Raw genomic sequence first — 227,958 nt, 5'->3', positions numbered from 1 at the left:
CTGTTTCATGGAATTTGTACTTTTCCCCATTCAAGAAACATGCAAAACTCAATCATGCAATATAGCCTACCTTTACAATCTTGTCCTCTCGAACTTCCCTAAATAAGGCATTCCACCTCCTCCAATCAGAAAAGCCTTTCGTTTCCACGTAAACAGGTGAAAAACCCAACCAGGAAGTAAACAATAATGGCGATGACTTCAAGAAAAAATGTTTCTAATGTTTTAAAACTATTTCTTATTTTCTTTATTCAACAAACACTTTGTGAGAGACCCACCACTAGTTTATCTTTAACCCAGAAGTTATCGGAGGACAGGAATGGGATCCATATGAGAAGTGTCACCCCCACAAAGTCGTCAACTCAACAGGTGAAGTAGCTGTAGCATATCCGTTGTCTGTCAATGTAATCGTTGTTGACAGTTGTACATATGCGCACACCTAGGCATTCGGTTAAATGGCAATCACATTTGTGACATTTCATTTCTCAAATTAAATTCCATATCTTTGTCGTTTAATAGGCAAGACTGCACCCGGGGGTCATTGCAGCTGTGATATTCGTTACATTTGCTGCAGTTCTTGCTGCAGTTTTTATCATCAGAAAATACTGCTTTCCCCGCAGGTATTTGTGATATTGATATGGATCATCAATAGAGCTGTGTTGGCCTTTCTATTTTAGATCATTATAGATCTTAATATCATGAAAGACAACATCAAACATGTTGCCTACCTGGAGGTCCAGTATTCTGGATGTTGGCTGCATGTCAATATGAATGGAGCCTTTTTAAGGATTTATGATTGCCTTCATGAGGTTGTTCATTATGCTCATTTTATGTTATTTCATCAATGAGTAAACTTGCTTATCAGGTGTAGTGCCCAGGGTACTATCATAATGAACTGCTTAAGTCATAGTCTCAATAATAAATCATGTAGATGTTAAACAGTGTTTTCTTTTCAGCGAGGCCACATACAGGTACTCAGTGCTGAGGCGGATGGAGGCTGAGGGGTCAGGAGGGACTGAGGAGGACGGGCCCTACACGCTGGGGGAGGACTCTGATGAGGTTGGTGGACCTGGTCCTGTGTCTCTGTCATCCTCCTCGTCACTATAGTGGTGTAGGGGTGAAGTTGCCCCAGGACGCTGATCTTGGGTCAGTTTTGCATTTTCCCTTTCGTTGGTTAAGGTTAGGATTGGGGGAAGAGAAGCTGATCCTAGATTTGCATCTTGGGGAAATATTACCCCTGAGCCACTATAGTCTAATCCAGAACAGCTGTCTTACTCAGGGGATGGAGAAAATTACATTTTAGAGACTACAAAAGTTTTGGCAATACCTAAGTTATACCATAGGCTATATGATAGTAATTTTACCTGCACGGACAGTACTTGGCTGCTAAACATTGGGACATGACAGGCCATTTATTTCATAGGTCTAGCCTACTATATATGTTTTCAGTGCTTGTGGGTGTTTTTGCTGTGATAAGAGATCTAGTTGTGTCTTTCTTCTCTTTTCTCCCCTCCAACAGGATATGTTGGAGTGAATCATCACTCGGATGACACTGCTCTGCGCTCAGGTTAGCTGAGGTCGACTGTGAAGTGTGTGTGTGTGCATTCGCTAAGCTGTTACCTCTTCTTCTCCTTGCACCCCTTCCAGTCTACATGCACCCGAAATGGCTGGGCTCTTTTGCATTGACTAGTTACAACAGGGCTATTATCCACTGATGCTGGTTTTAATTCAGGGAATTGTTGTCATGACATGCATACCTTATTCTACACATCTGGACTGTTAATAATATGTTTAAATATACAACCGATACCAATGGCAAGCAGACCAGAAGAACCATTCTTCACAAGTATAGAAGCTGTGTCTGCACTGTGTACCGCAATCAAATCTTTCTATTTGTTACTGACCTCTTCAAGCACTGTTTCAGTTGTTGAGTATTGTTGTGTCATCTTTAAGTATTATTCACACATTTAATGTAAAGTATGTGATACTATGTTAACTTAACACAGCTGCCCAGGTTTTGTCTTTAAGACACAAGCTGTTGTGGTTACGTCCTTTAATTATTATAATTTTTTGTCATTTAGCAGAGTGAGTGAGTGCATACGTTTTTCGTTGTTTATTTTCTTCTTTATATTATATAAACATGTCGTATAAATGTATTTCCCCCTGAGCAAAAATGTGTATGTCAATCAATCAATCAATCAATCAAATGTATTTATAAAGCCCTTCTTACATCAGCTGATGTCACAAAGTGCTGTACAGAATCCCAGCCTAAAACCCCAAACAGCAAGCAATGCAGGTGTATAAGCACGTGTTTGCCGTTCTGTGTTTAGTGTTTGCAGTTCTGTTTTGTGTTTGCCCTTCTGCATTTTGAAATTAAATAATGTACAGTACCGCTACTGTGAGTTTCTTCAGTGCTTATAAATAAAGAGACGCTCTGCTCATCTGGCATGAGTGACACGTCATTATCAACCACACCCCCACACCTGTGTATGCTAATCACATAAACCAACAATCCAAAGGGTAAATATGGAATCATGGAAGGGAGCGATTCCAGTAACATTAACGCCATCAGGCCAGTGCATGCCCTCTTGTCCGTTGGCCCATTTCCAATCACACTGCTGTGTTCTACGTTAGGTGTTTGATTTCAACACTAGAGGACAGTAAAGGTATGGCAAAAGTAAATAGAACTGCTAAAGCTGCCTTTCTCAGGTCTCATTGTGTTGTATTGTTTGATCAAAGCCAATATCCGTTGTCGTGTCCTCCTCGGTGTGGCCATCTTGTTTATATGGTGGGTGTGGACATATTACCATATCCTGGTTTCACAATGTACCTTACAGGAGTGTTGGCATTTACTCTATACTATAGGCTACAGGATAATCACTCTTGGTTCTCTATTGAGGTTGAACACTGCTGTAGATTTTACAGGATGACGGTGGAAGTGGGGACTGTTGCTTGAGCTATACAGCATGACAGAGGAGAGTACTTCAGGCTGTCAGGAAATACTTCAGGAATATCTTCTTTCAGTGTAAAGATCTGCCAAAATACCAAGGAATTGTCTTCTAATTGGCTGTTGAGATGAGACCAAGAGGTGAGAGCTCTGTTTTTGCATGGTATGGGAATATTTTGAATAAGTTAAATGTGATTGAGTGTGGAATTTGCATTATCTCACGTATGTGTTGTTGTGGTTGTGTTGCTGTGGTTGTGGTTGCTAGACATTGTGTATCCTGTTACTTTCCTCATCGTCATCATCGTTATGTGGGGAATCTATACCAACCCACCCTACATCCATCAGAGAGCAAGGGTTATACAACAACATATCTTTGGTAAGATCACTCTTTCTCCATATCTATTTCTGTGTATCTCTTTTGCCCTCTACTTAATCGTTTTTTCCCTCAGTATAATATCACTGTGTTGTGTTTCTCTTATTTCAGGATCTCAAAGAGCAACTGTGGTCACTGCTGGTAAGTGTTTCAAGCATTTCCATTTCAGCTATTTCCCATCTATCTTAATAGTATCAATCAATCTTCATAGCTGAACATGCCGAATATTCAATACATGCCAAATGCTGAATACAGTAGAATTTGACCCTTTCTCCTAAGTAAAATATTCTGCGGGAATAATTTATTATGAAGTAAATAGTTGAACTTCAAAGTGATACAGACAGTTCAGAAGTGTCTCTTATGATGTCTGAAGTTTTCTCTTTGTCCCTGATACATGTATCAGCACCCTCAGTCGCCTATCAGTCAGTAATCTTTAGCTATTCACAGCCTCCTCCCTCACTTCTTGAAAGTAACCCAGTACTCTGTTTCATCAGATCCAGGAGTGTGATAGTGCTGGTTCTAAAGGAGAGAGACGTAGGAGGGGGGTCCTACATATGAATTATGTCTCTCATAATATGATTTTCTTAACTTTGCATTAATTTAAACTTTGTATCACACTTTGTATCATGTGTAACACTTTGAATCACATCTGAAGAGGTTTCCGTCTACACACAGTACCAGTCAAAAGTTTATTTTTTACTATTTTCTACATTGTAGATATATTTTGACTACCTCATGAATCTGGTTGAGAGAATGCCAAGAGTGTGCAAAGCTGTCATCAAGGCAAAGGGTGGCTTCTTTGAAGAATCTCAAATATATTTTGATTTGTTTGCCACTTTTTTTGGTTACTACATGATTCCATATGTGTTATTTCATAGTTTTGATGTCTTCACTATTATTCTACAATGTAGAAAATAGTACAAATAAAGAAAAACCCTGGAACGAGGAGGTGTGTCCAAACTTTTGACTGGTACTGTAGGTTGCTTGACTGGCTGTATATGAGACTTATCATAAGGATGTGTGTTACAGCTTGATGAGTATGTTGTTTTCTCTGTTGGTTTGTAAATATATCATTTCAACACATATCTATCTGTGCCTGTATTTGTCAGCTGTGCCCGAAATCTCCCATCCAAAATGCAGCCTTTCCAAAAACTGCCCTATCGACCATTTTGCATTTCAAATCAGGAGTGGAGCAGCGACTGTTGTGGGCCCCAAGATCTGCTTTGATGGTAACATGTACGTGTGTTCTTAACCAATTTACATTCATATTGTTAACAGAAATGGACTTATTAGCTAGTGATTAGTGAGCAAGACAGGAATATTTGAATGCAGCCCACCCCTACTTTAAACGTGTCCCAAATTAAACGTGGATATTTTCACCAAACTTTTGCATGACACTTCAGCTATTGCACATGTGATTGCTACTCCAGCTCTCGTGTTTGCAGTCTTGTGACATGTGACTCTCATCTCCATAGTGTTATGAGTGGTGTGATGAACAACGTGGGACCAGGCCTAAACCTAGTGCTGGTGAATGGTGGGCTCAGCTTCTCCTAACTTCACCACACATAAGCCGTGATGCACGTAGACACACTGCTATGGAGTGAATGATTGGATTGTGCAAAAGTGAAATGGGATCAGACATGCCTGACTCGTTATGCAATGTGCATCTCTTGTTTTCATAGGTGAAAATGGGAAGATCGAAAAATTTGACTACTTTGACATGTACTCTGGAGGTAAGGGCAGTTATAAGGATACAACATTCAAAAGGCACTCGCACATCTGAGCTATCTTTGTTGCAGGTGCATGGTAACAATTGAATAAGATACTAGCAAGAGCAGCGTGGGGGGTATCACTGCTCTTTATTAAGCTTTACGTATCGGCCTCAAGGCCTTCGTCAGAGCTTTTTATTAGGATGCAAAAGCGACATGCAGTCTATAATCTGATGGAAATGTAAAGATAGAAATTATCTTGTTTTTTCATCTAAACTACAGTTTTTGTTTTCTTTTTTTCTTCTACTTTCTCCAAAAAGAATCAAAGGCCATCTTGGACTTCTTAAAGATGATTAAACCCGGAATGATTGTTCTGGTGGCATCTTTTGATGATGCAGCGACAAAGTAGGTTTAAATTAGTGGTGGGCAGTGGGCACCAATATCGATCATTTGATATGATATCGATATATCGTTTGATGTTAATATATGAGCAAGGCATATTGTGATATCGGTTTATCCTTCCTGTTAACCTACACTATAATGTAAAAAGAAAAGCATAAATGGCTGTTCCTGTATGCACAAAACCCTCTCACAGACCTTCTCACAATACTTAGTATTCGTAGCATGCCTGCTGAGTCATCACTCGGTAGATGGGCCTCCCATTGTATTCAGACTGGGTGGGTAGGTTAGGCTCCCAGAACATTCACACCTGGCCCAATGAGCAAACCGCAAACAGATGTCTGAACTTCCCAGAGCAGAGACAAACCGATATATTGTATCAAGATAAAAATGCAACTGATATAGATTTTCCATATCGGTGCCCATTTCTAGTTTAAATAAATTCAAACATTCATAAATCAAAATTAATTTTACATCCTGTTTTCAAATTAGAACAGTCACTCTGACCCTCAACCTCTCCTCAGGATGACTGATGAAATCAGGAACATATTTGCGGGACTGGGAAGCAGCAGTATCAATGATGTCAAATTCAGAGACAGCTGGGTCTTTGCTGGAGGCGCTGGGACAGAACAGAAAAGCCCCTTTGAGAAGGTGAGAGAGCATTTGTAGCATCGACACTGTCTACTACAAATATCAAGATCAATCGATATAAAATCCCTATTCTGTCCAGCAACCTTTTTGCAATACTACTACACAATTGTACTGTCTATACTGTAATAGTATAGACAGTACATACTATATGTATAGTATATACTATAGTACTATAAGCTCTCTCTACTTTTGTAATAAAGCAGATGGTACAGTGGGGCAAAAAAGTATTTAGTCAGCCACCAATTGTGCAAGTTCTCCCACTTAAAAGATGAGAGAGGCCTGTAATTTTCATCATAGGTACACTTCAACTATGACAGACAAAATGAGAATTTTTTTCTCCAGAAAATCACATTGTAGGATTTTTAATGAATTTATTTGCAAATTATGGTGGAAAATAAGTATTTGGTCAATAACAAAAGTTTATCTCAATACTTTGTTATATACCCTTTGTTGGCAATGACAGAGGTCAAACGTTTTCTGTAAGTCTTCACAAGGTTTTAACACACTGTTACTGGTATTTTGGCCCATTCCTCCATGCAGATCTCCTCTAGAGCAGTGATGTTTTGGGGCTGTTGCTGGGCAACACAGACTTTCAACTCCCTCCAAAGATTTTCTATGGGGTTGAGATCTGGAGACTGGCTAGGCCACTCCAGGACCTTGAAATGCTTCTTACGAAGCCACTCCTTCGTTGCCCGGGCAGTGTGTTTGGGATCATTGTCATGCTGAAAGACCCAGCCACGTTTCATCTTCAATGCCCTTGCTGATGGAAGGAGGTTTTCACTCAAAATCTCACGATACATGGCCCCATTCATTCTTTCCTTTACACGGATCAGTCGTCCTGGTCCCTTTGCAGAAAAACAGCCCCAAAGCATGATGTTTCCACCCCCATGCTTCACAGTATGTATGGTGTTCTTTGGATGCAACTCAGCATTCTTTGTCCTCCAAGCACGACGAGTTGAGTTTTTACCAAAAAGTTCTATTTTGGTTTCATCTGACCATATGACATTCTCCCAATCTTCTTCTGGATCATCCAAATGCTCTCTAGCAAACTTCAGACGGGCCTGGACATGTACTGGCTTAAGCAGGGGGACACGTCTGGCACTGCAGGATTTGAGTCCCTGGCGGCGTAGTGTGTTACTGATGGTAGGCTTTGTTACTTTGGCCCCAGCTCTCTGCAGGTCATTCACTAGCTCCCCCCGTGTGGTTCTGGGATTTTTGCTCACCGTTCTTGTGATCATTTTGACCCCATGGGGTGAGATCTTGCGTGGAGCCCCAGATCGAGGGAGATTATCAGTGGTCTTGTATGTCTTCCATTTCCTAATAATTGCTCCCACAGTTGATTTCTTCAAACCAAGCTGCTTACCTATTGCAGATTCAGTCTTCCCAGCCTGGTGCAGGTCTACAATTTTGTTTCTGGTGTCCTTTGACAGCTCTTTGGTCTTGGCCATAGTGGAGTTTGGAGTGTGACTGTTTGAGGTTGTGGACAGGTGTCTTTTATACTGATAACAAGTTCAAACAGGTGCCATTAATACAGGTAACGCGTGGAGGACAGAGGAGCCTCTGTTACAGGTCTGTGAGAGCCAGAAATCTTGCTTGTTTGTAGGTGACCAAATACTTATTTTCCACCATAATTTGCAAATAAATTCATAAAAAATCCTACAATGTGATTTTCTGGATTTTTTTCCCTCATTTTGTCTGTCATAGTTGAAGTGTACCTATGATGAAAATGACAGGCCTCTCTCATCTTTTTAAGTGGGAGAACTTGCACAATTGGTGGCTGACTAAATACTTTTTTGCCCCACTGTATATAGTGTGACAGGTTCTTTGATGAAACTACAGTGTGATGATTTCCTATATTCTATTGTTCAGCTGGCTGCCAATGATCAGAAGACCAATGTTTATGGAAACTGGCCAGAGATGGTGGAAATAGCCGGCTGCTTCCCCAGGAAGATCTGACTAGACATCCCATACAGAGATCTCCGAGTATACTGATCTAGAATCATGTCCATCCTGTCCATGTATTGTTATTCATTATTATGTCAAAGGCTAAACAGATCCTGAATCGGCACTCATACTATATGAGACGTTTTATAAGTACAGGCCTTGATAGACGTCCTATGAAAATGGATCCGGACTGGCTTGATGATTGACAGATCAAACAAACCACTGTCAGGATCACTCAACAATAAGGAACAACTTCTCTGTTAAGACTGGGCATTCATTGTGTGTTTTTTCATGTCAGATTATTATGGTTACAGAATTTTTTGCAAAATAGAGGAGTTTCAAAGTATGTAAACAATAAAAAAGAAATTTTTAAGAAATTCGAGAGATGTATTGAATGTATTTGGGGAATGAGAGATGTTGTTACAAATTAAATAATGAAGCTTGGGCTCCCTCTATGGGATTTTTATTGAACTACAGTTCATGAATTGTACTGTACATTTAGTATTGTCATAATCCCGGGCCTAACTTGAAATGTGCTGTCTTTTGTGTAGCATCATACTTTTCCCTGGAGAAATTACTTATCTCATTCACTTTTGTGTGTTTAGCGTGCTAGCACGACTATTTTGGAAGGGAGGCACCTCTCATTGGTTGACTAAATAGATGGCATTCCATCTCTACCTAATCCGTGTTGTTGGTGTTTTCCAGGACTCCCTAGCCTGGTTCCAGATCTGTTTGTGCTATAATGTGAATTCCTTGTCACTCATTATCATGCCACACATGAGCATGTTTGGCGTGACAATGAAACAGACTGGCACCCAGGCTAAGGACTCCCTGGATAGCAGTGGCAATTGCTAGTGAGTGGATTACCTAGGTTAAATAGATAAATGAATGGTGTAGTGGCCAGCTAGACCTTCCTTGGCTGCACAGAGCACCAATACGCCCCCCATTACCGTATGCAAACCGGCTGCTCCGTCAACCTCAATTAGCCTAATCTGCCCTGGACCCCCCTTAAGCTTTGGAGAGTGGCGAGTGGGGACCACCGGTTAACCATGAACAGGTGGTCAGGAGTTTTTTTTCTTTGATGTTATTCTTCTTAATTATCTCACCTCTACCTCCTTTTGTCTCTGTTTCTCTCTCTTTCTCACAAACCCCGACCCTCACTCTTCTCTCTCTCCTCAGTTCTCTCCTTTCTCTGCAATCTCTTACCCTCTCAACCAAAATATCAACCGCTCCCTTCTCTTTCCTTCTCAAGCTTCTCCCCACCTAACCCCCTTTCTTACCCCTCTCTCTTTCTCTGGGCTCTCTTCCTCCCCCCACTCCTAAAGAGGCAGACCTCTGTTGCTCTCATTTGTTGACGGGCTTGGTGTGATGAACGGCTGGTGAATCCCCTAGATTTAATGCGCCCTCTCAGAAACTGGTGTCACGCATTAGACGAGGGTAGGGTTGTCAACTTGTCCTTGGTCCTGGGGGAGTGCATTCCTCCCCGCTCTCCTCTCCTTCACTAGAGACCAGCTCGAGTGAAACTTCAGAACAAGTGAAACTTCAGGAGCTGTACAGACTCACCTACTCTTGCCGAGGATCTCAGCTCATCCTGAGGCCATGGGAGTCACCCACGGAAAGAAAGTAAGTAACTATTATGTTTTCTTCCTCATTTCTTCACTTCTGATTTGACACGACGCTGGACTCTGACAAATCTCAGGTCACATGGTCAGCTTGCAGGGTGGTGCTGCAGGGACATGCATTATGTTAATAGACTGGCAATGTTAAACAACTATTCTAATTAACTTTGATGTGTCTGTAAGCCCAAAAAAGGTCTGAAGGTCTATGTCACTTGCGAGCTAGAAAACCTGAGGCAATTGTTTTTCAATTGTAATTCATGTTTTGAACCTCAACCAGATTGAAAGTTAATGTCTGTCTCTGAATGAACATCTTTCATCGAACTTGTTTCATAGAATAAAGAATTACAGAAATGTTTCCTCTTTGGCCAGAGTTGCTTCACTGGCTGGCTATTTACAAACTTGTTAACAGTTCAAATGAGTCGTAGAAACCCACCGAGCACACACTGGATGAATCAATGAAATGACGTTGAACCAATGTGAAGTAAACGTTGAATTGACATCTGTGCCCAGTGGAACCTTCTGAAATATTCTGACAGCGATTGAAAGAGTGACAGTATGTTTTGTGTGACAGTATGTTTCAAGCTTTGTGACAGTATGTTTCAAGCTTTGTAAGTAACCCAAAAGAAGTGTGTGTCTGTGTGAAACAACACGTAGACTAGACCCGGTAAGAGCAGCATGTTTACCACAGAGCGAAGGTCCTGCTGTTGTGTCACAATAATGGTCGACGCACAACATCTTCTCCCAGAGATTAGCCAATAAGTGGCAATACCACCTCATTATCTAAAGAGCATTGAACCAACGGAGATGCCATTACTACAGCTCAACCAGATGTACACACACGTACTCTCCTCGTATTCATTAGCAGGGTTTGGGTCAATTCCCTTTGAACAGTGACGCTATTGCTAAACCTCAACAAGATTCATTTAGATGACATAATTTTAGTATTACCTTCACTGAACTTACAATACTACAGCTCAACAATATTATAAACTCTTCTCCTGTTAGGGATGGATCCAAATGGACAGAATGGGTACATGGAGGAAAATCGGTGAGGGTCATGCTTTTTCAATTTCAGAAAATGGCAAAAAGCACAGGCCTACCCCTTGTTAGCTTAAGATTTTTAAGAAAATAAAACAGATCTGATTATATAAAGTGATCTATAACAGCGCTTTGGTCCGTGATGCTTTATGCTAGAAACAAGCTGTAAAATACCAGGGAAGACTTGACTCGGTTGCATATGGGGATATCATTCTTTCCTTTCTTTGACATTCAGAGGCTGAGCTACAGACAGCTTCTAGGGAAACACTTCTTGACCTTCTCTCATTGGGTTAAGCCAAGAGTAGACGGCAGTTAAAGCTTACATTTTTCTGCATTTGGCAGTTGAAGCTTACATTTTTGTGCATCGGTAGGCCTACTGTCTGGGGTGGAAAGGTAGGCCTAACTTTTGAAAGTACCATGCTCAGATTCCTAATGACGTCTCAGATTGAATTATTTGCAAACAGGGACAGTTTCTGTGGCAATTTTGATTTGGCATTGGGAAATAGGCCTATGGAAATGAGGGTAAATGGTAAGGATGTTTTGTTTTAATTATTATTTTGGGTATAGGGGATGGTCACTTCTTTTTTTTCTTCAAGCGCTCAGGGAGGGTTTAGGTCAAATATATTTTGCTGAAGGGAGGGCCATCCGTTTTCATTTCAGAGGTCCGATTTTCTCCATGTAACCTTTTATAATGAATCAAATTCACTCCCTTAGTCAATAGCTGATCATGTTAGTATCTGGGTTGGGCGGTCAATACCATTTCAATTTAGTCATTTGTAGTGGTGGATCAGGACAAAATGACAAAGAAGCTTAAAATACCAGTACACCACTGCCAATAGGTAGACTGAGTTGCTGTGTATAAAGTTAGCCAGCCCCTTCAATATTTAATGAAAACCTGCTTTTGCGACATACATTTTTTTACTTTTCAATTAATGATATATATACCCATTGATTTATTTTTCTGAGTATAACTCATGAGCTTACATTCAATTGTCGTACCCCATCAGAACCCAAAATATGAGCGTTAGAGTGTGATTGAAAGGCAATGTTCCCGCATTAGCATTTACAGTAAACACTGCATATTTCGGCTCAATCTGAAATTACCTTTACGTTTCCAGCACACAATCTGTAACACTTCAGTGATACAGACTGAGTAGAGCCCATAGTCAAAACTATAATGTTGATATCATGGATGGTCAGTCCTTGTATCCATAGCTCTGTCCATAAGTTTTTAGAGTGGTTACATTTCTCCAGCCCCATCTCTCCGCTGTTTACCACATCAGTGGTGGTGAGGCATTATCATTGTTTGAAATGCAGATTTCCTTTCTTTGAACTATTGGTATGCTGGCCTTTGAAGGGGCAAAGATCCTCCAAACTCAGGCCATAAGAGATGCTGTCTGGGCTGACCTCCACCCCAGGCAACATATGTACATGTAGACGATTGCAATGAACCACCAGATTATGTTTAGCTTTCATTTAAAACAAAGTTGGACTTGCTTTTAATCTGTTGTAGCAGTATGTCCAGTAGAAGGATTTAATCTGAAATACACTCAGTGGCCAGTTCACGAAAATGGTTTGCTCCTACAGACAGTCACGTGGCCGTGGCTTGCTATATAAAGCAGACAGACAGGCATCCAGGCATTCAGTTACTGTTCGATTGAACGTTAGATTGGGCAAAACGAGTGACTGAAGCGACTTTGAGCGTGGTATGATCATCGGTGCTAGGCACAACGGTTCCAGTACCTCAGAAACGGCCGGCCTTCTGGGCTTTTCACACACTACAGTGTCTAGGGTTTACCGAGAATGGTGCGACAAACAAAAAACATCCAGTCAGCGGCAGTCCTGTGAGCGAAAACAGTTTGTTAATGAGAGGTCGAAGGAGAATGGCAAGAATTGTGCAAGCTAACAGGCGGGCCACTAACAGTAAAGTAACAGTTCAGTACAACAGCGCTGTGCAGAAGGGCATCTCGGAACACAAGTCCTTGTCGTCCTTGTCACAGATGGGCTATTGCAGCAGACGACCACACCGGGTTCCACTCCTATCAGCTAAAAACAAGAAGAAGCGGCTCCAATGGGCACGGTATCACCAAACAACGCCTGGTCCGACGAATCCCGATTCATGTTGCGTCATGTTGATGGCAGAGTCGGGATTTGGTGTAAGCAGCATGAGTCCATGACCACATCCTGCCTGGTGTTAATGGTACAGGTTGGTGGCAGTGGTGTAATGGTGTGGGGAATGTTTTCCTGGCACACGTTAGGTCCCTTGATACCATTTGAGTAATGTTTCCATGCCCTGAAGAATTCAGGCTGTTCTGGAGGCAAATGGGGTTCTGACCCAGTACTAGATGGATTTGCCCTAATAAACTGGCCACTGATTGTAAATTGCTCCTCTAAACAAGGCTTCATATTGTATTGAAAAAAATAATTGTATTGAACATTATTGCCAGTAACTAAGGCCTGTTGTTTGTGGTTTTGTCAGTAATGAGGTGGATGGCAGGCCTCCACAAGGGCCTCTCCTCTCGGTTCACTGGTCATCTGGGTCTGTAGCTGCCCCTTCACGTCACAAGGGCCTCTCCTCTCGGTTCACTGGTCATCTGGGTCTGTAGCTGCCCCTTCACGTCTGGTCTAACACAAACAACAAAGGACCATTGTTGAGCTGATTGTCCATTGGGACATTCAAAATGAGTAGGCTGTGATCACCTTATGAAAGACATCCTCGAAATTAGACCATTCAAAATGTTTGTGAAAAACATGGTATTACTGGGAGAGAGAGAGAGATAGAGGGGGGAAGGAGATGGGGGGAGAGGACGAAGGAGAGAGGGGGGAGGGGGGGACGGCTGGGAACGACATTACTGTGATACATGCTACTGTATTCTTTGGTCTGACTGTTTCTCTGACAGTTTCTCATGTGGTTGATTGTGTTTTATCTGTTGACAGAGTGAACACCACCTTCAAATCTCTCCCACCAGAAGTAGAACACCTCTGAAGGGAACAGGTGAGAACAATCTGTTATCCGATTAGAGTAGAAGAAGAATAGATCACTTAACATCTACCTGTATTGTCATTGGACAATGAAGATGTAGGGCAGTTGTCCCAGACACAGATTAAATCTAGTCCTGGACAGAAAAAGCAGGCTCAATGGAGAATCTCCATTGAAAGTCCTTCCTAGTCCGGGACTATACGTAATCTGTGTCCGGGACACCAGCCTGTAGTGTCTGTCTACCATGAGGCGTGTGGAGGTGCTTTGTGATACTGTAAATCCCCAACCATATTGTGATGGGTGTAATTATGTAAATAGGTCCGGCGGTTGGCTTCTAGTGAGGAGATTTAAACAGGGCGGGGCTTGAGCCCCTGGATAATCCAACCTAGAGGGCAAGGCACGGAGCAGAGAGGAGGGACAGTGGAGAGAGAGAGAGTGGAGGGATCAAAGTCACAAAGCGAAGGGGAGGGGAGGGAAGGGAGAGAGGGTAGAGGAGGGAGAGGGAGAAATGGTAGAGGGAGAGAGGAGAGGAGGAAGAAGAGAGGAGAGGAGGAGGGAAAGAGGAGATGATGTATGGAGAGAGAGGGGGCAGTAGCGAGGCTACAGGACAACCTGAGCGGTCATGTGACTGACTGGCAGCTAGAGGTGTGGCCAGGGCTGGAGGCGGGGCTGAGGTGGAATGGAGACAGAGGTGTTAGGGTAGTGGAGCAGGGAGTGGCTGTGGAGGTAGGCTCCCAGACCCAGCCCAGCTCTGGTCAGACCTCTGGATTCATAGTGCCAGTGATAGCTTTGCTAGCTTACTTATCACTAGCTGGGCCCTGGGCTCCATAGAAGAGATGGATACTAGCAGTGTCATCCCAAACAGAACACCAGGGAGGCAGAGAGAGGGACTGATCAAGTCAGGTAAGGGACCTATAGATAATTTCACAGTGAGAGAAACAACTGCAGAAAGAGTAGCTTTTCATAGGAACTGATTGATGATTGGTGTAAAAAGGGCATCATGGGTTTGTGAGTACATCATTCATTTATACATAAATGAATGAATGATTTGTTATTGGGTTGATGGGTGTTGATGATCATGATTCAATCCCTCTGGAAAATCACAGAGGCAAACTTTGTATTTATGCAAACATTTTGTAAATATGGTCCTTGGAGTTTGATAGTGAAATGTATAACCACAACATGTGCACAATGAGCTCGTGCAATAGGACACCTGTTGTTCTATGTAGTTCTGATATGGAGATAGCTAATGCCCTAACATGGTCCTAGATCTGTTTGTGCTGTACAGCCAACTCCTATGATGTTTCCCATTTCTATAACCATAGGAGTTGGCAAGACAGCACAAACAGATCTGGGTCTAGGCTACTAATGGATCACTGTTGCCCATGCCAAGGAATAGAACATAAGCTTAACACACCATAACGGACCTCTCTCCCATAACAAACAGCTGTGGTGCTATAAACAGAACAAAATGACCTGTTTAGCTGATTCTGCTGCTATGATGCAACTGGAGTGTGTCTGGCCAGCAGAAAAGGGACATGATTTTAGTTGTGTAATGCTACTAAGTGATGTAACCTCTGTCATAATTTCTGCTCCTGTCTAATACGAGGCTTACGGACATGTTTTAAAAAACGAGGATGGTGAGCTCAGGCAAAACATTCAAGTTGACATTGTCTCTGTCCCCCAGCCTCAGCCCACGCTGGCCTGCTGTCGGAACAGGATGGAGCGCAGGGTCAACGTGCAGAGGACCAAGAGCAGGGGAAGTCAGGTGGATCACCACCTCAGCCAGAGAGTCAGGAAGAGGAGGGCAGAGATTTTATCATCCAGACCAAGAAGCGCCTCAACCTGGTCAGCGTCTCCAAGAGCCACCAGGAGCTCCACCGGGAGTTAAGGATGACACACAAGAGGTAGGGCTTGCACAGGGTAACCCAAGCGTGCCCACTGCACATAGCTGCAAGCACGTTTCAACAGTCCTATTTGTTCTCTGTCAGAGGTCCCTGTCTGGAGGTGAAGCCGGAGCTCCAGCGTGTTCTGGAACAGAGGAACTGGGAACAGGGGATGAAACAGAGGAGAGAGGCAGAGGAGGAGAAGAAGAACCGGTCTCCTCTCCAACAGGAACTGCTCAAGAGGCACCAGAGGCTGGGGGAGGTTGGTATGCGCTGCGCATGTCGGCAAATTTTGACACGGAGCTTCCACAATACTCTGGCAATTACGGCTTGAATCCAGCCCCTTGCTTTTGCGTCTGTCTGACTTGTCAAAGTTGACATGTTTCGCACGGCACACAGCTTCACTCATGCATTACTAGCTCATTTGCATACAATGCTCATTATTAAAATGTATGATGGAGTCAAAGTAGACATGACTTATTCAGTTCCTGCGAACTTTACATACTGTGTCCTGTTGGGTTGAAACTTGTACATACACATAGCATGCAGTCCTATCTACTTCTGTATTCAATGACTGTCAGTGTCCATCTGTTCCCTGCAGCTGGAAAGGGAGCTAAAGGCACAGCAGGAGGGCCTGCAGAGTTCCCCAGAGTTCATCAGAGTTAAAGAGAGCCTGAGACGCACCACCATACTGGATGTGGGAGAGAAGGTAGTTTAAAAGGACTGGCAGGAAGACGCGTAACGTATGGTTAGAGTGGTGTGGGGTTGTTTTAGCATCTACATGAGGTAAGGATAGGATGGTGTGGATGGAGGTGAAGGAAGACTGTGTGACATTGAGCTATTCGATTGGGTTGACAGTTGTTGGGATAGTATGCTTGGCATAGTTCAGCTGCGTGGGAGTACAGATGGATGCACGCATGGTGCAGGTTGGTACCTGAACATGTCCTCGGCCACACGTCTTCTCTGAAAGAGCCTACTGCCTGAAGGTAACCACCCCTTGTCCAATTGGCCTTTTGAAGAACATCTTTATTTGTTCCAATTAGGGATCGACTCCCTGCTAGCCTGGTCCCAGATCTGTTTGTTGTCTTGCCAACTCAATATTATCTTCCATGACAACGACCATAGGATCTGGCAATACAGCACAAACAGATCTGGGACGTGGCTGGCCCCTCCCATCCTCTGAGAGACTTGACGTTAGATTAGTCATTTGTCTCTCATGCCAACCACCTCTGACATAGAGAGAGCACCCCTTTAACCAGGGATCTTACTGAGTTACATACAATGAGTGAATGTAACGTTTTTAATTTCATGCCTATAGTGTTCACATTGTGATTGTATTCGTGGAATATGTTGATGTACTGTATCAGTAGATGTATTTGTAAAATAATATTACATTTCCTATTTGTTTATAAGTTTACAGTATTTTTTACCTGTCGTAAATGTTCAGAGTCATTTTATATTATTAGCAGTTTAACAAGTGGTCTAAGACTGTTATTTCTTAAATAATGGTTCCGTCCTGTCTTTCCCTGAGCCTCTCACGCACACATTCTGTATGCAAATCAACAGAACATACATAATTCACCTAGTGACAACAGTGAATAATAATGTTTAACACTTTGGATGACAGTGTCCTTGGAAACGTTTACTTTGTCATAAATAAAAAGGACATTAAACATTAATAAAGTGCATTTTATATTTTATCTGGACACAAGCGTAAGACAGCGTCCTGTGTCTGTTGTACCATACGTCCTCTATTATCCACACTCAGGTACAGTATATACTGCCCCATCAGATGGCAGAATAGAACGCATGTACTGTATTACCGATGGTATTATTATAACATACCATAACCCTCACCGTTCAAGTAAAAAAAAAAAAATGTTTAATGAAAGTGTAGTCTCTACCTGTTTGTCGTCTAATTTACGTGATCCTGACTGATTTTTTTTTAAATGACAGTAAAATGACAGTACACACAATGCATAGACAAGGAAGTTTAATTTCATTTCCTGCGATCATATCTCCTCCGATGGTACAAATCATTATCTCCTTTCATACATGTTGATCAATAACCCATGATGCATTGCATCCATACATTAGTAGCTCAAAACAGCTTTTACAAAAAAGGATATACAATATATATACTTATATATAATATACACGTGTTTCTTTATGCATTTAAATGTTTGTCATGAGTCAAATAAATCTGTTTATTTTTTTAACAAATCGGAACCAAGGGGAAACAAAACCAAGGAAAGGTTCAACAGAAGGTCTATACGAAATAAATGAACACAGGTTATTAGGTTAACAAAGTCATCAACAGCAACTACACCAAACATTTAATATGAAGCCCTTCACACATGGTTTGCATATTTTCCACTCTGCAGTCAGTCAGTCACTTATAAAGCCAGAATGATTGCCTTCTATGACTGGCCAACATCTTTTGACCAATTATAAGCTCATGAAGTCACTGCTAAGGACCAAACACAGGTCACCATTGGCCTAAACCAGGTCCAACTATAAGGTTTTGGCTAGCAGTACCTCTGATTCAACTAAACAATAAGGATTTGGTATCCAATCTGAACAGCCGTTTGGCATGAACAAAACAGATTATAATAGGCTTCCCCAGTTGGCTTTCCATTGTCAGCCTTACTGATGTGTTGAAACCGTAATCATATCAAGTAACACTGTACTTTGAGATTTTTAAATCAGACTGCATTCTGTCTTGTCATTGCAGTTAGAGAACTGGTTTCTCGTTCCACTCCTAAGCAAACGCTCAAAGTATTTGAAATATTTCAAATAGTATTTTAACTCAAGTCTGTCGTGTTCACTCAACATGTTTTATGTTACAATCAAGACGGTTACACAGTACCAGGGCAAGGGAGGGGTCAGGGACTATTCAGTATGTTGAGACAAACTACAAAACCTTCAGTGGACAAAATAAATAGACTCCCACAACGACTTATAGAACATCCTAGAGTTGTCATTTAAACTAAATCAACATGGTTACCAGGGAAATGGTGCCAGTGTGCCACTGGGGTAGAGATATGACCATCATATGGACAATGCAGAGGTTAAGGTAAAGTTACAGTTCAGACTGTGCTGCACGTACGTACGTTGTCAACAACAGAACATCTGACTGGTGATTCTCACTTCACATTATATAGTTTTCAGAATTACATTATATATTTTTTGATCAGGACAACAGAGTAGTAATAATAATCATACACGTGTTTTTTTTTTAAATATTTATATGTGGATCATCATTCATGTAAACATATTATAACCAAGTCATGCAGACGGTAGACCGATACTTCTTTCACAAGAGAGAGGTGCACAGTACAGAGCAGACAGTGAACACACACTGAGATCCCTCCCACCACGAAGGATAGGGGTGTAAAATCGGCGGCAAGTTTAAATGATCATAACATTTAGGGACCTTTGCGGCTAGAGGTGTCATGCATACAACTGACTTGATTCCTTATCAAGTGGAGTTTATTTGCAAACTACTCCTAACTGAAATGGTCTCAACATCAAACCATGTGCCCCAACTTGCATGTTAAGTGGGTGTGGTTACTATGGACATGCTCATTGGCTGAGAGGGTGTATAGGATTAATCTGATAGGCTATGCAGTCCGTTTGTTGTCATAGGGATCTCAGTGTGAACCTCTGGTAACAGAACAGCCATAAGATTTTTTTTTTTTTTAAGTCTCCCTTTTATATCCACACATTTCACATTTTATCATCCAACCGAAGCATGCAGATGCCTCGAACCAGAAGCGCTTTTTACGACCCCAGTCTGAATCAGAATACAGAGTCAATCCAGAGTCCTGCAGTCAACTCACTCATAAACTCTGAAGTGTTTCTCATGGGGATGGAAGCATCAAAACTGAAACAAACACAGGTAAGATACGGATGATTCATGATCCAAATGGAACAATCGAAGAAGAAAAATAAACATTACAATGGAAAGAAGAAAGTAGTAGTGGTTTGAATGTTGATGATGAACTGGTATTGGCTTCAGTGATACGGAAACAAATGGTCTTTCGTGCCTGGAAACGCTGCCTGAATGGTTGTGTCCCTCTAGTGGACACAGCATGTCATAACATCACTCTGCATTCATGGCCAGACTGGGCCGGCTCTGGGTGGCTCCATAGAAACATACATATCCCCATGGCGACAGGGGGGCGGGGTCTGTGGCTACTCAGACACGACTTGCTGGCCTGCAGCAGTAGGTGCAACTCCTCAGACTGTCCCGGTCGGCACTGCCTTCTGCACTCCCGCGCCTCTGCGACACTGGAGAGGAGAGGAGAGCTTGATGACAGGGACAGTACTCCACAGTGCTGTACTAGAGTCACAGGAAGTTGGTGGCACCTTCATTGGGGAGGACGGGCCTGTGGTAATGACTGGAGTGGAATCAGTGGAATGGTATCAAATACATTAAACACATGGTTTCCAGGTGTTTGATGCCATTCCATTTGCTCTGCGCCAGCCATTATTATGAACCTTTCTTCCCTCAGCAGCCTCCTGTGACTAGAGTACTGTACTACTAGAGTACCAATAGAGTACTGTACACAACACTGTACTTGCTCAGAGGCTCCACAGTACTGGCGGCTATGTGAGATTTTTAATTTTTTAATTTTAATTTCACCTTTATTTAACCAGGTAGGCCAGTTGAGAACAAGTTCTCATTTACACCTGCGACCTGGCCAAGATAAAGCAAAGCAGTGCGACACAAACAACAACACAGAGTTACACATAAACAAACGTACAGTCAATAACACAATAGAAAAAAATCGATATACAGTGTGTGCAAATGAGGTAAGATTAGGGAGGTAAGGCAATAAATAGGCCATAGTGGCAAAGTAATTACAATTTAGCAAATAAACACCGGAGTGATAGATGTGCAGAAGATGAATGTGCAAGTAAAGATACTGGGGTGCAAAGGAGCAAAAAAAAAAAGAACAATATGGGGATGGGGTAGTTGGATGGGCTATTTACAGATGGGCTATGTACAGGTGCAATGATCTGTGAGCTGCTCTGACAGCTGATACTTAAAGTTAGTGAGTGAGATATGAGTCTCCAGCTTCAGTGATATTTGCAATTCATTCCAGTCATTGGCAGCAGAGAACTGGAAGGAAAGGCGGCCAAAGGAGGAATTGGCTTTGGGGGTGACCAGTGAAATAAACCTGCTGGAGCGCGTGCTACAGGGTGGGTGCTGCAATGGTGACCAGTGAGCTGAGATAAGGTGTGGCTTTACCTAGCAAAGGCTTAATGTGAGTCTGGAAGGAGAGTTTACAGTCTAACCAGACACCTAGGTATTTGTAGTTGTCCACATATTCAGAACCGTCCAGAGTAGTGATGCTGGACGGGCGAGCAGGTGCGGGCAGCGATTGGTTGAAGAGCATGCATTTAGTTTTACTTGCATTTAAGAGAAGTTGGGAGGCCACGGAAGAAGAGTTGTATGGCATTGAAGCTCGTCTGGAGGTTAGTTAACACAATGTCCAAAGAAGGGCCAGACGTATACAGAATGGTGTCGTCTGCGTAGAGGTGGATCACCAGCAGCAAGAGCGACATCATTGATGTATACAGAGAAGAGAGTCGACCCGAGAATTGAACCCTCCGGACAACAGGCCCTCCAATTTGACACACTGAACTCTGTCTGAGAAGTAGTTGGTGAACCAGAAGAGGCAGTCATTTGAGAAACCAAGGCTGTTGAGTCTGCCGATAAGAATGCGGTGATTGACAGAGTCGAAAGCCTTGGCCAGGTCGATGAATATGGCTGCACAGCATTGTCTTTTATCGATGGCGGTTATGATATCGTTTAGGACCTTGAGTGTGGCTGAGGTGCACCCATGACCAGCTCGGAAACCAGATTGCATAGCGGAGAAGGTACGGTGGGTTTCGAAATGGTCAGTGATCTGTTTGTTAACTTGGCTCTCGAAGACCTTAGAAAGGCAGGGTAGGATAGATATAGGTCTGTAACAGTTTGGTTCTAGAGTGTTTCCACCTTTGAAGAGGGGGAAGATCGCGGCAGCTTTCCAATATTTGGGAATCTCAGACGATACGAAAGAGAGGTTGAACAGGCTAGTAATACGGGTTGCAACAATTGAGGCGGATCATTTTAGAAAGAGAGGGTCCAGATTGTCTAGCCCGGCTGATTTGTAGGGGTCCAGATTATGCAACTCTTTCAGAACATCAGCTATCTGGATTTTGCTGAAGGAGAGATGGGGGAGGCTTGGACAAGTTGCTGTGGGGGGTGCAGGGCTGTTGACCGGGGTAGTGGTAGCCAGGTGGAAAGCATGGACAGCTGTAGAAAAATGCTTATTGAAATTCTCAATTATCGTGGATTTATCGGTGGTGACACTGTTTCCTAGCCTCAGTGCAGTGGGCAGCTGGGAGAAGGTGCTCTTATTCTCTATTGACTTCAGTGTCCCAGAACTTTTTGGACTTTGTGCTACAGGGTGCAAATTTCTGTTTGAAAAAGCTAGTCTTAGTTTTCCTAACTGCCTGTGTATATTGGTTCCTAACTTCCCTGACAAGTTGCATATCGCGGGGGCTATTCGATGCCAATGCAGTATGCCACAGGATGTTTTTGTGCTGGTCAAGGGCAGTCAGGTCTGGAGTGAACCAAGGGCTATATCAGTACCTGTTTTTTTGTGTTTTTTTTTTGAATGGGGCATGCTTATTTAAGATGGTGAGGAAAGCACTTTTAAAGAATAACCAGGCATCCTCTACTGACGGAATGAGGTCAATATCCTTCCAGGATACCCCGGCCAGGGGGTATTAGAAAGGCCTGCTCGCTGAAGTGTTTTAGGGAGCGTTTGACAGTGATGAAGGGTGGTTGTTTGACCGCAGACCCATTACGGACGCAGGCAATGTGGCAGTGATCGCTGAGATCCTGGTTGAAGACAACAGAGGTGTATTTAGAGGGCAGTTTGGTCAGGATGATATCTATGAGGGTGCCCATGGTTACAGATTTGGGGTTGTACCTGGTAGGTTCATTGATAATTTGTGTGAGATTGAGGGCATCTAGCTTAGATTGTAGGAAGGCTGGGGTGTTAAGCATGTCCCAGTTTAGGTCACCTATCAGTACGAGCTCTGAAGATAGATGGGGGGCAATCAATTCACATATGGTGTCCAGGGTACAGCTGTGGGCTGAGGGGGGTCTATAACAAGCGGCAACGGTGAGAGACTTGTTTCTGGAAAGGTGGATTTTTTAGAAGCTCGAATTGTTTGGGTACAGACCTGGATAGTAAGACAGAACTCTGCAGGCTATCTCTGCAGTAGATTGCAACTCCGCCCCCTTTGGCAGTTCTATCTTGTCGGAAAATGTTATAGTTAGGGATGGAAAATTCTGGATTTTTGGTGGCCTTCCTAAGCCAGGATTCAGACACGTCTAGGACATCCGAGTTGGCGGAGTGTGCTAAAGCAGTGAATAAAACAAACTTAGGGAGGAGGCTTCTCATGTTAACATGCATGAAACGAAGGCTTTTATGGTTACAGAAGTCAACAAACGAGAGCACCTGCGGAATGGGAGTGGAGCTAGGCGCTGCAAGGCCTGGATTAAACTCTACATCACCAGAAGAACAGAGGAGGAGTAGGATAAGGGTACGGCTAAAGGCTATAAGAACTGGTCGTCTAGTGCGTTTGGAACAGAGTGTAAAAGGAGCAGGTTTCTGGGCACGGAAGAATAGATTCAAATAGATAGAATAGATAGAAAGAGTGAGAGTCTGAGTGAGAGAGAGAGAGAGAGAGAGAGAGGTGTCTGGCTGAGTGGGGGACAGGCTCAGTGTTTGTCTCACTTACAGCTCTCCTCCTCTACCCCCGGTCCCTCTTCTTCCTCCTCCTCCTCGTCCTCCTCCTGCAGCAGGAGTGCTTGGGCGTGACAGGGGCTGGTGGGGGTGATCTGGCTGGGGCCCTCTAGGCTGGTACCCAGCTGCAGTCTCCGCATGTGTCTCACCACCGCTGTGGCGTTGAACGCTTGCTATATGCGGGGAAAGGGAGGGGAAAGGGGGGAGATGGGAGAGGGGGAAAGAGAGAAAAGGATAGAGCAAAAGAAAGGGGAGAGAGAAGAGAGATAGAGGAGAAAGGGGGGATGGAAGAGAAGAGGAAGGGGGTTGGGAGAGTGACAATGGGAAGGGGTTGAGAGAGAGAGAGAGAGAGAAAAAGAGAGAGAGAGAGAGAGATATTTGAAATGTCTTTATTCTTTTGGAACTTCTGTGAGTGTAATGTTTACTGTTCATTTTTATTTTTTATTTCACTTTTGTTTATTATCTACTTCACTTGCATTGGCAATATTAACATATGTTTCCCAATGCCAATAAAGCCCTTAAATGGAATTGAAATTGAATTGAGAGAGAGCTGAAGGTGAGAAATGCACAGTGATTTATCCAACCACCATAAAAAACTTAGGAACCATATAAATTAGAGAGAGGACAGAGAGAGATAAACTAATAAAAAGAGTAAGAACATGAGAGTTATCAAAGCTGTGATTTTGAGCCACTGACCTTCCATTTACTTTTAGCAAAGTTCTTCTTGATCTGAGCACTGACAGACTCATGGATGTTTTTATCAAGAGCTGTGTCTCCACATATCCTGAAAACCAGAAAAGAGAGAGATGAGAGCAGGGTGGGGCAAGCTGTCTGAAGTTTGGGTTGTGGGACGTAGGCATCGTAGCCTGGTTAAACCAGCCTGAACGCCAGAATGCATTGAAGGGCTTGAAGTGTCTCTCTAAGGTCTTTCAGAGACGACGCTGCCGCATTATTGGAACTCCCTACTGCTCACTCCCACGCAGACAGGATGAAGACCTACAACTCACTCCCATGCAGACAGGATGAAGCCCTACAACTCACTCCCATGCAGACAGGATGGAGCCCTACAACTCACTCCCACGCAGACAGGATGAAGCCCTACAACTCACTCCCACGCAGACAGGATGGAGCCCTACAACTCACTCCCACGCAGACAGGATGAAGCCCTACAACTCACTCCCACGCAGACAGGATGGAGCCCTACAACTCACTCCCACGCAGACAGGATGGAGCCCTACAACTCACTCCCACGCAGACAGGATGGAGCCCTACAACTCACTCCCACGCAGACAGGATGAAGCCCTACAACTCACTCCCACACAGACAGGATGAAGCCCTACAACTCACTCCCACGCAGACAGGATGAAGCCCTACAACTCACTCCCACGCAGACAGGATGAAGCCCTACAACTCACTCCCACGCAGACAGGATGGAGCCCTACAACTCACTCCCACGCAGACAGGATGAAGCCCTACAACTCACTCCCACGCAGACAGGATGGAGCCCTACAACTCACTCCCACGCAGACAGGATGGAGCCCTACAACTCACTCCCACGCAGACAGGATGAAGCCCTACAACTCACTCCCACGCAGACAGGATGAAGCCCTACAACTCACTCCCACGCAGACAGGATGGAGCCCTACAACTCACTCCCACGCAGACGGGATGGAGCCCTACAACTCACTCCCACGCAGACGGGATGAAGCGCTACAACTCACTCCCACGCAGACGGGATGGAGCCCTACAACTCACTCCCACGCAGACGGGATGAAGCCCTACAACTCACTCCCATGCAGACGGGATGAAGCCCTACAACTCACTCCCATGCAGACGGGATGGAGCCCTACAACTCACTCCCATGCAGACGGGATGAAGCCCTACAACTCACTCCCATGCAGACGGGATGAAGCCCTACAACTCACTCCCATGCAGACGGGATGAAGCCCTACAACTTACTCCCATGCAGACGGGATGAAGCCCTACAACTCACTCCCATGCAGACGGGATGAAGCCCTACAACTCACTCCCATGCAGACGGGATGGAGCCCTACAACTCACTCCCATGCAGACGGGATGAAGCCCTACAACTCACTCCCATGCAGACGGGATGAAGCCCTACAACTCACTCCCATGCAGACGGGATGAAGCCCTACAACTCACTCCCATGCAGACGGGATGGAGCCCTACAACTCACTCCCATGCAGACGGGATGGAGCCCTACAACTCACTCCCATGCAGACGGGATGAAGCCCTACAACTCACTCCCATGCAGACGGGATGGAGCCCTACAACTCACTCCCATGCAGACGGGATGAAGCCCTACAACTCACTCCCATGCAGACGGGATGAAGCCCTACAACTCAGTCCCATGCAAACGGGATGTAGCCCTACAACTCAGTCCCATGCAGACGGGATGAAGCCCTACAACTCACTCCCATGCAGACGGGATGAAGCCCTACAACTCACTCCCATGCAGACGGGATGAAGCCCTACAACTCACTCCCATGCAGACGGGATGAAGCCCTACAACTCACTCCCATGCAGACGGGATGAAGCCCTACAACTCACTCCCATGCAGACGGGATGAAGCCCTACAACTCACTCCCATGCAGACGGGATGAAGCCCTACAACTCACTCCCATGCAGACGGGATGAAGCCCTACAACTCACTCCCATGCAGACGGGATGTAGCCCTACAACTCACTCCCATGCAGACAGGATGGAGCCCTACAACTCAGTCCCATGCAGACAGGATGGAGCCCTACAACTCAGTCCCATGCAGACGGGATGGAGCCCTACAACTCACTCCCATGCAGACGGGATGAAGCCCTACAACTCACTCCCATGCAGACGGGATGAAGCCCTACAACTCACTCCCATGCAGACGGGATGAAGCCCTACAACTCACTCCCATGCAGACGGGATGAAGCCCTACAACTCACTCCCATGCAGACGGGATGAAGCCCTACAACTCACTCCCATGCAAACAGGATGTAGCCCTACAACTCACTCCCATGCAGACAGGATGTAGCCCTACAACTCACTCCCATGCAGACAGGATGGAGCCCTACAACTCAGTCCCATGCAGACAGGATGGAGCCCTACAACTCAGTCCCATGCAGACGGGATGAAGCCCTACAACTCACTCCCATGCAGACGGGATGAAGCCCTACAACTCACTCCCATGCAGACGGGATGAAGCCCTACAACTCACTCCCATGCAGACGGGATGAAGCCCTACAACTCACTCCCATGCAGACGGGATGAAGCCCTACAACTCACTCCCATGCAGACGGGATGAAGCCCTACAACTCACTCCCATGCAGACGGGATGAAGCCCTACAACTCACTCCCATGCAGACGGGATGAAGCCCTACAACTCACTCCCATGCAGACGGGATGAAGCCCTACAACTCACTCCCATGCAGACGGGATGAAGCCCTACAACTCACTCCCATGCAGACAGGATGAAGCCCTACAACTCACTCCCATGCAGACGGGATGAAGCCCAATTTGAAATGGTTTATACTTTTACTTTTGATACTTAAGTATATTTTTGCACTTACATTTACTTTTGATACTTAAGTATATTTAAAACCAAATACTTTTACTCAAGTAATAATTTAGTGGGTGACTTTCACTTTTACTTGAGTCATTTTCTATTAAGGTATCTTTACTTTTACTCAAGTATGAGAATTGGGTACTTTTTCCACCACTGAGTCTACTGCACAAGTTTCTAACCTCTACTGTACACAGCAACAACCAGAGTTCTTTCTTGCCAAGAGCTCTCAAACTATGCAAATGTATTGCTATATCACTAAAGACATTGATATGCATATTTATTGATTTGGTGGTATGCCATTTTGTTGTTTATGACTTATCACTTATTGATGATGTACTGTTCATAGAGTTAGGCTTATTATATATTTTACTTGTGTTTAATTTTCTTATTGTTGTACGACATCGCATTTTATGTAAAGGTAACTGCCAAAATAAAGGAAACATCTAAATAAATGAGGGATACAAGGCATATTGAAAGCAGGTGCTTCTACACAGATGTGGTTACTGAGTTAATTAAGGAATTAACATCCCATCAACAAAACACCAAATTATGAAATTTCTCGTGGAAGAATAGTGTCGCATCCTCATAGAGTTCCAGACACTTGTAGAACCCATGTCAAGGCGCATTGAAGCTGGTCTGGCGGCTCGTGGTGGCCCAACCCCCTATTACGACACTTTATTTTGGTGTTTCCTTTATTTTGGCAGTTACCTGTATGTTTCTGCATATGAACCAAGATGTTCAGATAAACCTCAACCTAAGCTGAGGTTATGGTGTACCGGAATGTGGAAATAAAGTTAGATTTAGGGTTGGAGTCAGGGTTGAACCAGGATGTGGACATGAAGCTAGGGTTAGGGTTGCGGTCAGGTTCAGGGTTGAACCAGGATGTGGACATGAAGCTAGGGTTAGGGTTGCGGTCAGGGTCAGGGTTAAACCAGGATGTGGACATGAAGCTAGGGTTAGGGTTGCGATCAGGGTTATGGTTGAACTAGGATGTGGAAATGAAGCTAGGGTTAGGGTTGGGGCTAGGGTTGGGGTTGGAGCTAGGGTTGTGGTTGGGGCTAGGGTTGTGGTTGGGGCTAGGGTTGTGGTTGGGGCTAGGGTTGTGGTTGGGGCTAGGGTTGTGGTTGGGGCTAGGGTTGTGGTTGTGGTTGGGGAAAGCTTGTAGTACCAGGGGTGTTGAAGTGCTTGATCAGTGGTATATCTCTTCATGAAGTCTTTCTCCATCAGGTGACAGATAAAGTCTTTAGCTGGAATTAATCAAAACAGTTTCAAATCATTACTGAACATTCACATTGTTGATTCCTTACCAATTTACACTATCTCCAGATACACTACATGACCAAAAGTATGTGGACACCTGCTCGTCAAACATCTCATTCCAAGTCATGGGCATTAATATGGAGTTGGCCCCATCTTTGCTGCTATAACATCCTTCACAGTTATGGTGCTGATGTTGCTTCTAGAGGCAGTTTGGAACACGGTAGTGAGTGTTGCAACCAAGGACAGATGATATTTATGTACTAAATGCTTCAGCACTCGGCGGTCCCGTTCTGTGAGCTTGTGTGGCCAACCACTTTGCGTTGTTGCTCCTAGACGTTTCCACTTCACAATAACAACACTTACACTACAGTTGACCGGGGCAGCTCTAGCAGGGCAGAAATTTGACAAGCTGACTTGTTGGAAAGGTGGCATCCTATGACGGCATCACGTTGAAAGTCACTAAGCTCTTCAGTATGGGCCATTCTACTGCCCATGTTTGTTTATGGAGATTGCGAGGCTGTGTGCTTTATACACCTGTCAGCAACGGGTGTGGCTGAAATAGCCGATACCATTAATTTGAAGGGGTGTCCACATACTTGTGTATGGTACAGTACAATCAATGGCTTACAAATCCACACAAAGTAGACATGGTATTCATTCACAGTCCAACGTAATCTATGTCTTTGAAACGAGTGCAGATCATTGAAAAAGGATTCATGCTTTTATTGTGTTTTTTGTGTGATCCTCTGACTTTTTTTCTATTATCAAAATAAAGTAAAAAGTGTGTTTAAGATACCTGAATCGGAGATGTCATCCCAGTAAGGAGAGTCAAACTCATACTCTGCCTTCAGTATCTGCTCAAACAGCTTAGCATCGTTCTCGTCGTAAAACGGAGGGTAGCCACACAACCTGAAAGAGTTCATATGACATGAGGGAACACTCTTTGCTCCATACATCGAACGCAGTTAATAAAATATCCAATTTAAAATTGGGTTGTAAGGATGTAATATCACTGTAGCGCTATTAAGTGCCAAGAGTCCCAGCCACAGATCGACCATACCAACACGACCATACCAAATAACGTGGGGGTGTGAAGATCATTGAAGTACACGGACAGAACCATTTAAGAATTGGACAACTTTTGGACCGAGCTGCTCTAGCGAGTGTTCTATAACAGATGTTTAAATGCACAAGCACCAGTCAGTATATAGAGTATGAGACTGTATTTGTGTTGGAGGACTAAGCAGATAACTTACAGAATATAAGAGATGACTCCGATGGACCAGCAGTCTACTGCTTTGCTGTACGGTTTCTGAGCCAACACCTCAGGAGCTGCCAACAACATGAAACCGCAAAGTCAGAGGAGGAGAGAGGAAGAGAGGGAGAGTCAGAAATACAGAGATGTAGAGAGATTTGGTGAAAAACAGAAGGGCTAAGAGGGAGAAAGACAGAGAGGGAGAGCGTGATTGAGAAAGACGGAGGGACTGATTGCGACAGAGTCCATTGAAGTTCGTGTTTTACCCTCTCAATCAGAGCTCTAGTGGGTTACATCACACACACACACACACACACACACACACACACACACACACACACACACACACACACACACACACACACACACAGAGAGAAAAACAGAGAGAGCTTTTGAAGGACTAACAGTTGATACAATAGCACTCCAACATAAATGGCATTCGAGGAGGAGGTTGTGAATGGATCAGGGAGAGAAAGAGAGGGGGTAGTGAGAGAGATCACGCATGCACACACCCACAAACACATGGACACACACACACACTCATGCACGCACAGATCTCTTACCCACGTATCCCGGGGTCCCACAGGCTGTAGACATGACACTGCCTGTATCCTCGATCTTAGACAGGCCGAAGTCACTGATCATGATCTTAGAGTCCTCGTCCATACTGTAATACAACAGATTCTCTGGCTAGAGAGAGAAAAGAGACAAAAGAAAGACAGAGAGAGTGAAAGAGAGAGGGTGAGAGTGTGGAGGGGAGACAGAGAGAGCAAGAAAGCGAGAGACAGGGAGGGAGAGAGAGACACGGATGGAGAGAGAAAGAAAGAGAGGCAGAGAGAAAGAGAGCGAGAGAGAGGGAGGAACAGAGAGAGAAAGAGAGAAGGGAGAGAGGAGAGAGAGAGAGAAAGAGAGAAAGAGAGAAGGGAAAGAGAGATAGAGTGAGAGAGAAAATTAGGGTATGACGTTATGATAAAAAGTGAAAAGATTACAACTGGAGCTTCGAAGCTTTTCTTACAGAAACCTTAATGATTCCGGTAAGAAATAATTGGCAAGAAAAGTTGTTGAGGGAGTACATTGGCACCTCTTCTTCCAGCCTGGGATGTGGCAGCATGCCTAAACCTGAGGGAGGATCTGTTGCATTCCATGTTCAAATGGTCAAATAGTGATTGCTTGGCAACATTGCACCAACAGCTGTATCCATGTAAAATATTTAAATATGAAAATTATAATTTGGCAGGAGAGGAGTAAATTAACCTAGATTTCCAGCTTTCTCACATTGGTGAACACGAGACATGGATGTGTAGCAATACAAGACAAAGAGTAATTGGAGTGGTTGTTATTTTTTAGTACTAATCTAATGGACAGCATCTAATACTAATGTATCTATTTCTACAGGAATCATGACCATTTCACAACAGTACAAGATCTCATCAACTGACTCTCCAAGGAGGGAAACAAGCAGATCGGCCCTGTGTAGGATGACCCTGTGTAGGATGACCCTGTGTTAGATGACCCTGTGTAGGATGACCCTGTGTAGGATGACCCTGTGTAGGATGACCCTGTGTAGGATGACCCTGTGTAGGATGACCCTGTGTAGGATGACCCTGTGTAGGATGACCCTGTGTAGGATGACCCTGTGTAGGATGACCCTGTGTAGGATGACCCTGTGTAGGATGACCATGTGTAGGATGACCATGTGCAGGATGACCCTGTGCAGGATGACCATGTGTAGGATGACCATGTGTAGGATGACCCAGTGTAGGATGACCATGTGTAGGATGACCCAGTGTAGGATGACCATGTATGGTATGACCATGTATGGTATGACCATGTCGTGGAGGTGTGTGTATGTATGTATGTGTGTGTGCGTCAGGGTCAATTATCTTTCAGTTCCAGACAATTCAGGAAGTACACCGAAATTCCAAATCTATTCAATGCTTTTCAATGAGTAACACTTAGAATTTCTGAATTCACTGGAATTTAAATGGATTTGACCCCAACCCTGGTTTGCGTGCATGTGTGAGTGTGTGTGTGTTTGTGCATGTGTGAGTGTGTGTAGGCACGTGCGTGCATGTGTGAGGGTGTGTATGCACGTGCATGCATGTGTGAGTGTGTGTAAGGCACGTGCGTGCATGTGTGAGTGTGTGTAGGCACATGCGTGCATGTGTGAGTGTGTGTAAGGCACGTGCGTGCATGTGTGAGTGTGTGTAAGGCACGTGCGTGCATGTGTGAGTGTGTGTAGGCACATGTGAGTGTGTGTGTTTGTGCATGTGTGAGGGTGTGTATGCACGTGCATGCATGTGTGAGTGTGTGTAAGGCACGTGCGTGCATGTGTGAGTGTGTGTGAGTGTCGAGTTGCCATACCTTCAGGTCCCTGTGTACGATGCCCATGTCATGGAGGTATTTGACAGCGTCCAGGATCTGGTGGATGAGTTGGCTGGCGTCTCTCTCCGTGTAGAAACCCTTCTCTACGATGCGGTCAAACAGCTCCCCTCCAGACACCCTGACAGAGACACACATCCATGATACTAATAATGGGACCCGATGCTTCCCTGCTTGGCACACAACATTAAGGAGATAGTGTGGCAGTAAGGCCCTGCTATAGACTAGTGTCCTGTCCAGGGGGTGTACTTGTACATCAAGCTGCCTCATGCTACAGAAAGGGGATAGGCCCTTACTCCTATAAGCCGTTCCCGGCACGCACGAGCCAATGCTACTTACGTATAATACTTACTTGCAGGTGCTGGACAAAAAGAAGGCCCTATACATACAGAAAAAGGGAATGTCCGCTCACTGTTTTGCTTCTCCCAAACACAATATTTGAAGAAAGGAAAAACATGTCTTCAACTCTTACCCCACACCAGTCCAGCAATCTGTCCCCGATTCAGGACTTACAGTATTTCTACCAGAACACTGAATAAGAAGGGGAGAGAGCGGTGGCAGAGATAAAGAGAGACAGAGAGAGAGATAAAGAGAGAGAGAGAGAGAGAGAGAGAGAGAGAGAACGAGAGAGAACGAGAGAGAACGAGAGAGAACGAGAGAGAACGAGAGAGAACGAGAGAGAGAGAACGAGAGAGAGAGAACGAGAGAGAACGAGAGAGAACGAGAGAGAACGAGAGAGAACGAGAGAGAGAGAGAACGAGAGAGCGAGAGAGAGAGAAAAGAAAGAGCCGACTCACAGCTGCATGACCAGGTACAAGTGGGATGTGCTCTCAAATATATCCTCCAGTGAAACAATGTTGGTGTGCTTGATTCTGAAAAAGAAAGAAAGACACAAGGAAGACAGAAAGACAGGGATATTATTATGACAATATACACTGAGTGCACAAAACATTAAGAACACCTGCTCTTTCCATGACATAGACTGACATCGACTGAATCCAGGTGAAAGCTATGATCCCTTATTGATGTCACTTGTTAAATCCACTTCAAATCAGCGTAGGTGAAGGGGAGACGACAGGTTAAAGAAGGAGTTTTAAGACTTGAGTCATAGATTGTGTATGTGCCATTCAGAGGGTGAATGGCTAGACAAAATATTTCAGTGCCTTTGAACGGGGTATTGTAGTAGGTGCCAGGTGCCGGTTTGTGTCAATAACTGCAAACGCTGCTGGGTTTTTCACACTCAACAGTTTCCCGTGTGTGTCAAGAATGGTCCACCGCCCAAAGCCCATCTAGCCAACTTGACAACCGTGGGAAGCATTGGGCCAGCATCTCTGTGGAACGTTTGACACCTTGTAGAGTCGAAGCCCAATGAATTGAGGCTGTTCTTGAGGGAAAACGTTCAACTCAATTATTAGGAAGGTGTTCCTTATGTTTGGTATACTCAGTGTACAGTACTATGCTGCACGGTGTCTCGTTCTCAATACTGTCATGTGATCACCAGGTGGCACCATTGCTGTGTTTAAGAGTGTGTAGGAGTACCATACACAAAGCCTCATCCCATAAATAGAGAACTTGTAATATCGTGGGGCCGGTTGTTTTCTTCTCACACCAAAACGTACAGTATTCTCTGACAGAGGAGTGTTTCATCATCTCTATCCAGAATATATGGATATATTTTGGAGACAGCTCCTGACATTGGCTGAACACACCAGTGTCCATGTCCTGATGCAGCACCACAGACGAGAGAGAAGCGAGCCAGTTAGGGGGAGTTCTATAGTTACTGAGGGAATTACACTGGCAGGAACAGCACTGGTAATACACAAGCCAACAACGAGACATCCAAGGCTGAGGCAGGACATTGCTCCGTTGTTACACTGTAAGCATTCATGTAGGCGATATGTGACACTGTGTTGTTGCTGTAAAGAAAAGAGCGAGAGGATGGAGGAGAGAGGATGTCAATGTGTATGTCTATGAGTATGTCTCTCTCCCTCCCCTCAATTCTATTTCTCTCTCTCCTTCATCACACTGCTGCAGGGAACTCCACACACACACACACACACACACACACACACACACACACACACACACACAATCTCCCCCCCCGCCTCTGTATGTGCTGTTGCCCTAGCAACAAGGACACTAAAAATAGGTTTATCTTCTTTACTCCTGACATTTCCGGTGCACAATCCTGGTGTTTCTACTGACAGGACACATATATATAACGTACTGTATCATGCATCCAGCCAGTACCCCTTCTCCACTGGCATTCACTGCTTAACATCAAGTTGGCTCTGCCGTACATTACCATGAGCCAATAGATAGATACCATGCTGTCAATTCTTTACATTGACAGATCCTGTGTGTTACTTAAGCAATAAGGCCCAAGAGGTTGTGGTATATGGCCAATATAGCACAGCTAAGGGCTGTTCTTATGCACGATGCAAAGCAGAGTTGCTATTTTCTTTATTGCTATTATTATCTGATTACCAATTGTAATTAGAGCAGTAAAAATAAATGTTTCGTCATACCCGTGGTATGCCACGGCTGTCAGCCAATCAGCGTTCAGGGCTGAAACCACCCAGTTTATAATTTCAATTTTACATTTTAGTAATTGACCAGATGCTCTTATCCAGAGCGACTTACAGGAGCAATTAGGGTTGAGTGCATTGCTCAAGGGCACAGCAACAGATGTTAGACCTAGTCTGCTCGGGGATTTGACCCAGCAACCTCTCGGTTACTGGCCCGACCGCTAGGCTACCTGCCGCCTTCAGCCTCTTTCCTGAACCTCAACGTAATGAGTATTCAAATATTTTCATGACTGATGATGGGGAAACGACCTGGTATTCATTATTAAAGCTGGAATCTGCAGTTGCTACATCCATTTTTGGACGTATTAATTATTGATATGTAGCCTACCCATTGATTCTTGAAGAATAGGCTATAACTTAGAAATGCCTCATGAGCTCAGTTCACCTGTCACTTCCATCGGAACCCAAAATATAAGTTGGTATTACTCATGTTTGTAAACAACGTAAATATAAACAAACATTGTATAGCCTCAAAACATGGTTTAAACTATAATGTTGATATCATGGAAGGTCAGTCCTTGCACCCATAGCTCTGTTTATGTATTTGAGAATGATTACATTTCTTCAGGCCCATCAGTTAGCATTTTACCAAAACAGAGGCGCCGTGGCCGCTTTGTTATTGTTTCAACTGCGGATTCTAGCATTAAGGATATCGAGTTATGTAGTGGTGTGGTGTGTTTTGTGGTGTTAATTCTCTATGTTACTGACCTGTGCAGCACAGCGATCTCATTCTCGATGTTGTTCTCCTTTCCCTGCAGAGCCTTCTTGGGGATACACTTGATGGCCACCAGCCTCTGGGTCCCCTTCTCCTCCGCTAGCACCACCTCCGAGAACGCCCCCCTGGAGCACAGGAAACACACATGTTCAAAAATATGACACACACTTACAGTTACACTTACTAACTGCAAAGACCAATCCAAATACTGTACATTAAAATGGGTTAAAGATGTGTTGCTGAACATATGTCACCAATGCAAAAGTGAGGCAGTTAGTCTTGGTCCCTAGAACCCAAGTCAATAAGGCCTGCTTGTCTCAAAGGTGGGTTACTAAAACGATAGTGACATTTTAATAAGAGGAAAGGGTCTGGCCCAACTCAATAGGTGGAGTTCTTGGGAAATAAGGCGTGTGGATCACTTTGCACAAAGAGTGTTCGCACGTGAGCTGCATGACTCCTGTTGGGGCGAGTGTGGCTATAGAAAGAGCCTCCCTTCCTCCTCAGAGAGAGCACACACCAAGGGCGGCTGAGGGTATCCCCCATAGATCCCCATGGCCTAACCAGGCACAACCTGTCCAACACATTCCCCATGGCCAGCCACTATTACCATGCACATTCTGTCCACCATCTCTCCCACGAACGTAGGCTCTCTCCACCCAGGGAGGGCCTCCCCATGGCTGCTATAACCAGGCACATCGTGTCTGTCCCTAACCCATGCCAGTAGCACCTCTCTACCAATGGACGGTGTCCCCACGGCCACCCTCTAATAAGGCACATCCTGTTTCTCTCATCCCATCCCTCCCAGTAGCAGCACAGGTTCTCTCCCCCCAGGGAGGGTTTCCCCAAGGTGGACTAGCTACTATAACCAGGAACATCACATGCACTCCAGGCTCTCCACAGCTGTGTGTGTCATGGCAGCCAGGTCCTGTGGGGTTCAGGGCAGAGGAGAGTCTGGATAAACAAAAACACGAGTGTTTGCTCACTCATCATCACTAGCCATCCACATCACCCATCCCAACCCCAACCCTGTCTGACTCCCACAAAAATAACCATTGAAACAGCCCTCCATCTAGATATATATAAAACAAAAATTCTACAAGCCAGTCTCTCTCGCTGCTATTTGGGATAGTGCTGTGTTTTTGGTTGCCCCCACTACCACCTACCTGTCAGTCTCAAAGTTCACATGGCAAACAGTTTTAGAGGCACTACAGCAATGTCTCCATTGTGAATTATTCAATAGGCCACCCACACACACAGCCATGTGCACGCGCGCGCACGCTGTGCAATCAGAAACAGATGCGGTTAGAGACAGATGACGATGAAGACGTGTACACTCACGTTACCAGCTATTATACAACCTCGCAAAAAAAAAAAAAAAAGCTCTCTTTTCAGAATCAAGCACACCAACATTGTTTTACTTGAGGACATCTTTGAGAGCACATCCCACTTGCAGCTGTGATCTCTCTCTCTCTCGACTCATTCCCCTTGTTAAACAACACTCACACACACAACTTGATGCTATTATTTATTCAATTTTATAGAAGGAATATTTCCTTATAGAAGGAATGCAACCAAAAAAGAGCAACCCAGTAAACCCACATAACAGTCTGGTTGGTATTGAGCAAAAACATGCACTGATGGGCACGCACGTTCACAGAGAACTGGGGCGTTATGGTAATTCTATCACTTGTTGTGGTCAGTTCCATCGCTCCCTGCTATAGGGCATGAGGGTGAGTGGAGGGTCAGTTACGGTGCTGAGGTTCTGAGAGAATCAACATAAAGGCCCCTCTATCCCATTTGGTGAGCCTGACAACCTCATTTGGCTGACAGCACATCTCTTCATCTCTTAATTGTAAATCGCTCTGGATTAGGGTCCGCTAAATTACTAAAATGTCAATGTTAATTGAAAGCATGTAAACTTTACGGTTCTCAGCCGCTGTCACGAACAACCCTGCACTGCTGTAGGGTACATTGGCGCACCACTTTCACTCACTGAGCTGAGCATTACACCAACCACACACACACACAGGCACGCACACTTAAATAACTTAAACTATATTACATAACTTAAATGTAATATATTCTAATCCTACGCAGTCTGTTGAATTCCCATATCTTGTTTACTCCCCTTGCATTCATTTTGAAAGTCGCTGTAAGTCCTTGACACCCCATGATGAGACTTCCTGCCACCCATGGCCCTCAGTCTTGTGCTCAATGAGCCAGTGGTGCAGAAAGGGTTGCATGGTTAGGCTGATTCCAAAAAGAGGGGATCAAATCTCACGCATTCACTGCACTTCCCCGTCCACATAATTGTCTTCAAATTTAGCCTGCAAGCAACAAAATCAAATAAAGTTGCACTTCTTATCGACCTGGAAAAGGAGACAAGCCATTGCTTTATTTGTGCTGTTCGACCCAGAAAAAAACTCTATATTCACGCTGTACCTATAAAGTCTGCCCTGGCCTGTTTTACAGTAAATGTTAACTGATATTTTATCACTAGGCCACAAGGACACAAAGCTCTCTCGTACTCTGTCAGTAAAATCCTAATGGCCTGTGCCTGGCAACCCTTAAAGACCACTGAGCTGAGGGCCTGAGCCCCATGAAAGGGACAATCAAGGTAGAGTGTATGGCTCACTCCCTCCCTCAATCCAGAGAGCTAAACATAGTGTAACTATTACACACACAGAGGAGGTCCGTTTCAACCGAGGACAGGATTAGAAGCAGATGTGCATCTTTACTTAGCTGGTGAATTACACACACACACACACACACACACAAAATCGTTCAAAGGTTTGGGGTCACTTAGAAATGTCCTTGTTTTTGAAAGAAAAGCACATTTTTGGTCCATTAAAATAACATCAAATTGATCAGAAATACAGTGTAGACATTGTTAATATTGTAAATTACTATTGTAGCTGGAAACGGCAGATTTTTTATGGAATATCTACATAGGCGTACAGAGGCCCATTATCAGCAACGATGACTCCTGTGTTCCAATGGCACGTTGTTTTAGCTAATCCAAGTTTATCATTTTAAAAGGCTAATTGATCATTAGAAAACCCTTTTGCAATTATGTTAGCAGAGCTGAAAACGGTTGTGCTGATTAAGAAAGTAATAAAACTGGCCTTCTTTAGACAAGTTGAGTATCTGGAGCATCAGCATTTGTGTGTTCGATTACAGGCTCAAAATGGCCAGAAACAAAGACCTTTCTTCTGAAACTCGTCAGTCTATTCTTGTTCTGGGAAATGAAGGCTATTCCATGCGAGAAATTGGCAAGAAACTGTAGATCTCGTACAACGATGTGTACTACTCCCTTCACAGAACAGCGCAAACTGGCTCTGACCAGAATAGAAAGAGGAGTGGGAGGCCCCGGTGCACAACTGAGCAAGAGGACAAGTAGATTAGAGTGTCTAGTTGGAGAAACAGACGCAGTCCTCAAATGGCAGCTTCATGAAATAGTACCCGCACAACACCAGTCTCAACGTCAACAGTGAAGAGGCGACTCTGGGATGCTGGCCTTCTAGGCAGAGTTGCAAAGAAAAAGCCATATCTCAGACTGGCCAATAAAAAGAAAAGATTAAGATGGGCAAAAGAACACAGACACTGGACAGAGGAACTCTGCCTAGAAGGCCAGCATCCCGGAGTCGCCTCTTCAACTGTTTGCCATTAGTGGCAATAAATATTATTGTTGCCAAAGGTTTGCCGCAGATTCACCACTAGTGGCAAACATTTGCAAACTTCTGGTAACATTGTTTTGCACACTATGTAATTTTCAACAAATTTGCCACAAAAAAAATTTTTTTTTAAGGGATATTATATCTATACTTTGACTCTAAGTATCGATAAATGTTCATTTTTGCTAGAGTTGGCTAACGCTAGTCGACTATACTTGCCATAGTGAGCCATGTTTTCAGTACTTTTATTCCATGACTGATCAAACATTTTCTCCCGCTCTCATCTCTCTGCAGCAGATTTACAGTATAGAGACTTACAGTATAGAGACTTACAGTACAGAGACATACAGTATAGAGACATACAGTATAGAGACTTACAGTATAGAGAGCAATATGTTTGGAACATCAAATAGCAATAAAATCACAATATTGAATCGCAATACATATAGAATCGTGAGCATAGCAATACATATTGTATCGGCACTTAAGTATCATGATATCGTATTCGTGAAGTCACTGGCAATTCCTAGCCCTAAAACGGAAGCTTAGCAGCTATCTGAAAAACAATACATACTGGTATTTAAATTATTTATAGAATAACACGACTACTACAGATGATTGCTTATAACACTTCCAGTATGCCACAATATTGATATTATCCTTAGCAATGGTGACACCAACACCATCTCAGATATGTGGGTTGAGAGATTAATTTCCCAAAATGGAAAATGGATTAAATATGCCATAGATAAATAGGCAGGCCAGCGATGGTTCAGCTAGTGTAATGTGTCTCTAGTGCAGTGATCTGAGTGCACACAAGAATATGAGTGGTGAGTGAGAATGAGAGGCAGAGAGGAAAGGAGGCTGTGTTTAACCTAGGTTGACATGCAGGGGGAGAGAGAGGGGGGAGGAACGGAGCGTGACAGACCGCGCGCAGGCACACGCACAGAGTCTGAAGAAACATCACTAGCCTTTTAGCTCTGAGCTTGTACGCTTTCCATCATTAGCATGGGAATAAATCTCAGCCATGAGAGAACTATCGCACCCATCACCCAAACGAGCCCAAATATTTGGTGCACAAACATATGGATTGAATACACATGCAGTACACACTGTTCATACACGCACAGCACAGTAATACACTGGCTTGTAGTCAACATTTGCCATTAGCTATTGATGTAAACCGGAGTCCCTGTGGGCTCTCAGATTACCAAAACATTGTGTGTAATGATACCAGTGTGCTTTTAGAATCCACATCCAAATAGACATGTACTGTATGTGGTGATGTCTTCTGTACTATATAATAGCTTCATTACCTTATCAAATCAAACAAGTGTTGTGAGCCAAATGCAAATTCATATACAGATCTGCCATCTTAAGGATCCGCCCCTTTTTTTTTTTTATCGCCTAAAATGACATACCCAAATCGAACTGCCTGTAACTTAGGCCCTGAAGCAAGGATATGCATATTCTTGGTACCGTTTGAAAGGAAACACTTTGAAGTTTGTGGAAATGTGAAGGGAATGTAGGAGAATATAACACAATAGATCTGGTAAAAGATAATACAAAGACAAAACAACCGTTCTTTTGGGGTTAAATACAGAGCCTTCAGAAAGTATTCATGCCCCTTGACTTGTTCCACATTTTGTTGTGTTACAGCCTGAATTGTCACACACAATAATGTCAAAGTGGAATTATGTTTTTTCAAATTTTCAAATTAATCAATTAAAAGCTGAAATGCCTTAAGTCAATAAGTATTCATCCTCTTTGTTATGGCAAGCCTAAATAAGTTCAGGAGTAAACATTTGCTTAACAAGTCACATAATAAGTTGCATGGACTCACTCTGTGTGCAATAATAGTGTTTAACATGATTTTTTTATGACTACCTCATCTCTGTACCCTACACATTCAAAAATCTATAAGGTCCCTCAGTCGAACAGTACATTTCAAACACAAATTCAACCACAAAGACCAGAGAGGTTTTCCAATGCCTCACAAAGAAGAGCACATATTGGTAGGTGGGTAAAATAAAAAGAAGCAGACATTGAATATCCCTTTGAGCACGGTGAAGTTATTAATTACACTTTGGATGGTGTACCAATACACCCAGTCATTACAAACATACAGGTGTCCTTCCTAACTCAGTTGCCGGAGAGGAAGGAACCGCTCAGGAATTTCACCATGAGGCCAGTGGTAACTTTAAAACAGTTACAGAGTTAAATGACTGTGACAGGAGAAAACTGAGGATGGATCAACGACATTGTAGTTACTCTACAATGCTAACCTACAGTACCTTCGGAAAGTGTTCAGACCCCTTGAATTTTTCTACGTTTTGTTACATTTAGCCCTATTCTAAAATGGATTAAAACATATTTTTCAAATCCTCAGCAACTACACACACTACCCCATAATGACTAAGCGAAAACATGTTTTTAGAAATCTTTGCAAGTGTATTAAAATTCAAAAACAGAAATACCTTATTTACATAAGTATTCAGACCCCAAAATATCTAAACCTGTTTACTTTGTCATTATGGGGTATTGTGTGTAGATGAGGGAAAAAATGATTTAATACATTTTAGAATAAGGCTGTAACCTAACAAAATTTGGAAAAAGTCAAGGGGTCTGAATACTTTCCGAAGGCACTGTAAATGACAGAGTAAAAAGAAGCAAGCCTGTACAGAATTGTAAAAAATCCAAAACATGCATCTTGTTTGCAATAAGGCACTAAAGTAAAATTGCTAAATATTTGGCAAAAAAATGACCTTTACGTCGTGAATACAAAGATTAACTTTTGGGGGCAAATCCAACACATATTTTCAAGCATGGTGGCTGCATCATGTTATGGGTACGCTTGTCATCGGCAAGGACTAGGGAGTTTTTTGGGGATAAAAAGAAACGGAAGAGAGATACAATTCAAAATCAAATAGCTAAATTATCCATGATATGACCATCTTGAAACAATTCCATATGTTAGCATCAGGAAATTAAAATGAGCCTTGTGAGCTGGCGGAAAATGAGCAGTTATCTTTCTCTCCATGCGGGTGCAGTTGAGTCATTGGATCAGGGCTTGCTATCAAAATGATGCTCTTGCTTGTGCAAACGCTAGGCCTAGGTCCTATTACTGCAACATTCAAATGTACAAAAATTGATCTAAAATGCAGCCATACACATCAACAACCATCGTTTTATATAGCTTAATAACACAAGATAGATATTGGTCTCCACTGGGATACGACATACAAGTGTCTAGTGCAGGGCTCACCACCCTTGTTCCTGGAGAGCTACTGTCCTGTAGGTTTTCACTCCAACCTGATTCTAATAATTAGCTGGTTGATAAACTGAACCAGGTTAGTTACAACTGGGGTTGGAGCGAAAACCTACAGGTGGGTAGCTCCCCGGGAACAGGGTTGGAGACCCCTGGTCGAGTGTATCCTAAGGTTACGAATTAACTCAAAATTGGCACAAATAACTCAATACCCCGATTGACTTGATGTAGTTACACAGTTCAAATATGGACAGTCAAGGGTTATTTTACCCCCAATCTTGATTAGAAATGACCATACCAGACACTGTTGGATAACATAAATAGGAAACTAATAAAATAAGTCAGTAGGCTACATCAACATTAGGCTCTAGTCATACAAAGTGTCGGGTAAATTGCAAAAGTAGATTTAAACGAGGAAATATTGTATTTATATTGTACGGAATGCTTGTCAAATAAATCAATCAGCCTTACTCTGTTCAAAAAGGACTTAGTTGTTGCAATGACAATACCAACCAGAGGGCGAACATATCTTGAAAGACTGTGGTTACAAGCATCTTGTATTGAGCAGTAATGAGGTGCCCAATGTTTGCAATTGAGATCAGCTGCGTGGGTGAATTTAACGCAAATTTATGGTTTAACGAGACAGTAGCTGGCGATAATAAGGATGCTGCCTTTTGAGGAAGACTTTCGAGGCAGGGTGTCAAAATTGGCGTGTCCCAATCCCATGTAAGGAGGCTATCCCTTAAGAGTCCGTTGCTAAGCTAGCTAGTTAACACGTTGGCCACGACAGCAGGCGATCTCATCCTGCTTATATCGGCTGTTTTCGCATCCTGCTTATATCGGCTGTTTTCGAGATGAACACCCTAAACTAACTAGTCGTAGATTCAGCAATGTCTCAATTGTGAAGAACCGGACAGTTTTAAATCCTGAATTGGTGAACTTGCTAGCCAGCAAATCGTTTTCAGGTACTAAAGTGGGCACCTGATCGCGTTTCACTCCATTGCATTGGCAGGAGAAAACAGTCCTACCCAATAGCCAGCCAAGTTATTTGTACATCCTGTTGATGAGTCTGTTTTGCTACCTAGCTGCAGTGTTTGATTACCTTGCCACTTTCCCTTCCCTTATTGTGTTGCACCATTCCCTTATTGTGTTGCACCATTGGGGTTGGTGTTACTAGTTACAATGAGGCTACATTTTTCTACTCTTTCTGTAAACTTGACCAAGCCTAAAAATATGCAAAACTGTTAACAAATGATTGCAGAGTAATAAAGGTAGTTGTGGCTTAAGCAACTTGAACCAGCACTGACATTTGAGCAGTGAGGTTAATTTCTTTCCCCTCCTCTCTGCTTGTTCCAGGTTGAAGGACATCCCACCCTGCACATGTAAATAACTTGTTGTGAACCTCCCAGACACCACCGTAATCGCCATATCCAAGAATATTATTCAGGAGTGTGCAACATCACAATGTTAAATAAATTCACCCATATTGTTTATCCAGATTTGTCAGGACATTGTAATTTATGAAGCTCATTCTAAAATACAGATGTGATTTCTGTCCCAGGGGATTGCACTGTGTGAACGTCTTCAATTTAGACCACAATTTGTTGAACAAGAACCTGTAAAGTACGGTCCTGCATATAAAAAAAAAACCTGTGGCTGTCATTACACAATTTGCTCTCGTGCACTGAACAAGCTTGTGAATGTTGGAAGTTAATCTCCTTGATGTCACTCCCTTAGTCCATTGTACAAAATAAATAATTCCTGTGTTTTAAAGAATCATGCACCGATACAGTAAAAACAAATGTTAACATTTATACAAAATTACAAGTGTTTCTGGTTTTGAGGCCTGGTGATCTGTCTAATCCCCTGCAAGGAGAGAAAAGGTAGCAATAATATAATGCTGTAATCATTTCATGTTTGATATGCATCTACAGCGCATTCGGAAAGTATTCAGACCCTTTTTCCACAGTTGGGCTCCCGAGTGGTGCAGCGGTCTAAGGCACTGCATCTCAGTGCTAGAGGTGTCACTACAGACCCTGGTTCAATTCCAGGCTGTATCACAACTGGCTGTGATTGGGAGTCCCATAGGGCGGCCCACAACTGGCCCAGCGTCGTCATTGTAAATAAGAATTTGTTCTTAACTGACTTGACTTTTTAATTAAAAAAATAAAATGATTAAGTTACAGCCTGATTCTAAAATGGATAAATAAATATTTTTCCTCAATCTACACACATTACCTCATAATGACAAAGCGAAAAAAGGTTTAGACATTTTTGAAAATGTATTTCTTTTTTAAATCAGACCTTATTTTCGTACTGTATGTATTCAGACTGTTTGCTATGAGACTCGAAATTTGAGCTCCGGTACATCCTGTTTCCATTGATCATCCTTGAGATGTTTCTACAACTTGGAGTCCACCTGTGGTAAATTCAATTGATTGGACATGATTTGGAAAGACACACCTGTCTATATAAGGTTCCACAGTTGACCGTATATGTCAGAGCAAAAACTAAGCAATGAGGTCGAAGGAATTGTCCGTAGAGATCCGAGACAGGATTGTGTCGAGGCACAGATCTAGAGAAGGACACACAAAAAATGCTGCAGCATGGAAGGTCCCCATGAACACAGTGGGCTCCATCATTCTTATATGGAACTGGCTGACCGGCCAAACTGAGCAATCGGGGTAGAAGGGCATTGGTCAGGGAGGTGACCAAGAACCCGATGGTCACTCTGAAGGAGCTTCAGAGTTCCTCTGTGGAGATAGGAGAATCTTCCAGAAGAACAAACCTCTCTGCAGCACTCGACCAATCAGGCCTTTATGGTACCGTGGCCAGACGGAAGCCACACCTCAGTAAAAGGCACATGACAGCCCGCTTCGAGCTTGCCAAAAGCCACCTAGACTCCCAGATCATGAGAAACAAGATTCTCTGGTCTGATGAAACCAAGATTGAACTCTTTGGCTTGAATGCCAAGCGTTGGGTCGCGTCTGGAGGAAACCTGGCACCATCCCTACGGTGAAGCATGGTAGTGGCGGCATCATGTGGGGATGTTTTTCAGCGGCAGGGATTGGGAGACTAGTAAGGATCGAGGGAAAGATGAATGGAGCAAAGTACAGAGCGATACTTGATGATAACCTGCTCCAGAGCACTCAGAACCTGAGACTGGGGCCAAAGGTTCACCTTCCAACCGGACAACAACCCTAAGCACACAGCCAAGACAATGCAGAACTGGCTTCGGGACAAGTTTCAATGTCCTTGAATGGCCCAGCCAGATCCCGGACTTGAACCCGATCGAACATCTCTGGAGAGACCTGAAAATAGGTGTGCAGCAACGCTCCACATCCAACCTGACAGAGCTTGAGAGGATCTGCAGAGAAGAATGGGAGAAACTCCCCAAATACAGGTGTGCCAAGCTTGTAGTGTCATACCCAAGAAAACTCGATGCTGTAATCGCTGCCAAATGTGCTACAACAAAGTACTGAGTAAAGTGTCTGAATACGTCTGTATGTATCAAATAATAATAATAAATCCTCAACTTCCGCATTCAACAACCCGGTCGCATTCCGCTTCGCTCCACAGGTAGTATCACATTTCACTTCATTTCATTACAGTACAACGGTTTGATTTGTTTGATCTTAGCTAGCTACATAGCCGTCTTTGTATCAAAGATAATTGTGTAATTTAGAGCGATTTTCTAGGTTAGCTAGCCAGCTAGTTTCGTCCTTTTAACGTAACGTAACGTAATCAACACTGCTAGCTAGCCAGCTAGCCACCGAATAGCAGCACTGTAGAATCTATTACATTCAACGGAACAACGGAACAACTTGATTAGTGTAGTGTTAGCTAGCTACATAGTTGTCTTTGCTGTCCTTGTATCTAAGATAACTGTGGAGTCTAGAGTAATTTTCGGTTAGCTAGCCAGCTATTTTCGTCCGCCGCGCTGCCGTTCTCCTACCTAGTCAATACTGCTAGTCAACACTGCTAACACTGCTAACACTGCTAGCTAGCCAACTTCTACCGAATAGCAGCACTGTAGAAACTATTACATTACAACGGAACGATTTGATTAGTGCAGTGTTAGCTAGCTAGTGTTAGCTAGCTACATAGTTGTCTTTGCTGTCCTTGTATCTAAGACAATTGTGTAGTATAAACTAATTATCTGGCCAGTTACCGAGGTTACCTAGCCAGCTATCGAGGTTACCTAGCCAGCTACACTTTCAAACAAAGTCAACAACGCAGCCACTGCTAGCCAGACTACTTCAGCAGTACTGTATCATTTTAACCATTTTAGTCAATAAGATTTTTGCAACGTAAGCTTAACTTTCTGAACATTCGAGACGTGTAGTCCACTTGTCATTCCAATCTCCTTTGCATTAGCGTAGCCTCTTCTGTAGCCTGTCAACTATGTGTCTGTCTATCCCTGTTCTCTCCTCTCTGCACAGACCATACAAACGCTTCACACCGCGTGGCCGCGGCCACCCTAACCTGGTGGTCCCAGCGCGCACGACCCACGTGGAGTTCCAGGTCTCCGGTAGCCTCTGGAACTGCCGATCTGCGGCCAACAAGGCAGAGTTCATCTCAGCCTATGCTTCCCTCCAGTCCCTCGACTTCTTGGCACTGACGGAAACATGGATCACCACAGATAACACTGCTACTCCTACTGCTCTCTCTTCGTCTGCCCACGTGTTCTCGCACACCCCGAGAGCTCCTGGTCAGCGGGGTGGTGGCACCGGGATCCTCATCTCTCCCAAGTGGTCATTCTCTCTTTCTCCCCTTACCCATCTGTCTATCGCCTCCTTTGAATTCCATGCTGTCACAGTTACCAGCCCTTTCAAGCTTAACATCCTTATCATTTATCGCCCTCCAGGTTCCCTCGGAGAGTTCATCAATGAGCTTGATGCCTTGATAAGCTCCTTTCCTGAGGACGGCTCACCTCTCACAGTTCTGGGTGACTTTAACCTCCCCACATCTACCTTTGACTCATTCCTCTCTGCCTCCTTCTTTCCACTCCTCTCCTCTTTTGACCTCACCCTCTCACCTTCCCCCCCTACTCACAAGGCAGGCAATACGCTTGACCTCATCTTTACTAGATGCTGTTCTTCCACTAACCTCATTGCAACTCCCCTCCAAGTCTCCGACCACTACCTTGTATCCTTTTCCCTCTCGCTCTCATCCAACACTTCCCACACTGCCCCTACTCGGATGGTATCGCGCCGTCCCAACCTTCGCTCTCTCTCCCCCGCTACTCTCTCCTCTTCCATCCTATCATCTCTTCCCTCTGCTCAAACCTTCTCCAACCTATCTCCTGATTCTGCCTCCTCAACCCTCCTCTCCTCCCTTTCTGCATCCTTTGACTCTCTATGTCCCCTATCCTCCAGGCCGGCTCGGTCCTCCCCTCCCGCTCCGTGGCTCAACGACTCATTGCGAGCTCACAGAACAGGGCTCCGGGCAGCCGAGCGGAAATGGAGGAAAACTCGCCTCCCTGCGGACCTGGCATCCTTTCACTCCCTCCTCTCTACATTTTCCTCTTCTGTCTCTGCTGCTAAAGCCACTTTCTACCACTCTAAATTCCAAGCATCTGCCTCTAACCCTAGGAAGCTCTTTGCCACCTTCTCCTCCCTCCTGAATCCTCCTCCCCCTCCCCCCCCCCCCCCCTCCCTCTCTGCAGATGACTTCGTCAACCATTTTGAAAAGAAGGTCGACGACATCCGATCCTCGTTTGCTAAGTCAAACGACACCGCTGGTTCTGCTCACACTGCCCTACCCTGTGCTCTGACCTCTTTCTCCCCTCTCTCTCCAGATGAAATCTCGCGTCTTGTGACGGCCGGCCGCCCAACAACCTGCCCGCTTGACCCTATCCCCTCCTCTCTTCTCCAGACCATTTCCGGAGACCTTCTCCCTTACCTCACCTCGCTCATCAACTCATCCTTGACCGCTGGCTACGTCCCGTCCGTCTTCAAGAGAGCGAGAGTTGCACCCCTTCTGAAAAAACCTACACTCGATCCCTCCGATGTCAACAACTACAGACCAGTATCCCTTCTTTCTTTTCTCTCCAAAACTCTTGAACGTGCCGTCCTTGGCCAGCTCTCCTGCTATCTCTCTCAGAATGACCTTCTTGATCCAAATCAGTCAGGTTTCAAGACTAGTCATTCAACTGAGACTGCTCTTCTCTGTATCACGGAGGCGCTCCGCACTGCTAAAGCTAACTCTCTCTCCTCTGCTCTCATCCTTCTAGACCTATCGGCTGCCTTCGATACTGTGAACCATCAGATCCTCCTCTCCACCCTCTCCGAGTTGGGCATCTCCGGCGCGGCCCACGCTTGGATTGCGTCCTACCTGACAGGTCGCTCCTACCAGGTGGCGTGGCGAGAATCTGTCTCCTCACCACGTGCTCTCACCACTGGTGTCCCCCAGGGCTCTGTTCTAGGCCCTCTCCTATTCTCGCTATACACCAAGTCACTTGGCTCTGTCATAACCTCACATGGTCTCTCCTATCATTGCTATGCAGACGACACACAATTAATCTTCTCCTTTCCCCCTTCTGATGACCAGGTGGCGAATCGCATCTCTGCATGTCTGGCAGACATATCAGTGTGGATGACGGATCACCACCTCAAGCTGAACCTCGGCAAGACGGAGCTGCTCTTCCTCCCGGGGAAGGACTGCCCGTTCCATGATCTCGCCATCACGGTTGACAACTCCATTGTGTCCTCCTCCCAGAGCGCTAAGAACCTTGGCGTGATCCTGGACAACACCCTGTCGTTCTCAACTAACATCAAGGCGGTGGCCCGTTCCTGTAGGTTCATGCTCTACAACATCCGCAGAGTACGACCCTGCCTCACACAGGAAGCGGCGCAGGTCCTAATCCAGGCACTTGTCATCTCCCGTCTGGATTACTGCAACTCGCTGTTGGCTGGGCTCCCTGCCTGTGCCATTAAACCCCTACAACTCATCCAGAACGCCGCAGCCCGTCTGGTGTTCAACCTTCCCAAGTTCTCTCACGTCACCCCGCTCCTCCGCTCTCTCCACTGGCTTCCAGTTGAAGCTCGCATCCGCTACAAGACCATGGTGCTTGCCTACGGAGCTGTGAGGGGAACGGCACCTCAGTACCTTCAGGCTCTGATCAGGCCCTACACCCAAACAAGGGCACTGCGTTCATCCACCTCTGGCCTGCTCGCCTCCCTACCACTGAGGAAGTACAGTTCCCGCTCAGCCCAGTCAAAACTGTTCGCTGCTCTGGCACCCCAATGGTGGAACAAACTCCCTCACGACGCCAGGACAGCGGAGTCAATCACCACCTTCCGGAGACACCTGAAACCCCACCTCTTTAAGGAATACCTAGGATAGGATAAAGCAATCCTTCTGACCCCCCCCCCTTAAAAGATTTAGATGCACTATTGTAAAGTGGCTGTTCCACTGGATGTCATAAGGTGAATGCACCAATTTGTAAGTCGCTCTGGATAAGAGCGTCTGCTAAATGACTTAAATGTAAATGTAAATGTAAATCAAATGTCATGCAATAAAATGCAAATTAATTACTTAAAAATCATACAATGTGATTTTCTGGATTTTTGTTTTAGATTCCGTCTCTCACAGTTGAAGTGTACCTATGATAAAAAATTACAGACCTCTACATGCTTTGTAAGTAGGAAAACCTGAAGAATCGGCAGTGTATCAAATACTTGTTCTCCCCACTGTACATGAGATGAGTAATGCAAGATATGTAAACATTATTAAAGTGACTAGTGATCCATTTATTCAAGTGGCCAATGATTTCAAGTCTGTATGTAGGCAGCAGCCTCTGTGTTAATGATGGCTGTTTAACTTCTTACGGCTGAGATCGTCTGAGATCCCTTTAACGGGATCGACTTGACAACAGCCAGTGAAAGTGCAGGGCGCCAAATTCGAACAACAGAAATCTCAGAATTAAAATTCCTCAAACATACAAGTGTTTTACTTCAATTTAAAGATAAACTTGTTGTTAATCCCACCACAGTGTCCGATTTCAAAAAGGCTTTACGACGAAAGCACACCATCTGATTATGTTAGGTCAGTACCTAGTCACAGAAAAACACAGCCATTTTTCCAGCCAAAGAGAGAAGTCACAAAAAGCAGAAAGAGATAAAATTCATCACTAACCTTTGATGATCTTCATCAGATGACACTCATAGGACTTCATGTTACACAATACATGTATGTTTTGTTGGATAAATTTCATATTTATATCCAAAAATCTTAGTTTACATTGGCGCATTATGTTCAGTAATGTTTTACCTCCAAAACATCCAGTGATTTTGCAGAGAGCCACATCAATTTACAGAAATACTCATAATAAACATTGATAAAAGATACAAGTATTATACATGGAACTTTACAGAAAAAGCAAACCTGAGTACAGCGCACAGAGACCAAAACAAGCCATACAGATATCCGCCATGTTGTGGAGTCAACAGAAGTCAGAAATAGCATTATAAATATTAACTTACCTTTGATGATCTTCATCAGAATGCACTCCCAGGAATCCCAGTTCCACAATAAATGTTTGTTTTGTTCGATAATGTCCGTAATTTATGTCCAAATACCTCCTTTTTGTTTGCGCGTTTAGTTCCAAAATCCAAATTGATGACGCGCAGGCCAGACAAAGTCAAAAAATTCCATTACAGTTTGTAGAAACATGTCAAACGATGTATAGAATCAATCTTTAGGATGTTTTTATCATAAATCTTCAATAATGTTTCAACCGGAGAATTCCTTTGTCTGTAGAAATGCGATGGAACGCAGCTAACTCACAGTGGCGCACCTGAGTGAGCTCGTGGCACTCTGCCAGAGCCCTGGCTCAGTCAGCTCTTATTCCCTCATCCTTCACAGTAGAAGCATCAAACAAGGTTCTAAAGACTGTTGACATCTAGTGGAAGCCTTAGGAAGTGTAATATGACCCCATAGACACTGTATATTGGATAGGCAAACCTACAAACCTCAGATTTCCCACTTCCTGGTTGGATTTTTTCTCAGGTTTTTGCCTGCCATATGAGTTCTGTTATACTCACAGACATCATTCAAACAGTTTTAGAAACTTCAGAGTGTTTTCTATCCAAATCTACTAATAATATGCATATCTTAGCTTCTGGGACTGAGTAGCAGGCAGTTTACTCTGGGCACCTTATTCATCCAAGCTACTCAATACTGTCCCCAGCCATAAGAAGTTAACAGACTGATGGCCTTGAGAGATGTTTTTCAGTCTCTCGGTCCCAGCTATGATTCACCTGTACTGACCTCGCCATCTGGATGGTAGTGGGGTGAACAGGCAGTGGCTCGGGTGGTTGTTGTCCTTGATGATCTTTTTGGCCTTCCTGTGACATTGGGTGCTGTAAGTGTCCTGGAGGGCAGGTAGTTTGCCCCCAGTGATGCATTGTGTAGACCGCACCACCCTCTGGAGAGCCTTGCGGTTGTGGGCGGTGCAGTTGCCGTACCAGGTGGTGATACAGCCCAACAAGATGCTCTCAATTGTGTATCTGTAAAAGTTTGAGGGTTTTAAGTGACAATCCAAACTTCTTCAGCCTCCTGAGGTTGAAGAGGTGCTGTTGTGCCTTCTTCACCACACTGTCTGTGTGGGTGGACAATTTACACCTTCTCCACTGCTGTCCTGTCTGTGGATAGGGGGGTGCTCCCTCTGCTGTTTCCTTAAGTCCATGATCATCTCCTTTTGTTTTGTTGACTTTGAGTGCGAGGTTGTTTTCCCGCCCTCACCTCCTCCCTGTAGCCTGTCTCGTTGTTGTTGGCAATCAAGCCTACTACTGTTGTCGTCTGTAAACTTGATGATATGAGTTGGAGGCGTGCAAGGCCACGCAGTCATGGGTGAACAGGGAGTACATGAGGGGGCTGAGCATGCACCCTTGTTGGGCCCCAGTGTTGAGGATCAGCGAAGTAGAAATGTTGTTTCCTACCTTCACCACCTGGGGGCGGCCCGTCAGGAAGTCCAGGACCCAATTGTACAGGGTGGGGTTGAGACTAGTGATGCACTGATATTACATTTTTGGCAGATACCGATATCCAATATTTTCCTTGCCAAAGAAAACAATACCGATTTATTAAAATTTGTACAGTTAAATAGTTAACACACATGGACGCAGCGGTCTAAGGCACTGCATCTCAGTGCAAGAGGTGTCACTACAGTCCCTGGTTCAAAGCCAGGCTGTATCACATTTGGCCATGATTGGGAGTCCCATAGGGCGGTGCACAACTTGCCCAGCGTCATCCAGGTTGTCATTGTAAATAACTGACTTGCCTAGTTAAAGGTTACACACACACACACCACACTGACCAAAAAGTTATTTTGTTGGCATTTACGTATGTCCCCATTATCAGTAAAACATAATCAAAACCTGTTTCTTTCATTTACTTGCTGTGCTGTTTCGTTGTTCAGTCGTTTCATTCTCAACCAGGATTTCTATGGAATGCCGTTTGGGTCTTAAAAGATACACTATTTGACATGTCAAATAATATGAAAATCTGATTCAGTAGCTATAGTTAGCTAGCTAACTATATAGCTAGGTGTCATCTAAAATAACCTTAATTTATAAGACTGTTATTTGATTAATGGTGGTCGGACCCGTCTGTGAAGCTAGCCACAATACGGATTAGCCACCATAGTGGACTTTGCGGTTAGCCTTCAAAATAAAAGTATGGCATAATTCTACTATTTCTATTCATTTGCATCACTGTCAATTACACTTATTTTGAAGGCAAACCGCAAATTCCACTATTGTGCCTAATCCTTATTGTGGCTAGCTTCACAACACATAACCCAGTGCCTCACTAGCCAGATGAAGCTAGCTGGCTGCTTATAATGTTAGCTTTGGGCAACAGGGTTAAGTAGCTGGCTAGCTATTTATTTTCATGAAGTTCAATTTCAATAGGCAAACAAGTGGTAACCTATATAATACTTACTCACAAGGATTCTTAAATCGTTGCTAAGAATAATGAAATTGACTGCAGTTTCTACTGGTCATTGTTTTCAGGCTGGTTGTATTGGTGCTAGCTAGGTACCAAGCTAAACCTACTACCCCAGAAGTTGTGGTCGAACAAATTATGCTTTATTACCAACGCGGTATTGTAAATATATCGTCCGTGGCCGGTGTTTGTTTGCACACTTTTTTGTAGTTCTTTGACAGTGCTAATATTTATTTTTTCCTACGCAAAGACCCAAACGGCGTTCCATAGTATGTATGTCGTGAAGCTAACAGTAGTGATGCTATTACTGTGTAACTCCAGTAGGGCAACATCTGAAAAATAGCACACTTGGTAGTGTGTACCGGTGCTCGACCAGTTGGTGAAAGCCAACATCACCCACGACAGAGAACGGTTGTTGTCAAGGGCAATGAATTCTATTAACTTGGCTTTAATGGATTTTGCCTTTAAGTTGTCTCGCTGAAATGTTCTTAGACTTTCAAATGACTGCTCGACTTGTTGACTGCTTGATCCACACAGCAGACATTGTGTGGGCTAGGTTAGGAATGCTGTATTGCACGTGTAGCGCAAAATTAATGTGGCGTTATTACGTTATATAGGTGTGCACGGTAGCTTTGACATAGGTTTTTAACATTGGCGTTAAACTAGACATCAGCCGATACCGATGTTGCCGTTTTTAGCTAATATCGTCCGATTCCGATATGTTCACCGATATATCGTGCATGCCTAGTTCAGACCCAGGGCCTCATGTTTAATGATGAGCTTGGAGGATACTATGGTGTTGAATGCTGAGCTATAGTCAATGAACACTCACACCTGTATTAACGAGAGAATCACTGACATGTCAGCTGGTCTTTTTGTGGCAGGGCTGAAATGCAGTGGAAATGTTTTTTGGGGATTCAGTTCATTTGCATGGCAAAGAGGGACTTTGCAATTAATTGCAATTCATCTGATCACTATTCATAACATTCTGGAGTATATGCAAACTGCCATCATACAAACTGAGGCAGCAGACTTTGTGAAAATTAATATTTGTGTCATTCTCAAAAATTTTGGCCACGACTGTACAGTGTGTGCTAATGTAAAAGAGTAGGGAGGTAAGGCAGTAAATATGCCATGGAGGCGAAATAATCACAATTTAGAATTAACACTGGAGTGATAGATGTGCAGAAGATATATGTGCAAGTAGAGATACTTGGGTGCAAAAGAGCAAGAAGATTAACATTATGGGGATGAGGTAGTTGGATGTGTTATTTACAGATTGGCTGTGTACAGATACAGTGATTGATATGCTACTCTAACAGCTGATGCTTAAAGATAGAGACTCCAGCTTCAGTGATTTAAAAAAAAAAGTGATGTGCAATTCGTTCCAGTCATTGGTAGCAGAGAACTGGAAGGAAAGGCGGCCAAAGGAAGTGTTGGCTTTGGGGATGACCAGTAAAATATACCTGCTGGTGCGCGTGCTACAGGTGGGTGTTGCTGTGGTGACCAGTGAGCTGAGATAAGGTGGGGCTTTACCTAGCAAAGACTTATAGATGACCTGGAGCCAGTGCGTTTGGTGACAATATGTAGCGAGGGCCAGCCAACGAGAGCATACAGGTCGCAGTGGTGGGTAGTATATGGGGCTTTGGTGACAAAATGGATGGCACTGTGATAGATGACATCCAGTTTGCTGAGTAGAGTGTTGGGGGCTATTTTGTAAATGACATCGCCGAAGTCAAGGATCGGTAGGATAGTCAGTTTTACGTGGGTATGTTTGGCAGCATGAGGGAAGGATGCTTTGTTGCGAAATAGGAAGCCGAGTCTAGATTTAAATTTTGGATTGGAGATGCTTAATGTGAGTCTGGAAAGAGAATTTAGTCTAACCAGACACCTATGTATTTGTAGTTGTCCACATATTTTAAGTCAGAACTGTCCAGAGTAGTGATGCTAGTCGGGTGGGCCGGTGCGGGCAGCAATCGGTTGAAGAGCATGCATTTAGTTTTACTAGCATTTAAAAGCAGTTGGAGGCCATGGAAGGAGAGTTGTATGGCATTGAAGCTCATGCGTAGGTTTGTTAACACAGTGTCCAAAGAAGGGCCAGATGTATACAGAATGCATAGAGGTGGATCAGAGAATCACCAGCAGCAAGAGCGACATCATTGATATTTACAGAGATAAGACTCGGCCCGAGAATTGAACCCTGTGGCACCCCCATACAGACTGCCAGAGGTTCGGACAACAGGCCTGACCGCGGCAGCTTTTCAATCTTTGGGGATCTCTGACGATACGAAAGAGAGGTTGAACAGGCTAGTAATTGGGGTTGCAACAATTTTGGCAGATCATTTTAGAAAGATAGGGTCCAGATGATCTAGCCCTGCTCATTTGTAGGGATCCAGATTTTGCAGCTCTTTCAGAACATCAGCTGTCTGGATTTGGGGGAAGGAGAAGCAGGGGGGGGGGCTTGGGCAAGTTTCTTCAGGGGGTGCAGAGCTATTGGCCGGGGTCGGGGTAGCCAGGTGGAAAGCATGGCCAGCCGTAGAAAAATGCTTATTGAAATTATCGATTATTGTAGATTTATCGGTGGTGACAGTGATTCCTAGCCTCAGTGCAGTGGGCAGCTGGGAGGAGGTGTTCTTATTCTCCATGGACTGTAGTGTTCCAAAACGTTTTGTAATTAGTGCTACAGGATGCAAATTTCTGTTTAACAAAGCTAGCCTTAGCTTTCCTAACTGACTGTGTATGTTGGTTCCTGACTTCCCTGAAAAATTGCATATCGCGGGGGCTATTCGATGCTAATGCAGAACGCCACAGGATGTTTTTGTGCTGGTCAAGGGCAGCCAAGTTTGGGGTGAACCAAGGTTTACATCTGTTCTTGGTTCTACATTTTTTGAATGGGGCATGCTTATTTAAGATGGTGAGGAAAGCACTTTTTAAAGAGCAACCAGGCATCCTCTACTGACGGAATGAGGTCAATATCCTTCCAGGATACCTGGGCCAGGTCGATAAGAAAGGCTTGCTCGCTGAAGTGTTTTAGGTAGCGTTTGACATTGAGGGGTGGTCGTTTGACCGCGGACCCATTACGGACGCAGGCAATGAGGCAGTGATCGCTGAGATCCTGGTTGAAGACAGCAGAGGTGTATTTAGAGGGCAAGTTGGTCAGGATGATATTTAAGAGGGTGCCCATGGTTACGGATTTAGGGTTGTACCTGGTAGGTTCCCTGAATTTGTGTGAGCTTGAGGGGATCTAGCTTAGATTGTAGGATAGCCGGGGTGTATCCCAGTTTAGGTCACCTAACAGTATGAACTCTGAAGATAGATGGGGGGCAATCAATTCACATATGGTGTCCAGGGCACAGCTGGGAGCTGAGGGGGGGTCTATAACAAGCTGCAACAGTGAGAGACTTGTTTCTGGAAAGGTGGATTTTTAATAGTAGAAGCTCGAATTGTTTGGGCACAGACCTGGATATTATGACCGAACTCTGCAGGCTATCTCTGCAGTAGATTGCAACTCCGCCCCCTTTCCGACAAGTTCTATCTTGTCGAAAATGTTGTAGTTAGGGATGGAAATTTCTGGATTTTTGGTGGTCTTCCAAAGCCAGGATTCAGACACGGCTAGGACATCAGGGTTGGCGGAGTGTGCTAAAGCAGTGAATAAAACAAACATAGGGAGGAGGCTTCTAATGTTAACATGCATGAAACCAAGGCGTTTATGGTTACAGAAGTCAACAAATGAGAGCGCTTGGGGAGTGGTGCTGGGGGCTGCAGGGCCTGGGTTAACCTCTACATCACCAGAGGAACAGAGGAGGAGTAGGATAAGGGTACGGCTAAAGGCTATTAGAACTGGTCGTCTAGTGGGTTCAGAACAGAGAGTAAAAGGAGCAGATTTCTGGGCGTGGAAGAATAGATTCAAGGCATATTGTACAGACAAGGGTATGGTAGGATGTGAGTACAGTGGAGGTAAATCTAGGTATTGAGTGACGATGAGAGAGGTTTTGTCTCTAGAGGCACCAGTTAAGCCAGGTGAGGTCACCGCATGTGTGGGGGGTGGGACAAAAAGGCTATCTAAGGCATATTGGGCTGGGGGCTCTACAGTGAAGTAAGACAATAATCACTAACCGAAACAGCAATAGACAAGGCATATAAACATTAGGGAGAGGCATGTGTAGCCGAGTGATTATAGGGTCCAATGAGTAGCAATAGGTGAGTCAGGGAGCCGATTCAGTAGTCGCTACTACGCTAGGCGAGCTGGAGACACGGCGATTCAGACAGTTAGCAGGCCAGGGCTAGCAGATGGGCCTTCAGTGACATCGCAACGGAAGAGCCTGTTGAGACCACCTCGGACAATTACGTCGGCAGACCAGTCGTGATGGATCGGCGGGGCTCCGTGTCGGCAGTGAAGGGTCCAGGCCAATTGGCAAAAGAGGTATTGTAGCTTAAGAAATTAGCTGGTGGACCTCTTCTGCCAGCCGGGAGATGGGCCTAGCTCGAGGCTAGCTCAAGGCTAACTGGTGCTTGCTTTGGGACAGAGACGTTAGCCAGGAGTAGCCACTCGGATTGCAGCTAGCTAGCTGCGATGCTCCGGTGTAAAGGTTCAGAGCTTGCTGTAGGAATCCGGAGATGTGGTAGAGAAAAAGCAGTCCGATACGCTCTGGGTTGATATCGCGCTGTGTAGACTGGCAGTTATTGACCGAGCTTAGGCTGGCTGGTGTCCGAGTTAACAGTGAAGACCGCTAGCAGTGGCTAACTGACTAGTAGCTAGTTAGCTGGCTAGCTTCTGATGGGGGTTCCGGTTCTGAATTATAAAAATAGCAGAGCCGTACCACATTAGGTGAGGCAGGTTGCAGGAGAGTATATTCAGTCCGTAAATGTAGTGAGATTAACATATAAACAAAAAAAAGAGAAACGATATTTACACGGGACAGGACAAAACCCACGTCTGACTGCTACGTCATCTTGGAAGCAGATACCTACTGCCTAGTAGAAACCAAGGCTGTTGGTTTCATCACATCATCAGGTGATGCTGCCTTCAAATCTCGGCCCAAATGGCAGTAACCTGCTGGAAAAGTGCTACCTACTAAGGTAGTTGCCTTGGTAGGCAGTAGGCATCTGCCTTTTGGATTGGTTAAATGTTAACAGTAGGCTACACCAAGAGTTTCCATTCATACAAAGTGTCAAAACGATTGCCCAGCACTGGTCACAAACTCTTGATGCTTGAAGCTGAAGAGTGCTGATTAGACCACTGCGCTATGGTGTGCCTCGCAGAGTGGAGTCTGACATTCACAAAGTCTATGCAATGGCACCATGCAATGCACCCTGGGCTGAAGAGGCAGACAAATAGGATAAATGTCGTGGAGCCTTGGTTAAATAAAACATTTCTCGAGGTAGGAATATCACAAACATATGATTAATGGCTCATTCGAGAGAAGACAGCCTCCCGCGTTATGACATCGGCCATGTATGATAAACGTTTTTGCGATCTAAAAGATTCTATTAACTTCCAGTGTAGTGAGCGCAGCTTTATCACAATGGCACATCATACCGGCTGAGTTTCTGCCTGCTTGAACAGCAATAGCTCAGATACACATGAAAATAAAATGAAATTACCCAGGGAATCGATAGAACATCGCTCAGAAATGCACAAAAAAACAATAACATTCAATGTGGAAGTTTCTTTCCCTTTTAAGGGAGGAAAGACTGGATTCCCAACTGCCACCCAAGCCGTTTGGAACGCAGCCTGTGTCACGGAATACAGTAGCTAGCTGCAGCCTCTCCAGCATGTGCCCAGAGTTTACATGCCAGCCTGCAACACTGCATGGTGTATTTAAAAGAAAGCACTCCAATACATCTCTTTCCCATTGATGGATGCTTGCTGAGGTGGCAAATATACACTGAGTGTACAAAACATTATGATGCTCTTTCCATGACAGACTGACGAGGTGAAAGCTATGATCCCTTATTGATGTCACATTCAACCACTTAAATCAATGTAGATGAAGGGGAGGAGAAAGGTTAAAGAAGGATTTTGAAGCCTTGAGACAATTGTGACATGGATTGTGCGTGTGCCATTCAAAGTGAATGGGTAAAACAAAACATTTAAGTGCCTTTGAACGTGGTATGGTCGTAGGTGCCAGGCCGCACCGGTTTGAGTGTTAACTGCAACGCAGCTGGGTTTTTCATGCTCAACAGTTTCCAGTGTGTATCAAGAATGGTCCACTACCCAAAGGACATCCGGCCAACTTGACTGTGGTAAGCCACGAAATCCCTAGTTTGAAAGACTGTTTTTCTGGAAGCTGTGCTGCGCCATTTTCCTCCATGTGGGCTAGCCCCCTAGCAATTTTGAGTTCTGGCCAATGCGACTCAGCGCCTCACCATTTGAGTGACAGCTAGCAAGATCCACACACAGCAGAGCGAGAGAGCGCAATGACGTGGTGCATATACTGTATGTGACGTAGTAAGCAATTTTTGGTGACCACTTTTGGCTCGTGAGAGCTACTTTCAGAACTACTGGCTAAAAAGTATTCAAAAGTACCAGATTTTGTATCTACTGGTGACATTTATATTAACTTTATCAAAAGGTGGTCAAATATATAATAGTCAGGTACCAAGTCAAGATCAGAAGTTCTCACGATTTGAGAAAAACTAACATCAGACTGATGGATGGCTGTCTGTCGATTCCACATGATTCAGGTGCTTCCCTCCAGGCAGCCAAAACCATCTCCCACCCCTGCCTCACCCATGATCCTCACCCAAACATCAACCCCCCCCCAACTCAGCAACCCAAATCCCTACATATCCCCCTGATGTGCACAGTATTTGCTTTTCCCCCCTATAATAGCAGGGGATTCTGACATGAATTAAGCGTGTGTAAATGGAATGGAATTCCCTTTTCTACAGATGCGTCGTATTCTAACCTTGACATAATTCCCTCATTCCACCACCTTTACGTGTGATGAAACGATGAATCAGGTCGAGCAACCTGTCGGTTCCAAGTGGAAGAACCTTGATTTTCCCCGATAGAAATAACACCATTCACCATGCACTGTTATTTACAGATTGATGAAAACTATTGATACGAGCTAGGTAAATGAGTAAGTCGTCTGGATAAGGGGATTGTAAATATACACTGTGTGTATAAAACATTAAGGACACCTGCTCTTTCCATGACAGACTGACCAGGTGAATCCAGGTGAAAGCTATGATCCCTTATTGATGTCACTTGTTAAATCCACTTCAATCAGTGTAGCTGAAGGGGACGAGGCAGGTTGAAGTAGGATTTTTTCGTCTTGAGATAATTGAGTCATAGATTGTGTATGTGCCATTCAGAGGGTGAATAAGCAAGACAAAATATTTAAGTGCCTTTGAACGGGGTATTGTAGTAGGTGCCAGGCACACCGGTTTGTGTCAAGAACCTCAAACGCTGCTGGGTTTTTCACTCAACAGTTTCCTGTGTGTATCAAGAATGGTCCACCACCCAAAGGACATCCAGACAACTTTTAACTTAGGTTCACTGGACACAAATGTGAAACAAGTCATTTAGCAGCAATACAGAAGCATGTCATCATATCACCTTTTCCACAGTGAAGTTTATGAAATGCTGGCCTTATAAAGGCCGAATGCAAGGCCGAAATTGAGACCCAAGCAATAGGCTTCTGTAGCCATGCGCAAATGACACAATAGCGCCAAACCTGAGTTGATTTTTGATTTCTATATTCTTTTAATTATATGCCCAGACTTCGCTGTATTTCTTCTTACTTTATTGTATCATGTTAAATATTAGCCACTATCGGTAGCCACCATCCGTTATAAATGTCAGTGACTTTAGTGTTAGTTTTCTTACATTTTGCATCATTCCATTACATAGTTAATCTTTCTTTCCTCTGTCACGTTTGTGTGGTTGTTCCTGAGGAGGTTGTTCCTGAGGATCGCTAGCAACAGTGGATCATATTAGGTTAACGTATTGCAAGTTGGGCAATAATTTTGGACATGTAGCCTATTTGAATCATTATGGAACGCAGACCATAAGTAGTAGTGTAAACTTGGAGCCTGGCACACCGTTCAGAACAACTGGACCGTTGTCATCACAGATGACACTTTTCTCTCCTTCCAATATTTCATGGTTTGAACAATTGAATATGGCAACTTTTCAGGATGAAAAGTGTGTAAAGGCTCTCCAAACCAGTTCATTTTCTTGTCATTCATAAATAGGACAGAGTATTTTTAAATCTGCTAATTGGTGCTGAAAATATGAATATGCGGGTATTTACATGGCTTTCTTTCATTGGTCCCTTATAATCTGAACCGCTCTCCATATATTCTAGTGAGTCCGTTAATAAAATTTGAATTTAAGGTATGCCAAATTTAAAGGGATGGCTTTAGATACATGTATTGAAAATCCTATTGACTGAAAACTCCACAAGAAAATCTGTTGGCCAGCAAGTGGGGGGGTTTTGAGAGGTTGAATTCAATTTATTCAGCACGCGCAAGGGAACCACACCTTCCAATTCTGTTACGCAGCTGCATAAGGTAATTCTGAATACCAACTACTGAGAAGTGCGTTGGGAAAGCATACATTTCCTACGTCTGAATGTGATCCATAGAGGACATTTTCCTACACCAGAACAATATTTACTTTCTGTATAGGCTGTGTGTGGGTGTGTTAATTGGTTTGTGTGTGTGCATTAGCGTTGTTGGATTCTAGCTTGAAATATACTTATTCATGTTACCATACCAAAACTTTGATTACTTTACATGTGTAAGAAATGCATATGTTTGGGGTCAAGGAAGGCTAAAGAGGTACTTGGCGTGTGGAAAGTTACGGAAAGTCACTAAGTGAGAAAAGGGGAAGTGCAGGAAGTTCATATTCTGTTCAAATATTATTGTTGAATATGAATGTTCCTAACGATGGCGGTAAAGGTCAACAGTCTAGTTTCAGTTCTTGATAAGGCAAGCCAGTTGCTGCGGAACCAGGACCATGGGGAATGTGGAACTCAACTCGAGACCAGGTCAACAGTGTGAAGAGAGAAGATACTGCTGGAAGAACATCTCCCACACACATACTCACTTCCACGCCCATGAGGGTCCTAGAGTTAAGCAGGGCCATGACAATACCAGTAAGAGGGAGGAACCTACTATGTTTCAACCAATCCTTCTTTGGTGTTAGGTAATCTTAGACATGCAAGGAGGTGACTCTGCCTAGTTGGAAGGTATACAGATTTGTTTGTGTGGTTTGTATGTTGTCTTGGCAGCTGTATGACTCAGTGGGGTGAATAAACTTGGTTTGAGCTTTTTCTAGTTGTCGGCGTTCACGTGTGGGCATATGGTCACTGCTCTCTTAACAGTTTCAACCTAATTCCTCAAATCCATTCCTCTCGCTTCGTGTTGTGAACATGATAACGCAACAACAAACATTTACCACCCACTAGTACCAGACCAGCGCCTAACGATGCTAATATATTTCCTATAGCTACTGTTCCAATAACAAATCCTACTGTGTCACGGCTCCTCTGGACCTGAATCCTCTCATGTAAACTCATCAGATAGCAGTGGGTGTTTTCCAACAGTGATGATTAGTCCACCATGCATATGAGAACGATTGTCCCAACTCCTAACCATACGTCATTATCGCCTATGACTTACTGTGCTGCTGTGAAATTGACAGTCTTGTACTGTAATTTCTTCATTACTCTATGGACTAGAATAGATTCTAAAAAGACGGACTGATAGACTAGAAAAGTGGGAAGATTTCATATCCACAATGCTTTTCAACTTGTCTCTTACAGCTGCCACGAATCTAGCAAGCGAGATTACTTTACAACAAATGCTTTTCATGATTGACACAGTTCTTATGGTTGTGAAAAAAGCATCTCATAACAGACTCATTTTAGATGTCGAAATGACAAGAACAGCAATAAAGTAATGCCGTGATGGAGTGTTGTAGAGTGCAGGAGTCAGGATGAAGCCAAACAGAGGAGTCGGACCGCTAGCATCCCTCTCATCCTCTCCCTCCCTCTGCCCTCTTCTCCCCCTGCGCCTCCTCTCCTTCCCCTCCCTTCATTTACAGCCTTCAGGAAGATGAGAAACACTCGGGGTGACTACGAGCCCCAGCCTCCAGATGATCCCAGTTAGGAGAGCTTGAGGCAACAGGAGAGGGGATCTTGCTGTGTCTTACAACACATTCATCTGCCTAACGAAAAAACTAACTTCTGTCTCCATAGTGACTGACTGCATGCAAAAATCTCTCTCTCGCTGTTGTCAAGACTACCAGATCGCTATGACCTCCGAGCAGTGCAAAACAGTTAGACATGCAGGGATCTTTCTTTCCATTAGGCCTTGACTACTGATTGGCTAAAAGCAAAACAAACAGGGAAACATGAGTCAAACACGTCAAAAGCTGGCTGGAGTTCTCAGTTTATTAGCTACACCACCCAGTTCACGAATGGTTAGCTCCTACAGATAATGACCACGTAGCCGTGGCTTGCTATATAAAGTAGGCAAACAGGCATTCAGTTACTGTTCGATTGAACGATAGAATGGGCAAAACAAGTGGCCTATGCGACTTTGAGCGTGGTATGCTCATCGGTGCCAGGCACAACGGTTCCAGTATCTCAGAAACGGCCGGCCTTCTGGGCTTTTCACACACTACAGTGTCTAGGGTTTACCGAGAATGGAGCGACAAACAAAAAACATCCAGTCAGCGGCAGTCCTGTGGGTGAAAACAGCGAAAACAGAAGAATTGTGCAAGCTAACAGGTGGGCCACAAACAGAAAAATAACAGTGCAGTACAGCAGTGGTGTGCAGAACGGCATTCCGGAACACACAAGTCGCTGGTCCTTGTCACAGATGGGCTATTACAGCAGACGACCACACTGGGTTCCACTCCTATCAGCTAAAAACAAGAAGAAGCTGCTCCAGTGGGCACACGATCACCAACACTGGACAATTAAGGAGTGGAAAAACATTGTCTGGTTCGATGAATCCCGGTTCCTGTTGAGTCATGCTGATGGCAGTCAGGATTTGCCATAAGCAGCATGGCCCCATCCTGCCATTGTCAACGGTACAGGTAGTGGCAGTGGTGTAATGGTGTGGGGAATGTTTTCCTAGCACACGTTAGGTCCCTTGATACCAATTGAGCAACGTTTCCATGTGCGGAAGAATTCAGGCTGTTCTGAAGGCAAAGGGAGGTCTGATTCAGTACTAGATGGATGTACCTAATAAACTGGCCACTGAGTGTATAGTCTTCTGCACGGGTGTTTTCACACTTGGTCCCTTTCAGCCAATTCTGGTGAACTCAGTGCGGTTCACTTAATTTTTTGTGCAATGTGAACACTCCAAAGGAACTCAGACGCCTTTTAAAAGAGCCCCCGAAGCAAACCGAACGGATACCATCTCAAGGTGGTCTGAGTTCGGTTTGCTTGAATTCCGCAGACCGGTTCCCTTTTTTAGGGCAATGTAAACACCAAGCTGTCCAGGTTCGCTTGTCATTATTCCCACACCACACACACTAGACTACTGCAACACCGTTTCCCCTGCCATAACCCCTCACATTAGTACCCACAAAAGAAAGAAAATTATGTGCAGGTTTGTGAATTTTTTGTTGTTGCTTAGCAATTGTCAAGGATGCACAGGAATTCCAAAATATGTGTGGAGTTTTGTACTGACACAATTTTTTGATTATTTGTTTGCAACATGTGATCTATAGGGTAAGAAAGCTTCATAAGCTGTTGATTCAATTGTGTGGTTTAAATAGTGAGACAACATATTTGGTGAGAATCACAACATTACGTACCAAATCCTTGCTACCCAGGACTCTTGGGATGTCCCAACTTACGTTACCCCATTGAAGTTGACATTTAAAATGGCTATTGTTAGGTAAGGGTTGAGGTTAGGATTTAGGGTAGGGATGTCCCAAGGATCGTGTATAGCACTAATCACAAAATCAATGCTAGCTCTTGAAAGGGCAGTGTACAATTTCCAATTACAATATTATTTAATCTGCAGTGTTCCTCTGCTATTTATTATGTTACCAATAATGTTTACATGTTAATATTATCTTCTGATAATTATTACCAGTATATCTCATCTTTTAACTAATCGCAATCTATTCGTTTTCAAAATGTAAGTAGGTATATTTAGCTGTCCAATAACACCATCTGATGGCATGGCTTGCCCTGCACTTCATAAAAACCCAGAGTGCATTGAGTGAATGTTGGAAAAAGATCTTGGTTCCTTTCTAAAACATAGCAATGTGAATGCATAGAGGACTCGGACCACAAAATAGGTGAAGAGAACTGGCAAAATAGTCCTCATTCAAAAGGCAAGGGCAGTGTAAATACAAAGAGAACTGGAAGCTAATAGTTTGAATTTAGTTACAAAATAAGACATACTAATTATAATCCAAATCTAATATTTACATGTAAAAATGACTGGTAACAGGATAAATGGCAGAAGAGGAATTGCAGATGAAATCATGTTTTAATTGAAAATTGTACCGCCAACCTGCACATTTTTTGTTTGTGGCACTAATGTAAGGGGCTATGACAGAGGAAACAATGCTGCAGTAGCATATGGTGCTTGGTGTGGAAATAATGAGAAGTGAACCTGGAGAGCTTTGTGTTCACATTGCACTAACAAAGGGAACCGAACCACAGACTTCAAAATGAACCAAACTCTCGAGATGGTCTCAATTTGGTTTGCGTCGCAGGCTCTGAGGGGTCTGAGTCGCTTTGGAGCATTCACACTTTTTTTTTTTATTACACAAACCGCACAGAGTTCCCAAAAATTGTCTGAAAGGGATTTTTTTTTATTGGGATGACTCATGTACCACAAAGTCATAAAATCTGATTTTAAACCTAATCCGAACCTTAACCACACTGAATACCCTAATGCATAACCCTAACCTAAAATTAAGACCATTTCATGAATTTTTATGATATAGCCAATTTTGACTTTGATTTCTGTTAGATGGGCCAGCTGCACTCAGTTATGCCTCCAGGGCAAGACTCATGACAATAAACATCAACCTGCGTTTCACCTCCATGTATGAAGTGCACTAAACTTGAACAATTAATAACTCCTGGAAGGCCCCTCCGAAAGGCTTTAATATAATGCTGCCCTTTGCACGACCAATGTGTACAGTATTTGACATGCTAGATTATTCTGAGGCGAGGAGTTTAAACACTGAGCACGGTTACATGCACACAATAATACAATTATTGTGGATAGTCAGATTAATATAGTTTGTCTAAAATATTTACATTCTTAGAACCATATCCATAATAATCCTATTTACATGGACACATCTGAAAAAGGCTACTGATCTGACTTTTGATAAATGCTGAAAATCAGCAATCAAAACAAAAGTTCTACCACAGTGACCATGTTATTTTTGCGAAACCTTTTTAACTATAAGTTTGGACATATAAAGTTTGTGATAACTATTTCTAAGATGCATACTTAAAATTTTTCCGAAGCCACTTCACTCGCACATAAGAAGAGGGAGGTTTGCGCTACCAGTGCTGGCATATACACAGATCATATACACCGCTGAAATGCAGATTAAGAAAACCAGGTGTTTTAATCGGCGTATGCTTACTTCTATTTTGACTTTACGCCGATTAAGATAAACAGAGTAAGGTGTTTACATGACTATTTCCATACTCAGCCTACTGCCATAATCAGTTTAATATTGCAGTATTAGTGTGCATGTAAACATACTCACTGTGAATCCCAGAGAACACCCACTGGGCTCAAACTGGTTGAATCAATGTTATTTCAATGTAATTTGTCAATGTATTGTGACGTGGAACCTATGTGAAAAATACATTGGATTTGAAAAGTTATCCAAACTGTTGTTTTGAGGGTGGAATTTCAACCACAGGACTATGTCATCATTGTAACCAATTTTCAACAAAGACAAACCTTGTATAAAATGTTGAATTTGTATCTTTGAAACAATGTTATATCCACTATCAGAAGAAAAAAAACTACAGGCTGGCAGCACTTCTTCCTGCAGAGTTGATCCATCTACAGCTATTAATTTGGTCTCCCATCCAGGGATTTAACCAAGCCCAGCTTAGCTTTGATATTTGTCACTGAGTACTACCAATGTGCAATCGTGAGAATGATTATTGAGAGATCTCTTAATAACGAAATATATTCACTGTCGCTATCAAAGTCATTCAAAAGGGTCAGTTTAACAGAGCTTATATATCAACAATGATACTATTTTGGCCTATATAGCATTTGCAAAGTCATCAACAGCTTTTGTTTCAATTCAACCCAGGGTTCAACTAAAAATAGACAATACAATAGGGTTTCAAGCTTTGGTTGATTTCAAATGTAATCTTCAAGTTAATCATTAATATGTTGGATTCAACTCTTCTCAACAAAAAATCTAAGGTAAATAAGAGGTCTAAATCAAATATTATTTAAAGTTTCATTTAAAGTTTAAATAGATTGTCTTATTCTTTTATTCTTGATTTTTGGATGTGTCACGTCTGCTCCCGCTCTTCCAGGCTCCCCAGCCCTTATGCACTCCTGCCACAGTCAGTACACACACCTGCCTTTCCCCGTCACTCGCATCAGCGATTATTGGACTCACCTGGACTCAATCATCTCTGTCATTACCTCCCCTATATCTGTCTGGTTCCCCACTGCAGCATTACTTGTCATATGTCCTTGTTTACCCGTGTGCTGACGCTGTTCCTGTTTTGTTGCCTGTCTGTTCCGTATTAAATGTCAACTCCCGTACCTGCTTCTCATCTCCAGCGTTGGTCCTTACAGGTTGAGCTGGAGACGTGAATCCAACATATCAATATATTATTTTGTAGACAAACTGGATATTGTGTTTTGTTGTCACCGCAACCAAACATTAACATTTGAAGGAGATATATCTTCTGCTTGGATAGTTCCATCTGTGCCACAGACTTAGTCTGGCGTTAAATCCTATTTTGTCTAATTTAGAATTGATATGTTGGATTCACATCTCCATCTCAATGAAAAATCTAAGGTAAAGAATAGGAGTAAATCAAACATTAAAGTTTGATTAGATTTAGTCTTAAAATTAGATTGTTGGTTGAGAGATACGTGAATCCAACATAAAAAAAGATTAATTTATAGACAAACTGGAATTAAAGTCAGTGGCACAAAAGATACATCTCCTTAAAAATGTTGATATATGGTTGCGTTGACAACCAAACAACTTTTGTAATATAGTAAATAGTCAAAATTTAAGGCGCTTACAAATGAATGTAACAGTATTTATTCAATCGTAAAATGACCAGCACATCCATGGACACATTTTGAGGTTAGCCTACAGTAACTATAAATGTCTTCCTATGTAATCATAAAAAATGTGCATGTTCAACATAGCATGCAAAGGCTGCAGGTCTGTGGAGATCTTCACAATTGCTATAACAATCTGTGCAGGATCTCAAACATCATTGATATCTTGCACTATGTACTTTTAATCTAATCTCAACTTCAGTCCCGGTTATTTGGTTGTGCTATTAGATAAAACAGTGATTACGGTACACATTAAATTGTTGTATAAATACAAAATATCTGACATTGTATTCCCATTTCAACTTTGGTGTGTTTTTTTAAAATGGTTGAACGTGCAGTGATAACACATTTAGATGACAACTAAACCAAAAATCTGACTGTTTTTTCATCTGAATTTGGTTGTGCTTTTAGATGGTTGAAAGCAGTGATAACACATCGGGAAGTCAACACATTTCTGGCTGTCTTTTTGAGTGGGTGAATAAAAGGTTGAAATCTCATTGAACAACGTCTCACCCAAATATGACCCATATTTCCACGTTGAAATGACATGATGTGCCCAGTGGTCAGAGTTTGGTTTTAAGAGAAACAGTAGTTTACAGTGTAACATGCTATTCTTCCTAACACTTAGTACCTGCGTATGGTAGCCAAGTGTTTAGAGCATTAGGCCAGTAACCGAAAGGTTTCCGGATCGAATCCCCGAGCTGACAAGGTAAAAATCTGTCGTTCTGAGCAAGGCAGTTTAACCCACTGTTCCCCGTGGATGTTGATTAAGGCAGCCCCCTGCACCCCTCTGATTCAGAGGGGTTGGTTTAAACGCGCAAGACACATTTAAGTAAAAGGCATTCAATTGTACAACTGACTAGGTATCTCCTTTTCTTGTTAACACACTATGATTCAATACGGTGCTCTGGTCTGGTCCTAGTCACATAACAACACTACCACATCTTCCCACAGTCTGTTGAGTGTGTTTCAAACAAAGAGCAATTCATTACATTAAACTCACCATCCATTCCACAGAAACTTGTTTTGTCACATTTGTGTGCACATTTGTGTCCCACTCAAGACCAGGAAAATACATTATAATACATTTTTTCACAATGTTTAACAAAGAAACTTAGATGATCAGTCATCATCAGATATGATCAGGCATAATTCCATGCCACTTACAGTGCATTCGGAAAGTATTCAGACCCCTTGACTATTTCCACATTTTGTTGTCTTGGTTGTGAGCTTAAGGTCATTGTCCAGTTGGAAGGTGAACCTTCACCCCAGTCTGAGGTCCTGAGTGCTCTGGAGCAGGTTTTCATCAAGGATCTCTCTGTCCTTTGCTCTGCTAATCGTTGACTCGATCCTGACTAGGCTCCCAGTCCCTGCCACTGAAAAACATCCCCACAGCATGATGCTGCCACCACCATGCTTCACGGTGGGGATGGTGCCAGGTTTCCTCCAAACGTGACGCTTGGCATTCAGGCCAAAGAGTTCAATCTTGGTTTCATCAGACCAGAGAATCTTGTTTCTCATGGTCTGAGAGTCTTTAGGTGCCTTTTGGCGAACTCCAATCGGGCTGTCATGTGCCACTTTACCATAAATGCCTGATTGGTGGAGTGCTGCAGAGATGGTTGTCCTTCTGGAAAGTTCTCCCATCTCCACAGAGGAACTCTAGAGTTTTGTCAGTGACCATTGGGTTCTTACCTCCCTGACCAAGGCCTATCTCCCCCAATTGCTCGGTTTGGCTGGGCGGCCAGCTCTAGGAAGAGTCTTGGAGGTTCCAAACTTCTTCTATTTAAGAATGATGGAGGTCACTGTTTTCTTCAAGACCTTAAATGCTGCAGAAATGCGTTACCCTTCCCCAGATCTGTGCCTCGAAACAATCCTGTCTCGGAGCTCTACAGACAATTCCTTCGACCTCATGGCTTGGTTTTTGCTCTGACACGCACTGTCAACTGTGGGACCTTTATATAGACAGCTGTGTGCCTTTCCAAATCATATCCAATCAATTGAATTTACCACTGGTTGTAGAAACATCTCAACGATATGAATGGAAACAGGATGCACCTGAGCTCAATTTCAATTCTCATAGCAAAGGGTCTGAATACTTATGTAAATAAGGTATTATTTATATTTTTTATACATTTGCAAAATTTCTAAAACCTGTTTTCGCTTTGTCTTTATGGTGTAAAAAATATTTTTCATCCATTTTAGAATAAGGCTGTAACGTAACAAAATGTGTAAAAAAATCAAGGGGTCTGAATACTTTCCAAAGGCACTGTACATAGTGACATACTGTATTTCAAAAATCAAATAAAAACATCAACTGAATGATAACTTGTTTTATGGATCCAGATGTTATCAAACGTCCACAAGGACAGGACAGTTTGTACTAAAGCCGGGTCCTAACACATGAGGAATGTCAGGATTAAACCATAAGACCTGAATACAATATTTCCAAATTAATTTATTAACTCTATACCCTGAATTCCTGGATAAACTGAATTCAGTAATCTCTCTGGGAGCGTAAGGAGCTTTCCGTCAACACATACAGTGGGATTATATTTTGCTCTCTGCCAGGTCTCACTGGGAACACTGACAACAGGGAGGGAAGATTGGTTACAAGGTTTTCATAGGAACAAGGCGATGCTACCCTCCTGGTTATTCACTCCTTAAATCCTGCTTATATAAGACTTTTTATAATATCTCAATATTCTGTCAGACTCCACACTACTGTATTGAATTCCAATGTTATTGGAAAAAAAGAGAATTAACAACTTTAAGGTTGAAATATTTGGATAAAGATTTGTTCATTTTGTTCACTGTTTAACACTGAAGCGGTGATCTGCTTCTCTCACGTTGATGCAACATTGGGATAAATATGGTGTAATACTGGAACTGTATATGACTGACTTGTCTCTCTACTTACTTTAGCTTTCCCCATTTGGCTACACCAGGTCTGATATACTGTAAGGGACCACCTCCTTATCCATCCAACAGTGGTTGAGTCCCAAATGCCACCCTATTCTCTACCTGTGTGAACTGACCGAAACGTCATGTGACGATCCTAGGCTTCATATGTGCTTCAAAGTTTGGACCATTACAATGTCTACTGAGAAATGTTTTTTAAATGTGAAATTTAAAAATGAAACAATGCATAAGAACGTTTTCTCTGTCTGATCACAAACAAATTGCCAGAAGAGCAATGGTCTAAATAAGACCGCATAAGACAGTGACCATAATGCAACAGTCAGACCATCTTGCCGTTAGCATCTGAGAGACCATTCAGGCATCCTTATAATGACTATATCTGAGGGGGGCGGATACCCGAAGGATAGAGTACATTGCATTCTACCCCAAGGAGAGACATGCTAAGGTACACATACGCACCGTGGGAAGGCAAACAAGGATACATTTTTAAGTACAAATTCTAAATTTAACTACTCAAAGACATAAGGGAGTTCTCCTTCATTATAGGATCACTATGGTTCTCCTTCTCAGAACATCCAAGTAAACGCATAATGGATCCATGATGCCGTGCTACAGAAAAAGGCCAAAGATGTTGAAAAATGTTGGCCCCATGATCACATCCAAGTGTATGTTATTACCGCGAATGACATCCATGTCACCCTTGCAAAAAGAAGATTCGAAACCTCAAGGGTGTTTCCTGGTTAAATAAAATGTATTCTTCTCACCCTGTTTTTCATTGGCTACTTTTTTCATTTTCCCCTCTTTGCTCCTCTCACGAGCTGCTGTTACTGGGCCATTTGGCCTGGCTGCTATATGATCTGTTCTCACTGAGACACTATAAATAAATCCAATGATGGCCAAGAACACTAATCTCTCTGGAACGCTAAACATAATATACTTCTCCTTGCACATCTCTCTTCCAGCATTGAGAGTTATATACAGTGGGGTCTGGAATTATTGGACCCCTTTATAAAGATAAGCAAAAAAACTGCATTAAATGAACAATTATGTTATTTTATATTAATATAATTCCTCCGAAAAAGAGATTGAAAAAGAATTGATCCGTTTTTTTCAAGCACCCTCCCCTTGCGAGGATAACGACACGGAGCTGTTTTCTAAAATGTTTTATGAGATTGGAGATTCTTTCCAGATCCTAGATAATTAGGGCCCTATAAAATCTGCGTTGCGGAGAATGCGGACGGAATCCAGGAATCTAGACATTAAATGCAATTCAACAATATACTTTTTTTTTTAATTCGTAGAAAAATCAACTAAATGTATTGAATTTATTAGAAAATGTATTGAATTTATTAGAAAATGCATTAATCTGCCCAAGTTTCACATAAAAGATGCATAAAAAGCCTCAGTGATTCATATTTTACTTCAACTTTCTGAAGAGGCAAAGTCACAGGAATCAAATAATCTAATAAAATTTCATGTCACCTGCGCCAAATACAAATGCTTGTTTACAAGCCCTTAACCAACAATGCAGTTTTAAGAAAATAGAGTTAGGATAGGATTTACAAATAGTCCGGCTGGCCATTTGATTTAAATGTTCAGTAGTCTTATTGCTTGGGGTTAGAAGCTGTTAAGGAGCCTTTTGGTCCTAGACTTGGCACTCCGTTACCGCTTGCCGTGTGGTAGCAGAGAGAACCGTCTATGACTTGGATGACTGGAGTTTTTGACAATTTTTGGGGTCTTCCTCTGACACTGCGTGCGCAAACATTTGTCTACCCCTTTGTGTTGCCATTAGTGATAATGCTAATGTAATGGCTTTCCCAAAAACCTCAATTAAATGTTAACTACAAAGTGGCCTATGCATAAATGGCAGAATGATATAATGATTATTTGCATCAATCCAGCCTTTTGTTTTGCAACTCTGCAATCACATGAGTGCTACAGAAACATTGCTAACCAAACAACGGTCCCTTGCTGGTGTGCAGTTGAACTAGGGTAAATACACCCAAAATTCAAAATGTCAGATTTTTCCCAGACCCCAAAAGGGATCTTCTGGTGTGGTTTAAGCATTGTTGTGGGCTTATAACATCCACTTTTTTTGTTTTTCCTATTAAAAAAGTATGATTTTGATATTGAAAAACAGAAACCTGGAAAAACTAAAACAGAAAATGGAATCAGGCAAAAAATAACACTGATTTAATAGGGCTCTATTGATATCCTTAGTCTGTGCTTATGGACTTGATGTGTGCTTGGGGTAATTTTCTTGCAGGAAGATTCACTTGCATTCAAGTTTCAGCCTCCTGGCAGAGGCAACCAGGTTTTTTGGCTAAAATGTCCTGGTACTTGGTAAAGTTCATGAATCGGTTGACCTTAACAAGGGCCCCAGGACCAACGGAAGCAATATAGCCCCACAATATCAAAGATCCACCACCATATTTTACAGTAGGGATGAGGTATTTTGTGAATATGAATTGTTCTTTCAAAAGGCCATTGGTCCTGGGGTGCAACGGCATCAAGAACATCACCAAGTACTAGGACATTTTAGCCAAAAACTTGGTTGCCTCTGCTGGGAGGCTGAAACTTGGCTGCAAGTGAATCTTCCAGCAAGACAACATCCCAAGCGCACATCCACAAAGAAATGTGTTAATTGACCACAAAATCAACATTTAGCAGTGGCCATCTCAGTCTCCGGACATGAACCCCATTGAAAACCAGTGGTTTGAATTGAAGAAGGCAGACGAAGGATATCAAGGATCTGGAAAGATTCTGTATGGAGGAATGGTCTAAGATCCCTCCCAATGTGTTCTCTAGTCTCATAGAAAAAGGCTCAATGTCATTCTCCACTAATTTTGACCCCTATTTGAGGGATTTTTTGTATTACTTGTTAAACAAAATCTATTTCTCTGAGCAATTGTATTAGTATACAGTTTTCCATTTCTTTAGCATACAATATATCTCAGTATTTGTATCATTTTTTAAAAACACAGTCATTTTTTTGCTCATCTTTATCAAGGGATCCAATCATTCCGGACCCCACTGTAGCTATTACTGTAACAGTGGTGTCAGAACACTTACGTTCCCAGAATTTCTTTGAAGTCGTAGTTTTCTTTGATGTCTGACGTCTTCTTTTTCCATCCATTCCCGTCCTCTAGATCTCCAAGGGGCATCCTATCCTAAACTGTCAATCCGATCGGCCAAGGGAGAACTGTGGAGGAATAAAGTGGTGGACAGTCAGGCAGAAAGCTTAGCATCACCATTTACTAGCTCACATTTCTCAGGCAAAAAGTAAATCCACCTTCAAGAAAAACCTAAAGAACATCTAATGCAATCAACCATATGACTGGACAGATACTAATCCCAGAGAGCATTCACTGAATGTTAAATATATTACCGGTCGGGTATTTTAATTGTCTGCAATGTCTACTTGTTAATCTCTTAATGTAAATTGTAATTGTTTGTAATGTCTATTTAGTTCTGTGTTGGACCCCAGGAAGATTAGCTGATGTTATGCATGGCGTCAGCTAATGGGGATCCTAATCAAATTCAAAATTAGCCAGAAAAATCTGCTCACTGGAAAAGACACACAACACAAATAAGGAATAGGGTGCCATTTGGGAAGCAGACATGGTGCTAAACCAGATGTATGGATCAATATTGGAGATTTAAAGCACTTTCCAATGCCGTCTCCCTTTAGTATGTAATTCATTACAACTCAAAGGACATTTCAATCGATAAATTACGAGTAAAGAGTGATCACCACTTGAGATTGTGTATTTACCACAAGGCTAAGAGAAGGAAAGAGAGCGAGAAATGTGGTTATAGTTTCTGTATACAGTATAGTATACGGAACAAAAATATAAATGCAAGATAATTTTTACTAGACAAGTCAGTTGAGAACAAATTCTTATTTACAATGACTGCCTAGAAACAGTGGGTTAACTGCTTTGTTCAGGGGCAGAATGACAGATTTTTACCTTGTAAACTCGGGGATTAAATCTAACAACCTTTTGGTTACTGGCCCAACACTCTAACCACTAGGCTACCTGCCGCCCCAGCAACATTTTCAAAGATTTTACTGAGTTACAGTTCATATAAGGAAAATCAATCAATTGAAATAAATTCATTAGGCCCTAATCTATGGATTTCACATGACTGGGCAGGGGCGCAGCCATGGGTGGGCCTGGGAGGGCATAGGCTCACCCACTTTGGAGCCAGGCCCAGCCAATCAGAATTTGTTTTTCCACACAAAAGGGCGTTATTACAGACATAAATACTCCTCAGTTTCGTCAGCTTTCCGGGTGACTGGTCTCAGACCATCCTGCAGCTGAAGAAGCTGGATGAGGAGGTCCTGGGCTGGCGTGCTTACAAGTGATCTGCGATTGTGAGGCCGGTTGGACGTACTGCCAAATTCTCTAAAATGACGTTGGAGGTGGCTTATGGTAGAGAAATTAACATTAAATTCCATAGCAACCACTCTGGTGGACATTCCTGCAGTCTGCATGCAAATTGCATCTTCCCTCAAAACTTCAGACATCTGTGGCATTGTGTTGTGTGACAAAACTGCACATTTTAGTAGCCTTTTATTGTCCCCAGCACAAGGTGCACCTGTGTAATGATCATGCTGTTTAATCATCTTCTTGATATGCCACACCTGCCAGGTGGATGGATTATTGTGGCAACGGAGAAATGCTAACTAACAGGGATGTAAACAAATTTGTGCACAACATTTTTGAGAAATACGCTTATCCTGCAAAGGAACATATTTTTATATTTTTATTCAGTATATATATTAGGGATGGGCAACTGGCAGCCCGCGGTCCTACCCATTTCATAAATAGATAGTCAAAATCGTATGTCCTAGGTTGCAAAAATATAGAGTTCCAAACTGCCTCTGGGAGCAACGTCAGCATTAGAACTGTTTGTCAGGGGGTTTCAAGAAATGGGTTTCCATGGCCAAGCAGCCGCAACACAAGCTTAAGATCACCATGCACATTGCCAAGTGTCGGCTGGAGTGGTGTAAAGCTCGCCACCATTGGACTCTGGAGCAGTGGAAACGTGTTCTGTGGAGTGATGAATCATGTTTCACCATCTGGCAGTCCGATGGATGAATCTGGGTTTGGCGGATGCCAGGAGAACGCTACCTGCCCCAACGCATAGTCCAAACTGTAAAGTTTGGTGGAGGAGGAATAATGTTTGAGGGTGTTTTTCATGGTTTAGACGAGGCCCCTTATTCCAGTGAAGGGAAATATTAACGCTACAGCATACAATGATATTCTAGAAAATTATGTGGTCCCAACTTTGTGGCAACAGTTTGGGGAAGGCCCTTACCTGTTTCAGCATGACAATGCCCCCATGCACAAAGCGAGGTCCAAACAGAAATGGTTTGTCGAGATAGGTGTGGAATATCTTGACTGGCCTGCACAGAGCCCTGACCTCAACCCCATCAAACACCTTTGGGATGAATTGGAATACCGAATGCGAGCCAGGCCTAAACATCAGGGCACAAACTCACTAATGCACTAATGGAAGCAAGTTCCTGCAGCAATGTTCCAACATCTGGTGGAAAGCCTTCCCAGAAGAGTGGAACCTATTATAGCAGTGGGACCAACTCCATTTTTATTGTCCATAATTTTGGAATGAGATGTTCGATGAGCAGGCGTTCACATACTTTGTCATGTAGTGTGTGTGTATATTGTTTAACACTTTTTTGGTTACTACATGATTCCATATGTGTTATTTCATAGTTGTTGATGTCTTCACTATTATTCTACAATGTAGAAAATAGTACAAAAAAAAAAAAACTTGTATAAGTAGGTGTTCTAAAACTTTTGACCGGTAGAAATAATTTATATAAGTATTCAGAACCTTTGCTATGAGACTCGAAATTGAGCTCAGGTGCATCCTGTTTACATTGATCATCCTTGAGATGTTTCTACAACTTGATTGGAGTCCACCTGTGGTAAGTTCAATTGGTTGTACATGATTTGGAAAGGCGCACAGCTGTCTAAATAAAGTCCCACAGTTGACAGTGCACGTTAGAGCAAGCCAAAAAAAACAAGAAAACCAAGCCATGAGGTCGAAGGAATTAGCCGCAGAGCTCCATGACAGGATTGTGTCGAGGCACAGATCTTGGGAAGGGTAGCAAACATTTCTGCAGCAATGAAGGTCCCCAAGAACAAAGCGGCCTCCATCATTTTTCAATGGAAGAAGTTTGGAACCACCAAGACTCTTCCTAGAGCTGGCCAAACTGAGCAATCAGGGGAGAAGGGCCTTGGTCAGGTAGGTGACCAAGAACCTGATGGTCACTCTGACAGAGCTCCTCTGTGGAGATGGGGGAAACTGACAGAAGCCACTCCTCAGTAAAAGGCACATGACAGCCAGCTTGGAGTTTGCTAAATGGCACCTGAAGGACAAGATTCTCTGGTCTGATGAAACCTGAATGCCAAGCGTCACGTCTGTAGGAAACCTGGCACCATCCCTACGGTGAAGCATGGTGGTGGCAGCATCATGCTGTGGGGATGTTTTTCAGCGGCAGGGACTGGGAGACTAGTCAGAATCGAGGGAAAGATGAACGGAGAAAAGTATAGAGATCCTTGATTAAAACCTGCTCCAGAGCGTCAAGGACCTCAGACTGGGGCAAACGACCCTAAGCACACAGCCAAGACAAAGCAGGAGGGGCTTCGGGACAAGTCTCTGAATGTCCCTGAGTGACCCAGCCAGAGCCCGGACTTGAACCCGATCTCATCTCTGGAGAAACCTGAAAATAGCTGTGCAGCGAAGCTCCCCATCCACCCTGACAGAGCTTGAGAGGATCTGCAGAGAAGAATGGGAGAAACTCCCCAAATACAGGTGTGTCAAGCTTGTAGTGTCATACCCAAGAACACTCGAGGCTGTAATCGCTGCCAAAGGTGCTTCAACAAAGTACTGATAAAGGGTCTGAATACTTATGTAAATGAGATATGTATTTTATTTTTCATACCTTCGCAAAAAAAAAAATATCAACTGTTTTTGCTTTGTCATTATGGGGTATTGTGTGTAGATTGATGAGAAGAAAAAAAACGTTCATACATTTTAGAATAAGGCTGTAACGTAACAGTCAAGGGGTCTGAATATTTTGAATGCGCCGTATATGCACTGAACAAAAATATAAAACACAACATGCAACAATTTCAACAATTTTACTTATCTTCAGATAATATTGTTCAACATCCAAGAGTCAACACTGGAATCTGATGGATGAAATCATTTTTTTTAAGTGCAGGAGACATTGGCAGGCAGTAGGCTCAAGTAGTCCCATCCACCATAATTAGGATGGATGTTTCATTTAGTGAAGTGTTTAACTAGGAGATTTAGCAGTACAATTTTATTAATTTCACATACTTTGTCTGTAGGTTGTAATGAGGTGAAAAGAAGTTGAATAAGGCAACAGTCAAACATACTTGTTTAGGGAGATTTTTCTGGACCCTAACATCTGTGGTACACCTGCAACCTCTCTACAACTGTCTTTCATGCCAACCTATCGAGAACTGATGATGACCATTACCTTGTTGGCAAAATCCTAGTGTGTAGCACAGTGCAGTAGTCACATGGAAAAGTGTGGCAGTCCTGGACATTATTGCTTTATGCATGAATAGTAGTATAGTATTGCATCTCTCAAAGAGTAAGGAAAGCCATAGGCTACAGCAGAATATCACCAATAACACAGGAAATATGCGATATCTTGTTCCATAGCCTCAGTTCTTCTAGCTTTATTCGATTTCCAACAGGCTATGACAAGACTTGAAATGTAAGAAAAAATAGATATGATATAGAAAATAATAGAATAGGGCTGCATTTACACAGGCAGACCAATTCTGCCCTTTTTTCACTAATTGGTATTTTGAACAAACTGATCAGCTGTGAAGAAAATCTGACGTGAAAAGATCTAATGTAAAAAGCTCTGAAAAATACCTGATATGAAAGATCTGATGTAAATTAGTGAAACAAAGATCAGAATTGGACAGCCTGTGTAAACGCAGCCAAGTACTTACTTCACTGTCAATTATGTGAGAAACTGGCAGGTTTTCATAGACACGATTAGGCTATCAATGACAACGGTAGGCCTACAATAGCAGACGGGTTAACCAATGTGATATATTATCATATAGACTAATCTGTCAAACACAGGTAGCCTACAAGTATAGCGCGCATCAATAGGCGATTGTTGGAATCAAAATACAAGGTGTATGGGTGTACATAAACATTCTGAATATTCAAGGGTAGGCTATAGTCCAGCGAGAGTATAAAACGGCTATAGTCATAGATGGATATGAATTGTAAGCTAAGGGAGTACGTAGAAGACATTGCCTATGCAAAATCGAACATGCGCCAGTTGGATAGACAGGCTATATAATAGTCTACTGCGACATTATAGCCTACCCGAGGACAAAAAAAAACCCGCTATGTGTACAATGTGGTTTGCCTGTTTTCTTTTGCGTCCAAATTCAATGCAAATCTTACCTGAATGCGCAAAGCTCAAGAATCCCTTCTCCCTCTTAATGGGCTGTTTGGCTCTAAGCGCAGCGCTTTATCAGTTGAGGTTGCTGGTCTCGCGCCTGACGTCAAAGAAGGGTATTGGCTTCACAGCTCAGGAAATCAAACAGCCCTAAATCAACCACAGCTAAAAAGTAGCCTACTGGCCTTACTTAACCATTGTCTGGTGTACATGTTTTTGTTATGCATCCAATGTTCGCGGGTCTGATGGACCCACAGCATTATTGGGTTTTTAAAACGATACAACCATAACAATTTACGTAAAAATACGTAATACTTATATGTTGACTTATATCAATTACAAGCAATATAGACAGCATACAGATCACATTTATCAATAAAATCACTATTCGTTTTTTATATAAATAAAAATTAAGACATGGGTGGAATAAATCATGTTTATATTGAACAAATATAAATGAAACAAGGTTTTCATCACTATTGATGTCTATTGCTTTGAACTGAACAAATTGGAAGGACACATTTTACATACAGTATTTTATGGAAACGATAAATGAGCCCCATTGAACACAAATTAATGCTGGTCTGCACACCACATGAGGGACAGAGTTTTACTGTGTGTGTGTTGCAAATGTATTTCTTAGACTTGATGCATGTGCACTGTGTCTTCCTGTCCTTCTTGGGCCCACACACATCACAGTGCTTTTTCTTGTTGCTACAGGCTGCAATCTAGAATGATGAAAACACTTAATTCAGGAATTTTACTAACATCTCACTCACATATATAGTTACAGCAGGCCAAGGTATGAGAGTCAGACACACACACACATGCAACAACATCCCTCACACTTCCAGAGTTGTTGGTTCTGTGGGTCAGATGGATGGGCAGATGGGGCACCAGCATCCTCCTCCTGAATCCGCCTTACGATGGCTGCAGAAGCTGGGGTCCTTGGGATATATTGCCTCCTCTGGATTTTAGGTCCTACCAATGCCTTGCCCAGCTCTTCGAGAAAGAGCCGTCACCTCTGGAGCTTCCCTCTGTTAAAATCTGGGTTCAACGCCATCAAGATGACAAACACGTTGTAGGGCGAGATGTCCAAGATGTTGAAGAATATCACAAGTGGCCAGCGTAGGGTTCTTCGTTTGCAGCTGTAGCCAGTCACCAGCTTGTCTAAATTGTCCACCCCTCCTTTTGTGGCATTATAATCCATTATGATTTGTTTTTTGATGTTCCTGGCCAAAAATGTTCCCATCCCTATGCAGCGTACTCATGAGTACCAGATTTGTGCCTTTCTTTGGCACATAGGACACTGGGGACGTGAACATAAACTTAGAGGAATTGATAGGCCTGTTCCGTGTATTCAACAGCTGAGGTTGGAGCTCTGGCTTGTTTTTTTGTACAGTTCCTACCATCGCCAGCTTCCTGTTGAGGAGCTTCTGTCCCAGCTTCTGCAAAGTAAAAAAGTTATCGCATGTGATGTTGTGGCCACGTCCAGAACAAACCACATCACTTGGTTCTTCTCTGGGGCTCCTATCTGGCTTCCCTGTATCCACTTGCAAGTTCCACACATATGATGAAGCAGCATCACAAGCAGCCCATATCTTGATTCAATATTTTGCGGGTTTAGACGCCATGTACTGCCTGAAGGGGCAGCAGCCCCTAAATGGCATAAGCTGCTCATCAACAGTAATGTTGGGCCCAGGGTTGTAAAACAGGGAAGACGGTCCACCCACTGACCTGATTGCAGCTAGCTTGTCTCACTGCCGCCGAGCTGGTCTGGTGTCTCGGTTATTGAAGAGGATAATCCTGGAAAGAATGTGGAAGTTTTCCAGAGACATTGTTGCACGGAAAAGTTATCTGCCAGTTTCTGCATCCCACAGGGATTCTCTGGATTCCCCATTGGATCTGAAAACACCAGCAAGATAAGAACCCCAAAGTATGCATGTAAATGAGTTTGGGCCATCTCCTTCCATCTCTCTCCAAAAACACACCTTTCCTCCAAATTAGTGCAGTCCAGAATGATTTTCTGGATGGTGTCTGGGATGAACAGTTCAAAAGAAGACTTTATGTTCTGCACATGAGTAACCGCCATCAGCGTCGGCCCTGGTATCATTCTTATCACACTGACAGCCATGCGGGGTGGCTCATTCCTTGGGCAATAAGACCATTCAATTTCACAATTTTTTGACATCCATATTTCTCCTCCTTCAGGCTGCTGATGAGCTGGTTGCTGACGGGATGTTCCTGGGGCTGGCTGCTGACGGGCTGGTCCTTGGTCTGGCTGAGGGTCAATCTCATCCTCTTCTTCCAACTCACTGTCGGACTCAGAATTGACAGAATATTCTTCATCTTCCAAAGTGGAAGATGGTCCTACCACACCAGCTTCTCTCTCTGCAAATATTATTTCTAAGGCCCTCTGAGCAGAGATTATTTTGACCATACTGATTGATTGTGGTAAGAAGCCACACATGCAAAGCTATTTATTTGTTGTGTCCCTCCTCCACTTTGCACCTGGCTGGGGTAGTGTGAGAAAATATATATATATATATATTTTTTTTTACATTGTATCGAAATAATGTATTGTAATAACACTGTGCAGGTTCCCGCAATAGATTGTGTAGTTTCACACTCTACAAAGGGTAAAGAGTGTGATAAAAGCAGGAGACAGGCAGACAGGCAGGGATACAGACAGGTTATTGGTGCTATGTTGAAACAGCAGGCCCAGGGAGGAGGAAAACAGAGTGAAGGCACACAGCAAACCTTTTTGTTTCATTTTTACTTGTTTTCACCTACACACACACTTTTCCACACTTTTATTACCCCCAGGTCCAGTGGACCCAAACACCACACATGCAAAATAATTGTGTATGTGTTCTTTTACATGTCCTTCACAGAAAATGAGCCAAGGCCAATGAGTCTCAGGTTGAAAAAAATGATTCATTGTGTCATTTTTCTTTCAGTAAACATTGAAAATGGGTCCCACAGACACAAACACCACACAAGGGTTGAATCAATATAGCCTGGCATCAACAGAGCCTGGCATGCAGGTTTTAAAGCTACCGGTAATTTACCAAAGGTAGCGGAATCTTCTGTCATTTCATAATTAACAGGTATCTATGGTAACTTTGGTAATTTACACTTGAATAACATTTATTTTATAATTAATATATAGCAGGCCTGAAATATAGGCTAGTATTACTTTTTATATCTGTGTCCATGAGTTTCTAGTAGATATACCATATGGTTCAAAAGAAAATATCCTAACTAAGGAAAAAAGCTAATCTAATCAACAGCAATGACATCATTTTTTCACAACTGCCACCAGTTTGGCACCAAAACATTTACAACAAAGACATATTGATATAGTAGAAAAAAAGGTGTAAAAAATATTTATAAAGGATATTTCATGATGAAACCATCATAATATATATATAAAGGATATTTAATGATCAACCCCTCATATTAAAAACCAATGGCATTCACTAAGTTGATTGTTTATTTTTAAGAGAATGTTTTTACAGATTTGTCATTCTTATTTTTTTTTTTTTTTTAAATCATCTTATCTTACATGTGATAAGGCCACACAGAAGGCCATAGTAATTACAGACCCCTGTGATAATCAGAAGTACCCAAAAAGGCCACTAGATATCATCTTGTAAAATTCCCCAAAGAACTTGAAAGCTACCAAAATTCTAGTAGTTTCCTGGTAAACTTAGAAAGTTTCCAGTAATGTGCCCTCTCTTTGCAACCCTACTGGAAAGGATTGTAGCCTATTTCTTAATGCTAATAGCCTCACACACCATGATGCTGTTATTATAAATTATTATTGAGGGTGCAATACCAGATTCCACACAATTCCATTCCAATGAATGAAATACAATCATAATTGCATGAGATTTAATTTCAGAATGTTAAAACAAATTCATTTAGATTCTGAGAACTCTACAGATGTAATTTGAGCCAATTTGCTACACCAGGAAAATAATCCTGCAGCAACAGATTTAACTGAGTTACAGTTCATATAAGGAAATTAATCAATTTAAATAAATAAATTAGGCACTAATCCAGTGTTTCCCAACCCTGGTCCTCGAGTACCCCCAACAGTACACAGTTTTATTGTAACCCTGGACACGCACACCTTATTCAACTTGTCAACTCATCAAGCCTTCAATGAGTTGAATGAGGCATGTTTGTCAAGGGCTACAACAAAAATGTGTACTGTTGGGGGTACTCAAGGACCAGGGTTGGGAAACACTGCCCTAATCTATGGATTTCACATGACTGGGAATACAGATATCCAGTCAGTATCTGACCAACAGATGCAACAGAGCATCCCAAACGTGCTCAATGGGTGACATGTCTGATGTGTATGCAGGCCAAGGAAGAACTGGGACATTTTCAGCTATCAGGAATTGTGTACAGATCCTTGAGACATGAGACATGGTGCATTATCATACTGAAACATAAGGTGATGGCAGTGGATGAATGGCACAACAATGGGCCTCAGGAACTCGTCCACAGTATCTCTGTGCAATAAAAATTCCATAGATAAAATGAAATTGTGTTCGTTGTCCGTAGCTTATGCCTACCCATACGATAACCCTACCACCACCATGGGGTTCACAACGTTGACATCAGCAAACCACTCGCCCACACAATGTCATACACGCCATCTGCCTAGTACAGTTGGGATTCATCTGTGAAGAGCACACTTCTCCAGTGTGCCAGTGTGCATTGAAGGTGAGCATTTGCCCACTGAAGTCTGTTACAACGCAGAACTGCAGTCAGGTCAAGACCCTGGTGAGGAAAGCGAGCACGCAGATGAGCTTCCCTGAGACGATTTTTGACAGTTTGTGCAGACATTTTTCGGTTGTGCAAACCCACAGTTTCATCCTGTCTGGGTGGCTGGTCTCAGCCGATCCCACAGGTGAAGAAGCCGGATGTGGAGGTCCTGGGCTAACGTGGTTACACGTGGTCTGTGGTTGTGAGGCCGGTTGGACATACTGTCAATAAAATGATGCTGAGGCGGCTTATGGTAGAGAAATTAGCATTCAATTAGCAACAGCTATGGTTGACATTACTGCAGTCAGAATGCCAATTGCATGCACCCTCAACTTGAGACAATTGTGGCATTGTGTTGTGTGACAAAACTGCACATTTCATCTCATGAAACATGGGACCAACACTTTACATGCGTAGCTATTTGTTCTTTATCAAAAAACAGGACAGTCAGACTTTCTTATTTTTCTCAAATTTTAGACAATTTACTTTCTATAGTTTTCGATACTACTGTTGTCCATTGTGAACATTCGTCTTCAACTTTTCTTGACACGCTGCTTGATTCGAACTCATCATCCACTTCCGCCATGTTTCCCAAGCACCACCATTCACCGTAAGATAGAAACACTATGCCACCACAACAGGGATATTTTACAGATATTTGATTTGTAAGTCCAACGCCGCCTTCTTCTTCGATGAGGTGTAACGGCGGTTGGCATCCAATAAATGTTGCATTACCGCCACCTACTAGACTGGAGTACAACTCCCTTATACTTTTCTTGAAATAAATAAACAAATATCCTACCATCTAACACAACACTCACAAAAAATTTAATAATAAATCAAATAATAAAAAATACCAACCTACTCCACTATTTCAATCTATTTAGTCCTACCTCATGCCAACAACCTGAAAGTATGAGACCACCACTTAACACACACTGTAACTCTTCTGATGTCAAATCTCGCACACCCAAATACCCCTCTGCAGCTGCCACCACAACCTACATTTTCTGCAACTTATGTTCCATCCCTGCAGTACAGTTGATAACCATTGCTATACATGCTAAAAATCTAATTTGATCTCCTACTCACACCACTCCTCTCAGGATCCCTCCCCCTTGACCCATCTTCCTCTACTTTCTTCACTGCCTCAGCATTTGACAACCTCTGCACTACTCTAACCCTGGAACCTCAACCTGCCTCTCTTGCACAGAACATTTTTGATCCCCAGCCCTATGGGCACCTCTACAATTAACATACCACGACTTTCCCCAATGCTACACATTCCTTTGTCTCATGCACTTCCGCACACCTAGGAACCTCCCCCCTACACACTGTTGCCACATGCCCATAAGCTTGACACCTATAACAACGTAATGTATTCGGCACAAAAGCTCATACAGTAAACGTATTTATTCTAACATCACTTTGTCGGGCAAAGACTCAACATCTAAACTCAAAAGTACAGACAACGACTCGGTTTCACCACTCACGCCACCCTGTCTGTGTCGCACCAAACGACAAGCCTCACAAACACCAGGAATCTTCCCCTTCAGTTGGTCAATTTTTACATTTACTGCTACCCCAGTAATCACTCCTTTCAATGGAACCCTTTTCTTGGGAGCAAAACGATTCACATTTCTTGCCCCTATTAGTTTAACGCAGAGCACCTTCTCCCTCTGACCAGCAGAAACACAAACAAGACCACTTCTGGTTAACTTCACCGATTCCACAGCACCCAACTCTGTTTTCACCCACCCTGAAACCACAAATGGATCAGCCAAAAGGCAAGGGTCCACTTTTTCCAAAAAAGTCACTCCTACTGTCACAGGCTCATCTTTATCCTAACCCTTGGTGCAAGCCTCGGGCTCCGAGAACTTCACACCTACCACCTCCGATACTTCGCCCTCATTCACTTCCATTTCACCTCCTGTCTTTAGTTCACTCTGCTTACCCTTTCTACCATTCTTCTTGAACAAACCATCTCACCCTTTCCCGGCATTTTTAACAGACTCAAGCTCACCCTCTTCCTCCCTCGCTCTTAGATCTCATCTGCCTCTTTCTCCCTCCATATTCCAAGTATATGTGCCCTTATGCTAATACTGCACTTGTCCTGACATACATCGGGTTCTTGCCTTCTCAAGGGACGCCATTTAGCCGGCTGTCACAATCTCCGAACAATCAGCACGAACCCCTCGGGATGTTGCGCTCAACAGTGCATCCCACTTATAAAGCAGCTGCTTCATATTGATGTTCTTCTTTATCAAAAGCTATCACGACGCTTTTCCATTTCAAACAAGCGTGCTCTTTCAACCACCACCACCCACAGTCTCGCTTCATGCATTTGATACCGTTTCAAGTCCGAGCCGCCTCCACTTTTTCCAAATGGATCGCAGCTTTATAGGGTCACATCCGGCAATATACTGCTACAGGGGAGGAGCTTGACTAGCTAACGTTTCGAATGAATTGACTTTTTAACGAAACAATTTTGCTCAGGGAAATATACTACAATTCAGGTAAGCCGGGTTTGCATTTTGCTTTAAATTTGTTTATCAAAGTAACATTACAACTAGCTTGTTAGCAAGCTAGTTCTAGTTTTTACGGTTTAGCGAACGTTACAATTTTAGGCGCTCGCCTTTGTAAGTAACTTAGTCATCTAGCTAGCTAACAACGTTACTGCTAACTGTATTTATCGGCAGATTGTTAGCTAGATAGCGAGATAAACTAGCCAATATTCTACGTCGAAGATCCCATTTTCCCATGTTCGATAACTAACCGCTACCTAGCTAACGTTACCGGTAGCCAGATAAAGTTAACACGGACGTGTTTAAATGCTTTTCATCGTTAATCTCGCTCAATGTTTGTGTTGCTACCGTGTTATGTTGCTACGGTGGTGTTGTTTTGCTGCCATGCTGTGTTGTCGTTTTAGGTCTCTCTTTATGTAGCTAGTGGTGTCTGTCTTGTCGTGATGTGTGTTTTGTCCTACTAGTGTACAGTACATTTTATTTTTTATCCCAGCCCTGGTCCCCGCGGGACTCTGTCTCTTTGTAGGCCGTCATTGTAAATCATAATATTTTCTTAATTGACTTGCCTAGTTAAATAAACGAATTATAATAAAATACTTAATTCTGTAACGTTACAGGTCTAGTCAGTGTTTATAATATTATAAAAATTGGATGGCTACTTAGCCAGCAAGCTAACGGTATTTGTGTGTGTTGTTTTGAAGGTACCATCAGTTATACCAATGAGTTCGAAAAGGAGAAGGGCCACCTCTCCATCCAGTAGTAGTGTGAGCGGAGGGGACTTTGACGATGCCTCCTCCTCCACTCCTGGAAGCGGGCGAAAGAGGAGAAGACCCTCTAATGTCCCTACGGTAGATCCTGTGAGTTGAATTTCTTATCTTCTAGCTCTGGCAGTGGCGATTTTAGCATGTAAATCTTGGTGGGGCAAACTCCCCCCATTATTTTTATGCATGCCAGCAAAGCCACTAAACAATGCGTTATATGCATTAATTGCACTATAACGGTGCCCACAAACTTTTAGGGCATAAATAAAGCTGTCCCAACTTCAGAGCTTTCTTTTCAGCACCATGGAGTGAATCCTTAACATCTCTACACCTAGCTATCAGCGGAGCCTTGTCTGGCAGCAAAACAGTTCATTCAGCCTCATTTCCTGTCCTTAAAAAAAACATGGCTGACTTGCTTAAAAAAATGTGGATTCTACTGACAATTGAGATGTACAAATGGCATAAGGGAACGACGAGCGGAAAAGAGGCCATGCGTAATTTCGATGAAGACATTATTTGAGCACGCTATGATGGACGTAGTCAATATAACTATTTTTTTCAGCCCTTTTGAAATGTACAGTGACAGAATTCAGAACATGGGCCGTTCTTACAGTATTCTCCCTGTAAACAAAGTTAGAACTGTAGGATACATAAAGGGAGCATATAAGCAGACAATGAAAGCTCTTACAATATTCAGTGATTACATTTCTCTAAAACAGGCAATAGGCTACATGTGCACCACCAAGTCACAACAGTAGGCTAAGTTAAAAGGGGGAAAGGGACCAAATTAATTAGGGTGAGGCACATGAGCTACTATCAGCTTACTACACAACACACACTTAGTATTACTTTCTTAGCTACAGTATACATATCTCCCTCATTATGCAGCAGCATACAATACATTTTTGGAATAATCTTTGTTGTTCTGTGCTCACTTGAAGAGGAAGGTGGTGCGGTGGCCATTCTTGTGGGCAAATTTTGTCATCAAAGTGTGACATTCTCTGAATTTATGGTGCTTTCAAGACAACTGGGAACTCTAGTTGGTCGAAACGTCAGTGATCTTCAGGTCGGAGCTCTAGAAAGAGGCCCAAGTTCTCAACTAGGACCGTTCAAAACGTATTTTCCCAGTTGGAGCTAGTTTCTTTTCAGAGTTCCCAGTTGTCTTGAACTCACTGAAGTCTGAGATTTTCCAGTTGTTTTGTCCATGGCAGAAGTCATGCTGGATTGACACCATGGCCATTGTATTCAACCTTTTCTGGCCCATGGTGTTATATGTGAATGTTTGTCCGTTTAAGCTTGGAAAAGAGACCGGTAAACCCAGACTTAGACTGCAACCCCACTTCACTGAATAGCAGACTAGTGATTGCTTTGCACCGCTTGCAGTTAGCCACTGATTCCTTCCAAACCACTCATTGCTGAATTTGGGATTTCCAACTTGTTGTGTAATGTTCATGTCCAATGTCAGATGAGCACCGATACATTTTATCTATAATTTCTCTTCATATGACAAGGATTGAAAAGGATTTGCCAGTAGATTGTCGACTTGATTAATGATGACTGCTTGTCTAACTTGCTAGCTAAGATTTTGAAAGTATGATGTTGACATGATCAGTCCAATCAAAGCTACGGTAGATATTTATCAGTGGCCTTGAGCCTTCTTGGATGCGCACTTCTAATGTCAATCTATGGCAGCACCCAAGGGGCTTGAATATTGCGGTGACGTAGTGTCCCCATGAGTGACAGAACACTGAGCCAATTACGGCGCAACTAGAGAACATTACCAACCCCTACACTCTGTATTTTCCGCTGGCTGCCCCACCAGCACAGAAAGCAGTGAGCTAGGCTGAAATGCATGTATTTTGGAGATGCCTTACTCAAGAAAGCAAAAAAGAGACCATGTTTGTAAGCGGATTTCTTAACTCAATTATAATATTTTGCATTGTTTGCAAACTGATGTGACACATTAATGTGAAAATAACATAAAATGAACTACAAAATATATACACTACCGTTCAAAAGTTTGGGTTCACTTAGAAATGTCCTTGTTTTTGAAAGAAACGCACATTTTTGGTCCATTTTAAAATAACATCAAATTGATCTGAAATACAATGTAGACATGGTTAATGTTGTAAATGACTATTGCAGCTGGAAACGGCAGATTTTTATGGAATATCTATATAGGAGTGCAGAGGCCCATTTTCAGCAACCATCACTCCTATGTTCCAATGGCACATTGTGCTAGCTAATCCAAGTTTATAATTTTAAACACTAATTGATCATTAGAAAACCCTTTTGGAATTATGTTTCCACAGATGAAAACTGTTGTGTTGATTAAAGAAGCAATAAAACTGTCCTTCTTTAGATTAGTTGAGTATCTGGAGCATCAGCATTTGTGGGTTCGATTACAGGCTCAAAATGGCCAGAAACAAAGAACTTTCTTCTGAAAGTCTATTCTTGTTCTGAGAAATTAAGGCAAAACCCATTGAATTTGACAGACATCAGTAAACGTCGGCAAAAAAACTGAATCAAATTGTTGCTAGCAGCACAGACTGTTTACATGTTATCTAACCAGCTCTGCTAGGGAGAGTAAAGTAGTGAAGCGTGAGGTGTTCTCTCATTTGTGTTTGGAAGAAGCTAGCCAGATTTAGTTAGTTAGTTAGTTAGCGTGGGCTCTTGACTACCATTGTGAGGTCAGAACGCTCGGATCAACCCTGCTCCTCGGCCAGAGCATCCAGTGTGCGCTCTGAACGCTCCATGAGCGTAATGCACTGAATTTACGAATGGACAATCGAACAAAGCTGTTCGAGAGTGCAGACTGACACTCCAGAGGGAATTTACGAACCCACCCTAATTATCCCATTGATAAAGCTTGTGGTTATCTTTATCAACATCCTTGTTTTACTCTTGGTCAGGTTTGCCATGTTTTATTTGTGTGATGCAGTGAATCCAAGTATCCCAAACACGGAATTGTCTGCTTTGACACATTTAATTATTATATCATGTTTTGTGTTCAACAGATTGCTGTGTGCCATGAGGTGTACAACACTGTTAGGGACCACAAGGACGACCAGGGAAGACTGCTTTGTGAGCTGTTCATCAGGGTACCAAAGAGAAGGTAAGGATCATAACAAAAATTTGCAGCAAAAAACTTAACTAGCATTTCTCATTGGACATGTCCATGTAGTCCCTCCCTTTCGCAACCCATTTTCTGATATTTGGTGCCAAATGACCATAGACTAAATGTAGAGGAAAAGCCCCCAGGTGACTTATCTCTGCCTCTTCCTCCCTTAGGAAACAGCCAGACTACTATGAGGTGGTGTCCCAGCCTATAGACATGACCAAGATCCAGCAGAAGCTCAAGTCAGAGGACTACCAAGATGTGGAGCAGCTCACTGCTGATTTCCAGCTCATGTTCAACAACGCCAAGACCTACTATAAGGTGACACACACACTATGTGGATTGAAGTCTAAGATGAAAATCGATTGAAAACTTGATTGTGCTATTACACTTTGTGATAACAAACATTGTTAGTCTTTGACTAGCAGGAAACACATCCTTTAGACACAGCAGGTTATTAATGCTTTTATATCAGGGTTTCCGTTAGGATAATGTGGTGCCGGACAACGTGACCGGGAAGATTTACATTTACTGGCCATTTTGAGAAATGTACCGGACCCACATGCATTGGGTTCGCAACCCATTAGGGCGTCCGGTGCTCAGAATGACAGAAATAACATTTACATTGTGGTAATTCATCTCAACAGAACATTCAACTCCTGTAATGAAGCCGCCAATAAAACGTCACTTTCAAACGTTTGCTTAAATGCAATTCTAAACAGTGCACCTGATGCCAGCAGTATATGACAGAGATGAAAATCTCCTTAGAAAGAGGGGGACTCTAAAGATGCAACAACTAGGACGGGTTGCTATTATGACTAGGATTGTACCTTTGGCTTCTGGACAACAAAAGAAAGTTGATATGAAAACCAATAGAACAAGAGAGAAATGGCATAAGAGGAAGTTTTTAATAGGCAGCGCAGGTGGCGGCTGTCAGTGAAAAGCATCTAAGATATGTGAAGATTTCAAATATTGAGACAAGAAGAAGGGGAGGGGTGTGTGGCAAAGATAGACTATAGGCGCATCTTGTGCCTCAACTAGCCTACCTGGTTAAATAAAGGTGAAATAAATAAAAATCTGTCTCCAGAATGCATGCTCTCAGCTCTCCAGAATGCACTCAGCTGTCTCCTGACAATTATTTTGCTGTTTCGTTGTGTGAATTGTTTATTTTTATCAATTCCCCATTACATGTGTCTCGAGTAGTAAATGTACCGTTAATGCCCGTCATTTGGTTGTATTACTAGGCCTACAGTCATTTACCATTCTCATTCTTGGGGTGGAAATGTGTTTTGCAGAGTTCACAACCTGCTACACTTGTGAGAAACAAGTTTAGGTTTATTTCATAACTATCGTTTATGAGTTTAGCCTTTTTTCCCCCCATTGTCTTTTGTTTGGAGTGCTCCGTGTGAGCAATGAACATGGGTCTGGTTTCTCTGTCTTGTTAATGTTGAGGGAGCCCGCATAGAAGTAGCCTACCTGGCCTGCTGTGCACAAATGTAGGAAAGTGCCCGTTTGAGGATGTTTTCTGCTTTTCTTAACTTACCACATCCACTATTAATAAACCAAGTCTCTCAGTAAATTTTTTTCTTCATCCCACACAGTAAGTCAACTGTTTTATTTTTTTATTAACTTTTTTACATCCATTGCGAATGATAGGCCTATTGTGAGGAACTATTAGGCTATTTGAAAAAATCACCATGCCTCAGTGGAAAAGTCATAAAATACCTTTTGCAAAAACAGCTGTCTGAGGGCTGTAATAGGCTGGTAGATGCAATGTTGCAAGTTAGCTAGAAACCACTTCAGGCTGGATCCAGTTGATTTGATTCCATGTTGCACTTCACTAGCAATAATAGCTCCAGTCAAGACAGATAGGAAAGGGAGGCAGACAGGCTGAGTAGAGAGATGAATGTGATTTGAAAGAACTGGAATTTCCATTAGTATGTTTTATTTGTCAGCTTTATGTAATGTTACTTAGTTGACAATAAGTTATAGGCCACCAGATGCATTGGCCACCTGAGTTCCATGTGCTCATTTAGGCTCATTTAGCCACCAATGATCACAGTGTATAAATGTGTCCATATGGCAGATGCTAGTGCTCTCGCATTAGTTGAGTTTCAACTTTTATATTTTTATCATTATAAATAAGATTTTTATGATTTAACGTAATAATGATTTTGAGAAACAAAAACGTTATTATTGAAATGAAACTTCCACGGAAATGCGCATATGAAAATCATAACTGGCACGCAGATTGGAAGAAGTGGTAGGATAAATTGTATGCTTCTCCAAACTTGAAACAAGTCTTTATAAAATAATTGCCTGCCCATTTCTTTGTTTGGATTTTCAAGCAAGGTAGGACATGCCTCATAAAATGAAGTAAAACATTCAGGTTTCAAACAATGTTTTCAAAATGCATACTGCCTCCAGCTAAAGTGGTGGGTGACGTGCTGATAGCCTGCCTACCGGTGTTTTTTTTCTTCCCGGGTCAATTTAGCCGGCAACAATTTTATTTATCGGCCTTTTGTTTTTTTACTGGCCAACAGCCAGCAATTACCGGCTAACGGAAACCCTGTTTTATCTCTGACTTGTCAGGCTGATGGTGTGGAGTACCAAAAGGCCTGCAGGCTGTGGGAACTCTATGTCCACACCAGGAATGAGTTTGTTCAGCCAGGGGATGGTGATGAAGATGACGACGATGGTGAAGACATCCTAGATAATCCTGCTCTCTTCACTGAAGATGAGGTAAAGATTAAAGATCATCTGACAAATCCATTTTTACCTCTATATATTGTGAGATCTTTAAGCTCCTTCCTGCTTTGCATGTCTATCTATCATGGACAATCTACATCATGTTAAGTCAACTACATATACCTTTTATTCTCATCTCTTCTGTGTCTACAACATCTACCCACAAGCTAAGTTTACTCATTGTTGACAAGCTCTGTAGACGTGCAACACTTGCAACTGAAGTTCCATAAGTACTGGATGTGCGTGGGATCATAGCTTGTGGTTGTTCCTGTATGCGCTGATATACAGACCCCACCGAGCTGCCTGAAGGAGGTTTTGGAGCAGCTGCTAGATGCTGTAGTGTCATACACGGACCACTCAGGAAGGGTCATCAGTGAGCTCTTCCAGAAGCTGCCTTCCAAAGTGCACTACCCAGACTACTATGCTGTTATCAAGGAGCCCCTTGATCTGAGAGCCATCACTCAGAGAATACAGGTATCCTATTCACCTGATGCATTGTAATTTGTGTAGAATTGATTGACATCTAATTGGTTAAGCGTATTAATACATAAACACATGAATATAGGCCTACCTGATATCATTTGTTATTTTGTGTAATCATATAAGATGTCATATGTGTCCTGTGTAGCTCAGTTCGTAGAGCATGGCGCTTGCAGCACCAGGGTTGTGGGTTCGATTCCCATGGGGGACCAGTATGAAAATATATACTCTCACTACTGTCAGTCGCTCTGGATAAGAGCGTCTGCTAAATAACTAAAATGTAACTCTGTAACCTAACCATGATATTTTGTGAATCTTTGTCAGATTGGATACTACAAAAGTGTCACCGGCATGGCTAAGGATGTTGACCTTCTGGTGAAAAATGCAAAAACATACAATGAACCAGGATCTCAGGTTTTTAAGGTATATTTATCCTCCTATATGGCATAGGATATATTTTATACAGCATTTCCCTATTGGTATCTTATGTTCTTGTGAGTAGTTGCGTGGAAAGTCTAGTTTCAGTAGAGCTATGTTGTGCTCAAGATTTCCCTGCATGTCTACAACTTGTAGATGTTATAGAAAGCACACTAATCTCAACGCTTCCTTATTTGATGTCAAGGATGCTAACATCATCAAGAAGGTCTTCATCCAGAGAAAGACTGAGATAGACCATGCTGAGCCCACTAAGACCAGTGTCCGCATCAAGAACCGGAGGTCAGCCCAGGGAGACCGTTTCTCTGCCATCACCCTGGCTTTGCAGTACGGTTCAGAGAATGACGAGGACGCCCTGCTCTCTGGTGAGTTTGTCAACACAACAAACGCGCGCACACACACTAATCAGATTTGAATTGTTGAGTCTTTGAGACCAAGCCCTCTTCATAGCTTTATGTTGTTACGGTGTGATTTTGTAAATGTGTGCACTTCTCTGTGTATCATGTGTTCCAGGCTCTGTGCATTATGACGAGGGTGAGTCTGAGGCGGAGTGCCTGAGCTCCAGTATGGACATGGGTAACCCAGTGTTCCAGCTGTACGAGGCTGTGAGGGGGGGCAGGAACAGCCAGGGACCGCTCCTTTCTGAACCCTTCCTCCAGCTGCCCTCCAGGAAAGAATACCCTGACTACTACCAGCAGATCAAACAGCCCATCGCACTGCAGCAGATCAGGTAGGAATAGGCTACTACAGTACATCGTCCTATAGGCACTGTACATGGAGAGTTGGTGTCCGTGTAGCTAACGTCAGTCAATGATGAAAAAGAGAATGTCCACTCACAGTGTTGCTGCTCCCAATGCAACAAAAAAAAAATCTCCTTTTTTGCGAGCAGCAAAACTCTATGGACCTTGTTTTTGTCCAGCTCCTGATGCTATTTTGGATGTATGTAAAACCCATCCATTCAGTGAATGATGAACTTCTTTGTCCCTGTCTCAGGGAGAAGATGAAGAATGGGGAGTACGAGAGCGTGGAGCAGATGGACTCTGACCTTACTCTGATGCTTGAGAACGCCAAGTGTTACAACGTGCCCACCTCAGGCATCTCCAAACGGGCCCTCCGGCTGCAGCAGATCCTGCTGGTCAGTAGAGGGACTTGGATCTTGTTTGCCCTTTGCTGTTGGTTTAGGAGGGGGCTCTCCAACCCTTTTCCTGGGGACCTACCCTTTAGTAGAGTTTCACTCCAACCCCAGTTGTAACTAACCTAATCTAGTGCCTTGCAAAAGTATTCACCCCCTTAGCGTTTTTCCTATTTTGTTGCATTACAACCTGTAATTTAAATGGATTTTTATTAGGTTTTCATGTAATGGACATACACAAAATAGTCCAAATTGATGAAGTGAAATTAAAAAAATGTGTTTCAAAACATTATACAAAATAAAAAACGGAAAAGTGGTGCGTGCGCATGTATTCAACCCCTTTGCTATGAAGCCCCTAAATAAGATCTGGTGCAACCAATTACCTTCAGAAGTCACATAATTAGTTAGATTGCACACAGGTGGACTTAATTTAAGTGTTACATGATCTGTCACATGATCTCAGTATATATACACACCTGTTCTGAAAGGCCCCAGAGTCTGCAACACAACTAAGCGGCACTATGAAGACCAAGGAGTTCTCCAAACAGGTCAGGGTCAAAGTTGTGGAGAAGTACAGATCAGGGTTGGGTTATAAAAAAATATCTGAAACTTTGAACATCCCACGGAGCACCATTTAAGTCCATTATTAAAAAATGTAAAGAATATGACACCACGACAAACCTGCCAAGAGAGAGCCACCCACCAAAACTCAAGGACCATGCAAGGAGGGCATTAAGCAGAGAGGCAACAAAGAGACCAAAGATAACCCTGAAGGAGCTGCAAAGCTCCACAGCAGCGATTGGATTATCTGTCCATAGGACCACTTTAAGCCGTACACTCCACAGAGCTGGGCTTTACGGAAGTGGCCAGAAAAAATAATAAGCAAACATGTTTGGTGTTCGCCAAAAGGCATGATAAGACTAAAATTGTGCTTTTTGGCCATCAAGGAAAACGCTGTGTCTGGCGCAAACCCAACACCTCTCATCACCCCGAGAACACCATCCCAACAGTGAAGCATGGTGGTGGCAGCATCATGCTGTGGGGGTGTTTTTCATCGGCAGGGACTGGGAAACTGGTCAGAATTGAAGGAATGATGGATGGCGCTAAATACAGGGAAATTCTTGAGGGAAACCTGTTTCAGTCTTCCAGAGATTTGAGACAATGACCCTAAGCATACTGCTAAAGCAACACTCCAGTGGTTTAAGGGGAATATTTTAAATGTCTTGGAATGGCCTAGTCAAAGCCCAGACTTCAATCCAATTGAGAATCTGTGGTATGACTTAAAGATTGCTGTACACCAGCGGAACCCATCCAACTTGAAGGAGCTAGAGCAGTTTTGCCTTGAAGAATGGGCAAAAATCCCAGTGGCTAGATGTGCCAAGCTTATAGAGACATACTCCAAGAGACTTGCAGCTGTAATTGCTGCAAAAGGTGGCTCTACCAAAAGGTGTTTTTTTAAATAAAATCTATGAAGCATTAATTCGCTATCCTGACATTGACTTTGGGGGAGCGAATAGTTATGCTTCAAAGTTTGTTTCACAATAAAAAATATTTAGCATCTTCATAGTGGTAGGCATGTTGTGTAAATCAAATGATACAAACCCCCCCAAAAATCTATTTTAATTCCAGGTTGTAAGGAAACAAAATTGGAGAAATGCCAAGGTGGGTGAATACTGTATAGCTTATCAACCAGATAATTATTAGAATCAGGTGCGCTAGATTGGGGTTGGAGAAAACCTACAGGGCGGTAGCTCTCCAGGAACAAGGTTGGAGAACCCTGGTTTAGGGTAAGAGCTGAATATATTAAACTGTAGTTCAGAGTTCACTAGTAGGATTTCTTTCTGGTGGTGGGTTGGGACTGCAACTGTAGGAATACAAGACATAAAAATGCTAATTCTGGTAGGGTTTCTGTTAAACAGTGGTGGCTGCTGAGGGGAGGGTGGCTCATAATAATGGCCAGAACGGCGCAAATGGAATGGCATCAAGCACATGGAAACCATGTTTTTGATACCATTCCACTTATTCCGCTCCAGCCATTACCACGGTCCCGTCCTCCCCAATTAAGGTTCCACCAACCTCCTGTGCTGTATACAAAATAATTAAGACTGAATGGTTAGTAGTACACTATTGTTTTGAATGCAGTATGTAATGAATGTTTTGCAGCTTAAGAAGAGGGAGCTTTTGAGGAGAGGCGACGAAGAGGAACAGGACAGCATTCTGTCGTCTGACACAGGAACTGGCAGTGCCACCAAGAGGAAAAGGTAGGACCACTTCTCGTTCTCTTTCCTTACCACGTCTACATAGATGCCATTGTTGCCATCTCACACCAAGTCAACCACCTATCGCTTTCATTCTCGATTTCTGTGTCTATCTACAACAGCTGCCCTCATGCTTATAAGTCACAGGAGTCACCTTAATTGTGCAGGACGAGCTCATAGTAATGGTTGGAATGGATGGAATGGTATCGAACGCATCTAACACATGGTTTCCATGTGTTTACCATTCCATTGACGCCATTCCAGCCTATATTATGAGCTGTCCTTCCCTCAGCAGCCTCCTGTGTTATAAGTTGACCCTTTGTCAAACTAAGTAGATCTGCAACACTTGCAACTCAAGTTGCCTACAGGCGGCCAGGTTTTTAAAATCAAATCTATAAAGCATTAATTCACTATCCTGACAACTTGTGTTAGCTAATATTGCATTTATACATATTTTATATTTCATAAAAAAGTAACTTTACTAACCCAGGCTTCTCTTGCCCTGCAGCCATAAGAAGAACATGAAGAACCGTATGAAGGCACTGTATGCTGCAGTGACTGAAGCCAGAGAGGCAGGGACCAACCGGAGGCTCTGTGATCTGTTCATGGTCAAGCCCTCCAAGAAGGACTACCAAGACTACTACAAGGTAGATATGAGTTCAACACAAGGCTTTCACAATCCACTAGTTGGTGGTTGCTAGGGGCAATTAATCAACGTTTTTCTTTAAACGTACAAATCTTACTTTCCATGACAAAATGTAGTCCGGTGTACTGGACATATCCTATTGCAGTGGAGAAACGCCACACATATTTTATATCCAAGCAGAATCTTGTTTATTTGAAACGCATGTCTCGGGTTCAGCAATGGAAAATATCTTGGAATTGTTCTTTTTATTCCCCAATGTTGGAATCGATACAGATGCCGTGGATCGACTAATCTATGAACCTAACTCCTCCCTACTATCAGGTGATCCTGGAGCCCATGGACCTTAAGACCATCGAGCACAACGTCCGCTCAAAGCGCTACGCCACCGAAGAAGCCCTGATGGACGACATGAGGCTGATGTTCCGCAATGCACGTCACTACAACGAGGAGGGATCTCAGGTAGGACCACGGCCAATCACTTACAGGGCCATGTCGCTGTGAACAGTGTGAAGCGAACCAGTGCACATGCGCAGATACTGTGTGAGATCAAAGTGTTGTATCTCGCTCATTCAGTATCCTCGGCTATTCATTGATGATAGGCCCTGCTTTACTGAAGTTGCAAGACATTGCGAGATTATCACATTGCAAGATACAGCTTTTGATTGTCGTTAGGTAGGTCTAGTGCATGGTCTGACTGTCTACCGGGTGGCCGACCTGCCTGTACTGTGCCCTTCCCCTCTCTCGCCATCCCTTGCTAGCTTGCTATGACTCACAGTGAGACCCAAACAATTGCTGGCATTGTGAATTCCCGTGGATTTTTTTTCTTCTTTTCTTATCATTATAACAGAAAACCGATTTTGAAAAAATAAAAATGTCAGTTTAAACATTTAGATAGTTTTTTTCAATTTGCCGTATCCCTGGTAGGCATAAAACCAAGTAAAACTGGGTGGGACTGACTGCCTGAACTTGTCCAGTAAGAAACTGAATGTTGTCTATTGTATTCCTTAAAGAACACAACCCTGGGCTAAATTTACAACAAAAGGGAGGGTTGAGTGACATGTTCTGATGTTGTTTTGCTGTGAAGGTTTATAACGACGCTGGCATCCTGGAGAAGATAGTGAAGGACAAGAGGAAGGAGCTAGGAGCTTCTCCCGAGGAGGACATTGACAACATGGGATCTCCTAAGCTGAAACTAAGTGTGTTTGACTCTTCTCTATGGGCGTTTTAACATTACTCCTGAAAAATTCCAAGAAAACATACACCTTAGCCAAATACACTTAAACTCAGTTTTTTACAATTCCTGACATTTAATCCTAGTAAAAAGGTCTTAGGTCAGTTAGGATCACCACTTTATTTTAAGAATGTGAAATGTCAGAATAATAGGAGAGAGAGTGATTTATTTCAGCATTTATTTATTTCATCACATTCCCAGTGGGTCAGAAGTTTACATATACTCAATTAGTATTTGGTAGCATTGCCTTTAAATTGTTTAACTTGGGTCAAATGTTTCGGTAGCCTTCCACAAGCTTCCCACAATAAGTTGGGTGAATTTTGGCCCATTCCTTCTGACAGAGCTGGTGTAACCGAGTCGGGTTTGTAGGCCTCCTTGCTCGCACATGCTTTTTCAGTTCTGCCCACAAATTTTCTATAGGATTGAGGTCAGGGCTTTGTGATGGCCACTCCAATACCTTGACTTTGTTGTCCTTAAGCCATTTTGCCACAACTTTGTAAGTATGCTTGGGGTCATTGTCCATTTGGAAGACCCATTTGCAGCCAAGCTTTAACTTCCTGACTGATGTCTTGAGATGTTGCTTCAATATATCTACATAATTTTCCTCCCTCATGATGCCATCTATTTTGTGAAGTGCACCAGTCCCTCCAGCAGCAAAGCACCCCCACAACATGATGCTGCCACCCCGTGCTTCACAGTTGGGATGGTGTTCTTCGGCTTGCAAGCCTCCCCCTTTTTCCTCCAAACATAACAATGGGCATTATGGCCAACAGTTCTATTTTTGTTTCATCAGACCAGAGGACATTTCTCCAAAAAGTACGATCTTTGTCTCCATGTGCAGTTGCAAACCGTAGTCTGGCTTTTTTATGGCGGTTTTGGAGCAGTGGCTTCTTCCTTGCTGAGTGGCCTTTCAGGTTATGTCGATATAAGATGTGTTTTACTGTGGATATAGATACTTTTGTACCTGTTCCTCCAGCATCTTCACAAGGTCCTTTGCTGTTGTTCTGGGATTGATTTGCACTTTTCGCTCCAAAGTACGTTCATCTCTAGGAGACAGAAAGCGTCTCCTTCCTGAGCGGTATGACGGCTGCGTGGTCCCATGGTGTTTATACTTGCGTACTATTGTTTGTACTGATGAACATGGTACCTTCAGGCGTTTGGAAATTGCTCCCAAGGATGAACCAACTTGTGGAGGTCAAATTTTTTTCCCCCTGAGTTCTTGGCTGATTTCTTTTGATTTTACCATGATGTCAAGCAAAGAGGCAATGCGTTTGAAGGTAGTCCTTGGAATACATCCACAGGTACACCTCCAATTGACTCAAATGATGTCAATTAGCCTATCACAAGCTTCTAAAGCCATGACATAATTTTCTGGAATTTTCCAAGCTGTTTAAATGCCCAGTCAACTTAGTGTATGTAAACTTCTGACCCACTGGAATTGTGATACAGTGAAATAATCTGTCTGTAAGCAATTTTTGGAAAAATGACTTGTCATGCACAAAATAAATGTCCTAACCGACTTGCCAAAACTATGGTTTGTTAACAAGAAATTTGTCGAGTTGTTGAAAAACGAGTTTTAATGACTCCAACCTAAGTGTATGTAAACTTCCAACTTCAACTGTATATCTTGCTGTTTTGATTACATTTACACGTAATTCTCTCTGTAGGGAAGAGTGGTGTGTCTCCTAAGAAGTCCAATAAGTGCCTGACCCTCCTGCAGCAGCGCCTCAACGAGCTGTATGACGCTGTGAGGAACTACACAGACGCCAGGGGGCGACGTATCTCCACCATCTTCCTGCGCCTGCCCTCCCGTGCCGAGCTGCCTGACTACTACGCCACCATCAAGAGGCCCATCGACATGGAGCGCCTGCGCAGGTAAGCTAGAGGCTAACCTGTATGTGTGTGTGTGGTAGTGATGCGCGGGTTGACTCATAACCCGCAGTTCCTGTGGTTATATCTGGGGGTTTAGGGTCATGTAATATTGTGTGGATAAAGGCTGGGTTGAATAAAGAGAAAACAATGCCTTACATTCATGGATGTTTTATCATTATTGTGCAATTATATTTATAGGCTACATTGAGGTTTTTCTTTCATTATTTTAGGCTAACTGTACGCGTGCCAAATAGTCTACAAATTATTTTGGGAACGGGCAAAAAAAGCAAGTGTTAATCCACGGAGGCAAAAAGGACAATGTCAGAGTTTAATTCAATATGAGAAAAGCTGCGAAATGGAGAGTTGAAAATGGAGCGAAGGGAGGGCCAGAAATGTAATGTTTTGGAAAGATGTGGTGATGTGGTAAAAGGATGATAGCAGTACAGGCTATGTTATGTGTGATTGTGAGGGCTATACAAATTCAACAGTGACAAGACTGGGACTTCAAATAAGCCTATGACACGTTAAGGGTACTGTAGCCTACTGTTCGGATGGGTTAAATGGAAAATGAAATCTGGACACTGACTGTAGGTCTATAACCTCTCACATACCCTTAATATTATCTCCTGAAGAATTAAGCATTTATTACAGTAAAAGTAGGCTATACACCAAATGTAGGCTACATTTTGACTTGGGAACATGAGTTGAGAGAATCCTTCTTTCTTTCAGTATCTTGAGAGAATGCGAATGCACAGTTAGATACTGTCTGTAGAGGTGCTATATTTATCAGCATCATAAAAGCTGATAGTATTTCAATCACATAAAATATGCATCCAAGCTGAACTAAAATCTCATCAGAAACATGTTGGTTCGTTTTCACAGCTTTCTATTGCCTTACAACCGGTCAAACTGATGTCATTTGGACATTTTGCACAGTAAATATTTCATTTTTTTTTTTTTAAGTTTTCTCCTCGGCCCCTAAACGTCTTTTGCTCCGCGAAAGAAGCAGAGATGACAGAGAACTTTACCAATGTCAACTAGATTGAAGCATTCATTCTGTCGAATTCTTAGGATTTTTTTTTTTACATTTCACCTTTATTTAACCAGGTAGGCTAGTTGAGAACAAGTTCTCATTTACAACTGCGACCTGGCCAAGATAAAGCAAAGCAGTGCGACACAAACAACAACACAGAGTTACACATGGAATAAACAAACATACAGTCAACAATACAATAGAAAAAGTCTATATACAGTGTGTGCAAATGAGGTAGGATAAGGGAAGTAAGGCAATAAATGGGCATAGTGGTCGAAATAATTACAGTATAGCAAATAAACACTGGAGGGATAGATGTGTGCAAGTAGAGTATTAAGTATTATGACATTATTCTGGTGCGCAAGGGTTTATTTGGTCTTCTAGTTTAACATATAATGAGAGAAGAGAAGCTGCATCTATCTAATATAGACAAGTTGACTAAGAAATAGCCTACCAAAATTTTGGAAATTATAAGAAGAACCATATCTATATCGGGTAAGAAAATCCTGCACCTCCTGTCAACTCTTTCTGCCATCTCTGACTGTAGCCTACAGCAAATGTTCTAAATTAGCGGGTCAAGGTTGAGTATGTGCCTCAGATTTTCACTTTATTACATATAGTTGGGTGGTTGCGGGTGGGTTATTAGCAATTGCAGGTGGGTGCGGGTGAACAAATAGCTGACCCTTCCACCACTAGTGTGTGGCTAGCTAAAGGTTAGGTTGCTGGGTGGTTAGAGATGTGGGCCAGGAACTAAGGTTGCCCTGTTTGAATCCCAGCTCCGACGGGGAAAAGCTGTTGTGGAGTGAGCCAGCAACTGGAGGGTTGCTTGTGTCAGTATCCTAGATACTATATCCTGGTGTTGTGCCCTTGAGCAGGGCACTTATCCCCTAAACTGCAATAGTGGCGCTTGGGGTTGGGATCTGATAAAACTAAAAACAACCTTTCATTCAGTAGAATAAAATGAGAAGAGTATAGTACAAAAAGAACAGGTATCAGAATAAAATTGACTATAACAACAACGTCAATGATGTTTATTTGACTATGATTTGCCCTCCAAAAATACATTTATTAAATACTACATAAGTTGTTGTAGCTCTATTTGAATGAAGTGAGATAAATGACGAGTCCATAAAGCAAACCATATTAAGTAAAGATATAAAATTTAAAAAATCTGTTTCTCCCTGTTTCAATAGAAAATGCAATGATCTTATCTTCTTGTTCTCCAGCCACATGGCGGGCGGCCGTTACCAGGACGTGGATGCTCTGGTGGAAGACTTTGCAGTGATGTTCAACAACGCCTGTACCTACAACGAGCCAGAGTCCCTGATCTACCGCGACGCTCTGCTCCTCCACCGCGTGCTCCTGGATACCCGGCGGCTGCAGGAGGGAGGGGAGGAGGGCGGCGGCTCTCCCCCTGCTGTAGGGCCCGTGGTCATGGAACTGATCAGGAACCTGTTTGTGTCTGTGCTGGCGCACCAGGACGAGGAGGGGAGGTGTTACAGCGACTCACTGGCTGAGATCCCTGCCCAGGTAAGAGAGAGGAGATCGCCCATACCCTACCTGGGGCCGCCGTATTCATAGTGTCTCGGGGTAGGAGTGCTGATCTAGGATCAGGTCCCCCACTGTCTATGTAATCTTATTCATTGTGATCGAAAAGGCAAAACCTATCATAATTCAGCACTCATATGGCCCCTGGTTATGCTCTTAAAAATAACTGATGTTTAAGATATCAGCAAAGTCATTCAGAGTTTTTAATAGCAACTGTTTTTCTGAATGACAAATAAAACTATGTTAACTGACTTCAACAGGACCCGACCAGCCCGGAGAACCCTCCGCTCAACTTCGACGTGATACGGGCCAACGTAGACCGAGGACGCTACCGCAGGCTGGACGTGTTCCAGGAGCACATGTTCAATGTGCTGGAGAAGGCCAGGCGCCTACACAGGTACGTAGTCATTAGAAAGGCCTTTTGAATTGCTCTCCAACCTTTTTTGAGTCTTGAACCACCCCCATGAACCCTCCCCTTGCCCTGTTTCTTCCCAGGACGGACTCTGAGATCTTTGAGGATGCGGTGGAGCTGCAGCAGTTCTTTATAAAGATCCGGGATGAGCTGTGTAAGAACGGAGAGATCCTCCTCTCCCCTGCGCTCAGCTACACCTCCAAACACCTGCACAATGACGTGGAGCAGGAAAAGAGAGAGAAAGTACCTAAGGAGATAGAGGAGGACAAACTGAAGAGGGAGGAGGAGAACAAAGGTGTGTGATGGCGTTGTGGCCGGGTATGCGTGTGTAGAATATGTGCATTTCTTCTGTGCTGGTGTGTGATTGTCAGTGCAGGTGATTGATGTGACATTGACTCTGAGTCTGAAGCGTATACAATGTGAGAGGTATTATAATATTCTAATTTACTTCCAGAGGAGGGAGAGAAGGCTGAGGACCCAGCTGGGGGAGGTGCGGGGCCAAAGAGGACATACCGTCAGGACTGCAGCTTTGAGAACAGCACCTACCACGTGGGTGACTGTGTCTACATGCAGCCAGCAGAGGCCAACCTCAAGCCTCACATCGTTTGCATCGAGCGCCTGTGGGAGGATGAAGCAGGTAACCAACTCAACACGCAGGTTTAGACATGCACGCTTTAAGACACACACACTCCTACTGCTTTCTGCCACTCCCTCCTGTTAGTAATATGTGTGTGTGTGTGTGTGTGTGTGTGTGTGTGTGTGTGTGTGTGTGTGTGTGTGTGTGTGTGTGTGTGTGTGTGTGTGTGTGTGTGTGTGTGTGTGTGTGTGTGTGTGTGTGTGTGTGTGTGTGTGTGTAGGTGAGAAGTGGCTGTATGGCTGTTGGTTCTACAGGCCTAGTGAGACCTTCCATCTAGCCACACGCAAGTTCCTCAAGCAAGAGGTCTTCAAGAGTGACTACTTCAACAAAGTACCAATCAGCAAGATACTGGCAAAATGCATGGTCATGTTTGTCAAGGTAAGGCCATCCTATATATCTGAACGGTTTTGATAATACACACCCCAGGACCATAGATGTATGCAATTCTATGCTCATCTACTGGATCATTATTTTAGCTGAATATTGTAGCTACATGCATGCCCCGCCCACCTGATGATCTGTCTTCTTCAGCCATCTATTTCCTGTGTTTGAGGGGTGCTTTTATTTCTCCTGCAACTCATTCATGCGCTTACTTGTGCCTGTCGGTTTTTCACATTAACGTTATGACTGCGGAGATGTTTATGATGACCTGTCAAACACACCCCAGTAATTGCTGAAATGGGCTCAATGGAATACATTCTTTCTGTTGCATCTATAAGAACGCTTTGGCTGGAATGTAACGTAGCCTGTTGTCTCGACACTTACATCACAAGAAAGAGAAGAAATAACTTTATTTTAATTGGTGTTCATTTTTTTTGTGGAATTGAAAAAAGTAATAATTTAATACAGTTGAAATGTTTACAAGTTAGATGCTCTGAAATGAAAGCAACTTCCGAAAATGAACATTCGGATTATACTGATATTATGTCTGATCTCGCAAACAATGTTATGTGTATAGATGGGTGTAATCTAGAGCCAAGCGTGTTGATTTTTAATCCGAGGGTATCCTGCTATTGAATGCTATTTGTATCCTGCTGTTAAATTATGCAACAGAATTGCAGAATATGCTAAGAGTAATTTCAGGCAGTCGAGACAGTTCCAAACTGCCTCTGGAAGCAACGTAAGCACAAGAACTGAGCTTCATGAAATGGGTTTATAGCCGAGCAGCCACACACAAGCTTAAGATCACCATACGCAATGCCAAGCGTCGGCTGGAGTGGTGTAAAGCTCGTCGCCATTGGAGTCTGTAGCAGTGGAAACACGTTCTCTGGAGTGATGAATCACTCTTCACCATCTGGATTTTTGTTTTAGATTCTGTCTCTCACAGTTGAAGTGTACCTATGATAAAAATTACAGACCTCTACATGCTTTGTAAGTAGGAAAACCTGCAAAATCGGCAGTGTATCAAATACTTCTTCTCCCCACTGTATGAGTGCATCCCCCCAAAAAACAATTATTGCCCATTTATTTGTCAGTCCCAGTGAATGTGCGATCATTCAGTAAATTTCTGATGGCTTTTTTGGGGGGTATCTTCATCCATTATCCAACTTTTGCATTTATTTGAATTGCTTTTAAAACCTTTTAACAGTTTTCGTGACTGTTCAGGTCCCAAAATGAACGCTTATCCAGGACAAGAAAAAAAAAAATGCAACAAGAACAGATGTAAGTTGTCCGAATGGACATGTAAGGAACACAGGAACAACATACAGGAACTCAAGTCCTTTTGTTCACCTGACTTAGAATTCCTCACAATCAAATGACGACCGCATTATCTACCAAGAGAATTCTCTTCGATCATAATCACAGTCTTGTGTATTCTCTATGTAAACTGGAAACCACATATCCTGATGCTGCATTTATTGCAGCTGGGGATTTTAACAAGGCTAATCTGAAAACAAGGCTTCCTAAATTTTATCAGCACATCGATTGCGCAACCCGGGCTGGCAAAACCCTAGATCATTGTTATTCTAACTTCCACGACGCATATAAGGCCCTCCCCCGCCCTCCTTTTGGAAAAGCTGACCACGACTCCATTTTGTTGCTCCAAGCCTATAGACAGAAACTAAAACAGGAAGCACCCGCGCTCAGCTGATTCGTTGAGCGAGTTTATTAGCAAGTGCATCGGTGATGTTGTACCCACAGTGTCTATTAAAACATTCCCCAACCAGAAACCGTGGATTGATGGCAGCATTTGCGCAAAACTGAAAGCGCGAACCACTGCTTTTAATCAGCGCAAGGTTTCCGGAAACATGACCGAATACAAACAGTGTAGCTATTCCCTCTGCAAGGCAATCAAACAAGCTAAGCGTCTGTATAGAGACAAAGTAGAGTCGCAATTCAACGGCTCAGACACGAGAGGTATGTGGCTAGGTCTACAATCAATCACGGACTACAAAAGAAAAACCAGCCCCGTCGCGGACCAAGATGTCTTGCTCCCAGACAGACTAAACAACTTCTTTGCTCGCTTTGAGGACAATACAGTGCCACTGACACGGCCCGCTACCAAAACCTGCTGGCTCTCCTTCACTGCAGCCAGCGTGAGTAAAACATTTAAACGTGTTAACCCTCGCAAGGCTGCAGGCCCAGACGGCATCCCCGGCCGCGTCCTCAGAGCATGCGCAGACCAGCTGGCTGGTGTGTTTACGGACATATTCAATCAATCCTTATCCCAGTCTGCTGTTCCCACATGCTTCAAGAGGGCAACCATTGTTCCTGTTCCCAAGAAAGCTAAGGTAACTGAGCTAAATGACTACCGCCCCGTAGCACTCACTTCCATCATCATGAAGTGCTTTGAGAGACTAGTCAAGGACCATATCACCTCCACCCTACCTGACACCCTAGACCCACTCCAATTTGCTTGCCGCCCCAATAGGTTCACAGACGTCGCAATCACACTGCACACTGCCCTAACCCATCTGGACAAGAGGAATACCTATGTAAGAATGCTGTTCATCGATTACAGCTCAGCGTTTAACACCATAGTATGCTCCAAACTCGTCATTAAGCTCGAGACCCTGGGTCTCGACCCCGCCCTGTGCAAATTGGTCCTGGACTTTCTGACGGGCCGCCCCCTGGTGGTGAGGGTAGGTAACAACATCTCCACCCCGCTGTTCACCCACGACTGCGTGGCCATGCACGCCTCCAACTCAATCATCAAGTTTGCAGACGACACTACAGTGGTAGGCTTGATTACCAACAACGACGAGACTGACTACAGGGAGGAGGTGAGGGCCCTCGGAGTGTGGTGTCAGGAAAATAACCTCACACTCAATGTCAACAAAACAAAGGAGATGATCGTGCACTTCAGGAAACAGCAGAGTGAGCACCCCCCTATCCACATTGACGGGACAGTAGTGGAAAGTTTTAAGTTCCTCGGCGTACACATCACGGACAAACTGAAATGGTCCACCCACACAGACAGCGTGGTGAAGAACGCGCAGCAGCGCCTCTTCAACCTCAGGAGGCTGAAGAAATTCGGCTTGTCACCAAAAACACTCACAATCTTTTACAGATACACAATCGAGAGCATCCTGTCGGGCTGTATCACCGCCTGGTACAGCAACTGCTCCGCCCACAACCGTAAGGCTCTCCAGAGGGTAGTGAGGTCTGCACGACGCATCACCGGGGGCAAACTACCGGCCCCCAAGGACACCTACACCAACCGATGTCACAGGAAGGCCAAAAAGATCATCAAGGACAACAACCACCCGAGCCACTGCCTGTTCACCCCGCTCTCATCCAGAAGGCGAGGTCAGTACAGGTGCATCAAAGCTGGGACCGAGAGACTGAAAAACAGCTTCTATCTCAAGGCCATCAGACTGTTAAACAGCCATCACTAACATTGAGTGGCTGCTGCCAACATACTGACTCAACTCTAGCCACTTAAATAATGGAAAAATGTATGTAATAAATGTATCACTAGCCACTTTAAACAATGGCACTTTATATAATCTTTACATACCCTACATTACTCATCTCATATGTATATTTATTTAAAAATATATATATATATTTCACCTTTATTTAACCAGGTAGGCAAGTTGAGAACAAGTTCTCATTTACAATTGCGACCTGGCCAAGATAAAGCAAAGCAGTTCGACACATACAACAACACAGAGTTACACATGGAGTAAAACAAACATACAGTCAATAATACAGCAGAAAAATAAGTCTATATACAATGTGAGATAAGGGAGGTAAAGGCAAAAAAAGGCCATGGTGGTGAAGTAAATACAATATAGCAAGTAAAACACTGGAATGGTAGATTTGCAGTCGAAGAATGTGCAAAGTAGAAATAATGGAGTGCAAAGGAGCAAAATAAATAAATACAGTAGGTATATAGTATATACTATATAGTATTATAGTATATACTGTACTCTATATCATCTATTGCATCTTGCCTATGCCGTTCGGCCATCACTCATTCATATATTTTTATGTACATATTCTTATCCATTCCTTTACACTTGTGTATATAAGGTAGTTGTTGTGAAATTGTTAGGTTAGATTTCTTGTTAGATATTACTGCATTGGTCGGAACTAGAAGCACAAGCATTTCGCTACACTCGCATTAACATCTGCTAACCATGTGTATGTGACAAATAAAATTTGATTTGAAATATTTTTTTAAATAATCTCAGGCAATTACTCAGATCAGAATTGGATCAGAGAGGCCAATGTTGGAATGATATAGAAATAAATGTTTCATGTACATAAAAAAGCCTACATGTCAAAGTGTAGGGCATATGCATATTGACTACAGGCTCATGTCCAAACCAATGCTGACATGGGGAAATTGCCTGAAAATGTAGCCAAACTTTTTTTCAATGAGACAATTAATTACACAAATCAATAGAGGCTGCTGAGGGAAGGACGGCTCATAATAATGGCTGGAACAGAGTGAATGGAATGGTAGATGTATTTGATACTTTTCCGCCCCAGCCATTACCACGAGCCCGTCCTCCCCAATTAAGGTTCAACCAACCTCCTCTGACACATATATAGGCTAAACGCTAAATGTTTGACAAATATAATGAAGGATAATTAACATTTACGTCTAAAGGCTTGATTCTATCGACAAACTCGAGGCACTGTTTGTTCAGATCAAATAGTCACAAGACCGGAGAGTGAAGGACAGTGCCTGTTGTGCACCGGTCAGCATTTTGAAACTAAATGTCCAGGTTTTAAACAGTTAAGTTTTGTCGTTTTCTGAAGCATGTCTTAACTTTTTCAAAGTAGCCTTGGCTAGCCGAAAGACGACCATAGAAATGTTTAGGAAATTATTTTATAAACCCTTCATATGCCATTGAAACCAGCATTTCTTTCCTGTTTTATTTGTTTTCAAATCAACTTTATTTTATTGTCCAGCTGCCAAAAGTACAATCCTAGTCATATTAGTAATATATGACTAGGATTGTACACTAGTTGATGCATCTTTAGGTCACCCATTTTTCTTAATTTCTAACTAATATTTTCTTCTCTGTCACATGAAACCGCTTGCACGTGTGGTGCGCTTTTGAGAATGCCATTTTCCCTATAATTTCATTTTGGAAAATTCACATGTAGCCTACAGCCATGTGCGCTTTGCTGAGCTTATAATATTAAGAAATAAAACTGTTTCGACATTTTAAGGCTAAAAAGTGATCTGTTGCATCCTCATTGTATGAATTTGGGATCGGTCTTTCTAGAACTGTCCCAGAGTCTTGTTTTGAACCGTCCTAGACATTTCTTTTATCGCCCCAAGGACGACAGGACGCCCTTAATTTCAAACCGTGGAGTGAATAATTTTATTATTTGGTTTTAATTGTAATGTTACAATATTTCATAGGCTACCAAGGGTGGGCAACCATCCTCCAGGATAGCATTAAATGGGCAGTGTTGAATATGCAGCTTGAATATGCAAATAGTGTTACCTATATTTTTTGTCTGCTTCTCTATGGTAAAAAAAGATACTAATGCATTTTATTTTGTAAAGTGGTTCCTTGCATCATACAATGGTGTAAAAATGGTGTTACAGACTATTGTTTTTATTTTTGGACAAGTAACTTGAGCTTTCAGACAAGCAAAAAATCTGTCCTTGTCCTTAGGACAAGTGGCAGAAAAAGTGAATTCCAAGCCCTGCCGTTGCTAAATATTGTAATGTCAATTTGTAATATGAGACACTGCCTGTCCGTGTATAATTTCTGTTGAAGTTAGTCTGCAAACTTTTTCAACCAGCATTTGAAGCATCATCCCTCTCATTTTGACATGTAGTAGTCCATATTGTTTGTGTTTTTAAATCGTCTACATTGTCTACTGTGCAGAATCACTGATCTACAAGTCACCTTGTATCCCAAATAACTACTCATTACCAAGATTAGTGATTCTTGCTCAAACTGATTCCCTCCAACACACTGACCAACTGTGTGCTCCCCCTCTACAGGATTACTTCAAGCTTCAGCCTGAGGGAGTAAGACCAGAGGACGTGTATGTCTGTGAGTCCCGTTACTCTGCCAGGAACAAGGCCTTCAAGAAAATCAAGATGTGGGCCGGGCCAGCCGGCGTGAGGTTTGTCCCTCGGGATGTGCCACTGCCCGTTATCCGGGTGGCCTCCATGTATGCCAAGCGTGATCAGGAGAAACTGTTGGCCGTGGCCGATAACGGCAGCCACAGTATCGTCGACAAGGTGAGAAGTCTGTGCACAGGAGGATATTAGCTCAGTTGGTATAGCATGGTGCTCACGCCAGGATAGTGGGTTTGAATCCCAGGACCACCCTTACATAAAATGTTGCACACATGACTAAGTCGCTTTGGAGAAAAGCGTCTGCTAAATGGCATATATTATTTTTAGTGCTGTCAAATGATTAAAATAATTCATCAACATTTTAGAATTTGTAAAAATGTTGGCCCTGAAGATATATATTTATGTTTTTTTTAAGCAGTGCATTGAGTTACAGGCATACTATGATTTGATTGTAAGGGAAGAAACATCAAATAATCTGTATCAGTCTTGCTTTCAATGAGAATGACAGATCTATAAGTCCCATTTCTATGTGAATTTGATCGGGATGCCCAAAAAGTTACATATTGCCGCTTTAACTTTGACAGCCCTAATTATTCTATTTTATTTTAGAGAGTGAAATGCATTTGTCCTGCTTATTGGACATGTCCATCACAAATAAGACCATATTTACTGTATGTGTGAGGCAACACTTCATTGAGTACTTCTTTTAAGGTTGAATATTTTCCTGGTATTTTACAATTCACTTTTCTCCCAGGTAACCCAGCATTTCCTGCCAAAACCGGAAGTGTTATTCAAAAGCATTATAAAGCATATAAATATGTCTGGATTTGATTGGAGCTTTGATAAGCATGAACATTTTAACCTGATGCTACCTGAGCCTGATGAGCCATATACTACATACATTTTATGAGCCCTACATGAACGACATTTAATGAGCCCAAGCCCGAATGATTGTGCCGTTATCCAATACATCTATGATATAGGCTACTACACATTTATGCACGACAGAAAAACATAAAAGCCCATGATGTAGCTAGCTACTGTAGTTGTGGCAACTCATCTGTCTGTCTGCAACATGCTCTCGGAGCATTTCTTATTATTCTGTGCATAAATCTGAGACACAACATTGGCAGTAGAATGGCCCATACCGAAGAGCTCAGTGACTTTCAACGTGGCACCATCATAGGATACCACCTTTCCAGCAAGCCAGTTCGCACTGTATATGCTCTCTTGGGTAAATAAATGAAACTAGCTCCAGTAGGCTAATATTTTTAGTGTGAACTGTGTTACTGTACTGTATTATGCTGTATTATATGGACTGGAATTACACACATTGTTCAAACCATGATAAAGCCGAAGAGAACATGGGTTCTGGTGCAGCCCATGCGGCCTACAATGTTGCAAGCATAGGCTAGCGAATTAGATTTTAATTTTGAAATATAATACAGCCTATTTGTATAATTAGTAGGCTGACGCATATATCACTTCCATAATATTTCCCCTAATGTTATTAGACTACCTCCTTTTTATCACTCTTGTTGCTTCATTCCTTCCTCGCTTTCAACAGTTAAATGAAATAAGTCCTCATTCTAATGACATCCTAGAATATTGGACTAGAATTAGATGAAGGCTTTGACTTCTCTTCACGAAGATTGAGTGGGTCTGAATAAATAACTGCTACAGCCTACCGCCATCGCACGTTCGCTCTTCTTTTAAACTACCCGTGAGTTCTATTGGCTGCTGTATTTAACATTCAGCAAATAAAGAGCTTATGTTCCTTTTGGAATAGTGTATTGGTATTAGAAATGTTTAAAAAATTATGTCCAGCATTCTAGTCTACCTTTTCCTGCATGGGACTCCGAGCTAAGGAGCTTTTTTTTTTTTTAAGGAGAGACAAGCGGAGCACAGGTGCTTGCGTATTGCGCAAGTAACAGAGGCTGTAAGTTAGAAGCATATTATGCATAACCCATCATTGATTAGCTAAATATAAGGCTTATACTGCATTGAATTTATTATCTTAAAGAGGTTGGCTAGGAGGATAGATGCTTTTGTTCATGTAGTGTATGTGGACACCTGCTCGTCGAACATCTCATTCCAAAATCATGGGCATTAATATGAAGTTGGTCCCCCCCTTTTGATATAACAGCCTCCGCTCTTCTGGGAAGGTTTTCCACTAGATGTTGGAACATTGCTGCTGGGACTTGCTTCCATTCAGTCACAAGAGCATTAGTGAGGTCGGGCACTGATGTTGGCCAATTAGGCCTGGCTCGCAATTAGGCCTGGCTCGACAAACTATTTCTGTATGGACCTCGCTTTGTGCACGGGGGTGTTGTGATGCTGAAACGGGTAAGGGCCTTCCCCAAACTGTTGCCACAAAGTTGGAAGCACAGAATCGTCTAGAATGTCGTTGTATGCTGTAGCGTTAATATTTCCCTTCACTGGAACTAAGGGGCCTAGCCCGAACCATGAAAAATAGCCCCAGACCATTATTCCTCCTTCACCAAACTGTACAGTTGGCACTATGCATTGGGGCAGGTAGCGTTCTCCTGGCATTTGCCAAACCCAGATTCGTCCATCGGACTGCCAGATGGTGAAGCGTGATTAATCAATCCAGGGAACGCGTTTCCACTGCTCCATAGTACAATGGCGGCGAGCTTTACACCACTGCAGTCGACGCTTGGCATTGCACATGGTGATCTTAGGCTTGTGTGCGGCTGTTCGGCCATGGAAACCCATTTCATGAAGCTCCCGCCGAGTTATTGTGTTGACGTTGCTTCTAGAGGCAGTTTGAACTTGGTAGTGAGTGTTACAACTGAGGACAGACAATTTTTACGCTCTTCAGCTCTCGATGGTCCCGTTCTGTGAGCTTGTGTGGCCTACCACTTCACGGCTGAACCGTTGTTGCTCCTAGACGTTGACCGGGGCAGCTCTAGCGGGCAGAAATTTGACGAACTGAACTGTTGGAAAGGTGGCATCCTATGACGGTGTCACGTTGAAAGTCACAGCTCTTCAGTACGGGCCATTCTCCTGCCAATGTTATGTCTATGGAGAGTGCATTGCTATGTGCTATTATACACCTGTCAGCAACGGGTGTGGCTGAAAGAGCCTAATCTACTAATTTGAAGGGGTGTCCACATACACTATATATAGATGCACTATATGAGAGAGATCTCTAGGATGCAATTTGAATGCGAGAGAATGCTCGCGCATGCAATGATATTCGAGTGATAGGCTGTTTTAAGACTCAGCAGCTGCAATTTAAAAAATTATCATCTTTACAATTTAAAAATAACAAAGTGACTCCCGAAAGCCAGATAGATATTGGTAAATTTAGACGCGCATTCGGTCTTTATATTACTGTAGCATAGGCTATGCTGCAGCAAATGTAGATCTACCTGTCACAAGAAAAAATGTACCATGATGGGTCTACGTACATTGTGAACTGACTCCATACTGAGATGGGCTGTCTGTCCCCACCCTGATTCATCATACAGGCTGTAGAGAAGCCAGATTTAGACATTGCATATAATTTAACAGTTCCATATCACTCCATGCTGTTCATATCGGTAATTTATTATCATTTACTGGGTTCTCACAGTTATTTATCCCGGGAAAAGAGAGTGGTTTTGGGAGGTAAATCTCGATAACCGGGTTTGCACCATTCAACCCTACTTCTTATCTCTAATTTCATCATAAACAACACTGAAACATTGGAATGTATTAACGTACCCGTTCCATATTGTTGAGCCGAACTGAACAAAGCCACGCTGTGTTGGTTACGCACCATATTTGCTCGAGCGGTGTTGGAAAGGACGACGTGAAAGGAAAATATCTGAGTCGGGTCACAATATGGGTTTGGGTTGACACGATAGTGTTAAAAAGTGTACCGGTGTTACTGAGTGTGTGCTCTCATACTATGTGACTGTGTGTAGGAGCTTGAGGATGTCCCGGTAGAGATGAGTGGAGGGGAGCCAGGCTGTCAGTACTACGACCAGCTCCACTACAACAACATGTGGCTGAAGGTGGGAGACTGTGTCTACGTCCAGTCACATGGGCTCGTTAAACCCCGTGTCGGCAGGTACGTCAAACACACACCTCGTAGTATTTGGTTTCTCTTCAGAACTCTTTTGTAATGTGTTGATGGTGTCGGTGGCTTTTTCTCTTTCCTCGATTCCTCTCATCCTATCGCCTCTTTCTCAAAAATGCATTGGAGAACATGGTCCGGGGGGAGGGACCTGTGACCTACTCCTCCAATGCAGTTGAGGAGATAAGATGTCAGAAATCACAGAAATATGGATTGAGATAAACCCTTTGTGTTTTGAGTATGGCGATGTGGTGTATGTCTGTGAATGGAAGCCAACAGGGCTATTTTAACGAATTGAACTGTAACAGGATAGAGAAGCTGTGGGTGCTCGACGGCGCAGCATTTTTCTTCGGACCCATCTTCATCCACCCAGAGGAGACAGGACACGAGCCCACCAGGATGTTCTACAAGAGAGAGGTGTTCCTCAGCAACGTGGAGGAGGCCTGCCCCATGACCTGCGTCATAGGTACCTTACTACTTTGCTAGGCTTCTGCACTGCCTTCCGCATCCTCTCTACACTCAACATGCATTCATTATAGTTGTTTTCATTATCAGACCTTTGCTAGACTAGTTTCAGACATTCAAACCGTTTCAGACATCAAGTACCCCCTGGAATACTAGGTTCAATAGCAGTATAATTGGCCCTATAATTAACCATCATTCTCTCCATCCCTCCGTCCTGCAGGTAAATGTGTGGTGTCGTCCTTTAAGGACTACCTTTCGTGTCGGCCCACTGAGGTGTCTGAGGAGGACGTGTTTCTGTGTGAGAGCCGTTACATTGAGAGTGAGAAGCAGATGAAGAAGTTTAAGGGCCTGAAGCGCTTCTCCCTCCACGCTAAGGTGGTGGACGACGAGGTCTACTACTTCAGGTGGGAGTGACTCACATACTGTACATTTAACATAGAACAGGTAAAAGCCCTATCCCCTTTCTCCTCCTGAAGTGTGCGCTGAACTAATTCACTCCCCCTCGTGGATTGGACTGGTGTGTATATACAGGCTAAGGAAGCTTCTCTGCTTACTTCAGGGAGAACAAGGGAAGAGAATTGGACTGTCACCAAAGACTTGGTTAAATAGATAGCACTTGTGATTTTCTTGTTTAGCTAGTATCAACCCTCTTCTCTGATTGGTCCATATCCAGGAAGTTGATAGTGCCCCAGAAGGAGCCATCTCCTCTACTGAATAAGAAGATTGAGGAACTGGAGCTGAAACTGGCAGACATGGATGAGGGGGATGAGGATCTGGATGACCTGGAGGATGAGAACGAGGCTCCAGAGACCCCCTCCATGCCCACCATTCAGACCCCTCTGGCAAGCGATTTGGACATCATGCCTTACACCCCTCCTCCCCAGGTCTTACAAACACCCACACGCACTGAATGCCCAACTGTTATACCCTTCCACACACACACGCCTCTCCTCGCCCCAAATATCTTATCCCTTCCTCATATACAGCCACTCACACACCCTTGGCCCAATGTCTTACTTTTATCCAAGCATCCAGTTCGTATGCCTACTCCCACCTAATCCCTCCATTCAGCCAGTCATGCATCACACATAGCTCTATGCAGATTTTACACCCATTGCCATCATTACCCCAAGATCTTAAAACTTCTACTAAGCTAACATATGGAATTGTTTTAAGATGGTGATACAAAGGATAATTTAGCTATTTGATTTAGATTTAAGTTCCCTTTAGGTGTGTATGTATACAGTAACAGTCAAAAGTTTGGACACACATACTCATTCAAGGGTTTTTCTTTATTTTTACTATTTTCTACATTGTAGAATAATAGTGAAGACATCAAAACTAAGAAACATATGGAATCATGTAGTAACCAAAAAAGTTAATATTCAAAGTAGCCACCTTTTGCCTTGATGACAGCTGTGCATACTCTTGGCATTCTCTTAACCAGCTTCATGAGGAATGTTTTTCCAACAGTCTTGAAGGAGTTCCCACATATGCTGAGCATTTGTTGGCTGCTTTTCCTTCACTCTGCGGTCCAACTAATCCCAAACCATCTCAATTGGGGTGATTGTGGAGGCCAGGTCATCTGGTGCAGCACCCCATCACTCTCCTTCTTTGTCAAATAGCCCTTACACAGCCTGGAGGTGTGTTTTGGGTCATTGTCCTGTTTGGGGAAAAATTATAGTTCCACTAAGCGCAAACCAGATGGGTGGCATATCGCTGCAGAATGCTGTGGTAGCCATGCTGGTTAAGTGTTAAATCACAGACAGTGTAACCAGCAAAGCACCTCCACACCATCACTCCTCCATGCTTCACGGTGGGAACCACACATGCAGAGATCATCTCTTCACCTACTCTGCATCTCACAAAGACACAAAAATCTCAGGTTTGGACTCATCAGACCAAAGGACAGCTTTCCACCGGTCTAATGTCCATTGCTCGTGTATCTTGGCCCAAGCAAGTTTATTCTTCTTATTGGTGTCCTTCAGTAGCAATTCGACCATGAAGACCTGATTTCGCGCAGTTTCCTCTGAACAGTTGATGTTGAGATGTATCTGTTACTTGAACTCTGAAGCATTTATTTGGGTGCAATCTGAGGTGCAGTTAATTGCAGATTTCTGAGGCTGATAACTGTAATGAACTTATCCTCTGCAGCAGAGGTAACTCTGGGTCTTCCTTTCCTGTGGCGGTCCTCATGAAAGCCAGTTTCATCATAGCGCTTGATGGTTTTTGCGACTGCACTTGAAGAAACTTTCAAAGTTCTTAATTTTCTGGATTGACTGACCTTCTAGTCTTAAAGTAATGAAACTGTCGTTTCTCTTTGCTTATTTGAGCTGTTGTTGCCATAATATGGACTTGGTCTTTTACCAAATAGGGCTATCTTCTGTATACCACCCATACCTTATTGGCTCAAACGCATTAAGAAGGAAAGAAATTCCACAAATTAACTTTTAACAAGGCAGACCTGTTAATTGAAATGCATTCCAGGTGACTACCTCATGAAGCTGGTTGAGAGAATGCCAAGAGTGTGCAAAGCTGTCATCAAGGCAATGGGTGGCTACTTTGAGGAATTTCAAATATAAAATATTTTGATTTGTTTAACACTTTTTTTGGTTCCTACATGATTTCATGTGTTATTTCATACTTTTGATGTCTTAACTATTATTCTATAATGTGTAATAGTAAAAAATAAAGAAAAACCCTTGTAGGTGTGTCCAAACTTTTGACTGGTACTGTAAGTATTCAGACCATTTGCTTTGTGACTCGAAATTGAGCTCAGGGGCATCCTGTTTCTATTGATCATTCTTGAGATGTTTCTACAACTTGATTGGAGTCAACCTGTGGTACATTCAATTGATTGGACATGATTTGGAAAGGCACACACCTGTCTATAGAATGTCCCACAGGTGACAGTGCATGTCAGAGCCAAAACCAAGCCTTGAGGTCGAAGGAATTGTCCGTAGAGCTCTGAGACAGGATTGTTTCGAGGCACAGATCTGGGGAAGGGTCCCAAAACACTTCTGCAGCATTGAAGGTCCCCAATAACACAGTGGCCTCCATCATTCTTGAATGGAAGAAGTTTGGAACCACCAAGACTATTCCTAGAGCTGGCTGCCCTGCCAAGCTGCGCAATCGGGGGAGAAGGGCCTTGGTGATGGACGTTTCCAAGAACCCAATGGTCACTCTGACAGAGTTCCTCTGTGGAGATGGTTGTCCTTCTGGAAGGTTCTCCCATCTCTGCAGCACTCCACCAATCACGCCTTTATGGTAGAATGGCCAGACGGAAGCAACTCCTCATTAAAAGGCACATGACAGCCCGATCTGCAGAGAAGAATGGGAAACACTCCCCAAATACAGGTGTGCCAAGCTTGTAGCATCATACCCAAGAAGACTCGATGCTGTAATCGCTGCCAATGGTGCTTCAACAAAGTGCTGAGTAAAGGGTGTGAATACTTATGTAAATATGTTTTTTTTTTTTTTTCATTTATAAAAATGTCTAAAAACCTGTAGATTGAGGGAAAATAACAATTTAATACATTTTGGTATGGCTGTAACGTAACAAAATGTGGGACAAGTCAAGGGGTCTGAATACTTTCCGAATGCACTGTATATAGCTATCTCTCTATCTTTTGGACACGACACATGTTTTCGTGAGAAAGATTTTCAGGATGTCTCCTAGTCTGACAAACACCTCTGTAGCTCTGCCACCTTTCACCGCAGGTGCGGAAGGCCAACATTGACAGATGCGGTGGATTGAGACGCAGCCCATGCAATAAAAAAAAACACATCTTTAGCTTTATACAGATGGATGTTATGGGGTGTATTTATTATGCTAATTAGGTTTATGCGGGGGTGTGGACATTTGACTATTAATTAACATGGGTGTTACTGTTCATTGACTGGTCTACCCCCTGTTTCTCTCACAGTCCACCCCCAAGGCGAAGGGCGTTTCTAAGAAGGAAGGAGCCAAGAGGAAGGTCAACATGAGTGGTTATATCCTATTCAGCAGTGAGATGCGTTCGGTCATCAAGACCCGCCACCCTGACTTCTCCTTCGGGGAGCTCAGCCGTCTGGTGGGCACCGAGTGGAGGAACCTGGAGGCTCCCAAGAAAGTAGAGTATGAAGGTAGGAAGGCCAGGGAAGCATGCTAGTACTGAGGCATCTCTATGGAGACTTTGTTTCACCAGTGGATTCATACACCGTTTGAGATCTGCAATCAGATTGGTGATGACAATAACCAGGTTTCCATTCAACCTTTTCATGCGAGTAAAGTACATGTTGGATAAAAAAATGTCACGTCAGGCCTGCTAGAAACAGCTAATTTGAAGGTAAACTTTCCAAATGTCGACAAAACAAAATACGCTAGTCCATATCCCTAGCCAAACATCTGACAAACTTGGAGTGTTATGTCCCTTCAGTGTTAGCGTTATGAATTAATCCAAGTCTGCGTATTGTTGTTTGTTCCAGAGCGAGCAGCCAGGGTGGTGGAGCGGCAGGAGAAGGAGAGGGCAGCCCAGCAGCAAGCATCCCCGAGAGCAGGTACCCCAGTAGGGTCCATGATGGGGGTGGTGCCTTCGCCTAGCCACATGGGAATGATGCCTGGTCCAGGTAACCCCTTCCTCACAGAGACAGACATCCCAATTCAACCACTAGCCCCTAAGCACCCAGATCTACAGTGCCTAAAGGGTAGTGGCTAGGGGAGATTTGGGATTCAGGGCGATGGCACCATTGCTTGGGACTTAGCAGCTACTTGGGAAATAATGAAGCTGGACTGCTAAAACAATTCAACCTTAATTTATTTACCCTCTTCCCCTATCCAGAAATAGCCCATTCAAAATTGTCCAGTGGCTTTCAACTGCATCCTCATTATAGGCTGTGATTGTTTTTGTCTCTGTTGCTGCTAATTTTAATTTAGTATTTCATCCCTGTTTTATATTTTGTTTTGCATCAAATGCATTGAATCAGAGTTTGCATGATCCAAATCAACTGCATGACCAAAAATAGTATTTGTATTATTTTAAACTCTTCTTTATAGTAACATCCATTCTTGTTTTACTTACTAGCTTGTTTAACTTAATATTTTATCATTCATTAATATGTAGTGCATGTCTTTTGGATAGTCAGTTGCATGTCACTTATGCATGGGTATCGTTGTTGTTGTCATTCCCGGCCCCGCCTCCTCCTCCTAAGGCATGATGGGAGCTTACGGCCCCCCCTACGGCATGCCCATGCAGGGCCCCCATGAGGGCCCCCAACACCTCCAGCCAGATATGCCTGGGTACCACCCTGGCATGCCCTACCCGGGTAAGGACCCCACCCACCTTCCCTCCAGGCCAAGGTCAAACCTGTCCTGGTCAGTCAGTAGCTTCTAGTCAGTCGTGTCTTGGTCTCTCCTGCTGGAGGGGTTTACCTGGTCCACAGACAGGTTGTGCTGTGGTGGCCCACTGACCATTCAGGCTGCCAAGCCTGGTCTCTGTCTGTCTGTTCCGAGATGGGAAAATGTAAACCTGAGTTGGCGAGGTCCAGGTTGCAGAACAAAACACTTTGAAAAGTAAAGAAGGTAGCTGGACATTCTATTGCTCTGCATTAGAGCTACAGTGCCTATCGAAAGTCTACAAATGAATTGTATTTTTTTGTCATCGATCGACATCTAATACTCCATAATGTCAAAGTGATAAGAAAATGATATAAAGGAATACACTTTTTGGCCAAAATGCAAAGCCTTTTGTTTGTGGCAAACACAACACACCACTAAGTAACTGCTTCCTTATTTTCAAGCATGGTGGTGGCTGCATCATGGTATGGGTATGCTTGGGGAGTTTTTCAGAGTGAAAAGAAACTGGATGGAGCTAAGCACAGGCAAAATCCTAAAGGAAAACCTGCTTCAGTCTGCTTTACACCAGACACTGGGAGAGGAATTCACCTTTCAGCTGGACAATAACCTACAACACAAAGCCAAATCTTTCACTGGAGTTGCTTACCAAGTCACAGTTTTGACTTAATTCTCCTTGAAAATCTGTGGCAAGACTTGAAAATTGCTGTCTAGCCATGATCCCCAACACCTTGACAGAGCTTGAATAATTTAATTAAGAATTTGCAGGTATTGCCCAATGCAGGTGTGCAAAACTCTTATGAGACTTAGTCAAGAAGACTCACAGCTGTAATCGCTGCCAAAGGTGTTTCAAACATGTATTGACTCGTGGGGTGAACACTTATCCTAATCAAGGTATATTAGTGTTTTATTTTATATTTATCTAAAAAATATATATTTCTTTTTCTTCCACTTTGACAGAGTATTTTGTGTAGATTATTGACAAAAAATGACAATTTAAATCCATTTTAATCCCACTTTGTAACACAATAAATGTGAAGAAATCCAAGGGGGGGTTTGTAAACTTTCTGTAGGCAGTAGTGGGTAACGACCTTCTCTACAGGGGTTCCACCGTCCTTTACCTCTCTACACATTCGCACAGTATTACTCTGTTCCATCTGCTCGCATATCTCGGAATCCAAGGTCAGCTCAATTAACACATGAACTAACATGTAATGCATGTGGAGCTATATGACTACAAATAAAGAAGCGCACACATTTATTCTACAGCATGCATTCTATGCACATCCACCATGTTATACATCCTACACTAACAATGCATGTTGTTGTGTGTGGAAACTCATTATTTTTGTGATAGGTATGATGGGTCCTGGTATGAATGGCATGCAAGGAAGTCCCGGAGGCCACTACTACATGCAACAGGTAAAAGCCTAACTTATTACTAAGAACTACCAATGAGCTACTGCACTCATTAGTTCCATACACGGTATATTGTACCCAAATGCAGTGGGAAAGCAGTGCTCTTATTATGTTTTCCTGTATCTCCCTTCAGCCTGGGATGTTTAGCCCGGGGCAGCAGGCTCCTCCACCCTACCCAGGCCAGCTAGGCCAGCCCTCTCACCTCCAGCCCATGACTCCCATGTTTGTGGCTCCACCGCCCAAGACACAGAGGGTGCTTCACTCTGAGGCCTACCTCAAGTACATCGAGGGCTTGAACGCAGAGACCGACACAGTAAGCAAGTGGGACCAATCTCTCAAAGGTATATTTCTAATCACAAATGTGCTGTTCTTCTCTACGCACCTGTACTGCAGCATACTGAATTAACTCCAATGAATTGAGCGCAACAATTTCCTTCTCCCTCTACTCCCATGTATTCTCGGTCTCTTGAATAGCTGTCCTCTTAGGTGTCTTTTATTGCTGAGTTTCTACACTTCTGTTTGTGGGGGTGTGTGTGTGTTGTGAGCAAAATGGGTAAAGTCTGTCATTTCCACAGCGCGTCGGAGAGATGCCCACCTGTCCAAAGACCAGGAGAGCAGGCTCCCTTCCCATTGGCTGAAGAGCAAGGGAGCCCACAAGACGATGGCAGATGCACTGTGGCGCCTGCGGGACCTGATGCTTCGAGACTCACTGAACATACGTCAGGTGTACAACATGTAAAAAACCTCAAACTACTGGCCGTGTTCCTGGCTGACTTCATTGCAGACACCTGCCAGATCTCACAATGCCTGGATAGGTGTTTAACATATTAGCTAACCACATCTTTTCCCGCGCAACAGACAGCAAGTGGTCCACTAATACAGGACTAGTAAAGGCCCAGTACACTACTTTTGTGGAGAGAAAAAAAATAATATATATATATATATATATATATATATATATATATATATATATATATATATATATATATATATATATATATATATATATATATTTATTTGTTGTTATTATTTTGGGGGATTTTTCAGGGGGTGCTGCAGCACCCTCCGCACCCATACTTCGCGCGGCTATGCAACCACTGGGCTTGTTTGGGTCCTGTGTGGCTTTTGGTAGAGTATGGCGCTTGCAACGCCATGGTTATGGGTTCGAATCCCACAGGTGATCAGTACGAAAAAGTACAACAATTATGCACTCACTACTGTAAGTTGCTCTGGATAAGAGCATCTGCTAAATGACTAAAATATAAATGTGAAATGTTCGACAGTGCAGGCGACTGCTGACTGACTGATCTACTATTAATCTTGCATCGTAAATAATGACTCATTATTTCTTGTACATTAGTCAGTCACAATTTACCCATGATACATCACAGTTTTGATGCTCTCAAACATAGCTATTGTCTCTCTCTCACTGTCCTCATGAATGGACAGACACAGGAAGAAAAATGTGGTTAGAGAAGCAATATTTTATAGTGAATCAATCATGGATTTTATATTTTTTGAGCATAAAAAGCTTAGGTTTGTGTGTGTGATTTTTCTCTTTTGTATCATGGTTGTAAAGATTTCTCAATGTAAGTTAAAGTTCTTTGCAGCTTACGGTCATTCACTGACAAAATAAATGTGCTGAGGACAATTATGGTGGTTTCGTTTGATTTGTTTGTTGTTTGATCAATCCATGCACCATTAGGTTTATTATGAGAGATATCCCTCAAGGAGATTAGTGATGAGCATTATCATTTGACTCCATTCACGTATAAGGCACTTATTCGAATTCGTATTATTCTGTATGTAAATCCAAGGCACAACATTGGCAGTAGAATGGCCTGTACTGAAGAGCTCAGTCACTTTCAACGTGGCACCATCATAATACGCTACCTTTCCAACAAGTCAGTTTGTCAACTGTAAGTGCTGTTTTTGTGAAGTGGAAACATCTAGGAGCAACAACTCGGTTGCAACACTCACTACCGAGTTCCAAACTGCCTCTAGAAGCAACGTCAGCACAATAATTGTTCGTCGGGAGCTTCACGAAATGGGTTTCCATGACCGAGCAGCCGCACGCACACAAGCCTAAGATCACCATTTGCAATGCCAAGCGTCGGCTGGAATGGTGTAAAGCTCTCCGCCATTGGACTCTGAAGCAGTGGAATTGTGTTCTCTGCAATGATGTAACACTGAAACATACATGGGAGCTTCAGCTGTTCCGGACGACTGTGTGATCACGCTCTCCACAGCCGATGTGAGTAAGACCTTTAAACAGGTCAACATTCAAAAGGCCGCAGGGCCAGACGGATTACCAGGACGTGTACTCTGAGCATGCGCGGACCAACTGGCAAGTGTCTAAACTGACATTCAAGCAGACCACCATAGTCCCAGTGTCCAAGAACACTAAGATAACCTGCCAAAATGACTACTGACATGTAGCACTCACGTCTGTAGCCATGAAATGCTTTGAAAGGCTGGTCATGGCTCACCTAAACACCATTATCCCAGAAACCCTAGACCCACTCTAATTTACATACCGCCCCAACAGATCCACAGATGATGCAATCTATTGCACTCCACACTGCCCTTTCACACCTGGACAAAAGGAACACCTATGTGAGAAATGCTATTCATTGACTACAGCTTAGCGTTCAACACCATAGTGCCCTCAAACCTCATCATAAACTAAGGACCCTGGGATTAAACACCTCCCTCTGCAACTAGATCATGGACTTCCTGACGGTCCGCCCCCAGGTGGTAAGGGTAGGTAACAACACATCCCCCACGCTGATCCTCAACACGGGGGCCCCTCGGGTGCGTTCTCAGTCCCCTCCTGTACTCCCTGTTCACTCATGACTGCACGGCCAGGCACGACTCCAACACCTTAATTAAGTTTGCAGACGACACAACAGTGGTAGGCCTGATCACCGACAACGATGAGACAGCCAATAGGGAGGACAACAACCTCTCCCTCCAAGGTGATCAAGACAAAGGAGATGATTGTGGACTACAGGAAAAGGAGGTCCGAGCACACCCCCATTCTCATCGACGGGGCTGTAGTGGAGCAGGTTGAGAACTTCAAGTTCCTTGGCGTCCACATCACCAACAAACTAACATGGTCCAAGCACACCAAAACAGTTGTGAAGAGGGCATGACAAAACCTATTCCCCCTCAGAAGACTGAAAAGACTTGGCATGGGTCCTCAGATCCTCAAAATGTTTTACAGCTACCCCATCGAGAGCATCCTGATGGGTTGCATCACTGCCTGGTATGGCAACTGCTCGGCCTCCAACCGCAAGGCACTACAGAGGGTAGTGCGTACGGCCCAGTACTTCACCGGGGCCAAGCTTCCTGCCATCCAGGACCTCTATATCAGGCGGTGTCAGAGGAAGGCCCTAAAAATTGTCAAAGACTCCAGCCACCCTAGTCATAGACTGTTCTCTCTGCTACCGCACGGCAAGCAGTACCGGAGCGCCAAGTCTAGGTCCAAGATGCTTCTTAGCAGCTTCTACCCCCAAGCCATAAGACTCCTGAACAGCTAATCAAAAGGCTACCCAGACTATTTGCATTCCCCCCCCCCCCCCCCTATACGCTGCTGCTGCTACTCTTATTTTATTATTATTTATCCATAGTCACTTTAATAACTCTACCTACATGTACATATTACCTCAGTTACCTCGACACCGGTGCCCCAGCACAATGACTCTGTACCGGTACACCCTGTATATAGCCCCGCTATTGTTAGTTACTGCTGCTCTTAATTATTTGTTATTCTTATCTCTTACTTTTTTTTAAATTGAATTTGTATTTTCTTAACTGAATTTTTGGTTAAGGGCTTGTAAGTAAGCATTTCACTGTAAGGTCTACACCTGTTGTATTCGGCGCATTTGATTTGAAGTATTTGGTTTTAAATGTACTTAACCTCTACAGGATCGGTGCCTCCCCCCACCCCCGGCGGGACGGTTGAGCTAAAATAGGCTAATGTGATTAGTGTGAGGTTGTAAGTAACAAGAATATTTCCCAGGACATCGACATATCTGATGTTGGCAGAAAGATTAAATGCTTGTTAATCTATCTGCACTGTCCAATATACAGTAGCTATTACAGTGAAAGAATACCATGCTATTGTTTGAGGAGAGTGAACAGTAATGAACTTGAAATTGTATTAATAAACCAATTAGGCACATTTGGGCAGTCTTGATACAAAAACAGACATGCAATGGTTCATTGGATCAGTCTAAAACTTTGCACATACACTGCTTCCATCTAGTGGCCAACATCTAAATTGCACCTGTGCTGGAATAATAAATGATGGTCTTTCTCTTGCATTTCAAAGATGGTACAAAAAACAAACAAAAATGTTTTTATTTGTATTTCTTTGTATTATCTTTTACCAGATATAATGTGTTATATTCTCCTACATTCATTTAACATTTCCACAAACTTCAAAGTGTTTCCTTTCAAATGGTATCAAGAATATGCATATCCTTGCTTCAGGTCCTGAGCTACAGGCAGTTACATTTGGGTATGTCATTTTAGGATCCAATCCTTAAGTATCAAAAGTAAAAGCATAAACCATTTAAAATCCATTATATTAAGCAAACCAGACGGCACAATTGTATTTTTTTTATTTCATTTATAATATTATTTATTTAACCAGGTAAGCAAGTTATCATTTAAAACTGCGACCTGGCCAAGATAAAGCAAAGCAGTGCGACACAAACAACAACACAGCGTTACACATGGAATAAACAAACGTACAGTCAATAACACAATAGAAAAGTCTATATAATGAAGTAAGATTAGGGAGGGAAGGCAATAAATAGGCCGTAGTGGCGAAATAATCACAATTTAGCAAATAAATACTGGAGTGATAGATGTGCAGAAGATGAATGTGCAAGTAGAGATACTGAGGTGCAAAGGAGCAAAAATAAATAAATAACAATATGGGGATGAGGTAGTTAGATGGGCTATGCACAGGTGCAATGATCTGTAAGAAGCTCTGATAGCTGATGCTTAAAGTTAGTGAGGGAGATATGAGTCTCCAGCTTGAGTGATTTTTGCAATTCGTTCCAGTCATTGGCAGCAGAGAACTGGAAGGAAAGGCGGCCAAAGGAGGAATTGGCTTTGGGGGTGACCAGTGAAATAAACCTGCTGGAGCGCGTGCTACGGGTGGGTGCTGCTGTGGTGACCAGTGAGCTGAGATAAGGTGGGGCTTTACCTGGCAAAGACTTATAGATGACCTGGAGCCAGTGGGTTTGGCGACGAATATGAAGCGAGGGCCAGCCAACGAGAGCATACAGGTCGCAGTGGTGGGTAGTATATGGGGCTTTGGTGACGAAACGGATGGCACTGTGATAGACTGCATCCAATTTGCTGAGTAGTGTGTTGGAGGCTATTTTGTAAATTACATCGCCGAAGTCAAGGATCGGTAGGATAGTCAGTTTTACGAGGGTATGTTTGGCAGCGTGAGTGAAGGATGCTTTGTTGCAAAATAGGAAGCCGATTCTAGATTTGCTATGCGGGCGGGCAGGTACGGGCAGCGATTGGTTGAAGAGCATGCATTTAGTTTTACTTGCATTTAAGAGCAGTTGGAGGCCACGGAAGGAGAGCTGTATGGCATTGAAACTCGTCTGGAAGTTAGTTAACACAGTGTCCAAAGAAGGGCCAGAAGTATACAGAATGGTGTCGTCTGCGTAGAGGTGGATCAGAGAATCACCAGCAGCAAGAGCGAAATCATTGATATATACAGAGAAAAGAGTCGGCACGAGAATTGAACCCTGTGGCAGCCCCATAGACTGCCAGAGGCCTGGACAACAGGCCCTCTGATTTGACACACTGAACTCTGTCTGAGAAGTAGTTGGTGAATCAGGCAAGGCAGTCATTTGAGAAACCAAGGCTGTTGAGTCTGCCGATAAGAATGTGGTGACTGACAGAGTCGAAAGCCTTGGCCAGGTCGATGAATACGGCTGCACAGCATTGTCTTTTGTCGATGGTGGTTATGATATCGTTTAGGACCTTGAGCGTGGCTGAGGTGCACCCATGACCCAGAAACCAGATTGCATAGCGTAGAAGGTATGGTGGGATTCGAAATGATCGGTTTGTTAACTTGTTAACTTGGCTTTCGAAGACCTTAGAAAGGCAGGGTAGGATAGATATAGGTCTGTAACAGTTTGGGTCTAGAGTGTCTCCCCCTTTGAAGAGGGGGATGACCGCGGCAGCTTTCCAATCTTTGGCGATCTCAGACGATACAAAAAGAGGTTGAACAGGCTAGTAATAGGGATTGCAACAATTTCGGCAGATAATTTTAGAAAGATAGGGTCCAGATTGTCTAGCCCAGCTGATTTGTAGGGGTTAAGATTTTGCAGCTCTTTTAGAACATCAGCTATCTGGATTTGGGTGAAGGAGAAATGGGGGAGGCTTGGGCGAGTTGCTGTGGGCGGTGCAGAGCTGTTGACCGGGGTAGTGGTAGCCAGGTGGAAAGCATGGCCAGCCGTAGAAAAATGCTTATTGAAATTCTCGATTATCGTAGATTTATCGGTGGTGACAGTGTTTCCTAGCCGCAGCTGGGAGGAAGTGCTCTTATTCTCCATGGACTTTACAGTATCCCAGAACATTTTGGAGTTTGTGCTATAGGATGCAAATTTCTGTTTGAAAAAGCTAGCCTTTGCTTTCCTAACTGCCTGTGTATATTGGTTCCTAACTTCCCTGAAAAGTTGCATATCACGGGGGCTACTCGATGCTAATGCAGTACGCCACAGGATGTTTTTGTGCTGGTCAAGGGCAGTCAGGTCTGGAGTGAACCATGGGCTATATCTGTTCCTGGTTCAATTTTTTTTGAATGGGGCATGCTTATTTAAAATGGTCAGGAAAGCACTCTTTAAGAATAACCAGCCATCCTCTACTGACGGAATGAGGTCAATATCTTTCCAGGATACCCGGGCCAGGTCGATTAGAAAGGCCTGCTCGCTGAAGTGTTTTAGGGAGCGTTTGACTGTGATGAGGGGTGGTCGTTTGACCGCGGACCCATTACGGACGCAGGCAATGAGGCAGTGATCGCTGAGATCCTGGTTGAAGACAGCAGAGGTGTATTTAGAGGGCAGTTTGGTCAGGATGATATCCACGAGGGTGCCCGAGTTTACAGATTTGGGGTTGTACCTGATAGGTTCCATGATAATTTAGTTGAGATTGAGGGCATCTAGCTTAGATTGTAGGACGGTCGGGGTGTTAAACATATCCCAGTTCAGGTCACCTAACAGTACAAACTCTGAAGATAAATGGGGGGCAATTAATTCACATATGATGTCCAGGGCGCAGCTGGGGGCTGAGGGGGGTCTGTAACAAGCGGCAATAGTGAGAGACTTGTTTCTGGAAAGGTGGATTTTTAAAGTAGAACCTCGAACTGTTTGGGCACAGACCTGGCTAGCATGATAGAACTCTGCAGGCTGTCTCTGCAGTAGATTGCAACTCCACCCCCTTTGGCAGTTCTATCTTGGCGGAAAATGATATAGTTGGAGATGGAAATTTCAGAATTTTTGGTGGCCTTCCTAAGCCAGGATTCAGACACGGCTAGGACATCGGGGTTGGCAGAGTGTGCTAAAGCAGTGAAAAAAACAAACTTAGGGAGGAGGCTTCTGATGTTAACATGCATGAAACCAAGACTTTTACGGTTACAGAAGTCAACAAATGATAGCGCCTGGGGAATAGAAGTGGAACTGGGGGCTACAGGGCCTGGGTTAACCTCTTCATCACCAGAGGAGGAGTAGGATAAGGGTACGGCTAAAGGCTATCAGAACTGGTTGTCTAGTGCGTTGGGGACAGAGAATAAAAGGAGCAGATTTCTGGGCGTGGTAGAATAGATTCAAGGCATAATTTACAGACAAGGGTAGCCAGGAGCACACTCCAACACTCAGACATAATTTTCAAACAAAGCATGTGTTTTTAGTGAGTCCGCAAGATCAGAGACAGCGATGTGTCCTGGGATGTTCTCTTGATAAGTGCGTGAATTGGACAATTTTTCTGTCAAAATGTAACCAGTACTTTTGGGTGTCACTGAAAATGTATGGAGTAAAAAGTACATTCTTTTCTTTAGTTATGTAGTGAAGTAAAAGTTTGCAAAAATATAAATAGTAAAGTACAAATAACACAAAAAACTACTTAAGTAGTACTTTGAAGTATTTTTACTTAAGTACTTTACACCACTGCTAAAAAGTATTTGCAAAGTTGATAACGTTATCCATGATGGGATTCGAACACGCATCCTATCGGTTGCTAGACGTTCGCTTTATACACCCACCTATCAATACAACCTGCTTCCATCTTATTTTATGCAATGTGCCATACTAATTTGATAGTCCCGGATTGATGTTTACCATGTTACATCTAATCTGAGACCAGTCTACAACACCATGTAGTCTTCTTTACTAAATGTTCCAGAGCCTTTAGAGCTATGGATGTGCTCGTCTGTAGCAAGATATGCACTCAAATGTCTACTAGGAAATACACTGCTCAAAAAAATAAAGGGAACACTTAAACAACTTAATGTAACTCCAAGTCAATCACACTTCTGTGAAATCAAACTGTCCACTTAGGAAGCAACACTGATTGACAATAAATTTCACATGCTGTTGTGCAAATGGAATAGACAACAGGTGGAAATTATAGGCAATTAGCAAGACACCCCCAATAAAGGAGTGGTTCTGCAGGTGGTGACCACAGACCACTTCTCAGTTCCTATGCTTCCTGGCTGATGTTTTGGTCACTTTTGAATGCTGGCGGTGCTTTCACTCTAGTGGTAGCATGAGACGGAGTCTACAACCCACACAAGTGGCTCAGGTAGTGCAGCTCATCCAGGATGGCACATCAATGCAAGCTGTGGCAAGAAGGTTTGCTGTGTCTGTCAGCGTAGTGTCCAGAGCATGGAGGCGCTACCAGGAGACAGGCCAGTACATCAGGAGACGTGGAGGAGGCCGTAGGAGGGCAACAACCCAGCAGCAGGACCGCTACCTCCGCCTTTGTGCAAGGAGGAGCAGGAGGAGCACTGCCAGAGCCCTGCAAAATGACCTCCAGCAGGCCACAAATGTGCATGTGTCTGCTCAAACGGTCAGAAACAGACTCCATGAGGGTGGTATGAGGGCCCGACGTCCACAGGTGGGGGTTGTGCTTACAGCCCAACACCGTGCAGGACGTTTGGCATTTGCCAGAGAACACCAAGATTGGCAAATTCGCCACTGGCGCCCTGTGCTCTTCACAGATGAAAGCAGGTTCACACTGAGCACATGTGACAGACGTGACAGAGTCTGGAGACGCCGTGGAGAACGTTCTGCTGCCTGCAACATCCTCCAGCATGACCGGTTTGGCGGTGGGTCAGTCATGGTGTGGGGTGGCATTTCTTTGGGGGGCTGCACAGCCCTCCATGTGCTCGCCAGAGGTAGCCTGACTGCCATTAGGTACCGAGATGAGATCCTCAGACCCCTTGTGAGACCATATGCTGGTGCGGTTGGCCCTGGGTTCCTCCTAATGCAAGACAATGCTAGACCTCATGTGGCTGGAGTGTGTCAGCAGTTCCTGCAAGAGGAAGGCATTGATGCTATGGACTGGCCCGCCCGTTCCCCAGACCTGAATCCAATTGAGCACATCTGGGACATCATGTCTCGCTCCATCCACCAACGCCACGTTGCACCACAGACTGTCCAGGAGTTGGCGGATGCTTTAGTCCAGGTCTGGGAGGAGATCCCTCAGGACACCATCCGCCACCTCATCAGGAGCATGCCCAGGCGTTGTAGGGAGGTCATACAGGCACGTGGAGGCCACACACACTACTGAGCCTCATTTTGACTTGTTTTAAGGACATTACATCAAAGTTGGATCAGCCTGTAGTGTGGTTTTCCACTTTAATTTTAAGTGTGACTCCAAATCCAGACCTCCATGGGTTGATAAATTTGATTTCCATTGATAATTTTTGTGTGGTTTTGTTGTCAGCACATTCAACTATGTAAAGAAAAAAGTATTTAATAAGAATATTTCATTCATTCAGATCTAGGATGTGTTATTTTAGTGTTCCCTTTATTTTTTTGAGCAGTGTATATTATATGATCATTCATTCATTCGTTAGCTACAAAGTAGCCCACTTTCCAAGCATACTTCCTCTTAGCTGAACGATGTCATTTCCCGGAAGAGACAGCTAAGATTGGGCCATTCTCTTTAGTGTTTGCCTTGTATGCCTTTCCCCCACCTCTTCACTACCAACATTTTGATCCAAAATCACACGGGAAACCCTACACAATTGGAGCAAAAACAAACCAATACAACACTAAAGTAACGTATCCAATGGAGTAACCAAGAACTGGACAGAAAGATAACGAGGTGAGGTTTTATTAGATGCCTCTTGACTAGCTAACGTTAGCTAGTTTGCTTAGCTAGCGTCTCGAGCTACCTGACTCGACATCCATGATCCATCAATTCCTGATGGAGTTCGATAAGCGAATTGCTTCAGATTTATGCCGGATTCATACCTTTTTATTGCACAATTTATAACTAATGAATGTTTTAGAAGAGTATTTAAAATGCTAATACACATGACATGAGTGTGAAATGTGTTGACGTCGACCAGATAATTAGATTGTTAGCTAGCCAGATACTTTGGCTAGGCTAATTAGCTAGCTACCGCCTGTACTTGACTTGACAAGCGTGCAAACAAACGGCACAACTGCAATAACTTGTCAAGCAAGACCGGATCAATCGATGACAATTGACAACGTTTTGCAGAAACAAAAATTACATTTAAAGTTAGTATGTAATGTTCGTATATGAAATTAACATTAACTAGTTCAGTTGGATAGCCAGACAGCTAGTTGGCTGGCTAGCAGAACACACCTTACAAAGATCCTCCAAACGACTTTCTCTTATAAACGTGTCCTCTCAGCAAGTTGGGCATTAAGTTCTACTGTCTGCAGAGAATGATGATTGTCACAACAGCCAGATGATGTCTAAGTTACTAGTTAGCCATTATTGTATTGCAGGGAAACAGATTAAATAGCTTACGGTTTATTGGATTTATTGCGGTATTTTCATTTTAGTTTTATGATGCAAAATTACAGCACCCTTATGACCTTTTCATGTATGGTTGTTATTAGGTGTTACAAATGAATGAATCTGTATTGTTGTTGCTGTCAGTGCTGGATCTACAAAGGCAGCTGAAGGCCAGTTGTGCAAGGCACTGAATGTTTTTTGTTGTTGTGGTCATGCAAATGTGGCACCATCTCATAACCTTAAATTGTAGGGAACAAGCTACCCCTCTAAGTCTAAGCCATTGTCTTTGTTATCCTCTTTTCAGGTGGAGCTTTGCAGTCATTCACCTCAATCAAATAAATCTTAAACGTCTATCGCTGCAGTACTGAAGAGTTCCCACCTCGACTTAACCTACCTACCGCCTGACTGCACCAAACCCAACTGGCCAGTATGTCCCAGTTCCAGTGTCCGGGTAACCTTATGTCGAGCCCTGCTGCCAGCCCCATGCAGCAGCTGTCTCAGCCCCAGCCAGGGTACAGTATCCCCTGTGCCTCGGGCCCCCTGCCCTCCGAGAGCGCCAGTCACCCGCTCCTGAGGTCAGCCCTGCCCTCAGGCTCAGCCACTCCATTCAGCCCCACCTCCACAGGTCTGTCGGTGTGCGTGCATTGTGTGTGTGCTCCAAAGCTTTCTTTCTGTGCCTCTCTCTGCCTCTCTCAATGGACTTATCTATTTTTGTTAATTTGTTTTTAGTATCTAACATGGCAAACCCTAAAGAGAAGACCCCCATGTGTTTGGTGAATGAGTTAGCCCGTTTCAATAAGATCCAGCCTGAGTATAAGCTGCTCTGTGAGCAAGGACCAGCTCATTCCAAGGTAACTCAACAACCCAACCACTGACACTCACTAGCAAACATGGGTCATGTTCATTAGGGTACACTCACTCACTGTAGCAAAGGGTTTTGCAACTGAAAACAAAAGCACATGTTTCTTGTTGGACATGTTTAACTTCAGATAGTACCTCATAATTTCTGGCCTTTTTCTGCCTACTGAACATGACCCTAGGAGATCAGTCATCACTGTGCTTTTTAATGTCTACCTCCCTGCTCTTAAATACTTGTTCATTTCAATAACAGATATATATTCCTCTCTCTACTTCTATCTATTCTGTCTCTCTCTTTCCTTCCTCCCCCAGATCTTCTCAGTGCGGTTATCACTGGGGGATCAGCACTGGGAGGCAGAGGGGACCAGTATAAAGAAGGCCCAGCACTCTGCAGCTGCCACAGCCTTGGCCCAGACAACACTGCCCAAACCTAGCATGAGGAACAACCCCCGCAACAACACAGGCAAGAACCCAGCACGCCTGGCCCTGTGTGTGTGCTTATTTCTGAGAGGCTCTCAGGTCATCAGTTGCTGTATCATGAAAGTATCATGATTGGGGAAACATTGATAGTCAGTGGTGTTAAGTAGTCTACATTCAAAAGAGTTTGATAACCAGGTGTATTAAAGTTTTGGTCCCTATTGTTCTGTAATGTTTGTTTTCTGTTTTGTCTGTGTGTGTGTGTGTGTCCCCTACCACAGTAGATTGCATGACACACACGGTGGAGCTGAATGCCTTCTGTATGAAGCTAGGGGTGAAGCCTATGTACAAGCCCATAGACCCCTACCCTGGGATGAGACCATCCAACTTCAACTACAACATCAGGGCCCCGGGGCCTTACCAACGCTCCATGCAACAGTATGTCCACTCTGGGGTGGGGGGGTGTCATCTCAGTAAAAGCTATACCTGAGCGTATCTCCTGTCTTTGTGTGGTCAGGTACTACTACCCGTTTCCCCCAGTGGGGCCGGTGTTGTACCACATGGAGCTGAACATCGGGGGCCAACAGTTCCACGGGAAGGGGCGCACGCGGCAGCTCGCCAAACACGACGCCGCTGCCAAGGCACTGAAGACTCTACAGAAAGAGCCCATACTGCTGCAGCAGCTGCCTGAGGTCAGAGCGGCCTGGGGTCAGAGCGGCCTGGGGTCAGAGCGGCCTGGGGTCAGAGCGGCCTGGGGTCAGAGCGGCCTGGGGTCAGAGCGGCCTGGGGTCAGAGCGGCCTGGGGTCAGAGCGGCCTGGGGTCAGAGCGGCCTGGGGTCAGAGCGGCCTGGGGTCAGAGCGGCCTGGGGTCAGAGCGGCCTGGGGTCAGCGCTAGGGTTGGAATATTCTGGTAACGTTTCCAAAATTCCAGGGTTTTTCCAGAAATCCTGGTTGGAAGATTCCCATTTCTATTATTCCTTCCTTGCTTATTCCCTTCTGATTCCGTGAATCCTCCAACAGGAATTCCTGGAAAAAGTTGGGTGGAACTTTGGGAAAATGTACAGTATTTTACCCACAAGGCAACACCTGCTACATGGATCACTACACCTGTCTGCTTCACAACGTGAAGGAAGGGCACATATGTGACTCAATACTGCCACACAAAGCAACTCAGCTGTAACATACACAACTGTCAGACAGAATTTTTTGACACAACTTTGTTGATTTCAGACGAATGGAGAAGACACAGAGAACTTCAATAAATCAGAAATCAGCCAGGTGTTTGAGATCGCACTGAAGAGGAACATGCCTGTCAACTTTGAGGTAGTTAAGCCAATGCAGGACTATAGCCTAACAGTCATTTAGATTGATCTTGTCCAGTTTGAACAAATCATTTGTCCTCTCAATGACCTACCTTTCCATTGATACGCCTATTTCAAAAATGTTTTTGTCTTTCTCTAACCTCGTTCCTCCTCTGACCCACAGGTTCTGAAGGAGGCAGGTCCGCCTCACATGAAGAGCTTCATGGTGTGTGTGGCGGTGGGCGAGTTCTGTGGTGAGGGCGAGGGCAAGAGTAAGAAGATCGCTAAGAAGCTGGCAGCTACAGCCGTGCTGGAGGAACTGAGGAGACTGCCCCAGCTGTCCCCCAGCGTGGAGAAGATTCAGCCAGCACGCATTAAGAAGAAAACCAAGTCCATTATTAAGGTGAACGGACCAGGGGGATGAGGTCAGGGAGCGTAGAGAGCAGTAGAGCATCTTTGTTATCCCAGATGGGAAATTTGCTAGCTAACAGTGAGTAAAGGGTACTGTACATCATATGAAAATAACAAGTGCTTCTAAGATATTCATTTTTAAAGGGAAGGGCAACAGGAGGGAAAGGAGAGGTGATGAAGAAAGCTTTTGTAGAGTTGTGAAATTGTTTCTAAGGAATCTTTGTTCTTGTGTGTAATGCGCAATATCGCTCTTTCTCGCGCTCTCTTTTTCTCCTGCCTTCTCTTCCACCCCCCCCCCCCCCTCCAGCTGCAGACCAGTCCAGAGTATGGGCAGGGCATGAACCCCATCAGCAGACTGGCTCAGATCCAGCAGGCTAAGAAAGAGAAGGAGCCAGAGTACAGCATGATGACGGAGAGGGGGCTGCCCAGACGCAGGGAGTTCGTCATGCAGGTAAAAACAGGAGGCTCAAATAGCCTAGCCTGCTCTTGAACAAATCAACCCCACAGTGCCTATTCTCTAGGCCTAGGGCACTTGTGGAGGTCTGAGGGGATTGGACAGGTGTGAACAAATATGGCAAACATGACACCCATCCTATCAGAGGGCAATTTAGTGCCATATTGCGTATGTCTATCTAGGCTAGTTCCCACAGATCTCTGTAAGTGTCTATGGTCGGTTTGGGGGCCAAACTTTTTTTTCCATTCTGACCTGTTTTGTGGTCATCAGGTGACTGTGTGTGGCCATTGTGCGGAGGGTATGGGCCCCAGTAAGAAGGTAGCGAAGAGGAATGCAGCAGAGAAGATGCTTGAGCTTCTAGGTTTCAAAGTGCCTCCACCTCAGCCCCACAAACCTGCGCTCAAAACGGACGAAAAGGTACAGTATGTCCAAGAGCCACCGGAGGCATACCAGCCAGGCAACTGGTTTAGTTAGACCCTACTCATGTGCTCATCTAGCCAGCAGTACACAGCAGAGGTAGTTTGTGTTGACTTGAATGACCGTTGAGCAGCCAACTGACGTGTGCTTTTTCTGTTGATCATGTAATCCAAGGTCCCGCAGAAGAAAAATGGAGATGGGAGGAAAGTGACCTTCTTTGAGCCGGGCTCTGTAGAAGAGAGCCAGTCACTGGGTGAGTTGTTCAGGGGCAGGGTTGGAACTACACATGCTTTGATATGTACTCGGAGTTATGTAGTAGACTTTGCTTTTGGATTTTATATTAAGAGATTTGACTTACTTGACTTAACCTGTCTGGCACCGGGGTTCCGCTAGCGGAACTCCTCCCACATTCCACTGAAAAGGCAGAGCGCGAAATTCAAAAGATATTTTTTAGAAATATTTAACTTTCACACATTAACAAGTCCAATACAGCAAATGAAAGATACACATCTTGTGAATCCAGTGAACATGTCTGATTTTTAAAATGTTTTACAGCGAAAACACCACATATATTTATGTTAGCTCACCACCAAATACAAAAAAGGACAGACATTTTTCACAGCACAGGTAGCATGCACAAAGCCAACCTAACTAACCAAGAACCAACCAAACTAACCAAGAAACAACTTCATCAGATGACAGTCTTATAACATGTTATACAATAAATCTATGTTTTGTTCGAAAAATGTGCATATTTGAGGTATAAATCAGTTTTACATTGCAGCTACCATCATAGCTACCGTCAGAAATAGCACTGAAGCAGCCAGAGTAATTACAGACACCAACGTCAAATACCTAAATACTCATCATAAAACATTTCTGAAAAATCGATGGTGTACAGCAAATTAAAGACAAACATCTTGTGAATCCAGCCAATATTTCCGATTTTTTAAGTGTTTTACAGCGAAAACACAATATAGCATTATATTAGCTTACTACAATAGCCTACCACACTACCGCATTCATTCATCAAGGCACGTTAGCGATAGCAATAGGCACGTTAGCGATAGCGAATAAACCAGTAAAAGATATTAATTTTCACTAACCTTCATCAGATGACAGTCCTATAACATCAGGTTATACATACACTTATGTTTTGTTCGAAAATGTGCATATTTAGAGCTGAAATCAGTGGTTATACATTGTGCTAACGTAGCATCTTTTTCCCAGAATGTGCGGATATTTTTATGACACTCAACTATTCTGACCAAATAACTATTCATAAACGTTACTAGAAAATACATGTTGTATAGGAAATGATAGATACACTAGTTCTTAATGCAATCGCCGTGTTAGAATTCTAAAAATAACTTCATTAAGACATCCAGCTTAGTTATAGCGAGAGAGTACCCAAAATCTGGGCGCAAACGACTATTTCACATGTTCGACAGATATATGAAATAGCATCATAAAATGGGTCCTACTTTTGACGATCTTCCATCAGAATGTTGTACAAGGGGTCCTTTGTCCAGAACAATCGTTGTTTGGATTTAGAATGTCCTCTTCTCCAGTCAATTAGCACGGAAAGCTAACAAAGTAGCGCGAAGCTCTCCTTCCTGAACAAAGGCACACAACGCAACACGCTTAATGTCCCAAATAAATTTCAATAATCTAATAAAACTATATTGAAAAAAACATACTTTACGATGATATTGTCACATGTATCAAATAAAATCAAAGCCGGAGATATTAGTAGTCTATAACGACAGCTTTTCAGAAGGCAAAACCAGGTCCCTTCACGCGCTCTCCAGAAAACAGGAAACTGGTGACACGTCATGCCGAGAGCTTTTATTCGACCCCAGATCAAGTTATACACTCCATTTCTTCTCTCACTGCCTGTCGACATCTAGTGGAAGACGTATGAAGTGCATGTATACTGATCTATATGAAGCCCATTTATAGGCAGGCCCTAGAACAGAGCATCGATTTTAGATTTTCCACTTCCTGTCAGGAAGTTTGCTGCAAAATGAGTTCTGTTTTACTCACAGATATAATTCAAACGGTTTTAGAAACTAGAGAGTGTTTTCTATCCAATAGTAATAATAATATGCATATTGTACGAGCAAGAATTGAGTACGAGGCCGTTTAAATTGGGCACGATTTTCCCCCAAAGTGAAAACAGCGCCCTCTGTCCTCAACAGGTTAAACCTTTTTGTCTCTTTATGGAGCATAGGTCATTCACAATCTTCCTCCAAGCGGGCTTGGTGTTGTGCGGGATGACAGATTTAGGATTTTTTTTTAATCAGGGAGCTTTTACACGGGTGTTCCGTTCTCCTTCCCAGTGTTTTACATGTGTCTGTCTCTCTATCTCTCAGGCTCCAAGGCAGAGAACTACCGCCAGCCCTACTTCAGCCACCAGCAGCTCCCAGCAGGCATCCTGCCCATGGTGGCAGAGGTGGCCCAGGCTATAGGGGCCAGCCCCAGCCTGGGGCACCAGAACAAGGGCTACGGCCCCCGGACCAACCCTGCCAAGGTGTGTGTGTCAGTGTCTAGTGTGCGTTTTAGTTCTTGACGTTATCCTTGGTGATGATATTTTTGCTCGGTTTCCTTTGTATATTTATTTTTAGTCCTTTGATGTTCTGTTTTATGTAAATGTCTTTGTATAAAGATAAGCAGTATGCAAATAAACATTATTATTGTTAAAGCTGTAACTTTTTGGGCGACCTGACCAAATTCACATATAAATGAGTTATAGATCTGTCATTCTTATTGACAGCAAGTGTAAGAAGCAATAGATATGTTCTATGTTCCCTTTTTCTATACTTCCTGTTAAGTTTAGTTTTTGTGTCTTACTTTTGGCTTCAAACAGCTGAAAATACAATGTTTTTGGTTATTTAAAAGATATTTCACAGCAGTTATTATGATGGTACAATGATTCTCTACACTTTCTTATTTTGAAAGTAGTAGCCATACTATTAGAATTTTAGCAAGCAGGAAATGGTGGAGAGATCTCTGCATATTGCACCTTTTTAATGTTATTATATTAAGGTCACCCTGACGGCCATGATCGCCAACGAGCTGCTGTACACTGGTACCTCCCTGACCGCCGATACCATCCTGAAGAGTCAGAACAGTATGGCTCATCTAGTACCTCACGGACCCATGACCAGACCCTCCGAACAGCTCAGCTACCTAGCCAACGTACAAGGCCTACAGGTAAACAGACGCAGAGGCGCGCAAGCATGTGCGGACAAACACACACAGACACACACATTTTTATTCATGTATTTTGGAGTGTTAGTATTAAAAACCATTTGTTTTTTCTTTGCAGGTGGATTACAAAGACTTCCCCAAAAACAACAAGAATGAATTTGTATCGCTGATCAACTGCTCCTCCCAGCCGCCTCTTATCAGCCATGGCATTGGCAAGGACGTGGAGTCCTGTCACGACATGGTGAGACACACATATTCAACCACACTGAAGGAGCTCTGATGGTTAGACCAGAATCTTGTCCATTAGGGCACACCGTAGCTAAACATTTTCATATATTGGACATGTTCAGAATATACTTCTCTTTTTCACTTGTACCCTCTGAACACGACCCGGATGCTTTAAATCAGACACATACTGGCACAAGCACTAGGGAAATTATGATATAGGCTATATCAAATGTTCCAACCCAATCCACAGGCGGCCTTGAGTATCCTGAAGTTACTGTCAGAGCTGGACCAGCAGCAGCACCAGCAGCAGACCAATGACAGGACAGGGAGCGGACCAACCTCTGGGTAAGACCACGCGTCTGAATGGGTCAGATGTGGACCAGTACGAGAACACTTACGGTTGAATAATAAAAAAAATTCATAGGGTTGCAAAACTGGAAACTTTAAAAGTTTATCAGAAATCCTTGTTTCCCTCCAACTGGAGAATTTGGTCTGTATGACTTGGTAATGCTGATCTGGCTTGTGTTGCTTCTGTAGGTGTGGCAAACAGGACATGGGCGGCAGCGACTCTCTCCTCATCAAACAGGCTAACTCAAGCACCTTGGGACAACAGACTCTGGATGGCACTGTGTAGACAGACACACACCATTGGTTGTTTGCAAGAAGCACTAAAAGAAAACTCTGACACTGTGTTGTGATAGGCTGTTTTAGAATTCTACAGGAAGCTCAGGGCAACTGTAGGCTCTAAAGCATCACTAGTGTTCATGTTATATTAAATGTTCTGAAATGTTCACAGTTAAACAAGATTAATAGAAGAAATTGTTTTAGTTTCATTTCCTCCTTCTTAATGTTGTTTAATTGTACACGTTTTTTTTTTTTTTTTGCTGCTTAATAGAAAAGTGTAGCTGCATCGTATCCGATATAATGGCAGTCCGCTCTGTTGAGATGGAATGGGATAATGTTAACTGTGAAAAGCTTTGTTTTTGAGTAGAAGCGTTTTCTCTCTTTTTTTTCCCTTTTCTGTTAACAACTTTCTTTCTCTCATTTTTTAATATTTTATTGTTCTTTAACCCAGGGCCTGGAATTCTTGGCGGGTTGTTCACAAACATGGCTTCAAACGTTTTTTTGAAATATTTTCAGCGTTTACTTTAGTCTGACTGGCGTGCCAGATGGACTGGTTTGCAGTTTTGCCACTATTCCATTGGTTCCATTGTGCCAGGCAAGCTCAATCAATCGCAGCTAAAGTATTTGAAATGATTTCAAATGGCTTTTGAACCCAGGTCTACTGTAGTTGTTACAATAGTGTTTACTTGTGAAGTATGTTACCCCATAGAAGGATAGGATGCAGCTAGCAAACCACTGTTGATTTTCCTAGAGTGCTTTATAACAACCACCACAAGTGAACAGTGTTTATTTACATTACCATGTAGGACTGGGAAGGTTTTGAGACTAATTGTAGCGTTTGTGCGTGTGATGTCTATCCCCACTGAAAGATGGCGGGGCAGTATAAGTCTGTGTTGCTCCCCCCCCCCTTTCGTCTCTCCCCCTCCCTCGGTGTCAAACCATCTCTCTGCTCCCCATGGAATGTAAGTAAAACTTGTGTGCTGTAACGCACAAAACAAAACCATCAGTTTTTATTTTTTTTGTTCATCTCTTGTTCCAAGAGAAAATGGTATGAGGATAGAGGAAGGTAAATACGTTTTTTTTTTTTTGTACTCTCTCGACAGAAGTATGTTTCTGGCAAAGCATGTCTAGCCCTATAGGGCTGTGATATCAGTGACGGAAAAACAAACCCAGTCACTCAGTGTTTTTACTCAACGTAATCAGTTCTGTGGCAGCAGGATGGTGGGTAAGCCAAACAAACGGCTGACACAGTATTATTATTATTATTATTATTATTATTGACCTGTCAAACACATGGTACAACCACCCTGTCCTGCAAGACTTCATTGCTGGCCAATGACCATTACTTCCATTCCATCACATGCAATCAGAGGACCACCAATCACAGGTGTCACACATATAACCTTTTCACACTATTGTGCAGACTTGAGACATACTGTGCTGGCTCAGATATTTTCTTTTCACATTGTCCTCTCCAGCACAGCTAGGGTTGCTTAAAGCGAGCTGAACAGGACCGATGGTGCCAGCCTGCTTTTAAACCAGTCGATGGGAATGGGTGATTGGTTGGCGATGCCCGTAAACCACCTGGGAATAACTGAGTGTGTTACAAAAGCAGACTGACCTTATGTTGGGCCATAGTCACAGTCATACAGTTAGGGTTGGTAGAATAGTTTGGGAGAAGAAAGTGTGGCCATTTTATTTCCCCATTACATAATTTTTATCCCATTAAATATTTGTCTATATCCACTCAAGGTTTGTTCCCCGGACACAGTTTAAGCTTCTTCCTGGAATAAAAAAACATGCTCAATGGAGAATTTTAGTCCAGGACTAGGCTTAATATGTGTCTGTGAAACTGGCCCTTAGATTTCGTTTGTAGAGACTGAATTGACAGGGAGAGTTAGTTAGCTGCAATCAGGGTAGGTCAGGTTGTACTTTTTGCTCTTTATGAAGGGGTACATGCATTTGTCTGACCCCATGAACCGATAGGTCACCACGTTGGACTCCCACGGCAACAGTCTGCAGGAAGAGGAAGTGTGCAGTTACACAGGTCAAAGGTAAAACCTATCAGTATCATGCCAGGGTGTCCTGTACAAGCACTACGTTTGATGTGAAGTTGGATGCAGTCCAGGGACTGGTCGATCAGGATGGCGTTCATGGCCTGCTCCACACAGTACTCCGGCTCCAGCGGTGCCAGGAACAGTGCTACCTCATCCCTGAGGGATGCAGCAGAGAGCATAGAGTTTTACAGCATCACATTGTTAGAAGTACAACTACAACATTCTGAAACATACTGTAGTAAGCCTATGTTCAGTGTCAAATGATGAACCACTGTGTACTATTGTATGAAGTAGGCTTACACCTGCAATGTCAGTCTGATTAACCCAGAACAAAGTTGCCCTTAGTCCCTCTTTAGTGCTGCGCTCACGTGAGAGCGACCTGCTTTCCATTGCATTTCTGAAGACAAAGGAATTCTCCGGTTGAAACATTATGTTAAAAACATCCTAAAGATTGATTCTATACATCGTTTAACATGTTTCTACGAACTGTAATGGAATTGTTTGACTTTTCGTTTGACCTGTGCGTCATGAATTTGGATTACTGGACTGAACGTGCGAACAAAATGAAGGTATTTGGACATAAATGGTGGACTATATCGAACAAAACAAACATTTATTGTGGAACTGGGATTCCTGGGAGTGCATTCTGATGAAGACCATCAAAGGTAAGTGAATATTTATAATGCTATTTCTGACTTCTGTTGACTCCAAAACATGGTGGATATCTTTATGGCTTATTTCGGCTCTGAGGGCTGTACTCAGATTATAGCATGGTGTGCTTTTTCCGTAAAGTTTTTTTGAAATCTGACACAGCGGTTGCATTAAGGAGAAGTTTAGATAAAGTTCCATGTTTAATACTTGTATCTTTTATCAATGTTTATTATGAGTATTTCTGTAAATTGATGTGGCTCTGCAAAATCACCGGATGTTTTGGAGGTAAAACATTACTGAACATAATGCGCCAATGTAAACTAAGATTTTTGGATATAAATATGAACTTTACCGAACAAAACATACATGTATTGTGTAACATGAAGTCCTATGAGTGTCATCTGATGAAGATCATCAAAGGTTAGTGATTAATTTTATCTCTATTTCTGCTTTTTGTGACTCCTCTCTTTGGCTGGAAAAATGGCAGGGTTTTTCTGTGACTAGGTGCAAACCTAACATAATCGTTTGGTGTGCTTTCGTCGTAAAGTCTTTTTGAAATCGGACACTGTGGTTGGATTAACAACAAGTTTATCTTTAAAATGGTGTAAAATACTTGTATGTCTGAGGAATTTTAATTATGATATTTCTGTTGTTTTGAATTTGGCGCCCTGCACTTTCACTGGCTGTTGTCATATCGATCCCGTTAACGGGATCTCAGCCGTAAGAAGTTAAATAATATTTACGGTAATAAACAGCAACAAGACAGTCATAGACATCAGTAATATTCACTCTTAGGTGGTGTGTCCTCCCTGGTTCACCTCCACACAGGCAGTGCTGAAGAGACCCGGGACGCTGGCGACGTGTCCATGGTTCTGCTCTTTCATCTGGGGAATGAAGGCCTTTGTCATCTGTGAGACACACACAGATAGGCAGGTCCACACGCACGCACAGACATGTATACACGTGCACGCACGGACAAACACGGACAGACAGGCAGGCACACACAGGCACGCACGGACACACAGAGAGACAGACACACACGCAGGCACGAACATACACAACCAGATGCACAAACACACACACACACACACAAAGAGACTGCTATTCGATGAACACAATTACTGACCATCAGGAGTCGCAATAATGAGATTAATATCAAAATAGTCCATGAACATTTTGAATGAGCAAAATGAGGCAGTATTATTGTACTGCAGTCCTGATGGGAGTTCTGCCTCACTAAGCTTCTTAAAAAAGTTGCTTAATGTGAAGCAGGCTTACTGTTCCCCACTGTAAGAGGATCAGGGAGGGAATCCCCTAGCCCTTTAATTGGCTGTGTGTGTGTGTCACTTTAATAGGGTCACTGTATGGGATGTTGTCGCTCAGCTAAGGGGATAAGAACTTATTAAAGTTGTACATTTCACACGTGTCATGTGACGCATTAAGAACAATAAACTGCACTGTATACGTCCGACTATAGCTGAGGTATAGGGAGGGATAAAACTGACGCACACAGGGATAAAACGGCTTGGAATTTCTCTTTCACAATGCAAAGATTTAAGAGTAAACCTAAACCCTTCATATTTTACGAGTTATAGTCTGATAGTCTGTTTTCACATACCAGTAGGTTTGTCTTCTTCATGTTACCCATATAGCCCTTGTAACACTTTGGCTGCATTTACACAAGCAGGCCAATTCTGATATTTTTCCCAATTATTGGCAAAATATCTGAAATATCTGATTGGTCAAAAGACCAATTAGTGGAAAAATATCAGAATTGGGCTGCCTGTGTGAACGCAGCCTGTAGGATCCTGCAGAAACATTTGTACATAAAACCTATTACTATTCATATTACTTCACATTGCATATCAAACTTGTGCAAAATGATACTATTTGCTGGTGATGGGAGCCTGTATATTTATAGATTATAATAATCCGTCTGATTATCATCAATGACAATAAATCATGGAAACCTCAAGCCCACATCCTAAAGCCTGACTGATAACAGAACTATATGGTACTATATGGACAGAATTTAACTGTCATCATCCCTACAGTGTATCACAGTGTGATTAGTCTCTTGTGACAGACTGTTAACATATACAGTATGTCAAACTGAGTAGCTGGCCAGCACACACCAGATTTGGTTCTGGGTTCTGAGATTACAGTTGGATGATAGCCGCATGCCACCCTCTCCCTCCACCATCTGATGAGAGTCCCCTGTCCCCGTTCTATAAAGTGTTATCTGGCCCACAGAGTAACAACAGTAGCAGCAGCAGTCTTACCCAGAAGAGGACGTGACAGCTGACCTTCATGGTCCTCTCCACCAGCTCATCCGGACAGTCCATCAGCCGTTCCCCGGCAACCACCCCGGCGTTGTTCACTAGCATGGTGACATTACGGCCCAGGTCCGTCCGCACCTCGTCCGCCGTACGGTACACCTCCACCTGGTTGGTCACGTCCACCCTGTAGGGCTACGCCTTGCCCCCCGCCTCCCTCACGAACCTGGCAGTCTCCTCGTTGTTGTTAGCGTTGACGTCCCATAGCACCACCTCTGCCCCGTGTTTGGTGAACTCCAGGGCGAAGAGACGTCCCAAGGCGCCCCCTGACCCTGTGATGAGGACAAGCTCAGCCGTCGATGGGCTTGGTGAGCGGCTGGAAGGAAGGAAGGAGATCACATCCAGGAGCATCATCTGGAGGTCCATCAGAAAGATGATCTTCTCTGGTGGTCCTGGGGGTTTGATGTCCTGACTGTACAGAGTGTGTGTTATGTTCAAGTATGAAAGCAGATAGCTAAGGTCTGTTGTGCTCAGATGCAAGGACTTTGTTCTGAACTGTCTCGTTAAATAAAAGGTAGAAAATAAAAGTGTGTCTGAGAGTCTACGGAGTGTTCTAACTGAGAACGCTAAAGGTGCAGACAGCCAAGCTGGTGCATGTTACCTTCCCTCTGCTCTACTCTGTGACTCCGGCCTGCCTTCTCACTTTATTTAAAAACTCCTTCAGGATTAGGTTAAAAGGAATTATAAAATGTGTCGATTCGAGCCCTGAATGCTGATTGGCTGACAGCCGTGGTAAATCAGACGGTACACCACGGGTTAGACAAAACAGTTATTTTTACTTCTCTAATTGCATTGGTAACCAGTTTATAATAGCAATAAGGCACCTCAGGGGTTTGTGGTAATTGGCCAATATACAACGGCTAAAGGCTGTATTCAGGCACTCCGCAACTTATGAACAGCCCTTTGCTGTGGTATATTGGCCATATACCACACCCCCTCGGGCCTTATTGCTTAAATACCTCCTTGAGCCCCCTATAAAAATCATGTTTGTTGAGAGGGACACCATGTACTGCATATTAATTATTACTTTAGAAAATTGGGCTGAGTAATTCTCAGCCCAATTTTCTTATGTGCAAATAAGAAACACGTTTATTTTACCAGGCAGTTAAGAGCAAATTTTTTTTTATTTTTATAAATGACGGTACCAACACTATTGATTTTGTCAATAAGAAATAATCAAAATAGATATCTGCCATTATGTCTAATAGTTTTATGATGCTTACAGTATCAACATGCACATACACTTTCAACCCCATTTGACCCTTCGTCACACACACTTGCAAGATATGACAGCAAATGGCAGGCTTACTGGACTCGTTCAAGGTTATGGATAAAGATTATTCTCAACTATTTCTCTTCTCACAGTGTTGAGTACTGCAGTATTAGTGTTGAGTACTGCAGTATTAGTGTTGAGTACTGCAGTATTAGTGTTGAGTACTGTAGTCACTAGCCAGAATGTATGAAATGTAAATGTCATAAGAAGATTATGCATACATGAACTGTAAACCTTATTATAGATGCTTACATCCTGTCTGCTTACATATGTTTCTATAAAGTTCCTGCAATGTTTAGGTGAACGCTACCTCCCTTGTTTAACCTTAAATCTCCTAAGCATCTAACATGAAGTTAAGGTTACAGACACGCATAGACTGACTGAACAAATGGAAATACAAGACACAAACGCAAGCACGTGAATCAGGGTTGGGCAATCTGAATGTAAAGACTAAAGGCTATTTCAGGTAATTACTTTGCAGAGGGTTATGGGAGGGGAACTAGCCTGGCGGACGCGACCCACGCGACTACACAGCGAAGAGTAAGAGCTGGTGTCAGCCAGACTATTCATCAGGGTGTGGTTGAACAAAAGCGAAGGATCATGTCTGAAGTAAACACCTTGAACGACAACTGGCTGGCCCAGTCAGATAAATAATAATTAACAGACATGGGCCTTCACTTACAGTACTGGAACCAGGTCAACTTTATATGAAACTACAGATTGGCTGGTGTGGCCTGGCATCTGTTGGGATAGACTTGAAAACGGTGCAAATAACTTATCAAAGCCTCCATTTGCCGTAGGTCTAAATCTTGGCTTGTAAATCAGGTGATTTGAATCCAAGGCTCAGGCTGCCTTGTTGGCACGTAGTGCTGCCTGATGGTGTGCCAACCAGCCAAGTCCTCCTCAGGCCAGTGGGATAGCAGGATAGGCCCTAAAGCCTGAGTCAGGGTTTAAATCATTACATATTGCTACCTGTGGGAATAATCAAATCAAACCCTGTTTTCCTCAATGCTGTAATCTTGATTTAGGTTTTGTAGTTGATATGTTTTTATATTGTGAGTCAGGATAAGGACTATGATAATACCTTATAATGCAAAATGCTTTTAAGAAGCTGGACTATGTAAACATGAGATAATGTAGTATATTACCTAAAAGGCTAGTCAACATACTTGTCAAGTCGTTAAATGAGGCAAGAGGTGCCCTTAAATAGAAACCTCTCATAAAAACCGCTGATAAACTTACATTATAAAATTGGGCCCATATTTGTAAAGTGTCTCGGAGAAGGAATGCAGATCTAGGATCAGGTCCCCCCTCTTATTCATTATGATATAAAAGGCTAAATTGATCCTAGATTGTGTGGTGGTGGTTTCGGCTGGATGGGTGTTGGCGTCTGATTCACCTCCAGGTGTTAATGGTTAACGAGAGAGATCTGATAAGATGCTTGATACAGAAACATGGAGACAAGAACAGAAGTAGTTTGAGAGCGATGGAGGCGGAGTAATTGCAGCTACGCATATTTCTGCCACTCAGATAGAAGTCAATAGGCCCTATTTAGTGTCCTTTACTGCATCAGGTATCTGTTACAGCATTTTGTTCACTGCTGTACAAGAAAAACATACTCTAAGCCACTTTCAGATTGTAAACATGATCCAAATGTTGATCCAAATAACTTACTTGGCTTACTTGTGGTTTATTTAACATGTGCAACTATCCAGAATACAAGTCCTTTAACAGGTGCCATGTAGAAACGGACCATTGGATGAGTTTACTATGTGCCATGCTTATCTGAAATGGGGGAACTACCCAAGTAACATTTGATTGGACTATGAATTGTGCCTTTGGATTGTCTATGACAGTTAGAGCTGATCTGTGTTTATTAGAGCGGTAAATGCAGAGGTTCTATAGAACTCCCAGACTACACCAGGACAGGGCCCCTCTATGGGGCCGCACTCTAGCTCTCTCTCTGTGTGTGTGTGTGTTTGTGTGTCTGTGTGTGTGTCTGTGCCTGCATTCAGGTCAATGCCTGGGAAACTGCCCCACCACGCCCACACGTCCTCAAGCACACACTCAGTACTGAGTAGCTGGGAAATATGTATTTGAGCGGAAGACCCATGCTGCTGCACTGTCCACGGTGTTGTTATTGTTCTGCATGAATGGTCCTGGCCTTAGGAATTTGATCAATCCATTATTTTCACATGTTGAGGCACAAGCAGCCAGGAAAGCTGGCAGCTTAAGCTAACAGGGGTAGAAAGAATGGGCTGTGCAAAGCAAACAAGTTACTCATGCCTCCCACTAATTAATCCAGGGAAAATGGACATGAGGCCACATACTGTCACTGTAGGCTACTTATCATAATAAAACCTTATGGGTTGAAGTAAAGATTCTCACAGGCATGCACATACATCCCTACCGTGATCATTCATTAACATTGTTAAACGCACATCCACATATCATGCAACTATAAAATCACCATATAGTAAACAGTAGCCTGCTTAATGACCATGTTATTTTAAATTAAGAGCTCCGCAGAATATGATATATGCAAATTATGTAAAATATGAACAAGAAGCCTATGCTTCACAGCTGTACTGTTTTCTTTAATTTAGTTTTGAGGCAAATGAGCTTCCTTGTAGGGAGCGCTGTGGTCAAAGAAACGAACTGTCCCTTTAAGAGAGCGAAAGAGAGAGATATGCGCTTGACAAAAGCCATTGCAGTATATTGCCCGATAGCACTTGGAATCCCATTATGGGGATAGTTGCTGAACAAACTCTGTGTCAAAAACTTTTCAGAATGATAGCCTATCTTTTCTAAAAATTGAAATACTTAGATAAACGACATCGATAGTCCCCTAGTATCAACTTCGGCGTGTGAACACAGCTCTGCGATTTTACAGGTGTTAGCCGCGGCGCTAAATCCCACAGAAATACTAGTCTAGGCCATATAGTACTAGTCTAGGCCAAATACTAGTCATGCACCAGTTCAGTTATACTGTTACCGGCCGCTGGCTCTACTCCTGTGTCGTGCTGCTAGTTTTGCTGGTCGTCCCGAACGAGGCAGGGTGTCAGGACACGGGTTTTTGCTGCACTGGGCACGACCGGTCGTGCGTCAGTAAGGGATGGAGAGCTGACCGTTCGTATGGCACCTGCTATTGCGACCAGGCTTGTACCTCTACTCTGGACTGCTGTCATGATTATGAATTCGCCTGCCCAGGTAAGTTTCCCATACACTATACAAAAGTATGTGGACATCCATCAAATGAATCATGCTTCACCATCTGGCAGTCCGACAGACGAATCTGGGTTTGGCGGATGCCAGGAGAACACTACCTGCCCCAATGCATAGTGCCAACTGTCAAGTTTGGTGAAGGAGGAATAATGGTCTGGGGCTATTTTTCTTGGTTCCGTCTAGGCCCCTTAGTTCCAGTGAAGGGAAATATTAATCCTACAGCATACAATGACATTCTAGATGAATCTGTGCTTCCAACTTTGTGGCAACAGTTTGGGGAAGGCAGAGCCGGTCCTGACCTCCCGGGGCCCTAAGCAAAATTCTGCTAAGGGGGCCCTCTTACCTGACCCGTGAGCTATGTAAACCATTGCCTCACAGTCACACCTGTGCTCCCACTACCAGTGCTCCCACTACAATCCTCCCTCCTTTAAAACAGTTTGCTCCATCTGTCGGTCTAAGAATAAGTAGACCTATACAGAACAGAATGAGGTGTAAAAACAAACAATATTTATTGAATATAATATTTTCTATAGAATCTTAAGATAAGTGAATATTAACATAAATAAGAAATTGTAGAAAATATAAAATGTAGAAAATAATCAAATATATTACTGAGCTTTGGCTCTGCTGCCTGGTAATTAGTCCAGTCCCCACAATATTATACAATTAGCTTTGTCTATACAATGTAAACATAACCCTATAGGCTATGGCTGCAGCTATATGTCTCAAAATAGTAAAATTAAACCTATACAGCTGTGTGATTTAACTTAGGTTCCCTCTACAGGCTGGGCATTTTCAGCATGGGCACCAGTCATTTACACAAATGCACTTCTGCCATACAATCTTAAATGTTACTAAGTGTGTAAAGATTTGAATGTTTGAATTAAAATCTTACCATCAAAATATTCCTCTTCTACACCTTGAGGCAAAATCATCAATGATGTCATCATAGGACATGTTTCCCCACATCATGATTTATGCTCATGATGGCCAGACCACTCAAACCTTCCTGTGACATGGAAGACCTCAGGTAGCTTTCATTTTGAAAAGCTCCTCTCTGCCGATGCTACTGTTACTGGTAGGGTGACTGCAATTCTTAGGGTTATCCAAAGGTTAGGATAGTGTTCCTCCAGGTTTTTCCTCACAGAGAAAGGAAAGCAGCTCAAAGGCAGTCATCTTATCTGATGGCAGATCAGGTACATTCTGAATCTCGTGTGTCAGATCCATTCCACTGATGTCACAGTCATCTCTGAAGGTTAGAGTGTTTTCAACTTCCATGCAGTGAGCCTTTAAAGATTCACTGGACATCTGAGGCAGTGCTGAAGGTCAGCAGCACTCCATATTTGGTTTTCACCTGGTTGAGTGTTTCAAATCTCTCATCCATGGATGTCACAGCAGAGTCGACCACAATGTTGAAGTAGTTGACTTCAAGGTTTTTCAGTGCCTCAGTCACTGGTTCGTCAGAAGCCTCATAGCTGAAATGCCTCTTTTTCTTTTTTTTTTCTTTTTCTATTATTTATTTCTTTTTATTTTTATTTTTTTATTTATTTATTTTTTTATCCCATTTTCTCCCCAATTTTCGTGGTATCCAATCGCTAGTAATTACTACCTTGTCTCATCGCTACAACTCCCGTACGGGCTCGGGAGAGACGAAGGTCGAAAGCCATGCGTCCTCCGAAGCACAACCCAACCAGCCGTACTGCTTCTTAACACAGCGCGCCTCCAACCCGGAAGCCAGCCGCACCAATGTGTCGGAGGAAACACCGTGTACCTGGCCCCCTTGGTTGGCGCGCACTGCGCCCGGCCCGCCACAGGAGTCGCTGGAGCGCGATGAGACAAGGATATCCCTACCGGCCAAACCCTCCCTAACCCGGACGACGCTATGCCAATTGTGCGTCGCCCCACGGACCTCCCGGTCGCGGCCGGCTGCGACAGAGCCTGGGCGCGAACCCAGAGACTCTGGTGGCGCAGTTAGCACTGCGATGCAGTGCCCTAGACCACTGCGCCACCCGGGAGGCCCTGAAATGCCTCTTGCTGCTTCTCAGTCTCTTCTCTTTCAGAACAGCCTCCACATTAATTTCTTCACAAATGCGTTTGGCTGTTTTCTTGGCCTCAGAATACAGTTTGCCAGTATGTAGTGAGGGAGGCCTTTGCATTTGAGATTAAATTCACTGCGATATCCAACTGCATTGAGGCGGATTGGAGGAGCTTGTTCACCTTGTTTGTCATTGTCAGTATCTCTCACCATACGACACAGCAAATCAAGAAGCGGTAGGACCCAACTTCCTCTGCAAGTGCTTGTGCCTCCACTGTCTGGCTTCCAGTAATGCCTCCCGAGCCTCTGAAGCCTGATACCTGATTGTATGAACACTTTGGAGCCTACACTCCCATCTCATGTCACTCCATGACTTCACAGTTATGTTCACGTGTTTCTTCAAAACACTCCATCTTTGTGTGCCAGCTGAAAAGGGGAAGAGATTTTGCACATGCCCCCCCCCCCCCCCCCCCAAAAAAAAAACTTGCATCTTTTGAAGATTTGGCAGCATGTGCTCCACATGGGACGAACACAGCTCTGGGATTTTTTTTTTTTTTTCAGTCTGGCTTGTACTCCTTGCCCTTTATGTTGGCCCCATTATCATGAGCTTGCCCTCTGCCCTCTGCAATCTTCAAATGGGATCTTCAGCTCGTTCGGCTTATCTAAGATGACAGTGGACAGATTCAAGCCTGTGTTAAACTCAACATTCACCAAGCCGAGGAAGTGCTCCTTGATCTCTGGCTTTCCCTTTAAAGCCACGCTTCTCAGAATAACTGACATTTGCTCCTGGTGACTGTCAGGTGTACAGTCCAAGATAAAGGAGACGTACTATGAGTCTCTACTTGAGTCACTGTTTCTTCCAGAATCTTGTCGCTCACAATCTGTGTCAGCTCATTCTGTGTGCGCTTCTCAAGGTAATGAGCATGTGTGTCTCCATCTTTAAATTTGCTGAGATGATTTTCCATAACAGGGTCAAATTTTGCCAGTAATTCAACCTCCTTTTAGGAAGTTTCCATTATCTGGTTGGAAGAGTTTGTCGTCTGAATCCCAGGTTTCTGGGTGATACTTATTAAACTTGTAAGGACATCTGATTCTTTCAGTCTCCAAAATTGTCATTTGTATCTGGTCAAGAGTCTGTCCCCGACTTAGGCGCAGATCAAGTTCTCTCCACTTAATCATATTGTTTGTGTGTTCAGGACTACCCTCGCGGTGTTTCAGAATGGCGTTGATATTTGATCAGTCATTCACGCCTTCCTTTATTATTTTGTAGTCGTTTGTAGAAAAGAGCTGTCGTGGTAATTTCCTGTATTACTCAATAAAGAGAGAGAGAGAGCCAACCACACACAAGTCAGAGTTAAATTATATATTCCATCTTTAATATATATACAAGCTTCACCAAAGCCCTTTTTTGACTCTCAGATCAATTCAGTGTCTATAAATGAATTCTCTGAGAGTCCTTACAAAACAATTCTTAGTTTCATTTATAGCCAAGATACACCCCTCTCAACTTACAAAGAATCCTTTACCTGAAAGAGGAGTATCCTATCGCTAGACAGTATCAGCTATAAATCATCGTTCAGTTTGATCTCCCAAGACAAGGTTTCAATCTCATGCTTGGTACTTCACTGTCTACCAACCATTACCTCATCCAATGGCATATATCAATTGTCATTTGAGATACTCCCATCTCAAATACACCCCCTCCTGGATAAGCTCAGAAAAGACAGTGAGCCTCTTAGGTCATATACTAGATCAAGATAAGGGCAACCTCAGAGGGGAAATACAATGGTTCCAAACACTGCCAAACTCCTTCCCCATATGAGAAAAGTAGGGAGTGACTGGCGTACAGACATTGTATGAGATGACTAACTTGTTCTCCATTTAATAACGCCATCCCGTCACATGATTTAAGAATAGTTACAGATACATTGACTTATGAAGACAAGCCTGACCTCTCCCCTCTCTGGCCCCAAGTTACTTATCCCTAGCTCAGAAGGGAAAATCCACTGTCAATCCTATAGTCCAGAGGGCCCCATTCTAATGACAAGTATCTCACAAGCATATGATGAAAATAACATCTTATCTATGTTACTTAGCTAAATCTGATTCTGCCACGACAGAGCTTACAGCAAAAACAATACACAGCGTTGTTTTTGATTGAGTATGAAAGCCAGCTCCTGGTAATCTTTTCCCCATTTGACAGCCGTCTCTGTAATAAGCCTGAATGGAAACCTCCTCTTGACTTGTCTTTAGGGTTTGAAAAATCCAGTCCTGGTTTGAATGGACCTCTGCGCACTAACTCAGTCCTCATCAAATCTGTTAAGCCTGGGGGCCAATCTGCTGGGTCATTTGGTGGAGCAGCAACTGTTCTATTAGGGTCTGAGCTGCTTGTATCTGATGCTGGCTGTACACCTCTGGTCGTGCTGGTACTGGCTGAGGCTGCCTGTACTTCCCCTGGGTCTGTGCTAGTACTTGCTGAAGATGGCTGTACTGGGTCTGTGTTAGTACTTGCTGAAGATGGCTGTACTGGGTCTGTGTTAGTACTTGTTGAAGCCAGCTGTACTGGGTCTGTGTTAGTACTTGCTGAAGCCAGCTGTACTGGGTCTGTGTTAGTACTTGCTGAAGCCAGCTGTACTGGGTCTGTGTTAGTACTGGCTGAAGCCAGCTGTACTGTGTCTGTGTTAGTACTGGCTGAAGCTGCCAGTACTGGGTCTGTGTTAGTATTTGCCTAGGCCAGCTGTACTGGGTCTGTGTTAGTACTGGCTGAAGCCAGCTGTACTGGGTCTGTGTTAGTATTTGCTGAGGCCAGCTGTACTGGGTCTGTGTTAGTACTGGCTGAAGCCAGCTGTACTGGGTCTGTGTTAGTACTTGCTGAAACTGCCAGTACTGGGTCTGTGTTAGTATTTGCTGAGGCTGGATGTGGATCAACTGAGTCTGTCCTTGTACTGGCTGAAGCCAGCTGTACTGGGTCTGTGTTAGTACTTGCTGAAGACGGCTGTACTGGGTCTGTGTTAGTACTTGCTGAAGCCGGCTGTACTGGGTCTGTGTTAGTACTTGCTGAAGCCAGCTGTACTGGGTCTGTGTTAGTACTGGCTGAAGCCAGCTGTACTGGGTCTGTGTTAGTACTGGCTGAAGCCAGCTGTACTGGGTCTGTGTTAGTACTGGCTGGATGTGGCTGTACTGGGTCTGTGTTAGTACTGGCTGGATGTGGCTGTACTGGGTCTGTGTTAGTACTGGCTGAAGCCAGCTGTACTGGGTCTGTGTTAGTACTTGCTGAAGCCAGCTGTACTGGGTCTGTGTTAGTACTGGCTGAAGCCAGCTGTACTGGGTCTGTGTTAGTACTGGCTGAAGCCAGCTGTACTGGGTCTGTGTTAGTACTGGCTGAAGCCAGCTGTACTGGGTCTGTGTTAGTACTTGCTGAAACTGCCAGTACTGGGTCTGTGTTAGTACTTGCTGAAGCCAGCTGTATTGGGTCTGTGTTAGTACTGGTTGAAGCCAGCTGTACTGGGTCTGTGTTAGTACTTGCTGAAGCCAGCTGTACTGGGTCTGTGTTGGTACTTGCTGAAGCCAGCTGTACTGGGTCTGTGTTGGTACTTGCTGAAGCCAGCTGTACTGGGTCTGTGTTGGTACTTGCTGAAGCCAGCTGTACTGGGTCTGTGTTGGTACTTGCTGAAGCCAGCTGTACTGGGTCTGTGTTAGTACTTGCTGAAGCCAGCTGTACTGGGTCTGTGTTAGTACTTGCTGAAGCCAGCTGTACTGGGTCTGTGTTAGTACTGGCTGAAGCCAGCTGTACTGGGTCTGTGTTAGTACTGGCTGAAGCCAGCTGTACTGGGTCTGTGTTAGTACTGGCTGAAGCCAGCTGTACTGGGTCTGTGTTAGTACTTGCTGAAACTGCCAGTACTGGGTCTGTGTTAGTACTTGCTGAAGCCAGCTGTATTGGGTCTGTGTTAGTACTGGTTGAAGCCAGCTGTACTGGGTCTGTGTTAGTACTTGCTGAAGCCAGCTGTACTGGGTCTGTGTTGGTACTTGCTGAAGCCAGCTGTACTGGGTCTGTGTTGGTACTTGCTGAAGCCAGCTGTACTGGGTCTGTGTTGGTACTTGCTGAAGCCAGCTGTACTGGGTCTGTGTTGGTACTTGCTGAAGCCAGCTGTACTGGGTCTGTGTTAGTACTTGCTGAAGCCAGCTGTACTGGGTCTGTGTTAGTACTTGCTGAAGCCAGCTGTACTGGGTCTGTGTTGGTACTTGCTGAAGCCAGCTGTACTGGGTCTGTGTTAGTACTTGCTGAAGCCAGCTGTACTGGGTCTGTGTTAGTACTTGCTGAAGCCAGCTGTACTGGGTCTGTGTTAGTACTTGCTGAAACTGCCAGTACTGGGTCTGTGTTAGTACTTGCTGAAGCCAGCTGTATTGGGTCTGTGTTAGTACTGGCTGAAGCCAGCTGTACTGGGTCTGTGTTAGTACTGGCTGAAGCCAGCTGTACTGGGTCTGTGTTAGTACTGGCTGAAGCCAGCTGTACTGGGTCTGTGTTAGTACTTTCTGAAGCCAGCTGTACTGGGTCTGTGTTAGTACTGGCTGAAGCCAGCTGTACTGGGTCTGTGTTGGTACTGGCTGAAGCCAGCTGTACTGGGTCTGTGTTGGTACTTTCTGAAGCCAGCTGTACTGGGTCTGTGTTAGTACTTGCTGAAGCCAGCTGTACTGGGTCTGTGTTGGTACTGGCTGAAGCCAGCTGTACTGGGTCTGTGTTGGTACTGGCTGAAGCCAGCTGTACTGGGTCTGTGTTGGTACTTGCTGAAGCCAGCTGTACTGGGTCTGTGTTGGTACTTGCTGAAGCCAGCTGTACTGGGTCTGTGTTGGTACTTGCTGAAGCCAGCTGTACTGGGTCTGTGTTAGTACTGGCTGAAGCCAGCTGTACTGGGTCTGTGTTAGTACTGGCTGAAGCCAGCTGTACTGGGTCTGTGTTGGTACTTGCTGAAGCCAGCTGTACTGGGTCTGTGTTGGTACTTGCTGAAGCCAGCTGTACTGGGTCTGTGTTGGTACTTGCTGAAGCCAGCTGTACTGGGTCTGTGTTAGTACTGGCTGAAGCCAGCTGTACTGGGTCTGTGTTAGTACTGGCTGAAGCCAGCTGTACTGGGTCTGTGTTAGTACTGGCTGGATGTGGATCAACTGAGTCTGTGCTTGTACTGGCTGATGATCCAACATCTCCTCTACTAACAAACTTAAGCACCTGTAAATTATAGATAACAATACTATTATACATTTTATCAGCTGCATCAGGCCCATTCAAACTGGCTCCCCCAGATTTGATTTTATACATTTTAAAATATAAAATACTATTTATACTATGGCTTGGCTGAATACTTGATGGTTATTATTTACTTAGAGATGTGCATCCATATTGCCCAGTATGCCCAGCTAATCAACATTTTAAATTCAATATATAAATCTAATATATAAATCTATAGTCAATGTCAATCCATTGCTTTCCATCTTGCATTAGTCCAAAGTTGTAACTAAACCTTGACTGAGAGACTAGATAATCATTGTCTTGTTTTAAAATGATGTGCGCCTATGAGGAGTGCCATCACCCATATATTGTCTGGACTGGTCCAGACAGAGGTTGCTGCTGGAAAGCGCGAGTTTCATTTCGTGCACGCGCATATGAACACATGTTCACGCCCGACGCGGTTATCTTTTCCGAGCTGCTGTTTATTGTTGCCCGTTGGCGTTTATCAAACGTATTAAATAGTTAGTATTTCACTCTCACTTTTGTCAGGCACAAAGTCACAGGACACAGCCCCGGAAGTGGCAGGCAAGCAAGACACAGACAGACCAAGAGATGCACTGCTCAGCAAGACAGACAGACTAGAGCGAGATGCACTGCAAGCTAGCACATCAACTTAACGTTACTGTTATTTGCTCTGACATCAAACTTGGAGAGGAAACAAGTTTACATGATCGCTGTTCCCACAATTCACTCTCGTGGTGTTTTTTTTCCTTCTCTTTTCGTGACCAGAAGGATAGTTCCGCTTCATCCTCTCATCGAGTGTAAACATTGACACCCGCTTTGACACGAGGGGGAGGCGGGGCCCTTGCGTAATTTGCGGGGCCCTTCGCAACTTGCGTACTGAGCGTATAGGCCCGCCCGGCTCTGGGGGAAGGCACTTTCCTGTTTCTGTATGACAGTGACCCGTGCATAAAGTGAGGTCCATAGAGACATTTTGGGATGAATTGGAAAGCCGACTGCAAGCCAGGCCTAATCGCCCTACATCAGAGCCCGATCTCACTAATGCTCATGGTTGAATGGAAGCAAGTCCCCTCAGCAATGTTCCAACATCTGGTGGAAAGCCTTTCCAGAAGATTGAAGGCTGTTATAGCAGAAAAGGGGGGGGGGGCCAACTCCATATTAATGCTCATGATTTTGTGATGAGATGTTCGACGAGCAGGTGTCCAGATACCTTCGGTCATGTAGTGTATAATATGTTACCCAAAGTGTGTCAATTTCTACAACACACTAGCATAAGACCTGTGTTTGACAACACTGGATATGGTCATTTTGCCCCAGTTTGGTGTAAAAGTAATTGAGATTCTCCTGAAAGTGGGATGATTAATTGTCATGTGAGCCGTATGATTTGTTTGTAATTCATAGAGTATATACCTTGCTTATAATTCTATACCAATTTACTTTTTATTTAGCTGTCTAAAAATGCAAAATGCTTTTTCAGTGGCAAATGAATACAGTAGAGGGCACTCTACCATAGAGTTGTCCTTGTACTTGGTTTAATTTACCCCTGCCATGTTCTCATGCTGTCCTGTCCTCAGGGCCCGCTCTAGCCTTTTGGGGTCCCTATGTGAGAGTTAGTAGAAAATTCTACACATTTTGTCACGACTTATGCCATGTTAAAATTATATCTGAGTGAGATTGACTAACAAAATCAATGGGGGCACCCTAGAGGTCAGAGCCATTATATTTTAGTCATTTAGCAGAAGCTAATAGCCAGAGCGACTTACAGAAGCAATTAGGGTTAAGTACCTTGCTCAAGGGCACGTCAGATTTTTCACCTAGGCAGCACGGGGTTTCAAACCAGTGACCTTTTCGGTTACTGCCCCAATGCTCTTAACCACTAGGCTACCTGCAGCTGGCCCCTGGGCACGCTGACTAGACTAATTTACCAATCTACATTTTTTTTGTGAATGATAATTGAGTGACTTTCATTGACATAACAAAAGCAAAAGTGATGATTCACAACCAAATTTCAAAACTACACCTTGTGTATTCTACTATTCTAACTCAACAGTAAGTTGAGAGTTCCAAAAATTAATTTATGTTGCTTATGCCTGGAGCTGGCCTTGCCTGTCCTCCCCCTCCCTCCTAGCGGTGTCCTGTGTGCTGAGTGAGTGGACTGCGTGGTCTGGCTGTGGTGAGCCCTGCAGGGCCACAGTTCGGATAAGGAGCAGGGAAGTCCTGCAGGAGCCCCGAAATGGGGGGAAACCCTGTCCACACGTGGAGGAGCACGCCGGCTGTGCAGAGTACAGGGAACACCACCGACAGTGCGGCAAATCACTAGGTAAGCACCACAGCCATATACTGAGTGTACCAAACATTTAGAACACCTTCCTTGTATTGAGTTGCACCCCCTTAGCCCATAGAATAGCCTCAATTCGTTGGGCATGGACTACAAGGTGTCAAGCATTCCACAGGGATGCTTCACACAGTTGTGTCAAGTTTCCCGGATGTCCTTTGGGTGGTGGACCATTCTTAATACACACGGGAAACAGTTGAGCTTAACCCAGCAGCGTTGCAGTTCTTGACACACAAACTGGTGCGCCGGTCATCAATTACCATACTCCGTTCAAAGTCACTGAAATCTTTTGTCTTGCCCGTTCACCATCTGAATGCCACACATACACAATCCATGTCTCAATTATCTCAAAGGTTAAAGAAGGATTTTTAAGCCGTCTCCTCCCCTTCATCTACACTGGATTTAAAGTGGATTTAACAAGTGACATCAGTAAGGAATCATAGCTTTCACCTCGATTCACCTGGTCAGTCTGTCATGGAAAGAGGTGTTCTTAACGTTTTGTACACTCAGTGTATATTGCCTTAGGCTATATATCTAAATGCTCTGGTAAGGACCTTAACCCATATGTGTTTAATGGCCTCTTGTCTCTGTCGGATATCCCTCTGTCTTCAAGTAAAGGTCACATTCCCAGGTCTCCCTTGCAAAATAGGTCTTCTGACCTCAATGGGGCTACCTGGTTAAATAAAGAAATGTGCGTGTGGGAGCTAAAGCTGTGCTATTGTTGTCGTGGTTTTGTCCTTATGGATATTGTCTTTGCAGTCCCGGCTCTCATCACTACCGGTGGCTATGGCAATGCCAGGAAGAAGAGGGACATCCCTGATAACGATGATGTCGAAGGGTGAGAGATCCGGTCTATGTGTTTGTCTCCTTCCATAGTATTCCTGTCATATTTTCTGACCCCTGTGTGTATATGAATGTGTGTGTACTGCACAGGAGGTTGGTGGCACCTTAAATTGGGGAGAACGGGCTCATGGTAATGACTGGAGTGGAATGGTATCAAATACAGCAAACGCATGGTTTGATGCCATTCCATTTGCTCCGTTCCAGCCATTATTATGAGCTGTCCTCCCCTCAGCAGCCTCCACTGTACTTTGTGTGTGGGTGTACAGTGGCAAGAAAAAGTATGTGAACCCTTTGGAAAAACCTGGACTTTTGCATAAATTGGTCATAAAATTTGATCTGATCTTCATCTAGGTCACAACAATAGTCAACAAACAATAGACAACAAACAACAATAGACAGTTTGCTTAAACTAATAAAACACAAACAATTATATGTTCTCATGTCTTTATTGAACACACCGTGTAAACATTCACAGTGCAGGGTGGGAAAAGTATGTGAACCCTTGGATTTAATAACTGGTTGATCCTCCTTTGGCAGCAACCAAACGTTTTCTGTAGCTGCGGATCAGACCTGTACAACAGTCAGGAGGAATAGTGGACCATTCCTCTTTACAAAACTGTTTAAGTTTAGCAATATTCTTGGGATGTCTGGTGTGAACTGCTCTCTTGAGGTAATGCCACAGCATCTCAATCGGGTTGAGGTCAGGACTCTGACTGGTCCACTCCTTAAGGCGTATTTTCTTCTGTTGAAGCCATTCTGTTGTTTATTTACTTCTGTGTTTTGGGTCGTTGTCCTGTTGCATCACCCAACTTCTGTTGAGCTTCAATTGGCGGACAGATAGCCTAACATTCTCCTGCAAAATGTCTTGATAAACTTGGGAATTCCTTTTTTCGTCGAAGATAGCAAGCTGTCCAGGACCTGAGGCAGCAAAACAGCCCCAAACCATGATGCTCCCTCCACCATACTTTATAGTTGGGATGAGGTTTTGATGTTGGTGTGCTGTGCCATTTTTTTGGGCCACACGGGGTGTTGTGTGTTCCTTCCAAACAACTCAACTGTAGTTCCATCTGTCCACAGAATATTTTGCCAGTAGCGCTGTGGAACATCCAGGTGCACTTTTGCAAACTTCAGACGGGCAGCAATGTATTTTTTGGACAGCAGTGGCTTCTTCCGTGGTGTCCTCCCCTGAACACCATTATTGTTTAGTGTTTTACGTATCGTAGACTCGTCAACAGAGATGTTAGCATGTTCCAGAGATTTCTGTAAGTCTTTAGCTGACACTCTAGGATTCTTCTTAACCTTATTGAGCATTCTGAACTGTGCTCTTGCAGTCATCTTTGTAGGACGGCCACTCCTAGGAAGAGTAGCAACAGTGCTGAACTTTCCATTTATAGACCATTTGTCTTACCGTGGACTAATGAACATCAAAGCTTTTAGAGATACTTTTTTAACTCTTTCCAGCTTTATGCAAGTCGAACAATTCTTAATCTTAGGTCTTCTGAGATCTCTTTTGTTCAGGCAATGCTTCTTGTGAATAGCAAACTCACATTTTGTGAGTTTTTTTTTATAGGGCAAGGCAGCTCTAACCAACATCTCCAATCTCGTCTCATTGATTGGACTCCAGTTTAGCTGACTCCTGACTCCAATTAGCTTTTGGAGAAGTCATTAGCCTTGGGGTTCGCATACTTTTTCCAACCTACACTGTGAATGTTTAAATGATGTATTCAATATAGACAAGCAAAATACAATAATTTGTATGTTATTAGTTTAAGCACACCATGTTCTTGTCTATTGTTGTAACTTAGATGAAGATCAGATCAAATTTGATGACCAATTTATGTAGAAATCCAGGTAATTCCAAAGGGTTCACATACTTTTTCTTGCCACTGTATGTCTGTATGCGTGTCTGTAATGTGTATACTTATTCAGGTACTGTGTGCAGTTCCAGCTGACCTCCCTGACCCCTGGGTGCCAGCGTAGTGTGGGGCCACACACCCGCTGGATGCAGTACCTGAGGGAGGGCCACCAAGTTTGTGTGGAGTGCCAGCCTCCAGCCCTCGCTGCCGGGCAGACACACTGCTCTGGAGATGGAGATAAGGACGAGGAGGAGAGGTAAGACATGCAGGGCCCACGAGCAAAGGAGGGGGGGGGGGGGGGGGGAGAGAAGAGAGCTTGAGGCTATACATATGTGGTAAAGATATTAGGACATTCCGTTTAAATCGTGTGTACATTCTAACCCAATGTTGCTTTTCTTGTTTGAAGAGTCAGATTTCAGCCACTAGGTGGCAGTCTTAGTCTAGACTAGATTAGTAAACGACAGTCTTTCTTTCTCCCTCCCCCCTCTTTCAGTGGCAGGCAGTCTCTGCAGTGGCAGGCGGTGGGTAACCCCAGGTGTCGTGGCGTGTGGAGGCGTGTCGGGAGACTAGACTCCTGCTCCTGTCCCACCGTCCACAGCTTCCTCTTCATATAACCCTGTGTTACTGTCTAGTCTACAGACCTGAGTCTACAACTTCTTCATGGCCATACAGACAGACCGGACAGCACATGGATCAGGCATAATCAAAAAGCAACATCGACAGTGCTGTGTGCATCCGTATGGACCGGACCATACCAGTGTCTAACCTAACAATTGATATGAAACCTCTGCCAACAATTTAATCGTGTTTATGTGGCTGATTCGGGTCATTTTGTTCTCTGGTTGGACAGACTCTTTCTTCTGAAAAAATACTATTGTAGATTATTTTCTAAGTGTATGTAACTGTCAGTGCAGTCTTTCTTTGTATTAGCGAAAGCCTTCAATAATGCCTGTAACACATGTCAATAACCAAAACTCAACCCAGTCATTAATTAGACTTTTATTGAATTTTCAGTCATCCAAGGGGAATGTTGCCTTTTTTAAAAGAAATAGAAAGATCTTGGGACATTGAGACACTTTTTACAGGACAGTTAAACTGGCGTTGTGCATGTTTCACACCCAGTCACGGCTCCAAAGTTACGACATGCATCGATCGAACAACAGAACATTTATACAGCAACAACTTACAGCATTAGAAAGTCAACAGGTAAAAATATTACAAAACAAACAGTAGCCTGGAGACCTACAAAAACAACAGTAGAAGAAGAGGTGGGGGTAGTCTGAAAGTCTGTCAAATCTTTTTTTCCCCTTCAGTTCCCTGGAATTTCTGTATGTTACAATGACTGGTTGGGAATGACTCGTTGGGATCTCTTTCAAATCTATTCAATTTCCAAATCCAATTATTGAATTGAATTCCAATTTACCAAGCATTTCAAATGGACCCTAACCCTGAAATCCCAACATCAATTTCAATGGCATTTGTCTAATTCCTAAATTGTATGTTATTCATATCTTATCAAAAAAAGATAAATAAAAGAAGCCACTTGATTGTGCTTTCTCATTAAAACATAACGCTTACAAATCCTTTGACATCAGAAACCCTTTTGTTCAGGACTACAGTAAAAGTTAAAGCTCTTGTACGCTACAGGACGTTTGGATGTTGGGTGACTCACTCCAGAGACGGAGAGAGACTGATGTATAAAGTGCCCTTTAAGAAGAAAACAAATACAAAGACTAGCAGCAAATTTACATGAACTTTTTTTTAAACACACTGGTCAGTGGTCACAGTATAGCAGTAAACACATTTCACCTTGTCAGAACATTGTCCAGAATCGTTCTACCAAAACAAATATGTAAAGGCTATCGGTGGCTACTTCCTTTCTGTAAGTGTCCATGGTGTGTTTTCCAGTTAGTCTTTCCAACCGATGACTCGCCACAGGATCATCTCATAGCAATGCTACAATGTATATCGTGTCTATTCATGACGAATTGATTGTCATCTTTCTTTTAAAGAGATATTTTACGTGACAACTGTCCCTGACTCCCACTATGTATTCTTACAGTGCGAGCATAACATGATGCCTGGTTATGTGAAACATGGGACAGCAACACAACTCAGTATTAGACAGCGCACAAGAAGCCAACGCTATACAGATGACAGCCAATTTAACCAGATGGATTTGAAGTGCATTGTGAACATAATGAACATTAAAACAGTGACATTGTATGTCCACGCTACAGTTTCAAATCATATCCCACTGGCACCGACGTCAGTACAACGTCTATTCCACGTTGGTTCAACGTTGATTCAACAAGGTGGTGCCCAGTGGGATGTTAACATTAACCAAGTTTCCAGATAAATTTAAAGTACATGTCGAATTAAAAAAAGGTCATGACAGGCCTGATGGAAACAGAAAATGTGTCGGTAAACTTTCCAAATGTCGACAAAACAGAATATGCCAGACAAGGTGGGATCTTTTTGTGCTGGTAAAATGAATTATGCAAGAATTGGTGGTGGAAACACTTTATCCTCAAATATTAATAATAACCACAAGATCGAAGTAAATTTAGTCATGCGATATGTTGTGTGGTCCTCCGGTTATGACTTGGGAAAGCATGCAGTTTATTAGGCTACGGATGAAATAAATCATGAACTTCACAAGGTTGTGAAAGTGCACGGTGATGAGCTTCCTTCTTTCCAACAAATTTCAAGGGTCTCATTCTGTTGACATGATGATCGATGCTTGGCTGCCGTTTGACAAATAAAAATAATCTCGCTCTTATCCATAATATACTCATCATCATGTAGATAGGTAGCCTATTGGCTAGAGCGCATATGCCAAAACCATAGTGGGCACATTTGCTATTTAACGCTACATTTGTTGTGACAAAGCCATCAGTAGAGTTGAAAATGCGATGGAAACCCATTAAACATAGATTTTGTTTATTCGGTACATGGGAATTTAACTGCAAAATAATTGTATGTTCACTAGGCCTAAATCATCACGCACGTGCTTTTATCCGCAACAAGTCAATTTGATGGAAACACATCTCTGGTGGGAAAATGCGCATATTGTTGTTATGTGGATTTTAGAATATTCGCATGAAAATCTGTCGCCAATTGGATAGAAACCTAGCTAACAAAGTGGAAGCCTTTGGCTGAGCATCAGTCCCTTTAAACATGACAATAACACGCACACACACAGTGTTTCAGAGGTTCTGCCCTTTCTGCAGTCATTACTATTCCTTTCACAGAGCTCCCCTCGCTCGGATCCAGCTCAGACAGGAATGGGTGCGAAAAATGCGTCTCTGGAGATGCGACATTCTCACCTTTTCACGCTGACTTTTCTCAGAAAGAGGAAGAGGAAGAGAGCCAAGGACAAACACATGGACATGTATGTGGACAGTGTTGTGGTTCTGTCTTTTAATTTATAAGCATCTTCAGTGATATCTATGCACTGTGATGTCTATTCTTCAGAATGCATTATCATACATTTATTCAAAACTATGCAGGGGGGGAATGGGTGGTTACAGGATGTTTATTTGTCTACGTGCATTCCTGTGTAACAACTACTGTATGTTTGAGTGTGCAAACTGTGTAAACGTAAAGAATGCATGCATTTTGATACAATTAGACATTCCCACCCCAATTAGCAGAGCTATGCAGCTCTGGCATCAGCCTTGCCAGGATGGAGCTTGTTACTATGGAAACTGGGCAGGCCTGGAGCTATCTTGTAGATATTGTATACCTGTGTATGGGCTGTCCTTTCAATATGTCTGTATGTCTGTGTGTGGATGAATGCAGATGCACTCAAAAAGACTAGACATGCTATTCAATCAAAACCTGTAACTAGGTTTCCTGGATAAGTGAGAAGTAACACTCTTGCCTCTTTTGAATTAATCATCTGTTCAGACTTATACTGCAACCTAAGGAGTACTGTATGGGGGATCTTTCTCTCGCTCATTCCAACTACAGTTCTAAATGGACCACTCTTTGGCTCTATGTTGTTGAAAGGAAAATTATGATGATGCATGTTATGGCAGCATTATCAATGTTTCACTTTAAAAATGAACATATATCATAAATGTTTGCTTGGATTTGGAAATATAGGTTCATAAATCCGTTCACCACATTCTTTATAAAGTACCATAAAAATAAACAGGTAATTGTTCTTTTACACATCTCAGCACTTCAGCTGAAGTGATTCTTTTGAACTCTGGGCTCTATTTAATCTGTATTGCTGAAGCGTTAATGAAAGCGCACTTTAAATGTAATTTCCTATTGAGCTGACACTTGCAGCGTTTACCATGAATGCATTTCCTGCTAACGCGGAAACATTGCTTTTCAATTTCAATAATGCAGTTACGCTGAATTTCCCCGATATGGATTGAATCGAGCCCCTTGTGTCTTGGTGGTATGACTGGGTGGAAGAGGCAGGCTGTTTGGTACATGCATGTCTTGGAGGAGAGCTCTCCTAAATGTGTGTTTGATGCAAAAAATCTTCAGGGATATTTATGATTCCTGACTTTAATACCAAAAAGATTAGGTTTCTTTCAACCATACCCCTCTGACTCAAACCCAATACGATAAAAATAAAACAACACACAATCAAGACATTCACAGACAGAAATGTCAGATCAAATGTGGTCCTCTACTCTTACTATGTGATAAAGAAACGGTACCAAGAAGAACAAGACTCTTTTTGACAGACTGTGGTTTTCCCTAAGATGAGTCTGGATTGTAAACCTCCAGCAACTGTAACTTGTCTAGAAATATGTCATACAGAATTACTCAAACAGTTATGGTCATGACACAACAGACTAGCAAATCACAAATTCCTATAGGTAACCTCCTTTATCTATATAAAAATAAATCAGGTAAGACAATCTAAAAGTGTGGATATCTTTTAAACACGTACACGCCAACTCACTCAAACACACACACACGCGCACACAGGCTTAAACACATACTCACATATGACTAAGGCCAGGTTTGGGTCTAGGGGGGCACTAGTAAGTAGCTTATTGGCGTCTACCGTAACTCCTCCCTACACTCTTAGAAAAAAAGGTGCTATCTAGAACCTAAAAGGTTGGTTCCAGGTAGAACCCTTCTGTTTCAAAATATAACCATATTGGGTTTCATGTAGAACCCTTTCCACAGATGGTTCTACATGGAACCCAAAACGTTTCTACATGGAACAGAAAAGGTTTTTACCTGGAGCCAAAAATGGTTCTCTTATGGGGACAGCCAAAGAACCCTTTTGGAAAACATTTTTCTAAGAGTGTAGTTTTCTACAGTGTGAGCTGGGCTGGGGTGGAATGGGACAGTGGTCAGCTGATATATATAGACCTGTGGGAGAATATAGGGGATGACTGTCTTGCTGTTTCCCACCTCACCCCTCATCCTGCCTCTTACCCCATAGCCACTGAAATGGACCACCACAGCCTCAACCAACCAACAGACCATGTCCCTTCCCAGCATGCTCTGCTTTGACCTGCTCCCACGTCTCCCTGTGGGGCCCCTGCTCAGTTGGGTTTGTGGGAGTTTTCTGCCCAGTTCTGTGGTAGCTTGTGTACTGTGGCTAACAGGAAGGCAGGGAGAAGAGGGAGAGTGTTCTTTATCTGTCCTGCAAGTCTTTTCCCATAGTATTGAACACCACACCACAGCCCAAACGCTGCCCTGAATCTCTCTCCCTTCCTGGCCCTTTCTGTCAGTTTGTAAAGGGATTCTGCACAGTGGGTCTCTTTCCTTCACTCTCTTACTTTCTCTTTCTCTATCACTTTCTCTGCCTTCCACACAGTACCTTGTCTGTGTTTCTCTGGATGTCCCTGACATAAGTCTTCCTTGCTCCAGCTCCCTTAACGCTGGCCGTGCTATCCTCTGCTCTGCCCTATCTCTGTAGCTCAGAGACTCTTGTCCATGGCACTAGACCTTCCTCTGTCCCCTTTGGACCTGCGAGGCAGCTCTGGAACCACATGGTTCTCCGTGTGGCCCCCGCTCCCCCGCGTCCCCTCATCCAGGCCAGGGAATAGGCAGTTCTGCCCCAGCATCCGCTGGGTGGTGCTTGGTGCCAGGTGGTTGATGCCTCTCTGGTTGTAGCCGCTGTTGATGTTCCTGCTGTGTTTGGGGGGACTGGAGCCGGCCAACAGGCGCTCCGAGGGGCTGGTGGCCTCCGACATGTCCCGCAGGTGCTCGTCTTCGTCTGTGTCGGCGTCAATGTACTTACTGATGGAGGAGTCGTGGAAAGTGAAGACGGCCGGTGTGGAGGTCAGGGCTGTGGTCAGGGTGGAGCTGTCAGGGGACTTGTTCGGTGTCCTGCTGCTGGCCGTGGTGTAGATGGACGCCTCTGGGCTGAGCAGGGAGCGGTCAGACAGGACGGAACTGTCTGAGAGAGGACCACCGCTGCTGGGGGAAGGGCCTGGGCCTGGTCCTGGCACTGACTCCCCTCCACTGCTCCGGTAGTTCACCTTGTAGGAAAGGCCACCACCCTTTAGAGGGTTGTTAAAGTGACGAGTGTTGCCAGAACCTGCAGGCTTCACAGCAGAGAGTGGATCCAGCAAGGGCTCATGCTCCAGGGTGGTCTGGAGGCCAGGGTTGGTGCTGACCCGCCCAGAGAGGGCCGTGACTGGGTTGATGTTGGAGAAGCGGCTGGTCTCCTGAGCCAGGAGGGCCAGGCCGTAGGCTGGACTATGGGCGTAGACACCACGTGGATTCTCTTGGAAGTCTGCAGCACAGCTGATGTAGCTGTCAATACTAGACAGGCTCTTCATGTCCCCCACCCCCTCTCGACCCCCTAGCATAGGGTCCCCTGGACCCCCAGGGATGGTCCCCAGCTCCATCTCATCCCTATCCCTCTGCCTGCCAGCCCTGGAGCTCTTGTCTTTGGCGTTGAGGTTGGGCTGTGACTGGGTCTTGGCCATTTGGTTATACATCTCCTCCAGCTTCTGAGGGTTGAGCCCCTGAGGACTGGAGGCCCTGGCCTTGATGGGGGAACCGGTCTGCGACTCCACAGGGTTGAAGGAGTGGGCCGAGCTGGTCTCGGAGGCGGTGGTGGCCCGCTTAGGTGTCCACTTCCAGTGGCTGGGTGACAGGTGGTTGTCTTGCGTTAGCGGCCTCTCGCTCTTCTCCACCACCACGTCCATCAGCTCGGCACTGCGGGCGAACGCCTCCTTCATGTTCATGGAGACGATGCTCCCATTGCGTTTCGCCCTCTCCAGTGCCTCCCGCCGCTTCACAGCTTTCTCCTGGCGCTTCTGCTCCTTGTAGAACTCAGAGAAGTTGTTGACGATGATGGGAATGGGCAAGGCTATCACCAGCACCCCTGCGATGCAACAGAGACCACCCACAATCTTACCCAGCAGAGTCTTAGGGTAAATGTCCCCATAACCCACCGTGGTCATAGTAATGGTAGCCCACCAGAAGGAGGCTGGGATGCTTTTGAATTTCGTGTCATCCTCGTCCTTCTCTGCGAAGAAGACGAGGCTGGAGAAGATCATGATGCCCATGGCCAGGAAGAGGATGAGTAGACCCAGCTCATTGTAACTCCTCTTCAGGGTGAATCCTAGAGACTGCAGCCCTGTGGAATGACGCGCCAACTTCAGAATCCTAAGGATACGCATGATCCGGAAGATCTGAACCACCCTCCGAACGTTCTGGAACTGTAGAACACTCTTGTTGGACTCGGTCAGGAAGATTGTGACGTAGTAAGGAAGGATGGCCAGCAGGTCGATCACGTTCAGGGGACCTTAAAGATAAGATAAGACAGTAGTTTATTCATCCTTATAAGGGGACATTTACTTGCACAAAACATACAACACCAATAAATACTGTACATTACAATGGACACGGACACTAAAAGTAGCACATCATGAATGCATATTAAGAACGAAAGTGTTCACCTTTGATGAACTTCCATTTGGTGGGCGATGAGAGGAAGCGGAGGAGGTACTCCATAGTAAACCAGGCGATGCAGACGGCCTCTACGTGGGCCAGCTGGGGGTTGTCTGAGGCATGTCCAAATTCGTCTGTGTCCTGCAGCTCAGGCAGGGTGTTGAGGGACAGGGCGATGGTGGACAGCCCGATAAACAGGATGGAGATGATGGCTAGGATCTGGAGAAAAAAGAGAGATGTTATCATTGAGGAGAATCTGCGACACAAAGGCTGAGTTTACACAGGCAGCCCAATTCTAAAATTGTTTCCACTAGTCTTTTAACCAATCACATCAGATCTTTTCACATCAGCTATTTTTCCGAGCTGATCTGATTGGTCAAAAGACAGCCAGAGACATTGTCTGTGTCCCAAATGTCACCCAATACCTTATACTGTATTGTGCACTGCTTTTGACAAGGGCCCATAGGGTGCCAATTGTGAGTATGGGACTCAGTGTCATTATCAAATAGATTATCAGTATCATAATCAGGGCTCTATAGTGCTAATATTTTGCAATGCAAAAATTTGTTTTATTTTGGGAGTACTGGACATCTCTGAAAAAAATCTCCCAGATAATAATTGTTGCCGAGTGCAGATTCATTAGTGTAAAGGTTGCGCCATTACTACGGCGAAAACGGCTTGCATCTAACCCAACCAGTTCAGAAGATCTGGGACCTCATCTATAACCGCTGCATACATTTTACATTAAATATCTGCCTGCGTCATTTCTGAAAAGACTGCGCACGCACAAAAATATTGATACATTAACTTGACGTACGCAATATATACGCATCTTTCCAGTTATAAATCAGACCTATCCTAAAACTGTGTGCGTGTGAACGAGCGTTTTAACTGCGCCTGAAAAACCATCACCTGTAAACAGATCTTTTGAATTCAATACTGTTTTGCATGTACTTTTTCCCCTGCACGAAAATTATTCTCGGCATTCTACAAGGTGTGTGCATCACACAGTTGCTGTAGATTGGATGGCGGTACCTTCTGAAGATGCTCCATTGGGTTGAAGTCTGGGGACTACGCAAACCACTCTAGTAAACTGAACTCGCAGTCATGTTCATGGCAATATTTTTCCACTCCTCAGTTGTCCAGTGTTGGAAACCATCAAAGTCAGAAAAGTTGAGGAATGTATTATGCAATGATCATGGAAATTAAGTAAACAATAGGAAATTAGATGCCTATTTCAAATTATTTTAGAATGCAAAGATCAAATAAACCGATTTTCGCGCCTCTGACTAACGGCACATGATTGAATCTTGTTATTATATTAAGCTACCTGTTTTTTTTTGTGACGAATAAGAGTGTCATCATATATTCCCCATTTGCACAATGGTCTACTACTTTTGGCTTCTTTCAATGCAATTCTTTAACCACTAGAAACTGTGCGTAGGCCTACGTATGGTCTAAACTGAAGTTTGCGGGAGGTTAAGCACATTCTCAAGTCAAGTTCCGTTTTTATAAATGTCAATTTTTGCGTGAAAGCTGGCGCATGCATGTTTTGGGGCATATTTTGTGCAAATGCAATGTTTATAAATGAGGCCCCTGACCCATATTACTGGTAAAACAGTTGTATCTTCCTATAGCAGATCACCGGGACTCTCATTTTACATTCAGAAACCATGTCGTGCATAGCTGCTGGAAGTAGGGTTGCCCTGATAAAAAAAAAGAAGTACAAAATAAATAAATAGGCCTTTATTACACCTGTATTAGCAGCGAAAAATACTCCTGTTGATTGTGGCATGTGGAATGTTTTCCCAATCCTCTTCAATGGCTGTGCGAAGTGTCTGGAGATTGGTGGGAACTGGAACACGCTGTCGTACATGTCAATCCAGAGCATCCCAAACATGCTCAATGGGTGACATGTCTGGTGAGTATGCAGGCCATCGAAGAACTGTGACATTTTCAGCTTCTAGGAATTATGTACAGATCCTTGCGACATGGGGCCGTGCATTAACATGCTGAAACATGAGGTGATGGCGGTCGATGAATGGCACAACAATGGGCCTCAGGATCTCGTTACTGTATCTCTGTGCATTCAAATCATCATCGATAAAATGCAATTGTGTTCGTTGTACGTAGCTTATGCCTGCCCATACCATAACCCGACCGCCACCATGGGGCACTCTATTCACAACGTTGACATCAGCAAACCGCTCACCCACGCGACGCCATACACGTGGTCTGCTGTTATGAGGCTGGTTGGATGTACTGCCAAAGAGAAATTAACATTACATTCTCTGGCAACCGATCTGGTGGACATTCCTGCACTCAGCATGCCAATTGCACTCTCCCTCAAAACTTGAGACATCTGTGGCATGGTGTTATGTGACAAAACTGCACATTTTAAAGGTGTCTTTTATTGTCCACAGCACAAGGTTCACCTGTGTAATGATCATGCTGTTTAATCAGCTTCTTGATATGCCACACCTGTAAGATTTTTGTGTGCATATAACTTTTCTAGGAGATTTCATTTCAGCTCATGAAACATGGGACCAAACACTTCTGCGTTTATATTTTTGTTCAGTGTAATTTCAATGACAGGTATTCTTATCAAAATGTTAGCTTTTATAATTAACTAATGTGTTTACAGTGTTACATATTAGTTACATATTACATATTAGACGCTGACACGGTCGCCAGGTGTACGGTGTTTCCTCTGACACATTTGTGCAGCTGGCTTCTGGGTTAAGTGGGCATTGTGTCAAGAAGCAGTGCGGCTTGGCTGGGTTGTGTTTCGACTCTTGGCTTTCACCTCTCCCGAGTCCGTATGGGACTGACTGATTGACTCAAACGCATTAAGAAGGAAAGACGTTTTTATTTTTTTACCCCAATTTCATGGTATCCAATTGGTAGTTACAGTCTTGTCTCGTCGCTGCCACCCCTATACGGACTCAAAATATATTTTGATTTGTTTAACACTTTTGGTTACTACGTGATTCCATATGTGTTATTTCATAGTTTTGATGTCTTCACTATTATTCTACAATATAGAAAATAGTAAAAATAAAGAAAAACCCTTTTGACTGGTACTGTATGTCAGATATATGCTATTTAGCCAACGGTTTCATCCAAAGCGACTTACTGTTAAGTTCAGTGAGTGCATTTCTGAGTGCATTATCAGAGAAAGTATCAGAGCAGAGCCAGGTTATGTGTGTCTACTTTGCATGGCAAAACAACCAACAACTTTATGGTACAATGTGAATTGGAAATGTTTATTTTTCTGTTTTGTGTCTACACATGTCACATGTTTAATTTTAATGTATGATTTATTGTTAAGGGAAAAAAATACATCTTCACCCTGCATAGTCAATGTATGTCCAGTGTTATTGTAGAAATAAATTTAACAAATGCATGCTGTCTTGAAGCCAGTGTGCTGGTACCAATCAAGCACCCCACAATAAAAAAGCTGACAAGTCTTTGTGTGTGTTTGGTTGGAAGCTCAGCCTAATGCAGGGGGACTGACTTGGAACAGTTATTAACTCATGACCCACTTATCTGACTACAATTGCCTGCTAGCTATGAGTGAGCGTTAGAGTGTGAGATAATGCTTAGCCAGCAGAATGGCAACAATGTGACAGTTCAACCAAAATACAAAATACAAAAAGGTCAAACAATGGATGGAAACAGCTTCTAGAGCACAAGGAAGCCCGAAAGTAGAAAAGTCATATTGTTAAATGTAAATTCATGCAAATAATTTTTGGCATTATACATTTCATAAGTCTATGTTTCATTTTCTATTTAAAAGTTTGAATACAAACCCTTTTTTAGAACAAACAAGCCATACGTAACTTGCTTTATTCAAAAGTATTCCGACTGTATTCAAATACAAATCAATTCCAATGGTATGATATATATCCCAAGATAGGTCCCAAGGTTACTGTTGTCTGATCTTGATGTTATCCAAGAACGGTAGTGCTTTAACCTGAGGTTAACTGTAGTAACATTGGATATAATCCATCTCTCCAGAGCATGTATGGAACATGTGTGTATACCAGTGGAGGCTCCTCAGAGGAGGAAGGGGAGGACCATCCTTCATAAAAATAGTGAAACATTTAAAAAGCTATTGTTTTTTTTTAGATATTTCCCCCAGCAAGGCCAGGGCCTCCAGTCCTCAGGGGCTCAACCCTCAGAAGCTGGAGGAGATGTATAACCATTTATGTATTCAATGAAGGAATGAAGAAGAAGCTAGCAAATGCAGCTAGCTAGTTTAGCCTACTCAAACACCTGGCTCAAACAAAGGGATGCTATGTTAGATAGCTCGCTATGACTATCCAACACAACACTGGAACTCTTCCAAGTCAAGGTACATTTTTGGTTTAACCAATTTATATTACCACCGGGGCCCGGCGGTGTAGCTGCTAAACTGCTTACTGACTGTACAATGTACTGCATGATTGTTTACTAACGCGTTAGTTCTATTAGCCACGTTGATTATGATGTTACTTTAGCTAATATGGTGAGAATGATGTAGGCTGTGTGTAGAGGTATGATATGGTTTGGCTTGAAAAGTTTATTTAGCCTTGTCACATACAGCTGATGTGTTGTGCATTGAAGTACACAAGCGAAGGGTAAAGGTGAGAGGAGGAGAGCGAGTAGATGCGAGAAGGAATACAACTTGGCTGCTATGAAAGTGAACTGTGTTTACGTGTGATTACGGGTGTATTCATTCCACTGATTCTTCTGTTGAAAAACATTTCTCAAACGGAACGAAACGGGGATAAACATACCTGAATTTGTCCAATAGAAACTCTTGTTTGCAACTGTTGGACTAATGATTACACCCTAGATCAGCTAGATGCAGGTAAGAGTGTGCAAGGTGGTATTGAATGTGTAAATGTCTGTCACCTCAAATCTTTCTCTCGACCTGTGTGCACCTTTGTTGTAAACCTTAATTCATAGGCTAGGTTGTGGCAACCTCATGATGGGTACAGGGAAAATTAGAGTATCATGTAGTAGCCTAAACCTATTGATGTTACATTGAACTGGGTGAATGGAATATGAATGACAGTCATCCAATATGCTGTAATAGAAATATGGACATGCTCATGAAAAAAAATAATCGTCCTTCCTCATCTTAAATGGTGTACACTGGTGTTTACGGTGTGTGTGTGTGTGTGTATGAAACGTTAACTGAAAGTTAGCCTCAGGCTCAGTGTGGCTAGTCCAGTGTGACAGGTCTAAAAAAGCCGATAGTCTCCTACATCACACGCATACACACACACACACACACACAATGGGGAACACTTTCCGGTCTGTCTGCCTGGCTGCCCATTACTCACAGTGACTTATCCATGTTTCCCTCTAGCTGACCATTCAGGATATCACTCTAGCTGGCCCTTCAGTCCTTTTCCATTGACACGAATATTAGAAGGAGATGATGGAATCAGCACTTCTCAATCCCATAGCTTGAGAGGCACAAATCGAGCAGATGCTTTCTCTACATGATCTCCCAGAGCCAGCCCAGACATTACAATTACAATAGGCCTCTGTAGTGACTTGACTAAGAAATAATGATTCAGAGAAGCATAAATTGACATGTATGTGCTTTAATACATGGATTTAGATCTATTAAAATGATACCATGCTGCTGCTTCTGTTCCAACCACTGTGTGTTTGTTATGATGGGTAATTGCTGTTCGTATTTAATTTGCTCCCAAGTGTGTGTGTGTGTGTGTGTGTGTGTGTGTGTGTGTTTGTTTGTGTCTCGTAAACACACACACACAACTGTCCCGCCTGCTGTTCCGTCCCGTCTAGTCCAGTCCAGTTAGTCCAGAAAATTCCAGCCAGTCCAGTCCTATAGTTTCTCGAGTCAGACGACTTGCTTCAGCAATATTTGAATGCCTATAGGCTTACGTTTTTCTAAAGTCCAGATTTACACCTGTCTCTCTTCTCTCTCACACACTCGGATTAGGCAACAGCTACTCTATGGCCTACTACTCATCAGTAGATTAGGCTACTAGCCAACAACTCAGCGTTCATTATCCTTAACTCACCCTGACAACTTGTCAACTCATCTTTATATTTTTTATGACCATTAACTCATTATTTTATTTCACTTACTCTTCCAATCACAACTGCAACCCTGCACATGTGACTATTAAACACTGAATCTGAATCTGTAGTATTACTCACCTGTATTACGTCCTTGCTCACCCATACTACATGTAGTCTTACAAAATGACTAGTTTACAAATGGATGACCCAACCACAGGGGTGTAGCCACGGGTGGGCTCAGGCCAGACCACTGGGGAGCCAGGCCCCCCCAAACAGATTGAGCAACGTACTTGTCAGTGTTCCAAATAGGACATCATTTGTATTTTCCTTTAACACAGTACTTGACTTGGGCAGGAGCTCACCGTAACTGAGAACCGGCACCTCAACTTTTCTTCTGCTTGGGTTCCTGCATGTCCTATAGAATATTAGGTAAAAAGTATTGAGGAGTTCCTGCACCTAAATATAAACTGTACCGGCATCCATAATGAATACCGACACCTAGTCAGGCACTGGCCTAAACATGCATACACCATCCAGATAGAATTCATAGCAAGCAGTAGGGAAGGTGTGGGAAAACTAAAGGGATATATATTGACAATAAATATAATAATAATAATACATTGATGACACCTTACATAAAATATAGTGCTGTACTTAAAATCAATTTCATCTAGGCCTATGTAATGAATTGTGCTTTATTATTTACCCCCCCAAAAAACAAAACATCTGCTTATCAGGCTAGGTTACACTGTGTAGGTTTCTCACCATTAACTAGCTAGCTAAGACTCACTAGCCAACGTGGCAAGCAAAAACAAGTAAAATGGCCAAACAAAGCTCACTGTAAAAAAAATTCAAGAGACTGTGCATTTGCCAAGTTATTTGATATCGGTGATTTTGCCACGAAGGGTCTCCAGTCCCCCTCCATATAAATCGCTGATTGCATTGAGTGGGGGGGGGGGGCAGGTTCTACTAAGCTAACATTAGCTAACATATGGAATTGTTTAAAAATGTAGACCCCCTTAAGGTATCCCCCAAAAATATTTTTTTAAGTATTTGTTGGAACATTGAATTTGGCTTTACTGCGCCTTAAAATGGCGCTGGAAGAAATGGCTGCAGTTTTACGGGCGCCCAACCAATTGTGCGATTATGTGTTTTTTTGCGTTATTTGTAACTTATTTTGTACATAATGTTTCTGCAACTGTATCATACGGCAGAAAAGAGCTTCTGGATATCAGGACAGCGATGACTCACCTCGGATTAGACAAAGATTTTTTCAACAACAAGCAAAACTCACATGATATTCTCCAAACACCCGGCAGGGCCAACATCCCAGTTATTCGCAAGAGGAAACGACGCAGGTACATAGGACGAAGAGCCGGATGCCTCGTCAGGACCCGCAAAAGGCGAGTAGGAAAGCTGCCGTTACCGTCAATATTACTCGCCAACGTGCAATCATTGGACAATAAATTAGACGAGGTACGATTACGAATATCCTACCAACTGGACATCAAAAACTGTCATATCCTATGTTTCACGGAATCGTGGCTGAATGACGACATGGATATTCAGCTAGCGGGATATACGCTGCACCGGCAGGATAGAACAGCACACTCTGGTAAGATGAGGGGGGGCGGTCTGTGCATAGTTGTAAACAACTGGTGCACGAAATCTAAGGAAGTCTCTAGATTTTGCTCGCCTGAAGTAGAGTATATTGTGATAAATTGCAGGCCACAGTACTTGCCTAGAGAGTTCTCAGCTATACTTTTCGTGGCTGTTTATTTACCACCACAAACAGATACTGGCACTAAGACCACACTCAGTCAGCTGTATAAGGAAATAAGCAAACAGGAAACCACTCACCCAGAGGCGGCGCTCCTAGTGGCCGGAGACTTTAATGCAGGGAAACTTAAATCAGTTCTACCAAATCTCTATCAACATGTTAAATGTGCAACCAGAGGGAAACAAATTCGAGGTCACCTGTACTCCACACACAGAGACGCGTACAAAGCTCTCCCTCGCCCTCCATTTGGTAAATCCGACCACAACTCTATCCTCCTGATTCCTGCTTACAAGCAAAAATTAAAGCAGGAAGCACCAGTGACTCGGTCTATAAAAAAGTTGTCAGATGAAGCAGATGCTAAACTACAGGACTGTTTTGCTATCACAGACTGGAACATGTTCCGGGATTCTTCCGATGGCATTGAGGAGTACACCACATCAGTCACTGGCTTTATCAATAAGTGCATCGAGGACGTCGTCCCAACAGTGACTGTATGTACATACCCCAACCAGAAGCCATGGATTACAGGCAACATTCACACTGAGCTAAAGGGTAGAGCTGCCGTTTTCAAGGTGCGGGACTCGGAACCTTACAAGAAATCCCGCTATGCCCTGCAACGAACCATCAAACAGGCAAAGCGTCAATACAGGGATAAGATTGAATCATACTACACCGGCTCCGACGCTCGTCGGATGTGGCAGGGCTTGCAAACTATTACAGACTACAAAGGGAAGCACAGCCGCGAGCTGCCCAGTGACACGAGCCTACCAGACGAGCTAAATCACTTCTATGCTCGCGTCGAGGCAAGCAACACTGAGGCATGCATGAGAGCATCAGCTGTTCCGGACGACTGTGTGATCACGCTCTCCGTAGCCGACGTGAGTAAGACCTTTAAACAGGTCAACATACACAAGGCTGCGGGGCCAGACGGATTACCAGGACGTGTGCTCCGGGCATGTGCTGACCAACTGGCAGGTGTCTTCACTGACATTTTCAACATGTCCCTGATTGAGTCTGTAATACCAACATGTTTCAAGCAGACCACCATAGTCCCTGTGCCCAAGAACACAAAGGCAACCTGCCTAAATGACTACAGACCCGTAGCACTCACGTCCGTAGCCATGAAGTGCTTTGAAAGGCTGGTAATGGCTCACATCAACACCATTATCCCAGAAACCCTAGAGCCACTCCAATTTGCATACCGCCCAAACAGATCCACAGATGATGCAATCTCTATTGCACTCCACACTGCCCTTTCCCACCTGGACAAAAGGAACACCTATGTGAGAATGCTTTTCATTGACTACAGCTCAGCGTTCAACACCATAGTTCCCTCAAAGCTCATCACTAAGCTTAGGAACCTGGGACTAAACACCTCCCTCTGCAACTGGATCCTGGACTTCCTGACGGGCCGCCCCCAGGTGGTGAGGCTAGGTAGCAACACATCTGCCACGTTGATCCTCAACACTGGAGCTCCCCAGGGGTGCGTGCTCAGTAGTGGAGCAGGTTGAGAGCTTCAAGTTCCTTGGTGTCCGCATCAACAACAAACTAGAACGGTCCAAACACACCAAGACAGTCGTGAAGAGGGCACGACAAAGCATATTCCCCCTCAGGAAACTAAAAAGATTTGGCATGGGTCCTGAGATCCTCAAAAGATTCTACAGCTGCAACATCGAGAGCATCCTGACCGGTTGCATCACCGCCTGGTACGGCAATTGCTCGGCCTCCGACCGCAAGGCACTTCAGAGGGTAGCGCATACGGCCCAGTACATCACTGGGGCAAAGCTGCCTGCCATCCAGGACTTCTACACCAGGCGGTGTAAAAATTGTCAAAGACCCCAGCCACCCCAGTCATAGACTGTTCTCTCTACTACCGCATGGCAAGCGGTACCGGAGTGCCAAGTCTAGGACAAAAAGGCTTCTCAACAGTTTTTACCCCCAAGCCATAAGACTCCTGAACAGGTAACTTCCATTAATTTTAAAACTTGTACAGGGTTACCTTCAGACGAATCTTGTGAGTCTTTGGAGGAAAACGATCCGAACGTGACTACCATACCCCGTTCAAAGGCACTTAAATTTTTTGTCTTGCCCATTCACCCTCTGAATGGCACACATACACAATCCATGTTTCAATTGTCTCAAGGCTTAAAAATCCTTCTTTTAACCTGTCTCGTTCCCTTCATCTACACGAATTGAAGTGGATTAGTGACATCAATAAGGGATCATAGCATTCACCTGGTCAGTCTATTTCATGGAAAGAGCAGGTGTTCTTAATGTTTTGTATAATCAGTGTACGTTATTTATAATAAGGGGTAGGCGTACGTGGAGAAAATCAGACCTCTCTTATTATATATAAAAATAGGCAAATGCATGAAACAACATTTATTTCCAGTCAATGTAAATAGCCTATAATTTAATAATTTAATGTAATTGGAAATAGAACTTTGCCCTGTGCTTCTCTGCCCATGCATTATAGTTAGGCTCTATAGGCTATTGATCATTTTATTGATATCACACAATACATTGTAGGCGAACTTGATCTCCCGCGCCCAGCAGAGAATTGCACTCCGCTTGCATTTTGACTCAAAGTGATCTCAACTAAGAAAAGGTTGGAGTTATACTGTTATGTTCTTATGTTATGTTGGATCCTACTGCTATGGCCTATTATTACGTGTAATAAAATACTGTTAGGCTATAATTACAATTTCCTTTGAAGGTGTTTTATATGCAGCTTGTAACCTAATGCAAACCTGATCTACGGTGATATGCTTCCGTGCCAGTGTTTAACACTAGAAAGGCCTCATTGGACCCCCCTTCCGGGCTGTCACACCCTGATCAGTTTCACCTGTCCTCGTTATTGTCTCCACCCCCTCCAGGTGTCGCTTGTTTTCCCCAGTGTATTTATCCCTGTGTTTCCTGTCTCTCCGTTCCAGTGTATTTACCCCTGTGTTTCCTGTCTCTCTGTACCAGTGTATTTATCCCTGTTTCCTGTCTCTCTGTGACAGTTCGTCTTGTATGTTTCCAAGTCAACCAGCATATTTCCTGCTCTCCTGCTTTTTGCATTCTACTTTTTCTAGTCCTCCCGGTTTTGACCCTTGCCTGTTTCTGGACTTTGTACCTGCCTACCTGACCATTCTGCCTGCCTTGACTACGAGCTTATCTGTCACTCTGTACCTCCTCGACTCTGATCTGGTTTTGACCTTTTTGCCTGTCCACGACCATTCTCTTGCTTACCCCTTTGGATTAATAAACATTGTAAGACTCCAACCATCTGCCTCCTGTGTCTGCATTTGGGTCTCACCTCGTGCCTTGATAGGGCCAATGACGTGTCTTTTGAAAGTCAACAGGTCTAATAATGTCACGGCCGATGCTGGAAGAAGCGGACCAAGGTGCAGCGTGGTGAGCGTACATTACTATTATTTTGGAATGACGCCAACAAAAACAATAGACAGTACAAAAACGACCGTGAAGCTTAGGGGCTATAGTGCCACAAACAAAGTTAACTACCCACAACGAAAGGAGGGAAAAGGGCTACCTAAGTATGGTTCCCAATCAGAGACAACAATAGATAGCTGTCCCTGATTGAGAACCATACCCGGCCAAAACATAGAAACACAAAATCATAGAAAACAAAACATAGAATGCCCACCCCAAATCACACCCTGACCAAACCAAATAGAGACATAAAAAGGCTCTCTAAGGTCAGGGCGTGACAAATAAATACATTTCATATATGCTATCGGAACAATAATCATTTGGTTGTATTTATGAAGGTCTTAGGCAACATTAAAATATGAAAGAAAATGTATTTCAAGGAACACAACAGCATTTTAATTAGTTTATGTAACACTAGGCTATATGTACAAAAGAAAGATAACTAAAACAACACAATTCAAGTGTTAAAATCCATTAAAAAACACCACAACTCAGATCATTCATTATTATTTTGTTATGGTCAGGTCTTAGGGCATGCATTCATGAATTTAAGAAAACGCATTTCAAAAGAACGGAATGGAATATTTTAAGTCTAAATATATTACTCTGTTTTGAGTGTTGCGAGAGCACATGTAATAGCAGTAATTCTGTCAATTGTTATATTTTGAAATAGAGCTTTAAGAGTTGTTTGGCAAGGTTATGTGATTTGGAAACTGCAGAATCTGCTTTTTCTGATACATTATGACCTGCTTGTGACTCTGTAGGAGAACTTGTCAACGTCACTTTTTTGGCACTCACTCATCAGAATTTTGTCAATTTAATAATGTTTTTAGGCTAACCCTATTATGTGTGAAATTAGTTTTGATATACATAGTTTTGATGTATTTCAAACATTAGGAAGACCTTCCTAATATTGAGTCACCCACCCCCCTCCTTTTGCCCTCAGAACATCCTCAATTCTTCAGAGCATGGACTCTAAAAGGTGTCGAAAGCGTTAAATAAGGACTGAAAGAGAGCGCCACCATGTCGTGGTCACCGATTGAGGTGCTGGTTTAGATATAGGTGCAACTGTCCCAGCATCCCGGTAATAGGATGGAAATGACCAGTAGGAGACAGGGATACAATTCACACCTCATTGCCACACTCAAGACAGGCACACACACACACACAGCAGACAGGAAGTTGACTGATGGTATTGAATAGTGATAGTGGTTGTCGACAAGAACAAACAAGAGAACAGCATGTATAAATGTGGAAGACACATTTCAGTTGAAGGCATTCAGTTGTACAACTGACTAGGTATCCCCCTTTCCCTTTCCCTTTATTACATAAGCATTCAGACCCTTTGCTATGAGACTCGAAATTGAGTTCAGGTGCATCCTGTTTCCATTGATTATCCTTGAGATGTTTCCTCAACTTGATTGGAGTCCACCTGTGGTAAATTCAATTGATTGGACATAATTTTGAAAGCACACACCTAACTATATAAGGTCCCACAGTTAACAGTGCATATCAGAGCAAAAACCAAGCCATAGATCTAAGAAATTGTCCGTAGAGCTCTGAGACAGGATTGTGTCGAGGCACAGATATGGGGAAGGGTACCAAAACATTTCTGCAGCATTGATGGTCCCCAAGAATGCAGTGACCTTAGTTTGGAACCACCAAGACTCTTCCTAGAGCTGGCCACCTGGACAAACTGAGCAATAAGAAGCCTTGGTCAGTGAGGTGACCAAGAACCCGACTCTGACAGAGCTCCAGAGTTCCTCTGTGGAGATGGGAGAAGCTTCCAGAAGGACAACCATCTCTGCAACACTCCACCAATCAGGCCTTTATGGAGAGTGGCCAGACGGAAGCCACTCCTCAGTAAAAGGCACATGACAGCCTGCTTGGAGTTTGCCAAAAGACACCTAAAGACTCAGACCATGAGAAACAAGATTATCTGGTCTGATGAAACCAAGGTTGAACTCTTTGGCCTGAATGCCAAGCATCACGTCTAGAGGAAATTTGGCACCATCCCTACGGTGAAGCATGGTGGTGGCCGCATCATGCTGTGGGGATGTTTTTCAGTGGCAGGGACTGGGAGACTAGTCAGGATCGAGGGTAAGATGAACGCAGCAAAGTACAGAGAGATCCTTGATGAAAAGCTGCTCCAGAGCTCTCAAGACCTCAGACTGGGGAGAAGGTTCACCTTCCAACAGTACAACGACCCTCAGCACACAGCCAAGACAACACAGGCTTTGGGACAAGTCTCTGAATGTCCTTGAGTGGCCTAGCCAGAGCCCGGACTTGAACCCGATCGAACATCTCTGGAGAGACCTGAAAATAGCTGTGTAGCGATGCTCCCCATCCAACCTGATAAAGCTTGAGAGAATCTGCAGAGAAGAATGGGAGAAACTCCCCAAATACTGGTGTGCCAAGCTTGTAGCGTCACACCCAAGAAGACTCAAGGCTGTAATCGCTGCCAAAGGTGCGTCAACAAAGTACTGAGTAAAGGGTCTGAATATTTATGTAAATGTCATTATTTCGCAAAAAGAAAAGCTGTTTTGCTTTGTCATTCTGGGGTATTTCGGGTGTAGATTGATGAGGGGAAAAACGGTTTAATACATTTTAGAATAAGGCTGTAACGTAACAAAATATGGAAAAAGTCAAGGGGTTTGAATACTTTCCGAATGCACTGTAAAGTTGGGCTAGCATAGCATAGGGTAATACACAGGATACAATTAGTGACTAGCATGATTAACAAGATATACAAAATAAACTAGCATAATATGCTAGCAGGGCACAGGCTTTGGGTAGTAGCCCAACTGTAAAATGGCGCCGACAGATTGGGCAGCCGTGCTTCTAGCTCCTAGGCAACTTTGCAGTATTTGTTTTTTTATGTGTTATTTCTTACATTATTGACCCAGGAAACTTTTGGATATCAGAGGGGCGCTAACTCACCAGCATTACCAGCATTACGACCAGGAATACGACTTTCTCGAATTGGATCCTTTGTTCGTATCCACCAGGGCAATTGAACTGATTCCAGAGGCTGATCCAAAACACCTCCGGCGGAGAAGATGTATTCAGATTGGACTTCTAGTCTGACTAATCCGCTAATGTTCAGTCTATGGATAATAAAGTTGACGAGCTCAGGGCGAGGATCTTCTTCCAGAGAGACATCAGGGATTGTAACATACTTTGTTTCATGGAAACATGGCTCTCTCGGGATATACTCATACTCATACTCATACTAGTCTCAGTCCGTACAACAGTTGGGTTCTCAGTTCATCGCGCAGATAGGAAGAAGAAGGGCAGGGGTGTATGTTTCATGATTATCTACTCATGGTGTGACTGTGATAACATACAGGACCTCAAGTCCTTTTGTTCACCCGACCTAGAATACCTCACAATCAAATACCACTGTATTGCCTCCCAAGATAATTCTCTTCGGTTATGGTCAGAGCTGTGTATATTCCCTCTTAAGCCGATACCACGACGGCCCTCAAAGAATTTCACTGGACTTTATGCAAACTGGAAACCACATATTCTGAGGCCGCATTTATTTTAGCTGGGGATTTTAACAAAGCAAATTTGAGGAAAACGCTACTGAAGTTCTATCAACACATTGACTGTAGTACTTGCGCTGCTAAAACACTCTACCACTGCTACTCCATCTTCCGGGATGCCTACAAGGCCCTCCCCTGCCCCCCTTCTGCAAAGCTGGTCATGACTCCATTTTTCTCCTCCCTTCCTATAGGCAGAAACTCAAACAGGAAGAAACCGTGCTAAGGACTATTCAATGCTGGTCTGACCAATCGGAATCCACGCTTCAAGATTGTTTTGATCACGCTGACTGGGATATGTACCGGGAAGCCTCTATGAATAACATTGACGAATACACTGATACAGTGACTGAGTTTATCAGGATGTGTATAGGAGATGTTGTACCCACTATGACTACTAAAACCTACCCTAACCAGAAACCGTGGATAGATGGCAGCATTCGCACAAAACTGAAAGCGTGAAGCACCCATTTAACCATTGCAAGGTGACTGGGAATATGGCCGAATGTAGTTATTCCCTCCGTAAGGCAATCAAACAGTCAAAACGTCAGTATAGAAAATGGAGTCGCAATTCAACTGCTCAGACACAAGATGTATTTGGCAGGGCCTACAGACAATCACAAACTACAAAGGGAAAACCAGCCACGTCGCGGACACCAACGTCTTGCTTCCGGACAAGCTAAACCCCTTCTTCGACCGCTTTGAAGATAACACAGTGTCACTGACGCGGCCCGCTACCAAGGACTGTGGGATCTCCTTCTCCGTGGCTGACGTGAGTAAGACATTTAAACGTGTAGACCCTCACAAGGCTGCCGTCCTCAGAGCATGCGCAGACCAGCTGACTGGAGTGTTTACGGACATATTCAATCTCTCCTGATCCCAGTCTGCTGTCCCCACATGCTTCAAGATGTCCACCATTGTTCTTGTGCCAAAGAAAGCAAAGGAAACTGAACTAAATGATTATCGCCCAGTAGCAATCACTTCTGTCATCATGAAGTGCTTTGAGAGACTACTCAAGGATCATATCACCTCTACCTTACCTGACACCCTACACCCACTTCAATATGCTTACCGCCCCAATAGATACACAGACGATACAATCGCTATCGCACTGCACACTGCCCAATCCCATCTGCACAAGAGGAATACCTATGTAAGAATGCTGATCATTAACTATAGCTCAGCATTCAACACTATAGTAACCTCCAAGCTCATCATTAAGCTTTGGGTCCTGGGTCTGAACCCCGCCCTGTGCAATTGGGTCCTGGACTTCCTGATGGGCCGCCCCCAGGTGGTGAAGGTAGGAAACAACACTTCCACTTTGCTGATCCTCAACACAGGGGCTCCACAAGGGTGCGTGCTCAGCCCCCTCCTGTACTCCCTGTTCACCCATGACTGCGTGGCCACACACGCCTCCAACTCAATCATCAAGTTTGCAGTCGACACAACAGTAGTAGGATTGATTACCAGCAATAAACGAGACAGCCTACAGGGAGGTGAGGGCCCTGGGAGTGTGTTGCCAGGAAAACAAGCTCTTACTCAACATCATCAAAACAAAGGAGCTTATCGTGGACTTCAGGAAACAGCAGAGGGAGCACCTCCCTATCCACATCGACGGGACCACAGTGGAGAAGGTGGAAAGCTTCAAGTTCCTCTGCATACACATCACTGACAAACTGAAATGGTCCAACCACACAGAGTCTGAAAAAATTTGGCTTGGCACGTAAAACACTCACATACTTTTACAGATTTACTATTGAGAGCATCCTGTCGGGCTGGATCACCACCTGGTACGGCAACAGCCGCAGGGCTCTCAACCGCAGGGCTCTCCAGAGGGGGGTGCGATCTGCCCAATGCATCACCAGGGGCAAACTACCTGCCCTCCAGGACACCTACAGCACCCAATGTCACAGGAAGGCCAAAAAGATAATCAAGGACAACAACCACCCGAGCCACTGCCTGTTCACCCCGCTATCATCCAGAAGGCGAGGTCAGTACAGGTGCATCGAAGCCGAGAGATTGAAAAACAGCTTCTATCTCAAGGCCATCAGACTGTTGAATAGCCATCACTAGCACCTTAGAGGCTGCTGCCCTATATACATAGACTTGAAATCACTGGCCACTTTAATAATGGAACACTAGTCACTTTAATAATGCATACATATTTTCATAACTCATTTCATATGTATATACTGTATTCTATTCTACTGTATCTTAGTCTATGCCACTCCGACATTGCTTGTCTAAATATTTATATATTTTTAATTCCATTCCTTTACTTTAGATTTGTGTGAATTGTTTGTATTGTTGTGAAATTGTTAGATATTACTTGTTAGATATCACTGCACTGTTGGAGCTCGAAACACAAGCATTTCGCTACACCCGCAATAACATGTGCTAAACACGTGTATGTGACCAATAACATTTGATTTAATTTGGATTTGAAAGTGTATGTACAGTGGAGGCTAGCATGCTAGGGTAGTAGTCTCAGGCTATAGGTAATAGCATACATTATATACAGTGCAATAGAGACCAGCAAACTAGGCTAGTAGGCCAGGGCTGTAGGCCTCAGGCTGTAGGCCAGCATGGAGAGCTGTGTAAACCCCATGCGAAGTACAGTTAGCAGCTAGTGGGGCTAATTGTTAGCGAAAGCATGCTCAGATGCTAAGATGTAAACTGGCCAAAGTTAAGTGGCCATTTTGGATGGGGCTAGGAAGTGACTGGGACGTGATGACATCATAGACAAGCCATTTTGGGTGAGTGTGACCAATGACTGGCTGGCAGCCATCTTGACCCATAGGGGCTTCCGAGTGGCGCTGTGGTGTAAGGCACTGCATCTCAGTGCTAGAGGCGTCACTACAGACCCTGGTTCGATTCCAGGCTCTATCACAACCGGCAGTGATTTGGTGTCCCATAGGGCGGCGCACAATTGTCCGGGTTAGGGTTTCGCTAGGTCGTCATTATATATAAGAATTTGAAAAACTGACTTGCCTAGTTAAATGAAGGTAAAATAAACTAATGGGGAGAGATTTTACCACATGACCTGAATAGCTAAGACACACAAACTATGCCATGAGGGCATAAACAGGGGACAATAAAATGACTTGTACCCAGGCATGAATACCAACATACTAACATCAATAAGGCATGTATAAACATGCAGTTATCGTACTATGGAGCTTATAACGTACAGACATATTAAATATATACATGAATCATAACATGTTAGTGACACACTAACACACAGGTAGGAGGTCCAGGGTGTAGGGTTGTCCAGGAAGAAAGGTCCAGCTGATGAGTTGGTGTGGAGCCAGGTTTAGAGGATGTGCTCAACCTGGGCTCCAAAATGCAACTGAAGAGTGCAGAGATTGTGTTGGGGGTTCTCCTGCCCCTGGCTAGGCCACTGATTGGCTGGCCAGGTCACATGACACAGGTCAGGAGAGAGTTGCCCCTAGCAACAGAGTTCCCATGGGCCAGAGGTGTGAAACTGGGGGATACTAGCCTCTGCTGGGCTGGTGAGTTTCTCTCTCAAGTTTGTGCCTCTGTGTCTCAGAGCCAGAGAGAGGGTTTCCGACAGTACAGCAATATGTAACATGTAATCTAACAATTCCACAACAACTACCTAATACACACAAATCTAAGTAAAGGATTAGAATAAGAATATATACATATAAATATATGGATGAGCAATGACAGAGCGGCATAGACAAGGTGTAATAGATGGTATAAAATACCGTATATAGATATGGGATGAGTGATGCAAGATAGGTAAACATTATTAAAGTGACTAGTGATCCATTTATTAAAGTGGCCAATTATTTCAAGTCTGTATGTAGGCAGTAGCCTCTCTGTGTTAGTGATGGCTGTTTAACAGTCATAACAAGCACTAAATAAACTTCAGTTAGTGCTAAACACGGCTGCTAGAATCTTGACTAGAACCAACATTTTTTTATCATATTACTCCAGTGCTAGCCTCTCTACACTGGCTTCCTGATTTCAAGGGTTTACTGCTAAACTACAAAGCATTACATGGGCTTGCTCCTACCTATCTCTCCGATTTGGTCCTACCGTACAAACCTACACGTACGCTACGGTCACAAGACGCAGGCCTCCTAATTGTCCCTATAATTTCTAAGCAAACAGCTGGAGGCAGGGCTTTCTCCTATAGATCTCATTTTTTTATGGAATGGTCTGCCTATCCATGTGAGAGATGCAGACTCGGTCTCGACCTTTAAGTCTATATTGAAGTCTCATCTCTTCAGTAGGTCCTATGATTGAGTGTAGTCTGGCCCAGGGGTGTGAAGGTGAACGGGAAGGCACTGGAGCGACTAACCGCCCTTGCTGTCTCTGCCTGGCCGGTTCCGCTCTCCACCGGGATTTTCTGCCTCTAACCCTATTATGGGGTCTGAGTCACTGGCTTTCTGGTGCTCTTCCATGCCGTCTCTAGGAGGGGTGCGTCCCTTGAGTGGGTTGAGTCACTTATGTGATCTTCCTGTCCGGGTTGGCGCCTCCCTCGGGTTCGTGCCGTCGGGGAGATCTTCGTGGGCTATACTCAGCCTTGTCTCAGGGTAGTAAGCTGGAGGTTTGAAGACATCCCTCTAGTGGTGTGGGGGCTGTGCTTTGGCAAAGTGGGTGGGGTTATATCCTGTCTGGTTGGCCCTGTCCGGGGGTATCGTTGGACGGGGCCACAGTGTCTCCCGACCCCTCCTGTCTCAGCCTCCAGTATTTATGCTAAACAGTTTATGTGTCGGGTGGCTAGGGTCAGTCTGTTATATCTGGAGTATTTATCTTGTCTTATCTAGTGTTCTGTGTGAATTGAAGTATGCTCCCTCTAATACCCTCACCCTCCCCTCCCGGAGGACCTGAGCCCTGGGACCTTGCCTCAGGACTACCTGACCTGATGACTCCTTGCTGTCCCCCGTCCACCTGGTCATGCTGCTGCTTCGGTTTCAACTGTTCTGCCTGCGGCTATGGGACCCTGACCTGTTCACCGGACGTGCTACCCTTGTCCTGGACCTGCTGTTTTCGACTCACTCTCTCTACCGCACCTGCTGTCTCTAACTCTGAATGCTCAGCTATGAAAAGCCAACTGACATTTGTGACCCGATTCAGGATACTAGGTGTATATCGCAAGTCACGACTTCACAGGAGAGCTGTTTGAATGTAAAATTTGTTTGGGATCAAAATGTGTTTTTTGGCAGAAATGCCTTCTCGAACATGTGAACTTTCATGTGCTTTAATATCAAACTTGTATGCAATCTGTAAATATGAATACAATTGTTAAATTACGAGCCTAGTTGGTTTAGCCATAGAAAAAGCGAGCAACCTTCCCGCTAGCCATGATTGGCTGAGATAATGAGTGGGCTGGACAAGCCGAGAGATGAGTCAGCATGTTTAGGTAATCGTGTTGAACGCAACTTTATAAAAAATATGTATCGCGTAGTAAAACTGCATAAACCTAATGTCAAGTTAAAGTGTACTGTTAGCTAGCTAACGTTAGCTGGCTGGCTCACTAGCTAACGTTATGTGTATGCTCTCCACTTTCTGGAGGACCGAGTTTTGAAATCGAGTATGATAGCTAAGGAGATGGAGAAAACACGAGTCTGGATTACATCGTCAAACTAAGGCAACCATGCATGGCATCAGACAGGAGAAGCGTCCAACCATGATGTATACTGAAAGATTTTCAGATATTACACGTTTCTAATTTTGACAGAAAGTGGTTTCATTTCAAGTGTACCGTTAGCTAGCTAACGTTAGCTGGCTGGGTCGCTAGCTGACGTTATGTGTATGATCTCATTCTTCGTATCTCAGACACATTTGCTTGACTAGTTATAACGTAAACTCACCCCATTCCGTGCAAATGTGCGCAACATTCAAACGAGGCTACAAAGAAAACTAATGGGACTGTAGCGACTGTGTTGACTTCAAAATCGTGTTGCATGTGTGTGTCTGTGTGTGTGTGTGCATGTGTGTTTGTGTGTGCGTGTGTGTCGGTCCCCTGGAGCGTGACTGTGTGTGTGTCTATGCATGTGTGTGTGTGGCTCCCGGGAATGTGGCCTGTGGGAAAGAGGTGTCCGTGTAGGACAAGAAAGGATAGAGCTAATAGGATTGGGAGGCTGCTATAAAAAGGTTGCTAAGACAAGGAGTTTAATATTGGCACATTGCTGCCTCTGCTGCTGCTGTGGCTATGAGGTCACGTTCCACTATAGGAGGAAAGCCAGTGTTGTGTTGTGTTCCCTCTGGTACCTCCTGCCCTTGTTGCCAACTAACGGGAATTCCCTCTACACATGATGCTCTTTACCTTTCTGTTTTGCTTGGTCTCTCTCTGTCTCTCTCTCTGTCTCTCTCTCTGTCTCTCTCTCTGTCTCTCTCTCTGTCTCTCTCTCTGTCTCTCTCTCTGTCTCTCTCTCTGTCTCTCTCTCTGTCTCTCTCTCTCTCTCTCTCTCTCTCTCTCTCTCTAGGGTGAGGGCCGTGGGTAGTTAGTAATCCCACTGTAATAGACAAACATGACAAAGTCGGGAAGTAAACAACTGCTTCAAGCGGCAACCTGCACACACACACTCACACACACACACACACACACACACACACACACACACACACACACACACACACACACACACACACACACACACACACACACACACACACACACACACACACACACACACACACACACAGAGAAAGTAATTGGCTGTACTACTGTTTGTGACAGCAGACAGTAAACAACAAGGCAGACTGGTGATATGCACTAACTCTGGACCCTAAGGCAACATGCATGATGAAACTCTGTCTGTCTAAAAATAGCGGCTATGTAGCCCCAGGTGATCTGTCTAAAATGAGTAAGCGTGAGCCGAGCGCACCAATATTTGCTGCTGTTTGTTTATATGTATTATGCTGCCTGTGTGTCAATGGACTATGTGAGTGAATATTGACGAGAGAGAGCGAGAGAGATGGAGGGAGAGAGAGACAGAGCTGAGAGCCAGGGGTTTGGATATGGCTGGTTGTGACACACCAGATTGACAGCACCTGCAACTCAGAGACTACACACACCCGGAGCCCTCTCGTCAACTGTCATATATCCACCACACCAGGCCCACCACAGCACTCTCATCACACAGTATAGTAGACAGAATGTTCTGTTAGACATTGTATTAGACAAGGTTGTCCCAACCTCCAACAAGCTATTTCTGAAGATTCCCCAGACATTGTTCGTGGGCGTATCAGTCCAGATAAGCAGACAACACAACACCAAACAGCGCTGAAGGAATGGGTAGTCTGCCAGCATACAGCCATTAATAGTCACTAATATTGTACTGGAGTAATGTAATATACTATGTATTATTGTGTCATTGACAAGATGCGCACTCAAGTGATGTTTCCTTGAAACAATGACGACCTAAGCCAAAGGAAATGGGGCGGCAGGTAGCCTAGTGGTTAAAGCGTTGAGCCAGTAACCGAATGGTTGCTAGATCGAATCCCCGAGCTGACAAGGTAAAGATCTGTCGTTCTGCCCCTGAACAAGGCAGTTAACCCACTGTTCGTAGGCCGTTGTTGTAAATAAAAATGTGTTCTTAACTGACTTGCCAAGTTAAATAAAGGTTAAATACATTTTTTTTAATGGAAGCTCATTGAAAGTGTTATTCATGAAACCCTGAAGATCTTTTATGATGATAAGATTCACAGGGTCCCAAATTGAACCCTATTCCCCACATAGTGCACTACTTTCGATCAGAGCCCTATGAGCCCTGATGCACTACATAGGAAACAGGGTGCCAAAATTGTCAAAGACTCCAGTCACCCAAGTCATAGACTGTTCTCTCTGCTACCGCACGGCAAGCGGTACCGGAACGCTAAGTCTAGAACCAAAAGGCTCCTTAACAGCTTCGACCCCCAAGCCATAAGACTGCTGAACAATTAATCAAATGGCCACCCGGACTATTTACATTGACCCCCCCCCCCCCCCTTTGTTTTTACACTGCTGCTACTCGCTGTTTGTTATCTATGCATAGTCACTTTACAAATTAACTTGACTAATCTGTTGTATTCGGTGCATGTGACCATTTTTTTCTCCATTTGATTTGTTGGGGATGCAAACAGAGTTTTCTGTACAGGATGCTCCACTTTGATTGTCTCTAAAAGGCTTGACAGTATAATGGTTCTACAGTGTATTATTACAGGATGTGTACCACTTAACACAACTACTTCCTCCTTCAAGATGCTCCTGCATTACACAGAAAAGCAAGCATCCAAACCCTTTTAAAATGAGCTCTTTTTTCCATGTTAATTCACTCCTTGAGTTCCTGACAAAAGTTCGGTTTTCAGTTGCTTCTCTGTTTCTCTCATACAGACTGTGTACTCCCCTCTCTCAGGAGATGCCATGCTTGTCGAGTCCCAATAGCTATGATTCATCCTCTGCTCTATGTGCGTGCGTGTCTCCCTGTACGTGCGTTATTCAGGGTCAGGTGCCTGACTGTCTCTGTCTGCATGTCTCACACACCTCTGAACCCCAGCTTTATTGAACTTTGAACCTTGAACCTGGAATATAGAGCTCACAGTCCTGCTTGTGTGTTTTGAGTGTGCTACAGCTCAGACTGTTCTGATGTGCACTCCTGTGTTATACAGGAGTGTACACCCTGGGAAGTGTTTTGCCGTCCCAGAGGGCCATGCAACAGGAAGAAACTCCCAGTGCTCAGACTGGCATCCCTCTCATTAGCAGGCCCAGCTGAGTGCTATTTTTATTTTATTTTTATTTTATTTTTATTTTACCGTTATTTTACCAGGTAAGTTGACTGAGAACACGTTCTCATTTGCAGCAACGACCTGGGGAATAGTTACAGGGGAGAGGAGGGGGATGAATGAGCCAATTGTAAACTATACGTGTGTGCGTTGTGCTCTAACCAGGCTGTTCCTGAGAATCCCTCCTCCGTCATCGTCACTAAACTCACAGTACACAACAGGCCCTCAAGGAGCTGTGAGACTACCCAGGGATATCGCTCATGTTGTTTCTCTTTCTATCTCTCCCTCTCTCTTTCTCTCATGTAGCCTATAGGGCAGAGAGAGTAAAAGAGGAGAAAAAAAACAAGATACTTAGGTTGAGATCAAAATATATTTCCGGTCGACCCCTGACCTCCAGTTTCCCATCATTCCCTAGGCCAGGGATGGCTATGTCGGCCATGGGTACATCATGCCATGCTCTCAGAGGCTGGGGGTCCGGGCTGCCTTCGCCATGACAACCCCCTTGATGCTCGACAGGAGGTAGCTGCTTGGAGCTGCTTGTGAAAAGCAAGTTTGACAGTCTCACACACACATACACACGCAAGCATTATCTCTCTCTCTCTCTTTCTCTCGCTGCCTTCAGCTCTCTCCTCGCTCTTTCCATTTCTCTCTTCTCTCTGTCTTTCTTTGACCTTTCTATTTCCCCCTCTCATTATTTCATTCCTTTCTCAGCTGACACATAAACTAGAGACTCTTTGTTGTTATGGTTACTGTTTAGAAACCTAGAAGGTTAGAAAGTCAGTCAACCTGAACTGGTCTGCGACTGCATGTTCGAATGAAACAGTTGTATTGATCGTGACAGTGATATGTTTAGCTGGAGGAACTATCCATCCATGCTCTTCACAACCCCTCTGAGAGCTCACTGTACAGAGAACTGCCAGCAGCACATGACTCACAAGATTTTTGCAAGCTGCTCCGTGTTTGAACGTCTCATTGTAAAATCACAGCATATGCATTGGGATATGATGATTCATTGCAAATGGCATACTATTTTCATCCAGGTTGCTAGAAGCCATGCAGCGGTTGGCAACATCCGAGTGACACTGTGTGATACTGTTGAGCGTTAGATAATGTGGCGTAATACAACCTCCTAATTGTGAATAGCAGTTTAGGCCTCTCTCTTTCTCCTCCTCCCTTCCTCCCTCCCTTCCTGCCTTTCTGAAGGGACAGGGTTACCATGGATACGGGAGGAGATCGTGTCTTCCACATTTCCCACAGCGTGATGGCTTGAACGACACACACAGCAACACACACCCAACCACACTCACAAACACACACACACACAAGCAGACACACACACAAATGCATAAACACAGGCACAAGCGCACAAGCCAGCCAAGAAGACCAAATACCAGCCAAGACTGGGGCATTGTTGATACAGCTGTGGCCAAATCGCCCCGGAGACTACAGGGATAGAATGCAGCTGTGATCACCAAATAATCTGCGTAGGACTCTCACACACATACACACCCACCCTCCAGTCTCTCTTTCTCATTCTCCCTCTCTGACACACACCCAGCACAGTATCAGTCAGTATGTCACTAATCAGTGTGTGCGACTGGATAGAAAGCCACTCTGCCTGAACCATTCGTCTCCATCTCCTGAACCATTCGTCTTCATCTCCTGAACCATTCCCATTCCATCTCCTTTCTCCTCTCAATTATTCATGCCTGGCAAGATGAGGAGGAGAGTCAAAATGCAGCAGAGGTCTATATTTATACCATTCATGGACTCCCGGCCTGTCACACACACACACACACACAAACATGGCGCAAGCCCAGGGGAGTCCTATAAATAGAAGCAGCAGGCAGAGGATCTGGTCCTCTGGTCCTCGCTCCCCCGCTGTGGGTCTGGTCCTCTGGTCCTTGCTCCCCCTGCTGTGGGTCTGGTCCTCTGGTCCTCTGGTCCTCTGGTCCTCGCTCCCCCGCTGTGGGCCTGGTCCTCTGGTCCTTGCTCCCCCCGCTGAGGGTCTGAAGGAGACTGATGTGATCCCATCAGGAAGAGGATGTAGTTAGAACCGTGTGTGTAGGGAGGGGGTGGCGAGGGAGGGGGTTGTGTGTGTGTGTGTGTACATTCAGCCCCTCCTGCTCCCGCTGGTAAGAGACAGGAAGGATGGAAACCTGGAAGGGACAGGAAGAGTGACCCGCAGCGGTGCTGCTGCTTCTAGGCTGCCTTTAGTAGCAGATCTAAAGTATGAGCGAAAATGTGTTTTTATGTGATGCACAACTGATATCAGGATATCATCTCCTTTCTGGCATGGGCCCAAAAATTCCTGTGAATTCACTTACCATGACATGGTAGAGTGGCTTATACAGTGGAGTTGTCGAGCGGAGCTGAAACACTGGGAAATGGATGGCTGCTGATGTTTGGCAGATCTACCAACATTTGCTTTAGACCAAAAGTGGGTGACCAACACTAGTTAGGTTTCCATCCAATTGGAGACAATTGGAAACAACAGGGGCCTTTTTCCAACATTGATATGTTTCCATCAAACTGACTGTGTGTGATGACGTAGTGCACATAAAAAGTACTTTCCCTTGTACCGGAAAAATATACACGTTAAATGGGTTTCCATCGCATTTTCAACTCTACCGATGGTTTCATCAACGACAACAAAAATTGCGTTATATAGCAAATGTGCCCACTCTGGCTTTAGCCAACAAATCGCATATACAGTGCAGGTAGGATAGTCTATATCATGAGATTATTATGGATAAGAGCAAGATTACTTTTATTTGTCAAACAGCAGTCAAGCATTGATCATCATGTCAACATAATAAGACCCTCAATATTTATTGGAAAGGAGCATCAAGCTCATCACCGTGCATCTTCACCACCTTGTGAAGTTCATCATAATTGATTTCATCTGTAGCCTAATTACCTGAAATGCATTGCCGAGTCATAGTGGGAGGACCACACAACATATTACCGCGTGACTCCAAGTTTACTTAGACATGGTGGTTATTATATCAATATTTGCGCGAAGGCATTTCCATCTGCATTCCTTGCATAATTCATTTTTACAGACACCAAAAGGTCCCACCATGTCGAACGAAAGAATTGTCTGTGGACATTGAAGAAATTGTACCGACATTTCCGTTTTCCATCATTACTTTTTTAATCCACATGAAATGGTTGGATGGAAACCTAGTTAGTGATGGTCCTCCCCTGTTTGGTGAGGGTTTCAACTTCCAGGCCAGCTGGCTACAGAGCTTTTCTGCTCTGTCCAACTCTGTCCACCGCAGGCAAACCCACACTGGCCAAATCTACCCTCCTATCATACAGTCCAGCTCGGTTGCTTAGAGATCAGTGATAGTCCTCGTGTTTGGTCAGCTGAGGCTTACACCAAAGTTCCTCTGTAGGCCACACTGGCTCCAAACAGGCTGAAATCGAAAATCCCTCTAGCCTAGTCCCAGATACATTTGCGTAGGAGTGGGTCAGCACAAACAGATCTGTGTCCATGTTACCATCTCCTATATTCCAGTCAGTCATTCAGCTCTCTGTGAAGCTCTGATCATCACCTGCAAGGAGTGTGTGAGTGTGATGTTGGCACACGTCTGACACCTCAAAACAGATTTTGAGATTCAGCCAGGATGTGTGAAGTGATAATGAGTTTTACAGAATCAATGTGACCCTTAGAGACAGATACTGTCTCTAACACATGTAGAAGAGGTTCCTGGCAGAATCTAAACTATAACAAAACAAAGACGACTGACAGACAGACATATACCTAGACAGACAGACAGACAGACAGACACACGCACGCACGCACACACACACACACACACACACACACACACACACACACACACACACACACACACACACACACACACACACACACACACACACACACACACACACACACACACACACACACACAATAACACACACAGCCGATCCTCAGGAAAGACAGCAGTGAGTTCAAGCATGGCAGCAGTAACAGTCAACAAGCTCTCACAGTCTCACTTCCGAATCCGACATTTGTCCATAAACTTTGAAGGTTAAGTTTAGGGGTTCATTCTGAATGGTTAAGGTAAGGGCTAAGGTTTGGGATAGGATTAAAACAAAAACAACTTGACGGTTAAGTGAAGGCATTAATTCTGAATGGTTAAGGTAAGGGTTAGCACTGGGATTGAACAAGCAAGTCTCGGAGCCGGCTTGATGGTAATAGCGCTCACTGTTGCCCCTATTGGCCGGTTTTGAAGTAATCTCCTGGGTACCTGGACGGACGTGGAATTTTGCCTTGGATCTTGAGCGACCTGGCTGTGACAGTTGCTACGGTGACAGTGGTGGAAGGCTTTTTAGCATTGCAGAGATGGCACAGAAAAGGGTGAATGCTGAAGAGGGGGGGGGGGGGGGGGGGGGCATTCACAAAAACAAAAGCACAACAAACAAAAGAGGAGATAACCACCTCTACAACTGATAAAACAGAGATGGTTACTCAATATTTTCACTGACAGGGACCAAAGGCAGCAGAACGTATTAGCTTAAGCACGCACAAGTGCATGAATAGAAGCAGTTGGAACAATGCTGAATATGCCTTTGCAATATAAAGATGGAGCTGAGAGTGCTTATGCTATAAAGGTTTGACCTGTTGTGTGGCAAAGAGGCCATTACAGGAAAGCGTGGACATGTCCCATGATGTATAGAATGCTCACATCACATGTAGCATGAGTGATGTACAGAACAGTGTGTTGTGAGCGTAATTCCAGAAACATCCTCCCAGTAAGGGAAAGCCCTATATCACAGGACATTCGCAGGACATTCCCTGAATCCCTGGCAGTTTTCCCTAATCCCATTGAGACAGTAAGGAACACTAAGAGTGTTCAGAGTTTCTGGCACATCATCCATGATGTTGTAATGTTGTGCAGATGATGTTCAGTGAGGAGCTTCTGTGTCTGTGTTAAAATGATCACAACTCAAACTGCTGCCTGGCTTCAAGTGTTTTGTCATTGAATTCTTACCCTGGCCTGAGTCCTCACCCTGGCTTGTCCTCACCCTGGCTTGAGTCCTCACCCTGGCCTGAGTCCTCACCCTGGCCTGAGTCCTCACCCTGGCCTCAGTCCCAGCACTGACTGACACTGTGACATTACACTGGTTTCTGACGAGCCAATTTATCGGGCCGATAGTCCCTCTACATAAAAAAGCTGCTTCTATGCCAGCCGCCACTCACCGCCTGAGCCACTGCACGATGTAGAGGAATGCATTGAGAGCTTCAAGTTCCTTGGCGTCCACATCACCAACAAACGAACAGGGTCCAAGCACACCAAGACAGTCGTGAAGAGGGCACGACAAAACCTATTTCCCCTCAGGAGACTGAAAAGATTTGGCATCGGTCCTCATATCCTCAAAAGGTTCTACAGCTGCACCATCGAGAGCATCCTGACTGGTTGCATCACTGCCTGGTATGGCAACTGATTGGCCTCCGACCGCAAGGCACTACAGAGGGTAGTGCGAACAGCCCAGGACATCACTGGGGCCAAGCTTCCTGCCATCAAGGACCTCAGAGGAAGGCTCTAAAAATTGTCAAAGACTCCAGCCACCCTAGTCATAGACTGTTCTCTTTGCTACCGCACGGCAAGCAGTACCGGAGCGCCAAGTCTAGGTCCAAAATGCTTCTAAACAGCATAAGCCATAAGACTCCTGAACACCTAGTCAAATGGCTACCCAGACATTTTGCATTGCCCCCCCTTCCCCTCTTTACACCACTGCTACTCTCTGTTGTCATCTATGCATAGTCACTTTAATAACTCTACCTACATGTACATACTACCTCAACTAACCGGTGCCCCCGCACATTGACTCTGTATTGGTACCCCTCATATATAGTCTCGCTATTGTTATTTTTACTGCTGCTATTTAATTACTTGTTACTTTTATCTCTTATTCTTATCCATCATTTTGGGAAACTGCATTGTTGCTTAGGGGCATGTGACTAATAAAATTTGATTTGATTTGAATGTCTAGCTCGGAAAATCAGCAGCAAGCAAGCAGCTAGCAAGCAGCAAGCTAGCTCATTCTCCAACAGAAAAGTGCAGTATTGAGAAATTGATACAGTGACCAAAATAGAGGTCCTTTTGCAAATATTAGTTTAGTTAATTCACTAGTAATAAGGCTTGTGTCGACCTGCCCGGACATGCATGCAATAAGCAAGCTAGCTTATCAGATAACTATGTGACCTGTTAGCAAAGATTTTGATAACTAACCCTTTCATCTGTGGTGTTAGCTCTACTATGCTGCTAGCTGGCTAGATTAACATGGTGATAAGATATCAGATAGGAGCTAATAGCCAACATAGCTAGCTAACGTTAGCTGGTTATCATTTTGAACTTGCACCATTTTCGTCAGTGAGCCATCTGACTTGCGGTGTAACTTTAGCTATTACTGGTGTGCTGATCTAACCAACCGCAATGGCATCTGTAAATTGACAGTTGATAGTCGAATTAGATGATTGTCGTAATAGGGAGAGAATTAAGTGTTTTAAAATGTCTAAATAAAGGTTGGCAATAGGACTAGCTACCTAAAACTCTTCCTGCATGTTTATGGACCAAGAAAACTGTAGATCAGCATGCATGTGTGTGCGTTCTTACCTCAAAGTATGGGCAGATTTGAGTCATTCACACAGAACATGCATCGTTTTTTCAGCTTTTTACCCACCCTCGCTCCCCTTGTTAGATATTATGCACATTTATAGCTTGGTAGGAAATGTCTCCATTGAACTTGTTCTCATATTATCAGTAAACTGCGGCAAGTGATATGAGCAATGGAGAGACATGCGAGATGTGAAAGAGATCGGAATTACAGCCTCACTCTACCCAATCGTAGCAGTAGGATAAAGTTACAACCCGCCCATTTCTTGACAGATAGCTGAACTAACCAATTGAGTTGTTAACAAATTTCGTCCTGGCAGCTGAGTTGTTTAGAGATACGTCTTGACAGCTGAAAAAAAAAAATTCTCTCCCCATCACAGAAAATGACTACAATTTCATAAGCATCCATGATGACAAATCATGACGTTACGTTGGATTCATTTGCATTGAATAGATGTTATTTTATATTCTCAAACTAACAGCAGTGCCTATACTGGGGCTGCTGCAGGATTCCAACATAGGCACAACACCTGACCAACTGAGCTAATTGATCAGTTCAGTGATTGCCTAAATTCAACACACCTGGTCTTACAGGTCTGTTTAATCAAAAACATGAAGTGTCTGCGGCACTCCAGGACTACGGTTGCCTAACCTTGGCCTATAGGATGTCCTTCCATGCAGGCGTGACATGCTGGAGTGATGGTTCTATGCAAATATGTTGATCAGTAGGCTAATTAAGTCAGAAATGGAAGGCAAACAGATTGTTTGTCATCTGTAGCACCATAGACTCCACTGATCAGCCCAAAAAAGCTAAAAAACTCATTGCATGCAAACACTCCTATTGAATATGCATTCACCTGTATTGTGAGTTGGCCTATGCCATCTTGATTTACTCAGTTTATCAAGATATTTACCATTCAAATACAAGTATTACCATTATGTTGTTATGTAGTTATATAGGTAAAAACAAAGTCAAATGTATTGTTTGATTTGTAAATTGATGCATTGATGAATACATGGCTGTCTCTGGGAAAGTTTGACACCAACATCGGCCTCCTTGACCCCCCAAAATCATTATTGTTATCGGCCCTAAAAATATCCATATCGGTGGTTCTCTAACCAGCTTTACTAGTGTATTAACACAGGAATACAATTACTAGTGCAGCTTGTCTTCAAGGTATATGATTTACTGAAGTATGAATTTATGTTCTGTGTGCCTAGTGTGTGTGTGTGTGTGTGTGTGTGTGTGTGTGTGTGTGTGTGTGTGTGTGTGTGTGTGTGTGTGTGTGTATGCTTGTGTGTGTATGCTTGTGTGTGTATGCTTGTGTGTGTGTCACAGGAGGCTGGTGGCACCTTAATTGGGGAGGACAGGCACGTGGTAATGGATGGAGCGGAATCGGGGGAAAAGGTATCAAATACATAATCTACATGGTTTCCAGGTGTTTGATGCCGTTCTATGTGCTCCGTTCCAGACATTATTATGAGCCGTCCTCCCCTCAGCAGCCTCCACTGGTGTGTGTGTACGTGCATGTCTACCTAGCTGTGTGTGTGCGCGCAAGTCTGTGTGTGTGTGCTCAAGTCAGCCAGTCTGAGTAGCGTTTTGGCAAGGTGAAACTGGGTCTTTGGCAAAAGTCCTCTAGCTCTAACAGTCAAGGCCCCTCTCGGTTTTCTCCCCAATCAGATGTTTGTTCTCTGGCTTGATGAAGGTTTTCTTCTGGCATCTATTTCTGCCCTATTTGCCTTCTCTCTTTCCTTAAAGTCATTCATCCACCAATCACGTCTCTAGAACAGCTGCTACCGCAAGGATTCCACCAATGAAAGAGGCTGTGACATCAAGAAGAGCAGGGTTGCGTCCCAAATGGCACCCTATTCCCCATACAGTGCACTACCTTTGACCAGAGCCAATAGGGCTCTGGCCAAAAGTAGTGGGCTATATAGGGCAGATATGAGAACTCCAGTCCTCAGGAGCCTGAATGGTGTCACACTTTTCCCTCAGCCCTATAGCTAACACACCTGATGAAACTAGTTGCATTCTAAACTGAAGACAATGATTAGTTGAATGTTGGAGTCAGGTGTGTTAGCTGGGGCTGGGACTGGGGCAAAAGTGTGATACCAATCAGGCACCCGAGGACTGGAGTTGCCATTCACTGATATAGGGAATAAAGATTTATACCAGTCTCTGTATCGTGTGTGTCTCTTGAGTGTGTTGACCGCTGTGGCCGTGTTAGAGGCCACTCATTGTAGTGGTGACATGGCCAATTCTATAGGGCCAGGGCAGAGGGACGATTCAGGTCCACCCTGCCAGCCAATGACAGCACACACATACACACACAGGGGCTGAAAGGACACAGTGTGCAGATGATGTCAGATACACTTGATCATTTATAATATTAATAACCACTTACAGATTTCCTCAAGCAATAACAGTTAGCTGCTTAAAGATTTCTGAATTAATTATACCGAATTGGAGCATGGCTGCAGAATGAATTTCCATTCCGGACAATAAAGTTTTAATTGAATTGAAGTATTGCGTGAATCTGTGGTTCAACACATGACAGGTGTAGTTTCTATTGTGAAATGGCTGGTTTGTTATGTATAGGGATTGATATAAAGCTCATTCCTCCTGATTCCTCCTCATTCTTCCTTATTTAAGATGGCGCCGACAGAGATGGTCGCCTCACTTTGCGTTCTTAGGAAACTATGCAGTATTTCTTACTTCTTACATTGTTACCCCAGGAAATATTAAGTCTTATTACATACAGCCGGGACGAACTATTGGATATAAGAGCAACGTCAACTTACCAACATTACGACCAGGAATACAACTTTCCCAAAGTAGATCCTCTCTTCGGACCACCAACCAGGACAATGGATCTAATCCCAGCAGCTGACCGAAAACAACGACGACGCAGAAGGGGCAGACGGAGCGGTCTTCTGGTCAGGCTTCGTAAACGGGCACATCGCTCACCGCTCCCGAGTATACTACTTGCCAATGTCCAGTCTCTTGACAACAAGGTAGACGAAATTCAAGCAAGGTTTGCCTTCCAGAGAGACATCAGAGATTGTAACATTCTCTGTTTCACAGAAACATGGCTCTCTTGGGATATGTTGTCGGAATCGGTCCAGCCAACGAGCTTCTCCATGCATCGCGCCGACAGAGATAAACACCTCTCTGGGAAGAGGAAGGGCAGGGTGTATGCTTTATGATTAACAGCTCATGGTGCGATCATAACAACACACCGGAACTCAAGTCCTTCTGTTCACCCGACCTAGAATTCCTTACAATCAAATGCCGGCCATTCTACCTACCAAGATAATTCTCGTCAGTTATAGTCACAGCTGTGTACATCCCCTCTCAAGCGAACACCAAGACGGCCTTCAAGGAACTTCACTCGACTCTATGTAAACTGGAAACTATATACCCGGAGGTTGCATTTATTGTAGCTGGCGATTTTAACAAAGCAAATTTGAAATCAATGTTACCTAAATTCGATCAGCATATTGATTGCACGACACGTAGGGATAATACTCTCGACCACTGCTACTCTAACTTACACGATGCGTACAAAGCCCTCCCCCACCCTCCCTTTGGCAAATCCGACCACGACGCCATCTTGCTCGTCCTGGCTTATAGGCAGAAACTCAAATATGATGTATCAGTGACGAGAACCATTCAACACTGGACTGACCAATCGGAACCCACGCTCCAAGATTGTTTTGATCACGCGGCCTGGAATATGTTTCAGTCAGCCTAAGAGAACGACATTGATCTATATGCTGACTCGGTGAGTGAGTTTATAAATAAGTGCATTGGAAATGTCGTAACCACTGTGACTATTAAAACCTACCCTAACCAGAAACTGTGGATGGATGGTGGCATTCACGAAAAACTGAAAGCGCGATCCACCGCATTTAACCATGGAAAGAGGTCTGGCGATATGGCTGAATATAAACAGTGAAGTTTATTGCAAGGGAATCAAACAAGCGAAATGCCGGTACAGGGACAAGGTGGAGTTGCAATTCAACGGCTCAGACATGAGATGTAAGTGGCAGGGTCTACAGGAAATCACGGACTACAAAAACAAAAACAGCCACGTCATGGATACCGATGTCACACTTCCAGACAAACTAAACACCTTCTTTGCCCGCTTTGAGGATAATACAGTGCCACTGTCTGCGCACCTCCCCACATGTTAACCCTCGCAAGGCTACTGGCCCAGACGACATCCCTAGCCGCGTCCTTAGAGCATGCGCAGACCAGCTGGCTGGTGTGTTTACGGACATATTTAATCACTCCCTATCCCAGTCTGCTGTTCCCACATGCTTCAAGATGGCTACCATTGTTTCTGTACCCAAGAAGGCAAAGATAACTGAACTAAATGACTACCGCCACGTAGCACTCACTTCTGTCCTCATTAAGTACTTTGAGAGACTAGTCAAGGATCATATCACCGCCACTTTACCGGCCGCCCTAGACCCACTTCAGTTTGCATACCGTCCCAACAGGTCCACAGATGACGCAATCGCCATCGCACTGCACACTGCCCTATCCCATCTGGACAACAATAATACCTATGTACGAATTATGTTCATTGACTACAGTGCAGCATTCAACACCATAGTACCCTCCAAGCTCATCATCAAGCTGGAGGCCCTGGGTCTCAACCCCGCCCTGTGCAACTGGGTCCTGGACTTTCTGACGGGCCGCCCCCAGGTTGTAAAGGTAGGAAACAACATCTCCACTTCACTGACCCTCAACACTGGGGCCCCACAAGGGTGTGTGCTCAGCCCTCTCCTGTACTCCCTGTTCACCCAAGACTGCGTGGCCAAGCACGCCTCCCACTCAATCAACAAGTTTGCAGACGACACAACAGTAGTGGGCTTGATCACCAACAATGACGAGACAGCCTACAGGGAGGCGGTGAGGGCACGCGGAGTGTGGTGTCAGGAAAATAACCTTTCACTCAACATCAACAGAACAAATCAGATGATCGTGGACTTCAGGAAACAGCAGAGGGAGCAGCCCCCTATCCACATCAAAGGGTCAGCAGTGGAGACGGTGGAAAGTTTTAAGTTCCTGGGCGTACACATCACAGACAAACTGAAATGGTCCACCCACACAGACAGTGTGGTGAAGAAGGCGCAACAGCACCTCTTCAACCTCAGGAGGCTGAAGAAATTTGGCTTGTCACCCAAAACTCTGACAAACTTTTACAGATGCACAATCGAGAGCATCCTGTCGCGCTATATCACAGCCTGGTTCGGCAACTGCACCGCCCGCAACCGCAAGGCTCTCCAGAGGGTGGTGTGGTCTGCTCAACGCATCACCGGGGGCATTCTACCTGCCCTCCATGACAGCTACAGCACCCGATGTCACAGGAAGGCCAAAAAGATCATCAAGGACAACAACCACCCGAGCCACTGCCTGTTCACCCCGCTATCATCCAGAAGACGAGGTCAGTACAGGTGTATCAAAGCTGGGACCGAGAGACTGAGAAACAGCTTCTATCTCAAGGCCATCAGACTGCTAAACGGCAATCACTACCTCAGAGAGGCTGCTGCCCACATTGAGACCCAATCACTGGACACTTTAATATCTTTCATTACTCATATCACATGTATATACTGTATTGAGACCAAATCACTGGACACTGTAATAAATGGATCACTAGTCACTTTAAACAATGCCACTTTAAATAATGCCTCTTTAATAATGTTTCCATATCTTACATTACTCATATCACATCTACTATATACTGTATTTTATTCCATCTACTCCACCTTGCCTATACTGCTCAGCCATCGCTCATCCATATATTTATATGTACATATTCTCATTCACCCCTTAAGATTTGTGTGTATTAGGTAGTTGTTGGGGAAGTGTTAGCTGACTTGTTAGATTTGTATGTATTAGGTAGTTGTTGGGAATTGTTCGATTATTTGTTAGATATTACTGCACTGTTGGAACTAAAAGCACAAGCATTTCGCTACACTCGCATCAACATCTGCCGATCATGTGTATGTGACCAATAAAACTAGATTTGTAGGGATGTTTTTCATGCTATAATTCCTTTGAAGCGGTTTGGTATTTTTGTATCAGCACTTTCAAGGTTCAAAGTAAGCAAGAAGCATTCCGTGTAAAGGCAACAAACCTTAAGCCATTCAAACGCATGCAATTAACAAGACCTGACCAAACACAAGCACGAACACATGCGCACACACACACACACACACGCACAAACACACCAAACGATTCCCATATCACTAGTTGTCACGGAAACAGAGAAGTACTTGTTCGAGACTTGGAAGGGGACTTCAATAGTAAACGAGACATCATGTTCCTCTGTGATACAGTGAGCGGGAGTTGTTCTTTGATCACACTGGTCTTCAGACTAGGCCTTTCACTGATCTCAGCTGACTCGGGGAGAATGAAGTCATGTTTTATCTAATCTCACACTCACATACTTAGAGAGCATGCTAATTCAGTCCAGAGCAATTTCAATTGAAGATATTTCACTGCTGGGAGGAAACAGAGAAGACCTGAACTCTGTTCAACCTGGACAGCACCCCTTCTGCAGAGCATATCTGGAAAACATATTAACAAACATATACCTCCTGCCTGCTCTGTAATGTAATAACAATAATATAAGCCATTTGCTTTTATCCAAATTGACAGCACTTGTATACATTAAGTGAGTGTATGTGATCCCTGCGGAAATTTAACTAACAACATTGGCATTGCCAGCTGCACGCTCTTACCAACTGAGCAACACATGACCACATGTACACCATGCTGCCCACTCTTATCTTTCAGTGCAATCTATACCAAAGACTTTTGGAATGGGATTCCGATTTGTGTTCAAAGCAGTTGCTGAAAGAATAATAGCCAGGGATCCTTCCCCAAGATGATAATTTCATCAATGGGTATCTTCAGCTCACTTTGAGCCCACTTCAGTCAAGATGTCTCTCATTGGTACACACACACACACACACACACACACACACACACACACACACACACACACACACACACACACACACACACACACACACACACACACACACACACACACACACACACACACACACACACACACACACACACACACAGGAGTCAATATGGGAGAGTGGCTTATACTCTGTAGCTGTCCAGTGCTGAAACTATGAGTTGCATGAAATAAACATCAGGCTTAGAGGATTACATGATAAGTATAGTATAATAGTACTATATATAGTATAAGTAGTGTAATACTACTATCCATAGTATTTATAGTATAAGCATGTGCCATTATGTGACAATAAGCTTATAAAGTACATTGATTGAGCTAAGAATATCTAATAAATAGCTGGCAGCAGAGGAAAATGCCTGTATCATGACGTTCAGTGGTACACGTGAGTGGAACCAAGAGCCAGCCAGCCGTCTTAAGTAACTTCATCCTCTCCTCTCCTCTCCTCTCCTCTCCTCTCCTCTCCTCTCCTCTCCTCTCCTCTCCTCTCCTCTCCTCTCCTCTCCTCTCCTCTCCTCTCCTCTCCTCTCCTCTCCCAGGCAGTTGTGCTAATGGTGATGGCTGGTTGCTCATCGCTCCCTGCCCAACACGACAGATCCACTATGAATAATGGACAGGATGTGGCTAATAAGGATATGGCTCTACTATGGCTAAGACAAGTCACCCCCTCCTCAGTCATTACCTCCATTGTCAGGCCCTACCTCCACCCTCTACTCCCTCTGCTCTGCTGTGGCTAACACTCTCTCCCCATTCCCACAGCCAATTCACACAATTCCTTTCCCCCATCATTCTATCTCCATGTCCCCGGAGCCAACTCAAGAGCCCCACCTCGCAGCTACTGACCGCAGCTACTAAAGACGGAGCTGCACACCAGCACCAGGGACTCAACACATCATTAAATCAGGATCATCTTGGCTTTCACACAAGTACCAGCTTCTGGGTCCTCTCTGATGGCTTGCTATAGCAAACATAGCAGACTGGTGGCCGTAGACTGGTGATATCTGATCTGCACCAACCTGGGTGTTAAAGAAGTTAAACAAGATAGGTCATTGGGCACTGGAGAGAGAGAGAGAGAGAGAGACCCCAGTGGACAAAATTTGGGTTGGGACTCTGGTGCTATAATTCGCTTTAACATCCATGAATCCTATGTTAGTCAGTTACACAGTAGCTTGCTGACTTTCCTATTTTAGAAAGAGACAGACTCAGCTACTAACTCCCTCTGTTACAGTTGTATCTATTTTATTCTGTACATGTAGGACCCATTACAAAAATCATCTCCTTTTCTCTTCTGAGGAATCCCAAAATGACACCACAGGAGGACAATCCTCTTGAATTAAGTAAGGAGGCCAGAACATTTTGTTCTAAAAATGTAAGTCTTCTATAGCCCTCCTGTGGTTTGTACTGTCAGACAGCAATAATTGAGGAGGATCTCGTATGTGTGTATGTGTGTGGTGTGGGTGTGAGACTGGAGCTATTTATAACCTAGTGATTTAGCATCGTCATACAGATCCATTAGCTCCCAAGATGCTATTTCACTGTGTGTGTGTGTGTGTGTGTGTGTGTGTGAGCATGCTCACTTGAGTGTGGGTATCCATGCGTGCATTTGTGTGTGTATGTGTGTGTGTATGTGTGTGTGTGTGTGTGTGTGTGTGTGTGTGTGTGTGTGTGTGTGTGTGTGTGTGTGTGTGTGTGTGTGTGTGTGTGTGTGTAAGTGCGTACTAATACTCTAGGTCTAGTTGTTCTGAGCAATTAACCTACATTTTGGTTATTTTTCGGTTTTTAATTAACTAGTTGGCCTACATTGGTTCAATTATCTGAAACTCATTTCGTTCGGTTTTATTCTGTGAGCTTGATGCTCATTTTCTGTAGATATACATCAGATCAATAACCATAATACATTGCGCGCCCACTTACTTGTCCGGTCTGGGTGGAGCAGACACAGAGACCTATTTGACAGAGACAGAGAGAAGAGAGGACGCGCGAGAGGGATAGAAAGCAGTTGCTTTGCGTGTCATCTCTACCTGAAAATATATGATCTAAGTGATTTATAGTTGGTATTCAGCAGTCATAAAAGTATGTCAGACAGCAAAGGCAGCAGCTCTATAGAGACGAGATGATGACTTGGAATTAAATAATACATTCATAAAATAAAACATATATTTTATAAAAGTAATGTGAATAAATGATGGTTAATAAGTGATATGCAGTAATGGGCAGTCACTAATATCATGGGACTAGTATTAATTGTTTTGTTTGTGTTGTTACAGCATTCAACCCACATAATGCATGGTGCATTTAATGTCAAGAAATATTGTCGAAATCAAAAAAAACGGGATAATTTAATCATAATCGAACCAAAACCGAAGCGACCTCAAAAAGCACTAATGTCTCAGCACTAAGTTCTAGAATGGGGGAAAAAAAAACAGGTCACAGGTCAGCCTACTGATCAACTGAAAAGCTGGTCTTTGTCCATGAACCCATACCACTAGAATACTAGAGTGGCTACGACTGAGCAGCACCCAGCAATCAATAGCCAGCAGGAGTCTTTGACTTGTTAAGACACGCTCTGTACACTCTATACATGATCTTCAAATAAAAGACTTAGTAAAAAGTCTGTACATGATACCCTAGGAGTTGCAAAGGAAAATTGTGTTATGGCTTTTAAGAATAATGTAATATAACATGTAATGTAATAATAATGTAATAATAATCATCATAATAATAATGTAATAATGTGCACAGTTCAAGTCTCTACATTGAGTCAGTCACTATTGACCGAAGGGGGAGTTAGGATGCACTTTCTCAGAGGGAAATGTGAGCATCTGGCTGCTTCCAAAATGGCCCCCTTATTCACTATGGGCCCTGGTCAAAAGTAGTGCACTAAATAAGGAATAGGCTGTCATTTGGGACGGAGCCTCTGATTCCAGGCCTGATTTATGGGGCCATGAGAAACCCCATGACAGGCGAGGGGAGAGACGCCACGGGCCGCCCAGCTCCCACGGAAGTAGTAGCGATCGTCCGGGCACGCAATCTTCCTGCTGCACAAACGGAGGCCTATGTATGTGTGTGTGTGTGAGTGCGTGCGTGCACTAATACTCTAGTTCAAGAGTGGGAAAGAGTGTGTGTGTGTGTGTGTTTGTGTGTGTGCTCTATGTATGCGCGTTAAACATGGAGGGCAGCGTACATCATGGCTTCTCTCAAGACTTCTTTAGTTACAAACACATTGATCTGTCACAACACAGTCTACTTTTATAAATAAACATGCCTAACAACAACAACAACGTTTGAATTAGAATTCCTCACCTGACACAAAGATTACTCATCACAACTCAATCTGTTTGAGTGATAGCTACTCATCACCTGCTCCCTGCTAGGCTGATTGTAAATCAACGTCATGGCCCATTGGACTGGTTGTAATTCCACAGCTGTCAGAGATACACACACACACACACACACACACACTCATTCACATGCATACACACACACAAACAGCCGACTCACGGCTTTGTGTCAGGCCAGACGTCTGTTGGCGTACATCTGATTAATGAGTGGGAATAAAGACAAACAGATTTCATTTGTCATCTAAAGTACGCATGAGAAAGGCATAATTGGAATTCGTTGCCTGGCCATCTGACACACAATGACAGTTGACAGCGCTGTCATTTGTAATTCCCCATTGCTAAATTGGACAGGGACAAAACAAAGCGAATGTGGCACTTTTATTCTTTCTGCCTTCACTTTGTTTGTTATGTTTGCTCTGAAGACTTGCCCAGAGCCAAACTCATCTAGATATTGAAATTAATTTCTCAACTTAACATCAGATCCATTTTAGTGTGTCAAAGGGTAGCTGTCTGAAACATCAACAGTTCATTGAATCCTTGACCCACGATTAGCAAAAACAAAAAGCAAACAAAAAGCAAATAATTTGAAAATAAATTCATTAAAAATCCTGCAATGTGATTTCCTGGATTTTTTTCTCATTTTGTCTGTCATAGTTACAGGTTGAAAATTACAGGCCTCTCTCATCTTTTTAAGTGGGAGAACTTGCACAATTGGTGGCTGACTAAATACTTTTTTGCCCCACTGTATATATATAGACATATTTACAGTTGCAGTCGGAAGTTTACATACACTTTGGTTGGAGTCATTAAAACCTGTTTTTCAACCACTCCACAAATTTCTTCTTAACAAACTATAGTTTTGGCAAGTCGGTTAGGACATTTACTTTGTGCATGACACATGTAACTTTTCCAACAATTGTTTACAGACAGATTATTTCACTTATAATTCACTGTATCACAATTCCAGTGAGTCAGAAGTTTACATACACTAAGTTGACTGTGCCTTTAAACAGCTTGGAAAATTGCTGAAAATGATGTCATGGCTTTAGAAGCTTCTGATAGGCTAATTGACATCATTTGAGTCAATTGGAGGTGTACCTGTGGATGTATTTCAAGGCCTACCTTCAAACTCAGTGCCTCTTTCCTTGACATCATGGGAAAATCAAAAGAAAACATCCAAGACCTCAGAAAATTGCAGACCTCCACAAATCTGGTTCATCCTTGGGAGCAATTTCCAAACGCCTGAAGGTACCACATTCATCTGCACAAACAATAGTACGCAAGTATAAACACCATTGGACCACGCAGCTGTCATACCGCTTAGGAAGGAGAAGCGTTCTGTCTCCTAGAGATGAACGTACTTTGGTGCAAAAAGTGCAAATCAATCCCAGAACAACAGCAAAGGACCTTGTGAAGATACTGGAGGAAACAGGTACAAAAGTATCTATATCCACAGTAAAACGAGTCCAATATCGACATAGCCTGAAAAGCCGCTCAGCAAGGAAGAAGCCACTACTCCAAAACCACCATAAAAAAGCCAGACTACGGTTTGCAACTGCACATGGGGACAAAGATCATACTTTTTGGAAATGTCCTCTGGTCTGATGAAACAAAATAGAACTGTTTGGCCACAATGACCATCATTATGTTTGTAGGAAAAGGGGGAGGCTTGCAAGCCGAAGAACACTATCCCAACTGTGAAGCACGGGGTGGCAGCATCATGTTGTGGTGGTGCTTTGCTGCAGGAGGGACTGGTGCACTTCACAAAATAGATGGCATCATGAGAAAGGAAAATTATCTGGATATATTGAAGCAACATCTCAAGACATCAGTCAGGAAGTTAAAGCTTGGTCGCAAATGGGTCTTCCAAATGGACAATGACCCCAAGCATACATCCAAACTTGTGGCAAAATGGCTTAAGGGCAACAAAGTCAAGGTATTGGAAAAAGCGTGTGCGAGCACAGAGGCCTACAAACCTGACTCAGTTACACCAGCTCTGTCAGGAGGAATGGGCCAAAATTCACTCAGCTTGTGGAAGGCTGCCCGAAACATTTGACCCAAGTTAAACAATTTAAAGGCAATGCTACCAAATACAAATTGAATGTATGTAAACTTCTGACCCACTAGGAATGTGATGAAAGAAATAAAAGCTGAAATAAATCCATCTCTCTCCTATTATTCTGACATTTCACATTCTTAAAATAAAGTGGTGATCCTAACTGACCTAAGACCTTTTTACTAGGATTAAATGTCAGGAATTGTGAAAAACTGAGTTTAAATGTATTTGGCTAAGGTGTATGTAAACTTCCGACTTCAACTGTATATACACTACTGTTCAAAAGTTTGGGGTCACTTAGAAATGTCCTTGTTTTTGAAAAAAAGCACGGTTTTTGTCCATTAAAATAACATAAAATTGATTACAAATACAGTGTAGACATAGTTAATGTTGTAAATCACTATTGTAGCTAGAAACGGCAGATTTTTTATGGAATATCTACATCGGTGTACAGAGGCCCATTATCAGCAACCATCTCTCCTCTGTTCCAATGGCCCGTTGTGTTAGCTAATCCAAGCTTATCATTTTAAAAGGCTAATTGATCATTAGAAAACCCTTTTGCAATTATGTTAGCACAGCTGAAAACTGTTGTCCTGATTAAAGAAGCAATAAAACTGGCCCACTTTAGACTAGTTGAGTATCTGGAGTATCAGCATTTTGTGGGTTCGATTACAGGCTCAAAATGGCCAGAAACAAAGAACTTTCTTCTGAAACTCGTCAGTCTATTCTTGTTCTGAGAAATGAAGGCTATTCCATGCGAGAAATTGCCAAGAAACTGAAAATCTCGTACAACGCTGTGTACTACTCCCTTCACAGAACAGGGCAAACTGTCTCTAACCAGAATAGAAAGCGGAGTGGGAGGCCCCAGTGCACAACTGAGCAAGATGACAAGTACATCAGAGTGTCTAGTTTGAGAAACAGACTCCTCACAAGTCCTCAACTGGCAGCTTCATGAAATAGTACCCGCAAAACACGAGTCTCAACATCAACAGTGAAGAGGCAACTCCGGGATGCTGGCCTTCTAGGCAGAGTTGCAAAGAAAAAGCCATATCTCAGACTGGCCAATAAAAATAAAATATTAAGATGGGAAAAAGAACACAGGCACTGGACAGAGGAACTCTGCCTAGAAGGCCAGCATCCTGGAGTCGCCTCTTCACTGTAATATAAATATGTACATATTTATACTGTATATATGTACTGTATACTGTATATATATACTGTATATATTACATTTTTTATTCTTACTTAATTCTACTGCTCTAGGGTTATAATTATTGCTTGAATAAACGTATTTACTATTATGTATTGATTTCTTTTTCACTCTTTATACAGTGCACACTGCAGAGAACACCGGAACAATTATCACTGAATTATCACAGTGAATTATTGTAATGTTTGTTTATGTGTCAATTAATCCCAAAAGGGATGGGTTGCCAACAGGCGATTTGACACGAAAATAAAATGTAATTCATTCATTCATACACAGTCAAAGGTTAGTGATATGGCAGAAGTGTACTGTCTTGAGACCAGTGACAGTCATTCATAGAGACAGTAAGGGGCTCTATGTCCCCCTCCTTGGATGGAGGCATACATCAAATCAAATCAAATCAAATTGTATTGGTCACATACACATGGTTAGCAGATGTTAATGCGAGTGTAGCAAAGTGATTGTGCTTCTAGTTCCGACCGTGCAGTAATATCTAGCAAGTAATCTAACTATTTCACAACAACTACCTTATACACACAAGTGTAAAGGAATGAATAAGAATATATACATATAAATATATGGATGAGCGATGGCCATGCGGCATAGGCAAGATGCAGTAGATGGTATGGAGTACAGTACATACATATGAGATGAGTAATGTAGGGTATGTAAACATTAAATAAAGTGGCATTGTTTAAAGTGACTAGCGATACATTTATTACATCCAATTTTTTATTATTAAAGTGGCTAGAGATTTGAGTCAGTATGTTGGCAGCAGCCACTCAATGTTAGTGATGGCTGTTTAACAGTCTGATGGCCTGAGATAGAAGCTGTTTTTCAATCTCTCGGTCCCAGCTTTGATGAAACTGTACAGACCTCGCCTTCTGGATGATAGCGGGGTGAACAGGCAGTGGCTCGGGTAGTTGTTGTCCTTGATGATATTTTTGGCCTTCCTGTGACATCGGGTGGTGTAGGTGTCCTGGAGGCCAGGTAGTTTAACCCCGGTGATGCGTTGTGCAGACCTCACTACCCTCTGGAGAGAATTACGGTTGTTGGCGGTGAAGTTGCCGTACCAGGCGGTGATACTAAGATATTAAGTTTGTGACTGTTTTCGGTGACAAGCCAAATTTCTTCAGCCTCCTGAGGTTGAAGAGGCGCTGTTGCGCCTTCTTCACCACGCTGTCTGTGTGGGTGGACCATTTCAGTTTGTCTGTGATGTGTACGCCGAGGAACTTAAAACTTTCCACCTTCTCCACTACTGTCCCATTGATGTGGATAGGGGGGTGCTCCCTCTGCTGTTTCCTGAAGTCCACAATCATCTCCTTTGTTTTGTTGACATTGAGTGAGAGGTTGTTTTCCTGATACCACACTCCGAGGGCCCTCACCTCCTCCCTGTAGGCCGTCTCGTCGTTGTTGGTAATCAAGCCTACCACTGTAGTGTCATCTGCAAACTTGATGATTGAGTTAGAGGCGTGCATGGCCACGCAGTCATGGGTAAACAGGGAATACAGGAGAGGGCTGAAAACGCACCCTTGTGGGGCCCCAGTGTTGAGGATCAGCGGGGTGGAGATGTTGTTTCCTACCCTCACCACCTAGGGGGCGGCCCGTCAGAAAGTCCAGGACCCAGTTGCACAGGGCGGGGTCGAGACCCAGGGCTTAATGACGAGTTTGGAGGGTACTATGGTGTTAAATGCTGAGCTGTAATCGATGAAATCGATGAACAGCATTCTTACATAGCTATTCCTCTTGTCCTGATGGGTTAGCAGTGTGATTGCGATTGCGTTGTCTGTGGACCTATTGGGGCAGTAAGCAAATTGGAGTGGGTCTAGGGTGTCTAGGGTATCAGGTAGGGTGGAGGTGATATGATCCTTGACTAATCTCTCAAAGCACTTCGTGATGACGGAAGTGAGTGCTACGGGGCGATAGTCATTTAGCTCAGTTACCTTAGCTTTCTTGGGAACAGGAACAATGGTGGCCCTCTTGAAGCATGTGGGAACAGAAGACTGGGATAGGGATTGATTGAATATGTCCATAAACACACCAGCCAGCTGGTCTGCGCACGCTCTGAGGACGCGGCTAGGGATGCTGTCTGGGCCGGCAGCCTTGCGAGGGTTAACACGTTTAAATGTTTTACTCACAGTGAAGGAGAGCCCGCAGGTTTTGGTAGCGGGCTGTGTCAGTGGTACTGTATTGTCCTCGAAGCGAGCAAAGAATTTGTTTAGTTTGTCTGGGAGCAAGACGTCGGTGTCCGCGACGGGGCTGGTTTTCTTTTTGTAGTCCATGATTGACTGTAGACCCTGCCACATACGTCTCATGTCTGAGCCGTTGAATTGCGACTCTACTTTGTCTCTATACTGACGCCTAGACGTCTGGCAGGGAGCAGACACAATGTCATTGTGTAGTATGGCAGACGTGGGGGGGGGGGGGGGGGGCTGGGTAGAGAGAAAGAAGAGCGAGAGAGAGCGAACGGGTGAAAGAGGGAGGGAAGCTTCTAATTGGGCCTGGAGACTCATGGAAAATAATGTGACATTTCCCTGACATTTAGCTGAAGGTGTAGCGGAGGAGCCAGAGGAATGAGGGAGTGAGAGAGCAAGAGATAAAGAGAGGGATTGAGGCAGAGATAGGAAGGGATAGGAAGAAGAAGGGAGAAAGGGTAAAGAAGGTACAGGGTAAGAAAACCACAGACAGAAATAGCAGACATACCGATGTCATGTCTTCATTGTTGTACTTTTCTCTTCTGTGTACTGACTGTGGACCCATGTCTACCGTATGCATAGAGTACTGAAGGTCACAGCACTTCTTCTGACTTAATGTTTAAAACTCAATAAAACAATAAAACATCACACAACTTAGTGCTTGGCCAGCAGCCACTGGCATGGGATAACCAATAAATGCAAGATTCTGAATGCACATTTTTTATGCTGTATGTAAGTCTGTAATGTCTATGTTAATGTTTTAAATATATGTCAATTGTTAAGTATTTTCATCTGTAATGTCTTTTCCATTATGTGTCGGATCCCATTGGCGTCGGCTAATGGCAATCCTAATAAAAATCATTAAAGTCATAAATTCTCTCTCTCTCTCTCTCTCTCTCTCTCTCTCTCTCTCTCTCTCTCTCTCTCTCTCACACACACACACACACACACACACACACACACACACACACACACACACACACACACACACACACACACACACACACACACACACACACACACACACACACACACACACACACACACACACACACACACACACTGTAGTAGAATTCTGTAGAAATCCTGTAGAAATTCTGTAGTATCCCTCATGTATACTTACTTTAGAATGTTGTAGTATAATGTAGAACACTATACTACACACTTTAGTCACGTAGTGATTATTATAGAATTTTGTAGTATACTGGATAATTCTATACTACACACTATAGTATCCCCCTCAGTCATGTAGTGCTTACTTTAGGATTTATAGATCGATTGGCCTGCTAGCTAGCTTTACTGCTAGCTGCCAAGTTTGTCAATGCTGTTTTGATTTGAACGTCCTGTCCTTGGGGAACTCATGCTAGGGATTTCCTCTGAGGTTCCCCCTCGATTGTGCAGTGCTTAGTATAGAATTCTGTAGAATACTGTAGAACACTCTGTACATTACAGTGAATGCTACAGTAAAGTCTGCAAAGACACTACAGTAAATACTGCAGCATACTACAGACCACGATTGAAATACATTTGTAAAGTTTTTGTTGTTGTGTCATTCTCAACAAATTTCAAAACTGTTTTCTCATTTGTGGTTGTATTGTGTTTATTAAGTAGTCAAATAAAATCAATCAATCAAGAGATACTACAGTATTGAGGGCAGCCTTATTAGGGGAGGACATGCAGGAAATGTATAAAAGCAGCCCTTAGTCACGTTAAGGTCAGAGCTTTGTACCTGGTAGGCCCTTTGTGTGTATAGGCTGTATAGCGTTATTGCTTTTTGTTTATTTCTGTGAGCAACCATTTTGGGACCACGCTGTCTTGAAGAAATGTTTGGGGCGTGGTCGATTGTTCTGAATGGTGTGTTGAGTTTGACCATCAGTGAATTTATTCATGTGTGACAACATTCAAGATGTTCATTATGTAAAGCCACTGCAATAATTCCCTTTCGTTTTCAATTGGTTTGTTTGGAGAGGCTTTTCTGGTTGGTGTTTCAGGCAGTTTATTGGCAGTGCCCTGCAATAAGGTGGCTGTCTTTAAGTAGTCATTTTTATTTCTAAAATATCTATTGTTTATGTAAATGCAGTGGTTAACTGTTCTTTCTTTCCTACCATCAGAAGTACGGTATCGTTTGTCACGGTTTTTGGTCATCTTGTGAACTTGGTCAGCTGAATCTCTGTGAAAGCACTGTTCTATTTTAGAACAGATCTAGTAACAGATCTAAATCATGTTGCTGTACTCTTGTTAATGTGTGTTATCTGTGTCAAACAAGCAAACCTAATAAACGTTGCTTATTCTTTATATCTGCTTCTGTACTGTTTCCCTTTAATGGGCCTAGAACCTGAGTTGAATGTTTACATGTTTCAATTGTAACAAACATTTTATATTTTTGTTAGGATGTTGTCTGGTCCGTTGCATTGCTCAGAACTGTTGACCCAACTCAATAGGTGTCCTGTTACGAACCTGTCTTATGTTCTAGTTGAGGCGTTCCCCTCATTAAACCGTAACCGGCGTAGTCCGGTAGTTGTGCCATTTTAACTAACCCTAGTCAGCAAGTATTACTACAATATACTAAACACTACAGTAGTAGTAAATACAGTATACTAGCCATGTCTGCAAAAACAATTCAGTAAATACTACAGTATACTACAGTCATGTCCACAAAAACACTACAGTGAATACTACAGTAAAGTCTGCAAAAACAAACCACACTGAATACTGTAGTATATTACAGACATGTTGCGGTGACCATATTACCGCCACGAGTCATGAAGGCAGTCAAATTCCACATGACTATGTAGTTACGGTAATTAGGCTTCTCCAAGCTCTGATGCTACTGCTGTTAATTAGTAGCCTACCAAACGTTCTACCTGCCTGGTACTCAGCACTCTATTGTCCCTCTAATCCAGGCCTGAGCAACTCCAGTCCTCGGGGGCCTGATTGGTGTCACACTTTTGCTCCAGCCCCAGCTAGCACACCTGACTCCAATAATGAACTAATCAGCGGTGGAAAAAGTACCCAATTGTCATACATGAGTAAAAGTAAAGATACCTCAATAGAAAATGACTCAAGTAAAAGTGAAAGTCACCCAGTAAAATCCTACTTGAGTAAAAGTCTGTAAGTATTTGGTTTTAAATATACTTAAGTATCAAAAGTAAAAGTATAAAGAGAGCCATGCATCCTCCAAAACACAACCCAACCGCACTGCTTCTTGACACAATGCCCATCCAACCCGGAAGCCAGCCACACCAATGTGTTGGAGGAAACACACCTGGTGACCTGGTCAGCGTGCACTGCGCCCGGCCCGCCACAGGAGTCACTAGTGTACAATGAGACAAAGATATCCCTAACAGCCAAACCCTCCCTAACAACGCTGGGCCAATTGTGCGCCGCCCCATGGGCCTCCCGGTCACAGCCAGCTGTGACAGAGCCTGGACTCAAACCCAGAATCTCTGGTGGCACAGCTAGCACTGCGTTGCAGTGCCTTAGACCACTGCGCCACCCGGGAGGCCTAGGGATGTTCTCTTGATAAGTGTGTGAATTAGACCATTTACCTGTCCTGCTAAGCATTCAAAATGTAATGAGGGTCAGGGAAATTGTATGGAGTAAAAAGTACATCATTTTCTTTAGGAATGTAGTGAAGTAAAAGTAAAAGTACTTTACACCATTGCCTAATAGTTTATCAACATTTTAAGCTAAATGTTCTGATCTGCTGCGTCAACCACATTGCGTAAAAAATGATTTTTTTTTGGTGCTGGTGGTTGTATTAATTTGAGATCTATCGGGTCCCACAACTGTCCCAGACTATGTTTGGAATAGTAGATTGACATAGCCTAGTGCTTTTGCTGTTCGTTAGGCCTACTCATCTTGTTGGCTGATGAAAAGTAATTGTGGACAGTTCTTCCAATATCTTCAATATGCACCACGGAATTGGATAAGGACGGATGCAGTTGCATCCCCGATGTGTCTGTCTTCACTTTTAGCCTGTGAGAAAGACCCAATCACGTAATGGAGAGCCATGTGAGTGAGAGGTGATCCGGAGTACGCAGCACTCAGGGAGAAGGGCACAACGGCCACTGGCCGCAAAAGGCTTGACTTTTTTAGGGTGCATGACGGCCACACAAAGGGTATGCCGCCGTGAAATTCTTGGCATTCTCAAGTGCTTGTCAAATTGTGAATGACTGACTGATGTAGTGTGTACAGCCTGCGCAAAAAAAACAAAGAATAGCTCATGCCTTTCAAGCAACTTTTTTCAAATCATCATTTTAGTTGCATCATGCAGCCTTACAATGTATCAAAACATATAGCCCAACGTTTGTAGAACAACTAAAGTTACATTAAATTAAGCATATAAGAATACCTATTTCTTTGTTAACCACTCAACATAGAATAGCTGCATGTGCGCAAATCGTTTGGAGAAAATATCCTTTCTATTTTATTCAGCTTTGTTCAACTGCATTCTTCGTACTATAAAATAACGCTACATAATTCTAAGCAAATCTTGTCTGCTAAATGAACTAGTGTAGCCCACAGCCATTTGGCATACCCAGATCAGGACCTAACATAAGTATAACTCAGAGTAGGCTATTCTGTTCTTCTGAAATAGACTTCATTATCTTCATATCATGTTTCTTTAGTCCTATCTAAAATAAGTAATGGATTTATTGTGACGGTGTAGGCAATATTACATGGATTTATTAGACTTTTTAAATGTAGATGTTCCAAACGTCTGCATCAGTGGCTTGTAGGAATCCAGGAGATGCTAAATGTGTTTACGTTATTTAGCGGTCAATTACAGTGAGACCGACAGTTATTTGCATGACAATCACCGGCTGACGAAATTTCATGACCGCCACAGGCCTATGTCCACAAAAACACTACAGGGAATACTTTAGTATACAACACTCATGTCCGCAAAAACACAACAGTGAATACTATAGTATATGCATTTATATGGGTTTGATCAATGGCCATCTGTTGATGGGTTATTGTGTGTGTGTGTGTGTTTGTTTGTTCGTTCGATGATCCCAACATTAGCCAAGGAGACTGGTGGTTACACAGGGACCCAGCTGAAGTCCTGCAGAAAGGCTTGGAGCTTAGGATGTTGGTAAGACTCAACTCAACATGCATCAGCTGTATTATTAATGCTTTTAGGAGTTTGGCTTTGTGGTTTTACATTGGCCTTCTAAGCTAAATTAGGAATTGATAAACACTCATAATTGATAAACACTTATGTAGAGGCTGCTCTTTTTCCTGTCACCTACATTACAAGTCTACAGAGACAAGCCTTTTAACGATTCCACTCAGAGGAGTGACATAAATGTACAGTATGGCCAAACAGCTATCTGACCGGAAGCACTGCAGCCAGGCATTACGTCAAGACATTACCGTACGTTAATGGGTTGTTAACTACACAGTGACCGAGCCGACTAAACTCAACTCCACGATTTACGATGGAGTTGAGCAGCGACTAGTGTGTGCGGACTGGAGCTCCGACCTCACATAAAATCACATTATCGGTGTAATTGCGTGCTGAAATCTGTCATTTTTGATAAAAACGTAATTTTATGTGACGTTGGAGCTACAGTCCGTCCACACTAGCGGGCTACAAAGTGACCTTGCCTTGAGGGAAGCACTGGTGTAGGAAAAATCATTTGTCTTATGATAGAGGCTTCAATACTTCCAGTATCAATAACTTACAAGATATCAGTAACTTCAAATTGATATTTGGTTGGGAATTTGACGAGCCTGAAGTTTCAACATTGATTTATTCATTGAAGAGACGTGATTGAGAGGCCAATTGCCAATATCAGAATAACTAAGACAGAACGGTATAAGATCAACCCACCTACAGTGAGAGCCTGGATTTGTACAATCTTACAGTAGCACTACAACATCACTTCAAGTTAACCTGATAAACATTGATTGTGCATATCATTGATGCCTGTGTGAAGGAGCCATTATGCTGACACACTGGACTTACTGATCTCATCTACTCCACAGCCTGTTTGTAAAGCACTGGCAGCTCTCATATACAGTATCTCTCCACAGCCTGTGTGTGTGTGTGTGTGTGTGTGTGTGTGTGTGTGTGTGTGTGTGTGTGTGTGTGTGTGTGTGTGTGTGTGTGTGTGTGTGTGTGTGTGTGTGTGTGTGTGTGCATGCGTGCGTGTGCGTGTGTGTGCGTGTGTGTGTGTGTAGTATCTCTCCACAGCCTGTTAGTTAAGTAATGACAGCTCTCGCATACAGTACCATAGCTACTTCCTATAAAGCTTCAGAAGCTGTTATCAACTCCTGGTCTAATTCCATTTCCGAGACGAGGCAAGAACAGCTACAGCTGAACAACAAAGCATTGTGTGCTCTCTCTCTCTCTCTCTCTCTCTCTCTCTCCCTCTCTCTCTCTCTCTCTCCCATTTTCTCTCTCTGAGCAGTGTAAAGGTATGGATGTGATCTAGCTCTAGCTGACCCATCCTGACATGGCCTTAGAGGAAGAAGCAATGAGCAGTACTGGCTGAGCTCATCCATTCCACAGCTGATCACATAACTACTGGGTTGGGATTATGTTGAGATAACAACACAGCAAAGGAACAGTGATTGTATTTCAGCAGGCCTGATAAGGCCCTAATATAACTTAACCCATCGTGATCATACAGAAGCTATGACTGTTATGCTGAATTCTGATCGAATCATTGATCTATTAGTCGATAGTCGCACATGTTGCATTCATCAAATCGCTCTCTCTCTCTCTCTCTCTCTCTCTCTTTCTCCCCCTCTCCCTCTCTCTCTCTATGCATATTTATAAATTATGAAAAGAAGTCATCATTAACAAGTTAAATTAATTCTGTCCACATATGACATTTGGAATGAAAGGTTACCTTGGCTGCGACGGACGAACTAGGCTTTTCTAGAAGGTCCCAGAGTTTCTTTCGTTTGTCGGCACAACACGTGTTGTCGAACTCTTCTCCGTCTCTGTCGTTCAAGGTGTCTTGCTCTCTTTTGAGCTCCTCGTTCATCTGTTCTTTCTTCTGGTGGTACCTGGCCTGGCAGCAGGACTCCAGGTAGATCTCATCTATGCCCCAGTAGTCCAGCTCCTGACTGAACGACAGGGCGCACATCTCCTCCATCATGTGGAGCTTACCGGTCCGGTAGAAGTTCAGAATGGACGTGAACGCCCCCGGGTGCCTGTCGAAAAAGTACTCATTCTCGTCCAAGTTGTAGTCGTCACATACCTCCATGAGCGAGTCGTGGGTGTTGCAGTCTCGTAGTTTCCCTAACCGGGTGCGCGGTAATCTATCCAACGTTCTCCAGAGGACCTCGTGTGGAAGCCCCCCAACGTTGAGCCGTACTCGGCGGTAACATGACTTGCTGCGGATGATGTCCACCGGTTCCGGGGGGAGAGATGCGGTCGACCGCGAGCCGGTCTTAGTCAACCCCATTGAGGATTTCTCCATTTTGAACTGTCAAGAGTTCCACCGAGTTCAACAGGCAAGATCCAGGCAGGGGTAAGTTACGGACTACATTTACGCTTGTGAATCTGGGAGGGGGAGGGGGGGGGAGGGGGGGTAGAGAAAGAGAGGGATAAAAGAGAGGAAAATAGGAATAATGTTAATGACGAGAGTCTAGAATGGAGCTGGTAGCCCAGGCATTCACAATGACCTAGTCAGAACATTCCTCGAGCCATGCCACATACTCATCACCTACTCAGAGGAGTGAATACAAAGATGATGGGGGGGGGGGGGGGGGGGTTCTAAATAGAACGTCTTGGTTCTTTGGACGAGATTAAAGAACCTTTTACTAAAAAAGGTTCTACACATACACCCAGTAAAGGCAAAGAACCTTGAGTGTAATGTGGATTTGAACCATCAACAGATAACCTAACAAAGTCACTTCAAACTCTGAAATGCCTTTACATTTGTTTTATCTGTATTACATGGACATTTCTATCCATATTAACGATGCTGCTACATGATTTTGCCGGGTCAGAAAAATGTATAGTTGTCTCGTCTGACACCGTTCACATATGGCAGGGCGAAGATTACATTAGTATTTTGCAATATTTTTTGCAGAGTTCGGAATGGCAAACCGCAAGGTTCATACAAATCATGTGAAAAATGAATGAACATTTTTTTGTGCAATATTTTCAAGAGTCACATGTGATTGTCGGACTCGTGTGAACAAATCACGCGAAAAATGTCAGAAGATCATTTAAAAAAACTATAATCACGTGAAATGACACGTGATTTCTGGACACATGCATGACGTTTCACATGACTTTTCCCCGTGAATAAATCACATGTGAAAAATATAACTTGGGAAAAATAAACAGGTGAGTCAGATACGTCGTTTTCGGACATGTGTGAAGTTTCACATGTATTTTTCATATGTTCATTTTTCTCAGCACTCAGACACATGTGGTTTCCCAACATTTCACATGTGATATTATACATTTCACGTGTGTTTTTGTAACTGGCGGGACCCCGGTCTCCCACGGAAGAAGCCAACATCTTGACCATTCAACCAAGAGGCTACTGCAACATATTAACACCACCTTTTCACATGTGAGCAGAACACTATTTCACCACCACATGTGAACTTGCGATTCCAGATGTGAAAATTGTATTTTCACATATGAATCTTTTCACACGTGAAATTGCAATTACACTTGTGAAAGTGAGATTTTCTCATGTAAAGTGTTACATGTGAAACCGCAAAAATTTCACATGTGCAACTGCAATTTACATGTGAGGTAAAAATATGTTTTAATTCACACTGAAAAAGTGGTGTTAACATGTGAATTCTAAATGTAATACATGTGAAAATGTGGTTTCATGTGTGAAATTTAAGCTCAACACATTTGACATGTTTTTTTTTTATTGTTGTAAGGGTAGCTAGACAGGAAAAAGTTACTATAATCAACCACTTTACAAGCTAGCTAACTCTTACACAGAAATGTAACCTTTTTTTTCTAAGAGCGTAATCTGCTCTGAGATCGAGGGTGCTGTCCTGTCCACGAATCCATTCTGAATAATGGGTCGGGATTCGGCAACAGCTCAGGTGAACGCTGTCCACTCTGCACTGGTGCTGAAACGACAGCGGGCTCTTTTCACTCGACTGTGAACTGAACTAGGGCGAGTTCCTTTGGGCGGGAAAGCATGCTTCGAAATATTTAATGCTGTTCAAATTGCTGTATAACACCTAGCAAAGCAGTTCATAAGTGATAGAGCCATCATGACACCCGAACGCTGCACTCAAGTAAACCCATTTTACCTTAAATAAATAATGAACTAGAGACGTTTGCGACTGAGGAGGCCATTTTAAAACATGTTGAAGAAATGAATACATAAGGCTTATGTCACAACCATAAAGCTACTGATGCAGTACTTTCATAAATCCGGTGTTTTACCTGGTGTCTCTCTACAACTCAGACCAATGCGTTTTCTCTCACCGTTCAAGATGAGTTCCCAAATCAAAACAAACCATCCCCTCCCATCCTTCTCTGACAGTACCCCATGGAACGCTTTGGACGATCACAGATCCATACAGTAGCAGGTGAAGGATCCTCCACAGTGTCAGTTGAATATGAATGTAGCAGCATGCTCTGTCCCGCCCTCATTGATGAACCAGTTGCATGCATTTGCATTCAAAATAAGCTTTCAAAATCAAAGTAGCAATCCGTCTTGACTATATAAACATTTTGTATTTTCCATTCCTGACAATCAAATACTGTTGTGTCAACAAAGTTACAAAACTTACTTTCTCTCTACAGTATACGGTATAGCCTTGAGCCATCATTGACTAAATGCATCACGTGCTGTGGTGGGCCAACTAGAAAATAATAACTTGATACCGTCTTCTCCGTGGCCGTTTTTTTGGCAATGAAGTCAATATTGTGGATTAATCAACCGTTATTAGAAACCGAAATAACACAATTTATCTGCCACGGTCTATTGACCTGGCTATGTGACGGTTCTATTGGCTACAAAACGTCCGAACGTACATCTTCAAAAAGCTGGAATGTTAATGTTAATGTAGCAACCTACCAACTCCCCTGCGATTCCCCGTGCTATGAACGACAATTCCTCAATGTTCTTTTGCATTTTTCTTATTGCACATTTAAGAGGTTTAATTGTTGCTCATTTGTCATGCTGTGTGTAAATGT

The 227,958-nt window shown here is 43.5% G+C and overlaps 7 protein-coding genes and 1 pseudogene across 8 annotated transcripts; 5 read left to right on the top strand and 3 right to left on the bottom strand.

The window, feature by feature from the left end:
* Positions 1–2,834: 2,834 nt before the first annotated feature.
* On the top strand, positions 2,835–8,347 carry LOC120025931 (protein FAM3C-like). The gene is made up of 9 exons (XM_038970660.1): positions 2,835–3,085; positions 3,210–3,320; positions 3,429–3,458; positions 4,427–4,553; positions 4,793–4,851; positions 5,000–5,050; positions 5,347–5,431; positions 5,950–6,076; positions 7,946–8,347. The coding sequence occupies exons 1-9, from the start codon at positions 3,073–3,075 to the stop codon at positions 8,030–8,032; spliced, it is 690 nt and encodes a 229-aa protein (XP_038826588.1). The 5' UTR covers positions 2,835–3,072; the 3' UTR covers positions 8,033–8,347.
* Positions 8,348–14,493: 6,146 nt separating this feature from the next.
* On the top strand, positions 14,494–16,261 carry LOC120021642 (actin-associated protein FAM107A-like). The gene is made up of 4 exons (XM_038965454.1): positions 14,494–14,560; positions 15,345–15,564; positions 15,649–15,805; positions 16,145–16,261. Exons 1-4 carry the CDS (start codon positions 14,494–14,496, stop codon positions 16,259–16,261), a joined length of 561 nt encoding a protein of 186 aa, XP_038821382.1.
* A 3,145-nt stretch (positions 16,262–19,406) lies between these two features.
* LOC120021633 (calcium/calmodulin-dependent protein kinase type 1-like) lies at positions 19,407–74,376 on the bottom strand. Its single transcript, XM_038965442.1, has 12 exons — positions 74,285–74,376; positions 35,113–35,244; positions 32,614–32,688; positions 31,799–31,937; positions 29,998–30,124; positions 29,436–29,511; positions 28,976–29,088; positions 28,088–28,166; positions 24,051–24,138; positions 23,409–23,527; positions 19,706–19,836; positions 19,407–19,429 (listed from the first exon to the last, which is right to left on the bottom strand). Exons 1-12 carry the CDS (start codon positions 74,374–74,376, stop codon positions 19,407–19,409), a joined length of 1,194 nt encoding a protein of 397 aa, XP_038821370.1.
* Positions 74,377–86,917: 12,541 nt separating this feature from the next.
* Positions 86,918–124,041, top strand: LOC120062927 (protein polybromo-1-like). Its single transcript, XM_039012987.1, has 31 exons — positions 86,918–87,001; positions 87,712–87,867; positions 90,789–90,886; positions 91,063–91,210; positions 93,482–93,631; positions 93,926–94,111; positions 94,442–94,540; positions 94,740–94,917; positions 95,066–95,282; positions 95,546–95,687; positions 97,848–97,945; positions 98,451–98,589; positions 98,910–99,047; positions 99,673–99,784; positions 101,487–101,694; positions 103,951–104,254; positions 104,533–104,669; positions 104,768–104,979; positions 105,139–105,321; positions 105,542–105,699; positions 111,743–111,985; positions 115,756–115,901; positions 116,216–116,373; positions 116,593–116,776; positions 117,046–117,256; positions 120,299–120,497; positions 120,840–120,980; positions 121,563–121,676; positions 123,062–123,126; positions 123,257–123,464; positions 123,699–124,041. Exons 2-31 carry the CDS (start codon positions 87,730–87,732, stop codon positions 123,860–123,862), a joined length of 4,878 nt encoding a protein of 1,625 aa, XP_038868915.1. The 5' UTR covers positions 86,918–87,001; positions 87,712–87,729; the 3' UTR covers positions 123,863–124,041.
* Positions 124,042–133,303: 9,262 nt separating this feature from the next.
* Positions 133,304–143,092, top strand: LOC120062910 (double-stranded RNA-binding protein Staufen homolog 1-like). Of its 2 annotated transcripts, none has more exons than XM_039012980.1 (16): positions 133,304–133,488; positions 134,459–134,779; positions 134,884–135,005; positions 135,325–135,475; positions 135,714–135,867; positions 135,947–136,121; positions 136,660–136,752; positions 136,915–137,133; positions 137,449–137,592; positions 137,866–138,012; positions 138,187–138,265; positions 140,388–140,545; positions 141,061–141,228; positions 141,344–141,466; positions 141,704–141,798; positions 141,991–143,092. In XM_039012980.1, the coding sequence occupies exons 2-16, from the start codon at positions 134,584–134,586 to the stop codon at positions 142,085–142,087; spliced, it is 2,121 nt and encodes a 706-aa protein (XP_038868908.1). In that variant the 5' UTR covers positions 133,304–133,488; positions 134,459–134,583; the 3' UTR covers positions 142,088–143,092. The 2 variants fall into 2 exon arrangements, with proteins under 2 accessions (XP_038868908.1, XP_038868901.1); XM_039012973.1 differs by having other exon boundaries at positions 135,711–135,867.
* A 2,484-nt stretch (positions 143,093–145,576) lies between these two features.
* LOC120021622 lies at positions 145,577–147,487 on the bottom strand (annotated as a pseudogene).
* A 3,680-nt stretch (positions 147,488–151,167) lies between these two features.
* Positions 151,168–165,463, top strand: si:dkey-7k24.5 (somatomedin-B and thrombospondin type-1 domain-containing protein). Its single transcript, XM_038965420.1, has 5 exons — positions 151,168–151,604; positions 161,025–161,216; positions 161,991–162,069; positions 164,004–164,186; positions 164,424–165,463. Exons 1-5 carry the CDS (start codon positions 151,364–151,366, stop codon positions 164,542–164,544), a joined length of 816 nt encoding a protein of 271 aa, XP_038821348.1. The 5' UTR covers positions 151,168–151,363; the 3' UTR covers positions 164,545–165,463.
* Positions 165,464–169,833: 4,370 nt separating this feature from the next.
* On the bottom strand, positions 169,834–225,235 carry kcnb1 (potassium voltage-gated channel, Shab-related subfamily, member 1). Its single transcript, XM_038965409.1, has 3 exons — positions 224,675–225,235; positions 171,829–172,039; positions 169,834–171,674 (listed from the first exon to the last, which is right to left on the bottom strand). Exons 1-3 carry the CDS (start codon positions 225,233–225,235, stop codon positions 169,834–169,836), a joined length of 2,613 nt encoding a protein of 870 aa, XP_038821337.1.
* Between the last annotated feature and the right edge of the window lie 2,723 nt (positions 225,236–227,958).

The sequence above is a fragment of the Salvelinus namaycush genome, chromosome 2, assembly GCF_016432855.1.
Source record: "Salvelinus namaycush isolate Seneca chromosome 2, SaNama_1.0, whole genome shotgun sequence".
Classification (NCBI taxonomy): domain Eukaryota; kingdom Metazoa; phylum Chordata; class Actinopteri; order Salmoniformes; family Salmonidae; genus Salvelinus; species Salvelinus namaycush.
The sequence above is the reverse complement of the archived record's forward strand: the minus strand, read 5'-3'. Positions and strand labels throughout refer to the sequence as shown.

What these genes read in the sequence shown, in the direction of transcription:
- LOC120025931 (XM_038970660.1), top strand. An exon ending in TTTGATGATGCAGCGACAAA is followed by an intron (nt 5,432 to 5,949) that starts GTAGGTTTAAAT and finishes ACCTCTCCTCAG; the next exon opens with GATGACTGATGAAATCAGGA. An exon ending in AGAAAAGCCCCTTTGAGAAG is followed by an intron (nt 6,077 to 7,945) that starts GTGAGAGAGCAT and finishes TCTATTGTTCAG; the next exon opens with CTGGCTGCCAATGATCAGAA.
- LOC120021642 (XM_038965454.1), top strand. Translation starts at nt 14,494, where the DNA reads ATGGATACTAGCAGTGTCATCCCAAACAGAACACCAGGGAGGCAGAGA. An exon ending in TTAAGGATGACACACAAGAG is followed by an intron (nt 15,565 to 15,648) that starts GTAGGGCTTGCA and finishes GTTCTCTGTCAG; the next exon opens with AGGTCCCTGTCTGGAGGTGA. An exon ending in GGCACCAGAGGCTGGGGGAG is followed by an intron (nt 15,806 to 16,144) that starts GTTGGTATGCGC and finishes TGTTCCCTGCAG; the next exon opens with CTGGAAAGGGAGCTAAAGGC.
- LOC120021633 (XM_038965442.1), bottom strand. Translation starts at nt 74,376, where the DNA reads ATGCCCCTTGGAGATCTAGAGGACGGGAATGGATGGAAAAAGAAGACG. An exon ending in TTCAAAGAAATTCTGGGAAC is followed by an intron (nt 35,245 to 74,284) that starts GTAAGTGTTCTG and finishes CCTGTGCTCCAG; the next exon opens with GGGGGCGTTCTCGGAGGTGG. An exon ending in CACGCCCAAGCACTCCTGCT is followed by an intron (nt 19,837 to 23,408) that starts GCAGGAGGAGGA and finishes TCTCCTCTCCAG; the next exon opens with TGTCGCAGAGGCGCGGGAGT.
- LOC120062927 (XM_039012987.1), top strand. Translation starts at nt 87,730, where the DNA reads ATGAGTTCGAAAAGGAGAAGGGCCACCTCTCCATCCAGTAGTAGTGTG. An exon ending in ATCGCACTGCAGCAGATCAG is followed by an intron (nt 95,283 to 95,545) that starts GTAGGAATAGGC and finishes TCCCTGTCTCAG; the next exon opens with GGAGAAGATGAAGAATGGGG. An exon ending in AGTGCCACCAAGAGGAAAAG is followed by an intron (nt 97,946 to 98,450) that starts GTAGGACCACTT and finishes CTTGCCCTGCAG; the next exon opens with CCATAAGAAGAACATGAAGA.
- LOC120062910 (XM_039012973.1), top strand. Translation starts at nt 134,584, where the DNA reads ATGTCCCAGTTCCAGTGTCCGGGTAACCTTATGTCGAGCCCTGCTGCC. An exon ending in AAGGACCAGCTCATTCCAAG is followed by an intron (nt 135,006 to 135,324) that starts GTAACTCAACAA and finishes TTCCTCCCCCAG; the next exon opens with ATCTTCTCAGTGCGGTTATC. An exon ending in AAACCAAGTCCATTATTAAG is followed by an intron (nt 137,134 to 137,448) that starts GTGAACGGACCA and finishes CCCCCCCTCCAG; the next exon opens with CTGCAGACCAGTCCAGAGTA.
- si:dkey-7k24.5 (XM_038965420.1), top strand. Translation starts at nt 151,364, where the DNA reads ATGCACCAGTTCAGTTATACTGTTACCGGCCGCTGGCTCTACTCCTGT. An exon ending in ACAGTGCGGCAAATCACTAG is followed by an intron (nt 161,217 to 161,990) that starts GTAAGCACCACA and finishes TTGTCTTTGCAG; the next exon opens with TCCCGGCTCTCATCACTACC. An exon ending in GATAACGATGATGTCGAAGG is followed by an intron (nt 162,070 to 164,003) that starts GTGAGAGATCCG and finishes ATACTTATTCAG; the next exon opens with GTACTGTGTGCAGTTCCAGC.
- kcnb1 (XM_038965409.1), bottom strand. Translation starts at nt 225,235, where the DNA reads ATGGGGTTGACTAAGACCGGCTCGCGGTCGACCGCATCTCTCCCCCCG. An exon ending in GTTCGTCCGTCGCAGCCAAG is followed by an intron (nt 172,040 to 224,674) that starts GTAACCTTTCAT and finishes TTTTTTCTCCAG; the next exon opens with ATCCTAGCCATCATCTCCAT. An exon ending in CAAATGGAAGTTCATCAAAG is followed by an intron (nt 171,675 to 171,828) that starts GTGAACACTTTC and finishes CTTATCTTTAAG; the next exon opens with GTCCCCTGAACGTGATCGAC.